Source organism: Staurois parvus, unplaced genomic scaffold (genome assembly GCF_062004578.1).
Source record: "Staurois parvus isolate SC_StPar_1 unplaced genomic scaffold, SC_StPar_1.0 ptg000135l, whole genome shotgun sequence".
Lineage (NCBI taxonomy): Eukaryota > Metazoa > Chordata > Amphibia > Anura > Ranidae > Staurois > Staurois parvus.
The window spans coordinates 2569031-2857388 of NW_028317931.1; the positions used below are offsets into that span (position 1 = coordinate 2569031).

The following is a 288358-nucleotide window of genomic DNA, read 5'->3' on the forward strand; positions in this document are numbered from 1 at the left end:
AGTATCATTTTGTATGGAATTTGTTAATGAAAAAGAAGAAAAAAAACCAGTAAAATAGATCCCTCGCAGCTAGCAAAAATACCCCACACATCAACAACAGATTCTCCCAGCAACAAGAACCCCTGCAACAAAATACCACCCCAGCAACAATAGAACCCAGCAGCAACAGCAATAGACCACCCCAGAACAATAGACCCCTCCCTCAAAAGTAGATCCCTCCAAGCAACAATTGACCCCCCAGCAACAATAGATTTATCTCCAGCAACAATAAATCTCCCCAGCAACAGTAGACCACCATGCAAAAAAGACCCTCTCCAGTAACAATAGATCCTCCAGCAACCAGCATCAATAAACCCTCCAGCACACCCTAGCACCCATTGCCATTACATACATTTAGTGCTGGAGGTGCCAGAACTGCGTTCCCCACATTCCAACTGAAAAAAGCCATCTATTTATCTGTCTATCTTGGAGCACTAAAAAATAATCGCTATGGTAAGACTAAATGTAGTACACACTCTGTGCTGAGGCCAGTGTTAATATGCCCTTGGACTCTCCAGCAGTGTGCTGGAATGAAATGTGTAAGAGCTAATCACTATAAATCCACTGCAGACCGCGTTTCGCAGCATTGATTACCTGCTTCAAGCTCAGGGAGCAAGTGCTCCTTAAGCCAACAGGTAATCATCTCACTAGGCGAACTATAAATCAGTTACATTTCTTTGGAAAGGCCGTGTTTAGTGGGGGTTTGACCCATTCAATACATAAAAAAAAAAAAAGGTCTGATGAAAAATAGATGTGCCCATTTGTTAACTTGCCAGAAGCTCACCTGGAGATAAAAACAAATGTATGGATGTTTTCTGGCTTTTTAAATCTTAAAGCTCCAGGTTTTTCCATACCCTACAGCTGTAAAAGACAAAAAGAGAGTGCACTTGTTTCATGCAAAAAGGTACCTAAAACCACAATGTAAAATACAGTATCCATCCAGGTATGGATCCCCTCAAATTTCTAAATATAGATGCTAGTGAAAAAAACAAACAAACAAGGGCGCACTCTCATCGTGTATTACCGTGGTAGTCCATGTATTTATTAATAAAAAAGGATTATATACTCACAAACCAACGTGATAAAAAGCAGTAAGGTGGTCCACAAAAACAGTCACAATATGGCTGTGCCTAGTGATGCGGATATGCTAACGTGTTTCGGGAGCTGTACCCCCTTCCTCAGAGCTAGGGATGTGTCTGCTGGCCACAGGCCTATATACTGCTGAAATGTCAGAATGAGAGTAAATGAAACCCTCCCACCACTATCAGCTGACCAATGACAGAGTAGAAAAAAAAAAAATTTAAAATATTATTATGCATTCAGAGTGCTATATGCATAGTACACATTGTGTACATATAGTAAATGAATGAATGGATACTGCAATGTAACAAAAAATATATATAGTGATCTATGATAGATGATTAAAATAAATGTGTAAATGAAAATAAAAATTAAAAATTGATTAGATGAATAAATGAATATATATATGAATGAAATGCTGGGGGCGCTCTTATTGGGTGGTACAGCTCCCGAAACGCGTTAGCTTATCCGCATCACTAGACACAGCCATATTGTGACTGTTTTTGTAGACCACCTTACTGCTTTTTATCACGTTGGTTTGTGAGTATATAATCCTTTTTTATTAATAAATACGTGGACTACCACGGTAATGCACGATGAGAGTGCGCCCTTGTTTGTTTTTTTTCCACTAGTGGCCAGATTACCCAATCTCAGAAGGGCAGCACCTCTTCGGTTGGCATTTTGACATGTCCTTGGTTTGCATGAAGATTTGAGCGCTGGTTCTGTTTTGTTCATCTTCTAAATATAGATGACCAACCAGAGGATCCCTTCAGCAACCCTCTGTCAATGTCCCAAATATGCAAAGTTTGGGGGGCAAGCCCAGTTGTTTGAAGTGGTTGTAAACCTCTGAAATGAAAAATGAACAGAGCATATCCTTCTATAGTGTGTACTTGCCTCAGTCCAAAGTACCAAATAACATTTCTCTCTGCTGTCTTCTTGCTTTGCTGTCTGCATGAGTCACTTCTCGCTGCTTGAAACTGCAGCACATAGCTGGTGACTGACAGCCTCCTCTGTGCATGTTTTCCTATGGGACTATGTAGAGAGGGAAGGTGTCCAGGTCTCAGATTACACTGATCTCTCCCTACTATTCTTTGCAATTTATGTGACATCAGATCTCTGCCCCTGCCTGCTAGAGCTGAAAATAAAGCCTTTGATCTTTGATCTGTGTGTTTTAAAGCGGTAGTAAACCGGGAAAAAAAAAGATTTTCCCCTGCAAGGTAAAGCCATAATGTGCTAATACTCATTGCATACTAGCACATCATCCAATAAAGAGAAGAGGTACCTGGCTTGCTACCATGCTGATATGGAAAAGAAGAAGATTTGGTCGCACACCAGAGGCTTGATGGAAATATGAAAGTTGTTTATTGGTCCATAAAACCAGGACATACAGCACCAGGACTGTGCTGGCTGTTAACGTGTGCACATGGTCATGGAGTGCTGTCTTTTATAGGCATCAACCTATCAAACAAAACCTGCATCAATCAGCACTCCTGAATCTCAAAGACAAAAGTACCACTTACAATGATACAAGATATTACATATCAGAAAATACAAGAAAAGAAACAAAAAAAACAAAACAAAAAGTGTATAAAGAAAACAAATTGAATACTTGCACCTCCATATCTTCAAACATTATATAAGAAAAAGCCCACCAATCAAGTATGAACATAAACCTTAATATTATTATTATTATACAGAATTCATATAGCCAGTCTGTTGGGGGAGGAAATGAGTGTATATGGAGGCAGTCTGTTGGGGGGAAATTAGTGTATATGGAGGCAGCCTGTTGGGGGGGATCAGTGTATATGGGGGTACTCTGTGTTGGGGGAAATCAATGTATATGGGGGTAGTCTGTGTTTGGGGGGGGGGGGGGTCAGTGTATATGGGGGCAGTCTGTTGGGGGGGATCAGTGTATATGGAGGCAGTCTGTTGGGGGGGACCAGTGTATTTGGGGGTAGTCTGTGTTGGGGGGAATCAATGTATATGGGGGTAGTCTGTGTTTGGGGGGGGGGGGTCAGTGTATATGGGGGCAGTCTGTGGGGAGATTAATGTATATGAAGGGCAGTCTGTTGGGGGGGGGAGATCAGTGTATATGGATGCAGTCTGTTGGGGGTCAGTGTATATGAGGGTAGTCTGTGTTGGGGGGAATCAATGTATATGGGGGTAGTCTGTGTTTGGGGGGGATCATTGTATATGGGGGCAGTCTGTGGGGAGATCAATGTACAGGTGAAACTCCAAAAATTAGAATATCGTGCAAAAGTTCATTTATTTCCATAATGCAACTTAAAAGGTGAAACTAATATATGAGACTCATTACATGCAAATCAAGATAGTTCAAGCTGTGATTTGTCATAATTGTGATGATTATGGCTTACAGCTCATGAAAACCCCAAATCCACAATCTCAGAAAATTAGAATATTCCATGCAATCAATAAAACAAGGATTGTACATAGAACAATATCGGATCTCTGAAAAGTAGAAGCATGCATATGTACTCAGTACTTGGTTTGGGCCCCTTTTGCAGCAATTACTGCCTCAATGCAGGGTTGCACGGAAGCTATCAGCCTGTGGCACTGCTGAGGTGTTATGGAAGACCAGGATGCTTCAAGAGCGGCCTTCAGCTCTTCTGCATTGTTCGGTCTCATGTCTCTCATCTTTCTCTCGGCAATGCCCCATAGATTTTCTATGGGGTTCAGGTCAGGTGAGTTTGCTGGCCAATTAAGCACAGTAATCCCACGGTCATTGAACCAGGTTTTGGTGCTTTTGGCAGTGTGGGCAGGTGCCATAGTCCTGCTGGAAAATGAAGTCAGCATCCCCATAAAGCTCGTCTATGAAAGGAAGCATGAAGTGCTCCAAAATCTCCTGGTAGACGGCTGCGTTGACCCTGGACTTAATGAAGCACAGTGGACCAACACCAGCAGATGACATGGCTCCCCAAATCAACACAGACTGTGGAAACTTCACACTGGACTTCAAGCATCTTGCAGTGTGCGCCTCTCCATTCTTCCTCCATACTCTGGGTCCTTGGTTTCCAAATGAGATGCAAAAGTTGCTCTCATCAGAAAAGAGGACTTTGGACCACTGAGCAACAGACCAGGTCTGTTTTTCTTTAGTCCAGGTAAGACGCTTCTGACATTATTTGTTGTTCAGGAGCGGCTTGACAAGAGGAATACGACATTTGAAGCCCATGTCCAGGATCCATCTGTGTGTGGTGGCTCTTGATGCACTGACTCCAGCCTCAGTCCACTCCTTGTGAAAGTCCCCAACACTTTTGAATGGCCTTTTCCTGACAATCCTCTCCAGGCTGTGGTCATCCCTGATGCTTGTGCACTTTTTTCTTCCACACTTTTCCCTTCCACATAACTTTCTATTAATGTGCTTTGATACAGCACTTTGGGAACATCCAACTTCTTTTGTAATTACCTTTTGAGGCTTTCCCTCCTTATGGAGGGTGTCAATGATGGTTTTTTGCACAACTGTCAGGTCAGCAGTCTTTCCCATGATTGTGATTCCTACTGAACCAGACTGAGAGACCATTTAAAGGCTCAGGAACCCTTTGCAGGTGTTATGGCTTAATTATCTGATTAGAGTGGGACACTTTGAGCCGAGAATGTTGCACCTTTTCACAATATTCTAATTTTCTGAGATTGTGGATTTGGGGTTTTCATGAGCTGTAAGCCATAATCATCACAATTATGACAAATCACAGCTTGAACTATCTTGCTTTGCATGTAATGAGTCTATCTCATATATTAGTTTTACCTTTTAAGTTGCATTACTGAAATAAATGAACTTTTGCACGATATTCTAATTTTTCGAGTTTCACCTGTATATGGGGGCAGTCTGTGGGGGGGGGGGGGAATCAGTGTATATGGGGGCAGTCTGTTGGGGGGGGGGAATCAGTGTATATGGGGGCAGTCTGTTGGGGGGGGGGGAAATCAGTGTATATGGGGGCAGTCTGTGAGGAGGGATTAGTGTATGTGGGGGCAGTCTGTGGGGGGGCAGTCTAAAGCTTTCTGAAGACTCCAGATTGGCGAAACAGGTAGAGGCAGAGTGTTGCATCCAGCCACATCCGGGTCCATTGCCTTCATATCCGCCTCCGGCTATTGGAACACACGCCGGCTCTAGTGACATGACAAGTGTTAGTGTAATACATCTGAGTCTATTAGTGCCGAAGATTGGGCACCAACCAATGTGAGGGCATTTTTGTTGTTCATATCACTATATTGCTTAATAAATCTACTACAGTATGAGAAATGTATCCTTCTGATTCATGTCAATCTGGAATTGCGGGATTAAATGGGGAGAATGCTGAGGAGAAATCCACTGAGATTCTAAACCCTGGTGACAAAAAAAGCATATTTGACCAACTTTTAATTAAGAGGTCATGGACGGTCGGTGGAGCACAAAGAGGATTTGTACAAAGCAATTTATTAGGCACTAGAAGAATGTATACAATTTCTGGCACACAATTTGGTGCTGGACTTTTATGGACTTATTAACTAATTTTATATATAATATCACATCTTAAACACTTTTTCTTTGTGTTGTAGCTTAAGTATCGGTTGTTTGGGCACGCATGTGAAGCGCCAAACCTTCTTATAATTATAAAATAAGCACATTATTTTTGTTTCTAAAGTCAAAAATGTGGAGTTTTACTTCAAGTAAAAGAGGGAGAAGATAACAGTTGTTTTTCCTCTTCATGCTGGCCATCTTGGACATAATTTACATCTCTGTGGAAGCTGCTTTCTCAAACATTGTGTTGCCACTCAATTCTATAGCTCATCATTATAAAATAGGAGCAATCAGTGGTTGGCAGACCTTCAAGGAGCTCAGGGTATAAGCAGTAATCCATATGCCCATTCATCATTATTGTGTGACATATGCCTATAAATCATTTGCTAGTGTTACTAACAGCTTGCATTATAGCTGGTATACCAGGTGTGCACCCAAACTTCATTACTTTGTTTATATAATGTTGTGTGTGTTTGCTGGGGGCAATCATTTTGATTATGAAGATGTAAAGGATAGAGAGGTTTTTCCATTACGGTATTGTAAATGACACAACTGGATATGTCTCTTTATGTACTTTTAATCACGTTGCCACATTCCATTATTAGAAAATACCAGGTTGGACATGTAGAATCGGGAGTTTTTAGGAATCACACATTTACCATAAGACATTTGTTATTTCCAATTCGTAATTTAAGAAATAAATTAAGAAATACAAAAGAAATAAGAAGGGGGTCACTCATAGTACAGCAACCATGTGAATGGTCAAGTATTATTTCCATACATTTACCTTTTACTATTTGCAATTCACTATGAACACTCTGACATATAAGTTGAACCAGGGGCGGACTGACAACTCATGGGGTGCCTGGGCAATAGGGGATCATGGGGCCCCTGTGTCCTTGCCCAAACTCAAAAAAGCCTATGAAAAAGGTACCAGGGGCATCTCATTGGGCCCCCTACTGACCCTGGGCCCTCGTTTTTCCAAATGGTCTGTCCGCCCCTGAGTTGAACAGACTTTATCTTGCAGAATTCATTGATGTTTTGATTGCAAGTTGGTGGCTAAATGTTATGCCTGTAGGCTGTGGGGTGGGGAAGGCCCAGACAGTAGGCCCCCAGAGAGAAAGCACAGCTCACAAAGTGGTTAAAAATATATTGTCAAAATGTTCCAGATACAGTAATAGAATGTTTCCAACTGTATAGAACAAGCAGAAACACTCACAGAAGTATGTGGGACTTGCAGAGAGAGCGATGCACAGAGGCTGGCAGCACCTGGTGCAGGGAGCGCACTAAAGGAGCACTGATGATAGCCCCAATAATGTCCCTCTTCCTCTGGAACCTTTTCCTACATTAGGCATACTCTCCCTGACAGATAGGTTCCTGTCCCTGACCTAAGCACACACAGAATGCACGCCAACTGCAGGGAGCCAGGGCTTTGTGTAAGTTTTGCCCTCACTAAAGATAGAGGTCACCTGGGTGGCAGTGCCTAATCGGACAACACCCCACCCAATTACATGTATGGAGGCCTGAGAGGAATAGGTATTCCACCTGTCCTCCACTCTCATTGCAAGGTGAATGCAGCAGCACCACCTGTGTAGGGAGGTCAGCCTGCACCTACCTACATGCCTCTATCAGATCATATAGGAATATAAATAATTACAGGAATTAGACAAAAAAATGGAAATACTACATGATTTTCAGGTGTGAATGTGAAGACATGTTTCACGTTGAAAGTGGAAGTGATGTAACATTCTTTTGTTTCTGCTGTGTGATGAGACACCTAGCTAACAGGTGGGCATCTTCACCTTCGCAATCCACTGTGTATGCTGCTAGTAATATGGAGCCATATCAAGGCTTACTGAGCTTCAAAGAGGGCAAATTGTTGGTGCCCGCTTAGTTGGTGCCTCTGTGACTGAAGTTGCCAATTTACTTGTGTTGCGAGGCGCAGTATCAAAGGTTATGATGGCATATACAGTTTCTGGAAAAACATCATCTAATAAGGATAAGCGCGGTAGACATGGTCAGCGGAACGAAAGAGACAAAAGGATTGTGACCCAGAATAAGAAAACAACTGCTACAAAAGTGACTGCAGAGCTCAATGTCAGTCTTCACGAGGCTGAAAAGAAAGTGACGTTTGTTACGGAAAAATCCTCTCTTTACCTCTTTGTTAGCATCCTCATATCTTTCCATCCATAATGGATTGAGTGGATGAGAGGACCATTGCCATAGCAATGCTTGGCATTATGACAATACAATATGAAAGGGAGAACAAGACCAAAAGAGAAGGTTATGGACCAAGCAATGACTGAGGAACCATGATAAATATGCTCATATGAAGTTGTTATCCATTTTGCTAGATGAAAGATTGTTGATTCTGGATTGTATGCTCATTTGAATGAAAATTTTACTTTCAGGTTACAGTTTTCATGCACATTAAAAATTTACCAATTTTTACCACACAAGAAACAAACTAACCTTTCAAATTTTGTTCATTCAATAAAAATGTTCCTAACTTTTCAATTGATTTTTTGGCTCTGAAAAGTTGAAAACAATTATCATTATTCACCCACTAATTATCAGAAAATTGAACAAACATTGCAATTAATAGAATTTAATACAATTTTTTGTATAGTGTATGACCACCATAAATCTATGTCCAGAGTTGGGATTTTATTAATGTATTTCTGTCTGTGTTGCTGTTGGAGGTTTCCCTTCTCTTCCTGTTTGGCAAAAGAGCTCTGGATAGCATTAAATGCATAAAAGGGTTTCTAATCCTTCCCCATTCTGTCTGAAACCAAAAAATGTTTGCTGGGCATACATTTTTCAGGTAAGTACTGTACATGCTGCGACATACGCATATCAGAAATATTAAATGTTGGCGTAACATATTCTTTAAGTAGCACCCTCATAGTATAGGTGCTAGGATATGCACAGATTAATGTAGTTTGCTCTTCTGCTTAACAGGGAAGTTAATAGGTAAGTTTATCCTAGGCACTCTGCCTAACAGTAGGCTGCAGTCTATTAGTCAGGACTGCTTAAGATGCTCTGGTGCTGTTGAGTATGCCTTGAACTCCTTCTACCTTCTGGAAGCCACTAGAGGTTTCCAGAACATAGGTAGGAACTAGGCAAATGAACAGTATGAATATGGATACAGTTCTGGCCAATTACAAGGGCCGATTGCTTGATGGGGGCTGATATTTATATTCTGGGAGGCTCAGTGTCCTTCCCAAAGTGGATTGCACCATGGCAGGTTAGAGGCAGGCTTGCGTGGGGCTGACCTGAGGGCCTGAAACTGGAACTTATGAGTGGCTCTGGTCCTCCTAAAAATTGACTGAGGGGGCTTTACCTTCATTGTTTACCTTCTAATGCTGGCTAAATTGTTACTGCCACTACCAGGCAATTCATTCACCTAAAAGGCATTCAGCCCAGGTACAGGACAACTCCTATCCCTAACTCGGCATGCTTAACAGCATACAAATGATTAAGGCGTTCTTTAAATTGTTAACCAGTGAATATATTACCAGATCAAGATATGGCCTATAAGGTTTATCCCTTTCATGGGCTTTGGTTCCTAATTTGTTGGATGAATAAAGAAGGGGACACTTTTTCTTTAAGGCTGGCCACATGTGTAAAGCCCTTGGCAATTTATCAAATCTCTAGTTTTGGGGAAAATATGTAGAACACATGACCAACTGTGTATGTATGAATGTGAGTTAGGGACCTTAGATTGTATGCTCCTTGATGGTTAGGGACTGATGTGAATGTACAATATATATGTAAATTGACGGCGCTATATAAGTACCGTATCTGAAATTATAACATCTACAGTAGGCCTTCACAAATGTAGTACTACCCCTATAGAAGTTGCTGAAGATTTTGGTCCCCCTATAGCCCTGCACAGTCAGGCAACACACATTTCTTTCAGTCTTGCACTCCAGAGACAGTAAACAGTCTGTGAACTTGTGGGTTTTTTTGGATTTTATTAGGGGATTTGAACTTGGATGGGGATGAGGAATACATGGGATGCCCAAGGAACTACTTAACTGAACACAACTTCCTGAAGCTATTTACAAGTGCTCAGAAGGGTTCTCTCTCTTCTTGGAGAACTATCCAGCCTCTCCTGGTGTAGAAATCCCTGGACAAGGTGATCTAGAATCTGACTCTGTAAAAAGCACAGACCAAATGGGGCTAGTCAGGTTTCCCACCCATATGCTATCTCCCCTAATCCCATCCGGGGGGGGGGGGGGAGTAGAATTACTCACTGTCCCTTTTCTGTAGGCTGCAAGTCGGTAGCTACTTTCAGATCTTCTGCTAGGCTAGTTCCTTCTTTAGCTCCACAGATGGTCCTCTCTCAGGGGGCTAGTGAAGTCCAGCTTTCCTTCTGTCATCAACTCACCTGTAGGAAGGCCCCTTTCCTGGGTCCTCTTCCAGGCCCCACACTCCAGCTTCTGCTCTCACATCTTCCACCCAAACTCTCCTTCTACTAAGTAGGCTCAGCCAATCTTAAGGGCTGTCCTGGCCCCATGTCAAGCCTCCTGCTTGGGGATCACTCAGAATCCCTTAAAAATGCAGAGCAGCTCCACGAAACCCACACCCACTGAGTTCTAGAGACTTCGCCAACTCTCTAGATCTTATTTGCAGAGGCTCTCAGCCCTGACCCGAATTTGACCCTCTGACTATTGCACAGGCTGCTACTTTCTAGCTGCTAGCCTCCAACTAAAAGACAAATATCAACTAGCTCCCCCTAGCTTTCCTAGGCAGGTGCTACACAAATATGGGCAGCACAAAAGTGAGCTTGGAGCAACATTTTCTCCAAAACAAAGATCTTTTAATCTTTCTTCCATGGTCAGACTGTTATCTTTCTATTAAAATTTGGGTACAGGTCCAGTTTAACGCTGTTGGTGAGAAGAAAAACAAATACAATACAACACTGAGTGAAGAAAGAAAGCAGGAAGGAGTGCTAGGAGTTAAGTTCTGCTGGAGTGGACAGGGACATATTTACCACAAGGCAAACAAGGCATTTGCCTAGGGTGGCATTTTTTGGGGGGGCGGCTGCCCCCTTGAAGAAGGGACACATGTGAAGATGGGCACATGTTGGGCTCAGTGTGTCAGTGTGGTGAGCCTTCCCAGTGTACCAGGCACCACCGAGGAGAAGGAGGAAGAAGGACATCCAGGGTACAGTCCTGCGGACATGGCGCGTCTACTGGAGCTGTGGGAAGTTGGCAGGTGAGGTGAGGATGGGAGCATATTGGGCTTGGTGTGTCAGTGCGGTGAGCCTTCCCAGTGCACCGGCTGCCGCCCAGAAAAAGAAGGAAGAAAAAGGAAAGCTGGAATCCAGTCCTGCAGACATGGCGTGGTTGCTGGAGTGGTGGGAGGTCAGCAGGTGAGGTGAGGATGGGGAGAAACTAAACACAGAGACGAGGCCGGAAATGTACGATGATCACTGTCATACTCTGTCTTGGTGTTTCTATCAGCCGGAAGTTAGAAGTTCCGGGAACCATCAGGGTCAGTCTGAGGGTATCAATGTATATAAGGGCTGTGTGTGTGTGTGTGTGTGTGTGTGTGTGTGTGTGTGTGTGTGTGTGTGTATAAATCATTGTATATGGGGTCAGGGGGAGGGAAGTCTGTGGGGGGAATCAGTGTATGTGGGGAAAGCTTTGGGGGGGAATCAGTGCATATGGGGGCAGTCTGTTGGGGGGGGGGGCAGTGTATATGGGGGCAGTCTGTGGGGGGATCAGTGTATATGGGATCAGTCTGTGAGGAGGGATTAGTGTATATGGGGGCAGTCTGTGAGGAGGGATTAGTGTATATGAGGGCAGTCTGTGGGGGACATCCAGTGTATATGGGGTCAGTCTGTGGGGAGAATCAGTGTATATGAGGTCAGTCTGTTGGGGGGTGGGAATCAGTGTATATGCGGTCAGTCTGTGGGGGGACCAGTGTATATGGGGTCAGTTTGTGGGGGAGATCAGTGTATATGGGGCAGTCTGTGGGGGGCAGGAATCAGTGTATATGGGGGCAGTCTGTTGGGGGGTCAATCAGTGTATATGGGGCAGTCTCTGTGGGGGGGGGGGGGGGGAGGGAGATCACTCTAGGGAGTTCAGTCTGTGAGTCGGAGGGAATTTACATCCCACCATACCCTGCATACACCCATCCACTCCCTGCAGAGACCTGACGTCACCCAACACTCCCTATTACACCCATCACACCCCAACATATCCTGCCAGCATATCTCATAGATCCCACCCTACTATACTCTGCATACACCAATCACATAAACCCTCCTGCACCTCTCACCACCCATCACACTCCACAATTCCTGCTTACACCCATCACACCCTTCGTACAGCTATGGCTCCCCCATCACCCCCCATAATACACTGTATACACCCCTTCTTTGTTACCACCTTCTACACCTTAGTTGCTACTGTCACCATGCAACCTCTCTCTCACTGGGGAAGGGGGGGCACACAGTTTTTGTGTTGCCTAGGGCAGCACAAAACCTAAATACACCACTGGGAGTGGGTATCAGCTGAGTAGCAGATATGTAAGAAAGGTGAATCCCTACAACAATCAACGTTACTCTTGAACAAAAAGTGTATTATGTTTTTTTCACTAAAGATAAAAAATCCTTTAATAACTAATATTACAGACCAGAAAGACCTAATTGCCTTTTTATCATTTCTAAAGTGTTTTTTATGTTTCACAAGTTGAGCTCACAATTTAGCAAATGTAAAATGACTTGTCAATGTCATGTTTTTTTTAAGGCCAAGCTTTCACCATCAGATATATAGTTTAAAAAGAACACTCAGCAAATATTGATGCTACCATTTTAATTAACACTTATTTAGAACAATAATCTGATTGTAATAGAATTGATTAAAAAGTAATTTAGATATTTCTTCAGATCAACAACACTAACAAGATTTATTGCGTATTCCTGTTGTAATCACAAATGGAAACAACAAGATTAATTCCTGTAGAAGTAGGAGTTACCTTGTTTATATTCTAGTCAGTGCACATGGTCAACTTCATGTTCAAATCTATTCTGTATTGCATATTTGTTTCCAACTGAAAAAAAAAAAAAAAAAAAAAAAGACAGCATTAAGATTCAGAAAAAAAAACACTACTGCAGTGGTTCTCATTGCAGTCATGATACACTTCCATGAAACTTCAAAATTTGGAGACGTGTGTGTGTGTATGTATATACAGTATAATATATACAGTGTAATACACACACACACACCTATCAGGGGTGGACTTACAACTCATGAGGCCCCCCGGCAATAGGGTATCATGGGGCCCCTGTGTCCTTGCCCAAACTAAAAAAAGCCTATGAAAAAAGGCACCAGGGGCATCTCATGGGGCCCCCTACTGACCCCAGGCAGTGCCTGAGTTTCCAAATGGTCAGTCCACCCCTGATATATATATATATATATATATATATTTCTTTTTTTGTTCCACAAAGTTTATTGAGAAAAATTCAAAACATATAAATGGTATAAATTGTACAATGTGCCAAAGAAAAACGCGGTAAAACACAAATCGCACATGCCAAACAATAAGAAATACGCAGGCGAACAAAATAATAAAGCCATCTCGTGTCACCTGTAACAATAATGAAGTTGAACTTGGAAAAGAAAAACACGAGAACACAGCAAAAAAAAAAAAAAAAAAAAAAGAAGGCAAACACCAATCATAATCACCACATAGCATACAAAATATCACCAAACAAGCAGGATCATTTATTTGCACCCCCAGATATCTTTTATCGTAGAGTAGCAGAGTAGGGGGGAAGGGGATAAAGCTAAAGGTGCTGGGCTTCTGGTGCAAGGAAGAAGTTGCGAAAATATAGAAAGCTCGGTGTTATCCATGAGGAGCAGCAAAGGTACCACTCAAAGGTAGCCAACGCAGATGAAAATAACTCCGTGGAATGGGAGAGGCACATGTGCAAGTGTAATCCGGGTGTGAGATTAGGTTGCCTATGGACAGAGGAATAAACATATATGTAGAGGGGGAAAAAAAAGGGAAAAAATGAAGTGGAGAAGATGTGAAAAACAGCAAAGACAGTAATGGCAGGTACAGGGCACAATGAGGAAGGAGTCGGGAGAAAATAAAAAATAAAAAATGGTGAGAAGCTGGAAAGCCAAAGAAGGAAGAAAAAAAGCGTAGGAGAGAAAAAAAAAAAAAAAAAAAAAGGGGGGGGTAAGGGTCAAAGGGGAAGGAGACTAAGGGGGGGAAGGGGCGGTATGGATAGACATGTCATATAGGTGGAAGCTCCAAGGACAGAGCTGGTGTGCTCATCCCCTAGGGGATAGAGACGTAAAGCAGACAATCGGGCACCAGGGAAAAGGAGTGTCTCACTACCTGATCAGTGAAAGGGATATAATAGAAAAGTGTTATCGACAGCCCAGCAAGGGTCGAGGAGTCAATACAATACAGAGTGTAATACAAAGCCACAGGTCTGGCTCAGAGTCAGGTAGAAAGACCCATGATGGAGTGGTATTCGTGGGTCGTTCGGAAGTGAATCCAACACGACCAAGTATGGGAGAATGTAGTCGGGTTATCTTGGGAGGAAGCAATCAGCTCCTCCATCTCTGCAATTCTTCCTAGACGAGTGAACCAATCTTTTATTGAGGGGGGTTGAGTAGATCTCCAAAGCACAGGAAGACAGAGTCTAGCAGCATTAATCATATGCATAGCTAACGATCGGAAGTATAGACGTTTGGGGAGCGGTGTATGGTGGAGGAGAAATTGGGCCGGGGAGAAATCGAGAGGTAAAGTGGACACTGACGAGGTTATACGGTGGACTTCCTGCCAGAAGGGCAGGACGATAGGACAGGACCACCAAATATGGAGAAGGGACCCATCAGGTGCTCCACATCTCCAACAATTATTGGGTAGAGAAGGGTTAAAACGATGAGTTCTGGAAGGGGTAATGTACCAACGGGAAGCTAGCTTGTATCCGTTTTCTTGGGTCGATACATTCAGCGAACATTTGTGGGAGTATGTAAAAATTTGGTCCCAATCTGAGGAAGAAAAATCTATATCAAGGTCTCTCCTCCAAGCTCGGCAAGCGGGGAGCGAGTTAGGATTCCCATCACCAGTGAGAAGGAGGTACATGGATGAGATTAGATGCCGCTGGGGTTTAGCCTTAGAACAAATTGATTCAAAGGGGGTGAGAGGACGAGTCCATTTGTGGCGGTGAGCAGAGGATGTGAGAAAATGCCTGATTTGAAGGTAGGCCCAAAAGGGGAAGGTACGATCTTTCATGGTGCCCGCCAAAGAGGAGTAGGATTTCAATTGGCCTTTATGAAAAAAGTGTTCCGCTTTCACCTGGTCATACGGCCAATGTTCCGACAGGAAGGCCTTGTGCATACCCGGAGGGAAGTCCGGGTTTAAGCAAAGGGAGGTTAAAGGGTTGGGGGCATCCGAGATGGAGACCGACTTGCATGTCAAGCGGAAGATGCTCAAGGTAGGACCAATCAGTGGATGAGTGAGAAGGGCCTGGGGGGTATGTTTCGTCAAGAGCCACGGGATCGAAGCTATAGGAGAAGGAGAGAAGGAGTTTGAGATGCACCCAGTCTTTGGTAGTCGAATGAATATTCCAATCTATAATTCTGCAAAGATGGCAGGCCCAATGATATTGCCTGAGGTCTGGGAGCCCAATCCCACCCCTGGATTTGGGGAGAACCAATTGGCAGAAAGATATGCGCGGACGCTTGTGGTTCCAAAGGAAGAAGGAGCACATTCTCCTACATGAAGCGAAAAAGGCGGGTGGCAATTGGATAGGTAAGGTTTGAAATAAATAGAGGAGGCGGGGGAGAATGTTCATTTTTAATATAGCAGCCTTGCCGAACCAGGAAAAGCATGGTCGATGCCATTTAGGGAGATCTTCCTGAATGGATTTAAGTGCTGGGATAAAGTTTTTTACGTAAAGGTCAGAGAGGTCGCACGTAAGCTGAATGCCCAGGTAAGTGAGAGTCTCACTGTCCCATCTAAACGGGAACTGCGATCGGCAAAATGAGACTACATCAGAAGGGAGGGTGACATTGAGGGCGTATGACTTTGAATGGTTGATTCTAAGGTTCGACATGTATTGAAAAAGTGAGAAATCTTTAAGCAAATTGGGCAAGGTGGTCCGAGGTTCCGTTAGAAACAGCAAAATGTCATCCGCATAGGCGGCGAGTTTATACTCTTGAGCCGGTGCGGAAACGCCCTTAATATCTGGGTTGGAACGGAGTTTATGCAGCAGTGGCTCTAATGATAGCACAAAGGAGAGGAGAGGAGAAAGGGGGCAGCCCTGGCGCGTGCCGTTGCCGAGAGAGAAATGGTTCGATAAATGGCCATTCACCCGAACCTGTGCCGTGGGTCCAGAATACAAGGTCATGATGAAATTAAGCATGTGTTCTCTCAAACCAATCGCCTGAAGGGTTGCCCTCAAATAATCCCAGGACACTCTGTCAAAGGCCTTCTCAGCGTCCAAAGAGAGAAGGAACCCAGGATTCTTTGATGTGCGAAGCCAATGGATAAGGTTGAGGGCCTTGATAGTATTGTCTCTCGCTTCCCTGCCAGGGATGCAACCCACTTGATCGAGGTTAATCAAAGAAGGTAGTAAGGGGAGGAGACGGTTGGCCAGAATTTTAGCATAAAGTTTCACGTCTACATTCAGAAGGGAGATGGGCCTATAATTGGAAACCAAAGTTGCATCCTTATCTCCTTTGGGTATGACAGTGATGTGCGCTTCTAGAAGGCGATGACACGGCACAGGGAGTGAAGAGAAAGTGTTGAAAGCCGAGAGGAAGGGGTTGGACAAGACGGGTAAAAACTCCTTGTAATATACTGCAGACAGGCCATCAGGGCCCAGGCTTTTACCAGACTTTATTTGTTTGACGGCCCGCGACAGTTCCTCTGCCGTGATATTTTGCTCCAGTTCCAGGGCGGATGTCTCAGAAAGTGCAGAAGGGCTATAAAGATGAAGAAAGTCCGAGATCACCATGGCTCTGAGTTTGTTGGTTTCAGGTGGGGGACGTTCCGGAGGGAGGTTATATAATGCCTTATAATACTGCTCAAAATGAGAAGCAATGTCAGCATTAGTGGTGGCAAAAGAACCGTCTGGACCCCCGATTTTGTGGATTGTTAAGCTCGACTTTTTCGCTTGAAGGGATCTGGCGAGGAATCTCCCGCTTTTGTTCGCAAACTCATAAAATAATTTTTGAGACAAGACATATCTATGTTTAGCCACCTTGCCCAGTTCGGTCAAAAGCTGCGTGCGAGTGTTTGTGAGTTCAGTCAAGGTAGAAGCCGCTTGACTGTGTTTGTGAACTCTTTCCAAAAACTGGATGCGCTCCATAAGTTGTCGCAAATGTGCTTGTCTCTCCCTTTTACGCTTCGTAGCCATAGCTATGAGAACCCCGCGAATTATGCATTTATGTGCCTCCCATTGCGTCAAGGAGGAGGTATCTGAAGTCTGGTTGGTCGCGAAGTAATCTACCAAGTGGGAGCGGATCTCGGCTTCGTTTGTTGGGTCGGAAAGAAGAGATGCGTCCAATCTCCAAATCTTAGAGCGGGAGTGTTTTTCAGGAAAACGCAACGTCATGGTTATGGGATGGTGATCCGATAGGACCATTGGTTCAATGGAGGTGTCATGAAGAAATGGCAGATCCACTTGCGAGAGAAAAATGTAGTCAATTCTGGAGTACTTATTGTGTGGAGGAGAAAAGAACGTATAATCTTTAACGTTCGGGTGTAGGATTCGCCAAGAATCGTGAAGTTGTAAATCCTGGAGTTGTGTGCGGATCTGTCTTAGGGATTTGTATGGTAAAAATGAACTGCCCGAGGAGGAATCCAGTAAGGGGCATAAAGGGACATTAAGGTCTCCCCCCAAGATCAGTACACCCGACTGAAAAGAAGAAAGAGGGGTGGAGATTGAGCGGAAGAAGGGAACCTGCTTGGTATTGGGTGCATATAAATTTGCCAGTGTAATGGGTCTGTTGGCAAAAGTGCCTTTTAGAAACAGGAACCTACCTTCTGAGTCAGGGAGCGACTCCGTGATAGTTAAAGGGAGATGTTTCGCAATCAAGATGGCGACACCTTTTTATTTGGCATGAGGGTTAGGGGCATGATAGACTGTCGGATAACGTGAGTTAAAGAGCTTGGGAATGACATCCTGTCTAAAATGCGTTTCCTGAAGGAAAACGATATCCGCTCTTTGTTTAGATAAGTAGGAGAGCAGAATGGAGCGTTTTTCAGGCGTGTTCAAACCCTTCACATTAAGAGATAGAACTTTTAGTGATAAGTGTCCTGACAACGATTTTGGAGAAGACATGTCCAAAGAGGTATGTGAAAGCAACCTAAAAAGAAGGAATACGGGGTACTAAAAGGATGGGAATAGGATTGGGGGGGGGGGGGAGAAAAAAAAAAATTTTTTTAAAGAGATAAATGAAAGAAAAATAAAATAAAAGAAAAATAAGAAAGGGGAAAGGAGGAGAGTAGATACAGGTAAGAGAAGAAAAAAAAAAACAGAACTACCAGCGGGAGGAGTAGACCAGCTAATCCACTTAGATATATAAGAAAAGGGGAGAAGAGAAAGGAAGAGAAGATGGGGGGGGGGGGGGTTAAGGGGTAACAGAAAAGAGAAAGGAGGGAGTAAAAACAGCCGGCAAGAGTCAGTAAAAGCTCTCCGAGCTTACTGTGTGGGGAACGCAGTGGGTCGAAATCCAAAATAAAAAAGAGGCCCGCCGTATGGAAGACCTTAAAAAGTGCAGGGAATGGAGAGGTAGGGCGAGGATAGGGCGAGGATAGGGCATGCACAGAGAGGAACTACACCCAGCCGGCGAGGGAGATGTATCAACCCTCACCAGGTAGGGCGTATGGCTCAGGATTTAGCGAGAAATTGGGGTCAAGAACAGAACGGTAGCCTGCGCTAGGAGGGAAGTGAGACAGGCAACAAGCCATATCAATGGTTGGGAGATACACATATGAACAGAGCACTACGTAGGAATTCTAAAGCGGAAATATGGTGTCACGAGTATACCGTGGTGGAACTACTAGGAGTGTCGTCCTCAAAGGTATGGCTTCATAGAATGGTCAGACCGCCCTCTCCTCAGGGAGAGAACAGGCAGTGTCTCACAACACATGAAGTCACAAATTATTGGCAGAGAAACAGTAAGGCATGACATGTGCAAAAAAACATACAGCTCAAATATCGCATATCAAAAAAACACAATATACTAAATTGAAAACAACTAATATGACAGAACGACCCCCCCCGGCCTGGACTCTCAAGGTACTCCTGGACTCGAGCAGCACCTCATATCAGATAGGAGGAAATGCGTGGGGAGGGAAGAAGAAGGCACAGGCAGAGTACCTACATTGGAGCCTCATCAGAGGTACTCATTAGTATGCAGAGGGTGGAAAAGGATACAGAGCGGGATGGGAGAGACCGATTTCTGCTAGGAGTCTCCATCCGGAGAGCTTATTGAGGTGATGCTCGTTCACAGGTGCACAGTAACAATGTGAAGGTAAAAAAAAAAAAAAAAAAAAAATTATAAGCAAAGGTTTCCCCCCCCCCCACCCCTCCCAATCCAAACTCAGCAACCCGCTCATCAGAGTACGTGAAAAAGGATAACTGGTGCTGAGGAACTCTCTTCATCCTCTCCCAACTCGGTCTTCTGGAAACGGTGCAAGGCGAGTTGAATACGATGCGTGTGGGGGGACATAAAGTCCTTCAGTGGCGAACCCGAGATCCTCGGAGGTCCCCAGGATAGGCTCAGAGTCAGCTGTGCAGGAGATGGAAGAGGATCGGAGCCCTCCGGAGTCTACCCGGGGTCTCTAGATGGCAATAGACCTATCAGAGGTGTCATGGAGGAGGTTGGGCACTAAATTGGTTGTAAACCAGATATTCCCGTTGCGGAGCAACAGCGGTGGTGCAGAAAATGGGCGGGTAGAAGGGAGGAACTTATTGGAATATTCTGTGCCAAACAATCGTTAAGGGTCAAGAATTGTAGGGATGAGATCTCAGTGGCCCCAGATGCATAGGGCTGCCTGTGTGCAAGAGTATCAATGAGTCCAGTCCAGATCATGTGGAGGGAAGATCCCAGGATGATAGATCAGAAAGCTCCATAGGTAAGGCGAAATGGGACAAGGATTTTGCAGACAAAGTCCGAAGAGTGGCTGAACGGACCCTGAGCAGTGAAACCAGCGGTAGTGTACAGTAAATTAATAAAATCAGGACAGAGTTTAGAGAAGGGTCTCTAAGCTTCATGACGAGGCCTGCGATGAGCAGGAGAGGCCGTCGGGCTGGTTATGCTGGTAGAGCCACCGGCTGGAAGTCTCGGCGGGGTTGCGGGAACCAATCGGCGTCGGCGAGAGCCAGGGCCCTGCCATTCCATATCACTTGGCGTCGGTCCGGATTCCGGAACACCTGGGAGACGCATATTGCTGTACCAATCGGGGAGGTCGATTAGTGGGATATCTAGGGAAGTACAGAAATTAGGCAGATCCTCCGGAACTCGCAGGTAGGCTGTGCGCCCCTGCGCCTGTGCGGAAAGACAAAATGGGAAACGCCACCTATATGATATGTTATGGGAACGGAGTGCATCCAATAGGGGGCGAAGTTCCTGTCTTTGTTGCAGAGTAAGATTGGAGAGATCCTGGAATAAATGTATTTCTGACCCCTGATATAAGAGGCGCCTTCTGTCCCTGGCGCGCCTGAGGATGTCCTCTTTAATTGGGAAGCTGACTAGGCAACATATTACATCTCTCGGGGGATCAGAATCTCTGCCCCTGGGACGGAGTGATCTGTGTGCCCGTTCCAACTCTATAGGTGTGGCCGGTGGGTGACCTAGTAGGTCATTAAAGATCGCCACAACCGTTGTAGAGATGTCGTTCGGTTCCACAGATTCTGGCAAACCACGGAGTCGAATGTTATGTCTGCGTCCACGGTTATCCAAATCCTCTATTTGTCTGTAGAATTCGTGGATATGCGATGCGTGTGAGACTGTTGTCTGCTGTATGTCTGCTATGGCATCTGCATTAGTGCGGTTAGCAATTTCCACTCCCTCCAGCCTTGTGCCCAAGGAAAGCAGGTCATTTCGCAGGTCACTGAGGGCGGTGGTGAGTGTGACTTTAATGTCTGCAGCCACCGCCTGAAGATCTCTGAGAGACACTGCCTGGGAGTCAGAGGAGAGATCATGCTGCGGGACTGCATCTGTGACATTCTCAGTGTCACTACTGTGAGCACAGGCTGCCGTTGAGGAGGGGGGAGGGGGGGAGAGGGGGAAGCTGCATGGGCCCTGTCCCTCTGCTGGGAGCGGAACAGCTCCTGTATATGCCGCGATTGCGGCTGAGTAAGGACCCGTGGGGAACAGGAACCGGGTGTGTTCCGGTCCGTTTTCCCCATGGTTATGTGCCCCTGCCTCACCCGATCCTCTGTGCAGTGTGAGGAGAAGTCTTCGGCAGGCGGGAGCTCCTGGTTTAAGCGGCCATTCCGGACTGCGGCAGACCACGCCCCATATATATTTCTATAGTAAACTAGGTAGTGGCAGCAGCAGTTAACCATGGGACACCCAGGAACAGTCAAAGCAGATTTTTGTATACAGGAATTCAATTCAATACAGAAGAACTTTTGTACAAACAAGTCTATAGCATAAAAATGCTAAACATCAGCTTCCGCCACTAAGATTAGGTCATTTTTTGGCTAACATGCTGCCCACTTATAGGTTCCCCAAAACAAACAGGCAGCACGTGTACCTTTTTTGTTTTCTGGCAGCAGTTATCCTTTTCACACACAGCAGAGACAGTGCTATATAAATAACAACGTTATAACATAAATAACGTAAAATAATAATGTAAAAAAGACAATTTTCTGGAAAAAAACTATATTTTCTACTTTTTGTTATAAAACATATCTGATAAAAAATATTTACATTTCTGCAAAAATTTAGGCCAAAGTGTATTCTGCTACATGTATTTGGTTAAAAAAAATCCAAATAAGTGTATATTATTTGGTCTGTGCAAAAGTTATAGCATCTACAAACTATGGTATTTAAACTAGAATGTACTAGTAATGGTGGTGATCAGCGACTTATAGTGGGACTGTGATAGTGTGGCTGATGCTGGCTGGGAGGTACACTAACATCAATAGTAATACTATTACAGTGATCAGTGCTAATACTGTACACGGTCACTGTACTAATGACACTGGCTGGGATGGGATGAAGGTCTAGGGGCAATCAAAGGGTTAACTGACTAACAATATGTAATGTGTGTAATATGGTCTGATTTTACTTACAGATCTGGCTGTTTTGTCTCTCTGCTTTCAGAGAGAAGAAACAGCCAGATCACTGTTTACTGTACCCAGAGTTCTGTGTTTTTGTAAACACAGAACTCTGTGTCAGTGGACATAGCCGATCAGCTGATTTAAGCCTAAATCATTGGCTGAAATCATCTGCCAAACAAATTCTGTTTCCAATAACAGAAAGAAGGCCAATGACATACGTGTATGTGATCATACCTGCACCTACTAGGCATAGAAATAAAGTGAGCGCTCTTCTAAACAAGCAAGCAGCTAAAAGCACTAGAGGGAATCACAAACACCTCTCAAAGGAACAATAAATATATAAAGTGCAGAGCTAAATCATAAGAATCACAATCTGATCCTAAAAGGTCCTCCGAGTTGAGTCCACCACCATTAGATGACACCTATCCTTCAGGAGAACGGCACCTGCTGATCTTTACATATCAATGCGCGTTTCTATCATTACTTCAATGAGTTCTTCTGGATATGATGTAGTTGTGATATTTTTTGGCTACTATTACATGAATCATCTGAACGAACTTTTCTGAACGAACTTTCGTTTGATGCTTTTCTTATGATTTAGCGCTGCACTTTATAGATTTATTATATCGGCACCTACTGCCCACTTGCAGTATAATTACTGTGAGCGATCGGCAGGTGGTTAATGAGGTCTGTTTACCAGGTAAAATTTGGACCTGAGGGATGGAGGTTTTATCTCACCCAAAGTTCTAGAAAGCCTATAGGCTCCAGGATCTAGACCAAATCTTATGAAGATCTGGGAAAACAAAACAAAAAAATGTTTTCTTCATAACAAACACAAATTCTGGAGCCCCTAGGATTAGGAGAGAAACCTAGGTGACACATACACACCATCCACAATCTTGCCAACCAGTGGGAAAGAGCACATTTTGCGAACATACAGCAGGTACAAGATAAACAATTATCGATTCCTTGCTGGGTCTCGGAACATTTTCTATACATCTTCTGAAATAGCTTTTCTCTAAACTTCTGCTACAGTACCTGATAAGGTTTTAACTTTATTTAGATGTGAGGCTCATTGCCAATGTCATGCTAAATTACTTTACTTAAGCCAGGTAATTCTAGAATAATAATCAAAACATCATTAAAATACATCCGCAAAAACTCTCTCACCAACTGACCCTGAGTAAAGACAGGGTCTCTGTTATACCTTTCTCTGGAACTTCCATAGGTGGTATATACTTACATAATCACGTAAATGTGAAATATTGCATATGTGCAGTATATTTGGATATTTCCATGAAATTACACACTCCTATTCAGGTATCCCTTATACCCATGTCACTGCCGCTACTAGATATAATTGTTCCTCATCTTTTTGTAACCTCCTGGACCCGCAAAAGGTATCCATCTGGTCTCAAATCTCTATGGTGGAACCACCCTTAACAGCTTTGTAAATTTGTTGATGGTATTTGGCCTGTCTAGTTTAGAATTTTTCAACACATACACAATTAGGGCATGTGTTATGCAACATCCCAGTTGCTATCAATTTCCACCATCGCTTGGCAGCCATGTTTTTATAAATCTTCACCTTACTTGCAATGGTAAGCAGATCTTTCAACCACATACAGCGATTCCAAATGGTCCCATGCACTAAAATCTGTTTACAATGCCTCTAATTACATTGAGAAATGGAAAGTGATGCAAAAGCTAACCTCACGTTGTTATCTAACACCAACTGAGCTAGCTAAATTCTACTCTTCTCAATCTATTTCATGCTGGTGAGGGTGTGGTCCTCTGGCAATGTTGATACATATCTTGTGGCCTTGTAAACAGACATGTAGCTCCTGGCAGAAAATTTTCCACCTCTTGGCAGATATCACTGGTATACTAACTGATCCATCCCTGGCCATAGCAATTTTAAAATTTGTAATTGATAGCTACTCTTCACAATTTCATACTGTTGTCACCTATGATCTTCTAGCTGCTAAATGATAACTAGGTTTTGGAAGCAACAGTTGGCTCCCAACCCTTCAGAAGCTATTGAACTGGTTAAAATCCATTTTTGTTTTTGAAAAAATGTTAGCAACCAGGCGTGAAAGATATTTACCCTTTGTTAAGTCATGGCGACCCTGGATTGTCTGGATGTACTGTAATTATGTAACTTCGTAAGTTGTACTGCGACGTTGGATACCGCAACATTGTTGTTATCTTTGTATTGATCTTCCTTTGTTTATTTTGCAATTGCAAAAATACGCAGTACAAATTTGATTGAAAAAAAGTGTTTGGATAGAGTTTGTTCCTGCCTTCGCTAGCTATCAGGTCACTGACTTTCACCCAAGCATGCAACCAATGAAGTCTGAACTGTCATCCACAAGCTAATCCCCGTGAATACTTTTTCAGTTGTTTGAACAATCCCTTTCTTAAATGTGTGAAAAGTCTAACATGCATGGGTTGTGTTTATCTAGCAGGAGAATCTCTATCATATAAACAGTATGGACACAAAACCGTGTGTGTGATGCTCTTGCTGGGATTTTCACATATTTTTTTCATTTCAGAATTCTTTAGAAATGTCTATAGATGCAAAGCTGGACAAGTTTTTGAAAGACATGGATGAAATAGGCAAGTTTTTGTCAATCACACTTTTTTCCAATCTTTTTCTTCAACAAGCTCATTATATATTGTCAAACAATTTCATATTATCCCTGATCATCACCAGCCTGGAAAAACATTTTTCTTTCACAGGTTCAATTACCAAGATGACATTATAAAGATATTAAAGCAGATCTAAACTCATTCACAAAAATGTAACATGTTAGTGTAGTTTTATAAAAGGCATTATTTTTTATATACAGCTTTTATTAAAACTATACTTGGTATTTTGCTAGAAAGGGGCTTGCTCAGACCTTTCCTGTTATGGGGTGACAGCACTCTGTCCTTGTCTCCCACTTGTTCTCCTGCATTGTCACATGTGCTGACAGTGGATACTACACTTACCGACCACTTTATTAGGCATACCTGTTCAATTGCTTGGTAACACAAATTGCTAACCAGCCAATCATATGGTAGCAACTCAATGCATTTAGGCATCTAGATATGGTGAAGACAACTTTCTGAAGTTCAAACCGAGCATCAGAATGGGGAAGAAAGAAGCTTTAAGTGACTTTGAAGGTGGCATGGTTGTTGGTGCCAGACAGGCTGGTCTGAGTATTTAAAAAACTGCTGATCTACTGGGATTTTCACACACAACCATCTGTACGGATGTCAAGATTCATCAGGCCAGGCAACATTTTTCCAATCTTCTATTCTCCAATTTTGGTGAGCCTGTGCAAATTGTAGCCTCCCTTTTTCTGTTCTTAGCTGACAGGAGTGGCACCTGGTGTGGTCTGCTGCTGCTGTAGCCCATCTGCTTCAAGGTTCGAAGGTTCAAATTGCTAATCAGCCAATCACATGGTAGCAACTCAATGTACTTAGGCATGTAAACGTGGTGAAGACGGCTTGCTGAAGTTCTAACTGAGCATCAGAATGGATTTAAGTGACTTTGAACATTACATGGTTGTTGGTACCAGACGGGCTGGTCTGAGTATTTCAAAAACTGTTGCTTTACTGGGATTTTTATCTCTAGGGTTTACAGAGAATGGTCCGAAAAAGAGAAAAGGAGCGGCAGTTGTGTCAACAAAAATGACTTGTTGATGTCAGAGGTCAGAGAATGGGCAGACTGGTTGCTGTGACATGCCTTGTATCAATGGTTCAGCCTGGTGATGGTGTAATGGTGTGGGGGATATTTTCTTGTCACTAGCAATGTGTACTTACTAAAGTGGCCGATGAGAGTATATGCAGATTGGATGCCGTTTGAACAGCATCCAAACCACATGACATATGAAATAACATGTTCTTATGGTGCCTGTATGTATATTTCCAGTGCCATGGAAACACAGATTAAAAAAGAGTCCTGTCCAATTTCTGAGCAGTGCAGTCCAGTGCGGTACAGATTACAGGCTCATTGACTTCTATGGGAACCGCTTCTGAATCGCATATGTCATGAGTTTGTGAACACAATTTCAGGCTGGTTTTCTCTCTTTAAATCCTGAGCTGAACTGGACCCAAACCTCTGAATGACTGCTTTTCAATTTGCACTGAAACGGGAGCTGTCAAGCTGCACTGCACATATGTGAATCAGCACTTAAAGTGACTTTTATCACATTCACTAATTTAAGGGAAAATTCACTAGTAAAGTGAACAGCCTGTTTATTACCTGAAGAATTGCATAAGGTAACTGCAGTGGGTTTTTTTCTGTCTTTTGTTAAAGGGATGCTCTCTCAAGATTTGCGTTAGATCAGAAGTCTCCAAACTTTCTAAAGAAAAAAAGAGACCAGTTATTCAGACTTTGAGGGGCAGTGGGAGTAGAAAATGCCCCAGCATCAGTGGGAGTAAACAATGTCTCAGGCTTGGCACATCTGGTCAGCTGGAGGAGAAATAGTGCCCCATTGTTGGTATTAGTGGGAAAAATAATGCTAAATCCTTGGTGTCATTGGAGGGATTATGCCATGCCCCATCATTGGTGTCAGTGGAAGGAATTGTCAGGGCTGAAGGTATGACCAGAGATGTGTGGACTGACACTAGGAAACTCAGGCTTAGTATAAACAATACAATTTATTAAAGACTAAACAATACATAAACGCAGTGCAAGACTAAACATAAACACAGTGCAAACAAACCAACCCTCCAACAGATAACAATAAGAACAATACTAAACATAGTCGGGCAGGCCGGGTCGGTAGCAAACGGGCAGGCAAGGTACAAGGAGCAGGCAGAAGAGTAGTCAGGAATAGCCGAGGTCGGTACAGGCAGAGTTCGTGCAGAGTCAGGATTCAAGCAGGCAGGATCAGGATACAGGGGCCAAGGGAAACTATACACCAAGGCCCTGACTGCAGGCTTGGCTACTCCTTAAATATACCTCCTGCAATCAGCCTCAGGTGAGGACTTGATTGCAGGACTGAGCTTCTGGCTGCTGAGATCACCCGCTGGCCAGCCCTGGTACTGCAGCCCACATGGCAGGTGAGTCCCACCAGCAGTGGTGAGTCCATTCCTGACAGGAATATTGCCACAACTTTGGTGTTAGTGGGAGGAATAGTGCCCCAAGGGCTGGAAAAAGTCAAGCGAAAGGTCAAGCAATGGGCCACATCTGGCTTATGGGCCACAGTTATGAGACCACTGGTCTAGATGAATGTTATGAAGTGCTTAAGTGCAGCTAAACCTGCCAGCTAATACCACTTTAAAAAGTACAGTCAGCTATGTCATAAGCCTTGTCTGTCCAAGTCAAATCCTTCTAGATAAAGAGGTTTTTGGAAAGAGTACATCATAATGACATGTTGCAATGTAAAATAAATACATTATATAGATTATTGTATTGTGTTTAAGTTACTAGACCCAACCAGTAGTATGAATAGAGTTGGAGATATTATTCTGGAAATACTTGTGTCTACTCAGGACCTCTAAAATAAGACACTATTTCACAGTAGAACACTTCAGTTAGCCAGAGACTTTAGAGGACAGTCAGTCATGCAACACAATCCATTGGGCTTCATAAATGGACAGAAGTACCATAAACATTAACAGGTTTTTCAACTCTGCATTGTTCAATGCTCCTTCTGACGGCAGCCAGGCAGTGTTAGGGGCTTGCCATAAATGCAAGATTGTCAATTGATTAAGACAAAAACAGCTGGATTGAGAACAGTCATTTCATGCTTTTGGGATGCCTTACACCAAGGAGTGGTGGCGTCAGAATGTGACAAAAATAGGATTCAAATGGAAGATAACAACAAAAAGCCAACAAAGGTGGCCCAAGGTTCATTACTGAATACAGCCTTGGTACTCTCCTGAGTCTAACTTTGTTGAAGACCATTGTTATGATGTTAATAAAAAGAGCAGCATGTGAGATATTGAACAAATCAAATTGAGGTTCTGGAAAACATTTTCTGGCAATATGGGCTTGATTTACTAAAGGCAAATAGACTGTTGGCTTTGAAAGGGAAGTTGCACTTTGCAGGGGGATTTTTCCCAGAGCTTAGTGAATGAGGTGAAGCTGCCCTGACTTCTGTAATACAATCATGTGCAATGCTCACTCCCATAGCAGTATGCAGGTAGGGTCCCTATGGCCTTTTCCCATAGTTGTACCACAGCCAGGCATCACAGTTATACCTTTAGCTCAATTAACAGTCTAGTGGTATGCTGTCAAGGTCCTACCTTTTCCCAGAGGTTATGTTACTCCATGTGCTGGCATCCATCTTGGATTTCTGCTGAGCATGATGGGAATCTTTTATGCCTTCAGGTCTCTGAGGCCCATCCCCCAGAGGGGTGTGGCTGAGTACATATAAGCCTGGGATCTGCACATGCTCTTTGCACTTGTGTCTTGTGTCTTTGTCTTGCTACAGCTCTGTGTATACGCTCGTGACTCTTCTGGTATTCTGACTCGGCTTGTGACTAAGACCATTCTCTGTGTTTTCCTTCGATCTGACCTTCCGTTGCTGAACCCGGCCCGTGACCTGTGATTCTCTGTCTACTGTTCTGTACTGTTTTGTCCTGTTGTTGTTGACCCGGCTTGCCTGACTACGCTATTGTCATTCTCACCAGCTACACGCCATTGGCGGCGGCCATTACCGCAGCCAGGGTGTCTCGGGGGCCGCGACCTGGTTCCTGGCTGCGTCAAGTCCATCCCCACCATCAGGGGCCCTGGTGAAGGGCAGCCTGGGATTTAGACTCCGCGCCCTGAGGGACTTCGGTCTGTTGGTGGTGGATGTCGTCAGCCAGTGCGTTACCCTGCCACTAGGCCTACCTGTCCGTTCCACAGCCCTGCCCTGACATATGCTCTTCTAATGCTTTAATGCAGAATTTGAGCGTAGATAGGTTTTGGGTAACTGTGGGATACACCAGTAACTTTAGGAACTTGAAGATGCTAATCTTTCTTCTATTATTCTGAGCAGAGTCCTTGCCCAAATAAATAGTGGACTGAGCTATACCAGGACACCAGGCACAATCTCCCCTTTGAACAACACTGATTCCAGCACAAGAAGGAAGGCAGCAACACACAATTTCAAGGATCTCTCACGCCAGCCTCTACTCACTAATGTCCTTGGATAATTGTAAGCCTCCTTTCAATCTCTTCCAGACACCTCTCCAGTTATACCAAACTGGATGCCTAGATGAAAAGTCCCTGTTAGCTCCAGCAGCTTTTAGTACAAGAAGGAAGGCAGCAACACACAATCTCAAGGATCTCTCAAACCAGCCTGTACTCACTAATGCCCTTGGATATTTGTAAGCCTCCTTTCAATCTCTTCCAGACACCTATCCAGTTATACCAAACTGGATCCCTAGATGAAAAGTCCCTCTGGCAGCTCCGGCAGCTTTTAGCAGAATAGACGCTCCAGCTAGCCTAGCTGGGACCTTGGTGAACAGCAGATCCTCCAGGATGAGACCTCCTCCTAGGAAAAGACACCTCTATTCCAAGTCACAGAGTATTTAAACACTCTCCCAGCCACCATCTGGGCTCATACTTTCCAGGGATTGACCAGGGTTACACAAATCTGCAGCTTCTGATTTGATTCTCCCAGCCCACCATCTTCCAGAGCCTTTCCAGGCAGACATGAGGAAGCAGTCAACCCTACAGCTAGCTAGTCAAACACAGGACAGACAAAATTATTTACATTCAGCTAAACTGGTTACAGCAAGTCAGTAACTAAATTTACCTAACCCAGCCACTGTATAGCAGGATGCTACAAATGTGCAAGCAAAAATGCTGTCTTTTTTATCCCTGCATGCGAATGAGTAATCTTTGCAAAGTGAAATTTCACCACATTCACTAAGCTCTGGGGGAGATTATCTTGCAAAGTGCAGATTCCCTTGCAACATGAAAAGCCTATTTGCATTGAATAAATCATCCCTTATTGGATAGAGATGGATTACATGCATGAAGGTAAAAAGCCTTCAGTGTGCAGCTCCCCTCCCCTGCCCTCCCCCCCCAGTACTTACCTATGACCAATCTCGATCCAGCAATGTACATGGGTGCCTCAGCTCTCCCAGGTTTCTCTCTCCTCATTAGCTGAGGCACAGCAGCGGGAGTCATTGGCTTCCACTGCTGTCAATCACAGCCAGTGCAGAGGGGGAAAGGGGGCGGGACTGAACAATGCTCTGTGTGTCCCCCAGGAGCGAGCAGGCACAAGTGCATTCGGAAAAGGGGAGGAGCCAGAAGAGCTGGCGGGGGACCTCAGAAGAGGAGGATCGGGGCTGCTTTGTGCAAAACCACTACACACAGCAGATAAGAATGTGTTTATTATTTTTTTTAAAATGAACCTTTAGAATCACTTTAAACCTATACTACAAAAATTGCTTGGTGGTCATACAGTACATAAGAGAATACTCTCACTACCAAAAAGAAATCAAAGTATGCCTTTTTTTATTCTGGCAATGCCTACTTTTCATTTAAGTGACTACGTTTAAACATTTTACAGCTGAAATTCTACAAGGCTTAAACTCTGAAGATCCATCTTCTCAGGAAAGTGCTAGTTCAAGAGCAGATCAAAAGCTTGCCTTATTAAAGAAGACTGACGATGAAAATGAAATTAGGACCAAAACTAATAGGACACTTGGTTAGAAGTCTCCAAGTAGCTCATTTGCCGAACTCGTAAGTTTTGAACTCTGTTTCAGCATTGTTTATGTACTATGGATATTTATTCTACCTGAAATACCACAACTAGCCTTGTGTATTGTATTTTGTATTATAACTGAGCACAGATTAGATGGGAAATGCTGCAGAAGGTAAATGAAAATAAGAATATTGGCTGGATCTGCAGCAAAATATCACCAGATGTGTGTTTTTTTGATTGGAGGGCTGGGTTTTGGGGCAAGAAGGAGTTTCCGCCTTGAGCCAGGCATACTACAATATGATGGGCTGGTGACCCAAAGTGGATATATTTCACCATTCAGACATGGATCTGAGTGGGACCTGCAGTCAGTGAGAAATAGTGGACATTATATAGCTCTCTGCTTCCTGTTTGGGCCTACAATCATAGTACCTGGCAAAGGATAGCTTGCAACAGTGACACTCTTTGTGATTCTGAGATGTAATGTGACTAAATGCCAAAATGTGTCAAGAAAGCTGATGCTGGAATATGTGAATCTGTATAGACTATGAAAGGAACGCTTAAGCAGGTTATACACCAAAAGTTTATTTTTTTGTTCAACCCGCTGGTTGAACAAAAAAAAAAAAGAAAAAAGAAGAATGGTTGATCTCCGCATCCACAAAAATGTTGTTAATGCAGACTGTCCCCCACCATGCTATTGTATACTGACAGTGGGGACATCCCCCCTTCCTCCATCAAAATACACAGTCCTGCAAGCACTCATCAAATGCTAGTTTTCCAACAGGACTGTTCAACAGAAGCTAAATCGCTAGACTGGCTTCTGTTGAACAGGCAGACACATATACCAAATTTCAGTACATGTATACCTGGCTTTATTTGTATTTCCCCTCCAGATCAAAGGTTAGCAGTCCACCCCTGCTCCCTGGTTTTTCAAGTTCAGATTGGTGAAATAAACAGTTTGTTTGTTTTTTACCAACATTTAATGTGAAGTCAAAAGAATTTGTATAGACAATATAGATTTCAAAGTAGTGAAACCTAAAGGTGTATGCCGGAACACTCTGGGTGCTGATGGGGGCCATTCCTAACTAACAGAAATATGCCTTAAAAAGTTGCAAACTCACACTATTAGCTCCATTGTTGTCTGACACATTTTGTTTGGGGAATGATGACCATGGGAATGAATGATTGAATGGCAAACATATAGCAGACCTTGCTGGAAACCGACCTTTTGTAAATAGATCCCCTAGTTGTGCCTAAATAGTTTGAGAAGACCCTAAAACTCAATTGCCAATTGTGGCCAATATGGATTTTTTTTTTTTTAAGTGTAAGCTCTTTCAATGTCGAAAATAATGGAAGTTTCTTAAGTGTTCCCAAAATTTAAAGTGTCAGTAACAATAGAGCCCCCAACACTAACCCTCCCCCAAATACAAAAAAAAAAAAAAAAAAAAAAAAAAAACTTGATAGAGTTTTTAACTTTTCCCTACCCTATCAAAAATATTAATTACTAGTTTTACCTTAAAAAAAAAAAAAAAACAATCTAAACACCATGATAGGTTATTTATTTTTTGTTTGCTATGGTATCCTTCTCTTGTGTTTACCCCTTTCTTGGTTCACTACTCTTTCCCCCTTCCCCCTTCTTTTTCTCTCTACTTTCCTCCTTGGTTTCTGTAAGGTTTTAAGCAGATTATCTAACAATGTTTGTTACTAGTTGGGCATTGTGCTTGACTTCTGTAGCATGTTATATTGTTGTGGTATTTCTTCAGAGGCTGTTATGGTCTTCTCTTCAGGAATGTACATATTGTCTCTTTTCTGTATTGACTTTTGTGAAAATAAAGATTTAAAAAAAAAATACACTCTAAGCTAAGTTCCCTAACACCTTGCCCCTAGCGCTAACCTAACATAAACTTTAAACTAATTTCCCTAACCATTGACTCTAACACTTAACATAACCTCTAACCTAAGCTGAGCTAATTGACCCTAACACCTATCATAAACTCTAAAGTAAGCTCCCTAACCATTGACCCTAACACCTAACAATCTCTAAACTAAGCTCCCTAACCATTGACCCTAACACAACCTCTAAACTAAGCTCCCTAACCATTGACCCTAACACAACCTCTAAACTAAGCTCCCTAACCATTAACCCTAACACCTAACATAACTTCTAAACTAAGCTTCCTAACCATTAACCCTAACACCTAACACAACCTGTAAACTAAGCTCGCTAACCATTGACCCTAACACAACCTCTAAACTAAGCTCGCTAACCATTGACCCTAACACAACTTCTAAACTAAGCTCGCTAACCATTGACCCTAACACAACCTCTAAACTAAGCTCCTTAACCATTGACCCTAACACAACCTCTAAACTAAGCTCCCTAACCATTGACCCTAACACCTAACATAACCTCTAAACTAAGCTCCCTAACCATTAACCCTAACATAACCTCTAAACTAAGCTTCCTAACCATTGACCCTAACATAACCTCTAAACTAAGCTCCCTAACCATTGACCCTAACACCTAACATAACCTCTAAACTAAGCTCCCTAACCATTGACCCTAACACAACCTCTAAACTAAGCTCGCTAACCATTGACCCTAACACAACCTCTAAACTAAGCTCCCTAACCATTGACCCTAACACAACCTCTAAACTAAGCTCCCTAACCATTGACCCTAACACCTAACATAACCTCTAAACTAAGCTCCCTAGCCATTGACCCCAACACAACCTCTAAACTAAGCTCCCTAGCCATTGACCCCAACACAACCTCTAAACTAAGCTCGCTAACCATTGACCCTAACACCTAACATAACCTCTAAACTAAGCTCCCTAACACCTAACGTAACCTCTAAACTAAGCTTCCTAACCATTGACCCTAACATAACCTCTAAACTAAGCTCCCCAACCCTAATCTCACATAAACTCTAAAATAATCCCTAACACTTTCAAACCATTTTCTTTAGACTTGCATTATCCTGCATCAGCCATACCAAAGCTCCAAGGCATGATGCTGAAAACAACTGATATGCATTAAATGTACTTTGTATACTGCTTGTATCGTTATTGTGTACACACACACACACACACACACACACACACACACACACACACTTTTTAGAAATCTGAAAAGAGCCAAGGTAAGAACATTTAACATTGGTTTTCGCAAAAAAAAATCAAACTGAATTATGAATGTGTCCTTAATGGAATTATTTAACCACTTCATATATGTGGTGAGAAACATTTCAGTTTTATCATCATAACAATAACATATTGTTTTTAATACTAAACTACCACAAAGACAGTCAAAATGGAGAACACATCACTGCAAAATAGTGGTAGAAAAATGCAAGCTGGATCATTTGATTTAATTGTAGGGGATTGTAGCCACAATCTTTCTTCCGGTAATAAGCAGTGCAGATATTTACAAAATACAGATTAAAAAAATATAATCTTTATACCTTTTGTCTTTTAAAGATTAATTGTATAAATATATAGAATAATCCAAAAAGTGTGATGTTGCTCCTCCCTGTGATTATAAGTATATAAACTGTGCAATCAAACTCATCACGATAAATAAATAATGATATAAATCATAATAAAAATCCCAACAATATCAATAAATTTTTTCAATGAAAAATCAAAACCAAATATCCACGGTTCATAAGTTGTACTTTCTGTTTTTCTTGCAAAGCAACGGTGTACCACCTTCTGTGTTACTATAGGCATGCACACTGTGTATCCACCACCTTTCAGTCCTGCAATCCTTTGTGTTGGTTTTTACTGCATTGGTATTTTCATAAATACACTGATCAGAAAAATTAAAAGAACACTTTTTAATCAGAGTATAGTACCAAGTCGATTAAATTCCTGGGATATTGATCTGGTCAGTTAAGTAGCAGAGGGGGTTGTTAGTCAGTTTCAGATGCTTTGGTGTTTAAGAAATTAACAAGAGGTTCACTAGATGGGCAACAATGAGACAAACCCCAAAATAGGAATGGTTTTACAGGTGGAGGCCACTGACAATTTTTTCCCTACTCATCTTTTCTGACTGATTTTCACTAGTTTTGCATTTGGTTAGGGTCATTGTCACTACTGATAGCATGAGGCAATACCTGGACCCTACAGAGGTTGCACAGGCAGTCCAAGTCCATGATGGCACATCAATACTTGCCATTGCCAGAAGGTTTGCTGTGTCTCCAAGCACAGTCTCAAGAGCATGGAGGAGATTCCAGAATACAGGCAGTTATTCTAGGATAGCTGAACATGGCTGTAGAAGGTCCTTAACTGACCAAATCATTATCCCAGAAGTTTAACCGCTTCCCCACTGCTCTATAGCACAAATACTGCTACAGGGTAGCAGGGCCGGGTCCCAGCTGGAGATTCCCCGCCAACACCCGCCGATTGCCAAAGAACACTGACAGAGGAGAGGTCTGTATGTAAACAATACAGATCTCCCTCCTGTCAGCACCAGCATGCTGCTTTGTTTTGCTGTGCATAGCAAAACAATACAAAGCAGCATGCTTCAACAGTAAATCACACACAGCACACATAGTAAAACAGCACACAGTTAGCCCTTTGATCACCCCAGATGTTAACCCCTTCCTGCCCAATGTCATTAGTACAGTGTCAGTGCTTTTTTTTTTTAGCACTGATCACTGTATTAGTGTCACTGGGGATGTCAGTGGCAGTTAGTGTCAGAATGTCCGCTGCAGTCCCGCTAATTCGCTGATTGCTGCCATTACTAGTATAAAAAAAATAAGCATTCCAGTATATATAGTATACCGCCATTTCTAGATGCTATAACGTTCACGTAAACCTTTTAATTTACATGTATTGGGATTTTTTTTTTAGCAAAGATATGTAACAAAATACATCTCGGCCTAAATTTATGATGAAGTTTGATTTTTAAAATTTTTTTACTGGTTATATTTTATAGCAAAGTGTAAAAAATTTTGTTTTATTTTTCAAAATTATCGGGGTTTTTTTGGTTATAGCACAAAAAAAAAAAAAACAGACGATCAAATACCACCAAAAGAAAGCTCTATTTGTGATTAAAAAAAGAGCATAAATTCCATTTGGGTGCAGCATTGCATGAGCACGCAATTGTCAGTTAAAGTAACGCAGCTCCATATCGTAGAAAATGGCCTGGTCAGGAAGGGGGGGGGGGGGGGGAATAAACCCTCTGGAGGGCAAGTGGTTAATTGACTTGATTAAAAAGTGTTCCTTTAACTTTGTTGAACAGTGCGTATATATATATATATATATATATATATATATATATATATATAGTGGGGTTAGCTCAGGTGGGGGGGGGGGAAATCACCTTCCCTGGGAAAACAGGTAGACCGCACTGCAGGCTCTTAAAACTCTGGTTGTCAGTTTTTATTCACAGGTTTTCAAAAGATATCAGAAACAAACAAAACAGCAAAATAAACCCTTGACATCCAGGCACTAACTAAACATAGAGCTTTCCCTCTCTTACTGGTGAAGGGCTTCTCCCTGTCACCAACAAAACAAAACCATAAGCAAACCTTGTCTCTTGTGGTATAACAATCACTTCCAAGCACAGCTCTCTCAGAATGGTTCTCTGAGTCCCGGGCCACACGAGCGACCTCCTTGCTCCAGCCCTGCTTTATTTATACCACCTGTTGGTGGTCATCAGTGGAGCGCAAACTCTGGTCCGGAAACACCTCTGCCATTGTGGCCCCGAAAACCCAGAGTGGACTCCACCTAAACTTCAAAGTATGACCTCATGCGAGGTGACACATAGGGGTTTATTTACTAAAGCTGGAGAGTCCAAAATCAGACTCCCTTCTGCATAGAAACCAATCAACTTCCAGGTTTCATTGCGAAAGCTTCATTGAACAAGCTGAGGTTAGAAGCTGATTGGTTTCTATGCAGGAGGGAGTCTGATTTTGGACTCTCCAGCTTTAGTAAATAAACCCCACAGCTTCCATCCATCACCTTGCCATTCATACTGTCACAATATATATATATATACATATATATATATATAGTATATCTCCACATACAGTATTTATGCTTTGGAGGAAACGTTATACGTTTATATGCTTATACTCCGAATGATAAACCTTGTAATTTTGCCTGTCTTTGTGCCACAATAAAGCAGTGAATCAACATTAAAGCTTTTATTTTCTACTAGTAGTTTTCCTTGCCCATTTGGAGGAAGATGCAAGGGAGCGTGCTGAAAAACGAAGGGAGAACAAAGCACTTGCAGATGGTAATAGTTACTAATGCTGAAAGTACAGCTAAGATATCACTGCCTTTTTTTGTGTAGAAAACAATTTATTTAAATAAAAAAGATCATAGGAGTTTTAAAGGACAAAATAAAAATGTAAAGCAAGACAACATACAGTGGTGAGTATAGTATGTAAGTACCTTTATGTACATGATTAAATACTTCAGAAGTTCTGATATTTTGGCACACGTGTGAAATGACCCAGGGGATATGTCATATTAAAACTTATGAAATCTATACTCTGAAGCGCAATGAAGAACCAACCGTCAAGATCATTCCATAAAGTGCATTCACTTACAACCAGTAGAACAAATAAGAGAACAGAGATGATGTTTGTTTACTAACTCAACTGACCTTCCCATTACCTCTGTTTTATGAAAAGTGGATTTACCGTCCGTTAAAAGTGATCCTATCTGATCGTTTAGTTTACATTAGCTAAAAGATGCAAAGTGCATCCAAATAAAGGATGTGAAATATCTTAAGTTTGTTTTCTTTAGCTTTAGTAGAAAGTAGAGTAGCAAGGCCTGTCCTCTGCCAGCATGCTGTAGAGAAAGACCTTTGCACTCTGTGTGGAAGCAATGGTCTATCTGCAGAGGTCCAACAGTCAGACCTTTAACTCCACAAACGGCAAAGATCATGTTCCTTGCTGATTGAAGAGCTCTAGTTTTGACTCAGCAGTGGGCATTCTGACACCTGAAGTCTGGCAGTTTCTGCATGTTCAAGGGGTAAACTTACCTTTCCAATGCTCCCTCACTGGCCCCTGCATCTTCTTCTGGTGTGCCAGTTTTCGACCATCTTCATTGTCCGACGTAGGATTATGTCACTCCTGCACATACACAGGAGACCATCATTCTAATACACAGCGACTGGCCCCCATTGTAAGTTGAGTTGGACATGCACAGCTCAGTTTACAGTGCTGGAGAAATAAAATGCCCCTACCTGAGAAAGGAACTTGACTGGAACTCAATTCCTCTTTAAATATTCTCTGTAGCCTGAGGAGGTCCAGGCCTATTTTTCTCTATGACTTTTGAAGAACATAAGTGGAGCTTTCAGTGGTTGTAAAGACTGCTGAAGGTTTTTTACCTTCATGCATTCTATGCATGAAGGTAAAAAAATCTTCTGTGTACAGTAGACACCACAACACCCCCCCCAATACTTACCTAAGCCCCATTGCGTTGTGCACGAGAGCTTCAGCTCTCTGGGGTCTCTCCCTCCTTATTGGCTGAGGATTGGTAAATCACGGTCAGTGCGCCAATGAGGAGAGAGAGGGGGTGGGGCTGAGTCACGCTCTGTGTGTAAATTGGGATGAAGAGTGAGACTGCTTGGGTATCCCCCATAGCAAGCTGCTTGCTCTGGGGGCACTTGGCAGGAGGAAGGGGCCATGAGCGCTGGCGGGGGACCTAAGAGGAGGAGGATCTGGGTTGCTCTGTGCAAAACCATTGCACAGAGCAGGTAAGTATTTTTTTTTTTTTATTGCCTTTAATATCACTTTAGGTAAGAATTTGTATATTTATTCTTAATTCAGTATAACTGTACAGACTCGCTTCTGAAATATTTTACAAGAAAGCTTAGCCAGAGAGGTTTTGATGAGGTAGGCTAAAAGGATCCAAAAATCCTTCCACCAAACTAGTGCAAATATATAAAATATATATTTATACTGAATCTGGTAGGACGAGGTCACCTAATGTTCAATAGTTTCATATGTGTCAATTGCCTGCCTTCAAGTTCTGAGTGTGCACAGCAGCAATCAAAAATGTTGTTCAACTAAAAGACTGTTATTTGATGCTTTTATATTCTCTTGGAAGATGTGAAACTGTGAGGTTGATTTACTAAAATTGTAGAGTGAAGAACATGTTGCAGCTGTGCATGGTAGCCAATCAGCTTATTTAATTAAGCGTTGACAAAAAAAAATGGAAGCTGACTTGTTTCTATGCAGAGCTGCACCAGATTTTGCACTCTCCAGTTTTAATAAATCAACTCCTAATTGTAACCCAGTCAGTTGACAATGACAACAGCTGTCAGACTTTAGTTGATTCAGTAAAGCTAAATAAAGGGGGATTGGCAAATCATTCTTATATTAGACCACACAATTATAATGCTGCAAAATTCCATACTCTGGTTCTTGTACAATTTCAGTTGTACCTGCTGTTCTTTGTACCTGAAAGCTTTGCCATTCGCAGCCATTAGTGGTTTCAAGACTTTCCATGAGATCATTTTGTAACTTCTTTGGAAAACCTTCACTCTTCTATTATACATGTTCATCTACTTTTCACAGCTCTAAATGATCGGGGAAATAAAGCATATACAAAAGGTGACTATGAAACAGCAATTCAGCAGTACAGTGAAGGTCTAGAGAAGATGAGAGATATGATAGTCTTGTATACTAACAGAGCTCAGGTATGTAGACTTAATGGAAATATAAAAATACTTCGATTAGTATCTAACATTACATGTTTACATTTATCAACAATGAATACTAGATGGTTTAACCTTCTGAATTCTGGATGTGTTGAGATATTAAGGTTGATTTACTAAAAGGCAAATAAGCTGTTCACATTGCAAAGAAATGTTCCCTTAGGCAGGCCATACATTATGCATTTTTGCTTGTTTCCCCTATTACATATTCAGTGTTGATGGGGGTCTCTCTCTATTGTATTCTGACAGCACTCAATGCTCACTGCTGGAGGCTATAGCTGTTACCAGTGATCGAATGAAACAAACCCAACAGGCTGGATGTACTGAAGTCAACTGATAGATCGACTTCATTAGAATCAGCTTGCCTAAGGATGGATTGAACTTTGTCCAGTTCCCACCAAACTTTGTGAAGCTGAACTATCTTCCATTATCCAATTAAATGCAAGCACAAATTATTGTTTTTAATTATCCTTGCATGTGATTGGATATTTCTTGTAAAGTTGAATTTCACTATTAAGGGAAAATTCCCTTGAAAAGTGAAAAGCCTATTTGACTTTAGTAAATCAAACATGTTATCTGAATAGGCATAGTGCAGATCTTCTAGGCCTTCTAGTTATGGTGCCATCTTATAACAATGTGGTTCATCCCTGTTGTATCATGTGACTGTAAGCACTGTTCATTTGGTCTTTATTTCCTGCCATATCTTACCATTATTTATACCATGTATTCCAGCTGTTACCCATTGGCCTTACTGTCTGTGTCATAGCCACCATAAATAAACAGAAATCAATGTCACAACCAATAAATACACAAAAAAAATACCGTCCCCCTCCCACTCATAAACAAACTTTGACTCCGGTTAAAGTGTAGGACTTCTGGTCTTGCAATGAGTGCAGAACAGATATGATGACATCAGAATCAGAAGAAGGGCAGCAATAAGAATGGTCGGAGATCAGATTCAGTGGGCTGGTTGTCACATCCTGACCAGAGTTGGGCTTTAAAAAGAGTGCATTGCATAAAAAGTGCACTTATCAGTCCTGCATGGAGTTCTCTCTCCTAAAATATCTCACCTTCCCCCAACCCCAGATGAATACTTACAATATTTTCAGATAAGCTGCCTGCCCTAATATTGACATACCTCTATCTCCATATGGAGACGTTTTGGTAGACTGAATGTAACATGGTAGGAAGTGTTAAGTGTATTATGATAAATGGTGCTATGTGTATTGTTTATGCCTGGTGTATTAGAGTTGTAGGTTGGAGTTTGGAGCACTGAATGTTTTTGATGTACAGAGTGGAGCAGGGCCAGGGCAAGGGTTGAGCAGGAGGGACAGCTGCCCTGGGTGCAGCAGTGTACTGTAGGCATGGGGGCCCCATATGGTGAGCACATTGTGCTTACAAGGCGGACATGAGTAGTGACAGAGGCATCACCACTCCTGTCAGCCCAGCACTGGAAATGGCGAAGACAGGAGGAGAGAATCGAGAAAATCAAGAGGAGGTGCAGGCTGTGCTCCCACTCTCACTCCTCCTTCCTGCCATTGCAGCGCTCCATTGTCATCTTTGCCCTGGGCACTGGACAATCTTGTGCCGGCACTGTAGTGGAGTATGCTGAGTAGATGTGATAGGTGCTGGCTAGTTCCTGCCCAGCCTGTCTGTATGATCTCAGCTTACTCCTGTCTCTTAAAATGTGCTCTCCAAAGCTTGATTGAAGATTGAAGGACCCAACCACATGTCAACACAAGTTATATTGTACATTGAAGGGATATTATACTTCTGAATAAGGGCCGACACACGCTGCTGATTGCTAATGTCCACTTTCTGTAAACCTTCCCACTTCAGTTTTATCCAGTGTCTATCAGGTTGAGATATCTTCATTACACTGCATGTAGCGGCTGAAAGGTTTATCGTTATGTGACTGCACTTATAAAAAACCACACATTTTGTCTTGCTTGCTATTGACCATCTACACTTGGGACATCACTTTTTATATTTGATGGACCCTTGTTCTATTGAGATACCCCTGTAATCCAGTACAGAATTTCAGTATACTTTGACTCTGCACACAGCGACCTGTAGTAGTACAGATACTGTATATCAGATTCACCAAATGGGAAGCCTGTGACCTGAGATGACTACTATTCAGCATGGGTGGCATGTTTATCTTGTGAAGGAAACCTATGCTGAGGAAAATATGAAGGCTGCAATTGCAGACATCTGCTTCTGAAAATGCTGGTGGTTTGGCTTCCATGCTTATTCAATGGCTTCAGTATTTTTTGACCCTTAGACACAGACTAAGCATACAAATAAGTGCTTCTTACTTTGCTTTTACTGCACTAACTACATCCAAATTCCAAATCAGTGACTCTACTTGAATGAGGAAGGAGGAGCACCCGATGTCCAAAATAATGTAGCTCTTTGTGGGAGGCTGCAATCTTTTATTGAAAGTCTAAAAATGTGCAGGTTGAGCCAACGTATTTTGGCAGAATTTCCTCTCCCTTCTTCAAGGCTGTTGGTATGTGTTTGTGGATGTAGGTGGACTACAAAGTGGGTCCTAAATTTTGGGTTGTAGTTCTGCAAAGAGCTGGCTTTATGTAGCCTCTGCATCAGTACTTCTTCCATCAAGAGTTGCATTATTTCGGACACCGTGGATGCCTCCCTTATCATCTGAGTAGTGTCTATCCTGAAACGATGACCCTGTCATACCAGTAAGGTAGTAATCCCAACCTCCAAAGGGGGACAAGCACCACCATTCACTCATAGAACCACCTGATAAATACCAGTGACCTTTATAAAGCAGTCCTGCGTGGTCTCCAGCTAAGACAAATTAGTGACTCGGAGAGTATTGAAGTCAAAGAATCATCCATGGTTGCCAGACAGTTGTAATTTTTAAGAAAATGTTAATTACCAATTTATGCTTCTATTGGGATGCTGGGTGGGTTGAGCCCCACTGAAACATCACTTATTAATACATACTTGAACCCATTATCTTTATGTGAAAACCTGCAGCAGCTTTCTTTTTTTTTTGGGGGGGGGGGTGGGGGGATAATGTTATGTAAGTCATATCAGTCCAGCTTTAAGTATTAACTGAACTAACACTCTGTAAATTTTCACTGAATCTGGACTAATGTCTATGAGTGCCTTTGATTTTAGGAGACATGTTCCTAACTGGTGGAATCAGTTGTATGAAAGTGCTTGATGGAAATGGTGGAATGTCATTTCATTTGGATTCTAGTCATTTTCTCTACTAAACAGCTGTAAAGAAGGTCAAATCTGCAGTTGCTCATCAGGATTTCAAAGCCATCTGTAAATAGGATCTGGGGTTAGTAGAGATTGCGAGTGTAAAATGCTAATAGATTTCTCTTGTGTCAATTCTGATATGTAGTGGCTGTTGAACAGACACGCTCCACATAGCATGCACTTTATCTTATCTACACAATATCAGGCTTTAAAAACCCATCATCCATAGATTTATTACACGAGCATTCCTTAGACACTGATACAAGATGTGCACTGGGCCTTAATGGTTCTGCATCAAGTATAGATGGTGTTCCTTTATATCTGCAGACAGCCATCCCATGTGTTTCGATGTTACTCTTCTCTCTGAGATCCATAGTCAATATTATATATTTGATAATATCTTGCCGTTAGCATCTACTTCTATTATTTATGCGTTGTCCTTGAAAAAGTGTCTCTGCAAGGCTAATTTATCCTTGAGTTTTTATTATAGTAAAGTATATAAATCAAGTCTGGTTCGATCTGATATGTTTCAAAAAATGTCCAGTATTATGGATGCTTGGACAGTGATGTTTATTTGTGGATTACTTATTTGGTCTTGCATCTTGTTTTATACTAAAATATTAATAAATCTTAATTTATCATGTTCAGTGGTAATATTCATATCTTGTAGGAGCCCTGAAGGCAAAAAAAAAAGAAAACACATACTTTATAAATGTATAAAGTAACAGAGGTTATGTACTTGTACATTGGATATAAAAAGTATTTTTTGTTTATAGCGCAAAAAAAACAAAAAACAAAAACAAAGGTGATCAAATACCACCAAAAGAAAGCTCTATTTGTGGGAAAAAATTACATACATTTCATTTATGTACAGCATTGCATGACCATGCAATTGTCAATTAAAATAACGCAGCGCCGTATCGCAGAAAATGACTTGGTCAGGAAGGGAGGTAAATCTTTCAGAAGTCAAGTGGTTAAGTCATGTGCAACAAAGATGTGAGCATATCAGCTCAGACTTCACTCTGACTTTGCTGATTACATGCAGGACCTGGGTTTTATTGGAAGTCAAACAGACAAGTGCAACTGTCGAGGATAGGAATAGTAGTGGTCAAAAAACTAATTGTGGGTTTAGCCAACAATTTTTTTGTAGAATTCTCCTTTAAGAGGGGCGTGGTGGGGGAGATGTGCTCTATGCCCACATATTTTTGCTAATAAACGTCCCTCATTCCCATCTCAGAAAGTTGGGAGGTATGGTATTATGAAGCCAAGACTATTAAAATTTAAGTTTTTTTTAGTACAAAGTGGTCTTGCTTTGTCATTGGCAAGTATATATGATTATGCTTCATTCTCTCTGTTTCTGGTGAGTGAATCGTGGTGGTGGATTGCACTGAAAAGTTGCACCATTGGGAATAGTTAACCAAGTTTGAAGCAAATTCGATTGGACTGTCCTTTTGTATATCAACTTCTAATATTATATGTGGACTGATTACATTTAATATTTATCATTTATTATACTTATTTAATCACCATGAATTAATGTGGTTTTATTTATTTCATTTGCATTCAGCACTTTAGTCACTATATAGGTGTAAGGGACCACCTGACAGCACCTCTAGCAACCCACTGGTCAGGCTTCCCCGGAGAGTGGAGTCTAAGTTCCAGGGCACTTGTTTACCAGGGCCCCTGATGGTGGGGATGGACTTGGAGCGCTCCGAGACCAGGTCGCGACTACCGGGTATACCCACCAGTGGTAGAGGAGTCCGCCAGAGGCTCCCGCAGGGTAAGAGTCTGATGTGAGGGGACGGGGGGGTCCCAGTGAGATGGATGAGCTAAAGCTAGGTCAGACAAGCCGAGTCGGTAGCCGGGGGGGTCGGTGCGGTACAAAGCAGCAGGCAAAGAATGGTCGGGTCACACGCCAGGTCAGTAACAGGAGATCAGATCTATATAGGGACATTCAGGAGCGAGGTCAGGCAAGCCAAGGGTCAGGACAGGAGAAGGCAGCAAAAGTCAGACATTCCGGGTCAATAGTACTCACAATCACAGGTTTCAGGGAACATGAATCACAGGAAGACCATTCGGCAACCAGTGACAGCACAGGGGGATTTAAATATCGCGCCCTGCGCTGTCATCGGTGCCAGGCGCACACCCGCGAACGCCAGTGTGCATGCATGAACTTCGTCGCCGCGGCGGGCCGGGACCTATCGCTCGCATCCCCGTATGAGAAGGCCTAATGCGCATGTGCCGGGACCAGCGGCGATCCCTGACAATAGGGTGTAACACTTATATATACTGTAGGTTGTTATTTTGATCCACTGGTTACTGGTTTTAGGTTATATATTTTGTCACAGGTACATATTTATACTTACATTTTATTTCTTTTAGCGCTGCACTATTATTATATTAGTGTTTTGTGGGGTTAGTTTACTCTTTAATGCTAGCAGCTTTTTTTTTCTCTGAGCGCTCGCTATTTTTGTCTGTTATTACAAATTTTTATATGTTTATTTTTTTTTTTATTAGAAATTTAAATACAATTTTTATTTCTCCTTGGATAAAGATACACAAAGCACTCTCCCTATCTTCTATAACAGATATTCTACAATTTTGCATTTATTGGACTTATAAGAAATATGTCTCAAACAAACACAAGTTTAAGCTGTCATATTTCTTCCATCCCATTGTATTCAGGACTCAACTTTCACTTACCCTTACTTCAGTTTCTTGACTTTTATGTGCAGCACCTGCTGTGCTAATAGGCGAGGACTGTCAACTTTTGTACTTTCTGAGATATGAAAGAATACATTTTAGAACCAATATATTCCGATGTACGACCTGTTCTAGACATAACATTTATTTAGCCTGTTTTTTGAAAATAAGAATTTATAAATTGGACATACATGTCATCAATTGAATATAATTAAAGTGGCATTTTGTTGCTGAACCAGTGAATCTTAGTCTATTTAATTTCACATCTTCATTTTAAATTCCACAGTATGTAACATTTTAATTATACTTTTGGCAGTATACCGCCACTGTCTTTACTTGAGAACAATGCAGAATGTCTGCATGGGCAATGGCTGTCATATTTTCAGCTTAGAGATTTTTATCTATTTCTCTCTAAGAAAGGTTGTTTACCACTCACCCCATTAAAAAAATTGTGCTCTGGGACTCAATGCCCAGAACGCCATATTTCTATATTATATGCTCTGCTTTTGACCCAATCTACCCCGAATCTTCCATATTATATAGCAGAATGGAAAAAAAGTATTGCAGCGTATGATTTCTTTTAAAGAAGCTATAAAAGCTTTCTTTTGTCTCATAAAATGTTCATTGCTAGCTGAATACAGGAGAGGAATTTTAAAGTAGTTGTAAAGGCAAAACTTTTTTCACCTTAATGAATTCTCTGCATTAAAACCACTTCAAGACCGGCTTATTTTTTTGACCTTCTTGTTTAGGCCCCTTTCACGCAGATGTCATTCTTTCAGTCATGTTTTTTCAAAGAAAGAACAGATTCAGTTGACATCAGTTTATATTAAGGTTGCACCGCTACCAGTTTGTTGCCAGCGAGTATGAGTACCGATACTTTTGCGCAACTACTCACCAATACCAAGTACCGATAGCTTTACGTTGCAATTTGAGCCCATACGAAATGAATGCAAAGAATCACATGTGATTTGAACAGGAATGCAATTCCTGTCCGAATCACATGCGGTTTCCCGATGAGTGTGGTGCGATTTGCAGTGTAATTTGAGCCATACAAAATGAATGATCAAATTCAAAATCCTAACAGTGACGTGCAAAGCCGTCCACCATACTGCCCCGAACTACATCACTGACCTAATATCCAAGTACCGCCCAGCACGCACACTCCGCTCCTCACAAGGCCTCCTTCTCTCGAGTTCCCTGGTCTCCTCCTCCCATGCCCGCCTCCAGGACTTCTCCAGGGTGTCACCCATCCTCTGGAACTCCCTGCCCCAACCCATCAGATTATCACCTACTCTCCTCTCCTTTAGGCGCACCCTGAAAACCCATCTCTTCAGGGAAGCCTACCTCACCCCCTGCTAACTTGCCGACCTCCTCCACTCTTCCTACCACTCCATCCCCCACAGCTATCTCCTCCTGTGCCACCATCCCCTCCCTCCTAGATTGTAAGCTTGAAAGAGCAGGGCCCTCGATCCCCTCATGTTTTGCATTGTATTGGTATTGGTCTGTCACATGTTCTGTCCCCCTTTGTAATGTACAGCGCTGAGCGAACTATCGGCGCTTTATAAATACTGTAAAATAATAATAATAATGGCTGAAATGGCAGCGCACCTGCAGGGAAACTGCATGTGATTTAGACAGGACCGCATTCCTGTTCAAATCACAGACAAAAAGAAAGAGAGCCCACAGCTTCCTAGTGCAGTCAGTAGCCTTTATTATATAAGTACGATATAAGTAAAGTTGTACTCACAATTGTAGGTGTATATAATCAGGAATATCATCCCATGGGTTGACATTGCACTGTGAAAGTCCCCGTCAGGGCTCTGTCCACAGCAAAGTTACTTGGAGACCTGGCATTCCTGCCAGTACCTTGCATGGCTGCAGAAATGCACGCTGGCGAAAATCTATGCGCATTGGCGTACGGACGCAAGCCTGAACACGCATGCACACTGGTGCATAGTTATGCACGTATTCGCTCAGTTTGGTGCCAGACAGCCTGTATAAGGAAGCCCATCACTCCCTCAAATTGCTGGTTGATCTCTGGCTCCCCAGTACCTTTGTCCGTGTTCCCTTGCTACTGTGATCTGCTGTTACCGATTTGGCTTGTTCCTGGACTTGTCTTTTCTGCCTGACTCCTGATCTGACCTCGGCTTGGCTAATAGATATTCTCACTTGCTCTCCTGTGTATGACCCTGGCTATCCTATTGACTATATCTGCTCCAATCTCCGCCTGGCACCTGACCTTGACTTTGAACTGACTACTCTGTGGTCCTCTGCTACCCTGAAGGCCTGCATACCTCTCACAGGCGCCACCTGTTTGTAGACACCATTCCAGTGCATCAGCTGTGCTCCTGGGTGTACCTGTGACAAGCACTCCTACAGGAGACCCATGCTACTTTGGGCCTGACTTCTTCTGTTCCATATCCAGGGGAGTCTGGAACTTAGCAGCAAGGGAAGCCCTCTCTCCATTGGCCTCTAACACCAGGCACGTGATAGTCCCATTCTCCTCTCCTCGCTGCCTGGATGACAGTTTGGCCCTCCGCTCCATATAGGGCTGTAACATTGACCAACAATGATTCCCTCAAGCTGTCAGGCATTAGAGCAGTGGAATCGTTGAACACACTAACAGCCGCCAAGCAGTCAGTTGAGCTCCTGTATCCTGCTGAGGGCTTGGAGTCTGACAGGGGGGCCGCTAGGATTGCTTCTAAAAGAAATCTGACTGCTGGCTGAAGAAAACGATGCCGGGATTATACCTATAGCTGCGGGTACGTCGCCTGGTGTGAAGTGGTTAAAGTAAAAACCTTTTAAGCATGGCTCCCCCTGTGGCCCCCCTTATCACTCACCTGAGCCTGATCTCAGTCTGTGCAGCAGCTCTTCTAACATCTCCCCAATCTCACAAGCTTAGCTGAGAGCTGTGGAAGCCATTGGTTCAAACTTAAGATTGGGGTGGGGGGGGATGGGGCCGAGGTGGGCTGTGTTCCTGAATAGAGGCAAAAAGCTTGGCTTGGAAGTGAGTCTGCACAGGTGCCCCAATGGGAAGAAGCTTCCTACGGGGCACTCGGTGATGGTGGTGGTGCTAGGGGGTGACAGGAGAGCTGGTGGGGGACCTGAGTAGAGGAGGATTGGGGGTGCTCTGTGCAAAACCATTACACATGGCAGGTAACTATAACATGTTTGTTATTTATGTAAAAAAAGGGGCTTTACAATCACTTTAAAGTGATTCTAAACATATAAAGTTCAAATGATAGATGCCAGACTTTACTGGTACTAGGGAACACACCACTTGTCTCAATAAAATCAGTAGTTTATTACAATTCGTAAAAAATCAGACTTACAAAGATCATTAAAAAAAGTCTTAGGTCATCATTCAATTTCACAGATCATATCTCCAGTACAGAACACTCTTCAATTCCAGTAATTCAAAAGAGGTCAACGTGTTTCACATGTGTACTTCCTCAGGACCTTCAATTAGGATTTACAGAAGTATAACCTAACTATAAAAACATATGTTAGGATATATCCTTAAATATATAATTTTACACAACTTTGAAAAAGATAAACACATTAAAAAAAAAAGTAAATACATAAGTCAAAGGAAAACTGGTGCACTTACATGCCATCCCAAGGAATCCCTACAAGGAGACTCAGAGGCAAGGCAGCAGACCAGCAAATTATTATCACATCCACAAGTAGATTTTGCCAAAAAGATATCCTCAATTTCAACCTTCCTTTGTGTTTTTCTGACTGGTCTAACAAAAATAATATATAAAGATGATCCAGCACAAGACCCTGACAAACATCCACAGCCAAATACAGTATATATACCCTTACTTGATTAGATCAGGAAGACAATGGTCATGTGGCTTGACCTTAGGACATCTATCTTAGATCCAACATATAAGGAAGCCTTAAGGATATTACCAATTAATTAGAATGGAAAAAAAGTATGCTTTCACATAGATCATTATCCTTATTTTAACATTCAGTTTACCAATATGAGGAGACCATCCCAAATTAAACATCCTATGTACTTCCAGTAGAGACCACAATCCCAATTATCTTTGTTAGGGGACCTCAGATCTCTTTTCCCTCCCATTATACCGCCTAAAGGGCATATCAAAACAATATCTATTATAATTTCTATATAGCATCAATTTGAAATGAAAGCATTAAGGAGACAGCAAAATCATGACTACTCAGTGCTTACATCCATAATTGTTGACCGGACATATTCTAGGCCCATCTATTGCAAGGCAAACACAGACTGGAGTCTCTATAAAGTATGTAACAGACACATGCCTATCAATTTCTCTGTCCAAGCAGAACCAATCAACATGCCATTAGTGCCACTAGTTGTTCATAGCCACCTATGATAATACTGGCTTCCCTCTAAGAAGTATCCATCAGCCACTCTCTCTATCTCAATGTATCATTTTATGTTTCAACATCGCATAGGTCTTTGGACCTATAACTGGAGCTCCTTCGTGTGCTGGTGATATTCTCCCCACCTGAGTTTTTTCAGTTCCAGTCATTGGTCGCTTCAGCACCCATTTACTCATATAGCTTTTTTTTTTAAAACGCAGGAACGTGTGCGTTGGGATTGTGTTTGTCTTTTTACCACTACTGCATAGATGCGCCCACACCATCATCACTCCATCTACAATACTGACATGACAGCAACCAATCACAATATTCTGCCGTCATGCATAATCAGTATCCAAGGCTTTTCACTCCAATGCAAATATGCACTTGTGCTGATCAAATCCAGCCTCCATACCATTTACCAGTGTCAATTTACACAGCGATAACGACCACCTCATCTCTACTTCCTTGGGATCGTAGAGAATATTACTCCCTGGTCCCAAATGTGCATCCCCGGCAATGCCACGCTGTAAAAAATAGACCATCACCTATGCAAAAATCACTATGAACTATATCATACATTATTTACGCCAGTCTGATGCCAATCAGTTTTCCAACAATTTAATTACAACATAATCCAGCATATAATGAATATTTTCTGATATGACTTTCTCCACCAGTGACTGTGAATACACATAATAAAGATCTGAAAGGAGAGGCAGCGAATTTTGGGATGTTGGTACAAAGGAGAGGCAGTGATACTTTATTATAGACGGTGATTTTAAACATTAGTTTTTTTTCTTTAAAATAACAAACAGGTCATACTTACCTGCACTGTGCAATAGTTTTGCACAGGGCAGCCCTGATCCTCCTCCTCTCGAGTTCCCAGCTGGATCTCCTGGCTTCTCCCCCTGCCAAGTGCCCCCATAGCAAGCCGCTTGCTATGAGAGCACTTGTGCATGCTCGATCCTGATCCTTGCTGTCTGAGTCTATTGACAGACAGCGGGACTCAACCCCGCTCCCTTGTCACTAGTTGTGATTGACTGATCAGACAAATAAAATCATTTAAAAGCAACCCTAATAAGAGCATACTTCCACTGGTGGCAAGTCATCTTTGCTTATTTGGCTCAGTTAGCGGCTAGCAGCTATTTAGATTTATAGAGCCTATATGGAGTTTATATTGAATGCTATATGTGCTTAGTATCCCTGTTTTTCAGGGAATTTTTTGGAAATCCTCTTTAGAGGAATATATTTACTCTATGTCACACATGTGCTGAATGCTGTGATGTAGTCATATCCTTAAGGAACTGCTTTACTCTCTCAGTTTGAGCAATTTTTTGAAACGCTTCATTGAGTATATAGATTCAGGTATATACTGCCTGCTATATATACAATACTCTTTTTTGGAATTTATATATTGAGACTACCTGGCTTCCCACTCATATATTCACTATTGCTAAGCAGAAAGGACCTGATCTTATTTCAAGTCGACGTGAAGTTCTCTTGATCTTCATTGATGGTAATATATACCTTTATTTTGTTTTTGATTATTCAGGGATTCTGCTTGATATTTATGATCTATATCTTTATATATATCTCTAGAATCACTTGTTACTGTGGACTTTGTTTCACTTGGGTTGGTTACCCAGGAAGTCTCTACATTCATCATGTTGGTATGACAGCCTAGCTATTGAGAAGGTAATGGAACTATTAGTTCACTATAGCATGGGGCAGCTTTGGTGCAATTTATGTGAAATTCAAGTTTTTCATTACTATATCTTTTTGTTCTAGTTTCCATTCCTAGGAAGTTACTCTACATATCCTGGTATATACCAAGAATACGTCTGAAGAATGTATGCCTAATCTAAATACAAGACTGAATCATATGGAAATCTAGGATCATATAGCTGGATAAAACCCCATTGCCTTACATGGTTCCCTATGTGCCAAATATCACCCAGAAATGGGGACGCCAAGTGCTTTTAAATGATTTTATTTGTCTGATATGTTCACCGTGCTTCTGTTTAACCTCCCTATGATCTATGTGATCAAATAAAGTATTGTTTGTAACTACTGAATATATATTACTCCGCGTGGATCTTTAAGTAACCACTTTTTTTCTGGGTGGTGTTGCCCTTGTCACACTCCCATATTTTCTATAACATTTCAAACACCCTAGTGGGAGAGCACTGCAAGGAAAATAACTTGCAGTTCAATGTAGTCACAGATGAGGATGAGGAGAGGTGACGACAGCGTCTGTTTATAGGGTGCAGTGCAGCCTGGCTGCTCCAGTCCAAAGAGTGTTGACTTCTGACAGGTTAGTTGCTGTCAGCAGCACATGGGGTCTCTCTCCCTTCGCTAGCCAAAACCTGGGAGCAGGAGCTTAAATAGACCCTGCTGACCAAAGATGGCTGCTGAGGGTCACATGGCTGCCACCATCTACGCTTTATACAAGCCTTTAAAATAATTGTAGAAAGGAAGGCTTTCACTGATCAATTCTGTTGAACTAATTAATCACATTTGAAGCAAATTCCGAAAGTATGCTGTCACCACTAACATACTTTTCATTTTATTGCATGGAAAAAATCACAAACTGTGTACAAATTCTTGCAATTTCCAGTTGAAGGGAGAGAAAAATGCAGGTATTTTCACTATGTAAAGTAATTACTTATAATTATTAGGTGAACAGCTGTAAAGTTTTTATTGGTCATTTCAAAAACACATTCCATCAGCATTTGCAATTGACACATTCTCAGACCCCAAAATGTATCAAAAAGCACAAAACAGAAAAAATAGAGGACAGAGGGTTCAAAAAAGGATAACAGCATTCTGAGTCAGCATTGCAAGCTGTTTTAATCACAGGTACCAGCCAGCCTGAGAGCTGTTTCAATCAGCACCACAGTCATTTTGCATAATATGTTTGTGATGAAGAGGGAATATGTAACATCTGGGTGTATACTCCACGGCCTCCCAATAAAAGGTGTGCCGACAAATATAACAATTTTATAAAATCAACCTATATTCAGAACACTCAACTGGAAATAAGTTCAATCATCACAGTTGTCTTTTATACAAACCAATGTAAACCTTCCCATTAATTACAAAACAAAAATATCTTTATTTAAAATTGCTAAGTATATCTTTCGGGTCCTGCTGGATTATTCATGTGAAAAGTATATTTCTTAGGAATCTCAATTTCCTCCACTACGTGGTCAAATTACCAACACAGCAGGCCAGTTTGCCATTTAGCTTGCTATTTTGCTTTTGCTGGTTGGTAGAATCTATAAAGGGAAATCTATGCAGTGCTTGGCTATGTATTTGTATTGCAATTACCATGTATAGTTTTAATAAAGGCATTCTCTTAATTTATTACATACAAACAAGTAATAATTAGGGGTTCAGTCAACACTGCCCAGTCTGTGCTGCACAAAATTTGCAGGGAATGTTGGAAATTATTTTATCTGGATTTAAGATTTTAACTAAGAGTGTTGTGGATGTGAGAAGCAGTTCTTTTAACTCAAACTGCCAAAATCAAGAACACGGGGACATATCCTCAAACGAACTGGAGGAAAGTTCAAAACTGATCAAAGAAAGTACACTGCTCAAAAAAATTAAGGGAACACTTTTTAATCAGAGTATAGCATCAAATCAGTTTAACTCCTGAGATATTTATCTGGTCAGTTAAGTAGCAGAGGGGGTTATTAATCAGTTTCAGCTGCTTTGGTGGTAATGAAATTACCAACAGGTGCACTAGATGGGCAACAATGAGATGAGCCCCAAAACAGGAATGGTTTTACAGGTGGAGGCAACTGACATTTTTTTCCCTACTCATCTTTCTGACTGTTTTTACTAGTTTTGCATTTGGTTAGTGTCACTACTGGTAGCATGAGGCGATACCTGGACCCTATAGAGGTTGCACAGGCAGTACAACTCCTCCAGGATGGCACATCAAAACATACCATTGCCAGAAGGTTTGCTGTTGTCTCAAGAGCATGGAGAAGATTCCAGGAGGCATGCAGTTACTCTAGGAGAGTTGGACAAAGCCATAGAAGGTCCTTAGCCCATCTGCTCCTTTGTGCAAGGAGGAACAGGATGAGCACTGCCAGAGCCCTACAAAATGACCTCCAGCAGGCCACTGGTGTGAATGTCTCTGACCAAACAATCAGAAACAGACTTAATGAGGGTGGCCTGAGGGCCCGATGTCCCCTAGTGAGCCCTGTGCTCACTGCTCCATAGAGCTCGATTGGCTTTTGCCATTAAACACCAGAATTGTCAGGTCCGCCACTGAACCTTGTGGTTTTCACAGATGAGAGCAGGTTCACCCTGAGCACATGTGACAGATGAGAAAGGATCTGGAGAAGCCGTGGCGAATGCTATTCTGCCTGTATCATCATCAAGCATGACCGTTTTGGTGGTGGGCCAGTGATAGTCTGGGGAGGCATATCCATGGAGGGATGCACAGACCTCTACAGACTAGACAATGGCACCCTGACTGCCATTAGATATTGGGATGAAATCCTTGGACCACCTGTCAGACCCTACGCTGGTGCATTGGGTCCTGGGTTCCTCCTGGTACATGCCAATGCCCAGCCTCATGTGGTGAGAGTATGAAGGCAGTTCTGGAGGATGAAGGAATTGATACCATTGAATGGCTCCCATGCTTGCCTGACCTAAATCCCATTGAACACCTCTGGGATATCATGTTTTGGTACATCCGATGCCACCAGGTTACACCTCAGACTGTCCAGGAGCTCAGTGATGCCCTGGTCCAGATCTGGGAGGAAATACCTCAGGACACCATCCATCATCTCACTAGGAGCATGCCCCAATGTTGTCAGGCATGCATACAAGCACATGGGGGCCATACAAACTGCTGAGTAGCATTTAGAGTTGCTACTATAAAATTTCAGCAAAATTGACTAGCTTGCTGCATCATTTTTTCATTTTGATTTTCGGAGTGTCTTTGAATTTAGTCCTCATGTAAGATGATACTTTTCATTTCCATCAAACGCTGGGGCATCCTTACGTTCCTAACACAGTACCCCGTCCATATCAGTATAGATATCCAGCATAATATTTTTCCCCTTTGAGATCTGATGTGTTTTCAAAGTGTGCCTTTAATTTTTTTGAGCAGTGTATTATTTTACTGAAAGGGGAGTTGATGCTACCTCCAGTAGAGGTAGTGAGTCAGTCAACAGTAAATGGCTTCAAACGTGTTTGAAACATAGATCTATACTCAGACAAAAAAGTTAATGAAAAAAAAAATACAAAACATATGGAAAAAAAAATAAACAAACAAAAAAAAACCCACAACAAAACAAACACAAAAAATGGGCAGACTCGATGGACCACTGGACTGCACCACTATTGGTGGCTATAGATATCAATCACCAGGTCCCGGCTGGTGATTCCCGGCCAGTACTCGGCGATCATCAGAGAAAGCTGACAGGGCAGAGACCTATGTGTAAACAACACAGGTCTCTCTCCTGTCAGCATGGACATGCTGTTTTGTATCTCTCTGCACAGCACGGCAGAGAGATACAAAACAACATGTCTCCCTAGGAAAACACAGCACACAGTAAAGCACACACACAACACACAGTTAACCCTTTGATCACCCAGATGTTAACCCCTTCCTGCTCAGTGTCATTAGTACATTGTCAGTGCTTTTTATTAGCACTGATCACTGTATTAGTGTCACTGGGGATGTCAGTGACAGTTAGTCAGTTCCCACCCAGTGTCAGAATGCCCACAGTAGTCCTGCTATAAGTCACTGCCATTACTAGTATAAAAAAATACAAATAAAAACTCCAGTATATATACTGTCACTTGTGGATACTATTCATGTAAACCAAATAATTTACACGTATTGGGATTTTGTTTTTAGCAAAGACATGTATCAGAATACATTTTGGCCTAAATTTATGAAGAAATTTGATATTTTAAAAATTTTTACTGGATATGTTTTATAGCCAAAATCAAAATTGTCAGTCTTTTATTGATTACAGAGCAAAAAACTAAAAAATGCAGAGGTGGTCATATACCACCAAAAAGCAAGCTCTATTTGTGGGGAATTTGACGAGTGCTCGAATGGTCAGTACGCCCCTGGTAAGGTTACTTAACAATGTCCTGGTTTCAACAGAGTTCAATGGATAAGTAAAGATGGTACAATGGCTCTACCAAAACCAGTTAGTTGTTCCTTGGTTTGATGTTAAACTGGAGCCGTCAAAATGTGTTGGCATTCCACTTTTCTTCAGATCAAGGGGGTGTTGACAGAGACCATCTTACCAATTATCTGATCTAAGGGGTGGCAGCTAGGATGTTACTATGTTTATGATCATATTATGGCCCTCCCTTACACACAGTTTTTAATAAAATTATTATCTTTCACTATGTACAGGTTGCATTCTGTAAACTATTAGATTATTGTTCAGCATTATATTTTGTGTCCAGGGATACCAAACACAAAGTATATTGGATGGGCCTGTCACCCAGGAGGTAGGAGACTGCTATCTCCCCTTCTGTATCCTCGATATGTTTGGCATGATAGTCTCCATTCAAATATATACTTAATATTATGTGTCATGCTAATGTCTGATTTTATGAATTGTGTGTAGATTTTGTTAAATTGTGAATGGGGCAGAGGTCTCTGAAAGGTTGCCTCTAGCCCTTACTGCCTTTTTTTACAATACCTATTAGTTCTGGGTAGACCTTTTATGGCACGCTATATATCCCTAAAGGCTTTACTACAAACAATGGGTGAAAAACTCATGGATTTTGGCTATAGTTTTACGATAGGTCACTCCAATCCCCTCAGGAAAGTGATAAGCTGTAGGAGTTGATTGCTAGCAGACCCTGCCAGATCTCTGGCCTAAGTGGAGATAACAGGTTCTTTGAAAACCCAGCCCCTTGTGTACTCAAGGTTCTTCAGCCTTTTTGAAAACAATTAAAAGTCAGCAGCTGGAATTACTGTAGCTGCGCGACTTTTAAGAAAAAGACACTTACCTGTCTAAGGATTTAGTGCCATACTCACCCAGTTGGGTTTTTTACCCACAAGGGCATGTTTAGTGTGGGAAGCCAGCTATGGCAACTTGCGGGTTCACAGCCAGCTTTCCACTGTGCATATGCTGTGTAAACAGAACCACAGCCTGCTGGAATCTGCAAAGCATCCCAGAAGGTTCGATGTGGGGTGAGGGTGGGGGAGGATGTTGGGGATTGAACTTTCAGTGGAATTACCTAGGCAATCTGACCGGAAGTGGGAGCGGGTACCTACCAAAACTAGATACCCACTGTAATGGTCATGTGCATTGGGCACATTAAAAGCTGTATGTGGCAACAATTTTGTTCAGGTCCCATGCCAACTCACCATACCATTTTGTTGTAAAAAAAGATGTAGCTGCAGTGAACTTCCCTCTCCCTCCTCCTTCAGTTTATACAATTAACAACCTCCTAGCTGCATGCCAGACACTTCTTATCAGTATTTTGATAGGACTATCAGAATCTATCAGAGACTATCAGAATCTAACCCAAATAGACATCTCAGGGACCTAGTAAACCTGTCGAATTTGCAAGCTTGAACAACCTGGAAAACAAACAGGGACCTTGCCAGCTCACCCCCATCGTAAAAGCCTCAGCTGGAGTCTGTAGAAATACACATTCCTGTCTCTTCCTCTTGGTATAATTCATAATCCCATTGTGTTTAATAACTTCTGAAATAATAACAGTACAGCCAGAATAAGGACATATTTACTTCCCTAAGTTAATTTGTAGCATTTTCAGCCCAAACACCAATAACTTAGGAGTACCGGGAGCAGAACTGGCCCAATTCCTCTCCTGTGTGAACTGGGCGTCCAAAACCTAGCATATTTATATTCATTGCAAAGGTACTTCAATGCTGGACAATAATATGCACATTAGCAGACTGTAACCTGTAGGTATTCAAGTACATTAATACCTATAGGAAACTGCATCTGGGACATGGTCATAAACACAGTGGCATCCCAGCAGCCACACCTTAGACCAGGTTATTGGTCAAGTCATTTCCCCTGAAGTTGTCAGCTCTGGTGTACCATCAAAAGAAGGAAGATCTGTCAAGTTGACACTTAGATTATGGTCCCACAAGCTGGAAAAGTTCAGGGTGAAGCTAAGAGTGTCATTTTTAGGTATCAGTGAAAGGTTGACCTATCATTTGTCACAAGTTGGTGAAGGTGACAGTGGTCTGACATCGTGTTTGTCACACCCACTCCCCACCAAAAAAATAAAAACATCTACAAGTGTTAGAGGATGGTGGGAGGAAGACATAAAGTGGAACTTCCAAACTCCCCTTTTAGGGTGAAGTTATGCTTCTAACAGCTATATGAATGAAGCCTAAGTTTCTCTGGAACCTATATTTAATACATTTCTATTATATACAGTATATTCTATCTTCCAGCTTCTCTAAGTAACTTCTCTTCTGGCATAGCTTGGCCACTTTGAAGGAAAGATGCTTGTAACAGTCCTGTAAGAACTGCAGCAGATTCATATGCACTTTTCTGACACATACACTCACCGGCCACTTTATAAGTACACCTTGCTAGTGCCAAGAAAATATCCCCCACACCATTACACCACCAGCCTGAACCATTGATACAAGGTAGGATGGATCCATGCTTTCATGTTGTTTATGACAAATTCTGATCCTACCATCTGAATGTCGCAGCAACCAGTCTGCCCATTCTTCTCTGACTTCTGACATCAACAAGGCATTTCCGTCCACACAACTGGTGCTCACTGGATATTTTCTCTTTTTCGGACCATTCTCTGTAAACCCTAGAGATGGTTGTGAAAATCCCAGCAGATCAACAGTTTTGAAATACTCAGACCAGCCTGTCTGGCACGAACAACCATGCCATGTTTAAAGTAACTTAAATACCCTTTCTTCCTCCATTTTGATGCTTAGTTTGAACTTCAGCAAGTTGTCCTTACCACATCTAGATGCTGGCATGTGATTGGCTGATTAGCAACTTGGGTTACCAACCAATTGATCAGGTGTACCTAATAAAGTGGACTGTGAGTGTACATGGGTCTGTTACAAGTATTGCCAATTGTCAACTTACCGCAAAACAGATTTCTAGGAGTATCTACAACACTCAATAAATTCCATGGTTAGTGTGTTTTTAAGGTGGAACTCTCTTTCAGCTCAACAATATACATTTGATAGTTTCCCTCAAACATTTTTGCAGGTTCCTACCTGCTTCTAATCCATAGATATTAACCTCCCTGGCGGTATGATTATTTCAGATTTTTGGTGCTGAAAGCGGTACCATTTTTTTGCATGGAAATATGTAGTTTTTTTATTGTAGGCTGTAATATTTAGGAATAACTCACTGAAATCTGTCCGAACAAGAGTCTATTAAACATCCCGGATATGATAAAATTTTAAACACAAAATCATAAATTATAATTTAATTAATAATCATAAAAAATAATAATAATAATAAATTTAATTCAATAATATAATCAAACCAAAAACACTGACATTTGAAATATAGCGCCAAGTTCGCACATCACTGAGCAAAGTCGCAAAATTGTTTTCAGTGTCTGATGACGAATTTCCCCCACGAATCATTATCACTCAATTCTGCAAGTGGTTCTGATTTACTATCGCTGTTCTCTAGCTGATCTAAACCCGCTTTTGACCTAAAGGGACGCTTTTTGGACGCCATGGACTTTTCTAAGTTTCCAGGCAGACAGAACAGTAAAAATGTAGGCAGGGGACAGGACAAAGCAGTAGGGACAAAATGTATGTGAAATGGTTTGAAACAGCAATGTTTTACTATGTAAAATTTGTTTTGAAAAAAATGACATTTTTAAAAAATTTTCAAATTTCCCGCCGCCGGCGGAGCCCGTACGTCCCGACGTCACAGGGACCAGAACACAGAAGCCGGATGCCGGCATCAGCTGGAGGAGATGGCCAGGGACGCTGCAGGGGACACATCGCGGGAGCGAAGGACAAGGTAAGCTCTGCAGGGACTCCCTATGCAGCGCCGCATGGTAAGCCCGAGTGTAGCTCGGGGTTACCACTTTTGGTACTGAAACTTTACCCCGAGCTACACTCGGGAATACCACCAGGGAGGTTAAGGTTGGCCATACCAGCTGCTAAACTTGAAGCTCTACCTATACTATGACCACAAGGTCATTCTCAGGGTTGTAATAAAAAAAAAAAAAACAAACAGATCCAGCACTTTATCTCTTTGGATGTTCAAGATCTCTAAAGATTACATCTATAAAAGTAAATTTTTTTGCAGTGAATGCTTGTAATCTGACATCAAGTTCTTTGCAGACTTCAGGAAAAAAGCAGTAGGCCAATTGCATGAGCGGGGTCTGGCAAACCTAGAAGTTCTACATAAAACAGAGCTCTGTTGAAAAGCTGGCAAAGAAGAGAAATTGCAATTTTTTTCCTTTGGTTGTTTGAGGAAATTATAATGAATGCAAATTTAAACAGTGGATTTTCTAATGTTAGTTTAAAAAGTCTTATATATGTTAATGACATTTTACAATGAAATTTAAATTGATTTTACCTTTAATATAAATTGTGGGGTATGAATTAACATCTTCAGCATTTTTAATACTTTCATTCAGAGTTACAGCATAATGTTCTTTTATGCATGTCCTCTCTGGTTCAAGCTCACCACAAAGAGAGGTGTCAGTGAAGGTGACTGAATCATGTAAATTACCTTTGCTGATCAACTGGAATTTTTTGATTACCTAAAAATGCTTTGGACAAATTGCCATAAATTATATTCGAATGAGCTGCCTCAGTGTTATTTTGGAAAAGTGCTAAAATGATGTGCCTGAAAATGAATATGCTTTCAAGGGTCATCTATAATGAGCGAGTTCATTCTTCAAAGTTGCTTTACCGGTGAGTATGATGGTCATAGGTCTTTAATGGACACATTTATATCAAGTTTGCGAAACTGAAAGAATTTCTTTCATGGAGCTTATTTCTGTCTATGTGGATTGGAGGTATAAAGATACCCTGTCGCCAGACTGTTCATTTCAACAAAAATCTTCTCATGAGATTATATGTGCATATAACATAATTTATATTTATCCATAATAGCCTCCCTAGAGTAGACATCTAAAAGCCTGAAACTGCTACTTCACTTCTACCCCCACAGCTACATAAAAAGGTTAGGTAGGGAGGTGAGGAGAGGATCAGTGGAGCTTGGCCAGCACAGACAGCAATTAGACACTCCCAGAAGAGGAGGTGGCAGGATGGAGAGGGTTGTGCTAGGGAATTGACTGATGTTGTTGAACTCCTTAGCAAATGCACATTACAAGGGAATAAAAAACCATCCATCTAAAGCAGAAACACTGCAAATAAGCATTTTGTTCCACCTGTATTTATTAGATGCAAACAGTACAATGTGAGAAAATATAACATGAAAGTACAGAGTGACAGTACAAATTTTAATATACAGATAGTATGTAGAATACAGGTGTATTCAATGTAAAATATATAGTGTGAAATACACATATCATATCAGTCTAGTTATGGTTTTCTAGTGAAGACGTTCGGCCTACCGGACGCAACACAATGTCATCACACTCGGGATTGCTGTGTGATGAGACCAGTACTGTGTTTTATCCTGAAGCTTATGTGAAGCACTGATTATAGTACTCTCTTGTGCTACTTGCATTGTAATTATTTTTTAATAGTTTATCCTGGATTCCAATAAATGGTAAGCACTTTTAGTCCCTTCTCTTTCATGTACTTTTTATGGTGATACTTATGGATGAGCTGGATGGGAGATGTACGGAGAGTAGCATATGAAGGTGATTCATATTATTTTGTTAAAGAGAGATCTAAGCGATATTTGACCTCAGTGATGTTAAGAAAGCAAATAATAGGGTGAGCAGATTGAGAAATCACATGGTGGAGAGCATAGGTGATTCAGCATGCATCCTATTTTTCCTGGTATTTAGAGTCACATTTGGGATGTTGGACTCTCATCCTTTTGTTTGATAATTATTTTTGTCCTTTTGGTGGATATTTATTTATATTGTTTATCAATTATTGGTGGTTGTGCTACACTATTTTTATATTATTGTTTCTCATTCAACCTGTATACAGTATGACATAAAGAATGGAATATATGATTTGCAAGGCTTGTGGAAGCCCTAAAATATTGCTGTATTTGCTAAAGGGGTAAGGTAAAGGATGGTGTGAGTAAAAGGGGGGAGAAGAGGGAAATGCAGGTAGGTACTCCAACATATCTCCTAATCAGCCTAAGGGCCTTCTTCAACAATCCAATCATGGAAAGCAGACAAGAGTCCAAACATTGACCATTGTTTTTCAGAATTATTCTGATCTGTCAGTTTCCTGTGCCAGCGGGCATTCCAAGTCCCAGATAGCGTCTAGTTCAGAAACCAATTCGGCAAGGGAGGATGTGGTAGTTGATTTAAAATATCTAGAGATAACCCCTCTTGCGACAGTGAGAACATTACATATGACATCTTTTTTAGCCATCAAGATTGAGCCTGGGATCATGTGCAGCAAGGTAATCCTAGGGGAGAGAGATATTTGTGTCATCATTACTTTACACTAAATGTTAAAGATTTTTTTTCAGAAGGCTTTGCAAATAAGCATTTAAATACTTGTGCTTTTACATGCAATTTTTAAATTGGTGACCTTTTTTTTTTTACAGGAAATCTGCTTCCCAAACTTTTTTTTTTTTCGTTTTGAAGGAATGGAGAAAGGGTAGAACCTTTATTTGGGTTTAATTGCTGCTGTTGCCCTAGTGGGAATATTTCTACCCTCCTCCTGTCCCAAAAACAGAATAGCAAATGAGATGGAAACTCCTAGTGAAAGAAATTCCATCCTTTCACAGTCATCTCCAGACCAGATATGTCCATTGTGAGATTTCTCTTTTACTCCTTTTCTTGTTACATCTCTAAATGTTGGATTTCCCCCTCACTTTTTGTCTTGGTAGCAAATTTGTCAGTTTAGTTTGCTGGCTCGTCAAACTGCGAACAAACTGGGTTCAAGTTGAACTCATGGTGAACCCAAACCCGAAGCTCAATCCTAATTATTGGTACAATGGAAACATTAGTCAATTAATGGCAGTAATATTAAATGTTGGATAGACATTTTAGACAGTTGTACAGGTATAAAATGGTATTACATGCAAAAGATAATGGACAAGTAACATGGATAGTAATTTAAAGTAGCCCTCCAGACAAAATTTGTTTTCCAGATTTGGGTAGAGTGGGGAAAGGTCATAATCTCACTAAATGTCCTGGGGACTATTGGTGACCATTTTGCAGCTGTCACTAAAACAAGATATACTGTAAGAGGGTTCTCCTATGGGGTCACCAGTTACAAAGAAAACCATTTACAATGGGATTTGCCTCCATTTGGTTTTAATTTTCTTCATATCATGTCTCCAGAACAAGAAACAAAGGCAAGTCTCTCTGATGGGGAAATAGACAGCACTAAAAACCTCACAGAAATTCTTAACCTTCCCCACTCTATCCAAAACCAACCAAACAGTAGACATGTGTAATTTCTTTATAAATCAAAATTCGGACAACAATTTTTGTTTTTCAGAGTATCAGATGTAAACAAATCTTCAAATAACAATATTAACGAATTTCAAGAAAGCAAATAAATTATAACCAAACAACAAATTCATTTGTTTTCATTTGCTTCATTCAGATGAGATTATGCTATAATTTGGACCTTATGTTAATGTTTAGGCAATCCGAAATAACTAAACACCATAACGAATGATCCAAATTGATTTGGATCCATTTCGTTTTTATGTTGCATCAACATTTTTCAATATTATAAAAAATGCACTACATATGGAATGGAAAAATATTGCAATAAATACAGTAAGGTATAAAAGTGAAATAAGATGATATTCCCTATTTATTTGGGTTGGATGGAGGTGGATCCGAATCTCCAAATCATAACATAACAAATGAATCTAAAATGAATTTTGTCGCATTTGTTATGTTATGATTCAGAGATTCTGATGGATCCACCTCCATCCAACCCAAACAGAGTGCATAAGTAATATCCTAAAATAACAAATTAAACATAAAAATAAATATAGCCAAGTTTTTGAAGCAACTTCCAAAATAATAATCTATTTGGAACAACGAATATACAAAACAAATCCAAATATAGGAAACAAATTCTGAAAATGAATCATTCTAACATAACGAATAGGAAGAAAAAAATGATTAACGTAACAAACGAATCCGAAATGAAAAAAATCTTTCCATCATGCACATCTCTACAAGACAGCTTTAATAAGAGTTCTGTTTAAGGAATGATGTCAGGGACTATTTCTTTGCTCAGTTTGTAAAGAATATGTGGAGTGTTTGGCACTTTATGTGGCTATAATTGTAAGATATTTTGTTTTCTAAGTCCAAGGCGATGGTAATAATAGATTATATGGTTTATAAGGTCATGGTGATAATAATGTAAGAAGATATTGGCTGAAGTTAGAGTTATCATTTTATTTTTCTATCTTCACAGCTTTTCTTCAGAGCTGTACTAGGAAAAACAAAAAATGTCACATCAGATACCATGTAAACTCAATACTGGGAGGCACATCTTCTTTAAATCTGTCTTTAGATAACCTTTTTCAGCTATGACCCAATTCCAAATTGTTTTTGAACTCTCCAGTTTAGCTCTTATATAAACGGATTTGACTTTAATGATATGCAGTGCAACCCTGTAAGACTCACTGGATTTTTGGGTCCCCCACACATGCACAGCCAGGACAAAGGGGTTTTTCAGCATTCACTCAGTAGTCAAAAACCAGTCCAGGGTGCTTTGTTGTTTGGGTTTTTCTGGTTTATTGGGGATAAACTTGGATAGATATGGGAAGGTATGGGATGCTCGGAACAGTACTTGGAAACAACTTGAGGACTTGAAACTCTGGCTACCAGAAAATCACTAGACTGTTCTGTAGAATAGATATATAAAAAAACGTATTCCTGCGTCAAACCTTCAAAATATCAATCTAAGCTGCTGCTGTGCAAATTGTGAAAAACACAAACAATATAAATATAAATAAACAGCGCAAAATTAGATTCTTAATCACTCATAGAATTAATAAAAAATGTGCATAAATTAATAGTGCTTATCCTCACTCATAAATAAAATAAACCACCCAAAAATCCATGTGTTAAAAAATGTATATAAATGTGTAAACTTCTTTTCTTAAAAATTTCTTTAGATGTAAAAAAGGAACTTCCACCTTCCACCCGTGCACAAACCAACATCAAATACACTCAACAGAACTTAGTGAGTAAAAAACCTCTAAGGAATTTTAGGGATCCTAAACCCTCCTTGGTGCCACACTAGAGGAAATCTTCACCATCCGAATAGGCTGCACCGTTCAACCAGAAGAAAAAACTCACATAGTATAATATTGTCACACAATAGTAACCTTTTTAAAACAGAGATTAAGGCCACTCACATGTTAATCACTTGATAAAGGCATATTTATTAGATATAGTAGGCTTCAATTCAGCAAATCTACATCCTTTTTCTTCCAGGAATCTCACATCCACAGTGGAACAAAGCCAGGACTCCTCATAGACCAACACAATTAACCAAGATGGCCGCTGGAACGCACCGCTCAGTGTGCGTTGCACTCACCGGAAATGATGTCAGGTCAATGATGTCAAGGTCCTGATAACGCTCGATGGGAGGGGCGAAACGCGTTGACGCATTTCCGGTCCACACCCCGTACGTCTGACATAATTTCCGGTGAGTGCAACGCACGCTGAGCGGTGCGTTCCAGCGGCCATCTTGGTTAATTGTGTTGGTCTATGAGGAGTCCTGGCTTTGTTCCACTGTGGATGTGAGATTCCTGGAAGAAAATTGATGTAGATTTGCTGAATTGAAGCCTACTATATCTAATAAATATGCCTTTATCAAGTGATTAACATGTGAGTGGCCTTAATCTCTGTTTTAAAAAGGTTACTATTGTGTGACAATATTATACTATGTGAGTTTTTTCTTCTGGTTGAACGGTGCAGCCTATTCGGATGGTGAAGATTTCCTCTAGTGTGGCACCAAGGAGGGTTTAGGATCCCTAAAATTCCTTAAAGGTTTTTTACTCACCAAGTTCTGTTGAGTGTATTTGATGTTGGTTTGTGCACGGGTGGAAGGTGGAAGTTCCTTTTTTACATCTAAAGAAATTTTTAAGAAAAGAAGTTTACACATTTATATACATTTTTTAACACATGGATTTTTGGGTGGTTTATTTTATTTATGAGTGAGGATAAGCACTATTAATTTATGCACATTTTTTATTAATTCTATGAGTGATTAAGAATCTAATTTTGCACTGTTTATTTATATTTATATTGTTCTGTAGAATAACCGGATCAGCTCAACAGCTAACATAGGATTGCAAACACTGAATGCAGGTGCTGTCTCTCTGCAGAAAAATGCCACCTGGCTGCTCCTTAGATTCTGTACTGGTTTTAGAGGCTCAAAGCTATCCCTTAAGCAAGCTGGGTATTGCACCCTGCTGCTTCTCCTCTACCAGGCTTTGAGGTGTAGTGGTTGAAGTTACGTACTCAGTCCCTTTGGTGGATCCTGAAGCACATGTAATTGCTGAACAGGCCTCCTGCTGGACAGGTTCCAATGACTCTCAGGATGGCTTCAAGTAAGTACCCTTACAGAAGATGTGTTCACATGTCTACTTGTGTAAAGCTGGGTACATACACTCATTTTTTTTTCCGTTCAACCCAACGGGCTAGAACACACTGATCAGCACTCACAGCCATTGACTGCAAGCACAGATCTTTGTTGGACTTATAAGCAAGTTGAACTTATGAACGAGCTCCTGGAACGGAACTCATTCATAAGTAGGGAACTTACTTTACTTAACTGCTTGCATTAAAAGAAAAATTATGGATTTATTTATTTGTGTCTTATATATATGCTGGAGTTTAGCTTTAATTTGTGAATTGACAGCATACATGAAAACCTGCTACAATTACATGCTGCACAAATTCCTTTAAGCACACCTTCCTGCCTACAGTTAACCATACCTTGATATAAATATTGAAATATAAATGAGAATGTCAGCTGACAGGTCCAAACACAGTATTCCCAATGCACACGTTCCTGCAGATAGCTATTCAGTATTGTTGGGTGCTGTAGTGACCACAGGTTGGGAACCGCAGACAATCCAATTGAAGAAATGTCAGCAGCACACCAAGGATTCCTCAAATTAATTCATGGTCACATGATAAACACAAAGACAAAGTTTCGGAGCCACGCAGGGCCCCTTCATCAGGATCCTTGGTGTGCTGGTGACATTTCTTCACTTGGTTTCCCTGCTGGTAGGAGTACATTCTTGCTGCTTTTAAGAGCAGCGTATTGCAAGGTGTATAGAGACATTTCACTGCCTATGTGCACAAAAAAAAAGTAGCTTTCTTCTTATAGGGATACAAATGTCCATGCTCATTGGCACTTTGATGACAGCAAGACACATCTAAAACTAGCCTATAAAAAGTGGGGTCCATCGAGCAGACTACATAGCGTCAATGAGTATAATCATCGTTGATGACCATAAAGGTCAATTGTATCTCTGGTGGTTACATAAATATATACTGTATATTCTGCACCTACAAGGTACTGCTAAAAGCAGATGTTCTCAGATGTTCATTTCTGCTTTTTCTTGATTAGTTCTAGGTAAACACATTCAATGAAGCATTATCAGAACACATACCTTAACCAATGATTTATTTATTGGATGCCTGCAATCATTTTTTAAATAAGAAGTATAAGTGGCATATTCTGTAACTGATTTTAATCATTTTAAATGTAAATTTACAGCTTAATTAAAAAAAAAAGATGTAAACCCTAACTGAATGAGATATAGTTTGCTAAAAGCATTGTGTATCATGAATTAATTAATGAATACCTTAATTTTTTAACTACTTGCCAACCCCCATATATAAATACTGTGGGGCAGCGGCCGGGTACATGTACTTGGTGCAGAATTTCCAGGTAAGGGGTCCAGGACAATGATTTATGGCCGGGACCCACTGCTCTGCCAAGTGAATGACAGACGGGAGCTCTGTGTTGGTAAACATCACAGGGCTCTCTTCGAGTGTAGCAACGTGGCTGCTTTTTCTCCCTGCAAAGCAGGGAGTAAAAACAGTCACGTTTCTTAGTAAAAGCAACACACTTTACACATTGAAAGGCACACCGTTAACCCTTTGATTACCCCTAGATGTTAACCCCTTCCAAGCTAATTAGTACAGTTACAGTGTAGTTTTAGCACTGATCACTGGTTATGTCAGTGGCAGTTCGTCAGCTTCCATAAAGTGTCAGTAAATGTCAGACTGCCCACTGCACTATCACAGTCCCACTATGATTTGTTAATAACTGCCATTAATAGTATAAGAAATTAAATAAACAAAAATGCATGGCAAGGGTGACCATGCAGAAGCACATTTGCAGACAGGGTCAGAGTGTTGTCATCCTATAACAGGAAGTGCCTGAAAAAGGACCTTCGCATTTTGATCACTGAGTATTATTGAAAAAAAAAATACAAAAATGCAAATTTGAAAAAAAAAAAGAAAATTACTATTAAAGTTACATGAACATGTTTAAATGCATATGGAACTTGAATAATTGGGTTTACATCTACTTTAAGCCACAAACTTAATTTTTTTTTTAACTGTACAACACAATGTCCCAAACAGAACACATATCTAAGATATATTTATAGAGGTTACTTAAAACTACATATGTTGTGCTTTGTAAACCAATCAATAACTTCACAAATATATTGTGCCCAAACAATAAATAATAAATACATTTCAGTCCACTGTGCCTTTAAATTAATAAGTCTGCATTCCCATTGTGTCCTGAAAAGATAAAAATAAACATTAAAATCAATGATTTCAGCCTCTTACCAAAATTTTACACCTCAAAGCATAAGAGGTTTCAAGAATATTTGGTACATCAAGGGTTAACTCTGCCACACTCTGATCACACTACTCAAAATGGATCCACTGTGTGAATGAATGAACGGGAACCACAGAGCTCACCAGCAGAAAAATATGTCTCGGCACCAGGAAAAAATTATTACAAGAACTCCAAAGTGTAAAACCGACAGGCTAATTTATTGCTAAAAGGAATACACTAACAGGATGATCATAAAAATGGTAAAAACAGCATAGAACATGCTGCCAAGCAGTCAGGTGGTGTGATGGTGTCAGCATAAGCCCTTGATATATCAAATGCTCCTGAGACCTCTTATGCTTTGGAGTCTGAAATTTTGGTAAGAGGCTGAAACTTCTTGTGAATGGCGATGGAACCCACTGGGAGCATGTGAATTATGGTTATGTATTTTGGGGAACTTCAGTGGTGGGTGTTATTTATACAACCCCTGACAAAAAGTATGGAATCACCACTCTTAGAAAATGTTCATTCAATTGTTCAATTGTGTAGAAAAAAAAACAATCACAGACATACTTCAAAACTAATTTCATTTAACATTCCAACCTTCTGGCTTTAAGAAAACTTGGAATGACTCAATTCTGAGAAGAATATCATGGAATCACCATGTACTTTGCAGTTCTAAAACAAAACATTTCCATCAGATACATCTGCTAATTAGTCAGCTGTTAAAAAGGAGAGCTTGCACACCTTGGTGAGCTGTTGCACCAAACTGATTGACATGAATCATGGCTCCTACACAAGAGATGTCAGTTGAAACAAAGTAGAGGATTATAAAACTTCTTCAAGAAGGTAAATCATCATGGAATGTTGCAAAAGATGTTGGTTGTTTCCAGTCAGCTGTCTCTAAAATCTGGACTAAGTACAAATCAAATGGGAAGGTTGTACAAGGGAAGTGTACTGGTAGACCAAGGAAGACATCAAAGCATCAAGATAGAAATTTAAAGCAATATGCCTTGAAAACAGAAAATGCACAACAAAACAAATGAGGAACAAATGGGCAGAAATTGGAGTTAATGTCTGTGACTGAACTGTAATACATCGCCTAAAGAAAATGGGATTTACATACAGAAAAGTCAAACAAAAACCATCATTAACACCTAAAGAGAAAAAAAAACAAGTGGGCTAAATAAAATCAATAATGGACTGTGGATGACTGAATGAAAGTGATATTCCGTGATGAATCACAAATCTGCATTGGGCAGGGTGATGATGCTGGAAATTTTGTTTGGTGCCGTGCCGATGAAATGTATAAAATGGATAAAGATGACTGCCTGGAGAAAACATGCAAATTTCCACAATCATTGATAATATGGGGTTGTATGTCAGGTAATGGTATCAGGGAGGTGACAGTCATTAAATCTTCAATAAATGCACAAGTTTATATTGATATTTTGGACACTTTTCTTATTCCATCAATTGAAAGGATGTTTGGTGATGATGAGCAACACGGAGTTTCAGCTCCCTCCAAAGATGTTCTATTGGATTTAGGTCTGGAGACTGGCTAGGCCACTCCAGAACCTTGATATGCTTCTTACGGAGCCACTCCTTTGTTATCCTGGCTGTGTGCTTCGGGTCGTTGTCATGTTGGAAGACCCAGCCATGACCCATCTTCAATGCTCTGACTGAGGGAAGGAGGTTGTTGCTCAAAATCTCACAATAAATAGTCCCATTCATCCTCTACTTAATACAGTGCAGTCGTCCTGTCCCCTTCGCAGAAAAGCACCCCAAAGCATGATGTTACCACCCCCATGCTTCACAGTAGGGATGGTGTTCTTGGGATGCAACTCATCCTTCTTTTTCCTCCAAACACGACAAGTGAAGATTAGACCAAAAAGTTCTACTTTGGTCTCATCTGACAACATGACTTTCTCCCATGCCTCCTCTGGATCATCCATATGGTCATTGGCAAACTTCAGACGGGCCTGGACATGTGATGACTTGAGCAGGGGAACCTTCCGTGCAATGCATGATTTGAAACCATAACGGCGTAGTGTTCTACCGACAGTGACCTTTGAAACTGTGGTCCCAGCTCTCTTCATGTCATTGACCAGCTCCTCCCTTGTGGTTCTGGGCTGATTCCTCACCTTTCTTATCATCAGTGATACCCCACGAGGTGAGATCTTGCATGGAGCCCCAGTCCGAGGGAGACTGACTGTCGTCTTTAGCCTCTTCCATTTTCTAACTATTGCTACAACAATTGATCTATTTTCACCAAGCTGCTTGACAATTGCCCCGTAGCCCTTTCCAGCCTTGTGGAGGTCCACAATTTTGTCTCTGGTGTCTTTTGACAGCTCTTTGGTCTTGCCCATGGTAGTAGTTGGCGTCTGACTGACTGTGGGGTGGACAGGTGTCTTTAAAGAGCTCAGACAGGTGCTACTAAGTTAGATTAATGAGTGGAGTAGAGGTGGACTTTTTAAAGGCACAGTAACAGGTCTTTGAGAGCCAGAATTCTTGCTGTTTCTTAGGTGTTCAAATACTTATGTTCAGCAGTGCAAGACAAATAAATTATTTAAAAATCATACAATGTGATTTCCTGAATTTTTTTTTTAATTTTGTCTCTCAGAGTGGGAATGCACCTACAATGTGAATTTCAGACCCCTCCATGATTTCTAAGTGGGAGAACTTGCAAAATCACAGGGTGTTCAAATACTTCTGTTCCTCACTGTACAATGTCAATGGCATAGCCTGCAAATAGTCTGGACCTCAATTGAATTGAAAATCTATGGTGGAAATGAAAGAAAATGGTTCATGACAAGGTTCCAACCTGCAAAGCTGATCTGGCAACTGCAATAAGAGAAAGTTGGAGCTGGATTGATGAAGAATACTGTTTGTCGATAGTTAAATCCATGCCTCAGAGAATTCAAGCTGTTATAAACGGCAGAGATGCAACAAAATACTAGTGGTGTACTGTAGTGTTTTTTTCCTGATTTTTCGTGATATTCCTCAGAAGTGAGTGATTCCATATTTTTTTTCTCTGTTTGATCTGCAAAAACAGTTGCAACTGACTACAGTTTTCGTTCTTTTAAATTTTTTTAAAATGTTTCTTAAAGCCAGAAGATTGGAATATTAAATGAAAATAGTTTTGAGGCATGTCTGTGGTTAGTTTTTCTTCTACACAAACAATTGAATGAACATTTTCCAAGAGTGGTGATTCCATACTTTTTGCAAGGGATTGTGCGTGCACTCATAATGCATTTTTATATTTATTTTTATTTGTCCATGACACAATGGGAATGCAGATTTATTAATTTAAAGGCATAGTGGTCTGGATTTTATTTATAATTTATTGTTTGTGCATATTTGTTCACATATTGATTGGTTTACAGTGCAACATATGTAGTTTAAGTATTCTTATACACATTTGTGTTTGGGTGTGTTTTTGAGTGCAGCTATATAGGGTACTTATTGATTTTCCTTTTATGCACCTAGTGCAGTTTTAGAGACACTTTTGATATTTGTAGAGGTTAGCCTTGCAATGAAGGACATCCACATAGGTATATTTTCCATCTATGAATGGCTTACTTAGCAATAGCAATGTACACTGGATCACAAAGCATCAAAGGCAGAGTGATAGGGTTCAAGAAAAAACACACAGTTTTTATATGACATTGGTTACATATCAGTTACATGTTACAATATGCTTATATCTCAGGCACATATCCAGGAGCAAAAGGGGAAATTCTGATTATCTGAGATAACATTGTAAATGTCACATAAATGATAAATGGTGTTTGTTTATTAATTAAAGTCTTGTATATCAGCCATAAAACTATTAAAAATAACACAAAAGAAAAATTCATAACCAAAGGTACAAGGCCACATGCCCTTTTCTATCCACCTGTTTCTAACCACCATCCCACACATCTAGCACAATGGTTGCCATCATGAGCCTTAACTATCCTTTCATTCCTACATTGTCTAGACAGGGCTACAATAAGAAAAAAGAACTCAGAACACAACAAGATGTAGAACACAGTTCACTTTTAGTTCATTTTTCCTTTACCCTGAGGTAGCTTCCTTGTGACTCCATTTGTTACAAATTAATAATTTAATTCCATGTTGTATCTCATCTTAACATATTTTTCAGTGTTTCTGCTGAAAATATATTGTAGACAACCTTTTTAACAGAGGAACCCTTGAAATAACTTTCCGGTCTCAGGAAACCCCTGTTAAAATTTACTTTATTTACAACTAATGATACATTGGTGTGATGGCCAGTGGGAAGAATGCTCCTTACACTTGTGGTCATTGGGAATATTTACCTTCTTACAGATAGCTAAAAAGATCAATGGTGTCAGTGGGAACTTATCTGAGAGGCATAAATTGCTCATTGCTCAAGGAATCTCTAGGAACCTCTGGAGGAACCCTGGTTGAGAAACGCCACTGTAGACAACAAAAATGACATTATACTGTAGAACTTTGTTTGTGCTTAATACAATTGTATTAACATAGTTATAACTGTTTTTAAAATGTTTCTTTTGTATAGGCTTATATAAAACTGCAAAAGTACCAGAATGCTATAACAGACTGCAAGTGAGTATTGAATGTAAGAGACTAATTTATATCTATGACAATGTACAGAAGGCATGATCCATCAATAAAGGTCAAATGAATCTCACATAAATGTTTCCTTACCATTAAAAAAATGAAAAATCTAAAATGTTCTATGAACACAGCAATGTAGTAATTATATAGCACAAATCTTAAAAATCAAATTGCCAACATTCTGATATCTATGAAATAACAACCTCAGAGGCAAATCCATGACAACCAAGACAAGATTACACAATTATCCAAAACTAGATCTTTCTTTCCCTTCAGATAGACATTGTTCATGTTTAATATTTAAGTACCAACATCAGGACCAAACTATCTGGCCCATTAGCAAATAACCTTTTCCCTCTCCTGCATTGTATTGCTCAATACCTGATAAAAATAGGACCTACCAGTCTTCTCATGATTTGGTAGGATGGCCTTGTCAAAATAAGTGTTGTTCCTCGATTCTTGTATATTATATGAACAGATCCTATTAAACTACCCTTTATATCCCTGATATTGCTGAAAACAGTCCAGTCAACTATAAACCAATATACTGCATTTGGCAGAGAGACATAGGGGTTGATTTACTAAAGGCAAACAGCTGTGCAATTTGTAAATGCAGTTGCTCCTGAGCTAAGAAAATGAGGGGAAGCTTTGCTGACTTCCATCATCCAATCATGTTCAAGCAAAAATGCTGTTTTTTTTCATTTTTCTTGCATGTAATTAGGTATTCTTTGCAAAGTGCAGCTCTGCCTCATTTACTAAGTTCTTGAACAACTGCACAGTGTACAGTCTATTTGTAAATGAACCCCCAAGAGTGAATTACTTGTAGGGCAGGAAGGCGACACTTCCTCCATGCCCCCCATTGGGCGCCAAGCAAGGGTCACATAGGAGGCTTGCCTCGAATATGGTACCTTTACTCTGTACCATCTTCACCAATGACCTGGGACAAAGCTGGGGTTGCTGTCAGCGAATACCTGACCTTAAGGTGGGCCTTTACTCCTAAAGATAAACATACACTATGTACACTTGCACAAAAACTGTTCTCCAGTTAACTCTCAGGGCCCTGTTAGGAATGGACTGGCCAGCAATGGTGGGACTCACCTGCCTTTTGATCTGCAGTACCAGGGCTGGTCAGCGGGTGCTCCCAGCAATCAGAGACTCAACCTTTCAGCCAGCTAACACCTGGAACTGATGATACTGGTGTATTTAAGGGATGGCCAGACTTTCAGACTCTGCCTTGGTGTTGTGTTTGTCCTGGGCCCTGTATCTGTCCTGCATCCTGTTTCTGTTCCTTTGCTGACTTCTCCTGCTCTGATCCTGGCTTGTGACCCTGACCATCCCTCTGTCTGACCCTCTGTACTACGCTGCTTGCTACCTGTCCTGATCCCTGGCTTGTGACCCAGACCATCCCTCTGCCTGACCCTCTGTACTATGCTGCTTGCTACCTGCTGAACCTGGCCTGTGACCCCGACCATTCTCCGCTTGCTCCCCCTGTACCTACCTGCCCAATTGATATTGACCCGGCCTGCCTGACGACGCTTGCTTGTATATACTGTTATCTGTGGGTGGTTTGGTTTGGTTTGTTTGCACCGTATTATGTTTTAGTATTGCACTGCGTTTATGTTTGTACTGTTAGTGTTAATAAATTATATTGTTTATAACATATCTGAGGTCTGCGTTTCCCTGCTTCAGTCACACACCTCTGGTCATACCTGGGAGCCCTGACATTACACCAAGGCCAATCCTGACCAGAAGTGGCTGCACAGGGAAGCCATCTTGGCTTGTTGATGGGAAGGATGGATCTTGAGGAGGTTGAGTATTTATATCTGCTAGTGTTTGATGACAGGGAGTATGCTTATCAAACTCTGAAGGAGTATACCCGGGATGAATTGCTAGAATGTATACGGCTCGCTCATGTTCTAGTAGATCAGGGCACAGTGTTCTCTGAGGTGCAGCCATTGATTGAGGTTTGTGCAGAGTTGGTTTCACCTGGTTCCCCCGAATGCAGGGATGAATTTTTGCCACCATTTAGTGCAGACCAGGTAGAGTCCCTGGTGTGGTTATTAGAGGATGATGTGGGTTACTTTCTGGAGCGTTATTCCACATGTTCACCACAGACACTGAGAGATTGTATAAATGCAGTGCAGTCATTGACCAGACAGGCTTTGTGTAAGCTCAGCTTTGTTCAACCCCTACTGCAGACATGGACAGATTTGTTGCACCCAGCCTCAGTCAGCTTACAAAGACCCAGTCCTGCTTCTAACTCTACTCCTGTATTCCCACCAGCTCCTCCAGTTACAGCCCAGTATACTTGGCTATCTACCGCATGTCAGTCCCCTGTTCCCATTCGCTGCACCTATCCTGCCTTTAACCCTGTAAAAAAGCCCTCTGTAGCAACTGCTCCCTCTCCTGTTCCATCCTCCAGTTCTTCTCTGTCTCCAGCTGCTCCATTCGTTTGCAGACCTGCGTTTACTTGCAGTGCTCCAGTAGTTAAAACCAGAAAAAAGCGAAAATTCTTTCCAACCAATACCATCCTGCCAGTATCCAAACCGGTGAGCCTGCCTTCCGTGGTTCAGACTGATGCCTGTACGCAGCCTGATGCCTCTACTCGGCCTGAAGCCTCTACGCGGCCTGAAGCCTCTCCTCAGCCTGAAGCCTCTACGCGGCCTGATGCCTGTACTCGGCCTGATGCCTGTACTCGGCCTGATGCCTCTCTTCAGCCTGAAGCCTCTACTCGGCCTGATGCCTCTACTCGGCCTGATGCCTCTACTCGGCCTGATGCCTCTACTCGGCCTGAAGCCTCTACTCGGCCTAATGCCTCTACCCAGCATGATGAACTGATCCAGCCTGACGATCCTATTAGGCCAGTTGACTCGATGCCCGCTGTTGATCCAGATGATCCGGTACCTGATCCGGTGCCCGCTGTCGTGCCAATTGACTCAGAGCCCGCTGTCGTACCTGGTGACTCGGTGCCCACTGCCTTGCCAGATGACGCGGTGCCCGCTGGCAAGCCAAATGACCTGATGCCTGGTGACCTAGTGTCCGCTGTCATACCTGATGACCCGATGCCCGCTGTCGAGCCAGACAATCCGGTACCTGATGGCCCGGTGCCTGCTGCTCCGCCCGGGGGCCCGGTGCCTGCTGCTCCGCCCGGGGGCCCGGTGCCTGTCGCCCCGCCCGGGGGCCCGGTGCCTGCTGCCCCGCCCGGGGGCCCGGTGCCTGCTGCCCCGCCCGGGGGCCCGGTGCCTGCTGCTCCGCCCGGGGGCCCGGTGCCTGTAGCCCCGCCCGGGGGCCCGGTGCCTGCTGATCCGCCCGGGGGCCCGGTGCCTGCTGCTCCGCCTGGTGGCCCGCTGCCTGCTGCTTCGCCTGGTAATCCGATGTGCCTCTGCCCGGAGTCCTGCCCGATGTGCCTCTGCCCGGAGTCCTGCCCGATGTGCCTCTGCCTGGAGTCCTGCCCGATGTGCCTCTGCCTGGAGTCCTGCCCGATGTGCCTCTGCCTGGAGTCCTGCCCGATGTGCCTCTGCCCAGTGTGCCTCTGCCCGGAGTCCTGCCCGATGTGCCTCTGCCCGGAGTCCTGCCCGATGTGCCTCTGCCCGGTGTGCCTCTGCCCGGTGTGCCTCTGCCCGGTGTGCCTCTGCTCGATGTGCCTCTGCCCGGAGTCCAGCCCGGTGTGCCGCTGCCCGGAGTCCTGCCCGGTGTGCCAGTCTTTGATATCCCGCCAGTTGCCAGACCCGGGCGGTGGAACATTTTGCCCAGCTAGGACTGTTTGGAGCGTCCTGAGGCCGCTCCTTGAGGGGGGGTACTGTTAGGAATGGACTGGCCAGCAATGGTGGGACTCACCTGCCTTTTGATCTGCAGTACCAGGGCTGGCCAGCGGGTGCTCCCAGCAATCAGAGACTCAACCTTTCAGCCAGCTAACACCTGGAACTGATGATACTGGTGTATTTAAGGGATGGCCAGACTTGCAGACTCTGCCTTGGTGTTGTGTTTGTCCTGGGCCCTGTATCTGTCCTGCATCCTGTTTCTGTTCCTTTGCTGACTTCTCCTGCTCTGATCCTGGCTTGTGACCCTGACCATCCCTCTGTCTGACCCTCTGTACTACGCTGCTTGCTACCTGTTCTGATCCCTGGCTTGTGACCCAGACCATCCCTCTGCCTGACCCTCTGTACTATGCTGCTTGCTACCTGCTGAACCTGGCCTGTGACCCCGACCATTCTCCGCTTGCTCCCCCTGTACCTACCTGCCCAATTGATATTGACCCGGCCTGCCTGACGACGCTTGCTTGTATATACTGTTATCTGTGGGTGGTTTGGTTTGGTTTGTTTGCACCGTATTATGTTTTAGTATTGCACTGCGTTTATGTTTGTACTGTTAGTGTTAATAAATTATATTGTTTATAACATATCTGAGGTCTGCGTTTCCCTGCTTCAGTCACACACCTCTGGTCATACCTGGGAGCCCTGACAGGCCCATGTAAATGTACATCTTCCCACCTGTCCATTGCTTCTCCACTACCAGTTCTTGTAGCAGCATGGAACCCTACCATGAACATAGCATGGGCTCCAAACATGCTCTTGGTTTTAACTCTTCGTACATCTGTACAGGATAGGGACCTCTGCAGTGCAGTTTTTTTCAAGTTGCTATGGGTGATGGAATGAGGCCTAAGGAGTGCTGACAACATCTCCCGTGCTGCTAGAGGCATTTCCACCTACAACAAGTACACATTTACAACAGGCTGCTTGCTGACTGTACCTTCTGTTGCTCATGGCAACCACATGTATAACTTGCATTAAGGCGACTCTTAGCATGTTAACTCTTCATACACCATGTGGCCCACAATCTAGACTAAGTGTGCGATAGTTACATAGTTAGTCTGGCTGAAAATAGACAAAAGTCCATCTAGTTCAACCATAAAAAAAACCCCTAAAGTTATAATGCTATACCCACAGTTGATCCAGAGGAAGGCAAAAAAAAACCCAGCAAAGCATGATCCAATTTGTTCCAGCAGGGGAAAAAAATCCTTCCTGATCCCCTGAAAGGCAATCGGATATTCCCTGGATCAACTTTACCTATAAATGTTAGTATCCAGTGTATCTAGGAAGAAATCCAGACCTTTTTTTAAAGCAATCCACTGAGCTGGCCAGAACCAACTCTTGAGGGAGTCTATCCCACATTTTCACAGCTCTCACTGAAGAAATCATTCCCTATTTGTAGATTAAATTTCTTTTCCTCCCTCGTCCTCTGTGATGACCTCAGGGTGAATAACTCTACACCATGTTCACTATATGAACTGATGTATTTATACATTTTGATCATATCCCCCCTAATCTCCTCGTCTCAAGAGAGAATAAATTAAGAAATCTTGACAGTGATAGTGACGGTTACTTGCAGTGCACCCCTTTCAAAGACTTCAGACCAGGCAGAATGCAAAATTTAACGCCTTACTTGTGTTAAAGTGCAATATTACAAAAGAATCCAGGCAACACCGTCCAGTAGAACTTCAATAAAACGATCAACATCCGGGGGCGCATGCACAGCATGGAGCGGAACGGCCGCACATAGACATTGCTCCGTCTCTCTTAGGACTTTCAGTTGACAATTTCAGGCCAACTATCCTTGCCACTAACCTTTTAAATGAACAGCCCCACTAAGGAACACCTGTTCATACCGAAACCATGGAAGAAGAGCCGCGGAGAGGCCTAGAAATCGCTCACGCATTACCTCCTCAGAGTCCGGGAACAAAACAGCATGGCTGAACATGGTGCCAGCCTCCCGCCCTCCTCTGCTTCTTCTCCCTTTCACTCCTCAGAACCTGTACAGCAAGACACAGGGACAACTGTGAGTATGTGAGTACTCTCCTCTCACTAATGCAGATTTAGACCTCAGTCTGGACACACTATGCTCCAAATTTACTTCCAATCTGAACTGCAGAAATCCACAGCCACTTTATCACAGCAGATTGCGGCCTTAGGCTCACGCACTGATTAGCTAGAGAATAAACATGATGAACTCTCCATTGCTTTCAATGATGTTTCAAGAGAACATGAAGCTCTTTCTAGAGCTTTTCTTCAACTCCAATCCAATGCAGAAGATTTGGATAATAAAAATCAAAGAATTAACCTTAGAATCAGAGGAACACCTGAAACAGTTACTGATCTCTCTGCTTATACCCTGAAGTTATTCCAATCTTTATTGCCAAATTATGATGTAAATTCTTTCACCTGTGATCGCATTGACTGTGCCTTAAGAGCCAAGCCTCCTCCAGATAAACCACCCAGGGACATTGCCCTATGTTTGAAAGACTTTTTAGTCAAAGAAGAAATATTACATGCTGCACGCAATTCCAAAAACATCATGCTGGATGGTATCTCCTTACAAATCTACCCTGATATCTCACAAGGCACTCTTGATTGACACAGGAAAATGAAAGAAATCACCTCTATCCTTGCAGCATCCAGAATCCGGTATCGCTGGGGTTTCCCCTTTAAGCTGACAGTAACACCTATATTGCCACCTCTATCTCCAAAGGCCAACATATTCTTGTTAAACTACGCCTTTTGGATTTGGATAATCGTCCTCAGCCTCCTCCTCCTCCACGTCCAATGCCTATATGGAACACTCCCTCTCCACACAGAAATAGAAGTAGAATTTGTCATGAAGCCGGATGCTTGGAACCCCTTTAATTGGACATTATAATGAGATTCTATATATACAATAAACCCCCCTCCCTTTTTTTTTTTTTTTTTACTATTTTCACCTAGATAATCTATTACTATAACCTATCCACCTTGGGAAATTCCTTGTCTTCACAGTGGCATATATTGACACCACTAACTTCACAAGCAATTTTTTCTTCTTTTCTTTCCATCAGACCTGGCTTGTAACTCCGAAATATTTGTTATCTGAGAAAACTTTATTGTTACACTCTTCCGCATTCAATCTTACTCTTCATGGACCCACTAATATCGGTCCTATACACAGGTTGAAGTTGCACAGTCACTTTGTTTCTTTATCTTTGCAGCTGCCCCCGCCCCTGCCAATATGATTCTCCCCCACTCAGTCATTGCCATTGCATTTTTCAGCTGGAGCTTTTACAGTGGTCGTTTTCGAGCAAATCCACCCTTTTATGGAGCTCCAATTTGGCTTGACTGAGTTTGGGACCTTCCAGTCTCCTACTATGTGTTTGTTAGACTGGATGGAGACCTCCTCCAGTCCTCAAGTTCACTAATTTACAGTTTTTAATCTTTAAACCTCACATTGATCATATAAGTTTGTTTCATCTTGTTTGTTGACTATGTGATACTACACATAGACTTAGTTATGGGTATTTTCCAGTTTTTATAACGGTATTAATCTCAGTTACTGCTATACCGTCATTACTGTTTCAAGATGAATGGCGACTCCTAATTGTCCTTTGCTTTTGTGATTGGATAATAACATTTTCTGTGGATATCTTATTCCATAATTGCTCATTATGACAATTGTATGTTTCTCACAATGTCCAAGGTTTTAACTCCCCGCATAAACGGAAGAAAGCCTTTCTACAGTATAAAAGATTAGGTGCAAAAACTATTATGCTCCAAGAAACTCATTTTTCTAAAGATAATCACCCCACTTGATTCCATAAAACCTATAATCAATCCTTTTACACACTCTCTCCTACTAAAACAAAAGGAGTCGCCATTTTTCTCCATTACTTCTTCCCTATGGAAGTCCAACATGTATACAAAGCTGTTGATAGTAGATTTATAATCATTAAAGGTTATTTGGCAGGAAGGGAATAACTATTGCCAATATGTACGCACACAATGAAACTCTTGCAGCATTTTTCCAACATTTTGTTGATATAATACAACGATACCACTCTTCTCATATTTTTCTAGGCAGAGACTTTAATTTAGTCTCACAACCTTACTTTGACAAAAATAAGCAAACACAATATTCTAAAGCTTTCTCTAAATTAATCTGTACACAACTTAACTCACTTCAACTAGTTGACTCTTGGTGAGCCTTGAACATTGGCGCTAGGGAATATACTGTACATTTTATTCACACCCACATGATGTGTATGCACACCTTGATTATATTTTTCGTACTCCTGTTATTCTATCAAATTCACAAAAAGCCTTTATTCATCCCTGTCCATGGTTGGACCATCATATAACTGTACTCACTGCACATATGATAGGTCTCTCTCTGACTCCTTATTCCTGGAGACTCAATGGGGTTTATTTACTAAAGCTGGAGAGTCCAAAATCAGACTCACTTCTGCATAGAAACCAATCAGCTTCCAGGTTTCATTGCCAAAGCTTCATTGAACAAGCTGAGGTTAGAAGCTGATTGGTTTCTATGCAGAAGGGAGTCTGATTTTGGACTCTCCAGCTTTAGTAAATAAACCCCAATGAGTCTTTATTAACTGACACTATTTGCCAACAGGAAATCACCTCTACTATTGAGGAATATTTGCAATCAAAATTCCACCCCAGAAGTTACCATTACAACCCTCTGGCTAACACATAAAGCTGTCATAAGGGGCCCCTTAATTAAATTAGCAGCCGGCCGTAACAAAGAAAATATGCAAAAAATATTAAATCTTACAAAATAAAATATAAAAAACTCATTTTAACACCCTCTCATTGCTAGCCTAATTTCACAAAAGCGGTCTGAATTAGACTCCCTTCTTTCTTATAAAGCTGAGAAAGCTCTTCAATAGTCTAAGGCAAGATTCCTTTTATCAAGTAATTCATATACCGCTTTGTTTGCTCGGAAACTCAGTCATTCATTAAATCCCCCTCATATACTGTATGTAAGTTAAGAAATCCTTCAGATCAACTGGTCACTCACCCACAAGAGATTTTCACAATATTTAAAAAATTCTATTCGGATCTACCTGCTAGTCCCACTTCTCCTATATCATCTTCTGCACTTTCCTGGTTGGTAAATATTCCTATCCCTACCCTAACTACTGCACAACAAAAAAAATGAAATGACCCATGCACTCCTGAAAAAATTCTTCACATAATTAACTCTCTTTTTTTGTTTACAAACGATTTTATTGAATATAAGTAGACTGTAAAACAACAGCACACTTTCAAGTGTTATTTTCAACGAAAACAAGGCACTTTTGAAATGTACAATACAGAAAAGTATATTAACATAAGAAAGAGAGAAAAAAAAAAAAAAAAGGAAAAGAGTAAATTACGAGTGCATGAAATACGTGAACAATAAGATAAGTTAAAGATACATCCGTCAACAGTACATGTCAGGCAACTTTTACTGAGAATATTGTTAAACATGCAATAAGTGTCTACAATCTCTCCATGACTCCCATTTTTTATCATATAAGTGCATCTTATCCAGTAGGGTATAATGAATGCGGTCCATGAGCATTACAGTATCAATTCTGTGTAAAACGGAGTCCAAGGGTACAGCATTGGACCTCCAGTGTAAGGCAATAGACCATAAGGTGGCAATACATAATGTATGTATCAATCTCAGATTGGCATCAGAGACCCCTGGGATATTGGCCCCCAATAAACAGGTCTGTATGGACAATCGTATCGGGGTACCCGACAGTGAGGTAGCCACCTCAGATATCTTACACCAAATCAAAGATATGGTCGGGCAATCCCAGAATATATGAACCAAAGTACCTGTGAGGCCACAGCCCCGGAAACATAAAGGGGACGTTTGTGGGAACAATACATGTAGTCTCGATGGGGTGTAATACCATCTGGTTAAAACCTTAAGGGCTGTCTCACGAACTGAAAGAGATCTAGAACTCTTGCATATATTATCCACCATGGAATCCCAATCCTCCTCTGAAAAAGTGATACCACAATCCTCCTCCCATTTTTGTCGATAAGAGGGGGGTGTATGAAAAAGGCAGATCAAAAATTGGTGATAAAGATCTGAGATAAGACCCCTACCCCTAGGAGAGTCACGGCTGATACGTTCAAAAAAAGAAATCGGGGAAGATGGCATAAGGCCAAAGTGTGAATTAAAAAAATGTCTAATCTGTCGGTAGCGAAGGTACTCGCGAAGAGGAACATCAAACAACACACGTAGCATATCAAAGGTAATATACGATCCTCCTCTTTGAAAATCCGATAATCTGATAAAGGATCGATCATACCACCAACGAAACTGTTGAGGGGAAGAAAAAGCTACAACAAAAGTGGGGTCACCAAAAAATGAAACACCTGGGGGGGTAAGAGAGACTAGATTCAATTTAGATTTGTATTTGGACCAGAGAGTCAGCGAATGAGTCACTATGGAGTTATGAAAAGTAAGCGATCGGGGGGAAATTTTAGACCATAGAATTCCCGGTAAATAAAATGGGCGTATTGATTGAGACTCAAACTTGATCCATGGGATTTGAGAATTAATAGTAGCCCATTGTGATAATTGCGCAAAACGAGCAGAGAGGTAATATAGCCAAAAGTTGGGGAGGCCAAGACCTCCCGTCCGTTGTGAGCGGTACAAAATGGATGAAGCAAAACGTGGATGCTTATTTCCCCAAGTAAAATTATTAACAGTCCGCTGAAAGTGATCCAAAAACGTTTTTGAAACTGGAACTGGCAGTGATCTAAAAAGATAAAGCAGTTTGGGCAAAATATTCATTTTAACCGCCGTGACTCTACCCAGAAAGGAAATATGATAACCATGCCAAATCTTCAATAGAGTAGAGAGACGTGATACACATGATGGATAATTAGCAGTAAACATATCCGAGTATCTAGGGGTGAGATTAATCCCCAGATAGGAGATCCTGTCCTTGACCCAACGAAATGGGAAAGAGCTACGGAGAGATGCACTTAGGGAGTCAGGAACATTAACCGGCATAATCACCGATTTGGTAAAATTAACGGTGAGACCTGACACTAAGGCAAAATCGTTCAATACAGCACATAAATTAGGCAATGAAGTCAATGGGTTAGTAAGAAAAAGCATAACATCATCGGCATACATGCTCATTTTAAAATGTGAAACTAATAATGAGTAACCAGAAATATCCGAATGTGATCTGATCGCCAATGCCAAAGGTTCCAACACCAGCGCAAATAGAAGGGGTGAAAGAGGACAACCCTGGCGGGTGCCTCTACCCAATGTAAAAAAGTCAGAGTTACAACCAGGAAGCCTTATTCTTGTTTTAGGAGAGTCGTATAGGGCGTGCACGCCTGCCAAAAACCCGTCACTAAAGCCCATTTTCCCTAGCAGGGAGAATAAATATGGCCAAAGAACACTGTCAAAGGCCTTGTTTATATCTAAACTCATCAACAGAACCTCTTTGGAATGTAAATTAGCATCTTGAATAACATTTAGAGTGAGGCGAATGTTATCAGTAATAAATCTGTCGGGAATAAAACCCGACTGGTCTGGAGAAACCAAAGAGGAGATGATAGGGGCCAACCTGTTCGCCAAAATACGGCTAAATATCTTCAGATCGTTATTCATTACTGAGATTGGTCTATAGTTTTGTGGCAAACAGTGGTCTTTCTGCGGTTTAGGTATTAGGGACATATTAGCCAATAGCATCTCCTCAGGGAACCTACCCCCCTGCAAAACATCATTGAATAAAGTTATCAAATAGGGAGCCAGCGTGGGGGCAAAATGCTTATAATAACTAGCGGTAAATCCATCTGGACCCGGTGCAGTAGAGCGTTTTAGCGCACTAATCGCACAAGTTATTTCCTCCAAAGTGCAGGGGGCATTAAGGGAGGCAATCTGAGAAGGTGTAAGAGCAGGGAGGGATATAGAATCCAGCCATGAGTCTGATGGAGGAACAGAATCTGACTGCGGAGAAGCTAGTAGATTAGAATAAAAGTTTTCAAAAATACCTAAGACTTCCTGAGGTAGAGATGAGATAGTACCCGAATTAGTGCGTAGCTTATACACGTGTGGGGGGCGCAGAGAGTGGTTCAATTTCCTTGCAAACATGGTAGATGCTGAGTTGCTATGTAATAGGAACGAGGCCTTCGACCAGCGGAGGGCCTTTTCAGTCTTTTGAGAAAGCAGGGTATTCAGTTCTAAGCGTTTTTGGGACAATAACTGTTTATTGAGGAGAGATGGATTAGCAACATGACTTCTATAGTGTGCTTCTAATTCTCGGGTAAGAAGTAGTACTTGCTGCCAATGTTTTCTATTTCTGGATGAAGCCATGGAGATAAGTCGGCCTCGTAGGACCGCCTTATGGGCTACCCATAGTGTGGACGAGGATATATCAGGGGTTGAATTAGATTGAAAATATTCCCGGATAGATGTAATCACCTCTTGACGAGAGTCAACATCAGTTAGCATAGAGTCATTAAGTCTCCAAGAGAAGGGAGTAGGTGCCAATCCTATAAATGTGATAGATAAAGCCAAGATATTGTGATCCGACCAGGGGCTCAAGTGAATACAAGCTGTCTTAGAATTAGCTAGTAAAATTGGGGTACAATAGATATAGTCTAATCTGGCATAAGAGTCATGTGGGTGAGAATAAAATGTGTAATCCCTGGCTCCCATGTTGTGCGCTCTCCAGGCATCCACCAACTGGAGGGCATCCAGTCTCCTGGTAAGGGATTTTGGGAAAGCTTGGGAAGAGTGTGAGGAGGAGCTACGATCCAAAAGAGGGTTTGCCACTAGATTAAAATCACCACCCACCAATAGATGAAGGGATAAAAACCTATCCAGAGCACCAAAAAATTTAGAAAAGAAGGAAGATTGTGCCGAGTTCGGTGCATAAAGATTAGCAATCGTAAGTTCTCGACCGGAAAGGGTGCCTTTAAGAATGATAAACCTACTGTCCGGATCACGATACACATGTTGAACCTCAAAGGGGAATGAGTTATGTAGAAAGATGGCTACTCCCCTACTCTTGGAGGAATGTAGGGTATAATACCCCTGCCTATAGGATTTATGAAAATATGTTGGGTGTTTTGCGGCTGCAAAATGTGTTTCCTGTAATAATATAATTTTAGCTCCTAGACGCTTATATTGAAGAAAGGCTGTTTTGCGCTTATTTGGCGAATTGAAACCCTGGACATTATGCGAGATACATTGAATTACCATAGTAAACAAAGTTTGACACTATCAGCGTAAAAATACACACTGGAGAGATATCTCCTAAAATTATTTGGCTAGACATGATGACCCACAGGTCCACATCAGACAGATCTACCTGCAGCAGTACCAGCCTAGGGGACCCCCAGACCCCAACATGGGGGTCGTGACGTCCACAGACCGGCACAATACCAACGTCATACACTAAAGTTTTGTGAAGAGAATGAGCAAAAAACAATAGAAACGAAGCTTTAATAGCTCCTACAGTTGAGAGGGTAACTAAAGAACATGGATCAGGCAGGAAATTTACCATACCCGATAAAACAAAAAATTCAGACATTAACGGGCCAAATGGGCCCAGATCCTGTCTCCGTAAAACATGGAAAACGGAGCCGTCACCCCTCAATCGGGCGGCAACACCTCCGGCCATGTCAGGAGGCAGGGTGGGGAAACGTGTCCAAGAGTTGTGAGACCATGGTTTAATGGGCGTAATTAAGAGGGCCCGCAGACCCTTGTAAAACTTAACTCGTCCAGCTATTAATACAAGGCACACATAGTTCGCAGAACCACAAAGATATCAGAGCAGCGACCACAAAAATGCATATCCTGACAGTGTAAGAGATAAAGAGCAAAATCCCTGTGTCCCAGTTCCTGTCAAAGTCATAATATACAATAGGCAGGACCAAGGACCGTCAAAACAATGGGTATCAGGCATGTGAAAATGGTCCTGTCAGCCCGGTGCTTGTCTGACTCTCCTTCTATCCCTTCGTGGAGATGGAGTATGCCAAATGGGAGAAACACGAGGGGTGGAGGGTGGACGCCGAGGCGATGGGGCATCCGCCAGGCCCAATTTGGCCAAAATTTCCCTACCTTCAAGAAGGGATGTGGCTATATATGTGCTCCCATTATGTGGAACTATCAGCTTAAAAGGGAAGCCCCACTTGTAGCGGATACGAGCTGAGAACAGGGCAGTGGTAACTTCCTTCATTTTTCTACGTTTCTCCAACGTGGCCGGGGAAACATCTGGAAAGATTTGTAGAACCGAGCCATCGAAGGAGATTGTTGGGTATTACGAGCAGCTCTAAGTATGTCTTCTTTGGTCAGGAAATCCTTCATACACAGGACAATATCTCTAGGCGGCTTGTCATTAGGAGATTTAGGGCGCAGGGCTCTATGGATGCGGTCACAGGCAAAAGACCCAGGGTCGCGATCCGGAAGGAGTGACTTGAATAACTTGGTTGTGGTTAATGAGAGGTCAGATATAGACTCCGGAATTCCCCTGATTCGCAAATTATTCCTGCGGTTGCGATTATCTAGGTCCTCTACCTGCGCCTGCAATTGTAAAAAAGCCGTTTGTAGATGGTCATGCTCTCTGGATAGTTCACCATAGGCTAAGCTAAGTTCATCGTGTTTGGTTTCTAAGCGGTCGGTCCTGGAGCCCAATGTGGCTATTTCCTGAGAGAGAACATTAGTGCTTTTATGCAATTCTGATTGGAATTTGGTGGCCAACTTGGTGTACATAGATTCCAGACAAGACTCCAGATCCCCCTTTGTGAGTTGCTGTGTATTTTCACTGACGAGGGCTAAGGAAGGAGCTATGGTATCCTGTGTGGGATCGGACAGGGATGCTCGTTCTGTAGTGACTGGAGACATGCTGCAAAGCTCTTGTGCCTTAAGTAGGTATGTCGTGAGGGACTTTTGAGCTTGTCCCTTTTTTTTCTTGGTGGACGGCATACAGGGAGTCTCCTGGGGGTGATCAGCTGTAAATTGGATAAGAAATGGAGAAAATAACCCCAGGAGACCTATAACGCCCAAAATAGATTAAAGGTTGTAGTTACATGAATGCTGTCGGGGTCATCCGCGAAGACGTTATATTGTAAAAATATTTAGCAGGCCGTAAAAAGGCAGAGAGGACACAGGCCGCAGTAACCACTTTATATCTTGCAGGAGCAGGGTCACAGCACCAGGTCCCACCCCAGGGCCTGAGAGGGATGCAGAGTGTGGAGCAGAGGGCCCCCAATATCAAGCACAGGGCCCTCCAGGGCAAATCCAAAAAAACACCCCTCGGAGCAGTATCAGGGCTCCAGTAGGCCACGGAGCCCGACAGGGGCCGCTGCAACGGAGGCAGATGGCGTCTGGGGCCGCAGCTGTGAAACCCAGTCCACAAATCACAATGGGGGGACCTGAGGACTGTCAGCCCGTCCCCCCTTACTCACTGTGACCGGATGAGAGGAAGGCCCCGTCAGATGGTGCAGGCCACAGCTGCCCGCCGCAGTGGGGAGTGGCAACACTGAGCGGCGCCCTCTCACAGATCCAGCTGATGCAGAGGGCGCCTCGGATGTCCCTGGACGATCCCCCACCACCCGGATGGCAGCGGGTGTGGATGTGAGGCGTCGGAGCCCCGGCCCACGCGGCCGCACCAGGCCGCAGATATCCGCCGCCACGGAGGGCAGAAATATTACCCGGAGCCCCTCTCCCAGGTCTAGGAGATGTCCCCAGGGATCTCCGCTGCCTCTCCGTGATCCGCTGCTGCACGGATGACAGCGGATTGAACACTTCGGCGCCGGAGCTCAGGATTATGCGGCCGCTCCGGTCGCCATCTTGGACACGCCCCCCATAATTAACTCTCTTAAAGGTGGCTCAACACCCGCCCAGATGGATTCTCAGCTTTTTACTATAAACAATTTCCCCCCCTCTTAATCCCAAAATTGGTAACTCTATATAACCACATTCTCTATGGGGGCAATTCCCGGAGGAAATGGTGTTGGCCAACAGGTCTTTAATACCCAAACTGGGAAAAGATCACACTCTAACTCAAACTTATAGACCGATTTTGGTGATAAACAACCTAAAAATTTTCAGTAGAATGTTAGCTAATAGACTCTCCTCAGTGATCTCTTCTTTAATATCTCCTTATCAATTGGGCTTTATCCCAGGTTGCCAAATTACGGCCAATATTAGACTAGTTACAAATATAATTCAGGATGCCAATTCTAAATTTCACTCCAATAAATAATAATATTATTAATAAATAATAATATTAGTGCTGTGCTCCCGTGCTAAAATAAATGTTAACTCATATTCTGAAGTGATGTATCTAAAAATGAATAAATAAATTATATAAACCATTCAACAGTGACTACTGTCCGTGATAAACTATATACTTTTTGATACTTTCTATAGTAAAAAACATAATATGGTGACCAAAATAAAAAAATTTATATATATAATTGCCATAATGCAATCCAATAAAATAAAAATCAAACAATGTCTGTGTTGAGTGAACAGTCCTCTTGATAAATAAAAACAACTTGTGCCACCAAATGGATGAAACAACGGTGAGTATTAATATATTATGCGCTCACCTCCTATTTAGCCTAATGTGAATTTAGGCTAAAATCACTTTTTGTCCTAAAAGGACAGATGAAAACTGCTCCTGCTCCAGATCCACGTTGCAGTATGCTAATAATCCACCTGTTGTCTCTCCAAAATGCTGCTCCCTATGATGGATATGGATGGATGGATTCCTCACTCTCACCTCCAGGGGTCTATTCCTCTTTATGTCCCCTCTAGAGCTCCACATACATGATGTCAAAAAGATAACGAGAAATAGTGCCTTATCCTTTTAATCATTTTATTAATCCAATAAACAGTCCCACTCACATTAAGAACAATTAAAATGCGCCTGTGATAAATGCCTTTGTGTGTGCTTTGCATACTTCCTATACTCGCCGTAAGCAAGCCGACAGAACGTGGTGACGTCAGAGTCCCTCCCCTACGCGTTACGCCACAGTATCACGTGGCTTCATCAGGGAGGTTTTGATTCAAATCAATAGGGATGCCAATAAATATTCCAGAATCCCAATTTAGAGTCCTATGTGATTCATTTACCTTTGCCTGGTCTAAAGAGTCTCTCTCATATTTGTTGGTCCATCTTACACCCAATTTACAGTCTTTGATGGGAACTACCTCCCTTTGATATCAAAATTACGAAAGATGCTTAAATTGTGGAGTTCTTATCATATTTCTTTTCTAGGAAGAGTCACGGCTATCAAAATGACAATTCTCCCTAAATTGTTGTATCTTTTTAGAACTCTTCCCGTTAGATTGATCAAAGAATATATCACTAAATTCCAAATGGAAGTGGATGACTTTATATGGGCCTACTTCCGCCCTCGTTTGTCTAAAAAGATTCTGTATAGATCACAACACAAGGGTGGTTTAGGTTTACCTAACTTCTGGCTCTACTATTTGGCTACTCAGCGGCATATTTGCAAATTGAAAGTCCCTTGGGTTAAATTTGAAAGTGATTCCATTTTTCCTCCTAGGATTACTATGGGCCACATCGGTCTCTCCACACAATCTTAAACCCGTAAATAATTTAGTTTCCTAATCGTTTCAACTCTGGCAAACATACAAACACAAATTTTTACTATGTTCTCCAACACCACCTCAAGCGTCATACTTAGGAGACCCAGCATTTCCTCCTGTGTATCAAGAACCATTAAATTTCAGCTGGCGGACTAACAATAGCCTATTGTTTTTACATTCATATCCTTCTCCTCTCTTCAAACCTCCTACCATATTCCCCACACTGAATGCTTCAGGTTTTTTCAAATCAGACACTTTTATATGACTCACTTTAAAACAACAGTTAGTACGCCCCCATCATTTTATGAATGCATCTGTCAAAAATACCCAAGGGGAAGAGGTCTTATCTCTGAATTTTATAACAGGTTGGTGAATATGGACCCCCGAATTAAACTTCTATATATGCAAATATGGGAATCAGACTGTAACCTAACTCTCTCTATAGATGACGATAGAATGCTTTGTGAACCTTCGTAAATGCACTAGATGACTTACAATTCGCGAAACTGCTGTTAAACGTTTTACTAGATGGTATTTTAAACCTGTAAAATTGCATTCTATCTTTCCATTAGTGTCCTCTGATTGTTTGAGGATGTCAATCCCCAGGTTAATTTACCCACATTTTTTGGAAGTGTGAAAAAATTGCTCCTATTTGGCGCAAACCTGAAGCTTTTGCTACAGCTATATCTGGCACTCCTATTCACATTACCCTAGCCAATTGTTTACTTTTCACTACTATCCCAGGACTTTCTATCCCTCAGATGAGACTCGTCCATACCATTTGTGTTTCTATACACTGGTTTATAGCTAGACACTGGAAGTCCCCCTGTGCTCCCATTCCACAATTAAAAATGAGAGTAGACTCGATTTGCCGTATGGAAAAAATATTTCCTACGTTATATAATTCTATGGCTATGACAGTAAATTGGATCCTTGGTTTGAACACTCAAATCTCTTTTTATAATTACAGGATGTTTACCAATCCATTGTTATCCTTTCCTAAATGGATCATTTATCTATAATGCATATTTGCCTTTTCTGTTTATTTCCTGGTATTGTCTTGTTTACCCTGGTTATAAGCATTCACATGTAATGATCGTCTTTGTTTTTTTTTTTTTTCTATTGGAATACCCTATTTAGTATATTTGTACAACTGTGCTTTCTTTGTACCACCAATTTCAGCTTGATAAAAGTTTGTAAACAAAAAAAAATTATCAACATCCCTAGATCCCTAGTCCCTACTCCTTACCAGGATATGTACTGCCTCAGCGTACATGCAGAGGTAGAATTCAAATAATTACATTAGAGTGCATCAGAGGCATTCTCCAGCAGTTGGTATCTTTGGGGTGAACCCCAAGTTCTGAAGACTTTACATCTAGGTAGTAGGAGGCAACATGCTTGTACTTCTCCCGGGTGCGACTCTCCAATCCTCTCAATTACAGGATCTCGGGCAAAAAGGCAAGATGAATAGACAAAAAGGCAAAATACCCAGAACTCGGCCCACTGTCTCCTTTTATATCCACAGGTGAAATGATCCCTCCCAAAAGCCAAAGAACCAGGGAAAGCATTAAATCCTACCCTCCTGGGGTGCACCTATCTAGCTAATTACAATCTGCCTACACACTCCTGCTTGCCCTTCCAAAATCTGATTGCCATGCCTGCTTGTCCTTCCAAAATTTGCTGGAGGAGTGGGGCTTACCCGTGTAAAACTATACACCTTTTTCATGCATCTTGACTAGAGTTGCTGGTTGGAACTGTCATGCATTTCAAACGTCAAGAATTGCATTTACCATTTCAACGCCTGAATAGTAAATGCAGCATTAGGTAAGAAAGCTTGTCGGTACTTCCGATTGTGTGTTCCCCTTCAGCTGTCATTTTCTAGAAACTGTCAAATGTATAAAAAAAATTCCACTAATTAAACCAGTATTCAGAACGTTAAGGCTCCTGTAGCCCATGGATGGAAGTTCAGAGTATCCTAATACAAATTGAGTTACTTTATATAGATCATGCTTGTTGCTTTAAGAGGGGATTAGGAAAATGGTTTCCCACTTGTCAGTCTAAGTAATGCGTGACTGGAAGGCTGATTATTTATTGTGGAGGAGGAAATGACGCAGATAAGGAGATACAGCCTGTCATTACATGTGCAAAGAATTCATTATTCTTCTTGTGTAACGTTAGAGCTGTCACTGTATTAATATGTTGTCTTTATTACTCAATCACTTTTTTTTTACTGTAAGTGTTCATGAAATATGTCTGTGACATTACACACACATGTAGAGTTGTTATCTTAAACATGTCACGCCTCCCGCTGACAGATAGCTTTATATAGAATGATCGTTTATAGTTAAAGAGGATTCAGATATTTTATAGCTTGATTTCAAACTTAAAGGGTAACTCCACTTTTGTGGGAAAAAATTAAAAAAAATGAATATAGCATGCATGATTGCTACACAAGTCATTTTGGAATTGAATGTTATTAAAAATTACCTTTCATTTTCAATCTGCAGCGCTATAATTTTCTGTAAAATGCAATGCAACATGGCAACCTGGAGGTGGTCTATACACAGATGGTGTACAGAACGCTCCCCAATTTCTTACTCGTGTGATTGGCTCACTGATTTTTCCCAGAAGTCTGCACTAAGATACAAGTCAGATTTTGAGCATCTGTCATTTTTGCTGAGATACTCCCAGAGGGAATGCAAGTGTATAATCCAAACGCACACGTTCCTATGTTAAAAATGGCTGTGTGTATAAGTGGGTGCTGCAGTGACCGTCCGCTGGAACCGAACAAAATCAACAAGGAAAAAATGTCACCAGCATACCGAGGATCACCAATATGGGTTCAAAGGTTTTAAGAAATCATCACATAGTCACAGCAAGGCAACGTTTCGGAGTCTCGCAGGACCCCTTCATCAGGCGTGTGTTCATCACATGCCTGATGAAGGGGTCCTGCGAGACTCCGAAATGTTGCCTTTCTGTAACTATGTGATGGTTTATTAAAACCTTTGGACCCATATTGGTGATCCTCGGTGTGCTGGTGACATTTTTTCATTACTCCCAGAGGGAAATCACATCTAAAAGGGACTCAGACCCTACCATTTTTCTCATTCTCTCATTTCTCAGCTGACTGATATAATTATGTCAAATCCAATCACATTCATTTTACACATACACAGACAAATAAAGCACTACTTCTTCAGAATAACAAAAGGTACATCTCTGCAACAAAGTTTGTTAAATCCCTGCAATGTACATAGATCACCTACAGGGGAATGTTTTTTTTTTCTCAACATTTTTTGATGCCGTCTGTCAGGAGGTACTGAAGAAGGATACTGAGTAGTGGGCAGTAAATAGATTTCTTCAAACCTAACAAACACAAAAAAATGCTTAGAAAAGGTTGATATTCTGATCCAAAGTTTAAATTCTATATTAATTTGTGTGCTTGCGCTTGTGTATGGCTGCATGTTCTCTGCTGTATGTTGGTAGCTCTTGATGCTTCTGGATGCCTGACCTTGATCTGGGAGAAAACCCAGACAAAAGCAAAAACTTTTTTTTCTCTCTGCATTTGTAAGAACCCCATGTCACCTTGCTTATATACCGTTTATGTCAGGGGCGGACTGACAACTCATGGGGCCCCCGGGCAATAGGGGATCATGGGGCCCCTGCGTCCTCACCCGCACTCAAACCACACCCAAAAAAGCCTATGAAAGGTATCAGGGGCATCTCATGGGGCCCCTTACTGACCCTGGGCCCTCGGGCAGTGCCCGAGTTTCTGAATGGTCAGTCCGCCCCTGGTTTATGTACAGTACTGTGCAAAAGATTTAGGCAGGTGTGAAGAAATGTTATAAACTAAGAATGTTTTCAAAAATATGTATTTTATTTGTTTATTGCTATCAATTTACAAAAGTGAGTGAACAGAAGAAAAATCTAAATCAAATCAATATTTTATGTGACCACCATTTGGCTTCAAAACAGTACAAATGAATGATTGCCTTAACTCAATGTACATTAACTTGGATGCTTTATAAATTACTAGAGGGATACAATATGTATTTACAGCTGCAAAAGGTTGTAATACGAACAAGACATAAACAATAAAGATTAGTTATGGACTCAACAAAGATCAGTGGGTTTTCTGTGCCATTGGTAATATATTCCAAAAAAAGGGCTGGTAGTCAAAGTACATGAACAACTCCTTTAATTATTTACTTATTTGTTACAGGTACTTATATAGCGCCATCGATTTACGCAGTGCTTTACATATATTGTACATTCACATCAGTTCCTAACCCTCAAGAGGTGTACAATCTAAACTCCCTAACTAATTATACAAAAACATATAGATAAAAAACAACCCACACTCCATAGATCTCACTTACTCCCCACAATGTGTGCCAATCAATAACATATATTGTAAACAGTTAACATGTAATCTTCTAAAATTGACCATAGCTGCTCAGCATATTAGATTCAAATATCTTTGAGTCATCTTCAAGAATAGACATCTCCTGTATCACAAGTTTGTGCCACTCAGAAGAAAGTGTGATTGATTAAAGCCCCATATGGATAATGATAATATGTAGTCCAAAGGTGGGTATCTTGTACACAGTGTAGTTCATAGTAACCTCCCTCTTACACTGAGATTGTAGCCATATAGATATCTCATTGAGGACAAACAGTGAAAGTATTAAAATGATCCCAGTGTGGTTTCCAGACTTGATGTAATCCAGAGGAGGAAATAATTCACCTGTACAAGTCCTTACCTCCATGTAGCGCTTATCAATTGGGAGCTCCATGAGCTCCATCCAGGGGAGGAATAATATGTAGATAAAGAGCTGTAACCTCCCTCATACATCAGTATACATTGTTATGAGAAGTCTGGACCAAACAGACTCATGGGCCATCAGTTCCATAAGGAAGGAGAGGCAGTCCATAAACATGTAACAAATGAGAAGTGCCTTAGGAGTAAAAGGGTTCAGAGCAGTAAAACAAGGTCATGATAAAGTTGGTAATAGTATTTATCATGCTGTTGGCATCAAGACAGATCCGATTAGGAGACCAAGGAGTGTGGAAGTAACCCTCCTGACCGGTTTCGACGTACATCTGGCTACCTCAGAGGTAGGCTCAGGTTTGCTTGGCATGCCTCATGGATCAGGTCCCTAAAACGACCATCCTGTCTCCACTGCACACGCGCAATGCGTCATGACATCAAGACGCAACGTACCTAGTAACGTCACACGCATGCAGGGTACAGCGGGTGCCATCTAAGGACAAAAGATGTCCTATGATGTTTTGATTAAATATGATGCAGACACAGCAACAGAAGAGGTGCACATTGTTGCTTTCTCTATGTGGTTGATGGCCTTGTGAAAATGCTACGTAGTGAAAAGTATACCTTATGGCGCTGCTCCAAGCTATAGATGGAAGGAAAAGGATCACCCCACCGGCAAGTGAGAAGAGGGGAGCATGAGTCTGAGCAATTCCATTGTCAGCCAATACAAGTGAAGGGATGGACGCTGCTCAATGGACCCCAGAAGTCCAATGTTAAGAAATGGCTTCTGCTGCTGTACGGCGGCTGAGGCCATTCCTTAACATTGGACTCCTGGGTTCGGTTGAGCAGCGTCCATCCATTCACTCATGAAAATGCTAGTTACTCACTTGAACCAAGCATGCCGATAGGCAGAATAACATTAGAACCCTTGATTTACTTGCACTTAAAAAAGTACTGAAGCCGTTAGATCAACATGGCAATCAAGGAAATAATATTTTCAGAGAAAAAGAACAGCAGTGTCAAACTTACTCAGTATAGATTTCCTTTCAAATAAATCTGTCAGCTCTCAAGCCTCTAGTGCTTGTTCACACTGGGATGCAGTGCAGAAAAGGTGCATTATGTGCATCTTTCCCACACTGCCCTTGTGAAATGTGTGTGGATGCCAATAATTGTTAAAGGTACCCCAAATGCATCTCACAAATGCAGCATGTTTTTGGCAACCAAACCACATGGTACTGCAGTGCCATGCAGTTTGGTGTGTTGCAGTATGAAAAAGTAGTGCTTGAACTACTTTTTCTACCTTCTGGTAAGTTTGGCAGCCTACTGAAATGAATGGGCTGTCCAAACTGGAACACTTAAGACCACATTAGAACGTACACATTCCAGAGTGAACCGGCCCTTAAGGCGGTTGTAATCTCTTACATATACCAGTAAATAGACTATCCTCAGGTGATACACAGAGATTAAACAAATCCTCCTACATAAGTTGTACCTGTTTATCTTTATTTTCCTATAGAACCTTCTAAAACACACATATCATAGGATTTTTCTCAGCTCCAGCAGGCGGGGATCTGATGTCACACTGCAGAGCTAGAGCACAGAGCTCTAGTGAAGCCTGAAATCTAAGTGAGGGAAGAGACAAACCCACCTCTACACACTGCGATAGGGAAATATGCACAGCTGAGGCTGTCAATCGCCTGTTGTGTGCTGAAGGATGGGGATGGACCATCTCCCGGGAAGCTGTTGTGTTGGCACAAACTGGCCATAGTCAGATCAAAATTCATCCGGATCAGTAGGAGCTGTCCGAATTTTGATCCATCTATTTGCAGGCTGGTTGTATTGAAGCCGATCTATCAATCAACTTCATTACAACCAGCCAGATGGGGTTTTTTTTCATGCGATTACTGCCACTGGCTATAGCTGGCGGCAGTAATCATTGTATTCTAATGCTGGGGCAACTTCACAATAGAACAGCAGGAGGGATTCCCCCATCAACACTGAATGTGTTATTGGGGGAATATGTCAATTTTTCAACCCTTGGTTGAAGGAAAGAAAAATACTTCAGGTATGACCAATAGAGATGAGCGAATCGAACATGACGAAGTGGAATTCGTTCCGAAGATTTGGAAAAATTCTATTCGCGACAAATCCGAAGATTAGCAAACTTCGGATGCACGAATCGAATTTTCCCAAAAATGGCGGCGACATGTGTGGCCACGGAGAAAATGGACAGAGAAGATGGGGCGGGGATCTCTGGGAAGGCGCGCAGACAAGGAGCGCTGACCTATAATGCATTCATGACATGTGATCGCATTAGCCAATCAGCAGCCAGCCAGCACTATAAATCGCGGCCATCTTAGAATTCTCCATTAGCCTCCGGTCATTCAAGAGAGACAGACCTGTGTGTATTAAGGGACAGAGTTAGGGCCACAGAGACTTTAGGGCCACAGAATCGTTACTCAGGGACACAGAATCGTTACTCAGGGACACAGAATCATTACTCAGGGACACAGAATCGTTACTCAGGGACACAGAATCGTTACTCAGGGACACAGAATCGTTACTTAGGGCCACAGCTATCAAAGAATCGAAAATTTAAAGTGACATACACCCTTTTTTTTTTTGGTGGCTGTCGTGCACAGTTGGTGCTGCAATTTGCCGATTGTGCAAAATAAACTGACTTTCTGCTTCACAACCACTATTGTACGTTCAAAGAGTTAGATCCAATTACACGCCGGGTGGCGGTAATATTTTTTGGGTGATTAGTGCATTCCAGTGACATAAACGTACAGTTTCCAGCCAACGGCAAGCTGCAATTGACCGATTGTGCTAAATAAAATGACTTTCTGCTTCACAACCACTATTGTACGTTCAAAGAGTTAGATCCATTTACACGCCGGCTGGCGGTAATATTTTTTGGGTGATTAGTGCATTCCAGTGACAGAAATGTACAGTTTCCAGCCAACGGCAAGCTGCAATTGACCGATTGTGTACAATAAACTGACTTTCTGCTTCACAACCACTATTGTACGTTCAAAGAGTTAGATCCATTTACACGCCGGGTGGCGGTAATATTTTTTGGGTGATTAGTGCATTCCAGTGACATAAACGTACAGTTTCCAGCCAACGGCAAGCTGCAATTGACCGATTGTGCTAAATATACTGACTTTCTGCTTCACAACCACTATTGTACGTTCAAAGAGTTAAATCCATTTACACGCCGGCTGGCGGTAATATTTTTTGGGTGATTAGTGCATTCCAGTGACACAAACGTACAGTTTCCAGCCAACGACAAGCTGCAATTGACCGATTGTGCTAAATAAACTGACTTTCTGCTTCACAACCACTATTGTACGTTCAAAGAGTTAGATCCATTTACACGCCGGGTGGCGGTAATATTTTTTGAGTGATTAGTGCATTCCAGTGACATAAACGTACAGTTTCTAGCCAACGGCAAGCTGCAATTGACCGATTGTGTACAATAAACTGACTTTCTGCTTCACAACCACTATTGTACGTTCAAAGAGTTAGATCCATTTACACGCCGGGTGGCGGTAATATTTTTTGGGTGATTAGTGCATTCCAGTGACATAAACGTACAGTTTCCAGCCAACGGCAAGCTGCAATTGACCGATTGTGCTAAATAAACTGACTTTCTGCTTCACAACCACTATTGTACGTTCAAAGAGTTAAATCCATTTACACGCCGGCTGGCCGTAATATTTTTTGGGTGATTAGTGCATTCCAGTGACATAAACGTACAGTTTCCAGCCAACGGCAAGCTGCAATTGACCGATTGTGTACAATAAACTGACTTTCTGCTTCACAACCACTATTGTACGTTCAAAGAGTTAGATCCATTTACACGCCGGGTGGCGGTAATATTTTTTGGGTGATTAGTGCATTCCAGTGACATAAACGTACAGTTTCCAGCCAACGGCAAGCTGCAATTGACCGATTTTGCTAAATAAACTGACTTTCTGCTTCACAACCACTATTGTATGTTCAAAGAGTTAAATCCATATACACGCCGGGTGGCGGTAATATTTTTTGGGTGATTAGTGCATTCCAGTGACATAAACGTACAGTTTCCAGCCAACGGCAAGCTGCAATTGACCGATTGTGCTAAATAAACTGACTTTCTGCTTCACAACCACTATTGTACGTTCAAAGAGTTAGATCCATTTACACGCCGGGTGGCGGTAATATTTTTTGGGTGATTAGTGCATTCCAGTGACATAAACGTACAGTTTCCAGCCAACGGCAAGCTGCAATTGACCGATTGTGCTAAATAAACTGACTTTCTGCTTCACAACCACTATTGTACGTTCAAAGAGTTAAATCCATATACACGCCGGGTGGCGGTAATATTTTTTGGGTGATTAGTGCATTCCAGTGACATAAACGTACAGTTTCCAGCCAACGGCAAGCTGCAATTGACCGATTGTGCTAAATAAACTGACTTTCTGCTTCACAACCACTATTGTACGTTCAAAGAGTTAAATCCGTTTTTATTTTTGGGGTGCTTATTGAATTAAAGAGTATGTCAGACAACACGCAGAGGAGTGGCAGAGGAGGCAATGTTTCAGGAGCGAGCAGACGTGGCAGCAGAGGAAGGGGTCGAGGCAGCACAAGTCGCAGACAGAGGCCAGTGCTCCCGGTGTCATCCAGCAGTCGTGTCTCCACCGACAACCCTGCCGTCATCGATTGGTTGGCTCGGTCGTCTTCCTCTTCCCAGGTCACCTCTGACACCTACAGCCAACGGTCGGTGGGTACGTCAGACACAACCGTTAGTTGGCATAGCCCGGGAGCAAGCCCACTGAAATCACGTGTCCTCGACCTGCCCCTGTCCTTTGGTGTTCCCTCACCAAGCGAAGTATCGCATGCTGTGGGCTCAGCCCCACTGTACAGTGAGGAAGAGCTAACAGAGGGCGGTCAGGAACGGGGGGAGACATCCGCCTCTTCAGCAGCCAGGCGAAGAAGTAGTGGCGAGGAGAGTGGCTCGGTAGCCGGTCTAGAGACAGGTCTGTCTCCTGACCCACACGCAGAGGGGGCTAGTAGTGATGCGGAGACCCTAATTGATGATGATGAGGCTGATCGCACTTGGCAGCCTCGTCGTCATCAGGCTATTGCTTCCGCATCATCAGGAGAAGAGGGTGCCAGCTTGCCAGCGAGCAAAACAGTCGGTGGGTTGCCCAGGAGGCAGCAGGGTCGCAGCAGTGTCAGTGGAGCCAAACGGCCACGGAGTAGAGCACCAGCTCCACTGCAGCCTACCACCACGGCCAGTAGTGGTGCCGGTGTGCACGGAGGAAGTAGCAGTCAGCCAGTGAGGAGTAGCGGGGGCAAAGTTTCCTACTCGGCGGTGTGGCAATTTTTCGTCAAGCCGCCCGAGGAAGTAAACGTAGCCGTATGTCGACTATGTGGCCAGAAAGTCAAGCGTGGCCAGGGGGCCCATGTTGGGACTACAGCGTTGCGTCAGCATATGCAGCATCGCCATTCGGTGGCCTGGGAAAACCGTGATAAATATACGGCGGTTCTGCCTGCCCCAGCCCCCGCTCCATCACCCGCTCCGTTACTTGCTCCGTCACCCGACGTCAATCGCCCTCTATCAGCCAGTCAAGGCTCCAACACCTCTGCTGAGGGGAGTTGTCGCTCGTTGGCATTAGATGCTCCTTCTCCTGCTACTCCTCTTCACGGATTCCGTCAGCAGTCTTTCTTGGAATCCGTTTCCAAGAGACAACAGTTTGCGAGCACGCACCCGACGGTGCAGAAGCTGAACGTCCTCCTGTCCAAGTTGCTGGTGCTGCAGTCCCTCCCTTTCCAAGTGGTGGACTCAGCACCTTTCCGAGAAATGATGGCTTGTGCCGAGCCGCGGTGGAGAGTGCCAAGCCGGCATTTCTTCGCCAAAAAGGCAGTGCCAGCCCTGCATTCACATGTAGAAGAGATGGTGGGCCAGTCTTTGAGCATGTCGGTCTCTGCCAAAGTGCACGGCAGCGCCGACGTGTGGAGCTGTAACTACGGTCAGGGACAGTACATGTCATTTACGGCCCACTGGGTGAACGTGGTGCCGGCACAGCCGCACCAGCAACTTGGACAGGTCACGCCGCTTTTGCCTCCACGTTTGCACGTCCTTGGTCCAGCAAAGATGTCCGCCTCTACCACCTCTTCTTCCGCCATGTCCTCAGCCGCCACCCCCGTGCCAAGTCCCATTACCCGACCGGCATATCACATGTGCAGGGCGCAACGGTGTCACGCTGTGCTGCACCTGGTGTGCCTTGGCGAACGTAGTCACACAGGGGAGGAACTTCTGAGTGTAATGAACAGAGAAATCGACAGATGGCTGTCTCAGCGCAAACTGAAAATCGGAACCATGTTGACCGACAACGGAAAGAACATGGTGTCTGCTCTGCGTCAAGGAAGGTTGTGCCATGCGCCATGCATGGCTCACGTGTTCAATCTGGTTGTCAAGCGGTTCCTAAAATCCACCATCCCACTGCAAGACATCCTTAAAATGTCACATAAACTTTGCATGCATTTCAGCCATTCCTACACCGCAAAGCACACCCTCCTTGAGCTGCAGCGGCAGAACGGAATTCCACAGCATCGCCTGATCTGCGACGTTGCAACAAGGTGGAATTCAACCCTACATATGTTAGACCGCCTTTACGAACAGCGAAAGGCCATCACCGATTTCCTGATGTTACAAGCGGATAAAGGTACTCCCCTGTGTAATTTCGATGTCAGCCATTGGCAGCTCATGCGTGACACCTGCCGCTTGCTCAGGCCCTTTGAGGAGGCCACGCTATTCGTGAGTCGGCAGGACTATGGGATGAACGACGTCATTCCTCTGTTGCACGTCCTGGAACAAATGCTGTTAACAATGGCTGGTCAGGGTGCGGTAGACGTGGCGCACAGATCTCAACGCCACATGACCCCTGTGGGGGCATGACAGGAAGAAGAGGAGGAGGTAGAGGAGGACATTGGTGCTCAGGAATTATTGAGTGAAATGGGTGGTTTTTCCACTCAGCGGACAGGAGTGGAGGAGCAGGAGCATCTGGTAGAGGAGGAGGAGGAGACAGAGGACCCAGATGCACCGTGGCAGTATGCTGTGGAGATGGAGGCAGGGAGTCCCTCGCATTCCTTGGCACAAATGGCCCATAGCATGCTCGGTTGCTTGCGTAGTGACAGCCGAATAATAACCATCAGACAGAGGGATGACTTTTGGCTGTCCACCTTGTTGGACCCTCGCTACCGTTCAAAAATGGTGGCCTTTTTCACACCTGCTGAGAGGGAGGCCAAAATAAAGTACTATAAAAACCACCTATGTAGTCAGTTGGTCTCTGCCTTTCTGCGCCAACGTCCATCCTCAGACACTGTGGGCCCTGTGCGCTCGCGGGAATTGCTTTGTATATCTGTCGCCTTAGGGGCCGCTGTCTGGCGACATAATTTTTTGTCACTGTGTAGACATCTATTTATAGGCCGATGTTTGGCCACAAAAATATATTTAGTAATAACCTAGCCGTTCAGGCCGCTCCCTGAACACCTCGGGAATTGCTTTGTATATCTGTCGCCTTAGAGGCCGCTGTCTGAACAGCTCATGAATTGCTTTCTATATGTGTCGCCTTTGAGGCCGCTGGCTGGACAGCTGATGAATTGATTTGTATATATGTACTTATTGTCCGCTGTCCGGACAGCTCATGAATTACTTTTTGTATATAGCCTTCCAAACCACTCTCAGAATAAGTCATGATATTCATGCTGTGTATAGCCTTATAGGCCAATGGTCAATCAAGTCATGATTGTTATAGTGTGTATAGCCTTATAGGCCGCTGTCTTTACAACTTTATAATTCCATGCAGTATATAGCCCTATCGGCCACTTTCTGGCATCCAGTTGCTGTAGCCCCCATCACCACACTGTGCCACGGGCCCCTGTACCGCCTTCTCATACTGCTGCCAGATCTATCCTCTGCCATGTGCGTCTTTGTCGTCTGCTCACACTGCTGGGTTCCAGTTTTAAACCTAGGCCTGTGTATGGCTTCCGAATACTGCTGCCTCCACCGCCACCCTGCGCCATGTGCCTCTGTCGTCTGCTCACGCTGCTGACGGCTTCCGCTTGTTAACCTAGGCCTGTGTATGGCTTCCGAATACTGCTGCCTCCACCGCCACCCTGCGCCATGTGCCTCTGTCGTCTGCTCACGCTGCTGACGGCTTCCGCTTTTTAAACTAGTCCTGTGTATGTCTTCCGAATACTGCTGCCTCCACAGCCACCCTGCGCCATGTGCCACTTTCGGGTCTCCTCACACTGCTGCCAGGTCCATACTGATTCATGGCCCCCTGTACCGGCTCCTCATGAACGTGGTTCAGCGGGTTTGCATCACTTAACGGCAAATCGTTGACAAATGCTGGGACGTTCAGTGTTGTGCGCATTAAGCCAGACACCAAAGGGCAGCACAGACCTGTTATTACTCGCTCAAGCATGGCTGAACAAAACCAGTCTCTACCACAAATTGGACCCAGACCTGCCCAGGGTCTCGTAACTAGATTGCACGGAGGAGTAGAGTCCGTTATCGGAATTAAATAGACAAAACGCCACACCAAAAAGAGTGGCCATTTCCAACACTTATTCCAGAAAGAGGAACAACCCGTTTCATATACGGCCCGTAGACGTTTCACGTCTGCCACATTCAGTCGATTTAAGACGCAAGCTCCACTTCCTGTGGTCTCTGACCGTCGATATACCTTTAAGTGTCAGCTTTGAAGCTATATTCCCTCCGGAGCACTGACACTGGTGCCCTTCCGTCAACATGCCTTTAAGTTTCAGTTTTCAACCATATTCCCCACAGAAGCCAAACTCTTGGGTATCCCAGAAGCTGCTCAGCGGGTCAGGGCAATAAAGCTCCCGGTTCGCAGGTTGTTCCGTCTTATGGATGGAAGTACGACGGTATATGATCTTCTTCGCACCCACGGCATTACCTCATAAAATTTCTGCATTGCATCTGCAATCACAACGCTGACTTCCCGGATCGCCACTCAGCCATTGGACTCTTGATAGTCGTCTCCCCACACTGCTGCTGGGGGGACTTTTTAACCTAGGCCTGTGTATGGCCTTCAATTGAAGCTGCTTCCGCTCCGCCACTCTGCCATTGGACTCTTGATAGTCGTCTCCCCACGCTGCTGTTGGGGGGACTTTTTAACATAGGCCTCTGTATGGCCTTTAATTGAAGCTGCTTACGCTCCGCCACTCTGCCATGGGCCTCTTGGGTATCCCAGAAGCTGCTCAGCGGGTCAGGGCAATAAAGCTCCCGGTTCGCAGGTTGTTCCGTCTTATGGATGGAAGTACGACGGTATATGATCTTCTTCGCACCCATGGCATCACCTCATAGAATCTCTGCATTGCATCTGCAATCACAACGCTGACTTCCCGGATCGCCACTCAGCCATTGGACTCTTGATAGTCGTCTCCCCACACTGCTGCTGGGGGGACTTTTTAACCTAGGCCTGTGTATGGCCTTCAATTGAAGCTGCTTCCGCTCCGCCACTCTGCCATTGGACTCTTGATAGTCGTCTCCCCACGCTGCTGCTGGGGGGACTTTTTAACATAGGCCTCTGTATGGCCTTCAATTTTAGCTGCTTACGCTCCGCCACTCTGCCATGGGCCCCTGTACCGCCTCCTCATGCTGCTGCCAGGCCCATAATCTGCCATGGGCCCCCGTACCGACTCCTCATGCTGCTGCCAGGCCCGTAATCTGTCATGGGCCCCTGTACCGCCTCCTCATGCTGCTGCCAGGTCCAGAGTGTGTCATGGGTCCCTGTACGGCCTCCCATTGCTGCTGTCTCCATCGCCACACTCTGCCATGTGCCACTTTCAGGTCTCCTCACACTGCTGGTGGGTTCCATTTTGTCATAGGGTGCTGTATGGCCTCCCATTGCTGCTGCCTCCACCGCCACACTGTGGCTCCACACTCTGGTTTTGGCCCCGTGACTGCCCAAATGAGTGAAGTGTGCGGTGATTCTAAGATCGACGGCACTCATCTGCATGTCATACTGACTGACAGTATTATTTCTCTTCCCCAGCAGACTCCAAGGGCATTTAAATTAAAGGTACAGTGTTCTGCACTAATATAAAGGCTCTCTGAAGCCTAGAAACACCCTTTTTATAAGTTAAATTTGCAGCGAATATATTCGGCTCGAAGCGAATTTATTCGTCGAATCAGCCGAACCGAATTTTTGAATAATTCGCTCATCTCTAATGACCAACCTTAGAGTCTTATAAGTGTCTCATGCGTATAGCAGAGGGAAAAGAGATCAGAAAAATGACATAAGGGATCTGAATAAAGGTAAGTACACATTATAAAAGGATACTGTAATCTTTGTTAATTTTTCACGTTAGAGGTTTACAACCACTTTAAAGCTAAAAGTCCTGCCTAAGGCCCCTTAGGCTTTGCTAGGAGACTTGCTGCTCAGCGGGGGATCTATCCGCTAATCTCCTCTAAGCAGGCGGATGGCTGGTCCATGTCCATTCCGCTTATGCAGAGCGAACACAGACACAGCCCGCTCTCCTCTATGGGCGGTAGGATGTAAACGGACCACCTGTCTGTTTACATCCGACTGCCATCTGATCTGATTGGATTGGATGTTGGCAAGTGTAAACGGACACATCCATTTACACCTGTTGCTCCATAGAGAAGTTTTTCCAATTGAAAAACTGACAGCCAGACCTGATCGGTCCGCTCGTGTAAAAGGGGCCTAAGAAATGGCCTTTTTATTGTGCCTGTTTGATTTTAGGTGGACTAAGTTAGTAGATTTTGAGACTAAGCTCTCCTCTAAGACTAAGGCTATCTATAGCCCATCATTAAAAGAAGAAGTCATAGTAACAGACTGCACCTAGGAAAAGAAGAGTGCACAGAGGTTAGTTTGACTAATAAAACAGAAACCCTGCTCGGCCAGGAATTAGGAAAGATGTTTGAAAAAGTCAATAGTACCATACTAAACTAAGCTGGAGAACTGTTGAGGTCATATCTTTTATTCTTGTACTGTTGAATAAAAGAACTTTGAATAGATTCTATGTACAATTATTTTGAATAGATTCTTAAAAAAACAAAAGAAGACACATTTTGGCTTTATATTTTTCATTAATCAGATTGTGTTTACTCTTCAGTCAATGTGCTGCCATTATATATATATATATATATATATATATTTATATAGTATGTATAATATATATATATATATTTATAATAAAAGAAATGAAATGAACAGCGGTGGTGCTAAATCCATCAATAAAAGGATTAGCACATCCAGAGTCTGAATCATAAAATGCTAGTATTTATGGTGAAATTCCTCTTCCGAATTCTGCACACACCTTACGCAGCTAAAGAAAGTAATTGAAGTGCCACACAATTAAATCACACATCCCCTATGGTAGAGTAAATGTTTAGAAAAAAGCCATTTTACCTACTTTAACAGCTACTGCTATGAATATTTTCTTTTTAAATACTTTTTATACTCTCTAAAGGCTCTGGAATTTTAGATAAACCTTATATAATTTAATGTACGATATTTATTGAGTGTAAGAGTTGATTTTGAGCCACATGACCGTTTACTTTTTGCTCTTTGCAGTTATATGTTTTGATAATGTTTTAGCTGCCTAAACAAAAACTGAGTAGGACTAAATATGTAAAGCACTGCCATCTTAAAAGTTAAAGGATAAGTTCCACTTTGAAAGAAAATAGTCTATGCAATCAAGGGGTCTCGGGAGGAAAAAAAATGTAGCAGGTTCTAAAAATGTTGCACAGCAATGGAGAGCACAGTGCTCATGCATGAGAATTCAATTAACGATGACGTGTGATGCTGATGGTAAGTGTCCTAGAAACAGCACAGGTTGAGGCAAAGATAGTTATGAAAGTATTTTGCTGGGCTTCTCAGAGGTGGGGTTGAAAATGGCATACAGTGCCAGGATAAGGTCATCCAGCGCCCAGGGCAAAGATGGCGAATTGTTCCCCCCCTGCTAGGTCCCCAGTAGAGTCCCCCTTTACATCAGGTGTCCCCAATAGATTCTCCCTTTACATCAGATGTCCCTAAAAGGGCCCCTTTACATCAGGTATCCCCAGTAGAAGCCCCCTTTACATCAGGTGTACCCAGTAGGCTCCCCCTTTACATCAGGTGTCCCCAATATAGTCCCACTTTACATCAGGTGTCCCCAGTAGTGCCCCCCTTTACATCCATATCCCCAGTGGTGTCCCCCTTTACATCAGGTTTTCCCAGTAGAATCTCCTTTACATCAAGTGTCCCCAATAGAGTGTCCTCATGCTTCTGAGTTGTTGCTCCCCCCCTTTCCCCCTTGTACTGGCAGATCAGTACTCACAGTGTCCTCTCTTCAGTACTGTGACACGTCACGGGTAAGAGAGGAAGGAGAACACAGTCTGTCCTCCTTCCTCAGCAGTGCTGCACTTAGACTGTGGACAGATTGATGACAGCTCTCAGTCAGCGCTGGCTCTTTTCCTCCCCATGCTGGCTGGAGTGAGGAAAAGCTGAATCCTCCCTCCAGCATCAGCTTAAGGTCACTGCTCCTTCTGACAGCAGTAACACTGAAGTCACTCCTGTCAGTAAGGATCAGGATAAGTAGCCAACTCAGCAACAGCCTCCTCAGCACCAGCCGGGGCAGGTGCCCACTGAAAGGGCAAAGTAACCGATTCTGTTGGAAGAAGAATCCCCTTTCCCGCCTGCTGGTATTCATCTACACTATGCTACTCTGCTGTTCTGTTGCTCTGTTGGAGCTCTCTGTCCTTCTAGGTAGTAGTTCTTGATCAGGACCAAAACACTGTAGCATGAGGAACATGGGGAAAAAAAGCTAAATCTGTGTAAGAATATATAACATCCTAAGTCTAAAATGCAGTAGTGTGGTGCTTCAACCCCTCCAGCTTACAGATACAAACAAAAGAGCTGTACCTGTGCCCAGACCACAGCCGTACCTGTGCCCAGACCACAGCCGTACCTGTGCCCAGACCACAGCCGTACTAGCTGTTTAACAAACATCTAAGCAAGGAGGCTGGCAACATAGCATTCCATACTCTGGAATCTTCTTTATTAACTGCTTCCCGACTGTCCTATAGCAGAACTACTGCTACAAGGGGACAGGGCTGTGCAAAATCAAAATTATATATGTGATTTTGCATTTCCGGGAGGCTACAGATGTCGATCACCGGGTCCCGGCCGGCGGAGATTCCCCGTCAGCACCCGGCAATCGCTGAGTATCACTGACAAGGGAGAGACCTGTGTGCAAACAACACAGGCCTCTCTCCTGCCAGCAGTAACATGCTGCTGTGCATTCCTCTGCACAGGAGAGAAATACACAGCAGCATGTTTCCCTTGTAAAACACACACAACACACTTAGCAAAACAGCACACAGTTAACCCTTTGATCGTCCCAGTTGTTAACCCCTTCCTGCTCAGTGTCATTAGTACAGTGTCAGTGCTTTTTATTAGCACTGATCACTGTATTAGTATCATTGGGATGTCAATGGCAGTTAGTCAGTTCCCCCAGTGTCAGAATGGCCGCCGTGGTCCCGCAGTCCTGCTATAAGTCGCCGATCACTGCCATTACTAGTACATAAAAATGAAAACAAAAAGTCCAGTATATATACCGCCAGTTGTAAACGCTATAGCTTTCACGTAAACCAATTAATGTACATGTTTTGAGATTTTTTTAAGCAAAGACATGTAGCAGAATACATTTTGTTCTAACGTTATGATGAAATGAGATTTTTTTTTAATTTTTTACTGGATATGTTTTTTAGCAAAAAGTAAAAAATATTGTTTTTTTTTTAAATTGTCAGTCTTTTTTTGTTTACAGCACAAAAAATCAAAAACGTAGAGGTGATAAAATACCACCAAAAGAAAGCTATATTTGTGGGAAAAAGAGGACATAAATTTAATTTAAGTACAGTGTTGCATGACCCCCAATTGTCAGTTAAAGTAATGCAGCGCCGTATCACAAGAATGGCCTGGTTAGGGGGGGGGGGTAAATCCTCTGGAGGGCAAGTGGTTACAGATCTATCAAGAATAACAAAATCCTATACACAGACAGTGTTGATGCGCTTCCGCCCGAGTGGGCTTTAGTCATTATGCATCAACGCTGTGTATAGGATGTTGTCACTCTTGATAAATATTTGATAAAGAAGATTTTAGAGCATGGAACACCTTGTTGCTGATCTCCTTGCTTAGATATAACATCCTACCTGGAGCCCCAAAAGGGTTAGGCAGTCTTATGCATCAATGGATTAGCAGATGAGCGTAGAAAGGTGAATAGCAGTGGGTGGGGGAGTTTTATTAACCTCCTTGGCGGTATGATTCTTTCCGATTTTTTGTGCTGAAAGCGGTACCATTTTTTTGCATGGAAATATGTAGTTTTTTATTGTAGGCTGTAATTTTTAGGAATAACTCACTGAAATCTGTCCGAACAAGAGTCTAGTAAACATTCCGGATATGATAAAATTTGAAACACAAAATCATAAATTATAATTTCATAAATAATCATAAAAAATAATAATATAATAATAATACATTTAATTCAATAATATAATCAAACCAAAAACACTGAAATTTGAAATACAGAGGCAAATTCGCACATTGCTGAGCAAAGTCGCAGAATTGTTTTCAGTGTCTGATGACGAATTTTCCCACAAATCATTATCGCTCAATTCTGCAAGTGGTTCTGATTTACTATCGCTGTTCTAAAACCGCTTTTGACGTAAAGGGACGGTTTTTGGACGACATGGACTTTTCTAAGTTTCCAGGCAGAAAGAACATTCAAAATGCAGGCAGGGCACAGGACAAAGCAGTAGGGACAAATGTATGTGAAATGCATTGAAATAGCAATGACAGCAAAAATGACATTTTTTAAAAAATTCAAATTTCCCGCCGGTTCCGGCGCCCGTACGTCCTGACGTCACAGGGACCGGAACACAGAAGCCGGATGCCGGCATCAGCCGGAGGAGATGGCCGGGGACGCTGGAGGGGACACATCGCGGGAGCGAAGGGCAAGGTAAGTGAACCTTTGACTTTGTCCTGTGTTGTCTCATTCGGTTTACCAGTGTTAACCAGCGTTATGTAAAATGTGTATTGTTTATGTATATATTTAATTTATTTACTATGACCAGATCTTAAAAATACCATATACATTCACCGGCCTCTTTATTAGGTATACCTGTTCAATTGCTTGGCAGCGTAAATTACTAATCAGCCAATCACATGGCAGCAATCAATGCATTTAGGCATCTAAACATGATGAAGATGATTTGCTAAAGTTCAAATCGAGCATGAGGATGGGGAAGAAAGGGGATTTAAGTGACTTTGACCATGGCATGGTTGTTGATGTTAGACAGGCCGGATTGAGTACTTCAAACTCTACTGGGATTTTCATGCACAACCATCTCTAGGGTTTACAGAGAATGATCCAACAAAGAGAAAATATCCAGTGAGTGGCAGTTGTGTTGACGAAAATGCCTTGTTGATGTCAGAAATCGGAAGAGAATGGGCAAACTGGTTTGAGATGATAGAAAGTCAATGGTAACTCAAATAACTGCTTGTTACAACCAAGATATGCAGAATACCATCTATGAATGTACAAAACATCAAACCTTGAAGCAGATGGGCTACAGCAGCAGAAGACCACTCCTGTCGGCTAAGAACAGGAAACAGAGGCTACAATTCACACAGGTTCACCAAAATTGGACAACAGAAGATTGGAAAAGTGTTGTCTGGTCTGATGAGTCTCAATTTCAGCTGCAACATTTCAGACGGTAGGGTCAGAATAAACAACATGAAAGCATGGATCCATCCTGCCTTGTATCAACAGTTCAGGCTGGTGGTGGTGGTGTAATGGTGTGGGGGAGATTTTCTTGGCACACTTTAGACCCCTTAATACCAATTGAGCATCGTTTAAACGCCACGATCTACCTGAGTATTGTTGCTGACCATGTCTATCTACCCTTCTTCTGATAGCTACTTCCAGCAGGATAATGTCACAAAGCTAAATGCATCTAAAACTGGTTTTCCTTTACATGAAAATGAGTTCACTGTACTCCAATGGCCTCCACAGTCACATCTCAATCCAATAGAGCACCTGTGGGAGGTGGTTGAACGGGAGATATGCAGTCAACAAATCTGCAGCATCTGCATGATGCTATCATGTCAATATCGACCAAAATCTCTGAGGAATGTTTCCAGCACCTTGTTGAATTTATGCCATGAAGAATTAAGGCAGTTCTGAAGGCAAAAGGGGGTCCAACCCGGTACTAGCATGGTGTACCTAATAAAGAGTATATATATATATATTTAATATTTCCTAGTTATGAGTCAAAACAGTTATGATTTGTAACCTTCTTGCTCATCTCTCCTAGTCTTAGATTATTCTTGTATAAAGTTTCAGTAACATCTCTTTTGAAATATGCAGTTCAGTTTTTGGCACCAATTCACAAAAACAATATTGAGGAACTGGAGAAAGTACAGAGAAGGGCAACCAAATATGATCACCATGTATAATACATAAGGGGGATATGATCTCCATGTATAAATACATAAGGGGGGTTATGATCTCCATGTATAATACATAAGGGGGGATATAATCTCCATGTATAATACATAAGGGGGATATGATCTCCATGTATAATACATAAGGGGGGGTATGATCTCCATGTATAATACATAAGGGGGATATGATCTCCATGTATAATACATAAGGGGGGATATGATCTCCATGTATAATACATAAGGGGGGATATGATCACCATGTATAATACATAAGGGGGATATGATCTCCATGTATAATACATAAGGGGGGATATGATCTCCATGTATAATACATAAGGGGGGATATGATCACCATGTATAATACATAAGGGGGATATGATCTCCATGTATAAATACATAAGGAGGGATATGATCTCCATGTATAATACATAAGGGGGGATATGATCTCCATGTATAATACATAAGGGGGATATGATCTCCATGTATAATACATAAGGGGGGATATGATCTCCATGTATAATACATAAGGGGGGGATATGATCTCCATGTATAATACATAAGGGGGGATATGATCTCCATGTATAATACATAAGGGGGGATATGATCACCATGTATAATACATAAGGGGGATATGATCTCCATGTATAATACATAAGGGGGGATATGATCTCCATGTATAATACATAAGGGGGGATATGATCACCATGTATAATACATAAGGGGGATATGATCTCCATGTATAATACATAAGGGGGGATATGATCTCCATGTATAATACATAAGGGGGGGATATGATCTCCATGTATAATACATAAGGGGGGATATGATCTCCATGTATAATACATAAGGGGGGATATGATCTCCATGTATAATACATAAGGGGGGATATGATCTCCATGTATAATACATAAGGGGGGGATATGATCTCCATGTATAATACATAAGGGGGGATATGATCTCCATGTATAATACATAAGGGGGATATGATCTCCATGTATAATACATAAGGGGGATATGATCACCATGTATAATACATAAGGGGGATATGATCTCCATGTATAATACATAAGGGGGATATGATCTCCATGTATAATACATAAGGGGGGGGGGTATGATCTCCATGTATAATACATAAGGGGGGATATGATCTCCATGTATAATACATAAGGGGGGATATGATCTCCATGTATATTACATAAGGGGGGATATGATCACCATGTATAATACATAAGGGGGATATGATCTCCATGTATAATACATAAGGGGGGATATGATCACCATGTATAATACATAAGGGGGGATATGATCACCATGTATAATACATAAGGGGGGGGGATAAGATCTCCATGTATAATACATAAGGGGGGATATGATCTCCATGTATAATACATAAGGGGGATATGATCTCCATGTATAATACATAAGGGGGATATGATCTCCATGTATAATACATAAGGGGGGATATGATCTCCATGTATAATACATAAGGGGGGATATGATCTCCATGTATAATACATAAGGGGGGGATATGATCTCCATGTATAATACATAAGGGGGGATATGATCTCCATGTATAATACATAAGGGGGGATATGATCTCCATGTATAATACATAAGGGGGATATGATCTCCATGTATAGTACATAAGGGGGGATATGATCTCCATGTATAATACATAAGGGGGGGATATGATCTCCATGTATAATACATAAGGGGGGATATGATCTCCATGTATAATACATAAGGGGGATATGATCTCCATGTATAATACATAAGGGGGATATGATCACCATGTATAATACATAAGGGGGATATGATCTCCATGTATAATACATAAGGGGGGATATGATCTCCATGTATAATACATAAGGGGGGGGTATGATCTCCATGTATAATACATAAGGGGGGATATGATCTCCATGTATAATACATAAGGGGGGATATGATCTCCATGTATAATACATAAGGGGGGATATGATCACCATGTATAATACATAAGGGGGATATGATCTCCATGTATAATACATAAGGGGGGATATGATCACCATGTATAATACATAAGGGGGGATATGATCACCATGTATAATACATAAGGGGGGGGATAAGATCTCCATGTATAATACATAAGGGGGGATATGATCTCCATGTATAATACATAAGGGGGATATGATCTCCATGTATAATACATAAGGGGGATATGATCTCCATGTATAATACATAAGGGGGGATATGATCTCCATGTATAATACATAAGGGGGGGATATGATCTCCATGTATAATACATAAGGGGGGATATGATCTCCATGTATAATACATAAGGGGGGGATATGATCTCCATGTATAATACATAAGGGAGATATGATCTCCATGTATAATACATAAGGGGGGATATGATCTCCATGTATAAATACATCAGTGGTTCATATAGTGAACTCGGTGTAGAGCTATTCACCCTGAGGTCAACGCAGAGGACAAGGGGGCACTCTTTACATCGGGAGGAAAAGAAATTTAATCCCCAAACACGGAGAAGTTTCTTCACAGTGAGAACTGTGAAAATGTGGAATAGACTCCCTCAAGAGTTGGTTCTGGCCAGCTCAGTGAATTGCTTTAAAAAAGTCCTGGATTCTTTCTTAGATACACAGAATATAACTGGATACTAACATTTATAGGTAAAGTTGATCCAGGGAATATCCGATTGCCTCTCGGGGGATCAGGAAGGAATTGGTTTCCCTGCAGAAGCAAATTGGATCATACTTTGCTGGGTTTTTTTGCCTTCCTCTGGATCAACTGTGGGTATACTATTATAACTTTTTTTTTTTTAATGGTTGAACTGGATAGACGTTTGTCTTTTTTCAGCCAGACCATGTAACTATGTAAGTTTCAATCAGAGAATTTAAACTGCCTTTTCTGTGCTCTATCCTTAAATAAAAAATAATCCATATTACTCTGTATGTTATGTTATGTCCTGGTGTATTATTTATTTAATAATATTTTTGTAAAACAAAGATTTTATATGAGCAATTAAATCAAAACAAAACCAAAGATATCAAATATAGTTTTAAGATGTTTAAATACAAAAACAAAAAAAATGATCCAAAGTCTTTCTAGCTTTTATTTAAGACCTTTACTTTAGTAATAATTTTATTATTATTGGAATTACATACTGTATTTGAATAATACTACTACACAAGCAGGAGCTTCCAGGCTCAATATACAAAATAATACTAGAAATGACTCCAGACACCGTGGCATAAAATGTTATGGGTCATGGAGGGGATAAATATTTTATAAATGTAATAATCCATTTAATGATGAATATTCAAGATAAAGTTTGTGCTAAGTTTGGCATGTCAGGACACATTGGAAAAGTTGTAGATAAGGTAGAGTCCTAATACTTTCAGTCAAAACATATTTGTAGCTACACTGTCTCTTTCCTCCAAGGAAATACAGATGGATCCACAACCTAAAGACCCTGGCTTCCTAGTGATGAAATACACAAATACGCTTTAATTGCTTCTTGTAACCTGTTCATGGATTTTACTTGATTTTGTCCTTGGAAATACTATGACCCATTAATCCTTAAAGTATTTCCTGCTAGCTTCTCTTGGCTTTGCTGTTGCATGATTACCCTTCACATGGTCTAATACTGTAGGGTCCCAGTCCTAGACCTCCAGGGTCCCAGCTTGACCCTTGACCTTGCAAAGTCTACTTTTTGATTGCCATTGATTACCCCCAAAGCCATGTCTGTTTCACTGGTGGGGGGCTGTCTATGCTAAAAGACCAATCAATCAAGCTGCAATGGCATTCTAGATGTTTGTATTTTAACTCAAGTTTTTGCCCCCTGTTATATACACCGTGTTCCAAATTATTATGCAAATTATATTTTTCTCATTTACCTAAATAATTGATGTAAATAACAGTCGGCATAATTCTCATGTTATCAGCTATTACGAGTACAATTCACATTTTATTGAACAAACCTCCTAATGATAACAGGATTTTTTTTAAACATAAAACACTTCCAATGCACTGTTCCAAATTATTACGCACAGTAAGTTTCAAAACACTTTATAGGTTGTAAAGAACTGAAAATTGTCATTTGTTGTGTTTGCAGCATATTTACTGAAATCAAAAGCTATTTCAATCAAACTTTTAACAACATTTTAACTTTTTAAACATTTTAACAGGTCACGTTACATTGTAACATAGGACCCCTTATTTGATAGCAGCTTCACAAGTCTTGCATCCATTGAACTTGTGATTTTTTGGACAGTTTCTGCTTGAATTTGTTTGAAAGATGTCAGAATAGCCTCCCAGAGCTACTGTTTGGATGTAAACTTCCTCCCACCCTCATAGATCTTTTGCTTGAGGATGCTCCAAAGGTTCTCAATAGGATTGAGGTCAGGGGAGGATGGAGGCCACACCATGACTTTCTCTCCTTTTATCCCCATAACAGCCATTGATGCAGAGGTATTCTTTGCAGCATGAGATGGTGCATTGTCATGCATGAAGATGATTTTATTATGGAAAGCATAGTTCTTCCTTCTGTACCAGGGAAGAAAGTGGTCAGTCATAAACTCCACATACTTTGCAGAGGTCATCTTTACACCTTCGGGGGCCCCTAAAGGGGCCGAACAGCTCTGTTCCCATGATTCCGGCCCAAAACATGACTCCACCACCGCCTTGCTGACGTTGCAGCCTTGTTGGTACAGGGTGGCCGTCCACCAACCATCCACTATTCCATCCATCTGGACCACCCAGGGTTGCACAGCACTCATCAGTGAACAGGACTGTTTGAAAATTAGTCTTCTTGTATTTTTCTTCCTAATGCAGCCGTTTCTGTTTGTGAGCATTGGTTATTGGTGGCCGAATAGAAGGTTTATGCACAGTTGCAAGACTCTGGAGGACTCTACACCTTGATGTCCGTGGGACTCCAGAGGCACCAGCAGCTTCAAGTATCTGTTTGCTGCTATGCAATGGTATTTTAGCAGCTGCTCTCTTGATCCGATGCATGGATCTGGCAGAAATCTTCCTCAATGTGCCTTTATCTGCACGAACCCGTCTGTGCTCTGAATCAGCCACAAATCTCTTCATAGTGCGATGATCACGCTTAAGTTTTCGTGAAATATCTAATGTTTTCATACCTCGTCCAAGGCATTGAACTATTTCACTCTTTTCTGCAGCAGAGAGATCCTTTTTCTTCCCCATATTGCTTGAAAATGGTGCTCTGCTTAATAATGTGGAACACCCTCCTTTAGTAGTTTTTCCTTAAATTGGGCTCACCGGCCAATCTAATTATCACAGGTGTCCAAGATTGTTTTCAGTGATCAAAAGAGCCCTGACACACAATGCCATCCATGAGTTAAACTGAAAAACAAAATATTTAATCTTTGTGACACTTAAATATAATTTGCATAATAATTTGGAACGCGGTGTACTAGTCAACCTTGTGTGGAACATCACTTACTATGCATGGAAATTAAAGAAAGATTATATTCTGATAACATTCAGAAAAAAACGTATTGTCATTCTCAAATTTGAAATACCTTCATGGAAATACCCTTATTTAGAGCATGTGCTATGACCTAATATCAGGAAGGTATCACAGTAATGGTTAATCCTTATTTTCAGATATTCAATACTTATTATTCTGATATTTTGCCTTGAGTGTACAACTTTTTGGGCTTGAGCAGACCTTAAACTTGTTTACATTTGTTCATAAATCTGATACCAAAAGACATAAGGAGTTTAATCTCCATTGTTAATTCATATCTGTTACAAGGTAAAATATCCAAAAACTTAATTTAGAATATACAGTATATATAAATGGGAAGCATATGATACGGTTACAGTATCACATTTTTAGTATCGTTTCCAATAAAGCATTTATTTCTGACCCTGCTCTGCAAATTATCTTCTGTCTTATCTATTAGATGTGTGCAAGATAATACCAACTTCTGAAATATGATCTGGGAATACATGTAGGTTGGTAGATAATTTTCTCTTAGCAAGTAAACAACACGAGCAGTGTTCTATTTAATCAACCAACCATGTACCAAGGAAAATCCTGTATTGCAATTTCCCTGCACATGAATGAATATTTAATGTAAATACAGCTTTAGCGTATTCACAAAACTACGTGAACAACCACATTTGTAAATTAACATTTACTATTCATTTTGTAAAGAAATAAACAATATCTATAATAAATAAGTAAACTATGGGGTTTCTTTACTAAAATTGAAGATTGCAAAATCTGGTGCAACTCTGCACAGAAACCAATCAGCTTTTAGATTTTATTGCCAAAGCTTAACTGAACAAGCTGAAGTTAGAAGCTGATTGGCTACCATGTACAGCTCCACCAGATTCCGAGTGCTCCAGTTTTAGTAAACCTACCCCTATGTACTGTATGTATGTAAGAATGAAGGAGTGGGGTCAGGACCTCCCATTGCCTGTTCTTATTTGAACAAATCAGATAAGGTTTTAAAATCCACTGGATTACCCTCTCCCAGAAGATCGTTTAGTTGGGGTATTGTCTGCACAAATTGGCTGGACCAGCAGACAATCAACTAAGAGCAGTTTTAGAAACTTCTGCTGCTACTCCTTCTCCAAGCATTATTATGCATGTTGACCCTTCTGTATGGAAATTATATAATCCATATTCTGCAATGAATTTTTAACTCCATGTTTAAGCAGAAATACATTTGGATTTTGATCAATCTCTTTTCAGCTGTTGTGATGGTTTTATAGCGTTTTCTATGTTGTGCATAATAAATACGTTATAAGACAAGTTAAAAATGAATCTGTTTGTTACGTTCATATTTCAGTGTGATGGAAAGTGCCTAAAGACCTACGTTCATATGGTAAAAGCCTTTCTTGGGCTTAAAAAATTTGAGGAGGTAAGTGAATCCTACTGAAACCAAGCCATTTAAAGTGTACCTGTACGAGTTCTCTTTCAATAATTCCTCTTAATTGTCGTCTTGAAAATGTTTTTGTATTGAATGTAAAATGAATAAAAATAAAACAGTATTAAAAAAAAGTGTACCTGTCAGGAAAAAATACATAACTTTATGGCTACTGACAAGTTAAATGAGTAACATTGATTATCCTGTTACAATGGCATCTGAAAGTCAGTTGTGTCTGAAGATGATGTAAAAAATAGCATTGCATTTTGTTGTGTATGGGGCTGAGTAACTGCAGACCGGGCAGGGTGCCCATACTGACTCATGTCCACAGCCAAAAGCACCTACAATGGGCTCATGAACATCAGAATTGGACCACAGAGCAATGGAAGAAGGTGGCATGGTCTGATGATCGCAATTTCTTTTACATCATGTGAAAGGCCAATTGTGTAGGTTTGTCTACCTGGGGAATAGTGTAGATGGATACAGGATGCAGTATGGAGAGAAGGCAAGCTGGCCGAGGCAGTATGATGCTCTGGGCAATGTTCTGCTGAGAAACCTTGGGTCCTGACATTCATGTGGCTGTTCCTTGACACGTACCACCTACCTGTACATGTTGCTGACCAAGTACACAAGAAACGGTATTTCCTGATGACAGTGACCTCTTTCAGCTGGATAATCTGCCCTTCCACACTACAAAAATGGTTCAAGAATGGTTTGAGGAACAGAACATCGAGTCAGAGGAATAGAGTTGGACCTCTAAATTCTCCTGACCTCAATCTCAAGCATCTGTGGGATGTACTGGAAAAAAAAGTCCAATCCATGGAAGCCCCATCTTGCAACTTACAGAACTTAAAATACCTACTATTGACAGCTTGGTTCCAGATATCACAACATACCTTCAGAGGTCTAGTGGCATCCATGCCTTGACAGGCCAGGGCTGTTTTGGAAGCAAAGGAGGGGGGACCTGATCAATATTAAGGTGGTCATAGACATATAGCTGATTGGTGTATACCTATTTTTAATATGTGTTTGTGTGTGTTTCCTGGTTTAAATTCTCCTTTAAAAAGAAAATTACCTACATTTCTTTGTTTTCAATTTTCTAATAATTTTCAGTAATTCACTTCTAATTGCTATTCAGAGAAAATTATATTCATCTTTACATATGAAGTGATTAATGTGATTTAGAACTGCTTTATATTATTCTTAGCTTAAATCAAACACAATCATGTACAACATTATCAAAGTGAAACTTTGAGGACGAATTATCACTGCAGAACACTTGGTTGGCATTACAAGGCAATGCATATTTAATGAAGCATCTCTAACTTTGTAATCACAGTTCTTTTTCATTCGAGTGGGGAAAGAAGAATTAAAAAAATGAACTTTTGATTAAAACCTCTTTTTCATAGTTGTTCCAAAGATTAGCTTCTAAATGCAGCTTCTAATTCTTTAAAAATAATATGACTTATAACTCTTCTTGTTCATTTTGAAATTGTTTTGATGGTATTAAATGAATTTCGATTTTGTTGTTTTATTATTACAATTATATCATAAATACTGTTTGCCATTTTTAGTTCTTTGGAATATGCACTTCTCAAAGAAATTAAAGAAACACTTCAGATCTCAATGGGAAAATATATCATGCTGGATATCTATACTGATATGGACGGGGTCATGTGTTAGGAACGCAAGGATGCCCCATCGTTTGATGGAAATAATAATGATCAACCTACAGAGGACTGAATTCAAAGACACCCCGAAAATCAAAATAGATCTATTGTTCTGAGGAAGGGAGTTCGACTCCCGAAAAGCATTAGCACTTTACCCGAGGACCTATGTTGCCCATGACTGGCATCTTTGACTCCTTGTCTCTGTTTTTATGACATTTTTGGCTTGTGAGTATGCATTTGTATGCCTTACTATCACGGTAATGCACGAGGAGAGTGGGCCCTGTTTTGTTCTTTTCTGCTAGTACCAAGATTCCCTGATCTATCAAGGGAGGCACTTCAGCAAGTGCTGGATTTCATAATTGGAGTGCAGGAAGAAAAATTTGAGCGCTGGTTTCTGGTTACTGTTGAAGTTAGACTGCCTGTGCAACCTCTGCAAGGTCCAGGTATCGCCTCAGGCTACCAGTAGTAACACGGACCCTAGCCAAATGCTACATTTTTGAAAAAAAGTCAGAAAAGATCAGTGGGGAAAAAATGTCAATGGTCTCCACCTGTAAAACTATTCCTGTTTTGAGGGTCATCTCATTGTTGCCCATCTAGTGCAACTGACTTGATGCTATACTCTGAACAAAGAGTGTTCCTTTAATTTTTTTTGAGCAGTGTATATATAGTATATACAGTGCTCAGCATACATGAGTATACCCCTTTTTAAAAGTAAGATTTTATTCAATATCTCAATGAACACAAGAACAATTTCCAAAATTTTGACAAAACTGAAAGTAATGTTAATAACATAACGTAGATTACAAAATCTTCAGTTTTACTCAAATTAGTTGATGCAAAAATGAATACACCCCACAACAAAAACTACTACATCTAGTATGTTGTATGACCTCCATGATTTGTAAGGACAGCACCAAGTCTTCTAGGCATAGAATGAACAAGTTGGTGGCATATTGCAACATCTCTTTTCCATTCTTCAAGAATGACCTCTTTTAGAGCCTGGATGCTGGATGGAGAGTGATGCTCTTCAGAATTCTCCATAGGTGTTGGATATGCGAATATATGATTTTGCACAGGAGGGCTGCTCTGTAGTAATATATCTGCTATGGGGCGGTCCTTAAGTGGTTAATACAATGAAGCCATTTGGTTAGTGTGATAGCCAGGCAACATCATTACATTATCAGATTGGTCAGCAAAGACAGCCTTCACATCAGTCTTGGTTTCCTAAATTTATTTAAAAAGATGCATCTCAGGGTGCTAGACCTTATAAAATTGCCCTTACAAATCAGAAAAACAGACAGGTTATGGTAAGGTGGTCTAAAAAAAATCAGAAAGTCCCCCCTCATCAATTAAATTATTAGAAAACGCAGCAGAGCCTTCCTAAAGCAGAAGATATACCTGTAACATCCAGAACTTTTGGTTTGTAGTACAGATGCATCCTAAAATTATAGAGCCACCTATTCCAAACTGTTTCAGGCTAGGTAAACATCAGCAGTGCAGTGTATGGAAACCATGTTTTCTAAAGAGAAGAGCTTATGGACTGACAGAAGAAGCAGACTCCAGAATGAATTGAGAGTTGCAATGAACATCTGTTTTAAGGAGACAATACTGTGTTCCTTTACACATTGGTGCATTTTGAGAAAACACTACTCAACAAAAATATTATTCACAGGACAAAAAGCAATAAAAACACACGTGTTTTGGGATACAATCTTTACTTGTATCATTCTTTTCCTTAGGCAAGAACTTGGTATCAGAAGATCTTGAATATAGACACTAGCAAAATGAAACTTGTGAAAAGGCACATAATAATCATCTGTTGTACAAAACGGTGTTCAGTGCCATAGGGTAAACACTATGAGATTTGGGCCATAAAGATGCTATATTGGCTCACCCTAACTATTCTCTGCTTGCAGGTACTCCCCTAAACATTACTGACATAATAAAGAAGTAATATACTAAAGTATATTTTTTCCTTATTAGGCCAATCATGTCCTGGGTGGGGAGTGAGATTTTCACTCCATAATCTCCTCTGCAACATTAAAGGTGCAATTTACTGAATGTCAGCCTTATTTTTTGGTGGGCCTAATGCACACTTAATACTTCCAAAATTGATAGGTGGCCTATTACCAGTTTACTTGGTCCACCAGACTGTGCAAAAGTGTAAATAATCTGGATTTGAGAACAGTCTGTAAATACTGTGCTATCACTGTGCTCCCCAGAAGGAATGCATCACATATACAGCTCTGAAATTCTGCAGTGCTCTATTAAAATATACAGTGTCCTTACAGCTCTCATATAAGCATAGGCACACATAAATATACACATATAGACAAATTACATAGACATCAGATAAGCTAAACGTATGTGTAGCACTACCCCCTTAGGAGCCGCTAGAAGATTTGGGTCCCCCTATAGTCCTGCACAGCCAGGTATCACACATCTTCACCAAGACTTGCATCCAGAGTCAGAAATCAGTCCTTGAGCTTTGGTTTTGTTGTTTTATTTAGGGGAATTGAACTGGGAAAGGGTTAGGGGTGTACAGAAGGCCCAAGGAAAAACTGAGGACAACTTTCTGGAACTATTTACAAGCTTTCTCTGCAGCTCAGTCTCTGATAGAGAGTTAGCCAGCTCCTACCAACTGTAGCACCCCAGACCCTAGATGAACTTTTCCTCTTCACCCAGCAATCTGGTGGTATCCCTGAACAGGGGATCCGGTTCCTGTCACTTTAGGAGATGAACAGTCACTGGTAGGTGGCAAATTTGGTTTCTCACCAGAGTGTTCTTTCCCCTATCTGCCCAGGGGGTGCAGGGGTACTCACTCTGGTCCTCTCCAGTACCGCTGGTGGGTTGGTGGCTGCTTCCAGGCCTTTCCAGCTTGGCATAATTTTTCCCTTCCTCAATCTGGGGGCCAGTAAGTCTCTGGTCTTCTCCTTTTCCAGCTCCAGGCCTGAAGGTAGGCCCAACCCCACTGGGCCTCCTCACAGCCTCCTGCCTTCAGACTCACATTTTCCTCACTATCTTCCACCCGAACTATCCCTTCAACTGAGCAGGCTCCAACATTTTTAAAGATGTCCAGCTCCTTGCCAAGCTTTCTGTTGGGGATTGGCTAGGACCCCTCAAGAGTGCAAGCCAGCCACACTTTATATCCACCCACTACCTCTATGGCCTTCCTCCAAAGCCCTAGAGCAGTGGGAAATTCCAGAAGGGCTGGCCTGCAGAGCCTCTCAGCTCCTTACCACAATTTGACCTTCTAGCTATTACACCCAGGATGCTACTCTGCATTCCTCACTAACAATCAGGGCTTTAGCTCCCCCAGCTAAACTAGGAGGGTGCTACATTTGGATTGAGGAAATAAACACAGAAAACACACAGGCTCCATGGAAATACAGCACTTGGAACTCATGCCCACAACATCATTTAGATGTGTTTCACTGAATATATGACCACATATTAACTTGAGGTAATGATGCAGAAGTGATATTTATTAGCAAATAATCTCACATGATTGCTTAAAGACTAAGTCTACCTTTAAAAAAATAATACATGCACATACTGTATATTTGCAGAAAAAAATGCATTTATTATTTTTTGCAAATCAGTCTGCAAAACACTGCAAATGTGATCAGTGGATTGCAGGGATTCTGGGAGTCCTGCAGACTGTTCCTCCAGCTTTATGTCCATACCAAGGTATGGACTGCCAGTTAAAGAGCCGGAGGAAGTATCAATGGACTACCATTGCTGTGATCACTAAACAGTGTTCCATTGAGAACTACAAGTCCATGTGTTGTGGTGGCAGACAAGACTTGTAGTTCATTCGCTCACAGATCTCACAGAACCCCACACAGTCACTCAAGTTTCAAAAGTGACAATGACTGCAGAACAGAGAAACCCCCGAATACTGTCACATGGGGGGTGGTTTGGGTGTTAGGGGGGCCTTTTTGCACCATGTTTGCACTCTAAATACAGGCGTAACATGGTGCAAAGGATGTTATTCTTTAATGCCCCAATTATTTGTCATTGATCACTAAAAGATGCTGCGGCATATTTTTTTGTGTAGTTTTCTCCATTTTTTATTTTACCTGTTTAGTAATCAATTACTATTCCTAGTGATGGTTAGCGATTTTGGCAGCAAGATTGAGATATTAAAATCTCCTGTATACCTGTATAGCTCTAGCCCAGGGGTACTGAATTCAAATTTATGGAGGTCCAGTCAGGAAAATATTCTTCCAACAGAGGTCCAGATTGCATGCTTGTGCCATGACTCAGATCCTTGAGATCACAACCCACTGCTCCTCTTAGGTTCGCATCTCTGTAGCTGGAGAACATGCGCAAAATTGAACTTGTTCCCAACCAACAGAGAAATGTGCTGCACTTTAGATGTGCAGGGCTGCCATTAATTCCTTAAAGCACCCCCACACATCATCACCTATGGCAAATTTTCATAATCCCCAAGCAGCTTGGTGCAGCACAATAAGAAAAAAAATAGATCAGGCATTTCTTCCCTGCCTTTCTATTGGGTAGGGCAGCCCATTAAAATGAATGGGCTGCCCAACCTACGACGTGTGTGCGCATATGTGCATACACATATCTGAGCTGAGCCTCATATCACAGCTAGTTCCGCTCTTTACATCACAGTTCCCTCCCTTTCACATCAAAGTCCCTCTTTACATTACTGGCCTCAGCCCCCATTACTGTCCTTAGGCCCCCCAACATTACTGTCCTCAGCTCCCATTACTGTCCTCAGACCCCATCATATTACTGTCCTCAGCCTCCATTACTGTACTCAGCCCACCCTTACATTACTGTTCTCAGCCCCCCTTACATTACAGTCCTCAGTCCCCCCATTACTGTCCACATCCCCCCTCACATTACTGTTCTCAGCCCCCCATTACTGTCCTCAGCCCCCCTCACATTACAGTCCTCAGTCCCCCCCATTACTTTCCTCAACCCCCCTCACATTACTGTCCTCAGTCCCTCATTAATGTCCTCAGCCCCCTCAAATTACTGTCCTCAGCCCCTTCATTACTGTCCTCATCCCCTTTATAACTGTCCTCAGCCCCCCTCACAATACTGTCCTCAGCCCCCATTACTGTCCTCAGCCCCCTCAAATTACTGTCCTCAGCCCCCTCACATTACTGTCCTCTGCCCCCCATTAATGTCCTCTGCCCCCTTACATTACTGTATTCCGCCTGCCTCACATTACAGTTGTCAACCCCCCAATAATGTTCTCAGACCCCCTCATATTACTGTCCTCAACCCCCAATACTGTTCTCAGCCCCCAATTACTGTCCTCAGCCCCATCACATTACTGTCCTCAGCCTCCCATTACTGTCCTCGGCCCCCCATTAATGTCCTTAGCCCTCCTCACATTACTGTCCTCTGTCCACCTCACATTACAGTCCTCATCCCCACATTACTGTCCTTTGCCCCCCATTCATTTCCTTAGCCCTCCTTACATTACTGTCCTCTGTCCACCTCACATTATAGCCCCACCATAACATTACAGACTTCACCCTTCATTACTGTCCTCAGCCACCCTCACATTACTGTCCTCAGCCCCCTTTTACAATGCAGTCCTCGGCCCCACATTAATGTCCTTAGCCCCCCTCACATTACTGTCCTCAGTCCACCTCACATTACAGTCCTCGTCCCCACATTACTGTCCCCAGCCCCCCTCATATTACTGTCCTCAGTCCTCCATTACTGTCCTAAGTCCCATCACATTATGGTGCTCGACTCCCCATTAATGTCCTTAGCCCCCCATTTCACATTACTGTCATCAGCCCCCATTACTGTTCTCAGCCCCCCCCCATATTACAGTCTTCGGCCCCTCACTAATGTCCTTAGCTCCCCTAACATTACTGTCCTTAGCCCCCCTCATGATATAGTCCTCATCTCCCCCATTACTGTTATCATCCTCCCTCACATTACTGTTGTAAGCCCTCCATTACTGTCCCCACCCCCACCCTCACATTACAGTGTTCACCCCTCATTAATGTCCTCAGCCCCCCTCCCATTACTGTCCTCAAGTCCCTCACATTACAGTCTTCGGCCCCCCATTAATGTGCTTAGCCCCTCTCACATTAGTGCCCTCAGCTCACCTCACATCACATTACTGTCCTTATTCCCCCCTTACTGTCCTCAGCCCCCCCCCTTACTGTCCTCAGTCCCCTCACATTACAGTCCCCAGCCCCCCCTCATATTACTGTCCTCATCCCCCATTACTGTCCTCAACCCCCCCTCACATTACTGTCCTCAGCCTCCCTTACGTTACTGTCCTCAGTCCCCCTCATATTACTGTTCTCAGCCTCCCTTACATTACTGTCTTCATCCCCCTCGCATTACTGTCCTCAGCCCCCCTTACATTACTGTCCTCAGCCCCCCTTACATTACTGTCCTCAATCCCCCTCATATTACTGTCCTCAGCCCCCTTTTACAATGCAGTCCTCGGCCCCACATTAATGTCCTTAGCCCCCCTCACATTACTGTCCTCAGTCCACCTCACATTACAGTCCTCGTCCCCACATTACTGTCCCCAGCCCCCCTCATATTACTGTCCTCAGTCCTCCATTACTGTCCTAAGTCCCATCACATTATGGTGCTCGACTCCCCATTAATGTCCTTAGCCCCCCATTTCACATTACTGTCATCAGCCCCCATTACTGTTCTCAGCCCCCCCCCCATATTACAGTCTTCGGCCCCTCACTAATGTCCTTAGCTCCCCTAACATTACTGTCCTTAGCCCCCCTCATGATATAGTCCTCATCTCCCCCATTACTGTTATCATCCTCCCTCACATTACTGATGTAAGCCCCCCATTACTGTCCCCACCCCCACCCTCACATTACAGTGTTCACCCCTCATTAATGTCCTCAGCCCCCCTCCCATTACTGTCCTCAAGTCCCTCACATTACAGTCTTCGGCCCCCCATTAATGTGCTTAGCCCCTCTCACATTAGTGCCCTCAGCTCACCTCACATCACATTACTGTCCTTATTCCCCCCTTACTGTCCTCAGCCCCCCCCTTACTGTCCTCAGTCCCCTCACATTACAGTCCCCAGCCCCCCCTCATATTACTGTCCTCATCCCCCATTACTGTCCTCAACCCCCCCTCACATTACTGTCCTCAGCCTCCCTTACGTTACTGTCCTCAGTCCCCCTCATATTACTGTTCTCAGCCTCCCTTACATTACTGTCTTCATCCCCCTCGCATTACTGTCCTCAGCCCCCCTTACATTACTGTCCTCAGCCCCCCTTACATTACTGTCCTCAATCCCCCTCATATTACTGTCCTCAGCTCCCCTTACATTACTGTCCTCAGCCCCCCTCACATTACTATCCCAAGCCCCCCTTACATTACTGTCCTCAGTCCCCTCACATTACAGTCCTCAGCCCCCCCCTCACATTACTGTCCTCATCCCCATTACTGTCCTCAACCCCCCCTCACATTACTGTCCTCAACCTCCCTTACATTATGTCCTCAGTCCCCCTCATATTACTGTCCTCAGCCCCCTTACATTACTGTCCTCAGTCCCCTCACATTACTGTCCACATCCCCATTACTGTCCTCAACCCCCCCTCACATTACTGTCCTCAACCTCCCTTACATTACTGTCCTCAGTCCCCCTCATATTACTGTCCTCAGCCCCCTTATATTACTGTCCTCAGTCCCCTCACATTACAGTCCTCAGCCACCCCTCACATTACTGTCCTCATCTCCACTACTGTCCTCAACCCCCCTCACATTACTGTTCTCAGCTCACATCACATTACAGTCCTCATCCCCCCTTACTGTCCTCAGTCTCTACACATTACTATCCTCATCCCCCATTACTGTCCTCAACTCCCCCCCCCCCTGAAATTACTGTCCTCAACCCCCCCTCACATTACTGTCCTCAGCCCCCCTTACATTACTGTCCTCAATCCCCCTCATATTACTGTCCTCAGCTCCCCTTACATTACTGTCCTCAGCCCCCCTCACATTACTATCCTAAGCCCCCCTTACATTACTGTCCTCAGTCCCCTCACATTACAGTCCTCAGCCCCCCCCCCCCTCACATTACTGTCCTCATTCCCATTACTGTCCTCAACCCCCCCTCACATTACTGTCCTCAACCTCCCTTACATTACTGTCCTCAGTCCCCCTCATATTACTGTCCTCAGCCCCCTTACATTACTGTCCTCAGTCCCCTCACATTACTGTCCACATCCCCATTACTGTCCTCAACCCCCCCTCACATTACTGTCCTCAACCTCCCTTACATTACTGTCCTCAGTCCCCCTCATATTACTGTCCTCAGCCCCCTTATATTACTGTCCTCAGTCCCCTCACATTACAGTCCTCAGCCACCCCTCACATTACTGTCCTCATCCCCACTACTGTCCTCAACCCCCCTCACATTACTGTTCTCAGCTCACATCACATTACAGTCCTCATCCCCCCTTACTGTCCTCAGTCTCTACACATTACTGTCCTCATCCCCCATTACTGTCCTCAACTCCCCCCCCCCCTGAAATTACTGTCCACAACCCTCCCTGAAATTACTGTCCTCAGCCTCCCTTACATTACTGTCCTCAGTCCCCCTCACATTACTGTCCTCAGTCCCCCTCACATTACTGTCCTCAGCCCCCCTCACATTACTGTCCTCAGCCCCCCTTACATTACTGTCCTCAGCCCCCCTCACATTACTGTCCTCAGTCCCCCTCATATTACTGTCCTCAGCCCCCCTTACATTACTGTCCTCAGCCCCCCTCACATTACTGTCCTCATCCCCCCTTACATTACTGCCCTCAGCCCTCCCTCACATTACTGTCCTCAGTTCCCCTCATATTACTGTCCTCAGTCCCCCTCACATTACTGTCCTCAGCCCCCCTTACATTACTGTCCTCATCCCCCCTTACATTACTGCCCTCAGCCCTCCCTCACATTACTGTCCTCAGTTCCCCTCATATTACTGTCCTCAGTCCTCCTCTCATTACTGTCCTTAGTCCCCCTCACATTTCTGTCCTCAGCCCCCCTTACATTACTGTCTTCAGCCCCCCTTACATTACTACCCCTTACATTACTGTCCTCAGCCTCCCTTAAATTACTGTCCTCAGCCCCCCTCACGTTACTGTCCTCAGCCCCCATTAATGTCTTTCTTCACATTCCCCCTTCTCTTCCCCCCTCCTGTTCTACCTTGCACAGGACAGCGGGAGACACAGGGAGTCTGGACATAGGGCAGGAGCTGCTGGTGATTGGTTACTAGGACTGCTTTAGCAACTAATCAGCTACTTTATAACTCAGGAAGCAATCCCTCCATCCTGAACTGTCCTGCCTCCTGCTGTGGGCTACTAGGTGATGGTTGCAGGGCACAACAGAATTCTAGATGGCAGGACAGTGGTGGTCTGGGCTGGACAGTGAGTCGGTCTGCATGCAGCCTGTGGTCCGCCATTTAGTGATGCCTGCTCTAGGCTAATTAGGTAACTGCAAGCAAGTGGTTAACACTCTCAGTATCAAGAGATTTATCTCACCCATTATGCTCTAGCCTAACATCTAATATAATCTATTTTCTTCTTCTAAAATATTAAAGGCAGGAGAAAAGCCATTTCAATTAGTGATCTCTTGATCTCTAAAATTATGTATAATTCTTTCTGTGTTTCCATTAGTTCATAGTCCTTACAGTGTGCAAGGTGCAATCAGCTATGTGCTACTCCAGCAGCAGGATTCTTGCCATTAAGATAGAGTTTTATGAAACCAAGTAAGGAGACCACCTGCTTGTATCAAATGAAAAGCTTTAATAAAGGCTGGAGGAAGTGAATAGAAAAATATACGTTTCCTTTAGAAGTTTGAACTCAAGCAGTGATTTCCCATGATACAGAGAAGTGCAATAGTTGTAGGCTTTGACATAACTCTGTGTGGACACTGCTGTAAGCTGTGTTCTCTAAAGCTGGCCATAGATGGTTTGAATCTCGGCTGGTTCAGCAGGGACTGGCTGAGAATTGATCCATGTATGGGGAGGCTGATTGTACCCAAGTCGATCTATAGATCAACTTGGGTACAACCAACATGTTGTATTAATACATGTGAATATTGCTAGCAATTAGCAATAATCACTGTGTTCTCCTGGCAGGGACGGCTCCCCGTGCCCCCCCAGGAGAACACAATAGTCAGTGTTGATGCAGGAATCCGTCCTGTGGAACTATGGAATTTTATTGCCTGCGACCCATGGTTGCGGTAAAGAAAATCACATTATCTGCTACCACCTCCCCCTCACTCCCCCTCTCTGTTGGGGTCCCTCAAGGCTCCGTCCTCGGGCCCCTTCTCTTCTCCATCTACACCTCCTCCCTTGGCCAACTCATACACTCTCACGGCTTCAACTACCACCTCTATGCCGACAACACACAAATCTATCTCTCAACCCCCCACCTCACCCCGTCAGTCTCTGCCCGAATCACACACCTACTGAGCGACATATCAGACTGGATGTCGCTCCACTTCCTTAAACTGAACCTCTCCAAGACCGAGTTTCTTGTCTTCCCCTCAGCCCGGACACCACCCCCCATTGACTTCTCTATCATGTCCAACAACACCACCATCAAACCCGCCCCGCAGGCCAGAGTACTTGGTGTCATTCTGGACTCCAACCTATCCTTCCAGCCCCAAGTCCAATCTTTAACAAGCTTGTGCAGACTCCACCTCCGCAACATCGCCAAAATACGCACGTTCCTAACCCCAGAAACCACTAAGCAGCTCATCCACTCCCTCATCATATCACGACTCGATTACTGCAACTCCCTCCTCACTGGCCTGCCTCGTCACAGGCTATCCCTGCTTCAGTCAATCCTGAATACGGCTGCCAGACTTATTCACCTTTCCAACCGCTCCATCTCCGCCACCCCCCTCTGGCAATCCCTCCACTGGCTTCCGATTGTGCAACGGATGAAATTCAAAATCCTAACACTGACGTACAAAGCCGTCCACCACACTGCCCCGAACTACATCACCGACCTAATATCCAAGTACCACCGAACACGCACACTCCGCTCCTCACAAGACCTCCCTCTCTCTAATTCCCTGGTCTCCTCCTCCCATGCCCGCCTCCAGGACTTCTCCAGGGTGTCACCCATCCTCTGGAACTCCCTGCCCCAACCCATCAGATTATCACCTACTCTCCTCTCCTTTAGGCACACCCTGAAAACCCATCTCTTCAGAGAAGCCTACCCCACCCCCTGCTAACTTGCCGACCTCCTCCACTCTTCCTACCACTCCTTCCCCCACAGCTTTCTCCTCCTGTGCCACCATCCCCTCCCTCCTAGATTGTTAGCTCGAAAGAGCAGGGCCCTCGATCCCCTCATGTTTTGCATTGTATTGTTATTGTTCTGTCACATGTTCTGCCCCCCTTTGTAATGTACAGTGCTGAGCGAACTATCGGCGCTTTATAAATACTGTATAATAATAATAATCTATGGCCTGCCTAAGCTGTTAGCACACTTGAATGCTTCAGTGCAATTATAAACAGTCTTTGGTGTCAATCATAATACATACTGCTTAAAGTGACACTAAATGCTGATTAAAAAAAATATATATTCAAGCACATATTCTTAAAGTGATTGTAATGTAAAGCATGACAAACGTGATACTTACCTGCTCTGTAAAATGGTTTTGCACAGAGTGGTCCCGATCCTACTCTTCTGGGGCCCCCCGCTGGCACTCCTGGCTCTTCCTTTTCTCCTTGTGCCACTAAAGGGAGCTGCTTCCTATAGTGGCACACGTGATCCAGTGAGGAGGGAAAGAAAGAGCAGCACTGCTGTTCTTGAGCACAGTGCTAGATAGAAATCGAGCTTAGGTAAGTATTTGGAGGGTCTGGAGGGGAGCTGCACATAAAAGGTTTTTTACTTTATTTCAGAGAATGCATTAAGGTACAAAAACTTGCCTTAGGGGTGTCCTCTCACCACCCTGATTTTCGCTACAGTTATTGAATATCAAGCCATCACACTTAGGTCTTACCTGAATATTCATGGGGTGTCTTGTGGCAGTCAGACTTACAAATGCTCCCTTTTTGCTGATGACCTACTCTTATTCATTACATCGCCCCTGAGCTCTTTACCTAATATAAATCAGCTTTTGACTAAGTTTGGCAGTGTTTCGGGCTTCAAAATTAATGTGCACAAATCCATGGCTTTCAATATAACTCTTCCTTTGTCCCTAATGTCCCAACTGCAGGCTGCTTTCCCATTCACTTGGGTCACTGAATATGCCCCACACCTGGGTGTAAGTCGTACTCCTTCTTTGGCTATCCTATATAGAGTAAATTATCTGACTTTGTATAAAAAATTGGAGGAGGATCTTTGAGGGTGGGCGCATCATTATCTGTCCTGGCTGGGTAAAATTATTTTTTGTTAAGATGACTTTATTACCAAGTCTACTTTAATATTTTCGCTCTTTACCCATTTTATTCATGTGGTCGGATTTGCCTGAAGTCGGTTTTCTGAATTTAGCAATGTACTATTAGGCAGCCCAATTAGTTCAATTTTCGGCGGTTTACTCCAGCAATGAGAAGCCTGAATGGATAGCTATGGAAAGAGTTGCAGTGCACTCAGTTCCTTTGGACTTTATTAAGTGACAACCTGTGAAATGCCGATCTCCTGTCCTGGCTCTAATGCTGTCCCATTCCTTGGCTGTGTGGGACAGGGTGCGGAGCAATTGTAACCTTATATCGTCCTTTTCCTGTTATCCCAACTTTTTAATCATCCTGTGCTTCCCCGAGCATTGGATCAGGAGGCTCTCCGATGGTGGCTAAATAAAAGTAATTGGCTGAAACCTGTTGACAAAACTGTGCTGTGTTCAGTCACAAAGCGGTGCTCATGCACACGTCTACAGACCCGGAAGAAGCCAGTCACGTATATATACAGTGGGGCAAAAAAGTATTTAGTCAGCCACCAATTGTGCAAGTTCTCCCACTTAAAAAGATGAGAAAGGCCTGTAATTGGCATCATAGGTAGACCTCAACTATGAGAGACATAGTGAGAAAAAAAAATCCAGACAATCACATTGGCTGATTTGGAAAGAATTTATTTGCAAATTATGGTGGAAAATAGGTATTTGGTCACCTACAAACAAGCAAGATTTCTGGCTCTCACAGACCTGTACCTTCTTTTTTAAGAGGCTCCTCTGTCCTGCACTCATTACCTGTATCAATGGCACCTGTTTGAACTTGTTATCAGTATAAAAGACACCTGTCCACAACCTCAAACAGTCACACTCCAAACTCCACTATGGTGAAGACCAAAGAGCTGTCGAAGGACACCAGAAACAAAATTGTAGACCTGCACCAGGCTGGGAAGACTGAATCTGCAATAGGCAAGCAGCTTGGTGTGAACAAATCAACTGTGGGAGCAATAAGTAGAAAATGGAAGACATACAAGACCACTGATAATCTCCCTCGATCTGGGGCTCCACACAAGATCTCACCCCGTGGGGTCAAAATGATCACAAGAACCGTGAGAAAAAATCCAGGGACCACACGGGGGGACCTAGTGAATGACCTGCAGAGAGCTGGGACCAACGTAACAAAGGCTACCATCAGTAACACACTACACCGCCAGGGACTCCGATCCTGCAGTGCCAGACATGTCCCCCTGCTTAAGCCAGTACATGTCCGGGTCCATCTGAAGTTTGCTAGAGAGCATTTGGATGATCCAGAAGAGGATTGGGAGAAGGTCATATGGTCAGATGAAACCAAAATAGAACTGTTTGGTAGAAACACAACTCGTCGTGTATGGAGGAGAGAGAATGCTGAGTTGCATCCAAAGAACACCATACCTACTGTGAAGCATGGGGGTGGCAACATCATGCTTTGGGGCTGTTTCTCCCTGCAAAGGGACCAGGACAACTGATCCATGTACAGGACAGAATGAATGGGGCCATGTATCGTGAGATTTTGAGTGCAAACCTCCTTCCATCAGCAAGGGCATTGAAGATGAAACATGGCTGGGTCTTCCAACATGACAATGATCCCAAACATACCGCCCGGGCAACGAAGGAGTGGCTTCGTAAGAAGCATTTCAAGGTCCTGGAGTGGCCAAGCCAGTCTCCAGATCTCAACCCCATAGAAAACCTTTGCAGGGAGTTGAAAGTCCATGTTGCACAGCGACAGCCCCAAAACATCACTGCTCTAGAGGAGATCTGCATGGAGGAATGGGCCAACATACCAGCAACAGTGTGTGCCAACCTTGTGAAGACTTACAGGAAACCTTTGACCTCTGTCATTGCCAGCAAAGGATATATAACAAAGTATTGAGATGAACTTTTCATATTGACCAAATACTTATTTTCCACCATAATTTGCAAATAAATTCTTTCCAAATCAGCCAATGTGATTGTCTGGATTTGTTTTCTCATTTTGTCCCTCATAGTTGAGGTCTACCTATGATGCCAATTACAGGCCTCTCTCATCTTTTTAAGTGGGAGAACTTGCACAATTGGTGGCTGACTAAATACTTTTTTGCCCCACTGTACATGATTGAGCTTGAATGCACAGTGGCTAAATGGTTAGCACTTCCGCCTGGCAGTACTAGGGTCGTTGGTTCGAATCCTAGCCATGACACCTCCTGCCTGGAGTTTGCATGTTCTCTCTGTGCCTGTGTGGGTTTTCTCCGGGTACTCCAGTTTCCTCCCACACTCCAAAGACATGCTGGTAGGTTAATTGGCTCCTGTATAAATTTGCCCTAGTATGTGTATGTATGAATGTGAGTTAGGTTCCTTAGATTGTATGCCCCTTGAGGGTTAGGGACTGATGTAAATGTACAATATATATGTAAATCGCTGCGTAAATTGATGGCACTATATAAGTACCTGTAATAAATAAATGTGCCACCCCGTTGCAGTAAATGGACAACAGCAGGATGGCAAGTAGTTGAAGACTGGTAGGAAACAGAATTTGATTAAAATTGGGGGGAATCTTATAAATAGGCAGTACCAATTCCAGCATTTTATAGTAGCGTTGGATAGAAATGTACTGTTGATCAATACAAATGTGCAGCATTTATGTCTGTTAATGTCAGGTCATTAGTCTTAGACATTTATATATAAAATTGTATCTATGTCTAGTTCTATATAAATATCCATTTCAGGCAAGGTTTATCTTATTTAACAATAGTGAACATACACCATTGGAATTCTAAATGTATTCTGACATGAAGAGAAGCCTGAGAGATATCCATTGGTAGCTCATGCAAAGCTAAGCCTGAGGGTGTTCCATACTGTCCACCCTTATGTGTGAGCCAGTACAAGCTTGGTCAGTTAATATCTCAGGGAGAAAGAAATAAGGTCTGTTTCACAGTTATGAAAAATAGATATAAGTTGAAGCTTGATCTAACCTACCATTGTGGAATGAGTGTATATTTACTGTCTCACTGCCAGTAGTGCTCAGTATCTCAAAGACCAACTGTTATTAAAAAAAAGCTATGCAACATTTATTGATTGCTACTATTTTTCTATTAATTGTACAGTTTTGCTTAATTTCATTTTGGTTTACAAAATCTTTCTCAAAGCTTTTTCTTGTTTTTACATGATTCCTTTTTTTGGGGGGGTATTATGTAAAATAGAAAAATGTGGATTACTTGATTTTTTTTTTATTTTAAAATAGCATTCAGTAGCCTACTATTCAGCTGCATAAGGATGACAACCAGCATTATTTTTCCTTTCTTTCCCCTAAGTCTAATTCAGCCTTCCTAAACCTTTTCATCACAGAGGAACCCTTGAAATAACTTTCCTTTCTCAGGGAGCCCCTGTCAAAAATTACTATATCTACAACTCATGACACATTAGTGGGATGGCCAGTGGGAAGAATGCACCTTACACTTGTGGTCATTGAGAAGATTTACCCCCTTACATATAGCTAAACAGATCAATGAGGTCAGTGGGAACTTATCTGATAGGCAGAAATTGCTCATTGATCAAGGAAACCCTAGTTAAGAAACCCTGGCCTAATCCCTTGCAGTACTACAAGACAATTATTAGTTGTTTTTAGTTTTTAATTTTGAGAGGTAGGTAAAGATAAGGTAAAGACCCAAATCTCTCCAAAATGAAGGGAAATACCCTCTAAAGCTGGGTATACACTAGTAGAAATGTGTTCAACAATTTTCGTTGTAAGAACATTGTAGGAACATTCGTTCCCTCTACTAATCATTAGCACTTAAAATCGACATTAGTTTTGACCACAGTGACAAGAAAATTTGAAGGAGCAGAAATTTCTAACTGTGTATGTGGATTTCATTCATTAAAGTCTATTCATTTCAAAACCATATGTTAATAGAAAACAAAATCTTGAACTACTTTTGAGCAACATTTGAATAATCTGAGATTTTTCATACAAAATTTCCAAAGAAATTTCTAATACATTTTCCTAAAAATTTTCATACAAACTTTTCATCGAAATACTAGTGTATACCCAGCTTTAGACAGTTGGCAGTAGAACTAGTGTCTGCATCAGAAGATTTCCAGTCCTTTTACAGCAACAATTGTAAAGATTTGGTTTTTCGATCAGGTGACAATAACTGCAAGGGCAAACAGAGAGGGTGAATCCACCATGCCGGGATACAGACTTCATAAAGGGTTTAAGGGTCAATGCACACTGAGGTTAAAAAACGCTGCTTCTACAGGAATTTAGCATTTTTTTTTCTCCTGCCTCTAGAAGTAGTTTAATGTTATCCTATGTGTCCATGCTCATTAGGGCATATACAGGCATATTTAAAGAGGAGAATTTAGAGGCAGAAAAAAAAACATCACAAGTGTGTTTTTAAGGGAAGTTTTCTGGCAGATAAAAAGCTAAATGCTTATAAATTCACATAAACACGACATCTAGGAGTACTCATTGAAAAATGTGCCTGTGTGGGTTTCATCTGGGTACTTTGGTCTCCTCCCACACTCCAAAAACATGCTGGTAGGTTAGTTGGCTCCTGCCTAAACTAGCCCTAGTATGTGTATGTATGAATGTGAGTTAGGGACTTTAGATTGTACGCTCCTTGAGGGTTAGAGGCTTACGTGAATATCCAACATATGTAAAGAGCTGAGTAAATGGACAACGCTTTTTAAGTAACTGTGATAAATAAATTCATGAATACGTTTCCTCTGACAGAGTATTTGAATGAGGTGGACGTCTTGGAAAGAAAAGCCAAGAAAGAGCAGAAGGCCTTACAAGATCTAGAGGCTGGGGCCGAAAATACAAAATCTGTAATACAGTTACTCCAAAAACTCTCCAAAGAGGATGAAATTCAACTCTACTACTCAGGAGGAATATAGCTTCTGGCTGATGTAAAGGATTGTACGTTTTGTCTGCACTGTTATATTCAATACTCAATTTTCCAGCTTACATCAAAGATTGTTTTTGCAGTTTTATATGCTGACTCAAGTCAATGACTAGTTTCAACTTCAGCTTAAATGGTTAATTGTTTTACTAACTGTATTTGGATCCTGGAATTCTATTTTATCCTGCTCTGCAGTGAAATCCTTTCTAATAGTGTCCAATTTAGCACAAATTTCAGTATAATACAATCACCTGATGCAAACAGATGCATAACAAACATTAAAGCAGAACTCCAGTTAGATTTTTTTTTATCTTGCAGTGGTGTTGTGCCCCCGCTGCATGGATCAGCTGTTTGTTTTTTCTAGGGGTGAGGACCAAGCTCATACTCACCTGCCAATCCTACGGAAAACTGCGCTCCTCCATGGCTCCTCCATGGTCCAGTGGTAGACTGTTCCTGTCTGTGGAGTGTGCATTGAGCTTGCTGACATCATGGACAGCCCATTTACAACACCTCTGGACCACAGGGGAGCAGGAGCCTAAATGACCAGTCTTGAGCGAGGAGGATCAGTGGATCAGGTGAGTATATCTTTGGTGTCCTCTCCCCTAGAACAAAACGAGCATTTGATCCATACAGTGCCGGCACAGACCCACTGCACGGACCAAAAAAAGTTTTCCTGGATTTGTGAACATATGATATTATAGACACAATACAATAATTAGTTTCTAATGCAATTATAGCTATGCAGATACCATAACTGCTTTTGCTTACTTTCAGAAAGGATCTTTCTTACCTTTTTTAACAAGGATAAAAAAGTTCTGTCATGTGACCTTACATCTCTTCTTCCTGATTGTAGGAGCAGTGTTCCAGGACACTGTGCAGACATACAGGTTGCCAGTATTACTTAATCTGTTAAGCCTGAAGCAATAGAAAGGTTGTATTTGAGCAGGTGACATATTCAAAAGACATCCTGTGATTGGTCAGGGGGTGTGGTGGCTGAACAAACTACCCAGTACAGGCACACTGTGTGTCTGCACAGTGTCCTCTGCCTCTAAATAGTCAGCCAAAGAATGCAAATTGACCACCCTAACACAAATTGGCCTCCTGTGCTTTGTGTGGTTAGTTTAGAACAAGGAAAAAAATTTGACTAGCAGGATCAAGCAGATGCTTCAGATGGAAGATGTACTGTACATGAAATTGATGGAGACTATGGTTTATAAAAATACACATACAGTATATGAACACACACAGAAAAAAATAAATATTTAGGGTCACATACACTTTAACAACTAGCACATTAAACAAATAAAAATAACTCCATTAACCATAGCCACATTGCAGATTTGGGACAGAGTAAATAGAACAGTAATATTGGCCCCTGCAGTGTCCCCACTTGCTCCATTAGGAAGATTTCCCTGGTTTGCCCCAGGACAGGATATTTCTTTCTTTGGTACTTGTTCTGGTAGATCATAAGCTTGACAATGGCATGCAATGTCAAGCTGCAGGTTCTAAAGCGAGCAAAATCCTCTTTTCTATTAAAAGAGGTATAGACTCCAGAGAAAGAGATATCATTCTACCCCGGTACAAATCATTAGTAAGACCTCATCTGGAACAGTTCAATTTTGGGCACCAATTCACAAAAAGAACATTGGGGAACTGGAGAAAGTACAGAGAAGGGCAACCAAACTGATAAGAGGCATGGAGGAGCTCAGCTATAAAAGATTAGAGGAACTGAATTTATTCTCTCTTGAGACGAGGAGATTAAGGGGGGATATGATCTCCATGTATAATACATAAGGGGGGATATGATCACCATGTATAATACATAAGGGGGGATATGATCACCATGTATAATACATAAGGGGGGATATGATCTCCATGTATAATACATAAGGGGGGATATGATCTCCATGTATAATACATAAGGGGGGATATGATCACCATGTATAATACATAAGGGGGGATATGATCTCCATGTATAATACATAAGGGGGGATATGATCTCCATGTATAATACATAAGGGGGGATATGATCTCCATGTATAATACATAAGGGGGGATATGATCTCCATGTATAATACATAAGGGTGGATATGATCTCCATGTATAATACATAAGGGGGGATATGATCTCCATGTATAATACATAAGGGGGATATGATCACCATGTATAATACATAAGGGGGGATATGATCTCCATGTATAATACATAAGGGGGGATATGATCTCCATGTATAATACATAAGGGGGGATATGATCAAAATGTATAAATACATCAGTTCATATAGTGAACACGGTGTAGAGTTATTCACCCTGAGGTCATCACAGAGGACGAGGGAGGAAAAGAAATTTAATCTCCAAATAGGGAATGGTTTCTTCACAGTGAGAGCTGTGGGATAGACTCCCTGAAGAGTTGGTTCTGGCCAGCTCAGTGGATTGCTTTAAAAAAGGCCAGGATTCTTTCTTGGATACACAGAGTATAACTGGTTACAATGTAAGGTCTCTAATTCAAGATCACATACAATTTAGAAAGGATCCTACCAGAAACTGACCTATCAGTATCTCTTTGGTGTGTAGGAGGAAACCCACGCAGGCACAGGGAGAACATGTAAACTCCAGGCAGGTGGTGCCGTGGTTGGGATTTGAACCAACTACCCTAGTGCAGCCAGGCAGAAGTTTAAATATTATAGCCACTGTGCTACCAAGCAGGAACTAAATGACAAAGTTATCTCTAGGTGATAAAAAACCCCACTTAAATTAGCATGAGTCAGGGGCACTCGCTAAATTGTTTGGAGGGGCTGTACTCAACCGGGAACACTTATGCATTTATGGTTGCAATGCCCCAAAATACAAAAGTATTGGGAAGATACCTTAACATGAATAAACAAAAATCACCTTTCCTAGTTAGTAAGGATCCCCTTCAAATGCTATTCCATAATTCAGCAATAAAGATATAAGAACTGTGTGTTGCCTTTGATTTTAGATGAAGCCAAAAGTCCTTTACTGCGATGTTGGTGTTGGAGGAGTGATAAGTGCCCCACATTGTGTCAATGGAGGTTAGAGATAGATAGGATTATGGAGGCTGAATGCTGGTGTCATAAGTGTAAGGATAGTTACGAAAAATGGTATAAGACGTGAGCTATTTGGATGCACTACTCCTCACAGATGCAATTCAGAGAGAAGGAATAGGATTGTTGAATGTCACCAATGAAGGAGTTATTGTCATTGATTGAAACACACGTTTACCCCCTCCTTCCTTATCTGCTAGAAAGTACATTTATAGGGAAATTGGTTCAAATTGTGCATAGTATTTGGGATGCAAATTCACATTTATTGTATTCATATTTCCTTTTCTTCCCCCTCCCTTTTTTTCTTCTTTTCCACAATTTTTCCCCTTTTTAGTTACTTATGACTGATAACGTGTGTATTTACAATCTACTATTGTAAAATTATACAAATAAAAACATATTACATTAAAAAAATGTCAAAATAAGCAAGAAAATTAACCAGTAGTACATAAAACAATGGTCAATTCACTATTAAATGGTACCAGTGGTATTAAATGCTGCTGCAGGAACCGCAGTTCGTCCCGCAGCTGCAACCGTTGACACACAAAAATCAGGACCTGTAGGCGGGTGCCATTAATCTTAATGATACTGCAAATTGCACCTTCACTGGGAACTGTACTGTAGTGCTGCTCCCAGTGCAGACTGCGATTTCTGGAAAGGTGCAGGGACCTTTTCCCTTATCAAATGAATGGGCTGTTGTGCCGCGGCCCGCAAAACCACACTAGTGTGAGCACTAATCATTTTTATTTTCTATAGCATTTGATATATTTAAGTTTGTTTTGTCTTATTTTGCATACAGGTACAGCACAAATTCTATTTAGAACTAGCAATGGGTTCCGTACCATTGGAGAAAACACAATTATTAATAGGTAAGAGTTGCAAACAGCAAGGGTCCAACACATACATTTCTAGTTTAAAGAACTGTTCCCCCCAAAATGTAATTGTGAAATGTGGGTTTTGAGTAATCATCATATATTTGTTAGGTAAAAAACAGTCAAGCCATGTACTGTATAAAAGACAATTGTAATGCAAAACGTCCTAATAAAGAGTTACATCATTTTTTCCCCTATGCATATCTTGCACAGAACAATTTCAAGGTGGATTATGTGAATCTGTAGCTGAGCGTAACTTTATTTTTTACATTTAGTTACATCACTAATGTTGTGTCTTATTTTGTTGATTTTGTTGTAGTGATATGTTTATTTTTCCTTTACTCAGGAGCCTTGCCACTAGACAAGCTGACCCCATAGGTTCAGATCTTTGTATTTCAGTTCTCACATTATGGCAAGCAGTCTGCAATGGAATTGGTAATTTGATATTGATGTATGGTGCTATACACTTACTGAGTTCAAGACTGCCGTTTCATCTGAATAACACAAATGAATCAGAATGAGTACATATTAATTTGTTATGTTATTAAGTTGAATGCTTTTCCTTATTCCCAACTGGCTTTGTATGTTAGGCCGCGCACGTAGAAATTAAACGAATGGGCTCTCAAGTTCAACCCCAATACAAAAAGAATCTTAATAGAATACGCTTAAGGATGAATGGATCTGAATCAATTTGGATAATCTGTTATGTCTTTACATTATTTCAGATGCTTCAAACTTTAACCGCTTCCCAACACCATGTAGCAGTAGCAGGGCTGCGCAAAATCACGTATATATATATATATATACCGTTTCCCCTAAAATAAAACCTACCCGAAAATAAGACCTACCCTGAAAATAAGACCTAGTGCTATTTTTGGGAATTGCTAAAGTATAAGACCTACCCCGAAAATAAGACCTAGTTGTGATCAGGGCTTTTTTTCAGCCAGAACATGTCGGAACGCCATTATGCCACCTCCGGCACTGGCCCTGCGCACACCCATATCTACTGTCTCTTATAAACACTGAAGCGCGGCTGAAGTGACAGCACCATCTGATCCCACAGAACCTCCCTACTTGTGTACCTCTGTACTCACTGTGGCACAGGGAAGGAACAGATATCTGCGGGTGCAGAATGCAGTGTGTTTAGGGGCAGGGCATCTCCTCCTGCAGCCTAATGCATGGAAGCCGATGACCCAGGGTTGATCACTGGCCAGTGGGGAAGAGGCGGAGCGGTGAGTAAGTGCGCTTGGTGCACTGTGTGGAAAGATAGGACCCGAAACGAGAGTTACTATAGAGAGGGGCCGGCTGCTGACAGCTGTGTTTTGCAAAGCTAGCTAACCATATGAGGACAGTGGAGGGGGAGGGGGGATGTGCAAAGGTGAGCTGCAGTCAGGTGAGTTGCAGACAGGGTGCATAGGTGAGCTGTGGCTGGGGGGGGTGCAGAGGTGAGCTGAGTTGCAACCCACCTCTGCACCCCCCGGCCACAGCTCAGCTCTGCACCCCCTGGCCACAGCTCAGCTCTGCACCCCCTGGCCACAGCTCAGCTCTGCACCCCCTGGCCACAGCTCAGCTCTGCACCCCCTGGCCACAGCTCAGCTCTGCACCCCCTGGCAACAGATGACCTCTGCACCCCCTGGCCACAGCTCTGCTCTGCACCCCCTGGCCACAGTGCATCCCCCGTTTGCAACTCACCCCTTCATCCTGTCTGTGGCTCATATCTGCACCTTGTCTGAAACTCACCTGTCAAGTCACCTCTGCAACACCTGACTGCAGCTCACAACTGTCATCGACCGGCCCTCTCCATAGTAACCCTCATCCACAACTGCCTGCAGCTCCCCTCTGCACCCCCTGTCCACACCTGGACATTTAAAAAATAAGACCTACCCCAAAAATAAGACCTAATGTGTTTTTTTGAGACAGTGTCTTATTTTCAGGGAAACATGATATATGTGATTTTGTATTTCCGGGTAGGGGGTGCGTGTGCATGTGTGCCACCCTACTCAAGCCTCCATTGGCGGCTACAGGTGTCGATCTCTGGGTCCCGGACAGAGATTTTCCGCCGGCACTCGGCAATCGCCGAGGAACACTGACAGAGGAGAGGTCTGTATGTAAACAATATAGATCTCTCCCCTGTCAGCACCAGCATACTGCTTTGTATTGCTCCTGCTTACAAAGTAAAGCATACCCAGACAACACAGTAAAACAGCACACAGTTAACCATTTGATCTCCCCAGATGTTAACCCCTTCCTGCCCAGTGTCATTAGTACAGTGTCAGTGCTGTTGCCACCCAGTGTCAGAATGCCTGCAACAGTCCCACAGTCCTGCAGTCCCGCAGTCTCGCTATACACTGATTGCCGCCATTACTAATATACAATAATAAAAAAAAAATTCCAGTATATACTGTATACTACCATTTGTAGACGCTATAACTTTCACGCAAACCAATTATTTTACTTATTGGGATTTTTTTTAGCAAAGACGTAGCATAATACATTTGGAACACAATTGCTGTCAGCAGCAGCATTTACAGAAATTTTGTCATTTTGTATTATTTAGTAGGTGCAAAAGTTCACTTCACTCATTGAATGATATGTAGCATAATACATTTTGGCCTAAATTTATGACGAAATTTGATTTTTAAAATTTCTTTACTGGATATGTTTTATAGCAAAATTAAATACTGATGTTTTTGTTTATAGCGCAAAAAATAAAAAATGCACATGCGATCAAATACCACCAAAAGAAATCTCCATTTGTGGGGAAAAAAAGGACATCTATTTCATTTGGGGGCAACGTTGCATGACCGCACAATTGTCAGTTAATTTAATGCAGCGCCATATCGTAAAAAAATGGCCTGGTCAGGAAGGGGGGTCAATCCTCTGGAAGACAAGTGGTTAACAAAAGGCTCAAACTATCACACCATGTCATCAGGATGAAACACATGAATACAAATTAATTTGTTGTTTTTCATTATAATTTATTTTGGATATATTGAATTTCATTACTATTTTAATTCGGATACATCCAACTCTTTGAATAACGAAAATATTGTCTGAATTTCGATTCATAACAAAGCGCATTGCACATGTCTACTTTAAACCTGTTTTTGGTGTTGTTGTTTTAATAACTTTTTTAGGTTGTATTTAAAGGAAAGAATCACCTAAATATTTTTTTTTCTACAGAAGAGAACCAGCACTTTTTAATAACCCAAAGTAATGTAAGAAAGCAGATCCTTACACTGCTGTCTTCAGAGGTCCCTGATGTTCAAAGAATGACACTAGCCCTTCTAAATATTTATTCCTCAACAGCTGATGAAAGACATCTACCGGTCAGACACTTAGACCTACCCAAGTAAGTTCATGAGCTTTTACTATAATCTCTAATATGTTTTTTAGAGGAATCTTTAGCAAATACATCATTCTTTATGGAGCATTTTTGCTTCACTTTGATCTTGTTTTTTGAGTTTATTAATCTTATCAAAGACTAAAGCTGAAATAGTGAAGTTTTTCAGCAAATTCTAAAAGCGATGTCTAAAACAAAATTTTCTAAACAAAGAGCTAGTTTAATGTCCTTCAGACTTTAGGGGGGCCAGACATTGATGTGAATGAGAAGAATAATGCTCCATCATTGATCTTAGTGTGAGGAATAGTACCTCATCATTGGTAGTGGAAGAAATGTATTTATTTATTTCAGGTACTTATATAGCATTGTCCATTTACGCAGCACTTTACATATATATTGTACATTCACATCAGTCCTTAACCCTCAAGGGGTGTACAATCTAAGGTCCCTAACTCACATTCATACATACACATACTAGGGCTGATTTAGACAGGATCCAATTAACCTACCAGCATGTCTTTGGCGTGTGGAAGGAAACCGGAGTAAATCCACGCAGGCACATGCAAACTCCATGCAGTCGGTGATGTGGTTGGGAATCGAACCTACGACCCTAGTACTGCCAGGCGGAAGTGCTAACCATTTAGCCACTGTGTTGCCCTAGAAATAGTACCCCATCATTGGTGTCAGTGGAAGGAATAATGCCCAATCATTGGTGTCAGTGGGGGGAATAGTGTCTCATATCAGTGAGAAGAATAGTGCCGCAAGGGATAAAAGCTCCCAGGCCACTGGTTGGAGAGCACTGTTATAGACCATAAAGAAGCATACTTTCAAGTTGTGGGATTTCAGAGAGTGCTTTTCATGGTTCAGTGTGTGCACGGGGAATGCTGGGCTTTCTAATTAGAAAGCCTAGCATTAGCTTTGTACTTGATGCCTTATCTTGTGGGCTGATTATGAAGATGTCGCCTTCTGTACTAGGAGAGGAAAATGACAAGCATTCTCCATTTAATAGTCACCTAACTAACACAGGTTGGTGTCAGGTTGAACATAACCTGTAGCTGTCAATAGGTAAGTAGTAAACAGGTTTTATTGCTAGTGTAGGTTATACAGGGCCACTGATAAGGGGATAGCACCTGTTCTACTATATGGGTCCCAGGCCCCATAAGTTCAACAGGGGGGCCCAGAGCAGCAGGAGTGGGCACAATTACTAGAACCAGTTCCTCGGTGGCCCTCCCTGTGTCTGCAGTGCTTCAGTTTGTGAATGAGCAGGGAGCCTTTGTACAGAGCTGAGGCTGCAGAGGAAGGATTGAGGAATCTGTGCCCTCAATCTCTTTCTCTGACTCAAAAGTGAGATGTTAGGTGTCTGTTTAGACCCCTGATATTTCACCATTCTTACAGGTATTCTTGCAGGCTCATTCTTGCAGTTATTCTGGTTGCACGAATGAGTGGTTTGTTTATGCGACTGGAGCCGCCGGATAACCTTGGTTCACTGTTCCTGTCAACTAGGCTGTTCAGGGCCCTATGATTTTGAACAGCAGCCCTGATGTTATACAATAGTGTTTGGGGGGGGGGGGGGTTGGTTGGATTTTACTTCTGCTTGAAAGATTTTTGATACAAAGAAGTACACTTAATTAAAAGTTTTCTTTTCTTCCCAGTGCAGGTGCCTGGGTCTTCACACCATATTTTTTCGGTGTGGTCTTTTAATGTATTGGTACAAAAGTGACAAATTGACCCTTTCATCCAAATATAATGCTGTTCTGGTAAAGTATCCAGGTATTTTCTTCTCTACTCTTACATTCATTATTCATAAAAAGCTAGGAGCAGACAAAATCTATGGTAAGCGTATCTCCAGCTATTTTTCAAGGCTATTTTAAATGATTGTTGTTGATCCACAAAAGAAGTATCCAGCAGTGAAATACTGTAATTTGCTTTTGCAAGGGCAGCAATGTATACCTGTATGTATTATAATAGGATACATATTCTTTTCTCATATTGCAGTTAGCAGAACATCAAAAAGTGTGTTTTTATTTATGAATAAGAAGCATTTTTAAACTGATAACAAAAGCTCCCCACCGAGCCTGAACAGTAGGCTTGGGTTATGTTTGTTGCTATAAACTGAGATGATGGAGACCACTGCTCAGCAGAGAAAATAAAACAGATTCTCACGTAAATGAGTTACCAAGAGATATGAACAATGTTTTACATGAAGACTCAAATGAGTCTGCTACATGTACATTTTCAGGGAATCAAAGAAATCACATCGGTATCATTAACTTTGCAGAACAGCGCAGTCATGCATCATCAAACACGCAATAAGCATTCCGTTGCCTAAATAGTTTAATCAAATATCTGTGCGCAAACAGCCGGATTTCTAAAATCACAAATGTAAACCTAATGGCTTAATTTTGCTTATTGTTTTTCTTCCTTATTAATTGTTACTTTTTGTTTTGCTTATCAACCCTACCTAACAAGCATACATGTATATGCTGCCTCACAAAAGTGGGTCTTCTTCTGTGAGGCTGCATATATATAGTTACATAGTTAGTCTGGCTGAAAAAAGACAAAAGTCCATCCAGTTCAACCATTAAAAAAAAAAAAGTTATAATCCTATACCCACAGTTGATCCAGAGGAAGGAAAAATAACCCAGCAAAGCACGATACAATTTGCTCCTGCAGGGAAAAAATTCCTTCCTGATCCCCTGAGGGGCAATCGGATATTCCCTGGATCAGCTATACCTATAAATGTTAGTATCCAGTTATATTCTGTGTATCTAGGAAAGAATCCAGGACTTTTTTAAAGCAATTCACTGAGCTGGCCAGAACCAACTCTTGAGGGAGTCTATTCCACATTTTCACAGTTCTCACTGTGAAGAAACTTCTCCGTGTTTGGGGATTAAATTTATTTTCCTCCAGACGTAAAGAGTGCCCCCTTGTCCTCTGTGATGACCTCAGGGTGAATAGCGACACCGAGTTCACTATATGAACCACTGATGTATTTATACATGTTGATCATATTTGGTTGCCCTTCTCTGTACTTTCTCCAGTTCCTCAATATTCTTTTTGTGAATTGGTTCCCAAAACTGAACTGCATATTTCAAAAGAGGTGTTACTGAAACTTTATACAAGAATAATCTAAGACTAGGAGAGATGAGCAAGAAAGTTACACTGTCTCACTGTGAAGAAACCTTTCAGTGTTTGGAGATTAAATTTCTTTTCCTCCAGATGTAAAGAGTGTCCCCTTGTCCTCTGTGATGACCTCAGGGTGAATAACTCTACACCGAGTTCACTATATGAACCACTGAAGTATTTATACACCTCTGTGTTTGCGCTGAGAGTGCACAAACACACCAAGAGCTCCAAGTCTTGTACTAATGATCGGGAACTCGGGAGGCACAGTTATTGGTCACCTGATTGCTGGGATAGCCCCTGATTGGCTATCACAGTGATCAGTCACTGTACATCCCAACCCTGGGTTTTTATTTCTCCTCTTGAATGGAGAAAAAGATGCATTAGGGTTGATTTACTAAAACTGGAGAGCGTAACATGTGGTGCAACTGTGCATGCTAGCCAATCAGCTTGATGAATTTAGCTTTGACAAGAAAAACCTGGAAGCTGACTGGTTTCTATATAGAGTTGTACCAAAATGTTGCACTCTCCAGTTTTAGTAAATCAGTCCATTTGCATCTTTTTCTCCTTCCTAGAGGAAAAAATGTTAACAAAGAATAGGGTTCGTAAAAAAAAAAAAGTAGATCACAGTTTGTTCAAGGTCATGTGACGGTTAAGGTCAAGGTTAGGGTCAAAAGTCATGGCCTGAGTTAAAGGTCGGCGTCAATGTATTTTAGGTAGGAAAAAAATGATTTTTTAAATTTAGTATCAGTGGCAATGTATTTTAGATAGGATAAAGAAAAGCAAAATGTGCACTAGAGTTTCTGGACCCTACTATAGATACATACAACAAATAACATACACATGTGACATTGCTGTATTTGACAGGAGCAGGAGAATTTATTTTGGGTTGTTTTTCGGTGGTAGATTATGGTAGTAGCAATAATTATCCAGCTACATTTTTTAAAAATGATATAATTTTTATGATTTTGTGCCAATTTTCCTTTGATAATAAAAGAAATCAGGAGATACCCATTGCCATTTACCACCAAATGTCCTGACAAAAACAAGGTATAATTCACCTGGATAGACTAAGTACCGGTAGTTGTGATGATATGTAACAGTTTTACCAACACATGTCAAAGTTGCAAAACTGTGTTCAGGCATTAGGATTTGTCATGAAAGGGTTAATAATACATTTGTTATGCTTATTAATAAGAAGAATTTTTCTTAATAATAATAAGGGTTGTATGTCTTTCAAAAGTATCATATCAAAAGTTGAAGTCCAAGTTTTAAAGAATATTTTAGTTCAGTGCTTCCTATTCCTGATATGTGTCTGTTATACCATGTACTTGTGTTAAAAAGGAAATAAGGACGTGCACACTTGTGAATACCTTCTGCATATTAGAAGCCATTTTCCCTGAACCAGGAGGCATTTTCATGATGCAAGTAAAATGGCCACCGCCCCAGTCTATAACTGGCCTATGTAGCAAGGACAATTGAACAGGCGTCGCATGTCAAATAAAAAAGGGAGAGAACAATGTTCCTGGTCAACTTGCCAGCCAGCTTGCCAACATCCGAATTAACCTGTCTAACTGTATGCATTAAAAACAATTCTGTGGTTCTAACTCTACAATTTCTGAGAGCCCCCATAGTAGAGGCACATGTATTTAATGGATAGATCAAGGGCAGGTGGACCTGAGGGAGCCCACCCCTCTTAAAGGCAAAGGAGTGCACAGGACCCCTAGCATATAGCACAATGGCAGCCAGGGTGTCCTAGTGCACCCACGTACTTAGAATCCAACATGCAAGTAAAATGGCCACCGCCCCAGTCTATAACTGGCTTATGTAGCAAGGACAATTGAACAGGCGACAATTGTCAAATAAAAAAGGGAGAGAACAATGTTCCTGGTCAACTTGCCAGCCAGCTTGCCAACAACCAAATTAACCTGTCTAACAGTATGCATTAAAAACAATTCTGTGGTTCTAACTCTACAATTTCTGAGAGCCCCCATAGTAGAGGCACATGTATTTAATGGATAGATCAAGGGCAGGTAGACCTGAGGGAGCCCACCCCTCTTAAAGGCAAAGGAGTGCGCAGGACCCCTAGCATATAGCACAATGGCAGCCAGGGTGTCCTAGTGCACCCACGTACCTAGAATCCAACATGCAAGTAAAATAGCCACTGCCCCAGTCTATAACTGGGCTATGTAGCAAGGACAATTGAACAGGCGACGCATGTCAAATAAAAAAGGGAGAAAACAATGTTCCTGGTCAACTTGCCAGCCAGCTTGCCAACAACCAAATTAACCTGTCTAACAGTTTGCATTAAAAACAATTCTGTGGTTCTAACTCTACAGTTTCTGAGAGCCCCCATAGTAGAACACATGTATTTAATGGATAGATCAAGGGCAGGTGGACCTGAGGGAGCCCACCCCTCTTAAAGGCAAAGGAGTGCACAGGACCCCTAGCATATAGCACAATGGCAGCCTAGTGCACCCACGTACCTAGAATCCAACATGCAAGTAAAATGGCCACTGCCCCAGTCTATAACTGGCTTATGTAGCAAGGACAATTGAACAGGCGATGCATGTCAAATAAAAAAGGTTTGAGAACAATGTTCCTGGTCAACTTGCCAGCCAGCTTGCCAACAACCGAATTAACCTATCTAACAGTATGCGTTAAAAACAGGGGTTTACCTGATCTATCCATTAAATACATGTGCCTCTACTATGGGGGCTCTCAGAAATTGTAGAGTTAGGACCACAGAATATCAAGGTGCCGTGACATGGCTCTGTGGCTTGTGTATGTATTTGCAAATGTGTGCTAACTAAACCCCTGTTATAAACGCATACTGCTAGACAGGTTAATTTGGTTGTTGGCAAGCTGGCTGGCAAGTTGACCAGGAATATTGTTCTCTCCCTTTTTTATTTGGCTTTTTCATGATGCAGGGTTTTTTTTCTGTTCTAGAAGGGGTAAATAGTTTGATAAAACAGCATTATTATATGGGAGGAGTGGGAACAGACACCCCTTATATATGACATCAGGGATGGAATGCATATTGTTTGCTTTCCCATTGCAAAGGAAAGAAAGCAGTTCATTGTCATATTTAGTAATTTAGGTAGCTTCTCCATTTAAGTGATACACACACCACAGAGAATGACTCTTTATGTAGGCCACCGAGAGTGATTCAGTATAGTTTGACTTTTCTGTCATACTCTGCTAAAAAACAGTTTTTAGAAGAGTCAGTGTTTGTGGAACTTTACAGGAAATTTAGATAAACAGCCATCTTCACTGCTTCTGAGGGGGAAAATCAGTCTATGGGAGAACTCGTGTTCTTCCTTCTTCGTGATCGTGTTCTTATTATTTCATATTGCTAGCAAATAAAAGATATGTGAAAACATACCTGGTTTCTGCACTGCTTCAAATTTATATCTATTACCTTCACTTTCAGCTTTGCACGACAGTTTTTCAAACTTTTCCTCCATGTGCATATACAAATATTCTATAATAATAGTATATAGTTAGATAACATTCAATATTTAAAGAGTATACAGTTTAAGTATGTGAACCCCTTGGAACTGGTTTTCTTCTGTAATTTGCCATTAAATGTGATCTGATCTGCCAGTTCTATTGATGTCTTCAAGCCTTTAGTTGTTACTTGTGGGTTACCACATTGAGCATTCTGTTGTGTGCCTTGGGAGTCATCTTGGTGGGCACCCACTTTTAGGAAAAGTAGCCACAGCATTAACCACTTGCCCTCCAGAGGATTTACCCTCCCCCCTTCCTGACCAGGCCATTTTCTTGCGATACGGCGCAGCGTTACTTTAACTGACAATTGAGTGGTCATGCAACACTGCACCCAAATGAAATTTCCATCCGTTTTTCCCATAAATAGAGCTTTCTTTTGGTGGTATTTGATTGCCCGTGCGTTTATTTTTTGTGCTATAAACAAAAAAACAATATTTTTTACTTTTTGCTATTAAACATGTCCAGTAAAAAAAAATGATCTAATTTCATCATAAATTTAGGCCAAAATGTATTCTGCTACATGTCTTTGCTAAAAAAAAAATCCCAATACGTGTAAATCAATTGATTTACATGAAAGTTATAGCATCTACAAATGACTGTATATATATATATATATATATATATATATATATATATATATATATACACACACTGGATTTTATTTTCATACTAGTAATGGCGGCAGTCAGCGACTTATTGTGGGACTGCAGGACTGTGTCTGACATTCTGATACTGGAAGGAACTGACTAACTGTCAGTGACATCCCCAGTGACACCAATACAGTGATCAGTGCTAATAAAAAGCACTGTACTGGGCAGGAAGGGGTTAACATCTGGGGCAATCAAAGAGTTAACTGTGTGCTGTGTGCTCAGGGGCGGACTGACAACTCATGGGGCCCCCGGGCAATAGGGGATCATGGGGCCCCTGTATCCTTGCTCAAACTCAAAAAAGCCTATGAAAAAGGTACCAGGGGAATCTCATGGGGCCCCCTACTGACCCAGGGCCCTCGGGCAGTGCCCGAGTTTCCAAATGGTCAGTCCACCCCTGTGTGTGCTGTTTTACTATGTGCTGTATGCAGGGTTGCTGTTAGAAACCACTGGGTCCCAAACAGCCAACCTGAAAGGCCCCCCCCCCCTGAAAAAAAAAATTACTTTGCTTCAGTTATGAGTTAACCCAGCGAGTGACCAGAAATAATCACTCATTGTGTTCAGTCAGTAGTGAAAGGGGCTAGTAAATGTGACCCTTCCCCCACTCTCCATCCTGAAGGATCCTATTGTGTGCTTGCAGCTGCTGGTGGCAAGAAGAGAAGGGAAGCCGGATGCACTGCTGGAGTGAAGGCACACAAGGGGGCCCTGGGTAGCAGGGGGGCAATTTTTCAGCCTTATGCAGATCAACTGCTCTTGATTGTATGCCTTCAGAGAACTCCTTTTTGTGAGGCTTGCTTCTCAGCAGTTGATGCTTCTTATGAACAGAAATCTTAAAAAAACCCATAGTAGCTCTAAACCACCTCCAAACTCGTTTCATTAAAGTGGAATTTCACCCAAAAGGATGTTCCACTGTTCCTTTTACTACCCTCCCCTCAGACACATTTGGCACAGATTGTTTTTTTTTTTGGGGGGGGAGCAGGTACCTAGTTCTGACTGGTACCCATTTTGCATCCTTCTGGGACACATCATAGCTCCCAGAAGATTGTGGGACCATACGACTGTGGACCAAAGACCAGTGAGGCAAAAAAAAAAAACAGTTCAAGTGAGCATAGTTCTGGATCCTGGGAAAGGTAGGTGTCTGTTTATTAAAAGTCAACAGCGACAGTTTTTATTTTGTATTTAATTGGACTCCAGGTGTGCAAACTAATGACTTCAATTATCTTTAATTGAAGTCATTAGTCTATGGGTTCACTTACATTTTTTCACCACTGTGAATGTTTAATGAGTGTGATCAATTAAGACACAAGATATTAGAATTGTTTGTATGTTATCAGCTTAAGCACTTTGAGGTTGATTTACTAAAACTGGTGCAGCTCTGCATAGACACCAATCAGCTTCCAGGACTTTTTGTCAAAGCTTAACTGAACAAGCTGAAGTTAGAAGCTAATTGGCTATTATGCTCAACTACGCTAGATTTTGAACTCTCCAGTTTCAGTAAATCAGCCCCATTGTGTTTGTCTATTATTTTGACTTGATGAGGATCACATATTATGGAAAATTACTGCAGAAACCCAGTTAATTCTAGGGTTGACATGATTTTTCTTGCCACTTTATAAACTGCTGGTGCTTGTCAGAGACCAGTACTTGAATCTGTGGAAGTCCAGCACTGAGGTTGGTGTGTTCATACTGGACATGCCCTCCTTGGTGCGCTCGTCCATGGCTGTTGCATCCGTCACACTGACACCATATAATATTCCCACTGTATACATTCCTGGGGATGAAGGGCAAGCGTGTGCTGTAGCAACTACCAGCTTGAGCCCGGTAACATTATAAGTCAAAGTATATCTTGCCAACACACCAGAGGGTTGATTTACTAAAACTGGAGAGTGCAAAATCTGGTGCAGCTGTGCATGGTAGCCACTCAGCTTCTAACCTGGAAGCTGATTGGTTTCTATGCAGAGTTGCACCAGAGTTTGCACTCTCCAATTTTAGTAAATCAACCCCCATGGATCTTCAAGGTAATGTCCAAGGATTTATTAAAGTGATCACAACAGGTAAGGTGCAATGTTTCTGAGATACCCTCTTGCTGTCACAGGCATGTGACAGCAAGAGGGTACTATGTGGCCCAGAAATGTAAGACTGACAGGCGCATGGCAAATGCGTATTGTACTAGGGGAGGATGGAACCTGATGGGGAACTGAAAGACTAGTTCCCCATCAGATCCGCTTTGCTATTGATTGCCAGCTCACAGCAGGGAACAGATCAACAGTAGCTATTCAGTCCAATAGCTCCTTCCAAATCCATCCACTTCTGTGTGCTGTCAATCTAAAGAAAGTCAGACCTATTGGAGAAGAGAGTGACTCTAGTCATTTTTGAAATATGGGCATTGCCAGATTTGGGTAATGACATCGCCACTATCCATGTCCCATTAGTTTACATTTGGATTTGGCTCAGCACTCTGAAACTACTGTGAACTATCCTGCTGTTAATATCATATATGGGAATGTTTCTCATTACAGGGTCTGAGAAATTAGTTAGAATTCAGGGCACAATCGATCAAGCCAAATAATGATACTGTAAATATCTAGAGTAAAACCTATTTAATTGTTAAATAGACCTGAGTGGTAGATGTTTAACTTTATGCAGGATAAAGATGATTTTAAACACACAAAGCCACAGAGTGGTCTAAAGCTAAGAACCCAATTGTCTCAAATGGCTCATTCAGACACCAAACCACAATTAAATTCACAACAGGATAAAATATTTGAAAATTGGCATATATATTGGATTCCCATGTATCCTAACAGAGTCAATGCAATGATGTTACAGCGCTTACCACCAAAGGGGCTGCTAGGAATATACCCAGGTCTCCCAATGTAGTACAGAGGCTACCAGTTACAGAGTCCTGTGCACATTGACAATTCAGGCTCAGTCTAGAGGATGTCTTTTTAGCATTTATTGCTAAAGAACTTCAAAAGGAGAGGAATTTAGGGTCACATGATACTCAAAACTGATCAGTAGCAACAATTGGAGAACAATCGTCTCTTCCAATCTTCCAATAGCAGATTTTCTGGAAGTAACAGGGAACGGGCAGTATATTTAGGAAAATTAGATGAACCCCAGTCCATATAGCAAATGTCTGGCATTTATTTCCTTTCTGGCACAGCTATTAGTCTCCAGCACGGTCTTTACTCACAGTGTCTAAGGAGCTGTCTGCCACTCAGAATCCACCGGATAGTAAGGGAGATAACAAGATCCTTCACCAGACCAAGACCTAAAGACAGTGCCCTCCATCAGTTATAATCCTTTGGCAATTTTCTCCAGGCCTACAGCCCATCAGCTGCTGAGGCAACAGCTTCAGGAGGACTGGAACCCTCCCTGACGAGGAAAGAACATTCTGCTCAGGACTCCCAAAAGTTTATTGCCTCCTTTCAGGGATTGGCTGGGGATGATAAATATTTACACTGATTAGTTAAATCTCCCTTCCCTATAAGCTGGAAACATCTTTCAGAGGCAGGTTAGAGGAATCAAACTGTTAGCTCAAAAATCCCTGAACAGACCAAAACAATCAGTCACTGTTCCATTCGCTATAGTGAAGCCAAAAACTAAATTTAACCTAGCAGCCTAATTAGAGGAAGGCTATACAATGTGAAGAAGAGTACACAGGAATTCTAGGATTCAGATACACACAACTAGTACAGAGCTTTTCAGAAAATACTCCCAGCTGTTGTCAAAGGTAGTTCTACCAAGTATCAGCCTTGGCTTACACTATGAACCGCATATGAATCACATAGGAACCACACAACATTCCTGTGCAATTCAAATGCGATTCAGTGTGGTACAAATTCAGCCTAATCATTTTGAATTTGCCCAAATTGCACCACATTCCACCAAAGTTATGCATGCAGCAATTTTGGAAATTAACTACAACCGGATCGCGTGTTCTTTTTTTACCATGTGATCCAGGGCAGGCAAGCACACTGCTTTTTCAACCTGTGTTTGGGGTGTTGTTAAGATTTCACTGGCACCCGTTGCAGATCATAAGGGCAGTGCAATTTTAATGCGGTTCTGGAAACACTCTCAATTTGTGGGTTTCCTGCACTGCATTCTGGAGTGAACCAGGGCTTTAAAGACAACTTCACTTTTACCTTCCATAAACATTACACTAGTTATCAGGAAAAGCTCAAGTCATTAAAAATCAGAAATATGCAGCTTAACCTTCCTAGCGGTATGATTATGTCAATATTTCTGTGCTCAAAGCGGTACATTTTTTTGCATGGAAATATGTCATTTTTTTATTGTAGGCCTGTAATTCTTAGGAATAACTCATTGAAATCTGTCCGAACAAGAGTCTAATACACATCCCGGGCATGATAAAATTTTAAACACAAAATCATAAATTATAATATAATAAATAATCATAAAAATAATATAATAATAATAAATTTAATTAAATAATATAATAAAACCAAAAACACTGAAATTTGAAATATAGCGCCAAGTTCGCACATCACTGAGCAAAGTCGCAAAATCGTTTTCAGTGTCTGATGACGAATTTCCCCACGAATCATTATCACTCAATTCTGCAAGTGGTTCTGATTTACTATCGCTGTTCTCTAGCTGGTCTAAAACCGCTTTTGACCTAAAGGGACGCTTTTTGGACGCCATGGACTTTTCTCAGTTTCCAGGCAGAAAGAACAGTAAAAATGCAGGCAGGGCACAGGACAAAGCACTCGGGACAAAATGTATGTGAAATACTTTGATACAGTAATGTTTTACTATGTGATTTTTGTGTATTTAGTGAATGTCACTTTTTAACATTTTTTGATTTTCCGCCGGTTCCGGCCCCCGTACATCCCGACGCTCGCAGGGACCGGAACCCGGAAGACGGATGCCGGCCTCGGCCAGAGGAGATTTCCGGAGACGCTGCAGGGGGGACATCACAGGAGCGCAGGACAAGGTAAGTGAAACAGGGAATCCCAGAGCAACACTGCAGGGTAATCTTGAGTGTAGCTCAGGGTTAACACTTTTGGTACTGAAAGTTTACCCCGAGCTACACTCAGGAATACCGCCAGGGAGGTTAAGCTGTGTAAAACAGAAGAAAGAAGACAAATTTAAGTCCAGTTCCACTTTTGACACTGGTAATTTAAACATTGAAAATTTGATTAATTTTGTCCTGATACCCCTAACTAAAATCTAGTGGAACCTATTGCCTTCAGAAGTCACCTGAGTAATAAATAAAGTCCACCTGATGTAATTTAATTTCAGTATAAATACAACTGTACTGTGAAGCCCTCAGAGCTTTGTTAGAGAACATTAGTGAACAAACAGCATCATGAAGACCAAGGAATACACCAGACAGGTCAGGGATAAAGTTGTGGAGAAGTATAAAGCAGGTTTAGGTTATAAAAAAAATCCAAAGCTTTGAACATCTCACGGAGCACTGTTCAATCCATCATCTGAAATTGGAAAGAACATGGCACCAGTACAAACCTACCAAGACATGGCCGTCCACCTAAACTGACAGGCTGGGCAAGGAGAGCATTAATCAGAGAAGCAGCCAAGAGGCCCATGGTAACTCTGGAGGAGCTGTAGAGATCCACAGCTCAGGTGGGAGAATCTGTCCACAAGACAACTTTTAGTCAAGCACTCCACAAATCTGGCCTTTATGGAAGAGTGGTAAGAAGAAAGCCATTGTTGAAAGAAAGCCATAAGAAGTCCTATTTGCAGTTTGTGAGAAGCCATGTTGGGGACACAGCAAACATATGGAAGAAGGTGCTCTGGTCAGATGAGACCAAAATGTAACTTTTTGGCCTAAAAGCAAAACGCTATGAGTGGCGGAAAACTAACACTGCACATCACTCTGAACACAGCATCATGTTGTGGAGATGCTTTTCTTCAGCATGGACAGGGAATCTGGTCAGAGTTGATGGGAAGATGGATGGAGCCAAATACAGGGCAATCATAGAAGAAAACCTGTTAGAATCTGCAAAAGACTTGAGTCTGGGGCAGAGGTTCAACTTCCAGCAGGACAACAACCCAAAACATACAGCCAGAGCTACAATGGAGTGGTTAAGATCAAAGCATATTCATGTGTTAGAAGGTCACAGTCCAGACCTAAGTCCAATTGATAATCTGTGGCAAGACTTGAAAATTGCTGTTCACAGATGCTCTCCATCCAATCAGACAGAGCTTGAGCTATCATGTAAAGAAGGATGAGCAGAAATTTCAGTGCAAAGCTGGAAGAGACATCCCCAAAAAGACTTGCAGCTGTAATTGCAGCAAGAGGTGGTCCTACAAAGTTTTGACTTGGGGGGGTGAATACTTATTTGTACAAAATGTTGAAAACCATTTATCATTTTCCTTCCACTTCACAATTATTTGCCACTTTGTGTTGGTCTATCACATAAAATCCCAACAAAATACATTTACATTCTTGGTTGTAACATGATAAAATGTGGAAAATTTCAAGGGGTATGAATACTTTTTCAAGTTACTGTAAGTAGTGTACGTTTATGCCAATGTGTTGCAATTATGCAATATAAACTCTTTCAAGTGACAGAGAACAAATGTATCTGATCACTCATATCATCCAGGGCTCACTGGACAGATATTTTCCTGTAAGTTATGTGCCTGAAGTGCTTGCTGTCTCAGTTCATTTCCTCTTTTATAGCAAATTCATAGCCTGCCTTGCTGTTTTATTCATCTCCAGGTTGACGCTGTATTTCAGGACCTATTCATTAAAATTAATTTCCTCGTTTACCTCTCTTCTGGTAAGAATAATGATTATATTAAGTCTGGATATAAAATAATAACTTATCTTATAGGAAGTAAAAATCTTTAAATATAAATATTAAAGCTATCATGTAGTCAAAATTGAAAATGAATCCTTAAATTGCATACAAGCAGCATAACTTACCTGTTGATCACTTAAAATCTGTAGTTCACTAGTCCACCCTAGTTCCTTTTGTCTTTAATCTGGTGCCTTTGCAACCATTTTGTATATGCTCTCAAAACAAGTACCAAAGTAGCTAAGTGGTTAGCACTTCCACCTAGCGGTACTAGGGTTGTTGGTTTGATTCCCAACCCTGACACTGCCTGCATGGAGTTTGCATATTCTCCCTGTGTCTGCGTGAGTTTCCTGGGTACTCTGTTTCCTCCCATACTCCAAAGAAATGCTGGTAGGTTAATTGGTCCTAGTGTGTGCAGGGCTTTTTTTTCCCCAGAAAATGTGCAGTTACTCCCCCTTCCCCAAATTGACCCTTGTCTCAGCCCCCTATCCACCTCTGAGCACCATCACTTGTTTCCACCCCCTATCCACCTCCGAGCACCATCGCCTGGCTCCACCCCCTACCCACCTCCCAGTACTTTGGAGAATACAGAACCAAATATTGTTTTGTGGTGCTCAGTAATTTGTATGGAATGTGTTAACCATAACAAGAAAAGCAGTAAAATAGTTTCCTTGCAGCCAGCAACAATGGATCCCCCTAACAATAATAGATCCCCCAGGCAACAATAGACCCCCATGCAAAAAAGATCCCCTTGCAACAATAGATCCCCAAGCAACAATAGATTCCCTGGGCAACAATAGAGCCCCCTGCAAAAAAAACATTCAAGCAACAATATATCCACCCCTGCAACAATAAACCCCAAGCTGAAGCAATAGATCTCCCAGCAGCCAGCATCAATAAACCCTCCAGCACACCCCAGCACCCCTATGTACAGTGTTGGAGGTGTCGGAACTTTGTTCTCAGTGAAGAAAAGCATAAGTGTATGTATGAATGTAAGTTAGGAACCTTAGATTGTAAGCTTGAGGCCAGGGACTAATGAAAGTGAATGTACAATATGCTGTGTGTAAAGTACTGTGTATATTGATGGTGCTATATACAGTAAGTGCTTGTAATAAATATTTATTCTCAAAGTTCCCTGCTATTCTTAGATCTTCTGTTTCTGCTCTCCTTAGTTGTCCTTGTATATTTCCTATGTCTCTGCCCTTCTTCAATATCCCTTCACTCAGCTCTTGTGTCCCCTCTCCTCCAGACCCACTATGCTTCTGTATCTTCTCAAACATTATTCTTTTTATTACATTTCCTATTCCAAAATGGGTACAGATTTGTATGTCAGTTCAAGATAGTTGTATTTGTTATGTCAGTTCAAGATAGTTTTACCTAATGTCACTGTGGCAACAGTAATGCTCATTATGGATGGTGGTGCATGGGCGCCATTCATTTTAAATGGCACTCCAATGCACTGGTATAAAGCACCTGTGCTGTTGCATCCTAAAACATATGGTAGTACGTTGCCATGCACTCTGTTCCCAAAAAAAGGGTCAGGTGTGGTTTGTCCTGCACTTAGGTGTGTTGGCATTCAGGGCTGGGACAAGGGGTGGACAAGAGGGACAGCCGCCATGGGCATAGAGAAGCAATGGGGCACATAATGGACACAGGGTAGTAAACCTATTCTACAGAATCCATAATGATGCAGAGGATGATGGAAGATGATGATGCGCGGGATGATGAGGGGTGATGGAGGGGGCCCAGTGCCCTGGGCGCTAGATGAACCTGTCCTGGCACTGTTGGTAGCACATGCCTAAAAAATTAGCTGCTTTAATTTAACACGTCACATGATATGATGCAACATGCTTTAACGTGCATGCATTACTGCATGGGTGAACCCCGCCTTAGAGACTTTTTCCTTTACCCAACCAATCCACTTTTGCTGCAAACTGACATCTTTATACTGTTAGCTTTTTGTGTGTTGTCAGTACTTTATTCTTTGTTAAATATGAATTGATTCAGCTGGCATCTACCCAGAACTGGAATATCTGATTCTGTGTCTTTTTACTGGAAGGAAATGCTTACATGTGCAATAAATGAAGTATTAAATTGCTCCTTTTAGAGATCAATAGTAAGAGCTAGTTGTGGATTTCTGATGTTTCCAAATATTCTGACATCACTGCAGGCAGGTATAGAGATGAGCACAAAAAGCACTCTTATTTTCAATGTCACGCTTAATCAAAGACATAAATTAGGCGCAGGTACAATTTTTTTCATGCGATACAGAAAGGATTGACCTACTTTTTTGTTTCAGAGGAAACTGAGCACTCTGAATACAGAAGTGTTACCACGCTGCGTTGGAGCCATAGGGAGTATAACGGAGGACTTTGTTATAAAGAGTCATTTTGCTTGTTCATTTTTGCTAGCCCCTTCCTGCCCAGGCCAATTTGCAGCTTTCAGCGCTGTCTCACTTTGAATGACAATTGCGCGGTCATGCAACATTGTACCCATATGCAATTTTTTACCTTTTTTTCACACAAATATTACTTTCTTTTGGTGGTATTTAATTGCTGCTGGATGTTTTATTTTTTGCGCTATAAACAAAAGAAGAGCAAAAAGTTTTCCTTTGTTTCATCCCAGAACTAGACAGCTGCGCTGTAGCCGTCATTCGGCAATAGCCCGGTTGTAGTAAGTGACTATATATATATATATATACACAGGTTATATACTTTATGTATACAAACTATATATTACATACTCCAGGAAGTCCCAACAAGAGTTTTTTTATGTAAGCAGAACTAGTACAGTGCTATGGGAAATCAATAAAGATACAAGCCCGTGCAGCTGCTGATACACCACCTTTATCTTGCTACCAAGGACATGTAAAACAATGTACAGTATACACACTATATTGCCAAAAGTATTGGGCTAGCCTTCCAAATAATTGGATTCAGGTGTTCCAATCACCTCCATGGCCACAGGTGTATAAAATCAAGCACCTAGGCATGCAGACTGCTTCTACAAACATTTGTGAAAGAATGGGTCGCTCTCAGGAACTCAATGAATTCAAGCGTGGTACCGTGATAGGTTGGCACCTGTGCAATAAGTCCATCCGTGACATTTCCTGGCTACTAAATATTCCACGGTCAACTGTTAGTGGTATTTCAACAAAGTGGAAGCAAGTGGGAACAACAGCAACTCCGCAATGAAGTGGTAGGCCACGTAACATGACAGAGCAGGGTCAGTGTATGCTGAAACGCATAGTGCGCAGAAGCTGACAACTGTCTGCAGAGTCAATAGCCAAAGACCTCCAAACTTCATGTGGCCTTCAGATTAGCACAACAACAGTGTGTAGAGAGCTTCATGGAGTTTCCATGGCTGAGCAGCTGAATCCAAGCCTTACATCACCAAGTGCAATGCAAAAAGTCGAATGCAGTGGTCTAAAGCATGCCGCCACTGGACTCTAGAACAGTGGAGCCATGGTCTCTGTATGAAGAATCATGCTTCTCTGTCTGGCAATCTGATGGATGTGTCTGGGTTTGGCGGTTGCCAGGAGAACGGTACTTGCTTGACTGCATTGTGCCAAGTGTAAATTTTGGTGGATGGGGATTATGGTGTGAGATTGTTTTTCAAGGGATGGGCTTGGCCCTTAGTTCCAGTGAAGGGAACTCTTAAGGCATCAGCATACTAAGACATTTTGGACAATATCATGCTCCCAACTTTGTGGGAACAGTTTGGGGATGGCCCCTTCCTGTTCCAACATGACTGTGCACCAGTGCACAAAGCAAGGTCAATAAAGACATGAATGAGCAAGTTTTAGATGGAAGAACTTGACTGGTCTGCACAAAGTCCAGACCTCAACCCGATAGAACACCTTTGGGATGAATTAGAGCAAAGACTGTGAGCCAGGCCTTCTTGTCCAACATCAGTGCCTGACCTCACAAATGCTCTTCTGGAAGAATGGTCAAACATTCCTATAGACACACTCCTAAACCTTGTGAACAGCCTTCCCAGGAGAGTTGAACCTGTTATAGCTGCAAAGGATGGGCCAACTCAATATTGAACCCTACGAACTAAGACTAGGATGCCATTAAGGTTCATGTGCGTGTAAAGGTAGGCATCCCAATACTTTTGGCAATATAATGTGTGTGCCAAAGAAGGATGTGAACCTCTCTTGGTACTTTAAACTTTAACGAAGGCCACAGACTTATCTGTGTTTTTATTTTAACATGTTTCATTGTTTTCAGAGCATTCAGTTGCACAGATCATCTAATGTATTTCTTTAAATTCTCTCTTCAGTCTACAATGAATTAGAATGGAATGTTATTCTTTAATTATGTCCCATGGATATTGAAAACCATGACATTTGAAAACAGAAATGATGAGCTGTTTAAATGGCCTCAAACAAAATGAAAATACATATTGTTCTTGTCTTTTGTTTATGTGGATAGTAGATTTTTTTACTTAGTTTTGGAAAACTTGTTTAAGTATGGAGTTGGATAATTTGGTAAATTTGAAGAATGAATCAATTCAAAATTATATTTCAATTTTTAATGTGTGGATCCTGCAGATTGTTTTACCAGAAGAGTTAATAAAAGCTTTCCAGAGGTGACATTTTTTGACACATTGACAGCACCATGTTAAACTATGGGTTTGAAATGTGATTTTCTGTTGTAAAATTACAGATGATGGAATGTGTTTCATTCTCCCTGCCAATTTTAAATCAGTGGTGCAAAAGCACCTACAAGAATTGTATATGTAACTGTGGTGAGAGTTATGCAGATATGTTGGTGACTGTTATGATGTGAAAGAGCTACATTGCAGACTGTATATCTCTCATGTTAACCAGATCACAATATGGTAATATGCTTCTAATATTAGCAATACAAATTTTCTATGCTGTCCCTTAGGAGGAGTGCAGCTCTTCAGCTGGTAGAAAACAAAACAAGGAAATTTTAATTGCAATTATTGGTCTCATGTTTAACTTGTCCTTGGATATGAACTGTGCAATAAAGGTGAGATATAGTAGGTCTGCTTCTCTGTACAAAAAAAAAATCCAGGCCATGCCATTTAATCATGATAATCTTGGTAGGAAATATGGTATCAGGATGTAGTGGAACTTTGACTGTCATAATGGTCTGCCATTTGGCTATAAAATCAAGGTATTAGAATTTGCTTCAAGTTTTAAAAGGTGCTTCTAGGTCAGTGATGGTCTTTCTTAAGGTAAAACCAAAGGCCTTTTTTTAATTTTTGGATACAATAAGGGACATTTTTAACCCATGTCAGTTATTTATGTATGTATGTATTTTTTTTTCTTGCCATGTGTCCCATTGGGGATATTTACCTTCGAATCCTGTCCCATAACCAAAACAGGAAGTGAGAGGAAATACCTGCAAGTTAAGAGAATCCTTTGGGGCCCCCCAGGTCCTCAGAGCTAGTGTCCTCACTGGAAAATTTACCCTCTATTACTTTTTTGGGTATAACCCAAAATGTTTTTTTTTTTTCTTTTCACTTTCAATGATAATAATCAACAAGACAAATAATGAGGGTGAATCCCCCTAAGGGGGGCACAGATAGCAATAAATACCTAATAGGTGTTCTAATCCATCTTCACTCCATCCAAAACTGAAAGAAAATCTGTTTAGTTATACTTTAAATCAGGGCTTAAAATTTCGAGTCTAGACCTACTAGCCAGGCAAAAACCTTACTCTCCACCCCACTGTTAAATACGTATTGCAATATTTTCCCTACATTCCCTTGCTACTTGAATTGCAATATTTAACAGGTAAAATCGGTTTATTTAATTTTAACCCTTTAATAACTTATAACCTTTCCTTATATTCCTTATATTCCGTTTTGGAATTAAATTAATTTATTGGTTCCCCTATGTTTATTTCGTTATACCTAGATTTATATATGATGCCCATTATATTTTTCAACCTAATACCATTATGCTTAGATGGATATTTGATGCCCATTATATTCTTCAACCTTATTTGGACATTATAGGTCAATTAGACCTCTAGACAGAACATATTTTCATATTTCTCTGCAATTTCCATAGGTAAAATCAATTAAGTTAATTTTCATTAATTAACATCTCTTGATTTCTTTTTTTAAATTAAATTAGTTTCTGATTTTTGTCTATCCTATTTTGTCTAGATGGATGTTTGATGTCCATTGTTTCCCTTCTTATGGTTGTGAACGTATAGGTCAAATAGATCTTTGTTAGGTTATACCTATATATTCTAAAGCATTTAACAGGTAAAATTGCCCAAAGTTTATCTCAACCTATTGAATTATGATCTCTTCATATTTTCCGTTAAATTTAAGTAATCTTTTTTTTGTTTATCCCATTGTGCCTAGATGATATCTGATGCCCATTATATCCTCTACAACTGTTTTGGATGTGTAGGCCAAGTAAGATTTATTAGGTCATTTTCTTCTAGCTCTGTGAGCTTTCACATCCAGGGTGAGCCATTGAGTCCCATATATATGTATATATATTTGATTAAATACCTTGTATTGGATATATTCAAGTTGTTTGGTAATTGAACAGTTTTCCTTTGATATACTTTTAGACTGCCTTGGCGGTAGAAAGTTCCTCAAAAAATCTCCCCTGAATAAGCCTGTGAGGGCGAAACATGTAGGGAGTATACTACATTCACCTAACCTAGTTTGAATCTCAGTTGGTATTCTTAGAATTGAAATTGTTTTTATGTTTTTGTATTTTTTCCTTTCTTGTGTTTTACCAAAATATGAAATAAAATTTATATAACTTTTAATGTGTGGTATTCATGTCTATGCACCCTGAAAGTCCCATCTTCTCTATTGATTATTTAAATATAAGGAGCCTCAATTGCAGCCCCCAACATCACCAAAGGGTCCCACATAGTATTCAGTGAATGCAATGCTGCAGAAAGCTGGCGAAGACTGCAGCAATGCTACAGGAGATAACCAAAGATATAGGGTATACTTCAAGCAAAGGTCAGAGACTGCAGCCATGCTGTGGGAGACAATCAAATACTGTGAATATGATATAGGAGTTATGGAGGCTGGGGACCAGCTGCGGAGGACAGTCATTAACTGAAAACACATTACATGATTCTACTAGAGGTCATTGAGCCAAAATAATAGCCCATTTGCATATTGGTGATTCCTACAGCCCCTGTACAGCGTCCTGACAAGAAGATTTTCTCAGCAAACAACATCTGGTCTTGGGGAATAGTCTCCCCATCTGGAGGTGCACCTGTATGCATATGTATGCACCTGTGGATGTCATATGTGTTTCTGTTCTAGCTATTCTTAAAGCTAATTCCCGCTAGGTTTATTATTGAATGTGGAAAATATATTTTCACTAGTCTCTGGGGGTTTCTTCTATTTTTTTTTTGGTGCGCCATGTTCTTCTCTTTCTTCATGTTGGAGTAGAACAACATTGGGCTCTTAGGCCTTTCCATTGTCAGGTTGTGGGGAGGTGCTGCATAGTGCGGGCAGTAAATACGGTTGTCCGGTTGTAGTAAAACTTGGAACTTGTATTAAACAGAATACCAACATTACAAACACCCAGGAGAGCACCTATGGAAATAACTCACAGTTCAATGTAGTCAGATGTAGAGGAGGAGAGGTGCTGACAGCGTCTGTTTCACAGGGTGAAGTGGGGCCTAGCCGGTCTGATCCCAAGTACGAATCTCCTTTCCAGGATAGCGAGGCCCTAATCTTTCCCTCCTCATCAGGAACCTTTTCCTACTGCTAGTTACTTTCCCTAACAACCTTCCTCTCCAGGCTGAGGTGTCACTCGATTTGAGCACCACCTGCAATGGAGAAAACAATCTGATTCTGCCTATAAGGTGTCTGCCCTTCTGTTCTTATTTAGCATCCTCATGCTAATAATTTGGTGATTCATACTCTCATTGAATAGTTTTCACATGTTGCTCCCCTGTGTAAGCACTGTAAACATCCACATCCTCTGCTTTTACAGCTTAAGGGGATGGGCGGTTGAAGGACACCATAAATGCAAGCTCAAATGCCATCCAACCATAAATTTAAATGAACACTTAGAAGGGTCTCAAACTGATGTCTAAAGCAAAAGTCTTGTTAAAGGTTTGTTAAAAAGAAAAAATCTGCACAAGGGATGCTACTTACTATCAGTACGATGTCTCCCTCGTATTGCTGTCTCTTGGTTTAGTTGAAATCTTTATCCTCTCCTCCAATTAATAGAGCTGAGGGAGCTGTGACAGATATTTATCAAGTATTCCCTGCTATTCCTTCCCCTTTCTGGCTGCCTCTTTCATTCATGGAAGCCATTAGTACAGCTTCTGTGAATTATTAGTGATCTATGAATGGAGGACGGACAGATGACTGAAACGTCTTGAGATATACATGTTGGCATAAACAGATGCAATAGTAAGAATCTTAATGAACAGGGGCTCTACAGAACACTCAGGAAGACTGGTCGTGCTGCTACGTGGCCCTCTGAAACCCCATTACCCATACCGATACTTTACATCTGAGTTTAATAGTGTCTTTTTTTCTGTGGAATGTGTTTTAAACTTTCATTATGTGGAAAAACGTAGCAATGCCAACACTAAACACTATCTCACTCCCTTCTTTTGTGTTGTTATAAGCACTCAACCACTTTCTGTACTTTGTTGTAAGGACTGGATCAATCTCATTGACATTTATTATTGACATCATTCATTAATTTGAAAAGATTTTTATTCCTGAACCTCATGGTCTCTGAAACAAAGAAATAGTCAAACTTTTGTAAGCATACCTTTAAATGTTGAAATGTATTTGAAACTCTGGCCTTCAGTGGAAAGTTATTTTATTGCCAATCTACAACAATAGCGCTTTATTGTTTCCTTCCTTTGTGTTGTTGGTTTTATCTAATGACATAAATGTTAATTTTTTTTTTTTTTTTAGGAGTGAAGCATTATTATAAGCACACAATGTTTATCTCTACTTTGCTGTAAAGATGGGGTGATTCTCATTGCAAGTTTTAATGCCATATTCATACATTTGCAAAGCCTTCACTCCTAAAGAGTTCTTTTATAAGAAAGTTTCTCTCAGGTCACGAAAAAAAAAAAAGAAGAATAATCAAAAATATTAACTGTTCTGAATATACTTATAAAAGTTGTTTGTATGGTTCTCTAAGGCCATATTCACACCTGTGTTTTGGCTTGACAGTGTGTACCTGAGAGAACCCCAACAGGAGGTCCCAGCAGTTAGCTGCAGGAGGCAACCTGATTGAAAGCAATGGGATGCTGCCAGCTCCCGCAGCTAATTGTTGCCACTCACATGTAATTGCTATTTGAAATGTGCATGATGAAAAAATTCATTTCGGATTCATTTGATAAGTCAATTGTATCATTTCATTGTGGTAAAATGATTTTTAGAACGTTTTTGGAATTCATTTTGTATATTCAGATTTGTTTTCTATAGTTATTGTTTCAAAGGGATCATATTTTCGTTTATTTCAGAAAATCTGAATTAATTCATTATGTTATTTTGGCGACTTGCTTGCCACTTGCTTGGGACTTCAATGCAGCTCGCTTGCAATTTTGATGTTTTGCAACTTTGGCCAATCATAGCAATACAGAGTGTGACACATTATTGAACTTCCAAAACCGTCTGAAGTTGCAAACAAATCAATATGAATTAATGTGATGTTTGATTTTTTTTTTTTTTAGATTTATTGGAATTTGTTACTATTTTGATTTGGAGATTCAGATACATTCAAATCTCTGAGTAATGAAAATTTTGTCCAAATGTCAATTTGTAATGAAACGAATAGCACATGTTTAATTGCTATGTAGCAATTGCCTGCAAGCGATCAGCCCTTGATGCTGACAGTCTATGTTCAGGGCCCAGTACTCACAGATACCCCCCATACAGTGATAACCAACAAGCAGCCACAATTACTGCAGGAGCTGGCCTCCCATTGCTTTTAATGGGGTTGCCTCTCCCAGCTAATTGCCAGGACCTCGCACTTAAGTTATCATGGGTACTTGTTGTCAGGCCAAAATTCAGGTGTGAAAGTAGCCTAAACATAACTCTGTGTTACCCTTATCTTAAAGTATTAAGAAGGGCTGGGAGCAGAGACCAGAAATGAAGCTTGGCATCTTCCAGCCAAGAGGACTACCAATCAAGCAGTAAAAGGCAGCAGGAGGGGTAGGGGTTGCGTGACAGCAGAAATATGTTAGTGGCCCTTCCACAGTCCTTGCAGCGTTCTCATATGCCCTTATTAACCCCCCTGGCGGTATTCCCGAGTGTAGCTCGGGGTAAAGTTTCAGCACCACAAGCGGTAACCCCAAGCTACATTCGGAAATACCCTGTGGCACTGCTCCTGGATCCCTTCTGCACTTATCTTGTCCTTCGCTCTCGTGATGTCCCCCCTGCAGCGTCCCCGGCCATCTCCTCCGGCCAATGCCGGCATCCGTCTTCCTGGTTCCATTCCCTGCGAGCGTCGGGACGTATGGGGACGAAACTGGCGGGAAATTAAAAAATTTTAAAAGTGACATTCACTAAATACACTAAAATCACATAGTAAAACATTACTGTATCAGACCATTTCACATACATTTTGTCCCGAGTGCTTTGTCCTGTGCCCTGCCTACATTTTTACTGTTCTTTCTGCCTGGAAACTGAGAAACGTCCATGGCGTCCAAAAAGCGTCCCTTTAGGTCAAAAGCGGTTTTAGACCAGCTAGAGAACAGCGATAGTAAATTAGAACCACTTGCAGAATTGAGTGATAATGATTCATGGGGAAATTCGTCGTCAGACACTGAAAACGATTTTGCGACTTTGCTCAGTGATGTGCGAACTTGGCGCTCTATTTCAAATTTCAGTGTTTTTGGTTTGATTATATTATTGAATTAAATTTATTATTATTATATTTTTTTATGATTATTTATTAAATTATAATTTATGATTTCATGTTTCAAATTTTAACATACCCGGGATGTTTACTAGACTCTTGTTCGGACAGATTTCAGTGAGTTATTCCTAAAAATTACAGACCTACAATAAAATAACTACATATTTCCATGCAAAAAAATGTACCGCTTTGAGCACAGAAATACTGATATAATAAGACTGCTAGGGAGGCTACATGATTAATTGAAATTTGGTGTAAATTCCTTTTGGGTTCTAGTGCCATTTCCTATACTGTGAGGACAAGCGAGGATAGGAGCATCCTCCTCCTTTATACCCCCATAATCCAATCCTGCACCCAGAAAAGACAATGAACATGACAGCTCCAAGGATGAACCTTTTTGTGTGTTGAAATTCTCGCATGTGGAGCACTGGGCAGACAAAAGCAGGGCAACATTCTCCCTCTGCCCTGTGCTCTACACATGAGAAGCTGCCAACATGTCTCCTCCCAGCTTGAGTGTCAGCAGCTCTTTCCCATTACCACTGCTGCCTATAGAATGAAGAGAGTCGTCTTGCTGACATGCTTCCTCCCAGCTTGAGTGTCGGCAGTTCTTTCCAGTTACCATTGATGCCTATAGAAGAGAGAAAGTCATCCTGCTGACATGCCCTGCCCCCAGTCTAAGTGTCGGCAGCTCATTCCTATTACCACTGCTGTCTATAGAAGGGAGAGAGTCATCCTGCTAACATGCCCTGCCCTCAGCCTAAGTTTTGGCAGCTCTTTCCCATTACCACTGCTGCCTATATAAGGGAGAGAGTCGTCAAGCTGGCATGCCCCTTCCCAGCTCATGTGCCAGCAGCTTTGTGCAGAAAAGGGAGCAGGAGACTCTCTCCCTTCCTTAGACAGTAATTGGTACAGCCATTCAAGTTGGGTGGGGATGTGTCAACAGGGAGGGGCTTGTCAGCAGCCATTTGACTTTGGGACATAGAGGCACGCCCAGGGACGGACTGACCATTTGGAAACTCGGGCACTGCCCGAGGGCCCGGGGTCAGTAGGGGGCCCCATGAGATGCCCCTGGTACCTTTTTCATAGCCTTTTTTGAGTTTGGACAAGGACACAGGGGCCCCATGATCCCCTATTGCCCAGGGGCCCCATGAGTTGTCAGTCCGCCTTTGGGCACGCCATGTGTCCACATAGCATTCTGAAGCTCCTAGCAGCATTCCAGGGAAACAGACTGACTACGCCAACATGGATCTGTTTCTGTGCTTGCCATGGTCATTCCTTGAAAAAGGAATCAAGGGGAACTGACAAGATCACCAGGCATTTAGTAGCTACATACCAAACTAAAACATTACAGGGTATGCTTAGTAAGAAGTACTGTAGGTAAATAATTGAACACATAGATTGAATCTGACTTGTTTTGGTTATACTGGTCCATTCCAGGGCTAGATCTAGATCTGATCTGGGGATACAAAATGTCAACACATTTTCATATTATCCTTGTGGCTATGGGCACCATGGTGGTTGGGCTGGAATGCAGTGCCTCGTTATAGGGCCTACCCTGCTGATGCCACTGATCCTGGGGTGGCAAAGCATGATAACTAAGATTTTTTGACCGGGCTCTGGGGAGGTGCTCAAATGTACTACAGGTTTGACAATAAAATTAAATAATATTTTAGATCTACTGTGACCCCTTAACTACATATTTTCTGGAAAAAGTAAACTTAACTTTTAAAGTGGAACTAAACCTGAACCAGTTACATTAAAGGCATGCTTTGAGCTAATCACATGTACAGCACCCTGTCCACTGAGGACCTAAATAGAGGCTAAGATGGCAACATTTTTTAGATGTAATGGATAAAAGGGGTCAGTTCCGCTTTAATTGAAAGAGTCGCTCTTTGGCCAATCTAGATTGGCAAAGCATTCTTTATAGTTAGGAAAACAAACTGATGCACATGAAAGACAAATGAACATGTGCTGTCATCAAAGCAGCTAAGAGACTATCCAAAAAGCAAAGCATTTACCAGATGGTTGGGAGGAAAACAGTGAAAAAATGTGTAAAAATCAAAATATTTGTAATGCGTTGCCAAAAACTTTTTTGTGTGTAATTAAATTACCTACATTGAAACCCTAATTAAATTACTTAATTAAAAGGAGCACATCTAAGAGTAGGTGAGCTACATAGAAATACTAGGGAATAATAACAAGATTGCTAAAAGTACTTGTTATTGTCTGCAGAGATTATTTTACAGGTTGGGAGATCTCTGCATCATTGTGATAGAGTACTTTTATGTGTTTTTAAAAATAAAGATTAAATTAAAAATCTGCATAACATTGAGAAAATGTTTTTTTTTTATCATCTTTGTGCAGAGATCAGTCAGCATTCTTAGCAGGGTACTCCCACAATGCACTGCAGCACTGGGCCTTTCAGTACAGCAAGGAATTGTAAAAAAACTCAAAATACTGATATTACATAATAAGTGACAAGAAACAAAATACAGAGATGATAACATCCTTCTAACTTTAAATTATATATGGATGGACTACAGTATGTATCATCCTCATTGAGATGACTTAAGACTTGTGAGGCATTGCATGGTATTAATGGAGAAGGCCTGCAGGGTTCCATAGCGGTGATACTGTACATAACTGAAAGCAACGTACTTTTATCAGATCAGGAAAATAACCCAGCAAGATGAAATGCATAATTAATTAATTCCAAAGACTGCCAAGAGTGAATTTTGAAACATGGCAGGTACTTTTCTCTGAGATAGACCGTATCAACAAAATTCATTGTGGAATATACCTTTCTTGTTATATATGTCTTATTGTAAATAATTTTATATACCGGTAGATACTTTATACAAGTGTATGAAAACTTCTACCTTGTTTCCAACAAGATATTTTTTTAAAGACAAAAGTTTTCATATATCATGTTTAGGATTATTGACACAGAGAGTGTGGTAACCACTAAGCCTATGGATGACAAACTGGAGTTGGAGCCACTCTATCACATCAGCTCCTTTTATAATAGGGATCAGATTTTCAGAAGCCCAGCATGTGGCCTTGTGTGGTCCAGGAGGAGGGTGCTACATGCTCATCTCTCTTTCCTGGACTCACAGGCTTCATACTTGGATAAGGATTTGGTATGGATTTTTTAAGGGGAATCCACAATTTTTTTACTTGTCTTTTGCATGGGGTTCCACCCTATAATTTATACTAGACCCAAAGGGTCACCTTATAGTCTGGCTTTTTGTCTGCATCTCTCCAAAGAAACTGCCTTTCTAAAATTCACTAAATACCTACCAACTGCTAAAATCAGTAGCCATTACTCCATACATATACTATTAGACCTTTTTACTGCCTTTTATACAGTTGACCCCCCAAAAAAACTTCACTCCATTAGACTTTGCTCTTTCCTGGTTCTCCTCCTACCCATCTTAACACACCTCCAATGCCATCACAACTTGACCTCCCTGTCTCCTCTTCCTCTTTCTTTAAGGGTTTCTCAATGCTCCATCCCTGGATCCCTTCTATTCCCTATTCACAACCCCTTTCTGGGTTATTTGGTAACTTCACCAGACTTCCAATACCATCTTTATGCCTATGACACCTAAATCTATCTCTGTATTCCTCAGCTTACCCCCTTCACTTTCCTCTCTCATCACTAATTTACTGACATAATAGACTTCCTCAAACTCAATGTTTCCAAAACTGAGCTCATGATATCTCCCCTTTCCCATGTCCCCTCTCCAGAGTTTTAACTAGTTCCCGCCCAGCCAATAGCAAAATGATGGTTGAGGGAGACTCCTGTTGATCCAGGTGGGCGTCATATGATGTCCTCCTGGATCACGTCTTGCCCGTGCCCACAAGGCCGTGCTCTGGCGAGATCTGTCACCAGCTGTCTCGCTCAGAAACAGCCGGTGACAGATCTGTGTGACTGATCACAGCAGATCACATGACATTTGTAAACAATGGATAGCTTCCTTTCATGACATCCATTGTATACAATTGTGTCACTAGCTGTGATTGGTCACAGTAATCACATAGCACAGACTGGGCCAATCACAGCCCATTTGTGTCATGTGATTAGCTATGGCCAATCACAGCTAATCACAACAGAAAAAATCCTGAATAACTCAGATTCATTCAGTTAAATGCTTGCTTATAGCAGTGAAATTCTTTGCTATAAGCAATAAAAAAAGTGAAAAAAATATTTATTTATTTTATACTGTCACCAGTCAGTGTTCATGATCACCACACCAGTTATATGATGACGCTGTACTGCACTGGTGACAGTATGTACAAAAAAAAAAAATTGTGAATTTTTTTTTTTTAATGTCTTCATTTTCCCCAAAAATATGACAAAAAATTACACCCTTAAAAAAATTTGCCATACCTCTTACTAAATACCATGGACTGCACTTTGCAAAAAGGGGTCATTTGGGGGTTATCTGTACAATCCTGACATTTTTGGGCTTCAAAAAATTAGATTTGCCATCGGTACTTGATCGATTTCCAGATATATGCCATAGTTTGTGGACTCTATAACATTCCTGCAGACTAAATAATATACACTAATTTGGGTTATTTTCACCAAAGAAATGTAGCAGAATACATCTTGGCCAAAATAATTATTTATTTGCAAAATTGTATAACAGAAACGCTGAAAAATTTGTTTTTTTCTCCAAAATTTTCAGTCTTTTTTCGTTACTTTAGCAACAAATGGTGATTGAATACAACTAGAGATGAGCGAATTATTCAAAAATTCGATTCGACTGATTCGGCGAATTCATGAAAAAATTTTGATTCGAGTCGAATATATTCGCTGCGAATTTAACTTATAAAAGGGTGTTTCTAGGCTTCAGAGAGCCTTTATATTAGTGCAGAACACTGTACCTTTAATTTAAATGCCCTTGGAGTCTGCTGGGGAAGAGAAATAATACTGACAGTCAGTATGACATGCAGATGAGTGCCGTCGATCTTAGAATCACCGCACACTTCACTTATTTGGGCAGTCACGGGGCCAAAACCAGAGTGTGGAGCCACAGTGTGGCGGTGGACGCAGCAGCAATGGGAGGCCATACAGCACCCTATGACAAAAATGGAAACCACGAGCAGTGTGAGGAGACCTGAAAGTGGCACATGGCAGAGTGTGGCGATGGAGACAGCAGCAATGGGAGGCCGTACAGGGACCCATGACACACTCTGGACCTGGCAGCAGCATGAGGAGGTGGTACAGGGGCCCATGACAGATTACGGGCCTGGCAGAAGCATGAGGAGTCGGTACGGGGGCCCATGGCAGATTACGGGCCTGGCAGCAGCAATGGGAGGCCGTACAGGGACCCATGACACACTCTGGACCTAGCAGCAGCATGAGGAGGCGGTACAGGGGCCCATGACAGATTACGGGCCTGGCAGCAGCATGAGGAGTCGGTACGGGGGCCCATGACACACTCTGGACCTGGCAGCAGCATGAGGAGGCGGTACAGGGGCGCATGACAGATTACGAGCCTGGCAGCAGCAACTTGGACAGGAGGACGTTCAGCTTCTGCACCGTCGGGTGCGTGCTCGCAAACTGTTGTCTCTTGGAAACGGATTCCAAGAAAGACTGCTGACGGAATCCGTGAAGAGGAGTAGCAGGAGAAGGAGCATCTGAACGAGCGGAATATGCCAACAAGCGACAACAGGGGCCCATGACAGATTACGGGCCTGGCAGCAGCATGAGGAGTCGGTACGGGGGCCCATGGCAGATTACGGGCCAGGCAGCAGCAATGGGAGGCCCGTAATCTGCCAGCACCCTATGACAAAAAATAGAACACACCAGCAGTGTGTGAGGAGACCTGAAAGTGGCACATGGCAGAGTGTGGCGATGGAGACAGCAGCAATGGGAGGCTGTACAGGGACCCATGAGAGACTCTGGACCTGGCAGCAGCATGAGGAGGCGGTACAGGGGCCCATGGCAGATTAGGGGCCTGGCAGCAGCAATGGGAGGCCCGTAATCTGCCAGCACCCTATGACAAAAAATGGAACACACCAGCAGTGTGAGGAGACCTGAAAGTGGCACATGGCAGAGTGTGGCGATGGAGACAGCAGCAATGGGAGGCCGTACAGGGAACCATGAGAGACTCTGGACCTGGCAGCAGCATGAGGAGGCGGTACTGGGGCCCATGGCAGATTAGGGGCCTGGCAGCAGCAATGGGAGGCCCGTAATCTGCCAGCACCCTATGACAAAAAATGGAACACACCAGCAGTGTGAGGAGACCTGAAAGTGGCACATGGCAGAGTGTGGCGATGGAGACAGCAGCAATGGGAGGCCGTACAGGAACCCATGAGAGACTGTGGACCTGGCAGCAGCATGAGGAGGCGGTACTGGGGCTCATGGCAGATTACGTGCCTGGCAGCAGCAATGGGAGGCCCGTAATCTGCCAGCACCCTATGACAAAAAATGTAACACACCAGCAGTGTGAGGAGACCTGAAAGTGGCACATGGCAGAGTGTGGCGATGGAGACAGCAGCAATGGGAGGCGGTTCAGGGACCCATGAGACACTGTGGACCTGGCAGCAGCATGAGGAGGCGGTACAGGGGCCCATGGCAGATTAAGGCCTGGCAGCAGCAATGGGAGGCCCGTAATCTGCCAGCACCCTATGACAAAATGGAACCCTGGGCTGGGACAGGCAGAACCGCCGTATCTTTATCACGGTTTTCCCAGGCCACCGAATGGCGACGCTGCATATGCTGACGCAACGCTGTAGTCCCAACATGGGCCCCCTGGCCACGCTTGACTTTCTGGCCACATAGTCGACATACGGCTACGTTTACTTCCTCGGGCGGCTTGACGAAAAATTGCCACACCGCCGAGTAGGAAACTTTGCCCCCGCTACTCCTCACTGGCTGACTGCTACTTCCTCCGTGCACACCGGCACCACTACTGGCCGTGGTGGTAGGCTGCAGTGGAGCTGGTGCTCTACTCCGTGGCCGTTTGCCTCCACTGACACTGCTGCGACCCTGCTGCCTCCTGGCAGCAGCAATGGGAGGCCGTACAGGGACCCATGACACACTCTGGACCTGGCAGCAGCATGAAGAGGCGGTACAGGGGCCCATGGCAGATTACGGGCCTGGCAGCAGCAATGGGAGGCCCGTAATCTGCCAGCACCCTATGACAAAAAATGGAACACACCAGCAGTGTGAGGAGACCTGAAAGTGGCACATGGCAGAGTGTGGCGATGGAGACAGCAGCAATGGGAGGCCGTACAGGGACCCATGAGACACTGTGGACCTGGCAGCAGCATGAGGAGGCGGTACAGGGGCCCATGGCAGATTAAGGCCTGGCAGCAGCAATGGGAGGCCCGTAATCTGCCAGCACCCTATGACAAAAAATGGAACACACCAGCAGTGTGAGGAGACCTGAAAGTGGCACATGGCATGAGACACTGTGGACCTGGCAGCAGCATGAGGAGGCGGTACAGGGGCCCATGGCAGATTAGGGGCCTGGCAGCAGCTATGGGAGGCCCGTAATCTGCCAGCACCCTATGACAAAAAATGGAACACACCAGCAGTGTGTGAGGAGACCTGAAAGTGGCACATGGCAGAGTGTGGCGATGGAGACAGCAGCAATGGGAGGCCGTACAGGGACCCATGAGAGACTGTGGACCTGGCAGCAGCATGAGGAGGCGGTACTGGGGCCCATGGCAGATTAGGGGCCTGGCAGCAGCAATGGGAGGCCCGTAATCTGCCAGCACCCTATGACAAAAAATGGAACACACCAGCAGTGTGTGAGGAGACCTGAAAGTGGCACATGGCAGAGTGTGGCGATGGAGACAGCAGCAATGGGAGGCCGTACAGGGACCCATGAGAGACTCTGGACCTGGCAGCAGCATGAGGAGGCGGTACTGGGGCCCATGGCAGATTAGGGGCCTGGCAGCAGCTATGGGAGGCCCGTAATCTGCCAGCACCCTATGACAAAAAATGGAACACACCAGCAGTGTGAGGAGACCTGAAAGTGGCACATGGCAGAGTGTGGCGATGGAGACAGCAGCAATGGGAGGCGGTTCAGGGACCCATGAGACACTGTGGACCTGGCAGCAGCATGAGGAGGCGGTACAGGGGCCCATGGCAGATTAAGGCCTGGCAGCAGCAATGGGAGGCCCGTAATCTGCCAGCACCCTATGACAAAATGGAACCCTGGGCTGGGGCAGGCAGAACCGCCGTATCTTTATCACGGTTTTCCCAGGCCACCGAATGGCGACGCTGCATATGCTGACGCAACGCTGTAGTCCCAACATGGGCCCCCTGGCCACGCTTGACTTTCTGGCCACATAGTCGACATACGGCTACGTTTACTTCCTCGGGCGGCTTGACGAAAAATTGCCACACCGCCGAGTAGGAAACTTTGCCCCCGCTACTCCTCACTGGCTGACTGCTACTTCCTCTGTGCACACCGGCACCACTACTGGCCGTGGTGGTAGGCTGCAGTGGAGCTGGTGCTCTACTCCGTGGCCGTTTGCCTCCACTGACACTGCTGCGACCCTGCTGCCTCCTGGCAGCAGCAATGGGAGGCCGTACAGGGACCCATGACACACTCTGGACCTGGCAGCAGCATGAAGAGGCGGTACAGGGGCCCATGGCAGATTACGGGCCTGGCAGCAGCAATGGGAGGCCCGTAATCTGCCAGCACCCTATGACAAAAAATGGAACACACCAGCAGTGTGAGGAGACCTGAAAGTGGCACATGGCAGAGTGTGGCGATGGAGACAGCAGCAATGGGAGGCCGTACAGGGACCCATGAGAGACTCTGGACCTGGCAGCAGCATGAGGAGGCGGAACAGTGGCCCATGGCAGATTAGGGGCCTGGCAGCAGCTATGGGAGGCCCGTAATCTGCCAGCACCCTATGACAAAAAATGGAACACACCAGCAGTGTGTGAGGAGACCTGAAAGTGGCACATGGCAGAGTGTCGCGATGGAGACAGCAGCAATGGGAGGCCGTACAGGGACCCATGAGACACTGTGGACCTGGCAGCAGCATGAGGAGGCGGTACAGGGGCCCATGGCAGATTAGGGGCCTGGCAGCAGCTATGGGAGGCCCGTAATCTGCCAGCACCCTATGACAAAAAATGGAACACACCAGCAGTGTGTGAGGAGACCTGAAAGTGGCACATGGCAGAGTGTGGCGATGGAGACAGCAGCAATGGGAGGCCGTACAGGAACCCATGAGAGACTGTGGACCTGGCAGCAGCATGAGGAGGCGGTACTGGGGCCCATGGCAGATTAGGGGCCTGGCAGCAGCAATGGGAGGCCCGTAATCTGCAGCACCCTATGACAAAAAATGGAACACAACAGCAGTGTGAGGAGACCTGAAAGTGGCACATGGCATGAGACACTGTGGACCTGGCAGCAGCATGAGGAGGCGGTACAGGGGCCCATGGCAGATTACGGGCCTGGCAGCAGCAATGGGAGGCCCGTAATCTGCCAGCACCCTATGACAAAAAATGGAACACACCAGCAGTGTGAGGAGACCTGAAAGTGGCACATGTTTGGGGCATGATTCATGGCGGATTTAGTCAGTTGTGTCAGGAACTGGTGGTTTGAAATCCAGACTAATCCACGCCTGATTCATTTTCACAAACGTGAGTCTCTCCACACTTTGGGTGGACAGTCGTGTCCTCCGCGGAGTTACAATACCTCCTGCCGCACTAAACACGCGCTCCGATGCCTCGCTACTGGCCGGGCATGACAGCCTTTCAAGGGCAAATTCAGCTAGTTGGGGCCAAAGGTCAAGTTTCGTTGCCCAGTAGTCAAGGGGATTGTCTACCTCGGTTGGCAGGGTGCTGTCCAAGTAGGCCCAAGCCTGTTTGAGGTCCTGCTCCAGGTCCACCTGATGCTGCTGCTGCTGCGGCTGGTTAGTAGTTTCCTCACTGCGCTGGTGAAGAAAGCTACTCATCATCGACTGCAGACTGAGGCAGCCGCTGCTGGTGGAGCTGCCACTGCTCCTACCACCCCACCCCTCCCCTGCTGCCATGGCAGCGGAACGCGAGCGCACAGGGCCCACAGTGTCTGAGGATGGACGTTGGCGCAGAAAGGCAGAGACCAGCTGACTACATAGGTGGTTTTTATAGTACGTTATTTTGGCCTCCCTCTCAGCAGGTGTGAAAAAGGCCACCATTTTTGAATGGTAGCGAGGGTCCAACAAGGTGGACAGCCAAAAGTCATCCCTCTGTCTGATGGTTATTATTCGGCTGTCGCTACGCAAGCAAGCGAGCATGCTATGGGCCATTTGTGCCAAGGAATGCGAGGGACTCCCTGCCTCCATCTCCACAGCATACTGCCACGGTGCGTCTGGGTCCTCTGTCTCCTCCTCCTCCTCCTCTACCAGATGCTCCTGCTCCTCCACTCCTGTCCGCTGAGTGGAAAAACCACCCATTTCACTCAATAATTCCTGAGCACAAATGTCCTCTTCTACCTCCTCCTCTTCTTCCTGTCCTGCCCCCACAGGGGTCATGTGGCGTTGAGATCTGTGCGCCACGTCTACCGCACCCTGACCAGCCATTGTTAACAGCATTTGTTCCAGGACGTGCAACAGAGGAATGACGTCGTTCATCCCATAGTCCTGCCGACTCACGAATAGCGTGGCCTCCTCAAATGGCCTGAGCAAGCGGCAGGTGTCACGCATGAGCTGCCAGTGGCTGACATCGAAGTTACATAGGGGAGTACCTTTATCCGCTTGTAACATCAGGAAATCGGTGATGGCCTTTCGCTGTTCGTAAAGGCGGTCTAACATGTGTAGGGTTGAATTCCACCTTGTTGCAACGTCGCAGATCAGGCGATGCTGTGGAATTCCGTTCTGCCGCTGCAGCTCAAGGAGGGTGTGCTTTGCGGTGTAGGAATGGCTGAAATGCATGCAAAGTTTACGTGACATTTTAAGGATGTCTTGCAGTGGGATGGTGGATTTTAGGAACCGCTTGACAACCAGATTGAACACGTGAGCCATGCATGGCGCATGGCACAACCTTCCTTGACGCAGAGCAGACACCATGTTCTTTCCGTTGTCGGTCAACATGGTTCCGATTTTGAGTTTGCGCGGAGACAGCCATCTGTCGATTTCTCTGTTCATTACACTGAGAAGTTCCTCCCCTGTGTGACTACGTTCGCCAAGGCATACCAGGTGCAGCACAGCGTGACACCGTTGCGCCCTGCACATGTGATATGCCGGTCGGGTAATGGGACTTGGCATGGGGGTGGCGGCTGAGGACACGGCGGAAGAAGAGGTGGTAGAGGCGGACATCTTTGCCGGACCAAGGATGTGCAAATGTGGAGGCAAAAGCGGCGTGACCTGTCCAAGTTGCTGGTGCGGCTGTGACGGCACCACATTCACCCAGTGGGCCGTAAATGACATGTACTGTCCCTGACCGTAGTTACAGCTCCACACGTCTGCGCTGCCGTGCACTTTGGCAGAGACCGACATGCTCAAAGACTGGCCCACCATCTCTTCTACATGTGAATGCAGGGCTGGCACTGCCTTTTTGGCGAAGAAATGACGGCTTGGCACTCTCCACCGCGGCGCGGCACAAGCCATCATTTCTCGGAAAGGTGCTGAGTCCACCACTTGGAAAGGGAGGGACTGCAGCACCAGCAACTTGGACAGGAGGACGTTCAGCTTTTGCACCGTCGGGTGCGTGCTCGCAAACTGTTGTCTCTTGGAAACGGATTCCAAGAAAGACTGCTGACGGAATCCGTGAAGAGGAGTAGCAGGAGAAGGAGCATCAGAACGAGCGGAAGATGCCAACGAGCGACAACTCCCCTCAGCAGAGGTGTTGGAGCCTTGACTGGCTGATAGAGGGCGATTGACGTCGGGTGACGGAGCAAGTAACGGAGCGGGTGATGGAGCGGGGGCTGGGGCAGGCAGAACCGCCGTATCTTTCTCACGGTTTTCCCACGCCACCAAATGGCGACGCTGCATATGCTGACGCAACGCTGTAGTCCCAACATGGGCCCCCTGGCCACGCTTGACTTTCTGGCCACATAGTCGACATACGGCTACGTTTACTTCCTCGGGCGGCTTGACAAAAAATTGCCACACCGCCGAGTAGGAAACTTTGCCCCCGATACTCCTCACTGGCTGACTGCTGCTTCCTCCGTGCACACCGGCACCACTACTGGCCGTGGTGGTAGGCTGCAGTGGAGCTGGTGCTCTACTCCGTGGCCGTTTGCCTCCACTGACACTGCTGCGACCCTGCTGCCTCCTGGGCAACCCACCGACTGTTTTGCTCGCTGCCAAGCTGCCACCCTCTTCTCCTGATGATGCGGAAGCAATAGCCTGATGACGACGAGGCTGCCAAGTGCGATCAGCCTCATCATCATCAATTAGGGTCTCCGCCTCACTACTAGCCCCCTCGGCTGCGTGTGGGTCAGGAGACAGACCTGTCTCTAGACCGGCTACCGAGCCACTCTCCTCGCCACTACTTCTTCGCCTGGCTGCTGAAGAGGCGGATGTCTCCCCCCGTTCCTGACCGCCCTCTGTTAGCTCTTCCTCACTGTACAGTGGGGCTGAGCCCACAGCATGCGATACTTCGCTTGGTGAGGGAACACCAAAGGACAGGGGCAGGTAGAGGACACGTGATTTCAGTGGGCTTGCTCCCGGGCCATTCCAACTAACGGTTGTGTCTGACGTACCCACCGACCGTTGGCTGTAGGTGTCAGAGGTGACCTGGGAAGAGGAAGACGACCGAGTCAACCAATCGATGACGGCAGGGTTGTCGGTGGAGACACGACCGCTGGATGACACCGGGAGCACTGGCCTCTGGCAGCGACTAGTGCTGCCTCGACCCCTTCCTCTGCTGCCACGTCTGCTCGCTCCTAAAACATTGTCTCCTCTGCCACTCCTCTGCATGTTGTCTGACATACTCTTTAATTAAACGATTCTGTGTCCCTGAGTAACAATTCTGTGTCTGTCCCTGAGTAACAATTCTGTGTCCCTGAGTAACAATTCTGTGTCCCTGAGTATCAATTCTGTGTCCCTCAGTAACAATTCTGTGTCCCTGAGTAACAATTCTGTGTCCCTGAGTAACAATTCTGTGTCCCTCAGTAACAATTCTGTGTCCCTCAGTAACAATTCTGTGTCTGTCCCTGAGTAACAATTCTGTGTCTGTCGCTGAGTGTTAGGAATGGACTGGCCAGCAATGGTGGGACTCGCCTGCCTTTTGATCTGCAGTACCAGGGCTGGCCAGCGGGTGCTCCCAGCAATCAGAGACTCAACCTTTCAGCCAGCTAACACCTGGAACTGATGATACTGGGGTATTTAAGGGATGGCCAGACTTGCAGACTCTGCCTTGGTGTTGTGTTTGTCCTGGGCCCTGTAGCTGTCCTGCATCCTGTTTCTGTTCCTTTGCTGACTTCTCCTGCTCTGATCCTGGCTTGTGACCCTGACCATCCCTCTGTCTGACCCTCCGTACTACGCTGCTTGCTACCTGTTCTGATCCCTGGCTTGTGACCCGGACCATCCCTCTGCCTGACCCTCTGTACTATGCTGCTTGCTACCTGCTGAACCTGGCCTGTGACCCCGACCATTCTCCGCTTGCTCCCCCTGTACCTACCTGCCCAATTGATATTGACCCGGCCTGCCTGACGACGCTTGCTTGTATATACTGTTATCTGTGGGTGGTTTGGTTTGGTTTGTTTGCACCGTATTATGTTTTAGTATTGCACTGCGTTTATGTTTGTACTGTTAGTGTTAATAAATTATATTGTTTATAACATATCTGAGGTCTGCGTTTCCCTGCTTCAGTCACACACCTCTGGTCATACCTGGGAGCCCTGACATTACACCAAGGCCAATCCTGACCAGAAGTGGCTGCACAGGGAAGCCATCTTGGCTTGTTGATGGGAAGGATGGATCTTGAGGAGGTTGAGTATTTATATCTGCTAGTGTTTGATGACAGGGAGTATGCTTATCAAACTCTGAAGGAGTATACCCGGGATGAATTGCTAGAATGTATACGGCTCGCTCATGTTCTAGTAGATCAGGGCACAGTGTTCTCTGAGGTGCAGCCATTGATTGAGGTTTGTGCAGAGTTGGTTTCATCTGGTTCCCCCGAATGCAGGGATGAATTTTTGCCACCATTTAGTGCAGACCAGGTAGAGTCCCTGGTGTGGTTATTAGAGGATGATGTGGGTTACTTTCTGGAGCGTTATTCCACATGTTCACCACAGACACTGAGAGATTGTATAAACGCAGTGCAGTCATTGACCAGACAGACTTTGTGTAAGCTCAGCTTTGTTCAACCCCTACTGCAGACATGGACAGATTTGTTGCACCCAGCCTCAGTCAGCTTACAAAGACCCAGTCCTGCTTCTAACTCTACTCCTGTATTCCCACCAGCTCCTCCAGTTACAGCCCAGTATACTTGGCTATCTACCGCATGTCAGTACCCTGTTCCCACTCGCTGCACCTATCCTGCCTTTAACCCTGTAAAAAAGCCCTCTGTAGCAACTGCTCCCTCTCCTGTTCCATCCTCCAGTTCTTCTCTGTCTCCAGCTGCTCCATTCGTTTGCAGACCTGCGTTTACTTGCAGTGCTCCAGTAGTTAAAACCAGAAAAAAGCGAAAATTCTTTCCAACCAATACCATCCTGCCAGTATCCAAACCGGTGAGCCTGCCTTCCGTGGTTCAGACTGATGCCTGTACGCAGCCTGATGCCTCTACTCGGCCTGAAGCCTCTACTCGGCTTGAAGCCTCTACTCGGCCTGATGCCTGTACTCGGCCTGATGCCTCTACTCGGCCTGAAGCCTCTACGCGGCCTGAAGCCTCTCCTCAGCCTGAAGCCTCTACGCGGCCTGAAGCCTCTACGCGGCCTGAAGCCTCTACTCGGCCTGATGCCTGTACTCGGCCTGATGCCTCTCTTCAGCCTGAAGCCTCTACTCGGCCTGATGCCTCTACTCGGCCTGATGCCTCTACTCGGCCTGAAGCCTCTACTCGGCCTAATGCCTCTACCCAGCATGATGAACTGATCCAGCCTGACGATCCTATTAGGCCAGTTGACTCGATGCCCGCTGTTGATCCAGATGATCCGGTACCTGATCCGGTGCCCGCTGTCGTGCCAATTGACTCAGAGCCCGCTGTCGTACCTGGTGACTCGGTGCCCACTGCCTTGCCAGATGACGCGGTGCCCGCTGGCAAGCCAAATGACCTGATGCCTGGTGACCTAGTGTCCGCTGTCATACCTGATGACCCGATGCCCGCTGTCGAGCCAGACAATCCGGTACCTGATGACCCGGTGCCCACTGTCGTGCCTGTTGACTCGGAGACCACTGCCTTGCCAGATGACGCGGTGCCCGCTGTCGAGCCAAATGACCTGATGCCTGGTGACCCGATGCCCGCTGTCCAGTCAGACGATCCAATGTCTGACCCAGTGCCCGCGGTCATACCAGTTGACTCGGAGCCCACTGCCTTGCCAGATGACGCGGTGCCCGCGGTCGAGCCAAATGACCTGATGCCTGGTGACCCGATGCCCGCTGTCCAGCCAGACGATCCAATGTCTGACCCAGTGCCCGCGGTCATACCAGTTGACTCGGAGCCCACTGCCTTGCCAGATGACGCGGTGCCCGCTGTCGAGCCAAATGACCTGATGCCTGGTGACCCGATGCCCGCTGTCCAGCCAGACCATCCAATGTCTGACCCAGTGCCTGCGGTCATACCAGTTGACTCGGAGCCCACTGTCGTGCCTGGTGTCTCGGTGCCCGCCGCTCCGCCTGGGGGCCCGAGACCTGTTGCTCCGCTTGGGGGTCCAGCGCCCGCCGCTCCGCCTGGGGATCCGGCGCCCGCCGCCCCGCCTGAGGGCCCGAGACCTGTCGCTCCGCCTGAGGGCCCGAGACCTGTCGCTCCGCCTGGGGGTCCGGCACCTGCCACTCCGCTTGAGGGCCCGAGACCTGTCGCTCCTCCTGGGGGTCCGGCGCCCGCCGCTCCGCCTGAGGGCCCAAGACCTGTCGCTCCACCTGGGGGTCCGGCGCCCGCCGCTCCGCCTGAGGGCCCGAGACCTGTCGCTCCATCTGGGGGTCTGGCGCCCGCCGCTCCGCCTGAGGGCCCGAGACCTGTCGCTCCTCCTGGGGGTCCGGCGCCCGCCGCTCCGCCTGAGGGCCCGAGACCTGTCGCTCCTCCTGGGGGTCCGGCGCCCGCCGCTCCGCCTGAGGGCCCGAGACCTGTCGCTCCGCCTGGGGGTCCGGCGCCCGCCGCTCCGCCTGAGGGCCCGAGACCTGTCGCTCCGCCTGGGGGTCCGGCGCCCGCCGCTCCGCCTGAGGGCCCGAGACCTGTCGCTCCTCCTGGGGGTCCGGCGCCCGCCGCTCCGCCTGAGGGCCCGAGACCTGTCGCTCCATCTGGGGGTCCGGCGCCCGCCGCTCCGCCTGAGGGCCCGAGACCTGTCGCTCCATCTGGGGGTCCGGCGCCCGCCGCTCCGCCTGAGGGCCCGAGACCTGTCGCTCCTCCTGGGGGTCCGGCGCCCGCCGCTCCGCCTGAGGGCCCGAGACCTGTCGCTCCGCCTGGGGGTCCGGCGCCCGTCGCTCCGCCTGAGGGCCCGAGACCTGTCGCTCCACCTGGGGGTCCGGCGCCCGCCGCTCCGCCTGAGGGCCCGAGACCTGTCGCTCCTCCTGGGGGTCCGGCGCCCGTCGCTCCGCCTGAGGGCCCGAGACCTGTCGCTCCATCTGGAGGTCCGGCGCCCGCCGCTCCGCCTGGGGGCACGATGCCTGTCGCCCCGCCTGGGGGCACGATGCCCGTCGCCCCGCCTGGGGGCACGATGCCTGTCGCCCCGCCTGGGGGCACGATGCCCGTCGCCCCGCCTGGGGGCACGATGCCCGTCGCCCCGCCTGGGGGCACGATGCCCGTCGCCCCTCCTGGGGGCCCGATGCCCGTCGCCCCTCCTGGGGGCCCGATGCCCGTCGCCCCGCCTGGGGGCCCGGTGCCTGTCGCCCCGCCTGGGGGCCCGGTGCCTGTCGCCCCGCCAGGGGGCCCGGTGCCTGTCTCCCCGCCCGGGGGCCCGGTGCCTGCCGCCCCGCCCGGGGGCCCGGTGCCTGCTGCTCCGCCCGGGGGCCCGGTGCCTGTCGCCCCGCCCGGGGGCCCGGTGCCTGTCGCCCCGCCCGGGGGCCCGGTGCCTGTCGCCCCGCCCGGGGGCCCGGTGCCTGCTGCTCCGCCCGGGGGCCCGGTGCCTGCTGCTCCGCCCGGGGGCCCGGTGCCTGCTGCTCCGCCCGGGGGCCCGGTGCCTGTAGCCCCGCCCGGGGGCCCGGTGCCTGCTGATCCGCCCGGGGGCCCGGTGCCTGCTGCTCCGCCTGGTAGCCCTATGTGCCTCTGCCCGGAGTCCTGCCCGATGTGCCTCTGCCCGGAGTCCTGCCCGATGTGCCTCTGCCCGGAGTCCTGCCCGATGTGCCTCTGCCCGGAGTCCTGCCCGATGTGCCTCTGCCCGATGTGCCTCTGCCCGATGTGCCTCTGCCCGGTGTGCCTCTGCCCGGTGTGCCGCTGCCCGGAGTCCAGCCCGGTGTGCCGCTGCCCGGAGTCCTGCCCGGTGTGCCAGTCTTTGATATCCCGCCAGTTGCCAGACCCGGGCGGTGGAACATTTTGCCCAGCTAGGACTGTTTGGAGCGTCCTGAGGCCGCTCCTTGAGGGGGGGGTACTGTTAGGAATGGACTGGCCAGCAATGGTGGGACTCACCTGCCTTTTGATCTGCAGTACCAGGGCTGGCCAGCGGGTGCTCCCAGCAATCAGAGACTCAACCTTTCAGCCAGCTAACACCTGGAACTGATGATACTGGGGTATTTAAGGGATGGCCAGACTTGCAGACTCTGCCTTGGTGTTGTGTTTGTCCTGGGCCCTGTATCTGTCCTGCATCCTGTTTCTGTTCCTTTGCTGACTTCTCCTGCTCTGATCCTGGCTTGTGACCCTGACCATCCCTCTGTCTGACCCTCTGTACTACGCTGCTTGCTACCTGTTCTGATCCCTGGCTTGTGACCCGGACCATCCCTCTGCCTGACCCTCTGTACTATGCTGCTTGCTACCTGCTGAACCTGGCCTGTGACCCCGACCATTCTCCGCTTGCTCCCCCTGTACCTACCTGCCCAATTGATATTGACCCGGCCTGCCTGACGACGCTTGCTTGTATATACTGTTATCTGTGGGTGGTTTGGTTTGGTTTGTTTGCACCGTATTATGTTTTAGTATTGCACTGCGTTTATGTTTGTACTGTTAGTGTTAATAAATTATATTGTTTATAACATATCTGAGGTCTGCGTTTCCCTGCTTCAGTCACACACCTCTGGTCATACCTGGGAGCCCTGACACTGAGTAACAATTCTGTGTCCCTGAGTAACAATTCTGTGTCCCTGAGTAACAATTCTGTGTCTGTCCCCGAGTAACAATTCTGTGTCTGTCCCTGAGTAACAATTCTGTGTCTGTCCCTGAGTAACAATTCTGTGTCCCTCAGTAACAATTCTGTGTCCCTCAGTAACAATTCTGTGTCCCTCAGTAACAATTCTGTGTCCCTCAGTAACAATTCTGTGTCCCTGAGTAACAATTCTGTGTCCCTGAGTAACAATTCTGTGTCCCTCAGTAACAATTCTGTGTCCCTCAGTAACAATTCTGTGTCCCTCAGTAACAATTCTGTGTCTGTCCCTGAGTAACAATTCTGTGTCTGTCCCTGAGTAACAATTCTGTGTCCCTAAGTAACGTTTCTGTGGCCCTAAGTAACGGTTCTGTGGCCCTCAGTAACAAATCTGTGTCCCTCAGTAACAATTCTGTGTCTGTCCCTAAGTAACAATTCTGTGGCCCTAAGTAACGATTCTGTGGCCCTAAGTAACGATTCTGTGGCCCTAAGTAACATTTCTGTAGCCCTAAGTAACGTTTCTGTGGCCCTAAGTAACGTTTCTGTGGCCCTAAGTAACAGTTCTGTGGCCCTCAGTAACAATTCTGTGTCCCTAAGTAACGTTTCTGTGGCCCTAAGTAACGTTTCTGTGGCCCTAAGTAATGATTCTCTGGCCCTAAGTAACGTTTCTGTGTCCCTAAGTAACGTTTCTGTGTCCCTAAGTAACGTTTCTGTGTCCCTAAGTAAAGTTTCTGTGGCCCTAAGTAACGTTTCTGTGGCCCTAAGTAACGTTTCTGTGTCCCTAACTAACGTTTCTGTGTCCCTAAGTAACGTTTCTGTGTCCCTAACTCTCTCCCTGAATACAGCCAGGTCTGCCTCTGTTGAATGACTGGAGGCAAATGGAGAATTCTAAAATGGCCGCCATTTATAGCTCGACCATTACACAGTGCTGGCTGGCTGGCTGCTGATTGGCTAATGCGATCACATGTCATGAATGAATGCATTATGGGTCAGCGCGCCTTGTCTGCGCGCCTTCCCAGACATCCCCGCTCCGTCGTCGCACATGTCGCCGCCATTTTAGGAAAAATTTTGATTCGCGCATCTGAAGTCTGCTAATTTTCGGATTCGGCGCGAATCGAAATTTTCCTAATATTCGAAAAGAATTCCACTTCGCCTAGTTCGATTCGCTCATCTCTAAATACAACCAAAAGAAAGCTCCAGTTGTGTGAATGAAATGATAAAAATTTAGTTTGGATACAACATTGCATGACTGTGCAATTGTCATTTAAAGTGCGAGAGTGCTGAAAACTGGCCTGGGCAGGAGGGGAGTAAAAGTGGCTGGTATTGAAGTGGTTAAAAATTATCAGTCCTTTTCCTCACACCAGAGTGCTAGGTGTAATCCTGGACTCTGATCTCTCCTTTGTCCTTTGAGCCCCACATCTGATCACTGTCCAATTCCTGCTGCCTTAAATCTCATAACAAAATGTACCCCTTGTTAACCACTTCAAGTCAGGGCACTATTACCCCCTTCTTGTCCGGGCCAATTTTCAGCTTTCAGCGCTATCACACTTTGAATGGCAATTGTGCGATCATGCAACACGGTACCCATATGAATTTTTTAGCATTTTTATGAGATAGATAAACTTTATTTTGGTGGTATTTATTCACCACTGGGATTTTTTTTTTATTTTTGCTATATAAATGAAAAAGTCCAAAAATTTAGAAAAAATGTTTTTATTATAAAATTTTGCAAATAAATCTTTCTTCATAAATCCTGGCCAAATTTTATACAGCTATCGTTTTAGCACTGATGGGGGGCACTGTTGGGTGCCACTGCTGGGTACAGGTGGGTGGCACAGGTGGGTGGCACTGCTGGGCACAGGTAGGTGGCACTGCTGGGCACTGATAATCAGGGCACTGATGATCCATGCCAATCTTTTCTCTGACCATTGCCGGTTCTCAGCAGTACTTTTCTTATGCTGTGACAGCGTGAAGAAAGTGCAGCCGATAACTGCCAATTGCATTTACCCGGTGATCTGATGTGTCATTGGACACAGCTGATCACATGGTAAAGGCAGCTGTGATTGGCCTTTTATGGAGGTCGCTGGGTGCGCGCCACTGGGGGTGCGATCTGGGAGGATGTCATACAACGCACTTCCAGAACTGGACAACCGCGCTGTAGCTGTCATTCGGCTATAGCGCGGTTGCCGAGTGGATTTATGGACACTTTTATTTAAAGTTGCACTATATGAGATATTATATATTAATAATTTAATAATTTAGCATGTTGCACAATTGTTGGCTATTGGTTTAAAGCACTGTGATTTAAGAACAAAACTAAAAATGTTCTGAAAAGTGAAAGCAAAGTTCAGGTTTAAGTACAGAAAATTAACGACCCGCCATAAGTAATACAAAAATGTAACTCTTCTCTGGAGAATCTCTTCAGATATACACTGTTTTACAGTATATTGGTTTTACTAGATATGGGTATTATAGAAAGATTGGTAATGGTTTTGATTTAACTGTTGATTGATGTACATATATCCTTCTTAACTTCTGAATGCACATTTTGAACGCATTGCCCTATTGTATACTCAGTTGTGTAGGTCATTGGCTATGCCTTTGCTCTAAAATGTTTCTATGTGATAATGATTGTTCTTACACACATGCAGGGCGTGCGCTCTCGGCACATGTCTCTTTACTTTTGGTACGCAAATATTCGCCCGCTCGGCCTCATGGCCCAGCTGCTGAGATGCCGCATATTTGCATAATGTCGGCATCAACGGGTTAATGAAAATTTCTTATATGTTTGAAAATTCATTCCCGCATGAGTCATTTTACCGCATTTTGCAAATCAATATTGAACTATTAGTGAATTGGCCCCCTGTGTCTCCAGTTTAATGGTAGGAATAATGACTCCAAATCCGATCATATTTTTAACTGATCAGAATTCAAATCTAAAGAAGCAATGGTAACATGCGTGCATCTGAATTTAAATTGCAGTGCTGACATTAGGTATTGGCAAGCATTGGACTTTGTTAGAATCACAAACCAACAGATCTCCAGCAAACATCAAACTTTATAGCATCTGCAAATCAATTAAGGTTCAGAAAAGGACAGTTGAAAGCTATAGACTGATTGGCAACTGATGAGTTAGGGCACCTTTTGAAGCTAACCATTATTGACCTACACAAACCACATTTTTTATCATTGTGCTTTCTGCTAGTCATTGCCTGCCAGCTTCAGAAGCATATCGTGAAGCCATGCTGAGCAACTCAGCTTGCTCTTTTGTTAACATTTGAAGTGTGAGCTACTCATTAGTTGGGGTTATATCCTTTTACATCCAGCTTGTATTTAATATTTAGGAAAAGTGTTTTTTTTTAATACAAACATTAAGAGGCTTCAGCTTTTATTTATGTATGTATTATGACCAGGGGCGGACTGACCATTTGGAAACTCGGGCACTGCCCGAGGGCCTGGGGTCAGTAGGGAGCCCCATGAGATGCCCCGGTACCTTTTTCATAGGCTTTTTTGAGTTTGGGCAAGGACACAGGGGCCCCATGATCCCCTATTGCCCGGGGGCCCCATGAGTTGTCAGTCCGCCCCTGATTATGATGACCATATGCTTACCTGCAGCCTCATAGCAAAGTCCTTTGAATTACAGTAGAGCCAAACTATAGGAATGTGGCTTCATAGTGACTGGGCTATGCATAAGGGATATGTTCTATCAAGGTGGAATGAATCATCTCCAGCTCAATTTGAACACCGATTGAACACGGGTCGCACATTCCACTCACAGCTCAGCGCGGGAAGGGTGCAGTGTAATCGGTGTTCAAATTGGGCTGGAGACGATTCATGAATGTAATAATCCCAGAAGGAGTCTCTTGCATGGAGGATCCTAGTGAGTGATCCAAATGCGTTTTGACCCTTAGTAGGTCGAAGTATTAAGGTGAGCGCAGAATTCAGCCACTTATGGATATGTGTGATCATTTCACTTGAACATGGGTGTTTTTGTTGGAAGATTAAGTGTTTTTGAAATAACACCATTTTTTTTGGACTTTATAACTATTTTATTGTTTTGAGTTTTGTGGGGATTTGAAAGGAGTTTTGTATAAATCAGGGGCGGACTGACCATTCGAGCACTGAGGCATTGCCTCAGGGCCCGGGGTCAGTAGAGGGCCCCGTGAGATGCCCCTGGTACCTTTTATAGGCTTTTTTGGGTGTGGTTTGAGTGTAGGCGTGGATACAGGGGCCCCATGATCCCCTATTGCCCGGGGGCCCCATGAGTTGTCAGTTCGCCCCTGGTATAAATACACGTTGGAAATATCATTTTTAACTTATATGCATGCAGCAGTATATGTGTTCATGTATTGTTCACTTTTGTTTGTTAATTTTGACTATTTGAGTGTATATGTACACATGCGTTTAATATTGTCACTTGTATTTGTTTTTGCAGTTTTTTGATCTTATTCAGATCAATTGGAGGGAATTAGTGTGATCACCAGAGTTTGATTTATCATCTAAATTGTTTATTCACTTTTGATTCACTTGAATTTTTTTGTGTGTGATTTACATACTCATGTAGTTTCACAGCCTATGGGCTGCACTTACATTTATCCAGTTTCACTTGCCAGTCACCAGAGTGTGTGGGGTCACTGTATATGTACATTATTCATTGTTTATATAGTATTTATTTTGTGTAAGCGCTGCATCACTTTATATTACAAATGCATTTTTCAGTTCTGGTCCTTTGCCATCACTGGAAACACCAGAAAAATGCTTGGGCACTAAGAACTGTGTTGTGTTCACATGCAGGTGTATAGCTGAGAAGTATCAAGAAAAATGCATATTCTACATTTTCAAAGCAATTTCACCTGCTACATTAGTCTATGGAAATGCTAAATAAAAAGCCTCAAGAAATTCCTATAAAACACATTGCAATATTTTCAAAATGCTTATACTTGAGAAATGAATGCTGCTTCAGTGATGGAACCTGCTAAGAGGTCACTGTCTTCTGTATACTGCCTTCTTTTTGCAGTGACACCACTGGGAAGTGTTTGCTTTTGGGGGTAGCTATTTTCCAGGTGCACAGTGAACTACTTGTGCATACCTGTTTGGGGTCACAGCTGTATGGTATGATTATTGGGGGGCCCACAATGGAGCGAGTTGCACAGCATTTTCAGGGGCCCTAAACATTTTTGGTAATAACCAGGGGCGGACTGACAACTCATGGGGCCCCCGGGCAATAGGGGATCATGGGGCCCCTGTGTCCTTGCCCAAACTCAAAAAAGCCTACGAAAAAGGTACCAGGGGCATCTCATCGGGCCCCCTACTGACCCCAGGCCCTCGGGCAGTGCCCGAGTTTCCAAATGGTCAGTCCACCCCTGGTAATAATCCATCTTAATCTTAAAGTGGAACTTCACCCCCCCCCCTTCTGTGTTTGGCATATTTTTTAGTGGGGTAGTGGGTTCCTGATTTTGACAGGTATCTGCTCACTCTTCTGGTCAGATCACCTTGGAAATCCACTGGAAGTTCTCCCCCAATCCCGCAAACATCTGGGACACATCACAGGTCCCAAAAGACTGTGGGACCATTCACAAAGAACAGCATGACTTGTGCATGTAAAGTGGACAGCCAGCTGTGAAGTTTCAAGGAATCATAGCCGGCTGTCCTCAGTAAACATGCTGGAACTGGGGACCCGAAGACCGGCAAAGAAGTGGTTCGGTGATCATGGTCCTGGACCCCTGGATCGGTGAGGGTACTTTTATTAAAAGTCATCAGCTACAGCGTTTTTTAGCTGCTGACTTTTAATTTTTTTTTTCAAAAGGCTGAGGTACTGCTGCAGGTGGGTATCATGACCTATTTGATTCATGTGATTAGAGTATTGTGAATTAATATAAGATTGATAACTACTTGTGTAGCTTACTCCATAGGCAGCCATTTGCTCCATTTGTTTAGTACGCAATGACTACTTCTAGAGACTGACTGCTAGCAATCCTTGTAGCGGGACTGAGCTACTAAAAATCTTCTGTATAGGTCTAACCCAGTGTTTCTCAACTCCAGTCCTCATGGACCCCCAACAGGTCATGTTTTCAGGATTTCCATTATTTTGCACAGGTGATTTGATCAGTTTCACTGCCTTAGTAATTACCACAGCTGTTTCATCTGAGGGAAATCCTGAAAACATGACCTGTTGGGGGTCCATGAGGACTGGAGTTGAGAAACATTGGTCTAACCCAATGATGTTACTGGCGGCAAATAGTTAATACTACATTTGCCCTTGTAGTGTGGCCCTGATGGGAATGAAATAAGATAAAACAACTAGAGAGGCATGCTAGTTTTATTGTCTAAATGATGTTGAAGCACATTGGTCTGAATAATGAAAATGATTTAAGACCCTCAGTGCAAACATTACAATGCTGCCTATTTTCCCTTATGCACACGAGTTATCATGCATGCCCTTATCATAAATAGAATACCTCTTTGACATTTTTAAGATCCTGAAACAAATGCATTCATAATTTAGAATAATGTGTCTTCTGACAATTGCCAGTTATTGGCAGTCACAGCGTGAGGAAAGTGCAGCCGATAACCGACAACTGTATTTACCCGGTGATATGCTGTGTCATTGGACACAGCTGATCACATGGTAAAAGGCCGCTGTGTTTGGCCTTTTACCACATCACGTGATCAGCTGTGTCCGTAGAACACAGCGATCACCAGCAGCGCCAGGTGCGCGCTGCTGGGGGTGCGCAGGGGGCGTGTTCTTGGAGGACATCCATGGACGCCCTCCCAGAACTAAGCAACCACGCTGTAGCCATCTTTCGGCTATAGAGTGGTTTGGAAGAACCCTGTCACTAGAATATCATAAATGCAAAGTGTACCACCCTATAAGAAGTTTAAAAAGTTTCATTCTTATCTGTCAGTGGAGAATCCATTCTTTACTCCTTTGCAGAGCTATGGGCACTGCAGATATTGGACACTTCTGAGTGTTTTGGATAGCATGTTCCCTATTGGGCAATGTTCTTCTTCCCGCTGACTCCTACATCACCAGAGGGTCCTGCAGGAGGAACCATAGCACACAGCAAGGCACATGCTATACAACGCATGCAAAAGGTGTCGGATAGCAGTGGTGTTCATAGCTTTGCAAAAGAACGAAGGGTGGACTCACCAACTGTTAAATAGGTGCTCAAAAAAGGTGTTGTCCATTTCCTCATCACAGTGTTACCAGTGCTCATCCCTTAGACAGCTAGTCTTTACGAGTGTATAATCTAAGTATAAATGAGCACTGGATAGGAGTAGAAAAAGCTGCTAGCATGACAGGCAAAGCCCCTAAACCTTCTGTAAAATATATAAAATCAACATGCAGAGCTAAAAATAACAATAGCTAAAATCCATACAGGAAAAAAGTCCAATTCTCTCACTGTGATATGGATACTCAAATAATGGTTCACAAATGAATAGTAGCCTCTATGGTTGAATCAAAATAACTCAAAGACTCAAATGCGGATAGACCTAGTGAGAAACGACCACACTAGGCTTTACAAAATGCATATAGTGAAGTGAAATTCAATCAATCATGATCAGTGGACATCCCTGATAGTGGTGATAATATGAACAAGTGTAGATTGCACTAACCAGATAGCGCATGACAATGCACATTTGAGTAATTAGAACCAACTCCTAGTCATCCGAATCTAGCATATGGAACGCCGGGTCATCTGGTGGGCATCAGCAGGATCTACAGCGCACCATCAGGGCTTCCAGGTCTCACAAGTACAATCATGCAAACACCAGGGGGAGCCAACACTTGCAGTATGAAATCATCAAGGGTCTCCTTAGAAAGGAAGGCTCATAACAAAATGAGTCCAAGCAAAAAGATTTTCCATAGTGCAGTATAGCTTTAATATGATCAAGGGTTAACAGTAGTAAAAGTAGATGAACTCACACTTTGAATATAATAACAGTATTAAAGATGGCCACCAGCCATTCAGAGGAGCCACGCGGTATGACGTCACTGAGGGCATCTTCCTAAGGAAGGAAGCTGGACATCCTAGTGTGGTAGTTTCTCGCTAGGTCTATCCGCACAACGCTAACTGTGTCTTTGAGTTATTTTGATTCAACCATAGAGGCTACTATTCATTTGTGAACCATTATTTGAGTATCCATATCACACTGAGAGAATTGGACTTTTTTCCTATATGGATTTTAGTTATTGTTATTTTTAGCACTGCATGTTGATTTTATATAGTCTTTACGAGTGATAACCACAGTTTGTCCAAATATTGTTTACCTGGATCGACTTTTCCATGTTCTCCAAGCAAGCTTCAGTCTTTTCTATGATACTTGCTTTGAATCCAGGGCTACTGCAGCGTGTCTACCCCTATCTCTCATCGTTCTCATCTGTTTTCCTTTCCTCCTCTTAGATCCGATATGTTCCTTCCTGGTCCTGTCCACTGTGGGTGGTCCCCCACTCCTAGATATGTCTGATATGTCTGGGAGATACTTTCTGTCTTACCTCACAGATGTATCCGACCCAGGGGTGGACTGACAACTCATGGGGTCCCCGGGCAATAGGGAACCATGGGGCCCCTGTGTCCTTGCCCAAACTCAAAAAAGCCTATGAAAAAGGTACCAAGGGCATCTCATGGGGCCCCCTACTGACCCCGGGCCCTCGGGCAGTGCCCGAGTTTCCAAATGGTCAGTCCGCCCCTGGTCCGACCCATTCTATCAATTTTGTACCATGCAAAGTTATAGATAGTGCAACTTAACTATCAAGGTCCTACCTTTCCTCAGGGCTTGTGCTGCTCCATGTGCTGGCATCCATCTTAGGTCTGCAAAGCATTGTGGGATCCTTTATGCTTTCAGCCCTCTGCGGCTCCTCCCAGGAGGTGGCGGCTTATCACATTTAAGTCTGTTGTTTGTAGCTGTCCATTGCATTTGTGTCCTGTCTGTTGCACAGCAGCAAGCTCCTGTTCAGTTAACTCATTGCTCTCCTGGATACCGACACGGCTTTGGAAAAGACTCTTCCTGGCTTCTGACCCGGTTCTGGCGACCATTCTTCCTGGCTTCTGACCCCGGCTTTGGCTACGATTCCCGCTGGCTCTCGACTTGATTATCCTGGAAGACTACCACGGCAGTAGAACTTCTGTCCTACCAAGTCATTCGTTGTTGCTGTCGGACTTGCATAGACTCTTGCCTTGTTTCTGTGTAAATAAACCTACCTTTAATTGTACCTCCTTGTGTGTCTGGCTCCTCGCTCCCTGACATTAACTCAATGAATATTGGGATATCCATTTGACGAAAGAAGGGATCACCTGCATATACTTCAGCTATACAGTGCCTTTGTATTCTCTATGACAGTGTCTTTAGTTAGGAGGCCCTAGGTTGCTGCTCTAAGGCTTGGTTCACATCTGTGTGAGTGGTGCCACTGTGGGACCCGCACAAATACCTGCAGCCGTGCCACCCACACAGAGGAATGTGGGACCTGCGGGCAGGTGCCATTAATTCTAATAGCACCCGTACAGGGAACTCTGGTTCCCGTGCGGGCTGTGATTTCTGAAGAGGTGCAGGGACTTCTTCCCTGCGTGTTCCGTGGCATGGGAGGACATTCAAATGGATGGGCTCTTGTGCCCGCGCAAAACACGGCCCGCATGGCCCCAAATATGTGAACCTGGCCTAAATGTTTATTCTTGTTGAATCTGTATTTCTGATGTGAACAACTTAATAAACTATATTGTTAAACAAAAAAAAGAAAAACTCTTAGCCACAGTTTACACTAGTGATTGCGCTGCTGTGCTCGTGTTTTGTGCACGGAAATGGTGCATGCACCTTTTCCAAGATGCATCAGCACTGAAACTACATGGTCCTTTGACCACATGGTTTCCGTGCAGTTCCCGCACTCACGATCGCGTTGTGGGATGAGATGTGTGGAGGTGCCATTCAGAGTGAATGACCCCAACCCCTCGTCTCACAAGAGAAATGCAATGTGGGTGCGGGTGATTGCGGCTGCGGCAAGCACATCAATTCCCTCAACCAGCCCGCGGGCTAGTATGAACCTAGGCTTAGATAGGTTAAAAAATAAATAAATTATATATATATATATATATATATATATATATATATATAATCATACAGTGCATATATATTATGATATTGTGTAAAATATGCTATTTTTGACTCTTTGGGCTATTCGTGGTCACAGCATATCCCAGTCCAATCGTGCTGCGGATGGCAAGTACATTATCCATTGGTTTGCACAGGTTTAAGAGGGAGGCTATAGCACTGTCTAGTTGTGAATGTAGTCATTATATCCTATTCATCTTTAATACACACCATTGAATGTTAATTAGTGCATCAGGATTCAAAAGAAGATCAGGTAATTGCAGAATTCCTAATTAATAATTGAACAGCTTGGCATTCTGACCCTGCTAATCTTTAGTTTTTTTTCTGTCAGAATTGAATGTTAAACAACAGCACTTGTTAATGATGAACAAATCAAACTTTTTAGGCTAGGTGTTGAACATGTAACTTGGCGCAGGGTGGTAAAAGATAAACTGCAATAAAAAATGCTGGATTATTGGAAACAGATTGTGCACAATGTAAAAATATGAAGGCACGATCCAGATAGCTGAAATGCGGAATGATAGTGTATGTTGTTACAGATGCTGGCATGGTCCTATGCCATGGATAGGCAGCCTGTGTCTCTCCAGCTGGTTTTAAATTATGTTTGCCCACATGCTTTGCTAGCCCGCTCAGCTATTGTACCATCGTCCCAGCATGCTTGGTCTGACGGTGCTGAATAACAACTGAGAGAGAACAGCTTGCTTGTCGTTTTGCTACGGTATGGAGTGATCACAGCTAATGTTCTAGTGATTTCCAGAAAGAAGAAAACAAAAATTCCCTTTGTGCCTTCATGAAACCTCAAAGCTGTAATTTATTTTTTTTATTTTTTTAGAAGAAATATTTATACTGCATTATAGAAAAGCAATATCCAGTAACTCATTTCAAATACATTAAAAATGGCACGGACAGATTTAAAAATGATAATAATACAGTATTTGAATTTCAAGTGTATGCAAAAACAAAACTTTTTTTTTTTTGGTTTTGGTTAGGTGATTACTTCTGTTTGTGTCCCTGTTGGGACAATTTTCTTTCTATTTGTACCACTGACCATTGTCATCGATATAGACAGTGAGGGGAAATTCAAATTGAACAAGAGTCATGCTTTGAACTGGATGGACATTTGTCTTTTTTCAGCCAGACTAACTATTTAAGAGTTAAAGGGGAACTACCAATGGGTCACATGTTCCAGTTACAACTGAAACTCACTTTGAGGAGATTTTTCCTAATCTCCTCTTGAGTTTCTAGGACAGGAAATAAAGGGAAATCTCCCCAGGGGAACACAAACAACAAAAAAAAAAAAACTGATACGGGGGGGGTTGTTAACCCTTCTCTATTCTATTGAAAAACTCATCTTCAAGGAGGTTGAAATATCAGCTTAGAGTTCTATCTGTGGCTCATGCAGATAGCTGAGGGATCAAAGATCAGAGAACAACCAGAGTTGATGCTTTGAATTTAGAGTGATGTGCTTTGTTCACTTTTCATGTCTGAGGTTTGCAACCACTCTAAAACTAGCATTTTATGTTACTACCAGAAAAAGAGGGGAAATCTTCCAATGTGGGCACTTGTTCCCCAGACAACTATCTAGAAGGGGATGTTCTTTGAATTGGATGCATCATATCCTCTCACTTCCTGAAAGCTCTTTTAAACGATTCAACCCCCAACTCTACTCAAAATAAAACTGTGGCTTTAGATATACTTTAATGTTGGCCACAGACTATGGACAGCAAATGATTTGGTTTAGACAGTGGAGTTGAATTTCACATTTAATAGATTTCTTCTTGGTGTTATTTTCTTTTTTTTGCACAAAACTCTGATTTACGCTTTCTGTTAATTGCAAATTTTAGTTATTATAAATAGATGGTATATAAAGTTGTTGGTTTTTTTTTGTGGGATTTCATAAATCTGACTGATAGCAAAGTGCCTGTGGAAATTCATTTAAATTCTTGGCATTCATACAAACCGAATTCGATTTGTTTTTTTCCCCTAAGGATTCAGCACTTTGGTAAACCTGCTGCTATCCGAAGATGAAATCATTGTTGAGAATACAGCTCTTTGTTTGAGTTGTTGCTTTGATGTACTGGGATCAGCTTCCTCTCTCCTCCAGTCTGATATCCTGAAGCTTCTACTGACCCATGCTGGTGGTGATGCAAAGAGGTCCTCAGTGCAGCAGAATGCAGCCATAGCACTGGGGAAGCTATGCACTGCAGAGCCAATGTAAAAGGTGCTTCTAATATCTAGTAGACAAGAAAACAAATGTTTACAAAGCTGGTTTAGAAATGCAAATAATGCAGAACACTATTCTTATAGTTCAGTTACATTGTACAGCCACAGATTGGCTAAAGCTGAAGTCTGAGGAAACGTTAAAGCTAACTTTGCAGTGGGCTTCCCCTGCATTCACCTCTTTCCTCGTTCCTCAAATGCTCTGGGTTGTGGGTGTCCTCACTTACAATGCAGAACGGCTGTCAAATCAATCAAAGAGATGAGACTTCAGGGGACCAGAGAGAATGAAGCCTGTGGTAGCCATTCTCAGGCAGGGTTTTTCAAGAGATTGCTAGGGGTTCCTTGAGCTGTTGCTGATTGACCTCTAATGATAGTAACTAGAGATGAGCGAATCGAAGTAGCCGAAGTGGAATTCGAGTCGAATATCGGAAAAATTTCAAAAGAATCAAAATTTTTCCGAAAATGGCGGCGGACATGTGCGGCGACGGAGCGGGGATGTCTGGGAAGGCGCGCTGACCCATAATGCATTCCTCAATGACATGTGATCGCATCAGCCAATCAGCAGCCAGCCAGCCAGCACTGTGTAATGGTCGAGCTATAAATAGCGGCCATTTTGGAATTCTTCATTTGCCTGCAGTCATTGAACAGAGGCAGACCGCTCTGTATTAGGGACAGAGTTAGGGCCACAGAAACGATACTTGGGGACAGAGAAACGTTACTTAGGGACAGAGAACCATTACTCAGGGACACAGAATTGTTAGTGAGGGCCACAGAATCGTTACTTAGGGACAAAGAAACGCTAGTTAGGGCCACAGAATTCTTACTCAGGGACAGACAGAATTGTTACTGAGTGCCAGAGAATTGTTACTTAGGGCCACAGAAACGTTATTAGGGCCACAGAATTGTTACTCAGGGACAGACAGAATTGTTACTGAGTGCCAGAGAATTGTTACTTAGGGCCACAGAAACTTTAGTTAGGGCCACAGAATTGTTACTCAGGGACAGACACAGAATTGTTACTGAGGGCCACAGAACTGTTACTTAGGGCCACAGAAACGTTATTAGGGCCACAGAATTGTTACTCAGGGACAGACAGAATTGTTACTGAGTGCCAGAGAATTGTTACTTAGGGCCACAGAAACTTTAGTTAGGGCCACAGAATTGTTACTCAGGGACAGACACAGAATTGTTACTGAGGGCCACAGAACTGTTACTTAGGGCCACAGAAACTTTAGTTAGGGCCACAGAATTGTTACTCAGGGACAGACACAGAATTGTTACTGAGGGCCACAGAACTGTTACTTAGGGCCACAGAATTGTTACTCGCACAGACACAGAATTGTTACTCAGGGACACAGAATTGTTACTGAGGGCCACAGAACCGTTACTTAGGGCCACAGAATTGTTACTCGCACAGACACAGAATTGTTACACAGGGACACAGAATTGTTACTGAGGGCCACAGAACCGTTACTTAGGGCCACAGAATTGTTACTCAGGGACACAGAATTGTTACTGAGGGCCACAGAACTGTTACTTAGGGCCACAGAATTGTTACTCGCACAGACACAGAATTGTTACTCAGGGACACAGAACTGTTACTGAGGGCCACAGAACTGTTACTTAGGGCCACAGAATTGTTACTCGCACAGACACAGAATTGTTACACAGGGACACAGAATTGTTACTGAGAGCCACAGAACCGTTACTTAGGGCCACAGAATTGTTACTCAGGGACATAGAATTGTTACTGAGGGCCACAGAACTGTTACTTAGGGCCACAGAATTGTTACTCGCACAGACACAGAATTGTTACTCAGGGACACAGAATTGTTACTGAGGGCCACAGAACCGTTACTTAGGGTTACTGAGGGCCCCTATATACCGCCTCCTCATGCTGCTGCCAGGTCCAGAGTCTCTCATGGGTCCCTGTACGGCCTCCCATTGCTGCTGTCTCCATCGCCACACTCTGCCATGTGCCACTTTCAGGTCTCCTCACACACTGCTGGTGTGTAGAATTTTTTGACATAGGGTGCTGGCAGATTACGGGCCCCCTATAGCTGCTGCCAGGCCCCTAATCTGCCATGGGCCCCTATATACCGCCTCCTCATGCTGCTGCCAGGTCCAGGGTCTCTCATGGGTCCCTGTACGGCCTCCCATTGCTGCTGTCTCCATCGCCACACTCTGCCATGTGCCACTTTCAGGTCTCCTCACACTGCTGGTGTGTTGAATTTTTTGACATAGGGTGCTGGCAGATTACGGGCCTCCTATAGCTGCTACCAGGCCCCTAATCTGCCATGGGCCCCTATATACCGCCTCCTCATGCTGCTGCCAAGTCCAGAGTCTGTCATGGGTCCCTGTACGGCCTCCCATTGCTGCTGTCTCCATCGCCACACTCTGCCATGTGCCACTTTCAGGTCTCCTCACACACTGCTGGTGTGTTGAATTTTTTGACATAGGGTGCTGGCAGATTACGGGCCTCCTATAGCTGCTGCCAGGCCCCTAATCTGCCAAAGGCCTCTATATACCGCCTCCTCATGCTGCTGCCAAGTCCAGAGTCTGTCATGGGCCCCTATACCGCCTCCTCATGCTGCTGCCAGGTCCACAGTCTCTCATGCCATGTGCCACTTTCAGGTCTCCTCACACTGCTGGTGTGTTGAATTTTTTGACATAGGGTGCTGGCAGATTACGGGCCTCCCATAGCTGCTGCCAGGCCCCTAATCTGCCATGGGCCCCTATACCGACTCCTCATGCTGTGACGTTGCAACAAGGTGGAATTCAACCCTACATATGTTAGACCGCCTTTACGAACAGCAAAAGGCCATCACAGATTTCCTGATGTTAAAAGCGGATAAAGGTACTCCCTGTGTAACTTAGATGTCAGCCATTGGCAGCTCATGCGTGACACCTGCGCTTGCTCAGGCCCTTTGAGGAGGCCACGCTATTCGTGAGTCGGCAGGACTATGGGATGAACGACGTCATTCCTCTGTTGCACGTCCTGGAACAAATGCTGTTAACAATGGCTGGTCAGGGTGCGGTAGACGTGGCGCACAGATCTCAACGCCACATGACCCCTGTGGGGGCAGGACAGGAAGAAGAGGAGGAGGTAGAGGAGGACATTGGTGCTCAGGAATTATTGAGTGAAATGGGTGGTTTTTCCACTCAGCGGACAGGAGTGGAGGAGCAGGAGCATCTGGTAGAGGAGGAGGAAGAGGAGACAGAGGACCCAGACGCACCGTGGCAGTATGCTGTGGAGATGGAGGCAGGGAGTCCCTTGCATTCCTTGGCACAAATGGCCCATAGCATGCTCGCTTGCTTGCGTAGCGACAGCCGAATAATAACCATCAGACAGAGGGATGACTTTTGGCTGTCCACCTTGTTGGACCCTCGCTACCGTTCAAAAATGGTGGCCTTTTTCACACCTGCTGAGAGGGAGGCCAAAATAACGTACTATAAAAACCACCTATGTAGTCAGCTGGTCTCTGCCTGTCTGCGCCAACGTCCATCCTCAGACACTGTGGGCCCTGTGCGCTCGCGTTCCGCTGCCATGGCAGCAGGGGAGGGGTGGGGTGGTAGGAGCAGTGGCAGCTCCACCAGCAGCGGCTGCCTCAGTCTGCAGTCGATGATGAGTAGCTTTCTTCACCAGCGCAGTGAGGAAACTACTAACCAGCCGCAGCAGCAGCAGCAGCAGCATCAGGTGGACCTGGAGCAGGACCTCAAACAACAGGCTTAGGCCTACTTGGACAGCACCCTGCCAACCGAGGTAGACAATCCCCTTGACTACTGGGCAATGAAACTTGACCTTTGGCCCCAACTAGCTGAATTTGCCCTTGAAAGGCTGTTATGCCCGGCCAGTAGCGTGGCATCGGAGCGCGTGTTTAGTGTGGCAGGAGGTATTGCAACTCCGCGGAGGACACGACTGTCCACCCAAAGTGTGGAGAGACTCACGTTTGTGAAAATGAATCAGGCGTGGATTAGTCTGGATTTCAAACCACCAGTTCCTGACACAACTGACTAAATCCGCCATGAATCATGCCCCAAAAATGTGCCACTTTCAGGTCTCCTCACACTGCTGGTGTGTTCCATTTTTTGTCATAGGGTGCTGGCAGATTACGGGCCTCCCATAGCTGCTGCCAGGCCCCTAATCTGCCATGGGCCCCTATACCGCCTCCTCATGCTGCTGCCAAGTCCAGAGTCTCTCATGGGTCCCTGTACAGCCTCCCATTGCTGCTGTCTCCATCGCCACACTCTGCCATGTGCCACTTTCAGGTCTCCTCACACTGCTGGTGTGTTCCATTTTTTGTCATAGGGTGCTGGCAGATTACGGGCCTCCCATAGCTGCTGCCAGGCCCCTAATCTGCCAAAGGCCTCTATATACCGCCTCCTCATGCTGCTGCCAAGTCCAGAGTCTGTCATGGGCCCCTATACCGCCTCCTCATGCTGCTGCCAGGTCCACAGTCTCTCATGCCATGTGCCACTTTCAGGTCTCCTCACACTGCTGGTGTGTTGAATTTTTTGACATAGGGTGCTGGCAGATTACGGGCCTCCCATAGCTGCTGCCAGGCCCCTAATCTGCCATGGGCCCCTATACCGACTCCTCATGCTGTGACGTTGCAACAAGGTGGAATTCAACCCTACATATGTTAGACCGCCTTTACGAACAGCAAAAGGCCATCACAGATTTCCTGATGTTAAAAGCGGATAAAGGTACTCCCTGTGTAACTTAGATGTCAGCCATTGGCAGCTCATGCGTGACACCTGCGCTTGCTCAGGCCCTTTGAGGAGGCCACGCTATTCGTGAGTCGGCAGGACTATGGGATGAACGACGTCATTCCTCTGTTGCACGTCCTGGAACAAATGCTGTTAACAATGGCTGGTCAGGGTGCGGTAGACGTGGCGCACAGATCTCAACGCCACATGACCCCTGTGGGGGCAGGACAGGAAGAAGAGGAGGAGGTAGAGGAGGACATTGGTGCTCAGGAATTATTGAGTGAAATGGGTGGTTTTTCCACTCAGCGGACAGGAGTGGAGGAGCAGGAGCATCTGGTAGAGGAGGAGGAAGAGGAGACAGAGGACCCAGACGCACCGTGGCAGTATGCTGTGGAGATGGAGGCAGGGAGTCCCTTGCATTCCTTGGCACAAATGGCCCATAGCATGCTCGCTTGCTTGCGTAGCGACAGCCGAATAATAACCATCAGACAGAGGGATGACTTTTGGCTGTCCACCTTGTTGGACCCTCGCTACCGTTCAAAAATGGTGGCCTTTTTCACACCTGCTGAGAGGGAGGCCAAAATAACGTACTATAAAAACCACCTATGTAGTCAGCTGGTCTCTGCCTGTCTGCGCCAACGTCCATCCTCAGACACTGTGGGCCCTGTGCGCTCGCGTTCCGCTGCCATGGCAGCAGGGGAGGGGTGGGGTGGTAGGAGCAGTGGCAGCTCCACCAGCAGCGGCTGCCTCAGTCTGCAGTCGATGATGAGTAGCTTTCTTCACCAGCGCAGTGAGGAAACTACTAACCAGCCGCAGCAGCAGCAGCAGCAGCATCAGGTGGACCTGGAGCAGGACCTCAAACAACAGGCTTAGGCCTACTTGGACAGCACCCTGCCAACCGAGGTAGACAATCCCCTTGACTACTGGGCAATGAAACTTGACCTTTGGCCCCAACTAGCTGAATTTGCCCTTGAAAGGCTGTTATGCCCGGCCAGTAGCGTGGCATCGGAGCGCGTGTTTAGTGTGGCAGGAGGTATTGCAACTCCGCGGAGGACACGACTGTCCACCCAAAGTGTGGAGAGACTCACGTTTGTGAAAATGAATCAGGCGTGGATTAGTCTGGATTTCAAACCACCAGTTCCTGACACAACTGACTAAATCCGCCATGAATCATGCCCCAAAAATGTGCCACTTTCAGGTCTCCTCACACTGCTGGTGTGTTCCATTTTTTGTCATAGGGTGCTGGCAGATTACGGGCCTCCCATAGCTGCTGCCAGGCCCCTAATCTGCCATGGGCCCCTATACCGCCTCCTCATGCTGCTGCCAAGTCCAGAGTCTCTCATGGGTCCCTGTACAGCCTCCCATTGCTGCTGTCTCCATCGCCACACTCTGCCATGTGCCACTTTCAGGTCTCCTCACACTGCTGGTGTGTTCCATTTTTTGTCATAGGGTGCTGGCAGATTACGGGCCTCCCATAGCTGCTGCCAGGCCCCTAATCTGCCATGGGCCCCTATATACCGCCTCCTCATGCTGCTGCCAAGTCCAGAGTCTCTCATGGGTCCCTATATGGCCTCCCATTGCTGCTGTCTCCATCGCCACACTCTGCCATGTGCCACTTTCAGGTCTCCTCACACTGCTGGTGGGTTCCATTTTTTGTCATAGGGTGCTGGCAGATTACGGGCCTCCCATAGCTGCTGCCAGGCCCCTAATCTGCCATGGGCCCCCGTACCGACTCCTCATGCTGCTGCCAGGCCCGTAATCTGACATGGGCCCCTGTTGTCGCTTGTTGGCATATTCCGCTCGTTCAGATGCTCCTTCTCCTGCTACTCCTCTTCACGGATTCCGTCAGCAGTCTTTCTTGGAATCCGTTTCCAAGAGACAACAGTTTGCGAACACGCACCCGACGGTGCAGAAGCTGAACGTCCTCCTGTCCAAGTTGCTGCTGCCAGGCTCGTAATCTGTCATGCGCCCCTGTACCGCCTCCTCATGCTGCTGCCAGGTCCAGAGTGTGTCATGGGCCCCCGTACCGACTCCTCATGCTGCTGCCAGGCCCGTAATCTGTCATGGGCCCCTGTACCGCCTCCCCATGCTGCTGCCAGGTCCAGAGTGTGTCATGGGTCCCTGTACGGCCTCCCATTGCTGCTGCCAGGCCCGTAATCTGCCATGGGCCCCCGTACCGACTCCTCATGCTGCTGCCAGGCCCGTAATCTGTCATGGGCCCCTGTACCGCCTCCTCATGCTGCTGCCAGGTCCAGAGTGTGTCATGGGTCCCTGTACGGCCTCCCATTGCTGCTGTCTCTATCGCCACACTCTGCCATGTGCCACTTTCAGGTCTCCTCACACTGCTGGTGGTTTCCATTTTTGTCATAGGGTGCTGTATGGCCTCCCATTGCTGCTGCCTCCACCGCCACACTGTGGCTCCACACTCTGGTTTTGGCCCCGTGACTGCCCAATTGAGTGAAGTGTGCGGTGATTCTAAGATCGACGGCACTCATCTGCATGTCATACTGACTGACAGTATTATTTCTCTTCCCCAGCAGACTCCAAGGGCATTTAAATTAAAGGTACAGTGTTCTGCACTAATATTAAGTCTCTCTGAAGCCTAGAAACACCCTTTTTTAAGTTAAATTCACAGCGAATTTATTCGACTCGAATCGAATATTGTCCACGAATTCGCCGAATCAGTCGAATCGAATTTTTCATTTCTTCGCTCATCTCTAATAATAACCAAGAATACTGTAGACCTCTTGGAAAAAAGAAGGTACTATAGCAGATACACGTAATGTGAATAAAAATGTCTCCTTATTAATACAAAATGAAGAATGTACAAAATACCTGCAAAAGCCTTTATCAAAAACACAAATCTAGTACATCCACCAAAGGTTGTCAGTCATTAAAAACAAAGTCTGGACAGACTATATCTAAATAAGAAACAACACACTACTCAAATTAGGTCGTCACCAGGTCTATCCGGAATTTTCATGTGACCATATACTGGTATGGCTTTGTAGATCAGAGTGACAAACCTCATAGATTACCTTAAAGTCGCCCAGCCCATATCTGAACAAATAATGGTGTCAAGATAGTTACCAATGGCAATTCAATAAATCCATAGATGAATCAAAAATTGTGGGCATATAGTATCTGTTGAGCATAAGAACTATAGTATCTGTTGAGCATAAGAACTGGCTGTTAGCTGAAAAAAACTGAAGTGGGAGATAGCCAAGCAAGGTGTATTTCTGGACTTCACGGTCCCTGGATGCTGAATTCACAGTGTTAAGCTACAGGCATCACTTGTGTAGCTGATTGACAAGTGTGTTGGCATTTCATTCTAAGTTAAGGACCATAATTAGCAAGATAGTCCGTTTATAAAACATACCAGTGGCATTAACATATTTGCACTTGTATTGCCTGCAAGTAGATGTAGATTATTTACTCCTCAGACTTTACAGACTTGCGTTCTTGCTAGTAAAGTCCAATATACACCCATTTAAATGCATCAGCAAAGCATACAGTTAGCAGAGGTCACAGTCATAGGAGGAGCTTGGAGCACCTTGCACATTTTAATCCAACAGGTAACTGCAGCAGCATGGTACTCAGAGAGCAGGAGGAGCAAAGGGGATGTGTAGACTGTAGGCCATATCATGCTCCAGTCTAGTGTACAGGTAGCTACTACAGCAATGTTATTAATAGCAGATAAGGTGAACATTAGTTTTTGAGCTTACTGTGTCCATTTGAGTCGCTCCAGGTAAGGACCGGCATTGACATCTCCTCAATAGGCTTTACTGACGTCTCCAGCCACTATGACAGATCCACACATGCGCAGTAGAATCCAGAGGCTTGTATATAGAGAGTAGTACAAGCGCCTAAGTAAAAAAAGCAACAAGCTGCTATGCACAGAAAAGGTACCAATGACCCTAGGAGAAGGCAATATATATATAAAGTGCAGCGCTCAATAATAAAATCAATGAAAAGAAATTAGATCCTTAATGAATCAGTAATAAATATATGCATAAAAGTTCAAAAAACAAAGGAAAGTCCAGCAAATCTAAATAAGGATAATACCCATCAGGAATACATAGGGGGACCCCTAGTGGAAGAGGATCATCTACCTCAGACCAAGCAGAGGGAGGACCACCCACTATCAGAGGACATCTGGATGATTTATATACAAAGTGCATTTATTATGCGCGTCCGGTGAGTGCGCATTGCTTTATCACTATCACACAGATACTGGACATCCAAGTCACCTTGAGCACTTATATCCTTATATAGATTTGCTGGACTCTCCTTTGTTTTTTGAACTTTTATGCATATATTTATTACTGATTCATTAAGGATTAATTTCTTTTCATTGATTTTATTATCGAGCGCTGCACTTTATATATATATATATATATATATTGCAGAATCCAGAGGCTGCTTGCTGCTAACACCACTTGGCAGAGTCAGCAGCATGACATCAGTGATCCTTTTGGCTAACTGTAATGGTGACATTCTGACCACTACCTTACGGGGGCATTCTTAACACTGCCAACCAGTGTAATAGACATTTTTCCCAGGGACCCCCAATTAATTGGCTTTGCTAGGCTTCCCCAAGACCTGAAAATCATTTTAAGGGTTCCTCAGTGGTAACAAGGTTGAGAATGGCTACTGTATGTAGCATCCTTACATGTAAAAAAAAAATACCAGTTTTTACAATGGCTCACAAATGGATGGGAGGCTATTTAAGTGAGTTTGTCTTATGACTTGATAGTCTGGTCTGCCATATCTGGATAGATGGCTTCTGCATCATGCACAGGACTATAGTATTATTAATATTATAGTTGCATAGTCTGGCTGAAAAGAGACAAAAGTCCATCCAGTTCAACCATTAAAAAAAAAAGTTGTAATCCTATACCCACAGTTGATCCAGAGGAAGGTAAAAAAAAATGTATATAGCACCTACAGTTTGCTCAGCGCTTTACAATATAACAGGAGACAATACAGCAACAATACAGTTCAATACAAGAGGGTTAGGAGGGCCTGATCCTTGGAGCTTACAATCGTACTGAAACCTAAGCAAATGTGTATGTTATTTTGCTTATATTTTCCACATTTGCACGCGGAGTACTGATGGCATTATAGATTTAAGCAGCTAAATGTGTCTGATAATGTAAAGTACCTCTGCATTGGACACAGTCATGTAAATTCTCTATTATATAGTACAGGATAATACTAGTAAGTCAGGTATGTATTTTCAACAAAGCAACCATCTCCTATTTCAAGGACAAATCATGTAATTCTAAAAAGCTACATTTTATATTGTACCTATAGCTTTGTATAAATGGTTTTACATAAGCTGAGCCTAGGATGCTTCCAATAGAATGTGTTCTGTCAGTAAAATGGTAAAACTTACATGAAACAGAAAAAGAGTGTTTTTTTATTTTGTCAGGTACCTGACACAACTTCGGGAACTTCATGGAGTTGAAATTCTCAACTCTTGTATGAAATACATCAAATAATTAAACTCCTGTACTGGGTACCAAGATAGTCTTAGTAGATAGATAGACTCTTCTACAGTACCGTATTTTCCGGCGTATAAGACGACATTTTAACCCCTGGAAATCGTCTACAAAGTCGGGGGTCGTCTTATACGCCGGGTGCTGTGCTGAAACCTTACCGTACTTCCGGGTTGACGCTACTGCGCATGTCTTCGGCAGCAGTAGACGATCGCGGATCACCATAGCTCGCAGAACTGCATGAGACGTCGGATGCAGCAGTGCTTGATTGAGCTTGACTGAAACTGTGATATGCAGAGAAGGGATACACAGTGATTCTGCGCATGTCACAGTTTCAGTCACGATCAATCGAGCACTGAACGGCTGCATCCGACGTCTCATGCAGTTCTGCGAGGAATGGCGATCAGTGATCGTCTACTGCTGCCGAAGACGTGCAGAAGTGTCAGCTCGGAAGTACCGGTATGGTACTGCTGCATCCGACCTTGTCCCCTTAACTTCTATGAGATACGGTAATTAATTATTAATATTATAATGTCTGTGGCAGTTCTGTGCAATTTATGTAATGTATCTTGGAGACAGGCAGGGCTGGGCAGGCAGGGAGAGCTGACCCACCCAATCCAAGCAGGCTTTGTATGCAGTGTGCACAGTGTGCACAGAAAATACTGGTACATTGCTTGCCGTGATTGGTTGGAAGAGGGGGGTAGTCTTATACGGCGAGTATAGCCCAAACCCTATATTTTAACAGGAAAAGTAGGGGGGTCGTCTTATACGCCCAGTCGTCTTATACGCCGGAAAATACGGTAAATATAAAAGAAAAAAGCTGAACAGAAAAATTGTGCACATTGTTGAAGTTTGTCTTGTAGTAAGTGCTTGGTTTTCCATATTTGTTATTTTATTTTCTATTGGCATAACTTGTGGAAAAATTTTTCTTTTTCTTATAGACATATTATATAACAGATATTATGTATAATTTTGTTTATTTCAATATGGGGAAATATATTTATAAAGGTTCTTCAAAAATATATGTACCAATAAAGGATCATTTTTCAAGTTGTTTTTTTATGATTTTAGGCTTAAACATTGTAACTACAGAACATACAACTGTGATGGAGTTCATGAGTTCCGCAGTATAAAGTATACCTACTGTTCCCTTTGTTTACAACTTGCATGCTTCCAGGGCAGCAATATTAATTACAGTGCAAAACAGGGTTTATATTTTTTTCATCTGTTCCATTTTATATTACTTGAGCCAGTATTAGACTTGCAATCATTATTTCTTCATTAGGAAACTTCCCATTTAAGAGGGACTCTGTCTAAACAAAATCATTTTAAAGTTTCTAATGGAAAAGCTATTTGGATGTGTTAACATAACATAATAACAAGTTTTTAAAACTAGGGTTAAATTAGCATACATATTTTCTTACTGCATGTAGCACCCTCCTAGTCAGCTAGGGGAAGCTAGACTCCAATTGTTGGCAAGGAGGGCTGAGTAGCAGCCTGGGTGTGATAGCTAGCAGGGGTCAAATTATGTTCAGAGCTGAGAGGCTCTGCAGACCAGCCCTCTGGAATTTCCCCCTGCTCTAGTACTTTGGAGAAAGGTCTAGAAGCAGTGGGTGGATCTGAGGAGTGGCTAATCTGTACTTTTAGAGGATCCTGGCCAATTCCCAACAGAAAGCTTGGCAAGTGGCCAAGACAACCTTTAAGAGTGAAAGATCCTGCTCAGCAGAAGCGTTCAGGGGGAAGATGAGAGGCTGGAGAGAGGAGCTTGGGAGGGGGCCAGATGGAGAGGGGCTCACCTATAGTGAAGCTCGGTTTGTCAGTTCCATTGAGCATCCCGTACACCCCTTACCCTATCCAAGTTGAAATCCCCTAATAAAATCCAAAAAAACAAGTTCAAGGACTGGTTACTGACTCCTGAATGCAAGTCGGTGTGAATATACAAGTTGCTTGGCTGTGCAGAACTAAAGACGGACCGAAAACGTCAGCAACTCCTAAAGGTGTAGTGCTACATGCATAATTTAAATAACATTTCTTATCTACCTGTCCTCCATTCAGGGTCACATTTAATTGATAGAAGCAGTAGTACAGCTCATGCGAATGGAGGAGCTTGGTGGAAAAGGTCTATCACTGCTCCCTCAGTTCTTTGAACCTCCACCGGACTGGAAGATAAGTGCGGCATGTGTGTGTGTGTGGGGGGGGGGGGATGTAATAGGATTAACATTTCAAGGAAAGCATAAGCCAGCAGCAGAAGGGACAGATCGGATTACTAGTATGTTATTTTCCATGTGCTGATTTTCTTTTATGCTTTAAGAGTTCAGAGTCCAGCCATGTATTCATGTGCAACTTCTAAAGCTCTCAAAACCTGTTGTTGGGCTGTTCTTAACCACTTGCCCTCGGGATCATTTACCCCCCCCCCCTTCCTGACCAGGCCATTTTTTGCGATACTGCTCTGAATTATCTTAACTGGCAATTGCGCAGTCATGCAACACTGTACCTATAAATTAAATGTATGTCCTTTTTTCCCCACAAATAGAGCTTTCTTTTGGTGGTATTTGATTAGCTCTGCAGCTTTTACTTTTTGCGTTATAAACAAAAAAAGACCGACAATTTTGGAAAACAAAATATATATATTATTTATTTTCTACTATAAAACATATCCAATTAAAAAATAAAAAAATCTAATTTCTTTATAAATTTAGGCCAAAATGTATTCTGCTACAATTTTTGGTAAAAAAATCTCAAAAAAGCATATATTAATTGCGCAAAAGCATCTACAAACTATGGGACATATACTGGATTGTGAAATTTTAATTTTATACTAGTAATGGTGGCGTTCAGCGACTTATAGTGGGACTGCAATATTGAGGAGGACATTTTTACACTAACTGACACTCTCTGGGAACTAGTGACACTAATACAGTGATCAGTGCTAAAAATATACACTGATGTACTAATGACACTGGTTGGGAAGGGGTTAACATCTAGGGTGATCAAAGGGTTATGTGTATGCCTAGCTATGTGCTTGGTGTACACTAGGTGGTGCTGGAACAAGAGGAAGTGATGGATCGTGTTCCCAGCTCTGCAGGGATCACTCCCTCCTGTCATAACATAGGTACAGCTCTATTCTTCCTCCCTGCCCAACGATCTGTGAGTCCCGGTGATCTCAGAGATCAGCTTCTGATGTGAAAGTTTTGGATAGAGTAGAGAAGGATTAGAATGGTTGTCAGGTTTCTATTGCTGTCTGTGCCCCCGTTAAGGAGATTCACCCTCTCTAATTGCCCTGTTTACCATTATCATTGAAAGTTAAAGTCAAAGAAAATCCCACATTTTAAGTTGTTCCCAGAAAAGTAATAGAGGGGAAATATTCCAATGGGGACACTAGTTTTGATGACCTGGGGGACCCCAGAGAATTCCTTTAATTTGTAGGGATTTACTTCCTGTTTGGTTATGCGACAGGAGGGATAGGAAGTGAAGGGAAATCTATGCAATGGGACACAGATGGTAAAAAAAAAAAGAAAACTGACAGGAGTTATAACCCTCCCTTGCTCTATCCAAAATTAGAAAAAAAAAAAGGTTTACCTATAGTTCTACTTTAAGTGATTATGAATAAAAGTGAATGGCCGAACACACCTCTGTTCAGTTCGTGGCCACGTTATTTTATTACGACATGCAGTATTTTAGTAGTGAAAACATGCAGTAATGTTTCGGCTGTCAGCAGGATTCCCCATTGACAGATGAATGTAAAAAGAATTGCAGGCAATTAAGAATTTAGCAAAAAAAAATGGCATGGGGTCCCATCCCCATCCATACCAAGACCTTCGGTGCAGGTATGGATTTTGAGGGGAACCTCCACACCAACATTTTTTTAAAAATGCAGTGGGGTCCCCCAAAATCCATACCAGACCCTTATCTGAGCATGCAGCACGGCAGGTCAGGAAAAGGAGGGGGGAAATGAGCAACCCCCCTGAACCATACCAGGCCACATGCCATCAACATGGGGAGGTGCTTTGGGGATAGGGGGGCTTCTGGCCTGTGGCTGTTGGGGTCTATGGGGGTGACTTTAACAAGGGTGCCCCCAGATCCTGCCCCCCTTTATTTAAAAAAAAAAAGACCAAAAAATGGTTCTATTGTAATCCATTGTCAATCACGGTGTCCAACGTTATCACACCGACACCAAAAAGAAAAAGAAAACCCGATGCCCGCAGACTCGTGTACACCCACCGGGCACTTGCCGCATCTGAAGTTTGCCAGTCAGATGTAAACAATTGAGCACAGCTAGCAGTGGTCTACCCAATTGTGCTGTGATTGGCCAAAGCATTGCACCTGACCTGCGGTCAGATGCATTGCTTTGGCCAATCACAATGCACTGTCAGGGCACAGTCTATTGTGGGGTGTGGTGGGCGAACAGTCCGACGAATGCTCTAAATGTTTGTGAGTTTGCAGAACACACAAACACCTGATATTCGAGTCAAACGTATGTTCAACTCAAACACCAAGCACATACCTAATGATTAACACCAACCCTAATAAACTATTATCATTTGAATGGGAAATATTCCTGATTTCATTTTTCTTACCAGCACAATATTTTTATTTTTATAATCCTTGCAGAATTTGTAACCCTGGGATGTGATACAGTCGGGATGTACACTGTGCATAAAGTACAAATGAGTCCTAGGTGACCTTTGTGCTATAGACCAGGTCATAAAAATAAAGAATTCTGCCTTGGAATGTATACATGTGCCTGGAAAGAAACACACTCAGAGGGAATAGGAAAAAAGACCTACATTAACCATTTCTGGAAGGCTTCTGGAATTCAATATATTAGTCTACTAAATATAGAAGACCTCTTTAATCATTCACATCTAGACAAGTAGTACAATATGGAATGTGAGGCAGTGGCAATATACCATCTAAAAGGGGAAAGTCAGCAGTGCATCTTTATAAGGTATGAACATATACTGTATATGTGCAGCCTTCATCTCTTTGAATGAATGTCTTGCTTAAAGTACACGATGTAGTAATGTTCTATAACAGGCTTATTTCTACAGATTTCTTACAATAATAGACCATGTGATAACAAATGTCTAAAGGAATTTTCTTGTCCATTTAATTAGGCAGTCACTTTGTTCCCTATCCTACCCCACAGAATGGAAGACGCTTCTAGTTATGTGTGTAAGAATAGAGCTCAGAGAGTAAGTCATACCCTGAGATGTCAAATATATCAAATCATGCCAACTAGTTAAGTCATTAAAATACAACCTATTACTTTGTTGTGCAATATCAGGAGTATTATAACTCTACGTGCTTGATGTGATCTCATTTATAATGTACACTGCTCAAAAAAATGTGTGGGTTTGTTCAAAAACAATAAAAGGCATCTGACAAAAAAAAATCCATTGTGAAGAGGCACCATCGATCCAAATCAACAATACAATCAATAGCCCTATTATACACTACTAAAAATTAAAGGAATACTTTCTATTCAGAGTATAGCATCAAGTCAATTAAACTCTTGGGATATTGTTCTGGTCAGTTGAGTAGCAGAGGGGGTTGTTAATCAGTTTCAGCTTTTTTGGTGTTATTGAAATTAACAACAGGTGCACTAGATGGGCAACAATGAGACAAGCCTCAAAACAGGAATGGTTTTACAGGTGAAGGCCACTGACATTTTTTCCCTACTCATCTTTTCTGACTGTTTTTCACTAGTTTTGCATTTGGCTAGGGTCATTGTCATTACTGATACTTGGATCCTACAGAGGTTTCACAGGCAGGCCAACTCCTCCAGGATGGCACATCAATGCATGCCATTGCCAGAAGGTTTGCTGTGTCTCCCAGCACAGTCTCAAGAGCGTGGAGGAGATTCCAGGAGACAGGCAGTTACTCTGAGCTGGACAGGGCCATAGAAGGTCATTAACCCATCAGTAGGACCGTGTGAATGTCTCTGACCAAACAATCAGAAACAGACTTCATGAGGGTGGCTTGAGGGCCTGACATCCTCTAGTGGGACTTGTGCTCACTGCCTGGCACCATAGAGCTCAATTGGCATTTGCCACTGAACACCAGAATTGGCAGGTCCTCCACTGGCACCCTGTGCTTTTCACAGATGAGAGCATGTTCACCCTGAGCACATGTGACAGACGTGAAAGGGTCTGGAGGAGCTGTGGAGAACATTATGCTGCCAGTAACCTCATTCAGCATGACCATTTTGGTGGTGGGTCAGTGATGGTCTGGGGAGGCATATCCATGGAGGGACACACAGACCTCTACAGGCTAGACAATGGCACCCTGACTGTCATTAGGTATTGGGATGAAATCCTTGGAACCATTGTCAGACCCTACGCTGGTGCAGTGGGTCCTGGGTTATTCCTGGTGCACGACAATGCCCGGCCTCATGTGGGAAAAGTATGCAGGTAGTTGTGGAGGATAAAGGAATTGATACCATTGAATGGCCCATGCTTGCCTGACCTAAATCCAATAGAACATCTCTGGGATATCATGTTTCGGTCCATCCAACACCACTAGGTTGGAACTCAGATTGTCCAGGAGCTCAGTGATGCCCTGGTCCAGATCCTCAATGAAATACCCCAGGACACCATCCGTCATCTCATTATGCGCATACCCCGATGTTGTCAGGTATGCATACAAGCACGAGGGGGCCATACAAACTACTGAGTACCATTTTGAGTTGCTGCAATGAAATTTGGACTAGCCTGCTGCATCATTTTTTTACTTTGATTTTCGGGGGGGCTTTGAATTCAGTCCTCTGTAGGTTGATACTTTTCATTTCCATCAAACGATGTTGCATCCTTACATTCCTCACACATTACCCAGTCCATATCAGTAAAAATATCCAGCATTTTTCTGAGCAGTGTATAATAAATAGCTAACAGGTGGTGGACACCTGGCCATCACACCTAAATGAGCAGTTGTGTATTTTGTTCTTGTGCTTCCCTAGACAGCACTAAACCCTCCCCCCTCAGAAACGCACACATACACACAGAATCTTAATGAGAGAAAGAGAGAGAGAGATGTTCTTCCAGCACTCACCTCCCGGAGATATGGTCAGTAAAGCCCAGTGTCGTCCTTCTGTGGGAACAAGAGTCAGGCTCTACCTAGAAGGCGCCCCTTGATGACGTTGGTGTGACAAAACCGGTTGGGCGTAGCCTACTCGATGTGGACTTTAGAGAGCCTTGCTGTTCTGTTCTGTGCTGTATGGGAGAGATCCGCGGTGAGCAGTAACTGTATCTCAACCCTTTTTTGCGATTGAAGCTGGTGTCTGTTGGACACCTTGTTTGTGAGTTTCCTTATACCTTTTTTTATTAAAGAGATAAATAAAAAAAATGTATTGCACCATTATGTTCTCTTTTTTGTCCCTGAGTGTACTGCATGCTCTCATGGAGGTATGAGAGAGTGGAGAAGTTCATCATAAGAGCTTGGGCTGCAAAGTTGTTTGTCTGTGATTATTATTATCTGGAAGTATCTGAAACATCACCATATCTATTTGGACATCGGGTTCATTGCTCCCAGAGCACAAGCGCTGTTGCTGGTTTATAATCTGACCAGCCATTAGCTCTGGTGAGTTCATTTAATCTCCTTTGGTGGTGGATTTTTCACAATTGGTTCAAGTCACTGAAGATATATATATATTTTTTCGACACTAATTTATGTTTGGACACTATAATTATTTATTTATTTAAAACACTAATGTTTTTTGGATGATGATATACACTTTTGTATAAGTTTGTTATTAGCGCATACCTTTTAATTAGGATTATTGTTGCCAAAATTTATTTTGGGTGGGATATGCTGCTGACATTTTGGTGTTTTTTGTAAGTGGCACTTTTTTCTTTTTTAATTTGGTACACCCTCAAGCAGCCTGTAGCCTCTCGCAGTTCTCATGGCAGAGCTTAGGCAGTGCCTCACCTGGACCCCATCCTCTGTCGCCTGCCACGTCTGTCCCTTCTTCCGGTGGAGGTCCCAATGGCACCCAAGGCAAATGCCTTGTTTTCCTTGTGGCAAATGCGCCCCTGTATATGAGTGTACATTCTTTTTTCAAACCATGGGCTCTATTATGGAGTGCCCCTTTGTAGCTTTTATAGCCATCACTCTTCTGGAAAGGCTTTACACTGTATTTTTAAGATTGTCTATGGGAATTTGTGCCCTTTCAGCTAAAAGTGCATCTGTTAAGACAAATACTGATGTAGGACAAGAAGACCTGGCTTGCAGTTGACTTTTAAATTTATCCCAAAGATACGATTTAGATTTGAGGTCAGTGGTCTATGCAGGCTTCTCGTGTTTCTCTACACTAAGCTAGTCGAACCATATCTTTATGGACTTGTCTTTATGCACAGTCATGCTGGAACAGAAAAGGATCTTTCCCAAACTGTTGCATCAAAGTTAGAAGCATGCAATTGTCAATGTAACTGTAACAATAATGACGCCTGTTGCTAGAAATGCCTGAACTCAGTCATTTAGAGAAATATCTGCCTACGTTTGACATTTCAGCAGGTGTGATGGTCAGTTGTCCACAAATGTTTGACCATGTAGGTCCAGGTTTCACAACCAGGGTTCCTCCAGAGGTTGCTAAGGGTTCCTTGAGCAATAAGCGATTCTGCTCCTTAGATGAGTAACAACTGACACTAATGATCTTTTTACCTATCTGTAAGGGGGGATTATTTCCAATGATCACAAATGCAGGGAGAATTCTTCCCACTGACCATCACACTAATGTACTGGAATAAAGGCTATAGGATATATTATGTTTTTGTTTTTAGTTTCAAATGGAACTTCAGTCCAACAGATAAATATGTGGTTAACATACATACAGTATATGCTGACTGTTTTAACCACCAAAGGATTACTAGCCACCCTTCTAACCTATAGCCCTCTGCCATATTACACAGCCAGGAAAATCACTATACTACTTGTTTTAATATCATATCCCTGCTTATTGGACAGAAGTAGTGATGTTTGTTCATTGTCATGTGAGGGAAATTTGTTTTTCTCGAATGTTTTTATGCTTACAAACTATACAAAAATGTTTTTAAAACATTACCGTGCATTTAAAAAAAAAAAGTTATTTATATCAAGCTGCCCTCTTTCACATGCATGTTTAACCAATTTATTACCAACCTGTAATTCGTCTTCATTACCAGGCCATTTTTCGTTTTTTAGTGCTGTGATACTTTGACATTTACTTGTTCATGCAACACTGTACCCAAATTAGACATAGATATATTTGAGAGCTTTTTTTGGCAGTCCCTTAAGCATCGCCCTACACAGAGATTTTCCAGCTCACAGGACAACAATTAAGTGCCAGCAGATTGACAGTGATGGTATCCATTATCCCGCAGTTAACCTTTTGCACATAAGCATTAGCTGCCACTATATGTTTAAATGAAACATTCGCCGTCCACAGTACCTGCCGCAACAGTTCTGACCTTTAGGACTCGTCTGTGACACTCACTGCTACACAGACAGACAGGTAAAATAATTTATAATATATTAGTATTCAATAGGAAAGGATTCTTTAAAGTGATACTAAAGGTTCTTTTTAAATAACAAACGTTATACTTACCTGATCCGTGTAGTGGTTTTGCACAGAGCAGTCCTGATCCTCCTCTTCTCGAATCCCCCATCGGCGCTTCTGGCTCCTCTCCCTTCACCAGTGCCCCCAACAGCCACTTGCTATGGGGGCACTGGTGCGTGCTCGCTCCTGAGCCCCACTTTATGCATCTATAAGAATTCATGAAGGCAAACAACCTTCAGCCTTCAGAGACACTTTAAGTTCTTATTTAGAGAATCATCTTAGGAACTTTTAAATATAGTTTCAAACAAAGAAAAGGCATTACAATATTGACAATAACATCAAAATAAAAGTAAAATAAATGTTTACATTAAAACGACTTAACACAGTTTTCTTGGTCTTTGGTTCTGACAGAGTCCAATTCATTGCATCATAGGCCTGATTCTGACAGAGTCACTGGCTCTTGGAGATAAGGAGAAACACAGGGGGGCAGCATTAAAAACACTTTAAAAATGATTTACCAAAAAGACAACGGGCAACTTATATTGTAGTTAATTCAAGTGGTTATTTATAATAATCCATGGTCAAGCATGGAGGGGTCTCCCAAAGAGTGCTTGTGGGAAAGCAACACCAGTATAGTGGAGCAACTGTAACGGGAACACCAAGAAGTGGCTGAATGTCGCGGTAACCAGTGTGCAAAGCAAGATGGCGCTGGATCGCAACTGATGTTAGCAGGAAGACGGAAGACATGCTGCCATGGATGGGGGCAGTAACACATTTCAAAGCTTCCGCCTCCTCCTTCTGACATTTAAGTGACACGTGACATATACAAAGAAAAAAAATACAATTTAGATTGTTGTCCGCTACATGACATTTCCTGGCTGCTTTGTTATCATTGTAAACAAAGCACTTGGGGATTCTCTTCATCTATACCACATTCTCATTCTAGATGTGTGTCTGGTGTGGATTGCAAGTGGGACCCATGAAAAAAATGCATGGGTTATGCCTAATAATACACACTAGACTTTTATTTCTGCTGAGGTAAAAAAAATCATGGATTCTTCCCCAATATCAGATCTATACCAAATCCTTCAAGTTTGTTATGGATTTTAAGTGGGAACCCCACAAGAAAAGGATGTGGTTCCCTCAAAATCTATACTAGATCATTATTTGATCAACTAGCCTAGCTGGCCAGGGAGGGGGCAGAATGTGTGTAACAGGGCACATATTATTATTATTATTATACAGTATTTATATAGCGCCAACAGTTTGCTCAGCGCTGTACATTACAATGGGAGACAGTACACGAGACAGTACAGTAACAATACGATTCAATACACTAAGGATTCGAGGGCCCTGCTCCTTAGAGATTACAATCTAGGAGGGAGGGGATAGTGGTACAGGAGGAAATAGCTGTGGGGGATGGAGTGGTAGGAAGGGTGGAGGAGATCGGCAATTAGCTGAGGGCGGGGTAGGCTTCCCTGAAGAGATTGGTTTTCAGGGTGAGGAGAGTAGGTGATAGACTGATGGATTGGGGTAGAGAGTTCCACAGGATGGGGGAAGCCCCGGAGAAGTCCTGGAGACGGGCATGGGACGAGGAGACCAGGGAACTAGAGAGAAGGAGGTCTTGTGAGGAGCGGAGAGTACGTTTTGGGTGGTATTTGGATATGAGATCGGTGATGTAGTTTGGGGCAGTGTTATGAACAGCTTTGTAAGTCAATGTTAGCATTTTGAATTTTATCCGTTGGGCAATCAGAAGCCAGTGGAGGAATTGGCAGAGGGGGGTGGCGGATACGGAGTGGTTAGTAAGGTGGATGAGTCTGGCTGCAGTATTCAGGATAGACTGAAGCGGGGATAGCCTGTGGTGAGGTAAGCCGATGAGGAGGGAGTTACAGTAGTCAAGTCGTGATATAATAAGGGAGTGAATGAGTTAAGGAGGTCATCAGATATTCACCCCCCCATGTGACTGAGAAAGGGGTACATAGTACTCCTGGTTAACTCATTCACAGATAAAAGTTGAAAAGTATATAAACACATCACAGATTTGAAAAAGACTGTTATTAATATAAAAAAAGAAATCCCCCAAAACTCCCACTGTGCAAATTCATGTCCCACTATAAAAGTTAATTCTCAGTCACATCATACAGAAATGTAGATCCAGAACATCATGATGAATGATGATACTGATGACTGAAGCAAAATATCGACCAGCCAACATGTTCTCACCCAATAGACTGCTCACCATGAATGACAGCTCCCCAATCTGCAGCTAAATGTAAATTAAGGGGCAGGGATCTCAGCTGACGTCATGGACTATATATGGTGATGATCATATTTGGTCAGTAATGTCAGCCGGGATCCCCAGCCCCTATGTTTACCTTCAGATATTGGCTGGGGAAATGTCATTCAAGGAGAGGAGTTCATTGGTAGAGGATGTGTCGGCATTGGGATGAATTGATTAATGATGGATTTCCACAACTGGACATTTTTTTTTTTAATAATAAAGAACTTTTTGAAACATGTGATGTGCTTATTTATATTGTACTTTTTGAGGGGAATGGTAACCAGTGGTACTATGTACCTCCTACTCATTCACATAGGATGCATGTATCTGTGGTCCACTTATTTTAAAAGGGGCTTTCAGAATATAAGTACCTTCCCCCTGACAGACCCCCACATCCTTGGCCAAGTGGAAGCATAGGGAAAACATGGGAATAAGATGCTTTGTCAGGGGTTCCCCCCTGGAATGTACTATTCCTGTGTTGAGACATGTGGCCAGGTATGGTTCAGGGGGCTGCGTGTTCACTCTTTCAACCTTACTGGCTAGCCAAGTTACATCCTTGGATAATGGTTTGGCATGAATTTTAGTAGGGACCCCACACTTTTTTTTACATAAGGGACCTAGTAATTGTTATGAGGGCCATTCAAACCAGGACCTTTAATTGTACAGGTATAAAAAAAGGAGGCTATCAGGCGGTACTGCATGCAGTAGTAAATAGCAAGTGTGTCCTATTACTGATGGATGGCGCACATGTCACGGGCCAGTCCAGAGACCGTTAATCAAGATGGCAGACAACAGTGTTAGTGCGTACATGGAGCAGTGTGTGGTGATGAAGTTTCTTGTGAATGGAGGCATAAAACCAACAAATGTCTACAGAAGACTTCAAGCACAGTACGGTGATGAGACGATCCTGGCCATTGTGATTCTCAGCCCACAGCAGTCATTCCTGTGAACATTCAGTGTGTGGAATGCCTGATCCTGGATAATTGACACATAACCTGTCATGAAATTGCACAAGAGACAAATGATTATTGTGGGAATGGTGAACACAATAATTCACGAATGTCCTAGGACGATTCAGGCGTACTGACAAATCTTTCTGTCCTGAAGCTTTCCAGGCATTACCGTATTTTCCGGCGTATAAGACGAACCCCTACTTTTCCTGTTAAAATATAGTGTTTGGGCTATACTCGCCGTATAAGACTACCCCTCTTCCAATGCACACCAGTGGGAAGAATCATGCCCCATCATTGGTGTCAGTGGGAGGAATAGTGTCACATCATTGGTATTAGTGGGAGGAATAGTGCCCCATCATTGGTATTAGTGGGAGGAATAGTGCCCCATCATTGGTGTCAGTGGGAGGAAGAGTGTCCCATAATTGGTATTAGTGGGAGGAATAGTGTCCCAACATTGGTGTCAGTGGGGGAAGGAATAGTGTTCCATCATTGGTGTCAGTGGGGGGTGGAATAGTGCCCCATTGTTGTTGTCAGTGGGGGGAGGAGGAATAGTGCCCCATCGTTGGTGTCAGTGGGGGGGGAGGAATAGTGCCCCATCGTTGGTGTCAGTGGGGGGGAGGAATAGTGCCCCATCGTTGGTGTCAGTGGGGGGGAGGAATAGTGCCCCATCGTTGGTGTCAGTGGGAGGAATAATGCCCCATCATTGGTATCAGTGACACTTCCTGAGCTACAGTTCTGGCGGCCAATCACCGGTGAGGAGGCGGAGCCGAGCAGCCGCACGGACATCCAGTGGCCGAACTGAATGAAGGAGCAGTCGCGCTTCCTGGACTGGATCGTCGTGGGACTGGAGCCAGGTAAGAAACAGCAGCCCCTGCCCACCCCTGTACTTAGTGTCCCTTCCGTTGGAAGGGGGGGGGCGGCGGCACCGTGCCGCCCCCCATAAAAAGTGTCAGCATGCCATATACCGGCGTATAAGATGACCCCCGACTTTTGAGAAGATTTTCAAGGGGTAAAAAGTCATCTTATACGCCGGAAAATACGGTAGTTAAATGCTGGGACAAAAGTATAAATGTAGCAGGGGAGCATGTCAAAAAATAAATACAAAATAAATGAATAACACGTGTGTGTTCCAAGAGAGAATCTGGGAAGAGGGCGCTGAGCTGAGAAATGTTTTTTTTTTAACCCTGGAAACAGTGTGACTGGTACCAGAGGACTGGACTAGGATCTCCTCCCATCGATGTTTCCCTACAGATGGGCTGGGAAAGAACTGAGTCACATGACAGCTGTATATTGATTATGATAAAAGGTGAATTTGTGGTGAAAGTTGTATTCTGAACGAGGCATTAACAGCCGCATTCCATCAAGTTGAACCTCAAAGTCCATTGTGGGACCAAAAGTGCAGTTAGACCAAACATAATATTATGTGAGGTCACACTGCTGGAGGTGAGCGGACATCCGGTGGTGGAATTATGCACTCTTGTATTTGAAGCACTTGGTGATCACAGGAGGAAGGGAGCACCATAAAGAAGAAAATTTTTTGGACTATTTATTACAATTTAAATGATCTTCTTTAACACATTTGTATTGAGGTTGTTTTTAGTCTGCACTGGTTTAAATAAATAAATACAGTTTCCACGCTTTACAATGTTTTCTTTTATTATATAAACTCAAAAGTCCCGGTTTGACTTGGACGACCCTCGTACAACAGTTATAATTATTTAATTAGATCTGGTAAAAAGTTCCAATATGATGAATCTGTCAAGTTGCTTATGAGCATTTATATGTGTTCAATATTACAGTTTTTGATTATTTTTCCCCTTCTAAATAAAACCATAATAAACCTGCTGTATTTATATCTACCATTTGGTCCACGCGTCTGTGTGCTACGTGCAAATGTTTCATTTTGAAAGAAAGGAACGGTCTAGTAAAGAAAATGTTTTAATGAATATTTAACTGTATAAATTGGTTAGTATTATGTTTATAAATATCCATGGAGTTCAGCTTAAACACATGTGCATGTGTTAAGTTATGGAATGGATCATGCGTAACAAATGTATGTAGAATATGTAATTTGCAAATGTCTGTGGAGCATTTTATTTTGACCGAAAGCTGTTAACAATCCAATAATTCTTAGTATAGAAAAAATTATAAATCAACTTTAATAACATTCCAGAAGAAATATACTCTAAGACTGTTCACATTTTATGAGATAACACTCCTATTTTTTTATGGCTTTTTTGTGTTATTTTCTCCATTGGTTCCTTATCAGATCATTCCCTTCTTTGAGGGCTTCTGTATAGTTGCCATGCAACCTTTGTTCCCATGGCTTCATTATAATAGATCTTTGTATCCCTCCTTCATCATAATCATGTTTCAATTGTCCCCAGAACTGTAACATAATACATCAGTATATTATCATTCGGGGCACGATACACAACCAACAATACATAGCTATTACACCTAGCATTCAAGATGCATGTAAAATGTTCTGCTTAAATAGATCTGAGTGAAGGGATTTTTGAGCTCATTAAAATGTGCATTTTAATTCAAAAACCAATAACGAGTATATAATATACATGGAAAATGCCCAGGTGAGAAAATGTGAGTTTAAATGAGAAAGTATGAAGGCTCAAAAAGTAAGGAAATGCTCAGGCACAATGTTATTGTAAATTATCAGGGTTTTGGAACAAGAAGGAGGGGACAAGAAGTAATGGCTTTTCACTGGAGAGCTATATGGGGAGGAATCACTACAGAAGAAGAGAATGTCCTATTAGGTCCACTTATAAAATATGAATCTTTGTTCATGTTGAACATCCTATCATGTGCAAGAAAATTGAAATAATAGTATTTCACCTTACACATGATTGGATGAATGATACGCACATGGTTCCATTTTACTCATCAAGGTCAGAAAATATTTACTTTTGTAAGTGAACAGTTCCTTTTTGTATATCAGCCCCCTTTAGGCAGTCAACTTCCTTGACTATCTCTTAGAGCCTGGGATCAAACCTGGTCCTTCTGCAGTGGGAGGCAATGTCTCTTCTCACTGAGCTATCTGGAATGCTGGACAGCTCCCTTGACAATTCTTGGATAATCCTGCCTTGTGCCTTGATTACTCTTGAACCTTGAACTTCTTGCTCCTCCCATGAACTTCCTTATAAAAGCCATATCCATGCACTTCCTCCTTGCCAGATTATTGTGCCTTTCCAGCCAATATCCCGCTACCTTTCCCGCTGCTGTCTACACCTCCGCTACTGACCTTTGGCTTGTTGCTTACCACGATTTTGTCTCATCCTAACGTACTATGATTGATCTGCTACCATTTGTGACCGACCCTTGGCTTGTGACTGACTCTGCTTTCGTCTGATCCCTAACCTGTTGATTCGCTATTGGTTCCCAGTCTGCTCATTCCCTGGTGGGGTGATCCTGAGATCTGCGACCTGGTATTAACACGCAGCCCAATCCATCTCCACCATTAGGAGCTCTGGTGAATACCTGTTAATACTTAGACCCCGCACCTCAGGTGAGCCTGCGTCATTCCCAGGGGGATCCGCTGGTGTACCTATCCTGCTGGTTTCAGGTAAGCCTTTTACTACTATAGCAACTAGTCTCTGAACCTGACCCTATATCGTGACACTATCTTCTCCCACAGCTTCCAGATTTTATCTAGTCCAGGAGCCATTTTGCCATATTTCAATTGGAGCATTGCCTGTTGGTGAAATCTGGTATTGCAATGTGACCCTAAAATACATTGGTTCTCTATGACAACCATTCCAAGGGAGGTATAGGAAGCAGAGACAACTCACTGTTGATACAGATAAATATTTCATAATACATAGATTTCCATTTTAAATGGATGTCCACTTTAATAATCAACAGCTGAAAAATTTACAAAAATCCATAATTGAAATATGATTTATTCAGCTTAACTAGATTCATACAGAGCATTTATATGGTGCTTGCTCTTGGTTTACCCTCTGTGAACATCTGTTCTCAAACTTTCTGTAATAATATGCCTTATGAAATATTAAATCTAGTCAGTTTTAAGATATTCCTCCAGATTCAGTAAAAAAAAAAAAATAAATCACAAAGCAATATGGCCTCTAATGCTTTATGAATTCCAACAACCCAGTACAAGACTGATTTTCCACTTGTGATAGGCAGATTTTACACAGTTTTTCAATCCACCCTGTTTTAATCTAGTGAATCGACTAGTAAAACCTGAAGGATAAGCTCACATTTAAATAAAAATAATAAATGTACATCTTTTTTGCAAGTAAAAAATGGGCATTTATAATTTTTTTTACAGGGCAGTCTGTAAGGTATTGCACCCACGATCAGCAGGTCATGGGCTCAATGCCAGGATGCTGCAGCAGTTAATGAATGTCAGGAAGAATCAATGGACTAAGCTCACCAGCACCCTTGCAGTTGATTGGGAACTACAAGCCGTCATTCTCAAGGGCTGACGGTACTTGTAGATATTGCGATGTTTCTAAATTGTGACATCGGGTGTGGGGATAAAATCCCTTGCTTTCTGTCACAGCCCACATGGAAGAAAAATATATTTGAAATATATTTAAAAAATATTTTTCCCAAATATATTGACATATATTTGAAATACTACAATTTTGGCCGTATTCAATATATTTCAAAATATATTTATATGCATGTTGAAATGCATTTTTTATAGATATGTATTTTTAAAGACATACAGTACATTTGAAAATGTATTTTAAAAAATATTTTCATATATTTTGTAATAAAGGAATGAGGAAAGTGCAGCCGATAACCGGTAATTGCATTTATCCAGTGATCTGCTGTGTCACTGGACACAGCTGATCACGTGGTAAAAAGCTACTGTGATTGGCCTTTTACCACATCACATGACCCGAGCTGTGTCTGTGCGGAGGGCGCGTTCTGGGAGAAAGTCAAATGACGCCCTCTCAGAACTGGACAACCACGCTGTAGCCGTCATTCGGTTGGCAAGTGGTTAATCAACATTGACCCTCTTTTTACATCCAATAGGTGTATTTGAGCTGAACCCTGAGGGGGTATCACAATTATCGAGTCATGATAATTAATGCCTTTGGAGGTTTTATTTCATTTTAAGTTAAAGCAGAACTCCACCCAAAAGGGGAAATTCCACTTTAAGGACTGTTCCCCACTCCCTGTTAAGAATTGGCACCTTTGGGGAGCGGGGGGGGGGGACCATTCACAAAGCGCAGCACGACTCGCATATATGCAGTGGGCACCCAGTTATGAAGTTGCAAGCTGTCACAGCCAGGTGCCCATACTGAAGATGCTGGCACCAGGAACATGAGGCGGCCGGTGAAATGGTCTGCGAGGGGGGCGGGGCACCACGGGATTGAGGGACAGGTGAGTAGCTGGTTTTTAATAATCAGCAACTACAGTTTTTGTAGCTGCTGACTTTTACTTTTTTACAGTGTGAGTGGAACTCCGCTTTAAGTATACATACATTAAGGGAGGTTTTCAGCACATTATCATTATCTTTATGAAGACAGAGCAGCATTAATTATTGAATCACATTATCTTACGGTATGGGAACATATGTCAATGATTGCAGCAACCTGTATACATTATAGGGGGGGGATGAAGGGTTAAACTTGCACATGGAGGTCACATGGGAGTTAACACAGTTATTTTGTTATCTGAGTGACATCAGCCGAAAATGGTTCACAGGAATGCAGAATGAATGGCACTCTTGTGATCCATAGGAGAATAGACACAGTGGGATTTTGTTAGCAGGTCCCGGCCAATGAATCATGGCTGAGATCTGCTGTTGAACTGTGTCCAATCACAGACCAGACCCCTGTGTTGACAAACACAGGGCTCTGTACAGGGGGAACAAACTCTTTGTTTCTTCTCCCAACAAATAGATTTTTAATAAAAAGCAGCACGTAATATACACACTTACACACACCTTGAATACTCCGAGATGTTAACCCCTTCCCAGGCAGTTTCATTAGTACAGTGACTGTGCATAGTATTATCACTGATTACTATATTAGTGATGTCAGTATCAGTCAGCTCCTACCCAGTGCCAATTAGTGTCACACTGCCCGCCGCACTATAACTAAGTCACTGATGACCGCAATTACTAGTATAAAAATAAATAATAATAAAAAATATATATATATATATACATACAGTATATATCATAGTTTGTAGACTCTATAACTTCCACACAAACCAATCAATATACACTTATTGGGGTTTTTTTGTTACCACAGACATGTAGCAGAACACATTTTGGCCTAAATTTGTTTTCTTTTTACTTTTTTATTGGATATGTTTTATAGCAGAACGTAAAAAAAAATATTTTTCAAAATATTTGGTCTTTTTTTTATATAATAATAATAAAAAAAACTACAGTGGTCTTCAAGTACCACCAAAAGAAAGCTCTATAGTTACATAGTTAGTCTGGCTGAAAAAAGGCAAAAGTCCATCCAGTTCAACCATTAAAAAAAAAGTTATAATCCTATACCACAGTTGATCCAGAGGAAGGCAAAAAAAACAGCAAAGCATGATCCAATTTGCTCCTGCAGGTGAAAAAAATTCCTTCCTGATCCCCCGAGAGGCAATCGGATATTCCCTGGATCAACTTTACCTATAAATCATAGTAGCCAGTTATATTCTGTGTATCCAAGAAACAATAAGTGTAGAAGGGGATAGAAGAAAGAGCGCACCAACCTTGCGCATTACCTCAGTAAACAATAAGTAATTTTATTAAAGAAATATACTCACAAGAGTAGTGATAAAACAGGCATAAAATAACCATAGTCCACACAGGGTTACAGGTCACATGCAAATTCCATCCAAAGGGGAGATAAAAGCTAACGCATTTGGAAGGGTGATCTCTTCTTCATCAGAGCTGGGCTTGGCAGATAACAAAGCCTCAATTCGGCAGAGTTCCCATAGCTAGGATGCATTTAGCCACTGAGTGTCAGTATTATAGTCTGTTTGTAGTGGATGTGTATCCAAGAAAGAATCCAGGCCTTTTTTAATGCAATCTACTGAGCTGGCCAGAACCAACTCTTGAGGGAGTCTATTCCACATTTTCACAGCTCTCACTGTGAAGAAACCTTTCCATGTTTGGAGATTTCATTTCTTTTCCTCCAGACATAAAGTGTGCCCCCTTGTCCTCTGTGATGACCTCAGGGTGAATAGCTCTACACCGAGTTCACTATATGAACCACTGATGTATTTATACATGGAGATCATATCCCCCCTTATATATTATACATGGTGATCATATCCCCCTTTATGTATTATACATGCGGATCATATCCCCCCTTATGTATTATACATGGAGATCATATCCCCCCTTATGTATTATACATGGAGATCATATCCCCCCTTATGTATTATACATGGAGATCATATCACCCCTTATGTATTATACATGGAGATCATATCCCCCCTTATGTATTATACATGGAGATTATATCCCCCCTTATGTATTATACATGGAGAACATATCCCCCCCCTTATGTATTATACATGGAGATCATATCCCTCCTTATGTATTATACATGGTGATCATATCCCCCCCCTTATGTATTATACATGGAGATCATATCCCCCCTTATGTATTATACATGGAGATCATATCCCCCCCTTATGTATTATACATGGAGATCATATCCCTCCTTATGTATTATACATGGTGATCATATCCCCCCCTTATGTATTATACATGGAGATCATATCCCCCCTTATGTATTATACATGGAGATCATATCCCCCCTTATGTATTATACATGGAGATCATATCCCCCCTTATGTATTATACATGGTGATCATGCCCCCCCTTATGTATTATACATGGAGATCATATCCCCCCTTATGTATTATACATGGAGATCATATCCCCCCTTATGTATTATACATGGAGATCATATCCCCCCTTATGTATTATACATGGAGATCATATCCCCCCTTATGTATTATACATGGAGATCATATCCCCCCTTATGTATTATACATGGTGATCATATTCCCCCTTATGTATTATACATGGAGATCATATCCCCCCTTATGTATTATACATGGAGATCATATCCCCCCCTTATGTATTATACATGGAGATCATATCCCCCCTTATGTATTATACATGGTGATCATACCCCCCCTTATGTATTATACATGGAGATCATATTCCCCCTTATGTATTATACATGGAGATCATATCCCCCCTTATGTATTATACATGGAGATCATATCCCCCCTTATGTATTTATACATGGTGATCATATCCCCCTTATGTATTATACATGGAGATCATATCCCCCTTATGTATTATACATGGAGATCATATCCCCCCTTATGTATTATACATGGAGATCATATTCCCCTTATGTATTATACATGGAGATCATATCCCCCCTTATATATTATACATGGTGATCATATCCCCCTTATGTATTATACATGGAGATCATATCCCCCCTTATGTATTATACATGGAGATCATATCCCCCTTATGTATTATACATGGAGATCATATCCCCCTTATGTATTATACATGGAGATTATATCCCCCTTATGTATTATACATGGAGATCATATCCCCCCTTATGTATTATACATGGAGATCTTATCCCCCTTATGTATTATACATGGAGATCATATCTCCCCTTATGTATTATACATGGAGATCATATCTCCCCTTATGTATTATACATGGAGATCATATCCCCCTTATGTATTATACATGGAGATCATATCCCCCTTATGTATTATACATGGAGATCATATCTCCCCTTATGTATTATACATGGAGATCATATCTCCCCTTATGTATTATACATGGTGATCATATCCCCCCTTATGTATTATACATGGAGATCATATCCCCCCCTTATGTATTATACATGGTGATCATACCCCCCTTATGTATTATACATGGAGATCATATCCCCCCTTATGTATTATACATGGAGATCATATCCCCCCTTATGTATTATACATGGAGATCATATCCCCCCCCCTTATGCTTTATACATGGAGATCATATCCCTCCTTATGTATTATACATGGAGATCATATCCCCCCTTATGTATTATACATGGTGATCATACCCCCCCTTATGTATTATACATGGAGATCATATTCCCCCTTATGTATTATACATGGAGATCATATCCCCCCTTATGTATTATACATGGAGATCATATCCCCCCTTATGTATTTATACGTGGTGATCATATCCCCCTTATGTATTATACGTGGAGATCATATCCCCCCTTATGTATTATACGTGGAGATCATATCCCCCCTTATGTATTATACATGGAGATCATATCCCCCCTTATGTATTATACATGGTGATCATATCCCCCTTATGTATTATACATGGAGATCATATTCCCCCTTATGTATTATACATGGAGATCATATCCCCCCTTATGTATTATACATGGTGATCATATCCCCCTTATGTATTATACATGGAGATCATATTCCCCTTATGTATTTATACATGTTCATCATATCCCCCCTTAATCTCCTCTTCTCAAGAGAGAATAAAAAGAGGAGATTAAAGGGGGATATGATCAACATGTATACTGTATGTGTGAAAAAAAAAAATCTCATTTGGGTACAGCACTGCATGACCACGCAATTACCACGCCGAAAAATGACCTGGTCATGATGGGGATAAAACCTCCAGAACTCAAGTGGTTAATGTAACAAAGAATGTTGTGTATAGGAGAACACTGGAAGTAAATCTGAAGCAGCTAGCACAAAGCAAAAGGTAACAACTCCTTATAAAGTGGGCGTACCCCTGAAGACGTGCATGCACACGAAACGCGTCGGGTGGATCTGCACTTGCCAACATCACGCCGCCGCTACTAAAGGTCAGAGTGGTGGCCATCTTGGTACTACTTTTTACTTAATTTATTTTACATTCCACATGGATTGTCTTACTGATTTTTTTAATAAAGAACTGCACTATACGCCATTTCTGGGCTCCTGTGGTGAGCTGTTCTTCCTAGAAGAGGGTCCACCTGCAGTTTGCCCATGGTGGAGCATTCCATACAGAGGCTTCTGGCTATTTCCTATATCCTGATGTGATGTGCATACATGCTGTTTATCAGTAGTTTTCTGGTGCGTTTACATCTGACAGAGGTGGTGGATTTCTTCACTGGATCATTTCACAGTTTTATCCTTCACCGTGATGGCTGTGCCTTTTAGTCCCAAAGACATTATCTATTATATATATATATATATATATATGGACTTTATTTAGTTTCACTTTATATGTTGCACTTGACTGTTCCATATTTATCAATTATTATTATTATACAGGATTTATATAGCACCAACAGTTTGCTCAGCGCTTTAGAATATGAAGAGAGACAATACAGACCGTAACAGTACAGTTCAATACAAGAGGGTTAGGAGGGCCTGATCCTTGGAGTTTACAATCTAAGAGATTATTAATTTAGGGCTGTATCCTATATCAGCGCTTCATTTTACCGTTTCACAATATTTATTTATTTATTTAATTATTTCTTAAATTTTTTTACTTAGTGTTGCACTTTATACCATGGTTAATGCAGGGGTGGACTGACTATTTGTAAACTCGGGCACTGCTCGAGGGCCCGGGGTCAGTAGGGGGCCCCATGAGATGCCCCTGGTACCTTTTTCATAGGCTTTTTTGAGTTTGGGCAAGGACACAGGGGCCCCATGATCCCCTATTGCCTGGGGGCACCATGAGTTGTCAGTCAGCCCCTGGGTTATTGTAACACACAACACCAGAAAAGTGTCAACTTTGAAGCGTATCCTATTTACTACCAGGGGCAGACTGACCATTTGAGCACTCGGGCATTGCCCGAGGGCCTTGGGTCAATAAGGGGCCCATGAGATGCCCCTGGTACCTTTTTCATAGGCTTTTTTGAGTTTGGACAAGGACACAGGGGCCCCATGATCCCCTATTGCCCAGGGGCCCCATGAGTTGTCAGTCAGCCCCTGGGTTAATGTAACACACAACACCAGAAAAGTGTCAACTTTGAAGCGTATCCTATTTACTACCAGGGGCGGACTGACCATTTGAGAACTCGGGCATTGCCCGAGGGCCTTGGGTCAATAAGGGGCCCCATGAGATGCCCCTGGTATCTTTCATAGGCTTATTTGGGTGTGGTTTGAGTGTGGGTGCGGACACAGGGGCCCCACGATCCCCTATTGCCCGGGGGCCCCATGAGTTGTCAGTCCGCCCCTGTTTACTGCACTGAGTTTCCATTTAATCCTTCATGGGTACAGAAGTTCTTGCAGCGTTCACCACAATCCAAACCTCTTACTTTCTTTGCAAGAAGCTGTAGCGAGCAAGCCATATGGAATAAGTGGAGGTTTATCTCCCTGTCGCCTCTTTGTCTTTCCTATAAGTAATGATCACCATCCCTTCCATCAGCACATTTTTGTGCCGAAGGTTTATTAAAATGCCTGTCTGTATTTTGAGACACCTTCAAGGTGACTTTTTTTTTTCACTAGACAGATCCTGAACTGTATTTAAAACAGTTCACAAATAGCAACACACACAGAATATTATCTAAGATACTAAAACTGCAGATGTCAATGTGACAGTTAATGATGCCCTGCTACCAGTAGGTGGCACAAATGCTACACCCAACCTGCAGAGCAGTGTTCAGTCTGGTGTGCTGTTCAATTATTGGGATGTTATCATTTGTATCCCCATTTCATGCATTATGCTATTAGACATACTTTGCAATATTAACGCCTCGGTCATCCATTGCATACCTCTACCTTCCTGCAAGGGCTATGTTTTATGAGTGATATATGTCTCTTCTCCTGATACACAGGACCATCTCTTTTTTCTGCCTTTAACACACAGACCCACTTTTAGAACGAAACACACATTTCACTTTTCTTGGTACACATACGTCATTGACACATCCTTCTTAACACCTCTTATTTTGTGCACATCACAATAAATAACCCTCAAGTTTTTCTTTTTTCTTTTATAAACCTCTATGACTTTGATACTTGTAACAGTGTTTTATTTCAAATCTAGTTCATTTTAGGATATTTAACCGCTTTCCGGCCGCCCTATAGAAGAAATACTGCTACAGGGCAGCAAGGCTGCACAAAATCACGTATATATACGCGATTTTGCATTTCCGGCCAATACCCACGCTGCCATTGACGACCTTAGCTGTCGGTCACCGGATCCCCGCTCGTGATTCCCCGCAGGCACCCGATGATCGCCGAGTATCACTGACGGGGGAGAGACCTGTATGTAAACAATACTGATCTCTCCCATGACTGCTCCTGCACACTGCTTTGTTTGGCTCTGCATAGCACAGCCATACAAAGCAGTGTGCTGACACAGTATATATACGCGATTGTAAACAATACTGATCTCTCCCGTGACTGCTCCTGCACACTGCTTTGTATGGCTCTGCATAGCACAGCCATACAAAGCAGTGTGCTGACACAGTATATATATGCGATTTTGCATTTCCGGCCAATACCCACGCTGCCATTGACGACCTTAGCTGTCGGTCACCGGATCCCCGCTGGTGATTCCCCGCAGGCACCCGACGATCGTCGAGCACAGCCATACAAAGCAGTGTGCTGACACAGTAAAGTACACACACAGCACACATAGTAAAACAGCACACAGTTAACCCTTTGATCGCCCCAGATGTTAACCACTTTCTGCCCAGTGCCACTAGTACAGTGTCAGTGTTTTTATTAGCACTGATCACTGTATTGGTGTCACTGGGGATGCCAGTGACAGTTAGTCAGTTCCCCCCCAGTGTCAGAATGCCCGCTATAAGTCGCTATTCAACACCATTACAAGGCGATCGCCGAAAAACAATGACAGGGGAGAGGTCTGTGTGTAAAAAATACAGATCTTTCCCCTGTCAGCATTGACATGCTGCTTTTTATTGCTCTGCATAGCAGAGCAGTACGAAGCAATATTTTTACATAGTAAAACACACACAGCACACAGTAAAACAGCACACATTTAACCCTTTGATCGCTCCAGATGTTAACCCCTTCCTGCCCAGTGCTATTAGTACAGTGTCAGTGCTTTTTATTAGTACTGATCACTGTATTAGTGTGATTGGGATGTCAGTGGCAGTTAGTCAGCCCCCCCTCTCCTAGTGTCAGAATGCCCACCGCAGTCCTGCTATAAGTCGCTGATCACCGCCATTACTAGTATATATATTAAAAAGAAAAAATTCCAGTATATATCGCCATTTGTAAACGCTATAACTTTCACTTAAATCAATTTATTTACACGTATTGGGATTTTTTTTTTTAGCAAAGACATGTAGCAGAATACATATTGGCCTAAATTTATGATGAAATTTGATTTTTTTAATTTTTCTACTGGATATATTTAATAGCAAAATGTCAAAAATATTGTTTTTTTTTTCCACAAAATTGTCAGTCTTTTTTTGTTTAGAGCGCAAAAAAAAAAAAAACGCACAGGCAAACAAAAATACCTCTGAAAGAAAGCTCTATGTATTTGTGGGAAATAAATGAGATTAATTTCATTTGGGTGCAGCATTGCATGACTGCACAATTGTCAGTTAAAGTAACGCAGCGCCGTAGTACAAACAACGGCCTGTTAGGAAGGGGACTAAATCCTCTGGAAGGCAAGTGGTTAAACCAAATTCCAAATCTAAATGAAGCACAGCTAAGCTTTGGAATGTATTTGTTTTAAATAAATGAGAGTGCCTGAGAGCTATCAGGTGACATGTATTATTTATTTATTACAGGTACTTATACAGTATATCAGCATCAATTTACACAGCGCTTTACATACAGTATATTGTACATTCATATTTGTCCCTAACCCTCAAGGAGTGTACAATTTAAAGCACAGTTCCACCCAAAAGTGGAAGCTCCGCTTGTTTGCCTCCTCCCCCTCTCCACTGCCATATTTGGCACCTTTTTGGCACCTTCCTCAAAACGCATCAGTCTATTGGAGGTCCAGGGTTTCTATTGTGAGATGCGATGCAATGTGTACTGGACAATACTGTTCTTTCTTTTTATGATGAGCTATTGACTTACTCGTCTTTTGTGAATATATTACTTATCTTTATTGACTTACTCGTCTTTTGTGAATATATTACTTATCTTTATTGACTTACTCGTCTTTTGTGAATATATTACTTATCATCTTTATATCAATAAAAATGTGTTTTAAGGTAATGCACTATGTCGGTACGCATTCTGTTCTTTTTGGATCCAGCCTTGTTGGACTTCCCCAGTCTTTTGAGGGCAGCAAGGCACCATCCAGGACAGCCAGGATGGAGATGTAGCCATTGTTGAGTTCACCCCCAGGAGTATTTGTGTTTGTAATGTAGGGGGGAGCGGGTACCTGTTTTTGACAGGTACCCGCTCCCACTCCCAATTCAGTTCACCGCGGCGAAGTGAGATGGAAGTTCTGCCCCCCTCCTTCCTCCCTCAGTCTCCTGGGAACCTTCACAGGTCCCAGAAGACTGCCGGACCAATTAAGATGTACAGCGCACCTCGCACATGTGCAGTGGGCACCCGGCTGTGAAGCCACAAGCTGTCACAGCCTGGTGCCCACACTTGAGATGCGGGCACTGGAGAGAGAAGGAGGAGAGAAGGGACGGTGCAGGTGAGCACGTTGCTGGACTCTGGGATTGCTGAGTGTGTGTAGTTTTTGTAGCTGCTGACAGTTTGCAGTATCTGACGGTTTGCAGTATCAGCCATTGTCCACTTGAATCCTATACCTCTACCATTGAAGGGATGCCTGCTGTAGCTGTATACATCTAATTCTCATAAAAAAGTGCTGCTCTTCACCAGCCTACATAGAAATTATTATACTCCCTATTTCCAGTGTTTTTCCACACAAATTCCCAAAATTAAACATAAAAAACAAAAAAAATATGTTTGCATCAAATAAATATATATGTCTATGCATTAATTAAATATCATACGCTCCATCAACAGTCCAACATCCATTTGAAGACTTCTTCAGGTACAAAGTATGCTCCAATTGTGTTATCAATTGTTCCAACACTACTTGTGCTCAAATCACAAGGTGAGTCCATATATCGTTTTTGTCCCTCTTTTGGTACTAATGCTTATTTCTGGTTTGAATGAGTCTGCATCAGGGGTGGACTGACAACTTATGGAGCCCCCGGGCAATAGGGGATCATGGGGCCCCTGTGCACTTGCCCACACTCAAAAAAGCCTATACAAAAGGTACCAGGGGCATTTCATGGGGCCCCCTACTGACCCCGGGCCCTCGGGCAGTGCCCAAGTGCTCGAATGGTCAGTCCGCCTCTGGTCTGCACTTCTACACGATTCCACCTCTCCACCTTCTTCTTATTGATCCTCCTCAGCCATACATGCATAGGGGAAAAGACCAACAAAACAAAGTGCTTATCCTTTTAAAACATTCATTAGCTTAAAACAATTTCCAATTTTCCACTCACATTTACAAGGTGTCTAAGCGAACCACACTATTAATCTCATTTGGCAATCAGAGATAGGCATCCATCAATACAATCTGCAGCTAGTTGTTGTTTTACCACACCTAAACAATCTTATGCATCGTGTCGTCAAAGCCCCTCCCCTACGTGTTACGCCACAGGGTCATGTGGCTTCACCAGGGGGAATTAGTGTGGGCAACTCACATTATATTTATTTATTGGTGTATGAATAGCAGCTCACAAGATTCACTGTAATTATTGCACCAGTAATCATTTATCAAAGTATGACCTGTCTTCATTACCCTGAAGTTAAACTACTATAGATATAGAAAATGTTTACTTTATAAAGTCAATGTTTACTAGATTGAGGCAACCAGATGAAGGTGGGCACACTTCAATAAGAGCATGTGGAAGCAAAAATCCTCCAATGAAGAAAAACACATGCTGTCTCGATCAGGGTTCAGGCTCAGAGACTAGTAGCTATAGCAGTAGAGAGGCTCCCTCCAACCAGTTGGTTAGGTATACAAGCTGGTCACACTGGCAGATGATGCAGACTCACCTGAAGTGTAGGGTTTAAGCACTAACCAGCACTCACCAGAGCTCCTGGTGGTAGAGATGGGTTTTGATGCATATTAGTACCACGTTGTGGTCATTAGGTTTCAAGGTCCTACCTTTTCCCTGAGGTTATGTTACTCCATGTGCTGGCGTCCATCTTGGATTTCTGCTGTGCATGATGGGAATCCTTTTATGCCTTCAGGTCTCTGAGGTCCATCCCCCAGAGGGGTGTGGCTGATGACATATAAGCCTGTGGTCCGCACATGCTCTTTGCACTTGTGTCTTGTGTCTTTGTGTTGCTATTACTCTGTTCTGACTCTCGTGACTCTCCTGGTATCTGATTCGGCTTGTTACTCGACTATTCTTTGTATTCTCCTTTGATCTGACCCTCTGTTGCTGAACCCGGCTCGTGACCTGTGATTCTCGTCTGCTGTCCGGTACTGTTTTGTCCTGTTGTTGTTGACCCGGCCTGTCTGACTACTCTTTTGTCTCTTCCACCAGCTACACGCCATTGGCGGCGGCCATTACTGCACTTGAGGTGTCTCGGGGGCCGCGACCTGGTTCCTGGCTGCGTCAAGTCCATCCCCACCATTAGGGGCCCTGGTGAAGGGCAGCCTGGGACTTAGACTCCGCGCCCTGAGGGACTTCGGTCTGTGGGTGGTGGTTGTCGTCAGCCAGTGCGTTACATTGTTAGGCCTGCCTGTCCGTTTCCCAGCTCCTGCCCTGACATTAGGATCACCACACCAGGAGATGAGCAAGCCATTATAGGAGGTAGGGATCAAGCAGAGGCATAGTCAGTAAACAAAGCCAAAGGTCGGTAACATGTGGTTACAAGTCAGGATTAAGCAGAAGTGTAGTTGAGAAACAAGCTAAAGCTCAGTAATAAGTGGTCACAGGTTGGGACCAGGTGGAAGCATAGTTGAGGAAGAAGCCAAAAGTCAGTAATGAGTGGTAGTGAAGAAATGGATGGCAGAAAGAGTGACAAGAAGAAGATATTGGTTGCAGAGAGCACAATAATCTAGCAAACAAGTGCAATAGCATTGGCTTAAATAGGACATTCATGGAAGGAGCAAAGGGTTCAAGGTTCAAAAGAAACAAGGCAATATTGTCTTTACCTTTATGTACACTGGTAGCTTCTAAACTTGAGTTTAAGAGCGTTAGGTGTTTTTTTTTGCCAAAGCTCCTAAATTTAACTCCATAAAAGCCAGTATGTCCGTAGGCTTTTAGCAGAGTTTAGGAGCCTCCGCATTTATGTGAGGTTCAACTTTCCCCTTCCGACTCTTCCACATTCAGGACAGGAACGTTTTGACCACCGGCCATGGAAAAACGCAAAATGATTATAAACGCGCACATGTTTTTGCAGTGTTTTGCATTTTCCCATGGCCGCGGTAGGCTAGTGTGCATGTAGCCTAAGAATCAGGAAGAGAGCTATCCAGCATCTCAGGTGGCTCAGCAAGAAGAGATTCTGCCAGACACAGCAGATGTTGCAGGTTCAGATCTGGGTCCTCACAAATGAAAGAGGAGCTGGGACTTTGAAGTGAGTTCATACAAAGTAGTGAGAGGTCAAACCCATACTGGCTTGGGTTAGGCTGCTCACAGCAGACTGGTCTAACCTCCTGTGGGTACCCAGCAGGCATGCCCCAACAGAAGGAGTGCCAGATCAAAGAGTACAGGTTAATTAATTGGTTTACACTAAAAAAATCGAACATCTTTCAGGGGCTAGGAAAAAATGTCTGCTTTATCAGGATTTCATGTAAAATAGGGAACTTGAATGGGCTCAAAACTGAACTTTTTTTTTAAATCTATGTAGGGTAGCTAATTACAGGATCAGGAGAGTCATGAGAGAAGTGTCAGAATTGGCCCAGTATTGAAATGGTTAACTGAAGCCTTGATGAAGGGGGCAGTTTTGCAGATCCCTTAAAAGTGTTGGCTGTTTTTTTTTTTTTAAATTTAAATATTTATAAATTTTTCATGTTATTACAAAAATTCCATAAGAAGAGACACAATACATATAAATAATCCATACATTTCTACTTTGTCCCTTCTATTGACCTCTTTTCTTTCCCTTCCCTCCCACCCCACCTTTCCCCCCCCTTCCCCCCTCCCTCCCCTCTGCAAGATCTCCAATCTCTCAAGGCCCAATAACTTTAAATAACTTCCTAGTTTAGAGTTTTCTATATTTCTCTTTCAATCCTGATTTTTCCCATTTTTCCCATCGCGAATAGTATAATTTCAACCTGTCTTCCTGAATATAATAAGATTTTTCCAGTCTACTAATCTGGATTACCCTATTGATCCAATCCTCCTCCGTCGGCACCTCTGTCTTCCACCAAAACTTGGGAATCAACCCTTTTGCAGCACTTAAGTAGTACCATACTCCTGATTCTTTGTATTTATTTACTGTTGTCTCAACATTATGTAGGAGACACATGGTTGGGTCTAATCCTATGTCATTTCCAGTTATTATTTCTATTAATTTGCCTATTGTCTTCCAGAAAACCTGAATTTTTGGACATTGCCACCAAATATGAAACACCGTGCCCTCCTCCCCACATCCTCTCCAACACATTTTTGAATTCTCCCCCCTCATCCTGTGCTCAGTGCTCGGTGTAATATGCCATTGTGTCAAACATTTATAATTAATCTCAACGTCTCTCATACTAACACTCTCGTGAACTAATCTAAATATATTATTCTGTTGATCTTCATCTATCTCCACCTCCATGTCTCTTTCCCAATTTGTTATAAAAATTAACTTTGTATCTGTGTCTAATTCTGTGAGTATTCTATACATTTTTGTGACACCGTGTTTCCCATCTCGACGTGTTTCTAATAGCCTTTCAAACATATTCCACTCCTTTTTTAATCTCAAGGGTTTTGGGAGAGTTCCAATAAAACATTTTAATTGATGATATTTCCACTCATCTATTTTAATAAACATATCTCCTCCCCTCTCTTTAAATTCTTTAAATGTTCTCAATTCCCCCTCTACCAATACATCTCTCAATTGGATATCTTCCTTTTTAAACTATCTCCCTGATATCTCATCTTTTCCTGGACGGAAGAACTCCGTGTTTGCAAGAGGCATTAATATAGAGTTGAATTCCCATTTCATGTGTTTATGTAAATTATCCCATATCCTTAAAACATTTAAAGTGTAAGTGCTTGTGCTTTCTTTAATTCTTCTATAATGTGCTGGAACCCATATAATTTTACTTAAATTAATTCCACTCAATTCATTTTCTATTTTTACCCAACTTTTCCCCTTATAGTTAAAAGTCCAATAATAAATTCTTGCTAAAATTACTGCTTTGTAATATCTCTTGACATCAGGTAGTCCCATCCCCCCTTTCTCTTTAGTCCTACTTAGTGTTTCATATGATATTCTTGGTTTTTTATTCCTCCATATATATCTTGTTAACATTCTTCTCATTATCTTAAAAAAAACCTCTGGGAGTTTGATTGGGATCATTTGAAATCTATAGAGTATTTTAGGTATAATTACCATTTTAATTAGGTTTATACGTCCTAACCATGATGGGTTTCCTCCTTCTAATCTTTTTAGTTCGTCCTTAGTCTCATTTATCAGAGAAATATAGTTTAATCTATACAGTTGTTTATATGAGGTAGCAAGTTTTATTCCTATGTATTTTATATCTTTTTCTCTCCAGATAAAGGGGAATTCTTTTTGTAGCTTTTCTTTTTCGCTCTTTGGTATATTAATCTTCAGAATCTCTGTTTTTGTTGGGTTAATTTTTAGATTTGATAGTTCACCATATTCCTTCAGGATCTTCATTATACTTGGTAGTGTTATTCGGGGGTTGCCTACATAAAACAGTAGGTCGTCCGCAAAGGCCGCTACTTTATGTTCTATGTTTTCTATCTGTATTCCCTTTATCGCTCCACTATTCCTTATTATTGATAGCAGGGGTTCCAATGTCAAAACATACAGCAAGGGGGACAATGGACATCCTTGTCTTGTTCCATTGGACATCCCAATGGATTCCGACCTCTCCCCATTTACCGTGATGATTGCGGTGGGCTCCCTATATAATTTACCTATCCACTCACGCATTCTCTCTCCAATCCCCAACACTTCCAAGTTATCCATCATAAAGCCCCAGTCCACTCTATTCGGCATCAATTGACAAGAGCACCACCGGGGCTTTCCCTTTTCTACTTTTCTGGATAAGCATCAAAGTTCTCAACCCATTGTCTCTACCCTCTCTCCCCGGGACAAAGCCCACCTGGTCTCCATGGATCCATTTGGGCATTAGATCTTTCAGCCTGTTTGCTAGGACCTTTGCTTACAACTTGGTATCAGTGTTCAGCAATGAAATTGGTCTGTAGCTAGAGCACTGAGAAGGATCTTTTCCCTCCTTGTGAATGAGAATGACATGGGCCTGAAGGGATTCCCTCCTCCCCTCCATCCCACCTCCCAAGTCATTCATATATTTCTTTAACTTTGGTAACAGAACTTCACAAATTTTTTTATAGTACTTAACTGTATAACCATCCGGGTCTGGACTTTTCCCTCCCCCTGTACTTCTTAATGCTACTTCTATTTCTTCCTGGGAAATTTCTGCATCCAAGGAGTTCAGTTGTGTGTCACTGAGCTTTGGCAATCCCGCATTTTTTAAATATATCATCCTTTTTTCATTAATACCTTCTCTAGTTTCTTTTGGTGAACCTTGGTGGCTGATGTTATACAACTTTCTATTGTACTCCGTGAATACTTTATACTATATGTAGGGTAGCTAATTACAGGATCAGAAGAGTCATGAGAGAAGTGTCAGAATTGGCCCAGTATTGAAATGGTTAACTGAAGCCTTGATGAAGGGGGCAGTTTTGCAGATCCCTTAAAAGTGTTGGCTGTTTTTTTTAGTGTAAACCAATAAATGAATTTGGACTCTTTGTTCCTTTGGGTTGGGCTTCAAGCACAAATCATGTCTTTTTTATAACTTCTCATGTTCCCTGTAATTCATAGTGAACATACTGTAGCTTTACATTATTCCCTGAGCTAAATTAACATTTACTTTGAAAAAATTAATATTCATTCTGCCAAGTTAATATATACTCCTTTAGTAAGTCAACCCATCGCATCATCCATATTTTCTGGTGCACATTTTTTAATCACTTCGGAATGTACTTGATCAGAAGCATAGACGGTTCTTTCCAGCAATTAGAACAGTTGAGCACTTGAACAGTTTCTAGTGCAACAGTTTTTTTTTACTACAGTCCTCAAGACTCTGTGAAGAACATCTATCAAGCAAATTAGCAACACTGATGCAAATCAGATTGTGTCTCATTTAACAAAGTCTAAGTGACAGTTTTGATGTGTATTTGTAACCCGTGTGCCTGGATTCCTGAGCAGAAAACTAAGACCAATTTAGTACTGAAGGATACACTCACCGGCCACTTTATTAGGTACACCTTGCAAGTGTCAAGAAAATATCCCTCACACCATTACACCATAGGGTTGCCACCTCATTCCTTTAAAATCAAAAACATATATTAATGACACAGGTTCTGTGGCTGATTAAGGTGGTTAATAAACTCACTTAATGCCTTCGTTGCATTAAATTAACCTCAGAACCAGTATAATTAATATGTGTTTGGTTTTAAAGGGATGAGGTGGCAACCCTATTACACCACCACCAACCTGAACCGTTGATACAAGGCAGGATGGATCCATGCTTTTATGTTGTTTACACCAAATTCTGACCCTACCATCTGAATGTCACAGCAACCAGTCTGCCCATTCTTCTCTGACATCAACAAGGCATTTTCCTCCACACCACTGCCGCTCCCTGGACATTTTCTCTTTTTCAGACCATTCTCTGTAAACCCTAGAGATGGTTGTAGGTGGAAATCCCAGTAGATCAGCAGTTTTTCAAACACCCAGATCATCCCATCTGGAACCAATAACCATGCAACATTCTGCCACTTAAATCGCCTTTCTTCCCCATTCTGATGCTCGGTTTGAACTTCAGCAAGTCGTTTTCACCACATCTAGATGCCTAAATGCATTGAGTTGCTGCCATGTGATTGACTGGTTAGCAATTGGTGTTAGCAGGCAATTGAAGGCATGTATGTAATTATTATTACACAGGATTTATATAGCGCCAACAGTTTGCTCAGCGCTTTACAATATAACGGGAGACAATATAGCGACAATACAGTTCAATACAAGAGGGATAGGTGGGCCTGATCCTTGGAGCTTACAATCTAAGAGGGAGGGGCTAGTGGTACAAAAGGTAGTAACTGTGGGGGATGGACTGGTAGGAGGAATAGAAGATTCATATATTATTAGCTGAGGGCAGGATAGGCTTCCCTGAAGAGATAGGTTTTCAGAGATCGCCTAAAGGTGAGCAGTGTAGGTGATAGTCTGATAAATTGGGGTAGAGAGTTCCAGAGGATGGGGGAAGCTCTGGAAAAGTCCTGGAGATGAGCATGGGAGGAGGAGACAAGGGAACTAGAGAGTAGGAGGTCTTGTGAGGAGCGGAGAGTACGTTTTGGGTGGTATTTGGATATCAGATCAGTGATGTAGTTCGGGGCAGTGTTATGAACAGCTTTGTAAGTCAATATTAGCATTTTGAATTTTATCCGTTGGGCAATCGGAAGCCAGTGGAGGGATTGGCAGAGGGGGGTGGCGGATACGGAGTGGTTAGTAAGGTGGATGAGTCTGGCTGCAGTAGCTAGAGAGCAGGAGGTCGTGCGAGGAGCAAAGAGTACGGTTTGGGTGATGTTTGGAGACAAGATTGGTGATGTAATTTGGGGCAGAGTTATAAATGGCTTTATATGTTATTGTTAATGTTTTGAATTTTATCCATTGGGCAATGGGAAGCCAGTGGAGGGATTGGCAAAGAGGGGTGGCAGAATGTAGAAGTATCTAATAAAGTGGCCGGTGAGTATAAGTATGAGCTTGGGTTCAGTCCGAACCGAACAAGGAAGAAATTTGTCACTCCTGCCAATACTACCCAATCATCTGCAGCCAGCCTTGCAGTTATATGTATACAAATGTCCTGGTTGGGTGGCAATGGTTGGGAGTGGACCCCAGTTTGGACCAAATCCAAGCTCATCTTTATTGAAGTTGAGAATGAAGTTTAGACTTCTATATAGAAGAATATGTAAGAAGTGGTTGAAAGTCAGTCTTTATTCTGGCACAGTACTTTAGAAAAGCAGAGAGGAATGTATGAATTATCTGTCTCACTGCTCTTGTTTAGCGCTCTGCCTTTGCATTGCATTGTAAAGGAAATGATAAAAGTTCCCCACTGAGTACACTGAGTACACATTCCACTTCACTTCATTTCACTTCACTTCGCTTCACAGGTGATTAAATCAGCACTAGCCATTGTTAGTGAAGATCTGATTAAGAGGTGCACTGGTTCGCTAGTTTTTGATTTGCCCTAATATTTGCTTGAAGATCTGGCAGATCTCCGGAGGATTTTGAAATTTAGAAGTTAAGACAGTTGTGATTATTGAATATGAATATTCGCAGGCTGAGTAAATCTGCAAGCATATATTTGGGTAAATTAAATTGGATTTGCAAACTGATTTTCTCATTCGTAGCAATTACTTAAAGTGATATTACAGGCAGATTCTTTTGTGTTTAAAAATAACAAACATGTCAAATTTACCTGCACTGTGCAATGGTTTTGCACAGAGCAGCCCTGGTCCTCCTCTTCATGGGACTTCCGCTGGTGCTCTTGGCCCCTCCATCCTGTCTGGTGCCCCCAGAGCAAGCAGCTTGCTCTGGGGGCACCTGAGCAGGCTCATTCCTGAGCCACTGCTCTGTGTGCCCATTCACACATGGAGTGCAGCTTGGCCCTCCTAATTTACTTACTGGCTGTGATTAACAATAGCGGGAGTCAATGGCTCCTGCTGCTGTCTCAGCCAATGAGGAGGAAGAGGCCCGGGAGAACTGAGACTTTCATGCACATCACTTTAAAGGGATCAGGCTCAGATAAGTTTTAGTGGGGCTGGGGGTGCTGCTGCACATAGAAGGTTTTTTACCTTCATGCATGGAATGCACGAAGATAAAAAACTTGAGCCTTTACAACCACTTTAACCGCTCCCCGCCAGCCTATAGCACAAATACTGCTACAGGGAGGCATGGCTGGGCAAAATCACGTATATATACGTGATTTTGCATTTCTGGGTAGGGGGTGCACGAGCACCGCCCTACCTGCGCCGCCATTGGTGGCTACGGCATTCGATCACTGGGTCAAGGCTGGATTGTCGAAGAACACTAACAGAGAAGAGGTCTGTATGTAAAGAATATAGATCTCTCCCTTCTCAGCTCCAGCATGCTGCTTTGCTTTGCTTTGCATAGCAGAACAATACAAAGCAGTGTGCTTACACAGTAAACTACACACAGCACACAGTTAACCTTTTGATCATCCCACATGTTAACCCCTTCCTGCCCAGTGTCATTAGTACAGTGTCAGTGCTTTTTAATAGCACTGATCACTGTCTTGGTGTCACTGGGGATGTCAGTGGCAGTTATTATTATTATTATTATTATACAGTATTTATAAAGCGCCAATAGTTCGCTCAGCGCTGTACATTACAGAGAGGGACAGAACATGTGACAGAACAATACCAATACAATGCAAAACATGAGGGGATCGAGGGCCCTGCTCTTTCGAGCTTACAATCTAGGAGGGAGGGGGTGGTGGCACAGGAGGAGATAGCTGTGGGGGATGGAGTGGTAGGAAGAGTGGAGGAGGTCGGCAAGTTAGCAGGGGGTGGGGTAGGCTTCCCTGAAGAGATGGGTTTTCAGGGTGTGCCTAAAGGAGAGGAGAGTAGGTGATAATCTGATGGGTTGGGGCAGGGAGTTCCAGAAGATGGGTGACACCCTGGAGAAGTCCTGGAGGCGGGCATGGGAGGAGGAGACCAGGGAACTAGAAAGAAGGAGGTCTTGTGAGGAGCGGAGTGTGCGTGCTGGGCGGTACTTGGATATTAGGTCAGTGATGTAGTTCGGGGCAGTATGGTGGACAGCTTTGTACGTCAGCGTTAGGATTTTGAATTTGGTCCGTTGCGCAATCGGAAGCCAGTGGAGGGATTGGCAGAGGGGGGTGGCGGAGACAGAGCGGTTGGAAAGGTGAATGAGTCTGGCAGCCGTATTCAGGATCGACTGAAGCGGGGATAGCCAGCGGCGAGGCAGGCCAGTGAGGAGGGAGTTGCAGTAGTCGAGTCGTGATATGATGAGGGAGTGGATGAGCTGTTTAGTGGTTTCTGGAGTTAGGAACGTGCGGATTTTGGCGATGTTGCGGAGGTGGAGTCTGCACGAGTTTGTTAAAGATTGGACTTGGGGCTGGAAGGATAGGTTGGAGTCCAGAATGACACCCAGTACTCTGGCCTGCGGGGCGGGTTTTATGGTAGCGTTGTTGGATGTGACGGAGAAATCAATGGCAGTTAGTCAGTTCCCCACCCCCAGTGTCAGAATGTCCACCGCAATCCCACAGTCCCGCTATAAGTTGCTGATCGCCACCATTACTAGTATAAAACAAAAAAAATTCCAGTATATTCCATTTGTAGACACTATAACTTTCATGTTAACCAATTAATTTACACATATTGGGATTTTTTTTTTCAGCAAAGACATGTACCTGAATACATTTTGGCCTAAATTTATGACGAAATTTGATTTAAAATTTTTTTTTTATTGGATATGTTTTATAGCAAAAAGTAAAAAATATAGGAGTGAAACCCCTGCACTACCTCAATAATGAGAGAGAGGAAGAAAAAAAAAAAAAAAACAACGCACACAAGCAGAAAGGAAAATAAAAATAGTGTGATGATAGTGGCTGCTGCGAACATCAAATTGTGTTCCCACAATAGTAAAGCAAATTAAAAATAAATAAGTGATGTAGCGCTGCTAAATAATAGCTACAAAAAATAAAAGAGTGACGTCCATATATGTAAAAGCAATCAATTTGCAATAAAGATTCTTCTATAATTCATGTGCTTTCTTCTTGTGCTGATATCCCAAACACCATCAAGTATAATAGTGCAAATAACATATACACCGTGTTCCAAATTATTATGTAAATGATATTTTTCTCATTTACCTAAATAATTGATGTAAATAACAGTCAGCATAATTCTCATGTTATCAACTATTAAGAGTACAACTCAAATTTTATTGAACAAACCTCCTAATGATAACAGGATTTTGTTAAACATAAAACACTTACAATGACTGTTCCAAATTATTCCGCACAGTAAGTTTCAAAACACTTTATAGGTTGTAAAGAACTGAAAATTGTCATTTGTTGTGTTTGCAGCATATTTACTGAAATCAAAAGCTCTTTCAATCAAACTTTTAACAACATTTTAACTTTTTAAACATTTGAACAGATCACGTTACATTGTAACATAGGACCCCTTATTTGATAGCAGCTTCACAAGTCTTGCATCCATTGAATTTGTGAGTTTTTGGACAGTTTCTGCTTGAATTTGTTTGAAAGATGTCAGAATAGCCTCCCAGAGCTGCTGTTTGGATGTAAACTGCCTCCCCCCCTCATAGATCTTTTGATTGAGGATGCTCCAAAGGTTCTCAATAGAGTTAAGGTCAGGGGAGGATGGAGGCCACACCATGACTTTCTCTCCTTTTATCCCCATAACAGCCATTGATGCAGAGGTATTCTTTGCAGCATGAGATGGTGCATTGTCATGCATGAAGATGATTTTATTACGGAAAGCATAGTTCTTCCTTCTGTACCAGGGAAGAAAGTGGTCAGTCATAAACTCCACATACTTTGCAGAGGTCATCTTTACACCTTCGGGGGCTTTAAAGGGGCTGACCCGCTCTGTTCCCATGATTCCGGCTCAAAACATGACTCCACCACCGCCTTGCTGACGTCGCAGCCTTGTTAGAACAGTGTGGCCGCCCACCAACCATCCACTACTGCATCTATCTGGACCACCCAGGGTTGCACAGCACTCATCAGTGAACAGGACTGTTTGAAAATTAGTCTTCATGTATTTTTCTGCCCAATGCAGCCATTTCTGCTTGTGAGCATTGGTTAGTGGTGGCTGAATAGAAGTTTATGCACAGTTGCAAGACTCTGGAGGACTCTGCACCTTGATGTCCGTGGGACTCCAGAGGCACCAGCAGCTTCAAATATCTGTTTGCTGCTATGTAATGGTATTTTAGCAGCTGCTCTCTTGATCCGATGCATGGATCTGGCAGAAATCTTCCTCAATGTGCCTTTATCTGCACAAACCCGTCTGTGCTCTGAATCAGCCACAAATCTCTTAATAGTGCGATGATCACGCCTAAGTTTTCGTGAAATATCTAATGTTTTCATACCTCGTCCAAGGCATTGAACTATTTCACTGTTTTCGGCAGCAGAGAGATCCTTTTTCTTCCCCATATTGCTGGAAAATGGTGCTCTGCTTAATAATGTGGAACACCCTCCTTTAGTAGTTTTTCCTTAAATTGGGCTCACCGGCCAATCTAATTATCACAGGTGTCCGAGATTGTTTTCAGTGATCAAAAGAGCCCTGACACACAATGCCATCCATGAGTTAAACTGAAACAAATATTTAATCTTTGTGACACTTAAATAGAATTTGCATAATAATTTGGAACACGGTGTAGTGCCACTTCAGTGCTCACAGAACTCTCACCTCAGAGCACATGGAAATGCGCTTTATGATATCAAATAGACAGAAGGATTCTTCACTTTTTCAGTTCACAGCCATGTGATAGTAATCAAAAACCTTAGAGCTTTCAAAAGATTGTCAAACCAGAGCCAGGGATCGGTCTCTTCAAGTCCGGACACTTTTACCCCCTTCCTGTCCGGGCCAATTTTCAGCTTTCAGTGCTATCACACTTTGAACGACAATTGCGCGGTCATGCAACCCTGTACCCATATTAATTTTTTAGAATTTTTTTGTGACAGATAGCACTTTATTTTGCTGCGATTTATTCACCACTGGGGTTTTTATTTTGTTTGCTATATAAATGATAAAGTCCAAAAATTTTGAAAAAAAGTGTTTTTCTTATAAAATTTTGCAAATAAATAATCTTTCTTCATAAATCTTAGCCAAAATGTATTCAGTTATTTTAGTACAAAAAAATAACCCAAATTAGTTTATAACCAAAAATTATAATTTTTCAAACATTTTTTTTTACATTTTTATTTTCTTTTTTTATATTATTATTTTAACATACTGTCACCCTATCAGTACAGTGTCACCATAGTGACACTGTACTACTTGTGGGGGGTGATGAAGACTTTTTTTTTTTTTACACTGATTGCTTTTACACCCATAAAAGCTGTAAAAGCAATAATTTCTCTTTCTCTCTGACTGCATTCCTGCAGCCATTGAGAAATACCATGAGAGCTGTGATTGGTCACAGCTTGTCACATGGTACAAGGCTGTTGTGAATAGCCTTGTACCATGTGACCTCTGTGATCATTCACAGATTTCACACGTAGTAAGCAATGATGTCAGGAAGTGACATCTTGCTTATTACTATTCATGTGATCATTGATTGGCCAATCAGTGATCACACGATCAGGATCTCACACAGTGGTCCCGTACAGCGATCAGGCAGCGCGCACAGGCTAAAATGGCGGGCGCCATTTATGAACGGCAACCCGCTCCTGCACTGCTCCCGTCTGGCCATTTATGTACATGGGCTGGACGGGAAGTGGTTAAGGATGATGATCACACATTCCTATCCTTAAAAGGGAACAAAGGACACCCCCATGGTGCAGTATGTACTAATATAAAAAATTACTAAGAAGCAGTAATACCAGGGGAGGACTGACAACTCATGGGGCCCCCAGGCAATAGGAGATCATGGGGCCCCTGTGTCCTTGCCCAAACTCAAAAAAGCCTATGAAAAAGGTACCAGGGGCATCTACTGTGCCAGAGTTTCCAAATGGTCAGTCCGCCCCTGAGTAATATACTCACATGTAGTAAATGAATAAAATGCCATATAATCATCAGGTGCAGGCTTCACTTGTTGTCAGCTGAACTCACTATTCATGTCTGCCCAGAGCTAAGCCCCTAACTTGGCAAAAAATATGTGGAGGTGGCAGTATTTATAAAAAAAAAGAAAAAATAATTTTTCAAAAAATCTGCAATTCTATACGAGGGAGGAGAAAGCACAGCAGCATGGGATGCAAATAAATGCAGCTCTATATTCCTTTATACATCATCACTAGAGATGAGCGAAGTATTCAAAAATTCGATTCGACTGATTCGGCGAATTCGTGGAAAAATTTCGATTCGAGTCGAATATATTCGCTGTGAATTTAACTTAAAAAAGGATGTTTCTAGGCTTCAGAGAGACTTAATATTAGTGCAGAACACTGTACCTTTAATTTAAATGCCCTTGGAGTCTGCTGGGGAAGAGAAATAATACTGTCAGTCAGTATGACATGCAGATGAGTGCCGTCGATCTTAGAATCACCGCACACTTCACTCATTTGGGCAGTCACGGGGCCAAAACCAGAGTGTGGAGCCACAGTGTGGCGGTGGAGGCAGCAGCAATGGGAGGCCATACAGCACCCTATGACAAAAATGGAAACCACCAGCAGTGTGAGGAGACCTGAAAGTGGCACATGGCAGAGTGTGGCGATAGAGACAGCAGCAATGGGAGGCCGTACAAGGACCCATGACACACTCTGGACCTGGCAGCAGCATGAGGAGGCGGTACAGGGGCCCATGACAGATTACGGGCCTGGCAGCAGCATGAGGAGTCGGTACGGGGGCCCATGGCAGATTACGGGCCTGGCAGCAGCAATGGGAGGCCGTACAGGGACCCATGACACACTCTGGACCTGGCAGCAGCATGGGGAGGCGGTACAGGGGCCCATGACAGATTACGGGCCTGACAGCAGCATGAGGAGTCGGTACGGGGGCCCATGACACACTCTGGACCTGGCAGCAGCATGAGGAGGCGGTACAGGGGCGCATGACAGATTACGAGCCTGGCAGCAGCAACTTGGACAGGAGGACGTTCAGCTTCTGCACCGTCGGGTGCGTGCTCGCAAACTGTTGTCTCTTGGAAACGGATTCCAAGAAAGACTGCTGACGGAATCCGTGAAGAGGAGTAGCAGGAGAAGGAGCATCTGAACGAGCGGAATATGCCAACAAGCGACAACAGGGGCCCATGACAGATTACGGGCCTGGCAGCAGCATGAGGAGTCGGTACGGGGGCCCATGGCAGATTAGGGGCCTGGCAGCAGCTATGGGAGGCCCGTAATCTGCCAGCACCCTATGACAAAAAATGGAACCCACCAGCAGTGTGAGGAGACCTAAAAGTGGCACATGGCAGAGTGTGGCGATGGAGACAGCAGCAATGGGAGGCCGTACAGGGACCCATGAGAGACTCTGGACCTGGCAGCAGCATGAGGAGGCGGTATAGGGGCCCATGGCAGATTAGGGGCCTGGCAGCAGCTATGGGAGGCCCGTAATCTGCCAGCACCCTATGACAAAAAATGGAACACACCAGCAGTGTGAGGAGACCTGAAAGTGGCACATGGCAGAGTGTGGCGATGGAGACAGCAGCAATGGGAGGCCGTACAGGGACCCATGAGAGACTCAAGGGGATTGTCTACCTCGGTTGGCAGGGTGCTGTCCAAGTAGGCCTAAGCCTGTTGTTTGAGGTCCTGCTCCAGGTCCACCTGATGCTGCTGCTGCGGCTGGTTAGTAGTTTCCTCACTGCGCTGGTGAAGAAAGCTACTCATCATCGACTGCAGACTGAGGCAGCCGCTGCTGGTGGAGCTGCCACTGCTCCTACCACCCCACCCCTCCCCTGCTGCCATGGCAGTGGAACGCAAGCGCACAGGGCCCACAGTGTCTGAGGATGGACGTTGGCGCAGACAGGCAGAGACCAGCTGACTACATAGGTGGTTTTTATAGTACGTTATTTTGGCCTCCCTCTCAGCAGGTGTGAAAAAGGCCACCATTTTTGAACGGTAGCGAGGGTCCAACAAGGTGGACAGCCAAAAGTCATCCCTCTGTCTGATGGTTATTATTCGGCTGTCGCTACGCAAGCAAGTGAGCATGCTATGGGCCATTTGTGCCAAGGAATGCGAGGGACTCCCTGCCTCCATCTCCACAGCATACTGCCACGGTGCGTCTGGGTCCTCTGTCTCCTCTTCCTCCTCCTCTACCAGATGCTCCTGCTCCTCCACTCCTGTCCGCTGAGTGGAAAAACCACCCATTTCACTCAATAATTCCTGAGCACCAATGTCCTCCTCTACCTCCTCCTCTTCTTCCTGTCCTGCCCCCACAGGGGTCATGTGGCATTGAGATCTGTGCGCCACGTCTACCGCACCCTGACCAGCCATTGTTAACAGCATTTGTTCCAGGACGTGCAACAGAGGAATGACGTCGTTCATCCCATAGTCCTGCCGACTCACGAATAGCGTGGCCTCCTCAAAGGGCCTGAGCAAGTGCAGGTGTCACGCATGAGCTGCCAATGGCTGACATCTAAGTTACACAGGGAGTACCTTTATCCGCTTTTAACATCAGGAAATCTGTGATGGCCTTTTGCTGTTCGTAAAGGCGGTCTAACATATGTAGGGTTGAATTCCACCTTGTTGCAACGTCACAGCATGAGGAGTCGGTATAGGGGCCCATGGCAGATTAGGGGCCTGGCAGCAGCTATGGGAGGCCCGTAATCTGCCAGCACCCTATGTCAAAAAATTCAACACACCAGCAGTGTGAGGAGACCTGAAAGTGGCACATGGCAGAGTGTGGCGATGGAGACAGCAGCAATGGGAGGCCGTACAGGGACCCATGACAGACTCTGGACTTGGCAGCAGCATGAGGAGGCGGTATATAGGGGCCCATGGCAGATTAGGGGCCTGGCAGCAGCTATAGGAGGCCCGTAATCTGCCAGCACCCTATGTCAAAAAATTCAACACACCAGCAGTGTGAGGAGACCTGAAAGTGGCACATGGCAGAGTGTGGCGATGGAGACAGCAGCAATGGGAGGCCGTACAGGGACCCATGACAGACTCTGGACTTGGCAGCAGCATGAGGAGGCGGTATATAGGGGCCTATGGCAGATTAGGGGCCTGGCAGCAGCTATAGGAGGCCCGTAATCTGCCAGCACCCTATGTCAAAAAATTCAACACACCAGCAGTGTGTGAGGAGACCTGAAAGTGGCACATGGCAGAGTGTGGCGATGGAGACAGCAGCAATGGGAGGCCGTACAGGGACCCATGACAGACTCTGGACTTGGCAGCAGCATGAGGAGGCGGTATATAGGGGCCTATGGCAGATTAGGGGCCTGGCAGCAGCTATAGGAGGCACGTAATCTGCCAGCACCCTATGTCAAAAAATTCAACACACCAGCAGTGTGAGGAGACCTGAAAGTGGCACATGGCAGAGTGTGGCGATGGAGACAGCAGCAATGGGAGGCCGTACAGGGACCCATGACAGACTCTGGACTTGGCAGCAGCATGAGGAGGCGGTATATAGAGGCCTATGGCAGATTAGGGGCCTGGCAGCAGCTATAGGAGGCCCGTAATCTGCCAGCACCCTATGTCAAAAAATTCAACACACCAGCAGTGTGTGAGGAGACCTGAAAGTGGCACATGGCAGAGTGTGGCGATGGAGACAGCAGCAATGGGAGGCTGTACAGGGACCCATGACAGACTCTGGACTTGGCAGCAGCAACTTGGACAGGAGGACGTTCAGCTTCTGCACCGTCGGGTGCGTGCTCGCAAACTGTTGTCTCTTGGAAACGGATTCCAAGAAAGACTGCTGACGGAATCCGTGAAGAGGAGTAGCAGGAGAAGGAGCATCTGAACGAGCGGAATATGCCAACAAGCGACAACAGGGGCCCATGACAGATTACGGGCCTGGCAGCAGCATGAGGAGTCGGTACGGGGGCCCATGGCAGATTAGGGGCCTGGCAGCAGCTATAGGAGGCCCGTAATCTGCCAGCACCCTATGTCAAAAAATTCAACACACCAGCAGTGTGAGGAGACCTGAAAGTGGCACATGGCAGAGTGTGGCGATGGAGACAGCAGCAATGGGAGGCCGTACAGGGACCCATGACAGACTCTGGACTTGGCAGCAGCATGAGGAGGCGGTATATAGGGGCCTATGGCAGATTAGGGGCCTGGCAGCAGCTATAGGAGGCCCGTAATCTGCCAGCACCCTATGTCAAAAAATTCAACACACCAGCAGTGTGTGAGGAGACCTGAAAGTGGCACATGGCAGAGTGTGGCGATGGAGACAGCAGCAATGGGAGGCCGTACAGGGACCCATGACAGACTCTGGACTTGGCAGCAGCATGAGGAGGCGGTATATAGGGGCCTATGGCAGATTAGGGGCCTGGCAGCAGCTATAGGAGGCCCGTAATCTGCCAGCACCCTATGTCAAAAAATTCAACACACCAGCAGTGTGAGGAGACCTGAAAGTGGCACATGGCAGAGTGTGGCGATGGAGACAGCAGCAATGGGAGGCCGTACAGGGACCCATGACAGACTCTGGACTTGGCAGCAGCATGAGGAGGCGGTATATAGGGGCCTATGGCAGATTAGGGGCCTGGCAGCAGCTATAGGAGGCCCGTAATCTGCCAGCACCCTATGTCAAAAAATTCAACACACCAGCAGTGTGAGGAGACCTGAAAGTGGCACATGGCAGAGTGTGGCGATGGAGACAGCAGCAATGGGAGGCCGTACAAGGACCCATGAGAGACTCTGGACCTGGCAGCAGCATGAGGAGGCGGTATATAGGGGCCTATGGCAGATTAGGGGCCTGGCAGCAGCTATAGGAGGCCCGTAATCTGCCAGCACCCTATGTCAAAAAATTCAACACACCAGCAGTGTGTGAGGAGACCTGAAAGTGGCACATGGCAGAGTGTGGCGATGGAGACAGCAGCAATGGGAGGCCGTACAGGGACCCATGACAGACTCTGGACTTGGCAGCAGCATGAGGAGGTGGTATATAGGTGCCCATGGCAGATTGGGGCCTGGCAGCAGCTATAGGAGGCCCGTAATCTGCCAGCACCCTATGTCAAAAAATTGAACACACCAGCAGTGTGTGAGGAGACCTGAAAGTGGCACATGGCAGAGTGTGGCGATGGAGACAGCAGCAATGGGAGGCCGTACAGGGACCCATGACAGACTCTGGACTTGGCAGCAGCATGAGGAGGCGGTATATAGGGGCCCATGGCAGATTAGGGGCCTGGCAGCAGCTATGGGAGGCCCGTAATCTGCCAGCACCCTATGACAAAAAATGGAACACACCAGCAGTGTGTGAGGAGACCTGAAAGTGGCACATGTTTGAGGCATGATTCATGGCGGATTTAGTCAGTTGTGTCAGGAACTGGTGGTTTGAAATCCAGACTAATCCACGCCTGATTCATTTTCACAAACGTGAGTCTCTCCACACTTTGGGTGGACAGTCGTGTCCTCCGCGGAGTTACAATACCTCCTGCCGCACTAAACACGCGCTCCGATGCCACGCTACTGGCCGGGCATGACAGCCTTTCAAGGGCAAATTCAGCTAGTTGGGGCCAAAGGTCAAGTTTCGTTGCCCAGTAGTCAAGGGGATTGTCTACCTCGGTTGGCAGGGTGCTGTCCAAGTAGGCCCAAGCCTGTTGTTTGAGGTCCTGCTCCAGGTCCACCTGATGCTGCTGCTGCTGCTGCTGCTGCTGCTGCTGCTGCTGCGGCTGGTTAGTAGTTTCCTCACTGCGCTGGTGAAGAAAGCTACTCATCGTCGACTGCAGACTGAAGCAGCCACCCCACCCCTCCCCTGCTGCCATGGCAGCGGAACGCGAGCGCACAGGGCCCACAGTGTCTGAGGATGGACGTTGGCGCACAAAGGCAGAGACCAACTGACTACATAGCTGGTTTTTATAGTACGTTATTTTGGCCTCCCTCTCAGCAGGTGTGAAAAAGGCCACCATTTTTGAACGGTAGCGAGGGTCCAACAAGGTGGACAGCCAAAAGTCATCCCTCTGTCTGATGGTTATTATTCGGCTGTCGCTACGCAAGCAACCGAGCATGCTATGGGCCATTTGTGCCAAGGAATGCGAGGGACTCCCTGCCTCCATCTCCACAGCATACTGCCACGGTGCGTCTGGGTCCTCTGTCTCCTCCTCTACCAGATGCTCCTGCTCCTCCACTCCTGTCCGCTGAGTGGAAAAACCACCCATTTCACTCAATAATTCCTGAGCACAAATGTCCTCCTCTACCTCCTCCTCTTCTTCCTGTCCTGCCCCCACAGGGGTCATGTGGCGTTGAGATCTGTGCGCCACGTCTACCGCACCCTGACCAGCCATTGTTAACAGCATTTGTTCCAGGATGTGCAACAGAGGAATGACGTCGTTCATCCCATAGTCCTGCCGACTCACGAATAGCGTGGCCTCCTCAAAGGGCCTGAGCAAGCGGCAGGTGTCACGCATGAGCTGCCAATGGCTGACATCAAAGTTACACAGGGGAGTACCTTTATCCGCTTGTAACATCAGGAAATCGGTGATGGCCTTTCGCTGTTCGTAAAGGCGGTCTAACATGTGTAGGGTTGAATTCCACCTTGTTGCAACGTCGCAGATCAGGCGATGCTGTGCAATTCCGTTCTGCCGCTGCAGCTCAAGGAGGGTGTGCTTTGCGGTGTAGGAATGGCTTAAATGCATGCAAAGTTTACGTGACATTTTAAGGATGTCTTGCAGTGGGATGGTGGATTTTAGGAACCGCTTGACAACCAGATTGAACACGTGAGCCATGCATGGCGCATGGCACAACCTTCCTTGACGCAGAGCAGACAACATGTTCTTTCCGTTGTCGGTCAACATGGTTCCGATTTTGAGTTTGCGCGGAGACAGCCATCTGTCGATTTCTCTGTTCATTACACTGAGAAGTTCCTCCCCTGTGTGACTACGTTCGCCAAGGCATACCAGGTGCAGCACAGCGTGACACCGTTGCGCCCTGCACATGTGATATGCCGGTCGGGTAATGGGACTTGGCACGGGGGTGGCGGCTGAGGACACGGCGGAAGAAGAGGTGGTAGAGGCGGACATCTTTGCCGGACCAAGGACGTGCAAACGTGGAGGCAAAAGCGGCGTGACCTGTCCAAGTTGCTGGTGCGGCTGTGACGGCACCACGTTCACCCAGTGGGCCGTAAATGACATGTACTGTCCCTGACCGTAGTTACAGCTCCACACGTCGGCGCTGCCGTGCACTTTGGCAGAGACCGACATGCTCAAAGACTGGCCCACCATCTCTTCTACATGTGAATGCAGGGCTGGCACTGCCTTTTTGGCGAAGAAATGACGGCTTGGCACTCTCCACCGCGGCGCGGCACAAGCCATCATTTCTCGGAAAGGTGCTGAGTCCACCACTTGGAAAGGGAGGGACTGCAGCACCAGCAACTTGGACAGGAGGACGTTCAGCTTTTGCACCGTCGGGTGCGTGCTCGCAAACTGTTGTCTCTTGGAAACGGATTCCAAGAAAGACTGCTGACGGAATCCGTGAAGAGGAGTAGCAGGAGAAGGAGCATCTGAACGAGCGGAAGATGCCAACGAGCGACAACTCCCCTCAGCAGAGGTGTTGGAGCCTTGACTGGCTGATGGAGGGCGATTGACGTCAGGTGACGGAGCAAGTAACGGAGCGGGTGATGGAGCTGGGGCTGGGGCGGGCAGAACCGCCGTATCTTTATCACGGTTTTCCCAGGCCACCAAATGGCGACGCTGCATATGCTGCCGCAACGCTGTAGTCCCAACATGGGCCCCCTGGCCACGCTTGACTTTCTGGCCACATAGTCGACATACGGCTACGTTTACTTCCTCGGGCGGCTTGACAAAAAATTGCCACACCGCCGAGTAGGAAACTTTGCCCCCGATACTCCTCACTGGCTGACTGCTGCTTCCTCCGTGCACACCGGCACCACTACTGGCCATGGTGGTAGGCTGCAGTGGAGCTGGTGCTCTACTCCGTGGCCGTTTGGCTCCACTGACACTGCTGCGACCCTGCTGCTGTCTCCTGGGCAACCCACCGACTGTTTTGCTCGCTGCCAAGCTGCCACCCTCTTCTCCTGATGATGCGGAAGAAATTGCCTGATGACGACGAGGCTGCCAAGTGCGATCAACCTCCTCATCATCAAGTAGGGTCTCCGCCTCACTACTAGCCCCCTCGGCTGCGTGTGGGCCAGGAGACAGACCTGTCTCTAGACCGGCTACCGACCCACTCTCCTCGCCAGTACTTCTTCGCCTGGCTGCTGAAAAGGCGGATGTCTCCCCCCGTTCCTGACCGCCCTCTGTTAGCTCTTCCTCACTGTACAGTGGGGCTGAGCCCACAGCATGCGATACTTCGCTTGGTGAGGGAACACCAAAGGACAGGGGCAGGTAGAGGACACGTGATTTCAGTGGGCTTGGTCCCGGGCCATGCCAACTAACGGTTGTGTCTGACGTACCCACCGACCGTTGGCTGTAGGTGTCAGAGGTGACCTGGGAAGAGGAAGACGACAGAGCCAACCAATCGATGACGGCAGGGTTGTCGGTGGAGACACGACCGCTGGATGACACCGGGAGCACTGGCCTCTGGCTGCGACTAGTGCTGCCTCGACCCCTTCCTCTGCTGCCACGTCTGCTCGCTCCTAAAACATTGCCTCCTCTGCCACTCCTCTGCATGTTGTCTGACATACTCTTTAATTCAACGATTCTGTGTCCCTGAGTAACAATTCTGTGTCCCTGAGTAACAATTCTGTGTCTGTCCCTGAGTAACAATTCTGTGGCCCTAAGTAACGGTTCTGTGGCCCTCAGTAATAATTCTGTGTCCCTGATTAACGTTTATGTGGCCCTAAGTAACGGTTCTGTGGCCCTCAGTAACAATTCTGTGTCTGTCCGAGTAACAATTCTGTGGCCCTAAGTAACAGTTCTGTGGCCCTCAGTAACAATTCTGTGTCCCTGAGTAACCTTTCTGTGGCCCTAAGTAACAGTTCTGTGGCCCTCAGTAACAATTCTGTGTCCCTGAGTAACAATTCTGTGTCTGTCCGAGTAACAATTCTGTGGCCCTAAGTAACAGTTCTGTGGCCCTCAGTAACAATTCTGTGTCCCTAAGTAACAAATCTGTGGCCCTAAGTAACGGTTCTGTGGCCCTCAGTAACAATTCTGTGTCCCTAAGTAACAATTCTGTGGCCCTAAGTAACGGTTCTGTTGCCCTCAGTAACAATTCTGTGGCCCTAAGTAACAATTCTGTGGCCCTAAGTAACGGTTCTGTGGCCCTCAGTAACAATTCTGTGTCCCTCAGTAACAATTCTGTGTCTGTCCCTGATTAACGTTTACGTGGCCCTAAGTAACGGTTCTGTGGCCCTCAGTAACAATTTTGTGTCCCTCAGTAACAATTCTGTGTCTGTCCCTGAGTAACAATTCTGTGGCCCTAAGTAACGGTTCTGTGGCCCTCAGTAACAATTCTGTGTCCCTGATTAACTTTTATGTGGCCCTAAGTAACGTTTCTGTGGCCCTCAGTAACAATTCTGTGTCCCTCAGTAACAATTCTGTGTCTGTCCCTGAGTAACAATTCTGTGGCCCTAAGTAACGGTTCTGTGGCCCTCAGTAACAATTCTGTGTCCCTGATTAACGTTTCTGTGGCCCTCAGTAACAATTCTGTGTCCCCCAGTAACAATTCTGTGTCTGTCTCTGAGTAACAATTCTGTGGCCCTAAGTAACGGTTGTGGCCCTCAGTAACAATTCTGTGTCCCTGAGTAACAATTCTGTGTCTGTCCCTGAGTAACAATTATGTGGCCCTAAGTAACGGTTATGTGGCCCTCAGTAACAATTCTGTGTCCCTGAGTAACGTTTCTGTGGCCCTAAGTAACGGTTCTGTGGCCCTCAGTAACAATTCTGTGTCCCTGAGTAACAATTCTGTGTCTGTCCCTGAGTAACAATTCTGTGGCCCTAAGTAACGGTTCTGTGCCCTCAGTAACAATTCTGTGTCCCTGAGTAACGTTTCTGTGGCCCTAAGTAACAATTCTGTGGCCCTCAGTAACAATTCTGTGTCTGTCCCTGAGTAACAATTCTGTGGCCCTAACTAATGTTTCTGTGGCCCTAAGTAACAGTTCTGTGGCCCTAAGTAACAGTTCTGTGGCCCTCAGTAACAATTCTGTGGCCCTGAGTAACGTTTCTGTGGCCCTAAGTAACAATTCTCTGGCACTCAGTAACAATTCTGTCTGTCCCTGAGTAACAATTTTGTGGCCCTAAGTAACAATTCTGTGGCCCTCAGTAACAATTCTGTGTCTGTCCCTGAGTAACAATTCTGTGGCCCTAACTAACGTTTCTGTGGCCCTAAGTAACAGTTCTGTGGCCCTCAGTAACAATTCTGTGTCTGTCCCTGAGTAACAATTCTGTGGCCCTAACTAACGTTTCTGTGGCCCTCAGTAACAGTTCTGTGGCCCTCAGTAACAATTCTGTGTCTGTCCCTGAGTAACAATTCTGTGGCCCTAACTAACGTTTCTGTGGCCCTAAGTAACAATTCTCTGGCACTCAGTAACAATTCTGTCTGTCCCTGAGTAACAATTCTGTGGCCCTAATAACGTTTCTGTGGCCCTAAGTAACGATTCTGTGGCCCTCATTAACAATTCTGTGTCCCTGAGTAATGCTTCTCTGTCCCTAAGTAACGTTTCTCTGTCCCCAAGTAACGTTTCTGTGGCCCTAACTCTGTCCCTAATACAGAGCGGTCTGCCTCTCTTGAATGACTGGAGGCAAATGAAGAATTCTAAAATGGCCGCTATTTATAGCTCGACCATTACACAGTGCTGGCTGCCTGGCTGCTGATTGGCTAATGCGATCACATGTCATTAAGGAATGCATTATGGGTCAGCGCGCCTTGTCTGCGCGCCTTCCCAGACATCCCCGCTCCGTCGCCGCACATGTCCGCCGCCATTTTAGGAAAAATTTCGATTCGCACGTCCGAAGTAGGCTATTTTTCGGATTCGGTTGGGATTCAAACCAATGACCCTAGTGCTACCAGGCGGAAGTGCTAGCCATTTAGCCACTGTGCTGCCCGTAGATACTTCAAATATTATCGCATAATGTCATCCGAATGAAACAAATATATACAAATGAATTAGTTGTTTTGTTATAATTTATGTTGGATTCATTGATTCACCCCAATCTCTGATTAACAAAAATGGTGTCCAAAGTTTGATTTGTAATGAAATGAATCGCACATTCTGTATCTACTCCTTTTTCATTTTGATGCATTAGACAGCACACAATGGGCAAATAATATGCTGACTGTTAGCCAACAGACAATTATACAGTATTTATGAACTGTAACTCAGCAGATTCTGTTCAGCATTGCTCGAGATATGCAGGCCATAGATGGGTCGAAAATCGGCCGATTTTTCTTTAAAAAAACCCCAAAAAATCGGTCGTTCAAGTGGCTGACATTACCAGGAACGGTAAAAAAAAAAAAAAAAAAACGGCCGATTTTCATCCCGTCTACAGCCGGCAAAAAGTGTCCCTGCAGAGAGCTCCGCTATTTCTTTGACAGTTCTTTGACATTTATAGCGGTTGCAACAATGTATCTATTTGTATCCATTTAAGATACAGATGCTTTTATTCGGAAACAAACAGATACATTGTTGCAACCGCTATAAATGTCAAGGAACTGTCAAAGAAATAGCGGAGCTCTCTGCAGGGACACTTTTTGCCGGACTGGAATTCCTCTTCTTCTTCCTCTTCTTCTTCTTCCTCCTCTTCTTCCTCCTCCTCTTCTTCCTCCTCCTCTTCACCCTCCTCCTCTTCTTCATCCTCCTCTTCTTCTTCATCCTCCTCTTCACCCTCTTCTTCTTCTTCATCCTCTTTTTCTTCTTCATCCTCTTCTTCTTCTTCTTCTTCTTCTTCTTCCTTTTCTTCTTTTTCTTCTTTTTGTCTTCCTCTTGTAGGTCACTGCTCATGCGCAGATTTTTTTATTGGTAAAAAGATCGGCCGATTTGCCCATAATTGCCGCGAAAATCAGCCGGTCGGCAAAATCAGTCGATTTTTTTCCCCAACTTTACCGATAAAAAAAAAATCGGCCAAACTACCAAAAAACAGCCGAACACTTAGCCCACTAACGATCCGAAAATTGGCCGATTTTATTTTCGGCCAAAAATCAGCCGATTTTCGACCCATCTATGGCCTGCATTAGTCAAAGTAGTCAAACAATCATTTAAAATTGAAATTGCCAACTCCGATGTCATTCTGTAGCCTCTGCACTATTTTTATGGAAGAGCACAAAATGTTACATATTTATTAATTAAATAGTAGTCTCCACTTACACATTAAACATTTAATGGTATCATGTAATCTGGTGTTTCAGTTGTATCCATCTATCTATACATCAGACGTAGCATGAATAGTTAATTACTGTGTATGAAAAGAGCAGGTGACCTCACAGACCCTGAAACTGGATCATTAGGCGGTACATAATTTCCCATCATTAAATACACATCGCTCAACGCTCTGCAACTGTCTTAAAACATTATGTAATGTGTATTTCGTGTTTTTACATATTTATTTTTAGGTGACGGGGATTTTTGTTCCTGTTTGTTTGTGTTTTCTCACATAAATTCCATTAAAGTGTTACTAAACCCGCAGCAGTAAAATCAGTCTGTATATGCAGTAAAGCATGCTTGTTATACTCAACGTGGAAGGGGTTAATCCTCTGCATTGTGGAAAACCACTGTTTGATCCTGTCTTCTCTGCCCCTCCTCTTGTTGAAATGACCACCTGATACAGACTGAATCTGTAGTCACATGCACATGCTCAGTTTGGTGTGTATTGCTAGAGAGGTTTTTTTTTTTCTTGGGAGAGTGCATGTGATCATTTAATTCCATTAAGTTGTTACTAAACCCGCAACAGTATAATCAGTCTGTATATGCAGTAAAGCATGCTTGTTATACTTTCCATGGAAGGGGTTAATTGTCTGCATTGTGGATAAACGCTGTTCGATCCTGTCTTCTCTGCCCCTCCTCTTGTTGAAATGATCACCTGATACAGACTGAATCCGTAGTCACATGCAAATGCTCATTTTGGTGTGTATTGCTAGAGAGGTTTTTTTTATTCTCTTGGGAGAGTGCATGTGATCATTAATTCCATGAAAGTGTTACTAAACCCAAAACAGTAAAATCAGTCTGTATATTCAGTAAAGCATGCTTGTTATACTCACTGTGGAAGAGGTTAATCCTCTGCATTGTGGAAAAAACTCTGTTTGATCCTTTCTTCTCTGCCCCCCCTCTTGTTGAAATGACCACCTGATACAGATTGAATCCGTAGTCACATGCACATGCTCAGTTTGGTGTGTATTGCTAGAGAGGTTTTTTTTTTATTGGGAGAGTGCATGTGATCAGCACAGGGCCAATCAGCACTGCCCAGACAGTCTGGGGTTCTGCATCCTCCTAGAGCAGAAAGAAAACTCATCCTACAAGCTTTAATATGTGCTTGGATGGACACTGATAGAAGTCACAAGACTGCTCTAATTGCTGGTGAGAAAAGGTATTTAGCAGTTTATATTTACTAAAATAATTGCATTTCCATGTTGTGTGTACTGAGGGGGGCCAGATATAGTGAATGCAGGGTCCTGGGTTTAGTAACACGTTAATCCTTTGCTGTGCCTACAGATGGCTATAGATATCAGATGATGGTGGGACATTTGAGGGGTGCTTAGGTCACCTGGTCTTGATTCTAATTTTGAATGGGCAAAAGACTCACTTTCTCCATCTTTCAGACAATGATGACCTTCTGTGCTTCAGTCTTTAACCGCTTGCCGCCCTGCCACTGTGTATATACGTGTGCAGGGCGGCAGTGGAGTGCAAAACCACGCTTTAAAACGGGTTCCACGCTCCCGACACTTTCGCCGGAAATGGGCGCGCGCGCGCTCCCGCCGACCCGCGGGTGACACGATTTGATCCAGGAGGGATCAATCATTAGATTTCAGCCAGTGATTTCTGGCTGAAATCACATGATCGGTCCCTATCCTATCCTGTCCTGTGTTGACATATACACAGGGCAGGATATGATGTCATTCTTCTCTGCCTGGACACATTCCGTTCCAGACAGAGAAGAAGACACAGTAAAAGTGAGTACACAAGCACTACACTACAGTTAGAACACACCTAGGACACATTTAACCTGATCGCCCCCCCCAGTTAACCCCTTCACTGCCCTGTCACCAGTGTCACTGATCAGTGAAGCGATTTTTACTGATCAGTGTCGCTGGCGACTTCCGATAGAGTTAGCGCTCCTCCCAGATAGCGCCAGTTTGCCCGCCAGTACACCAGTAATCCCGTTTAACCCCTTGATCCCCCCCCCCAGTTAACCCCTTCACTGCCCTGTCACCAGTGTCACTGATCAGTGAACCAATTTTTACTGATCACTGTATCAGTGTCGCTGGCGACTTCCGATAGTGTTAGCGCCCCTCCCAGATAGCGCCAGATTGCCCGCCAGTACACCAGTAATCCCGTTTAACCCCTTGATCACCCCCCCAGTTAACCCCTTCACTGCCCTGTCACCAGTGTCACTGATCAGTGAACCAATTTTTACTGATCACTGTATCAGTGTCGCTGGCGACTTCCGATAGTGTTAGCGCCCCTCCCAGATAGCGCCAGTTTGCCCGCTAATACACCAATAATCCTGTCTAACCCCTTGATCGCCCCCCCCCCCCTGAGTTTACCCCTTCACTGCCCTGTCACCAGTGTCATTGATCAGTGAACAGATTTTTACTGATCACTGTATCAGTGTCGCTGGCGACTTCCGATAGTGTTAGCGCCCCTCGCAGATAGCGCCAGTTTGCCCGCTAGTGCACCAGAAATCCCATTTAACCCCTTGATCACCCCCCCCCCCCCAGTTAACCCCTTCACTGCTCTGTCACCAGTGTCATTGATTACAGTGAACAGATTTTTACTGATCACTGTATTAGTGTCACTGGTGACTTCCGATAGTGTTAGCGCCCCTCCTAGATAGCGCCAGTTTGCCCGCTAATGCACAGGATTTTTTTTACCAAAAAAATGTAGCAGAATACATTTTGGCTTAAATGTATGACTAACTTTGAGTTTACGATATATTTTTTATAGCTGAAAGTAGAAAATATTGTTTTTTTTCAAAATTTTCGTGTTTTTTTTGTTTATAGCGCAAAAAATAAAAAGCGCACAGGTGATAAAATACCACCAAGAGAAATCTCTATTTGTGTGAAAAAAGGACGTAAATTTTGTTTGGGTACAGCATTGCATGACCGCGCAATTATCATTTGAATTAGTACAGCGCTGTATAGCAAAAAAAGGCATAAATTGCAGTATCTATACCATAGTTTGTAGACGCTATAACTTTCACACAAAGCAATCAATATACACTTATTGGGATTTTTTTTTACCAAAAACATGTAGCAGAATACATTTTGGCTTAAATTTATGACTAACTTTGAGTTTACAATATATTTTTTATAGCTGAAAGTAGAAAATATTGTTTTTTTTTCAAAATTTTTGTGGTTTTTTTTGTTTATAGCGCAAAAAATAAAAAGTGCACAGGTGATAAAATACCACCAAAAGAAATCTCTATTTGTGTGAAAAAAGGACGTAAATTTCGTTTGGGTACAGCATTGCATGACCGCGCAATTATCATTTGAATTAGTGCAGCGCCAAACAGCAAAAAAGGCCTGGTCATTAAGGGGGGTAAATCCTCTGGGGCTCAAGTGGTTAATAACTGAAACAAAGAAAAAGCTATTTGTGAGAATTTTGGTATGGAACCTTGCAAAGATATGTACTATGAGTAGCAAAAATAAAATTGGGCTAAGACAAATGCTTCATGGGTAGGCTGAGAACTTTTCAGTCACCCCCCGTATAGGTCTCTCTCCCGTTGGTTGGTACACAGCGATCTCTGGGTGCAAGCAGGGAATCATCGGTCGGGACCTGGTGATCGACAGGTGAGGCCGCCAATGGCCACCTACTCAGAAATGCAAAATCACATATACATACGTGATTTTGAGCACCCATGCCGTCCTGTAGCAGTATTTCTCGTACACAGTCGATCTCCGGGTGCAAGCAGGGAATCACCGGTCGGGACCTGGTGATCGACAGGTGAGGCCGCCAATGGCCACCTACGCAGAAATGAAAAATCACATATACATACGTGATTTTGAGCACCCATGCCGCCCTGTAGCAGTATTTCTGCTATAGGGAGGCTGGAAAGCAGTTAAACTCCATGCTTTGAGTGAGATCATATTTAATGCTAATAACAAAGAAGGTTCACACTAACCTGTGGCAATAGGTTGTTAACTTGGATTGGAACAGCCACAACATGATTCCACAACAAAGAACATTTTTGCTACTGTTCTTTTAGTAACTCACTCTATTTGTGCCATAGATGTACCTGAACACACTCTAATAATCAATCCTTTGACAAAGGGGCATGTCCCCCGAAACGCGTAACCACACCCCCTTTTCAACCTGTCATACTCATGTATCTCTGACTCTGCTCTTGGTTTGAGGCCGACGGTGTGCTCCACGCTGGCTCGCTCTGAAAGCCCCGGTTAGCACGTTTCCTTCACCGGCTCTACAATCTTTAGCCGTGTGTCCTGCATATACATCCCTCCTACTTCCAGGCGTCACTCTGTTCTACCCTGCCCTACTGAGCTCTACAAATACCAGAGGAATAGTAATGCTTCTATGATTTCATACAATTTGAGTGCACTTTTTAACTTCTTTTTATTGTTTCAAATAAATCTACACTTACATGGTGGCGCCCGCTATTTCTTTTCCTTTTTTACCTGCCTAGCCTTTAGATTGTCACCAATGGGGTTTATTCACTAAACAGGACATTATAGACAAGGACATACAGTATATACATACACACAGGCATTTGAGGTGCACACCCTAATGCATTAGGCTGTGGACACTTATGAGCAGGGGAGGACAGACCATTCGGGAACTCGGGCACTGCCCAAGGGCCCAGGGTCAGTAGGGGGCATAAGATGCCCCTGGTACCTTTCATAGGCTTTTTTGGGTGTGGTGTGAGTGTGGGCTAGGACACAGGGGCCCCATGATCCCCTATTGCCCAGGACCCCCATGAGTTGTTAGTCTACCCTTGCTTATGAGCTGTAGTTTATTAACCTCCCTGGCGGTATGATTATTTCCGATTTTTGGTGCTGAAAGCGGTACCATTTTTTTGCATGGAAATATGTAGTTTTTTATTGTAGGCTGTAATTTTTAGGAATAACTCACTGAAATCTGTCCGAACAAGAGTCTATTAACCATCCCGGGTAGGATAAAACTTGAAACACAAAATCATTAATTCTAATTTAATTAATAATCATAAAAAATAATAATATAATAATAATAAATTTAATTCAATAATATAATCAAACCAAAAACACTGAAATTTGAAATACAGAGGCAAATTCGCACATCGCTGAGCAAAGTCGCAAAATCGTTTTTAGTGTCTCATGACGAATTTCCCTACAAATCATTATCACTCAATTCTGCAAGTGGTTCTAATTTACTATCGCTGTTCTCTAGCTGGTCTAAAACCGCTTTTGACATAAAGGGACGCTTTTTGGACGCCATGGACTTTTCTAAGTTTCCAGGCAGAAAGAACATTCAAAATGCAGGCAGGGCACAGGACAAAGCAGTAGGGACAAAATATATGTGAAATGCATTGAAACAGCAATGTTTTACTATATAATAATCATTTTAAAAAAATGACATTTTTAAAAATATTCAAATTTGCTGCCGGTTCCGGCGCCCGTACGTCCCGACGTCACAGGGACCGGAACACGGAAGCCAGATACCGGCATCGGCCGGAGGAGATGGCCGGGGACGCTGCAGGGGACGCATCGCGGGAGCGAAGGACAAGGTAAGCGCTGCAGGGACTCCCTGAGCAACGCCGCATGGTAATCCCGAGTGTAGCTCGGGGTTACCACTCTTGGTACTGAAATTTTACCCCGAGCTACACTCGGGAATACCGCCAAGGAGGTTAAACTATTACCAATACATTTTCATCATACCTGGTTCTCCAAGTGCCAGCATTTTAGTTTAGTATAGATTTAAGCCTGATTAAGTGAACAAATTGAATCATACAGTCATGTCATTAGAATGCTGCAAATAAAATAAATACTTGTAGCGTTTGGCATGAGGAAGGACTTTTACTAAATATAATATTTTTTAAAATTTTCTACAATAGCAAAATCTTTGAACTAGTTTAGTTTGTGAGAGTTCTTTTTGGTAGCTGCATAATTTGTCTCTGAATTGGCCTTGGTATAAAGAACCGAAATCAGACGTTATAAAAAGCTTCAGTGATTTACCCTAACACAGTTCACAGACAAAACCCATTTCAATCTCAGGAAGATGCCAATTTCTAATATTGAAAAGGCACTTATTTTAGGGAGCAACTGCTGATCTGTAGATAATGGTGTACTAGGCCACCTACCCTGGCAAACTGGCAGGTTGCTAGCAGGATGCTTCGTAACCAACAATCTAAGAAGGAAATGGACTATTTGATCATTAACCCCCAGGGTTCTAATAGCTATAGTTTCAAGGTTACATATAACTACCAATATTTTGTATAAGGTTCTATGTCACATAATCCAGAATAGGGAAACAAAACATTAAGGAATTGAACCAATAAGAAAATAGTGTTTTTTGTTTTCCCCTTGAGTTGACCATGCTTATAGACATATCATTCAAAGTCATTCAATGCTATATGATCAGATGCATAGGAATATAAACATCTCTCTTGATACAGATCTCTATTATTCAATGCATGTCCATCAATCACTTTGCTGAATCAGCAGAATACAAACAGTACCTTGTTATGTGCAAAATTGCAACCTGGTGAATCCCTCCAGACTGCAATCTCTCATGTCTTTTCGTTAGATTGTTAATACCTTATAGGTAATACCAGTGTACACTCTGCTGCATGATATAAACTATTTTAGAATGTATTTCATTCTCTACATATTGGTTACATAGTATTGATAAAATGATGCACCATGTACAAAAAAGAATCCGTTAAAAAAAAATGAAGAACTGCAGATCCTTGTGTTGATTCTCATCCTATTTATCCCACCGCACCTTCAGTGTCACTTACAATTCTGCCTCTTCCTCTCCTCTTCCTTTTCCATCAGGGTCCCCTAAGGTTCTGTTCTTAGATCTCTCCTATTTTCAGTTTGCACCTCCACCCTTGGTCAGTTGATAGCCTCCCATAGCTTTCAATACCAATTCTATGCTGATGACATCCAACTGTATCTCTCTACCCCTCAGCTTACTCCATCACACATCACTAATTTACTAACAGACATATCATATTGGGTGTCATACCGTTTGCTCATACTTAATCAAGTTCATAACATTTCTTCCCCCACATGCCCCTTACCCTGACTTCTCTGTCAAGATCTATGGCACAATTACCAACCCGTCCCCCCCATGCCAGGGTGCTAGTGTAATTCTGCACTCTGAACTATCCTTTTGGCCCCACATCTAATCACTGTTGAAATCGTAATGTATAAATAAATATAAGTTCATTCAATGAGCAAAGTTCTAAAGTGGCACAGGTGATGATCTCCAAGACGGCAGATCTCTTAAAAACTTGTGACTGGAATCAATGGTAAAAATGCGCACTCACCAAATACGCATGGATAATGCGCATATAAGTATATAACCACCAGGTAGAACTCTGCAGTGGGCAGATGGTGAGCTTCCTTCTAGGTAATGGTTATCAAGCTTGGATAGAAATGAAAATCTGCTGGGTCCAGAGGTCCCCTTAAGGATAGAGGGTGCTGAGCCTGGGTACAGGGCTCCCTCTTCTAGATGCTGGATGCAATAGGAACTATAGGAAGGCTTCAACCAGACAACTCCTGTGAGGTCTGGTCATTTCAGATATGTTTAAAATTAAGGGCCCGCTATAGGGCTCGAATTTTAGATGACTCCTGCTGAATCTACCCTACCACCTACAGCTCATATTTTGGCAGATTCAGCAGGAGTCATCTAAAATTCGAGCCCTCTAACCGGGCCTTAATTTTAAACATATCTGAAATGACCAGACCTCACAGGAGTTCTCTGATTGAAGCCTTCCTATAGTTCCTATTGCATCCAGCATCCAGAGGAGGGAGCCCTGTACCCAGGCTCAGCACCCGGCTATCCTTAAGGGGATCTCTGGACCCAGCAGATTTTCATTTCTATCCAAGCTTGATGACCATTACCTAAAAGGAAGCTCACCATCCACCCACTGCAGAGTTCTACCTGGTGGTTATACACTTATATGCGCATTATCCATGAGTATTCGGTGAGTGCGCATTTTTACCATTGATTCCAGTCACACGTTTTTAAGAGATCTGCTGTCTTGGAGATCATCACCTGTGCCACTTTAGAACTTTGCTCATTGAATGAACTTATATTTATTTATACATTAATTTATTGATATACTACTAGCGCTGCACTTTATTTATTTATTGCGATTTTGAGGTTACTATGATTTCCTTGAGTGTTTCAGCTGCTACCTTTTTGAAGAGCGCTCACTATATACCATTTAACTGTTGAAATCTTTCCACCTCAACCTATGCAACGTCTTCAAAATACGCCCTTTCTTAACCAATGACACCACAAAGCTTCTAATTTACTCTCTGGTTATCTCTTGCCTCAACTACTGCAGCTTCCTCCCCATTGGATTACCTTTACATAGGCCATCCTCACTTCAGTGCATCATGTATGCTATTGCCAGATTTATTCACTTTACCAACTATTCAGTGCCTGCTACCCCTCTCTGTAAAACCCTCCATTGGCTGCCACTTACCCAACTTATTAAATTCTAAATATTAACAATAACTTACAAAGCCATCTAAAACTCGGCCCCCAGCTACATTACTAACCTAGTCTCAAATACCAATCAAATAATTCTCTTCGTTCCTCCCAAGACCTTCTGCTCTCTAGCTCCCTTGTCACCTCTTCCCATGCTTGCCCTCAGGACTTTTCCCAAGAACTCCCTACACCAGTCTTTCTGACCATCTCCTGTTCTGTCCACGTTTAGGTGATCCCTGAAACCTTTCTTTTTAGAGAAGCCTATCCTGTCTTCACTTGACAACTGTACTTTTACTTTCTCCATCAGCTCATCCCCCTCCAGTATTACCGTTTTTGTATCACTTGACCCTCTGTTTTTAATTGTAAAGCTCTGATTCCTCCTGTTTTGAACTGTATTGTAACTGTTTTGTCTGCCCTCATATTGTAAAATGCTATGAGAACTGTTGGTGCTATATAAATCCTGTATAATAATCTTGTGCTTGCCTAGAAGCACTAGATAATTTGCAACAGCTCGTATGAAAAATGGAGCAGAGAGGGAGTACAGTAAAGGTAAGAATTAGTGGGTCTTGTATTGGCTTTCAAGAAACTACCACTTTGTCCTGAAAGGGCCTACAAACTGATGTATAAAGATGCTCTCTGTACTTAATCATTTTGCTAAAAGCATATTCCTTATCATTGAAAATAATTGTTTGAGTAATGTTACAGCTCATTATAACATAGTCACGTTTTCTTTTAAACTTCAGCTGAAGAAAATAGTTGTATTAATAAGCCAAAGCCTGAGCACAATACCTATTTATTATTATTAATTATAAATCTGCACCTCTGTCTTCCTTATGATTTATTTATGGCATACTGAAATAATTACAGAGTTGGTCTAATTAAAATACGAAACACAAAACATGCTGTGCAACTGCATTACCTCATACAGTATATTCCAAAGCGTACTGTATCAGTATTTAGAAATAGCCCGAGAGTATGTTGTGTGGGAAGTGGCGATTATTTTAAGTTGTAAAAACACTTCTTAAACATGTTGTACTGTACTGGTTTAATGTAACTGTAGCTATTTTTAGTTGTGCCCAGTTTCTTTATGACATAGTATGCTATTTATAAACCAGGAGTAACTAAAACAGACCTCATTTCCTGATACTAGACGAAATCTCTTAATGAGGTTAAGGAAGCACAGATCTTCACATAGCGGCAACACAGAGGCAAAAGTAGGATCGGGAGGCAGCAGAAGCAGTGGAGAAAAAGTATTTCTTCTACTCAGTGGGATCTAGATCAATGAAGAGCATGGAGATCTTTACTCTGCATGTACTCAGGTGCAGCTTCCCCCTCCAGCAGACCCTCAGAAGAATAGTAAGCAGAAGCAGTGGAGAAAAATGATTTCTTCTACTCAGTGGGATCTAGATCAATGAAGAGCATGGAGATCTTTGCTCTGCATGTATTCAGGTGCAGCTTCCCCCTCCAGCAGGCCCTCAGAAGAATAGTAAGCAGCACTATAGTGATATTAGTAAATGTCTCTTCAGAGCTCAGGAATACACTCAGTGTTTCATGTGAATAGCAATCATGGGAGGCTGGGGTCTTTGGATCTTTGCTCTGCATGTGCTCAGGTGCAATTTCCCCACCAGCAGACCTTTAAAAGAATAGTAAGCACAATGGTGATATTAGTAAATGTCTGTACAGAGCTCAGGAATAAACACAATGTCTCATGTGAATAGCAATCATCAGAGGCTTGAGTGGGCGGCATATGCCTTGGATCAGGGGTCTCTAAATGTTCTAAGCAAAGGGACAATCTGCTGTCCTTCAGGCTTTAGGGGGCCGGACTGGGACCAGTGGAAGTTGAAAATGCCCCAGCGCCAGTGGGAGTAAACAATTCCTCAGTTTTGGTGGTTAGTAGGAGTAAAAAAAAAAAAAATTACAAAGCACATGTGGATAGTAGTAGGAGGGATAATGCTCCATCATTGGTATTGGTGGGATGATTAGTGCCCCATTATTAGTGCTGGAGGGAGAAATAGTGCCCCATCATTGGTGTCAGTGGAAGAAATAGTGCCCCATTCTTGGTGTCATTGGGAGGAGTAGCACCCTATTGTTTGTTTTAGTTGTAGAAACAGTTCCCCATTCATGGTTTCATTGGGAGGAGTAGTGCCCTATTGTTGGTTTCAGTTGAAGAAACAGTTCTTCATTGTTGGTGTCAGTGAGAGGAATTATACCCCACAACTGGTGTCAGTGGAAGGAATGGTGCCTCAGCCTTGTTGACAGTGGGAGCAATAGTGCTTCCTATCAGTGGGAGAAATAGTTACCTGAGAGCTGGATAAAGGCCAGTGAAGGGCCACTGCCTTAGATGAACTTCCCTCTGCCGCCTCTCAGCCCTTTAACAGTTTCTAAATGCCAGGAGGCGGAGACAGGGATTCCGATCATGTGACCGCTGTGATTGGCAGTCACTGTGGTCACATGATCAGAAAGCTACCGATTGCAAGTATGCATCAGTAGCTTTCCTTTACCCTTCGGTTACTGTGCCTGAAGCACGCTCTCAGCACAGTAAAGTGTTTACAAAGAGACACATATATGTGGCCACCTGGCATTAAAACCCATCCGCCTAGAAGCCTCATATATGCGAAAGGCTGGCAGGAAGTGGTTAAGTAAGTATTAAACCCATTAATAAAGATTTATTAAATTACAGCTCACCAATTTCTATTTGAGATGGCTGCTTTGTTTTCTTTCTTAGACTTTTTTTCCTATATTTTCACCTGGTGATCCAGCTAGCAAGTCTGTTGCTTTTCAAAAGAGTGAGCTCTCTTCCAGATGTATCAGTTTACAGGGATGAGACAAATCATTTAACACTGACAGGGGTGCTTACAATGATCGGATTTTATTTATGTAAACCCTTATTCCAAAGGGAAAAAAACTGCTGTAACTGCTAATCAAGTGTGAGCTGGAGTTTGGCTTCAATTTGTTAGTGTATCTAAATCTGCTAGTACAAATTGGATTTCTTTTTATGAGGAGGTGAGCAAAACCTTGGACGGGGGGTGGCAGTGGACATAGATTTTGCAAAAGCATTTAACACAGTTCCCCACACACAGCTAATGTGTAAGGTAAAGTCTACAGGCTTGGAAAAATCTGTATGTAAATGGATAGAAAACTGGATAAAAGATCGTATTCAAAGAGTAGTGGTTAATGATTCATACTCTGAATGGTCTAGGGTTGTCAGTGGTGTACCCCAAGGTTCAGTGTTGGGACCCTTACTTTTTAATATATTTATAAACAATATAGGGTCTGGGATTATAAATCCCATTTCAGTCTTTGCAGATGACACCAAGCTGTGCAGTGGAATAACGTCCTTACAAAATGTCTCCAACTTACAAGCCGACCTCAATGCTCTGTTTAATTGGGCAACTATGTGGCAAATGAGGTTTAATATTGATAAATGTAAGGTTATGCACTTGGGGGCTAAGAATATGCATGCATCATACATACTAGGGGGGTACAATTGGGGGAATCAATGGTGCAGAAGGATCTGGGAGTTCTGGTAGATCACAAGCTTAATAATGGAATGCAATGCCAAGCTGCGGTTTCTAAAGCAAGCAAAATCCTCTCTTGTATTAAAAGAGGTGTAGACTCCAGAGAGAGAGAGATATCATTTTACCCCGATACAAATCATTAGTAAAACCTCATCTGGAATATGCAGTTCAGTTTTGGGCACCAATTCACAAAAAGAACATTGGGGAACTGGAGAAAGTACAGAGAAGGGCAACCAAACTGATAAGAGGCATGGAGGAGCTCAGCTATGAGGAAAGATTAGAGGAACTGAATTTATTCTCTCTTGAGAAGAGGAGATTAAGGGGGGATATGATCAACATGTATAAATACATCAGTGGTTCATATAGTGAACTCAGTGTAAAGCTATTCCCCCTTAGGTCATCACAGAGGACAAGGGGGCACTCTTTACGTCTGGAGGAAAATATTTTTTTTTTAATGGTTGAACTGGATGGACTTTTGTCTTTTTTCAGCCAGACTAACTATGTAACTATGTAATCTAACACTCCGCTCCTTCCAGAATGATAATGTTGCTGTCCAAAGGTGCCTCTGTACTCATTCTCCCAGTGTTAAACCACTCTAAACTCTGGTATACAGGGGCCAAAAATCATCCAGTTCAGCAGGAACCAGCCAATTTTTGGTCAGTGTATACAGTTGTCTATTCAACAGGAGCTGGTCTAATGATCGGCTTCTGTCAATTGGGCATGCTGGAAAACCAGCATTCGATCAATGCTTGGCTATCACTTTCCTATCTCTGCTCATATAAGCAGAGCCTGCACAGCCTCCCCCCTCTCCAACTTCGGTTCTGTGACTGTGACAGACACAACATAAAACACAGAGCAGATCAGTCCTAATTATCAAATGGGCTTGGGCTCATTTTGTTAATTAGGAGCAGCATCTGCTCCATTTCCTAAGTTTAGAAGAATGGTGCAGGCTTGAGCTTGCACCACTCCTTTTAATTCCCTCCAGAGAGTCCATAAAGAATAGTACCCCAATACTATGCTATTTAGCTATTTCCACCAACCCTCAGTCACTAATTTAATCTAAAATTCACCCTGGCAAACACCTGCTGTCTATGTGTGTAACATTGGCCATTGGTCACCAATCCTTAATCATGGAGAAAATGTGAGAAGAATTAGTAACATCTGACACTGCAAAGTTAACAAATGCTCTATGTGACCATATGGCATTGATTGAGAAGTTATTTACCTAAAATAACCTGCACTGATATGTGTAAAACTAATTTTTATGTACTATAAGTGAAATTAACAAAAAAAGAATAAATTAATAAATAAATATGGCCCACCTGATGAATTTTACACATACTCCTTAGTGTTCTTTTAACATTTGAACAGAGCTCAGGCAAACTAGTTATATAAAAGTGCCTTAAAACTGTGCAAAATTGCACAATGCTCGAATAAACATACATTTGTAGCGCTACCCTGTAGGAGCCACTGGATGTGATGGGTCCCCTGTTCTTAACTCAACCTTCTCAAGACCCTCAGGCCTGCTCACCCACCAGGTTTAGAGTACAAACATACAATATCATAGGAATTCACTGAAAGCACTTAAGCCTGCCATAGATGATGTGATTTTTTTTTTCCTGTAACCGATGGTTTCAGGAAAGAAAATTACTCGATTCCCCCATCAACACAATCAGTCCCTCCCGTGGAGCTATTGTGTTTTCCCAGTGAAGGTGGGGGGGCACGGGGAGCCTTCACTGCTGAGAGAACGCGGTGATTACTGATAGTGGCTATAGCCACTGGCAATAATTGCATGCTTGTTGGACCAAAGTCGATTGATGAATTAACTTGGGTGCAGGCAAGCAAAAAATGGATTAACAATGGTAATAACACAATTTCGCATACAAAGTTATTAATAGTAGGGACTAGACATAAGATGACGTTTGGCGTACAGATAAGCATTAACAGTTGCAAGTGCTTTTCAAGTGCAGGAGATATCAGTAGTAAAGTTTCATCTACTGTGTGCTGGATCTCTACTAGCAGAGTGCATTCATGGCAGCGATGCTGGTCCTAGACTGACTGGGCATGCACTGTCCAAAAGAAAAGGAGGATGATAGCAAAGTGGGCAATTGGGACAAGGGGGAAACAAAGGAACAAAGGGAGCATGCAGAATAATTACTACGGGAGGGGCAGTCTTTTGAGTTCCCCTGCCGGCTATTGTTGAGGCCTTTTAAGAGCGTCGGTGTACTTAGACAGTCCCAGGTAACCTGCATGCACTTTAGGTACAGTATAGGTATGGTATAGTCTCAGAACAGGTGCAAAGTAGATGTGGTTCAGATACAGTAATGGTTTAGTACCAACTCTCAGTGGGTTCTCTGGGGGCTATATATTCGGGGGTTTCCTGTGGCGTGAGGAGGAAGACGTTGGAGAAGCTCGTTCAGCTATAAAGCGTGGTTTGATCTGCTTATTTATCTATAAAATTCCAAATATATTTAGTGATTGAACACCTTGAGGGTAAAGGAAGAAGCATGTGTAGTGGCAAAAAGTGAATATGGGCCTTTTTTGCTCAAACTTAAGTTGTCACTTGGAATGTGGACAGTGTGGACACCTTGATATGCACAGCATATATATTTTTTGGAATGTAGACATTATAGATACTTTGATGAGCACAGTATATAGAATTCGTAAGGATATAACACAATAAATTGTTTTTTGCACAATTATGGTGAAGCACTTTATTTGTGAATGTATGTATATTTAGGCACTTTATAATTTTGCAGTTTTAGGGCACTTTTATAATACTAGTTTGCCTGAGCGCTGTTCATATTTTTTCAGAAAGAATGGATTGAAAAGTAACAGGAACTAGTGACAGTTGGTACAGTGAACATTCCAATGTACTTTTCTACACATGAATGATGCAAGGAAGATGAATGACAGCATTGCAGCATCATTGCTCACTAAAACACCGTGACTGATGACGGCTTTCCACAGCACAGAGATAGTTTTCAGCTCCATTGTATTCTGAAAATAGCATACATACAGCAATCCAACAAGGACACCAGCAAAAGCTGAGTACAATTTTGAAGCCAACCACTACAATCTTCAGAACATCTTCCTACATTGAACTAGTTCCATCTATTAAATCTTAAAATTGAAAAATCGGTTTGCTCTTGTGCAATAGTATATTAAACTGCATTGGGTTTAAAAGAATACACATGGTCACAAAAGCAACATCTAGTCCGAAAAGACAAAATCCCCAATTCTTGATTTCTCCACCCACACAAGCAAGATGGATGAAGGAATCGCCCCCACGTAACATTGTTATCCAAAAATGGGAATTTCTATCCATCTATGTACCACCTTTACACATCCAAAAAATATAGCAGATAGATGCAGATCTTGTTTCAGGGTGCAATAATGTTTGAATGTTCTCCTGCACCACTCAAGAAAAAACATTAATTCCTATCCTTTCTGTTCTCCTCCAGTCCAACTGGCTGGGGGTTGGAAAATGCTTATATTTGAAGCTGAACTCCAAGCAAACAGATAAATACAAAGATGAGATAAACATAACGGTACTGAGATATGAACATAAGATATTCCTGGCAGAAAGTTCCTCCATAAAAATGTTCACATGAACTCTATAGTACATGGGCATATGCATGTAATAAAGTACACACATGCATAAAAAAATCTTCTAACTTTTTAACCACTTGAGCTCTGGAAGGTTTTACCCCCTTCATGATCAGGCCGATTTGTGTTTTTTTTAGCAGTGTGCTACTTTAGCTGGTAATTGCATGGTCATGCAACACTGTACCCAAAATACATTGATATCATTTTTTTCACACAAACAGAGCTTTCTCTTGGTTGTATTTGATCACTACTGTTTTTTTTTTCATTATATAAACGGAAAAAGAAAAAAATATATTTTTTACTTTCTGCTATCAAACATATCCAATAATAAAATCTAATTTGTTCATAAACGTGGGCCAAAATGTATTCTTATTCATGTCTTTGGTAAAAAAAAAATCCCAGTAAGTGTATATTTATTGGTTTATGTGAATGTTATAGCATCTACAAACCATAGTAGATACAGTATATTGGAATTTGTATTTATTTATTTTTTGTACTTTTAATGGCAGTGATCAGCGATTTATAGTGGGACTGTAATAGTGACACTGACTGTTGCTGGCTGGGGAGGTACACTAACTGACTAACTGACACTGACATTACAGTGACACTAATACAATGATCAGTGATAATGCTATACACTGTAACTGTACCATTGACAGTGGCTGGGAAGGGGTTAACATCTAGGGGTGATCAAAGGATCAACTATGTGCCTAACAATGTGTAATGTGTGCTGCTTTTTTACTAAATATCTGTTTGTTCCTTCTCCCTGTTTTGCAGGGAGAAGAAACAAACAGATCATTCTCTGTGTACAGAGCACTGTGTGTTTGTCAACATAGGGCTTTTGGCTGTGATTGGCCAATCAGCAGGTCTCAGCCATAAATCATTGGCTGAAATCTGGTGACAAAATCCCGCTATGTGCAATCACAGCAGGAGTCGGCCAGGGAAGGGGGAAGCACATGTGCGCCCTGAACCCAAAAGCCACTTCCTGCATACAGGTACATGATTGTGCCTATATGAGCCACCTACCCGCAGGGGCAGTTGGCAAGTGGTTAATCAAAAATACTGACCAGCAACATAGATTTTTGTATCTTTTTTTCTGACCAATACACACATGTATGTATAGGTCCACTAAAAACAATAGTGTACATTAGGGTCCGTAAATAAATTTAAAAAAAACCCTGAATGCCTAAAAATGTGGCTATTATAGGTGTCTGTGTACACTTCCAAAGGATTTGTATTTCTGTACATCTGGTTCAGAGCTTTACAGAGCTATGACACCCAGGACAGCCATGTCTGGTTGAACTGTAGACCTGACTTTATTATGCTGCAGTTGTGTAATATGTGCTGGTCTTGTCCTTTCCCTAGCCCTTGACTGGACAGTGAAAGAAAAAGTAACAGGCTGATGTATATGTGAAGTCAACTTTTTTTTTTTATTCTGGATACCGTGGTGGAGAGTTGAAACTGCTGTAATTTTTTTGCCATCTCTGTTTCATTGGGGAGTATTCCTTTCACTTCCTTTTGAGTCAAAAGGTAGAGTCACCTCCATGACTAAGCCCCATGGGGCAAAATGCGTCAGCAGCTGTGGCCTGGACGGAGCTTGAGCTGAGGCTGCATTTACTACAGACATTGCTGGCTCTTGCTGGATGTGTGGCACCTGGGGTATTTCTTCTTTATACTTGCATCTATTGAGCCGATATGGGCTCTTCCCTAGTCTGCACCCTCAGCGGGAATCCCTGGACTTGGACACACAAGAGCCTGGAGCGGCACCCTTAATCCTTTTGGTGTGGATTTACAGCAGATACTTCTCCCATGTGAGGAAAGTCCCCTCTTAGAAAGTTGTCACAGGTTCAAGTATCTCCAATGGAAGATTTTCCCTCTATTCCTGTTCTTGTGGCAACTCAAAAGTTTGGATTTACCCTCATTTCCATTCCTGGAGACATTGGTGACCAGGACAGTTGGAGAGAGTGAATCTCCCTAACAGGGACACAGATACAAATAAAAGCCTTAAGATGGTTCCAACCTCTCACCAATCTATTCAAATCTAATGAAAAAACCCTTTGCCTTTATTTATACTTAATGAGATTATCACTCTGCCGTCTCCGCCTGTCAGCATGTTCCTAGTTAGCTCATGAGCACTTGAGCATAAAGCAACCCATAGATTATGCAATTTTCTTTCCTTTCATTATGGGTGGAAGGAATGAAAATTTCCCAAGTCCCCCATCAACTCAGTCAGTGTTGGTGGGAGACCCCTCCCACAGTGCTATTGTGTTCTGCTGACAGGGAGCCTTCCCTGCAGAACACAAAGGTCAGTGCTGCTGGCTATTACCACCAGCAGTGATCACAAAAAAAATCTGACAGGCTTGTTGTGCTGAAGTAGATTGATGGATCAAATATATATTTTTTAAAAATATTCTTCAGATTGTTTTTAACATATAAAAAAGTAATTTTAACATATATATTTACATATATTTGTAAATGAATTCCAAAAAATGTAGATTTGTATTTTTAAAGGTATACAGTATATTTGAAATGTAGTTTTAAAAACATTTTTCAGATATTTTGTAATAGAAACGCATTTCAACATACAGTATATATATATTTATTTACTTATTGAAATATATTTTGAAATATATTGAATATGGCCAAAATTTCAAATATACGGCAATATATTTGGGAAGAATATTTTTAAAATATATTTCAAATATATTTTTCTTCCATATGGGATATGTGCTCAGATTTGAGCTTTAAACAAAACAGGTTAAGCCAGGTTACAGTAATAAATTCAAAATCTGAAATGTTTAATCGTTCAGAAAACAGATGACCCTAATATAGACACATGTAATTGTTCCTCCCGATGTAAAATTGGAAATCTTTAACAAGCTTCTGTCTTTTATCAGTTCACTAAAACAGACCATTACTCAATAGACAATGGGTAGTTTAAAGCCTCATAATGGGAATCTGTTTACTTACAGTATATGCATACAGTTATATTCCTGATATAGAACTTTGTTGATAGCTTCCTGTATTGTAATTGAAACAATATGTGCACACTATAACGATGACAATTCTGTATTTTTACAAGCTGTGGATAGGAATAAACACACGCTGTTCTATGATTATGTCATATTTATGGACAGCCTATAGCAGGTTGATGAATAGATTACATGAGTCCAATAAAGAGTAGGAGTTTCCATGCCTCCTCCAGTGTTTAAATGATGCATCCAATACAAGTATTGCCTGTAATGATCACACAATAGCTAAAATATCTAGCGGTTCCCAGTGGGCCAAATGAACAGCTCATAATAACAAGATATTTTCTAACTTTTATAAAAGAGGCAAAATATTTACAGAGAAAGGGTCAATTCACATAGATGAATGAATTTCAGTACAATATTTATTTTGTGGTGTTTTGTACTATCTTTATTTATTTACTGTTTATGGTGAATCTCTCCTGCTGCTCTCTGTTGTGGTGTGAATTGGATGTGAATGTAGCCTTATGCCCCGTACACACGATGAGAATATTGGACGAGTGATTGTCCTTTTTCTTTTTTGCCTGTAGTCTCATCGAAAGCGAAGAGGTTACTAAAGATATGAAAATTCTCATACGACACAAAGAAGATTCGGAAGTGATGTTATGTATTTGTATTGTATTTTCAGGTGAACACTGTTTTGATTAAACAAAAATCATACGATTTGGTATTATACGATTTCAAAAATTTTCGTGCTTGTACCTTCAAATAATTTTGGACGAAAGCTGTGTACTAATGGTCAGATTATCGTACAATCATTTCAAAAGTGCAATATTTTCGTACGATTTTCTGGTCATGTGTACTAGGCTTTAGGGAGATATTTAGGGCTCCTGCACTACATTTTTGGTGTGTTGTATAGTTCTGTAAAGTACGAGTAATTTGGAACATTTTTTAAAAATTAGACATACGGCTACAGGATGATAGTATATCAAAAAATACTTCCTTTATTGTATAGTCCTGTAGTCCCCCACCCAGTTCCAATTGCAATGCCCAGTCCCCAGAAGTTGATCTTCTTGCTATTTTCAAGCAGTTTTGACTTGACTTGTCGCAAACTTTTGCACATAAATCATCACACACAATGCAGGACCAAAGCCAATATGATGACAAACAAAGAACCTGTCCTCTGTCCAACACTGGAAGAAGAAGAGTAAACTGCTGGTTTTGAGCAAACCTTGGTGCTTCCTTGTACATACACATTCACTGGCCATTTATTAGGAACACCTTACTAGTACCAGGTTGGACCCCCTTTTGCCTTCTAACTGCCTTAATTTTTAGAAAAAAGTAAAAAAAAAAAAGACTGTAGACCTGGGTTTTGTCCACTCCCTGGTGTGCTAGTGACATCACTGTGCCTCACTGCTGTGTCCAGGAGAAGCCTGGTACTGGAAACCCTACTAAAATGCACTACTGAATTGTGCCAGTATTGTGATACTGCCCCCCACACACACTGGATAACATAGACGGCTCTTGGACCTCTCTGCAAAAATTTTCTGCAGCTAAAATGAAACTTCTTTAAAAGTGAAAGTCCTGATGACCCTTCCACCCAACTAACATTTTTTTCCATGGGAGCAGGGGCACATTTACCTAACAGGTACCCACTTGTGCAATATTTGCCTAAGGGAGAATTACATTAGCTTGGCCAGCACCTTCCTATTGAAAACCTCCTGAGACATGTCACATGTTACAGAGATTTTGGACCCAGGCCCACAGGGCTGCCATGCCTCATGTACACACACTGCGATTAGCCAACTGTGAGACTTCAGGAAGTCACAGCCAACTCCTATGTCCAAGATGCTGGTCCTGGAGAGCCAAAGCCCAGCAAAGAATCATCCCTTCGAAGACGGCATTAAATTCCATGGTCTGCTAGGTGCTAATTCTTAAAAGTCAACAGCTACAGTATTTGTAGCTCCTGACCTTATTTATTTATTTTTTTAAATCAAGTAAAGCTTTAAACAATACATTACGGTCCATGACACATCCTAGCTTGTGAATGGATAATAAGTGAGTAGCAAACTGGTGAGATTATCCCTCCACTCTACTCTGTTAATCCGTGCTATGTTATATCTATCTAAAGTTTAGCTTTTAGCTTATGGTGTCCTGGCTTTCCCTAGTGGTAAAAGGGATAATGTTAAGGTATTAAAGGTAGGCTTTTGCTAAAGCCTCTGTATTTTTAAATGCAGCATAGAGAAGAAGCTTGGCCATCTTACATGGATGTCTACTGAGATGGACCCTGATAAACCCTGCACATGCTGGAGGGGTTATGTCAATCAGTTGGTTTAAGAATACATTGGATTTGTCTACAAAGAACTGCCAGGTAAAGGGAAGCAAGCCTGCTGCCTTGTAACCTCAACTACAAGCCAAGAATAGAAACAAAGATTCTTACCTAGTTAAAAGCAGTGTATCACTTTTCTCAGGTCAAACTGTGAAAATCAAGTCAGATGTCATTTTAGCATTTTAAAATGCTGCAGCAGTATGTGTAGATGTGTACTGTGTTTCTGAAAAGAATGTTTATAAGATGAGAAAATGTACATAAAGGACTCATGTCATCTCTGGTCAGTATTACAACCTTGTACGCTCAAAATAAACTGGTCTGATGGATGGGACCATGGGTTCTGATGATGGATGACTGTGGACCATCCACTAAATATTATTGACTGTGCAATGTCAAGTTTCTCCGGGATTAATGTCCTTGTGATGTGACTGTTATGCCATTTCCTGAACATCACCAATAAAGTGCAGCAAAAGTACTTTTTGTGTGGAGATTCCTTCCCTGAGGATACAGAGATCTATAGCTGGGAATGTCATGTGGAGGCTTATGGCAAGTAGCAGGGTACAAGATGGCAGAGGGTTCGACCTCAGCAGGAGGGACAGTGTTCCAGCAGAGCTGCAGCAGGTGGTGGGAACTGGTGCTCTTGGCACTAAAACCAGCCAACCATGAAGCCCCTCTTACATATATCATTGAGACAATTTTTCTATGAACAAGACCTTTTCCAAAGGGTCATCACAAACTTTAGAATATGAAATTTTATTCATGCTTTTGACTACTCTTGTCATGCTTCCAAGAGATAAAAAGAGCTAAATTGCCATTACCAACTAGTCGAAATCTTTCCTTTTCCAATATAATTAATTTGCTGAAGTATATAATGCATTGTGCATTAGATGAGGGCATGGATGTTAATTTATGTATGTGTAGGAAGCATAGTTCGGCTAAGGTAAATTTACCTTAATTAAGCTTTCTATTATTTGAGAAAAAAAGGAAGGGAAAAAATAGACAGATACCGGTATTTAATCAAATGTTTTCATTAAAACTAAGTTTAGTTAAAGACCAGCTCTATTTAAAACTGTTGTTCAATCACCTTCAAGCTGTCCAGTGGTAAATGAAAAGGGTCTACAGAACTTCTGAGGAAGAGAATAAAAACACCTGAAATGTGTCCAGTATCTGGAGGCTAGAGCGATTCTGCAGAAACAGGTTGCTGATGGCAATGGCAGAGAGATGGCATCACCTTTAGGTATGGGAGATCGATCTGTAACTTGTGTCATACTGCCTATGATCTGCTTTAAATGTATGCTGCTAGCATTAGTAAATAGATTGGAAGGTATAATATATTTACTTGCTTTCAATTTTACATTTCTTCAGTTGCTTTTTGGTTTCTTGCCTAGGTCAAAATGATGTCATACGTCCCTTCAGTCCCCTCCAGTTTAAACAACACTAACAGTCCCGCTCCTAGCTTGCCTTGTTCCTGTTCCGCAGGCAAGTCTCCGCCACTTCAGCCACTCAGCTCCCTTGCACCATGACATCACAATACATGCTCAGGCACTGCCAGAGCCACCTCCCGCTGGTGCCGCCTGAACACACTATAGCAGGCACTTGGATGGTCTCGGACAGCTCCGGAACAGAACTGCGCATGTGCAATGTCATGCCCATATTTTTAACTGGCACCCTTTTTCTGAATAAGTAGGAATGTTTTTTTTAGTTGCATATATTACACACGAACAAAAAAATAGTTAACCCTTTGAGGACCGTAAGGTTTTGGAACGCCAAAAGAATACTTTTTTTGTTTTTAAAGTTCGTACACTTCAGTTGCTGTAACTAAGCCATTTCATGAAATAATTGGCAAAAAGCTAGATCCATTTGTTGTTTGTTGAGAAGAACTAATATTTTGACTCAAACCAAAAAAAAAAAAAGAGTTTTAAGTTCTTAATCAGATGATACACGCAATTAAAAACATGGGACAAATACGTCCCTTGGTCCTCAAAGGGTTAAACTATTACAATTTGCTTTACACAAATGCATAAGAAATTCTAAAAATAAACTATTTTATTCTCATAGTTCATATCCAATATATGCCTTTTAAATTTAGATCCTCAAACACAGGCTCTTCTATATGTTTCGCCTACTTGGCTCCTTTAGCAAGCAAACTTGTGAATTGGATACTGATAAAGATACAAAAACACAAATAAAAGATATCCAACAATGACAGTGATACTGTATACTGAGGATCTCAAAAAAGGAACCCTTTGAAAACACATCAGATCTCAATGGGGAAAAATATCATGATGGATATCTATACTGATATGGACGGGGTAATGTGTTAGGAACATAAGGATGCTCCATCGTTTGATGGAAATGAAAATTATCAACCTACAGAGGACTGAATTCAAAGACACCCTGAAAATCAAAGTGTAAAAATAATGGCGAGTCCATTTTGCTGAAATTTCATTGCAGCAACTCAAAATGGTATTTAGTAGTTTGTATGGCCCCCACGTGCTTGTATGCATGCCTGACAACATCGGGGCATGCTCCTAATGAGAAGACGAATGGTGTCCAGGGGTATATCCTCCCAGATCTGGACCAGGGCATCACTGAGCACAATAAAGTTTGGATTTCATACAAAATTTGGTGTTTGTCACATTTTCGGAGAG

At 43.2% G+C, this 288358-nt stretch overlaps 1 protein-coding gene across 1 annotated transcript; it reads left to right on the forward strand.

The window, feature by feature from the left end:
• Positions 1-24478: 24478 nt before the first annotated feature.
• Positions 24479-210747, forward strand: TTC12 (tetratricopeptide repeat domain 12). The gene is given in 23 exon segments (XM_089673107.1): positions 24479-24530; positions 30416-30588; positions 33674-33692; positions 36719-36796; positions 39090-39211; positions 73009-73068; positions 118610-118681; positions 122097-122155; positions 137478-137665; positions 141512-141581; positions 141931-142019; positions 144768-144936; positions 148829-148849; positions 149690-149735; positions 153747-153781; positions 158920-158980; positions 161298-161432; positions 163894-163998; positions 167906-167974; positions 172224-172333; positions 198030-198238; positions 200302-200527; positions 210678-210747. Coding segments are annotated over 23 exon segments (2238 nt in total).
• The last annotated feature ends 77611 nt before the right edge of the window (positions 210748-288358 follow it).